The sequence below is a fragment of the Passer montanus genome, unplaced genomic scaffold (assembly GCF_014805655.1).
Source record: "Passer montanus isolate IOZ18808 unplaced genomic scaffold, ASM1480565v1 scaffold157, whole genome shotgun sequence".
Taxonomy (NCBI): domain Eukaryota; kingdom Metazoa; phylum Chordata; class Aves; order Passeriformes; family Passeridae; genus Passer; species Passer montanus.
The window spans coordinates 196647-473856 of record NW_024362827.1 but is presented as its reverse complement, the minus strand read 5'-3'; the positions used below and the strand labels follow the sequence as shown (position 1 = coordinate 473856).

Here is a 277210-nt window from a genome sequence, read left to right as displayed (position 1 = left end):
TGGCCTTGGAACTGGGTGAATTTTCAGTTTTTTTCCATCCCAAACCGCTCTGGAATTCCATTTTTCCAGGATTTCACCCCATAAACACGAGTTTAGGAATCGATCCCACAATTTTGTGTTTGTTTTATTGGGTTAAGCTGCCTCAACTATTGTGGAAAAACCCCACGAAAAGCCAATTTTATCCTCTAAAAATAGAAACAAACACAAATCAGGAACATTCAGGGTGGTGGAAGTGTTTCCTTATCCCAAATTCCTGCGGGGATTTAGGGAGATTTACAGGGAAATTCGCTTTTTTGTCATTTTAATTGCTCACGTTGGGATTTCCTCCCTCTTTCACAACATTTCACAACCGAAGCAGCAGTTGCACAACTTTTTTTTCGATTTCTTATCTTTTATTTACCCAAGGTTTGGGTGGCATTTTTGGGGCAAAATTCCCAAAATTCGCCCAAAATTCCAAATGCATCGTGCTGGCCACAGAACTCGGATACAAATCAGAATTTTAAAATATATTTTTAATTAAAAGGGTTAAATTTAAGGTATGAAACCCCTCAAGGACAAACTTAATTAATTTATCAGTGACTTGATTGCATCAGTGCCTGTTTAAATCCTCCCCTTCAGGGCTATTTTACCTAAAATTACCTAAAATCCCAAATTTATTTTCAATATTTTACTTTATTTTAAAGATGGAAAAATCGCTGTCACCTGAGCCCAACCCCTGCTCTTTTTCTGCTTTAAACAGAATTAAAAAACTCATTTTCCCCTTCAATTTAGACTTTAAAAAAACCCATCTGAGCTTGAATAAATTTGAATTTGACTTTTTAGCCACTTGGGCTTTCGAGTTTTAAAAAAAGCTGCGGTTTCTTGGGGGGTTTTTGGTGGCTCAAAAAGGAATTTTTAGTCATAAAAAAGGCATTTTTTTTTTAGTCATGAAAGAGGCAAATGAATCTTGCCCCTGGCTGGGCTGAAATTTTGGAGTGGAAAATTTGCTCAGCTCATGACTCGGGGCTGATTCACGATTTCCTCTCGAGATTTTCAGCACCTAAAAATCCCCGGAAATCCATTTCTGGATGGGGGTTGCGAGGTGAAATTCTCCCAAATTTGGGATTGAAATTATCCCAAAATTGGGATTGGAATGATTTCAAATTTGGGATTTGAAATATCTCAAATTTCCGAGCTGGCCGAGCACGAAATTCCATTTTTTTTTCAGGAATTTCCACCACGTGGCAGCTTTTCAACGTGGCTATACCCTTAAATTTCATTATATTTCCCCCTGGAAATATTTTAAAACTCCCGAACAAAACCTTAATTAACGCCAAAATTAATTCCTGATTAAATACGAATATTAATGAGAAGCAAACTACCTAAAAAAAATATAATTTCTCTGCAAAACCGGGAGGATTTGAGCCATAAAATCAGCGCTGAAAAGGTTAAAATTCATCTCCCTCGGTGCTGAATTTCTTCCAGGAAAAGGGAGGGAGAAAAAATCCGATTTTTTTCCCTTTTTTTGCTGGTTTCCAGCCCAGCCCAGCCGTTATCGGCCGCTTTCGGTCCCTCCCCGGGTTCCTCCCTCGGGCGAGGTTTGAAAAAAGCGAATTTTAAAAAAACTCCCGGAGCATCCTCGGGAATTGTCCCGCAGCAAAATCCCGGGAAAATAATCCCGGGATATTCCTGCCAGGCAGAAAAGGCGAGGTCGGTAAGTCCAGCTCGTTGTAAACGGGTTTGTGGGCAATATTCTCATTTTTTTCCCCTCAGAAATTGGTTAAAATGTAGGAAATATGAGCTGGGAAGGGATTAAAGCTGTTATAAATTGAATTATTCCAGGTCACTGCTGATGCTCTTGATAAATTTAAATAATTAGTAAGTCCAGCTCATTTTAAGGTTGTTTGTGGTCAATATTTTGAGTTTTTACCCTCAGAAATCAGTTTAAATTTAGCAAAATATGAGCTGGGAGGGGATTAAAGCTGTTATAATTTGAATTATTCCAGGTCACTGTCGATGCTCCTCACAAATTTAAATATTTGATAAGTTTGGATTAACCTTGTCCAGCTCATTTTAAAGTTGTTTGTGGGTAATATTTTCATTTTTTTTCCCCTCAGAAATTGGTTAAAAATTAGGGAAATATGATCTGGGAAGGAATTAAAGCTGTTATAATTTGAATTATTTCAGGTCACTGTCAATGCTCCTCACAAATTTAAATATTTGATAAATTTGAGTCTATCCTGTCCAGCTCATTTTAAAGTTGTCTGTAGTCAATATTTTGAGTTTTTACCCTCAGAAATCAGTTTAAATTTAGCAAAATATGAACTGGGGAAGGGATTAAAGCTGTTACAATTTGAATTATTCCAGGTCACTGTCGATGCTCTTCAAAAATTTAAATATTTAATGGGTTTGAATCAACCCTGTCCAGCTCATTTTCAGGGTATTTGTGGTCAATTTCTGGTCAATATTTTGGGGTTTTTTCCCTCAGAAATTGGTTAAAATTTCGGGAAATATTGACTGGGGAAGGGATTAAAGCTGTTATAATTTGAATTATTATTTAGAGATTTGAATTTTTGATGTGCTTCAATCAACCCTTTCCAAATTTTTTTTTTTTTTACTTTTTTTTTTTCTCCTTTTTTTCCCCTTTTTTCCCTTCCCCATCCCGGAGCAGCACAAAGCAGGAGGGGCCCGGACCAGGATTAAAACCGTTAAAAATAAGATTTTAGGGCTGATTTTAACCCCAAATCCATCTGCAGGTCGGTGCTTGAACAGCTCCTCACTGCCAGGATGAGCTTCCCAAATTCCACCCAACCTCCAGGAGCTGGGAATTCCTGCAGGATCACCCTGGGCCAAGCCAATCAGGTAATTATCAATTAGTTATCAGCTAATTACCCCTCACTCCCATCGTTTATCTGTGTTATTTCCTCCTCAGAGCAACGATTTTTGTGAAATCCAAAATGTATTTAAATCTGGAGAATTTATCCTAAAAAAATTGGGATTTCCCCCAAAAAATTGGGATTTAGCTCAAGGAATTTGTTCTCTTTCACATCCATGATTTAGGAATATTTTAAAGAGAAAAAATAGATTTAAAATGTCATAAAACTGAGGAATTGTGGCTATTTTTGGTGGTGGATTTTTACTTAAAATATTCCAGCTTTTTTTTTTCCTGATCTAGAAAAAAATCCTGGATTTTGGTTCCAAAATATTGGAGCTTTTTCACCTAAATTGGATTAAATTTATAATATTTAAATTTTATTTGATATATTGATAGCATTGATAAATTGGTGGGGAAATATTGATAGTATTGATAAATTATGGGATAATATTGATAAATGGTGGGGGACTATTGTTAGTATTGATAAATAGTGGGAAAATGTAGTATTGATAAATGGTGGGGAAATATTGATAAATAGTAGGGAAATATTGATAGCATTGCTAAATAGTGGGAAATATTGATAGTATTGATAAATTAGTGGGGAAATATTGAGAAATGGTGGAGAAATATTGATAAGTAGGGAAATATTGATAGCATTGATAAAGGGTGGGGAAATATTGATATTATTGATAAATAGTGGGAAAATACTGTTAGTATTGATAAATAGTGGGGAAATATTGATAAATAGTGGGATTATGTTTTGCTGTGCATTTTTTTTGCTGTGTGTTTTTGGGGTGGCTCCAGGGCTGATCCCAGAGTTCCAGAGGTCCCTGCTGTGTTTTGCAGGTGGTAGGGAAATATTGATAGCATTGGTAAGTGGGGAAATATTGATAAATAGTGGGATTATGTTTTGGTGTGGATTATTTTTTGCTGTGCATTTTTTGCTGTGTGTTTTTGGGGTGGCCCCAGGGCTGATCCCAGAGTTCCAGAGGTCCCTGCTGTGTTTTGCAGGTGGTTCCCAAGCTGCCCCTGCTGAGGATCCTGCAGGCTGCGGGGGCCCAGGGCGACTCCTTCACGCTCAAAGAGGTGCGGGCACCCTGCGGGCCCTGGCTGGGGTGGTTTGGGGTTTGGGGTGGGCTTCCCTCCTTCATTCCCTGGGAAATGCTCCTTTTGACCTGTGGGGGCACTCTGGGGTCACTTTTTGGGGGCACTTTGAGGTCACTTTGGGGTCACCTCAGGATCACTTTGGAGTCACTTTTTGGGGACATTTTAGGGACACTTTGAGAGCCCTTGGGGGTCACTTTGGGGACACTTCAGGGTCACTTTTGGGACACTTTGGGGTCACTTTAGGGTCAGTTTTTGGAGACACTTTGGGGACATTTGAGGTCACTTTTTGAGGACACTTCAGAGTCACTGTGGGGACACTTGGTCACTTTGTGAGGACACATAAGGGCTGCTTTCTTGGGGACACTTTGGGGTCACTGGGATAATGCTATTTGAACTGCATAATGCCATTTGAACTGGGAATAGTGCAGTTTGAACTGGGATAACCCCATCTGAACTGGGAATAACCCCATTTGAACTTGGAATAATTCATTTTGAACTGGGATAACCCCATCTGAACTGGGAATAACCCCATTTGAACTTGGAATAATTCATTTTGAACTGGGATAACCCCATCTGAACCAGGACATTTCCATCCTCCACCTCAATCTCAAATCATTACTCCAACACAACTCCCCCATATCTACCACCCCCAAAATCCCCTGTAATTGCCCTCCCACCATCCTGACCCTCAGGATATCCCAAATCCCAGGAATTCCCAGGATTTTGGCACCTGAGGGAGTGGCCTGTCCTCTCATGGTTTGAACAGCCAGGTGTGTGCTGAGGGAGGCAGGAGCCCCCCTGAAATGGGAAATGCAAACCCCCTCCCTCTGAATTGTTATAAATTTGAAATTAAGGGGCTCTCAGGCTCCTGGGGGAATGCGGGGCAGGGGAAAGCTGCTCCTGTGGGAATTGTAGGGCAGCAGAAAGCTGCTCCTGTGGGAATGCAGGGGGCAGAGGCTGTGCTGGTGTCCCAAACCTCAGATTGTATCCAGGTAGGAATGCTTGGCTCCTCCCCTGGGCGGAGCAGCTCCCCATGGGATGCTGGAATTGGATCAGCCATGCAGGGACACTCACTGGCCATGGACAGAAGATGATTAATAATTAACAACCCATGAACAGCAGAGGTCTCCTGGAGGGAGGACCAGAAGACAGATAACTTATCAGATTGATAGGATCCAAGGCTCCAGGCACGTTTTGCAGCTGTAGTTTCCCCACAGGTGATGCATTTCCTGGGCCAGTACATCATGGCCCGGCAGCTCTACGACAAGAGGCAGCAGCACCTGGTGCACTGCGGGGGAGACCAGCTGGGAGAGCTGCTGGGACTGCAGAGCTTCTCTGTCAAGGACCCCAGGTGGGGAAAACATTACATGTCTATCCAGAAAAGCTGAAAAAAGAACAATTTTTAGCTGGAAAATCTGAAAAAAATCCAATTTTTGGCTGGAAAATCTAAAAAAACCCCATATTTTTAGCTGGAAAATCTTAAAAAAACCTCTATTTTTGCTGGAAAAGCTGAAAAAAAAATATTTTTGGCTGGAAAAGCTGCCTCTTTTTATCTAGAAAATCTGAAAAAAAGTAGCTATTTTTGTCTGGGAAAAGCTGAAATTTTCCCCATTTTTAGCTGGAAAAACTGCCTGTTTTTAACTAGAAAATCTGGGAAAAGACCCCTCATTTTTATCTGGAAAAGTTCCTGTTTTTATCTAGAAAATCTGGGGGGAAAGTTGCCATTTTTATCTGAAAAATCTAAAGAAAACAGTTTCCATTTTTATCCAGAAAATCTGAAAAAAAATTCCATTTTTTAATCTGGGAAAGCTGGGGGCAAAATTCCATTTTTAGCTGAAAAAGTTGAAAAATTTTTCAATTTTTATCTGGAAAATCTCAAAAAAGATCCCCATTCTTCCTTAGAAAAAGCAAATCACTGTGAATTTTAGGATTTCTAGAAAAAAGCTAACTACCTCAAAAAAACATACAACCAGTAGTTTCTGGGGTCTCTCTGGTTTAAAACCCCACTGTTTTTTTGAGGTCTCTCTAGGAAAAAAAATTCACTGTTTTTGTGATCTCTAGGGAAAAATTCCCTTTGGGTTTTTTGGGGCTTTCTAGGGAAAAAAACCCCTCAGTGGTTTTTGAGATCTCTCTAGGAAAAAATCCACTGTGATTTAGGGATCTCCAGAAAAAATTCCATGTGGTTTTTGGAATCTCTCTAGAAAAAAAATATCTGTTTTTTGGGGTCTTTAGGGAGAAATTCCCTGTGGTTTTTGGGATCCTTCTGGGGAAAAAAAAAAAAACCCAAACGTTTTTTGGGTCTCTGTAATGAAAACCCCATTTTTTGGGGTCTCTCTAGTAAAAACCCCATTTTTTGGGGTGTCTCTAGTAAAAACCCCATTTTTTGAGATCTCTAGGAGAAAAAAACCTCCCTGATTTCTGAGATCTGTAGGAAAATCAACTCCCTAAGAATTTTTATCAATAAATCCATAAAAAACCAAATATTTTTGGGTCTTTTTGAGGTGTCTCAAGTAAAAACCCCATTTTTGGGGGTCTCTCTAATTCTCTCTAGTAAAAACCCCATTTTTTGGGGGTCTCTGTAATGAAAACCCCATTTTTTGGGGGTCTCTCTAGTAAAAACCCCATTTTTTGGGGGTCTCTCTAGTAAAAACCCCATTTTTTTGGGGTCTCTCTAGTAAAAACCCAGTTTTTTTGAGGTTTCTGGTAAAAACCCCATTTTTTTGAGATCTCCAGAAGAAAAACCTCCCTGATTTCTGAGCCCTGTAGGGAAATCAACTCCCTAAGAATTTTTATCAATAAATCCATAAAAAACCAAATATTTTTGGGTCTTTTTGAGGTGTCTCAAGTAAAAACCCCATTTTTGGGGGTCTCTCTAATAAAAACCCCATTTTTTTTGAGATCTCCAGAAGAAAAACCTCCCTGATTTCTGAGCCCTGTAGGGAAATCAACTCCCTAAGAATTTTTATCAATAAATCCATAAAAGACCAAATCTTTTTGGGTCTTTCTGAGGTGTCTCTAATAAAAACCCCATTTTTTTTGAGGTGTCTCTAATAAAAACCCCATTTTTTTGGGGTCTCTCTGGTAAAAAAACCCCATTTTTTTGAGATGTCTCTAGTAAAACCCCTTTTTTTGAGCTCTCCAGAAGAAAAACCTCCCTGATTCCTGTGCTCTGTAGGAAACTCAACTCCCTAAGAACTTTTATCACTAAATCCATAAAAGAACCAAATCTTTTTGGGGTTTCTGGGCTCTGTGTGGCCACTAAAAGGGGATTTTGGCCCTCCCCAGCCCCGTGTACGAGATGCTGAAGAGGAACCTGAGCCCTGCTGCCCTCCCAGGTAGGTTGCTCCTGTTCCATAAATGTTGCTCTGACCTGGTAAGTACCAAAAAAAGCAAAATAAAATCCAGGAAAATGCCAAATCCTGGGGCTGCAGGAGGAATAAACTTCTCTGGAAAACTTTGCCAAGGAAATCTCTCGGAGTTTGTGTCTTTTCTGTGTGCCAGGAGGTGTCTGAGTGGTGCCAAAACCCCCAAATTTGGCTCAAACTGAACCCTGAATTCCCATCCTTGACTGGAATCAATATTCTGATTTTTTTTTCAGCTTCAGAGCTGTCATTTCTCTTGCTCTCCTCACCTCATTTTATTTTTTGATCATTGTGCTAAAATTTCTGCAAGGTTTTAACCTTGAACCTTCCCCAGCTCGTGAGAGGAATTCAATTCAACTCCATCAAAATGGAAATTTATTCTCAAATTCATCTGAGCTGGGGTGGCTTCTTTGAAACCAGTTCTTGGTGCAGGACTGGGAAAAAATCAACTCCACTGGCAGAGCAGGGGAATTTTGTGCCACATTTCCCATTTTTAAAAATAAAAAACATGGATTTATTCTCCAGTTGTGGAATTTTGTGCCACATTTCCCATTTTTTAAAACAAAAACCATGGATTTAATCCCCAGCTGTGGAATTTTGTGCCACATTTCCCATTTTAAAAAATAAAAACCATGGATTTATTCTCCAGCTGTGGAATTTTGTGCCACATTTCCCATTTTTAAACAGGTAAAATTAATTTAATCCCCAGCTGTGGAACTTTGTGCCACATTTCCCATTTTTTAAAACAAAACCCATGGATTTATTCTCCAGCTGTGGAACTTTGTGCCACATTTCCCATTTTTAAAAAATAAAAACCATGGATTTATTCTCCAGCTGTGGAATTTTGTGCCACATTTCCCATTTTTTAAAACAAAAACCATGGATTTAATCCCCAGCTGTGGAATTTTGTGCCACATTTCCCATTTTAAAAAATAAAAACCATGGATTTATTCTCCAGCTGTGGAATTTTGTGCCACATTTCCCATTTTTAAACAGGTAAAATTAATTTAATCCCCAGCTGTGGAACTTTGTGCCACATTTCCCATTTTTTAAAACAAAACCCATGGATTTATTCTCCAGCTGTGGAATTTTGTGCCACATTTCCCATTTTTAAAAAACAAAAAACATGGATTTATTCTCCAGCTGTGGAACTTTGTGCCACGTTTCCATTTTTTAACCACATAAAATGGATTTAAACCTTTAGGAGGGCTCAGGCACGTGTGGAAAAAAATTAAATTAAAATTTACAAGTGCCCATTTCTGCCTTGGATTTTTTTTTTACAGAAGATCCTTTTTTTATTTGGATTTATTTTCCAGAAGAATCCTTTCCCTTCTCTCTGGGCCCCGCCTGTGTGAGTGCTGCTCCCTCCCCTCCAGGCTGGGTGTGTGGATTGCTGCCTCTGCTGCTCCTAGGGCTGAGTGTGAGTGTGAGTGTGAGTGTGAGTGTGGCCCAGACCAACCAAGCTTGGCAGACCAGACCTGGGAGTGCACAGGGAGGGAGCCTCAGGCCCTTTTCCTTCCTTTCCCTCCTCTTTTCCTTAATTTCCCACCTCCTTTCTTTTCCCTCCCATTTTCCTTCATTTCCCTCTTCTTTTCCTTCTTTTTCCTTCCTCTTTTCTTCCTTTTCCCTCCCCTTTTCTTCCTTTTCCCTTCCCTTTTCCTTCTTTTTCCCTCGTCTTTTCCTTAATTTCCCACATCTTTTCCTTCTTTTCCCTCCCATTTTCCTTCTTTTTTCCCTCCCCCTTCCTTTTTTTCCTTCCTCTTTTCCTTCTTTCTCCCTGCCATTTTCCTTAATTTCCCACCTCTTTTCCTTCTTTCCCCCCCCATTTTCCTTCCTTTTCCAGCTCTTTTCCTTCTTTTCCAGCTGTTTGCTTGCCTCCAGCCCAGCACAGGAATGTGTGCATTTGGTTCACTTTCCTCCTCTTCCTTGTCTAATTTTTCTCCCTTCCTTTTCTAATTTCCCCCCTTCTTGCCTAATTTTCCTCCCTGCCAATTTTTCCCCCTTTTTATAATTTTCCACCCCCTTCTTGCCTGATTTTTTTCCATTTTCTTGTATGATTCCCCCCTTTTCTTGACTAATTTTTCTCCCTTTACTAATTCCCTTCTTTCCTGATTTCCTCCCCTTTCTTTTCTAATTTCTGTCCCTTTTATTTTCTAACTTCCACCTCTTTTCTAATTATTTTTCTCCTTTTCTAATTCTCCTCCTATTTTCTAATTATTTTCCCCTTTTCTAATTATTTTCCCCTTTTCTTATTTTCCCTTTTACTGCTTTCCCCCTTTTTCTTCTCTAATTTTTCCCCCTTTTCTATTTTCCCCCTTTTCTGTTTCCCCCTTTCCCTGCCCACTTTTCCCAAGTCTGACTCCCCCAGGCTGCATTTAGAATCCCTCACTTCAGGCTGTTTTTTATGGAATTTACCAGCCCCAGAAGGAAGCCTGGAGTGTTTTCACTCCCTAAAAATCAGATTTTGGAAGGATTTCTCCCTGTTCCCATCTCCCTGGCTCCTGTTTTCCATCAGGGATTAAACCCCAGCAGCTGGAAGGTGATGAAAGGAAATAAAAACCTCAGGAATTTCTGAATTTTGCTCCATTTAAAGACCATTTCAGGTGGAATTTTCTGCCATTTTCAGACCTTCCCTGTCCAGGTGTGATTCCTGCTGGGATTCAGCCTCATCCAAAGGGAATTTTCCCATTCCATGGAAGGAGAGCAGGCAGGAGCCAGCCTGGCATCTTCTGTTCTCTCAGCTCAAAGCCAGGCTCACAAAGATTCCTCTTAATTGGATTCTTGCTAATTTAGCTCATCCTTTTAATTAACTCTTGGGAGCAGCTGGATCCAGCTGTGTCCAGCCCCGTGCATGGAATTTTCCCTTCTTTGCTCTTTATTTTCATCCAAAAAACCCTTCAGGAAGAGCAAGAAATCCTCAGAAATTCCCCAAAAATCCTGTTCACCCTCCAGGTGGGATTCCCTGTGTTTGAGGAATGGCTTTGCAGTCATTCCCTGCAAACCAGGCAGGGAACTGAACAAAAATGGGAATTTTTTGGGGTGGATCTGTCATATTTTAACGTTTCCCCCATGGGATTTCTTGCTGGGTCACTCGTGGTGATTTCCAAAGTTTTTGGAGCAATTTTCCTGGTTTTCCATTTTTTATTCTGTTTTCTAAGTTGGAAAAGGAGCTCCTTGCAAAACGTGGGTGTTTGCAGCTGAAATGGGACTGGGGAAATTCCCTGGATGCACAAAAGAGCCTTGGAAACTCCAGGGAGAATCACACAAAGTGGTTTTTAGGGAACCTCAGGAACAATTCCAAATCCAAAATCAAAATAATAATTTTTCCTTTTGAGAAGAATATTCTGAATTTGGCTGTAGGAATAAGAATAACTCTTCCCTTTAGGAAGAACATTCTGAATTTGAGCTGGCTGTAGCAAAAAAATAATTTTTCCCTTTGGGAAGAACATTCTGAATTTGGGATGGCTGTAGGAAAAAGAATAATTTTTCCCTTAGGGAAGAGTATTCTGAATTTGGGATGGCTGTAGCAAAAAATACTTTTTCCCTTTGGGAAGAATAGTCTGATTTTGGGATGGCTGTAGCAAAAATAATAATTTTTCCCTTAGGGAAGAATATTCTGAATTTGGGATGGCTATAGCAAAAATAATCATTTTTCCCTTAGGGAAGAATATCCTGAATTTGGCTGTAGCAAAAATAATAATTTTTTCCCTTAGGGAAGAATATTCTGAATTTGGCTGTAACAAGAAGAATACTTTTTCCCTTTGGGAAGGATATTCTGAATTTGGGGCGGCTGTAGGAATAACTTTTCCCTTTGGGAAGAATATCCTGAATTTGGGATGGCTGTAGCATAAATACCCATTTTTCCCTTAGGGAAGGAGATCCTGAATTTGGGATGGCTGTAGGAATACCTTTCCCCTTAGGGAAGGAGACCCTGAATCCCCCCACCACCTCTCCCCCATCCACGCCCCCAGCCCAGCCTTTCCCTGCAGCACTCCCCAGCTCTGCCAGGCCTGCCCGCTTCATTGCCCCGATCCCTGCGTGGTGTGAGTGGCGATTCCTGGGAAGGCTTTTCCTTGTGTTTTGCCTGCCATCTGCAGATGCTGCACAGACTCTCCCAAAGGAGCAGAGCGTCGCTAAGCCCAGCCCAGACCAGCTGCAGGTAAACCCCACTGCCCAGTGGGTTCTTTTTTTGTACAGAGCCGCCCCTTCTCTGTACCTCTGCATGGTGGACTGCCAGAACTTTTTGGTGTTGTTGTTGTGCTGCTCCTCACCTATTTTTTTTTTTCCTGAGAGAAAAATCCCACCAAAAAAAAAAAAAAAGAAAAAAAAAGAAAAAGTTCTGGAATCCACGGAGCAGGGACAGAGCCACCCTTCTCTGTTCTCCTCGTGGCAGAGTGCCAGTCTCTGAGCGCGTTGTTCTGGGGTGCAGCACTTCCAGGCCTCAGCTTCTCCAGCCCCGGTTTCCTGCTTTTTCTCCCTCTTTTCTCCCACTAGGAATTGCCAAATAAATAATTTCACTGTGCCTAGTTAGGATTTGTTTCCAGCAGCTTTTCAGGCAGAGGTGGAAACCTAGGAAAAATCTTGGCGCCTCCAAAGTTTTTTCCAGGTGTGTTTGGGGTGAAGGCTGGGAGGTGTCAGAGTCACAAAAATCAACTTTTACTGCATGAAAAACACCAACTTTAGGATTTTTTGCAAGCTGAAGATTTTTCCTTGGTTGTTTGTGCTGATTCCAGAGGCTTTAAAGAGAAATAGTTTGTAGTTTTTATTCAGAATTATTTCCTTTCCTACCTGCTTGGTCTCATCCTGCAGCTGGTGCCTGGGGATGGAAGTGCTGCATCCCCTTGTCCCTGCAAGCTCTGCTGGGCTCATTCCTGCATTTTCCTTCCTGCAGCTCAGCCAGGAGGAAGGATCTGACTCTGGCATCCTGGAGGGTGACAGCAAAACCTCAGCTCCTGCTACCTCAGAGCCCAAATGTGACACTTGTGAAGGTGAGGGACAAATTTCTGCATTATCACAGCACTTCCAAACCACCTGTGTGGGACACACAGCAGCACAGTGCTGGAGGAGGGACACAAAAAAGCCCTGGTTTGGAACAGAATCACTAAAATCTTGGTGCTGAAGACAGAAATTACAGAGTTCACCACAGGTATTTTCTTAATTTCTGGTCATAAATAAATGCTCTGAATGCAGTGACAGGTTAAGCCCTAAAATCCCATCCCTCACTGAGCAATGCCATGAGAAAAAGTCTTGCAGATCTTGCTGGAGGGTGTTTTAAATGCTGGAATTATCTTTGGATCCATCCCCTTCCCAAGGGAGGCTCCAGAGCTCACAGAACCCAGCCTGGACTGGCTGCAGTCGTTCTCTGCAAATGAAGCAGGAACCTGAACAAAAATGGGAATTTTTGGGTGGGTCTGTCATATTTTCCCCATGGGATTTTTTTTTTGCTGGGCCACACATGGAGATTTCAGAAGTTTTGGGAGCAATTTTCCTATTTTTCCACTTAAATGAAGCAGGGACCTGAACAAAAATGGGAATTTTTGGGTGGGTCTGTCATATTTTGACATTTTCCCCATGGGATTTTTTTTGCTGGGCCACACATGGAGATTTCAGAAGTTTTGGGAGCAATTTTCCTATTTTTCCACTTATTATTCTCTTCTATGAAGGAATCTCAGTTGGAAAAGCAGCTCCTTGTTTCCAGCTCAAGTGGGAGAGCTGGAAATTCCCTGGATTTACCAAGCAGCCTTGGAAACCTTTGTAAAATTCCCTGAATTTACCAAGCAGCCTTGGAAACCTTTGTAAAATTCCCTGAATTTACCAAGCAGCCTTGGAAACCTTTGTAAAATTCCCTGAATTTACCAAGCAGCCTTGGAAATCTTTGTAAAATTCCCTGGATTTACCAAGCAGCCCTGGCTGTGCCTTGGAAACTGGAGGGAAGGAGATCCAAGGTGATCCTGGAATGCAGAGTGCTCAGTTTGGGATCCCAGGCTGGAGCATGGGCAGGATGGATCCCATTTCTTAGGAATTCAGGAGCTGCCAACTGAATTCCAACTGATCCTTTCTGCATTTTAAATCACTCCAGAAATCCCCTCAGGCCTGGAGCTCACTCATGAAGTCCCCTCAGGCTCAAAGCTTTGTGTTTTTGTGGTGAAACTTCAGTTTAAACTCAGCCTGTCCCAGTGTAGGGGCACTGGGAACACTGGGATTCCTGACTTGTACAGGGATTTTTGCCAGATGGGACATCCAAACCCCAGAGCTCTCAGCTTGATGCACAAAGTCAAAAAATCAGATTTCACCCAATTTTTTTCTCTGTTGGTGTCTCTTACCCAATGACTTGGACTGTGCTTGGCTCTTCCAGACAGTGATTTGATAGAAAACCTCTCCAAAAGCAAAAAGCCCAAGCTGGATCTGGTTTTTGAGGAATGGGATGTGGCCGGGCTGCCGTGGTGGTTTTTAGGGAATCTCAGAAGCAATTACAAATCCAGGAGTAACGGATCCACGGATATTCAGACTAACCAGGTGTGTGAAAAGGGGCCTTGTGTCCTCTTCCTCTCCTCTTTTGGCTTCCAAGGAAATCAAACATTCTATTTTTTTTTCCTCTTTCCCCTTCCCACTCCAGGATTTTCAGCCTTTTCCCCATTCTGGGACTTTCCCATTGGGTGGTTAGTGAATTTTAGGATTTTTAATCAACCAAACTCTTTTTAAATCCCTCAGAGGTGCCTGGATTTCAGGAGTTGTCCTTTTTTTTTTATTGGGGTGAACATTGTGGGGTGGTGACCGAGCTGGAAGAGGTGGAAGTTGGAAAAAGGGGAGGTAGAAATTGGGAAAAGGTTGGGAAGAGGGGAGCTGGTGAGGTGGAAACCTGTGAGGTGGGAATTGGGAAAAGAGGAAAATGGAGAAAAGGAAATCTGTGAGGTGAAAATTAAAAAAATGGACACCTGTGAGGGGGAAATCGGGAAACTGGCAGCCTATGAGGTGGAAATTGGGAAAAACTGAGTTGGTGAGGGGGAAAGAGGGAACTTGGGAGGTGGAAATTGGGGAAAAGTTGGGAAAAGGGGAGCCTGTGAGGGGGAAACTGGGAAAATGGGGAACTTGTCAGGTGGAAATTGGAAAAAAGGGAATCTGTGAGGTGAAAATTTTAAAAATGAAATCAGTGAGGTGGGAAAAGGGGGCGTTAGAGGCAGAAATTTTCAAAAGGTGTGTCTGAGGGCAGTGAGGTGCCCGGGGCTTGGGAGGTTTTGGAGAGCAAAATGTGACAGTGCTGGATGAGGAGCTGCTCCTCAATGACTTTTCCTGTTTTTTCCCCCTCAGGACATTGACACTGCCATAGTTTCAGACACCACTGATGACCTGTGGTTCCTCAACGAGTGTCCCCTGGAGCAGGGCACTGCCGGGCTCAAGGTGGAGGTGCTGGACTGTGAGGAGGTCACAGAAGGTGACACCAAGGTACCTCTGGCACTTTTTTCTGTTTTAATTCATGCTGCCCTTGGAAAGGCTGGATCTGTTCCATCCAGAGGATAAATCCTGTTTAGAAAAGGCTGTCACCATTCCTCATGTGTTTGATGGTTTTCCTGCTTGGGTTTTGGTTTAAATTCAATTTTTCAAGGCATAAAATCAATTGAAAATGAATTAAACTTCTTGCAGCGACTTAAGTGGGTTTCTAACCAATACCTGCAAGAGTTATAAATCAAAAATCATGGAATTAAGTTTGGGAAAGGCTTTTAAAAATTGACTCCAGCTAAAGACTCAAAGAGGAGAATCTCATCATGGTAAACCAGCAAAAGTTACCAACATTCTGTAAAAGAACCCCTACAAAAATGGTTTTTAATTCACTTTTAGAAGGGATTTAATAAACAGGGTGATGCTGTAATCCTTTAATTGGGTGTGCAGCACCAGGCAAACGATAAATAGGGAATATTCCAACATTCCCAGCCTCTGACAGTGCTTTCCTGGAATTCCAGGTGCCTGAGGATGTGTGCTTGGATGAGCTGGAGGATTCCCAGTGCCTAAGTGATGACACGGACACAGAGGCTGCTTCTGAGGTGGGAATTCTTTGGGGTTACCTGGGGCTGGAAGGGCTCATCCCACATCTGCTGCTGCTTTCGGGTTGGGAAAAGCTGATTTTTGTGTGGGTTTCCAATAAAAAAAAAGTGGCTGGGTGTAGTTATGTTGATACCCAGGCATGGTTTAATAAGATTTTAATTCCGTGTTGTCCTCTGGATGGAAATCTGGAGGATTGTCCTTGGAAGGGACCTGGAAATCTCAAGTAGCACTTTATAATCACTCAAAAACTCAGATTTCTAGTGATTTTTAGCAGCATTTTAATGGTTTTTAGAAGAATTTTAATGGTTTTAGCAGAATTTTCCAGCCTGGAATAAATGGGAATGTCCCTGACTTTGGACAGCTGAGTCCTGGTTCTGCACTTGTGCAGCTCCTGCCCTTTTCTGTGAGATAATTAATTAATAAATTCGTTAGTTGTGCAGATTCAACAGCTGGTAAGTGATGGATAAGCCTGCAAAACAAATTCCTGCCAAATTCCAGGAGCTCTCCTCTTGAATTTTGAGCAAAATATTGAAAATCCTCTTGAAATTAAATAAAAATAAACTGCCCCAACTTGGATTCTTCCAGAGGGCTGGGAGAGAGGAAGGAGGGGAATTCATGAGGGACAGATCTGGGATAAATCAATCCCAAGCCACAAAATGTTGATTTTCCAGCTTATAAATCACTCAAAAATAATTTTTTTTTTAACGAGGCTTCCTTGCTGCTTTTCCCACACGGCTAAAACGAGGAATACCCAAAAAATAAATTGATTTTTTTGCTGGAATTTTTGCCTTAAATCCCTCAGGATTGCTGGCAATGCTCCAAGTGCAGGAAATTCAACTCTCCAGGCAAAAGGTACTGCTTCCGCTGCTGGGCCCTGCGCAAGGACTGGTACCGGGACTGCCCCAAACTGCCCCATTCCCTGTCCCTTTCCAACATCAACTCCATGGAAAACCCGGAGCAGGATGAAGGGATTGACGTCCCAGACTGCAGGAGGACAATCTCAGCCCCTGCTGGCCAACCCAAACACCTTTTCCTGGGAGAAAACAAGCCCCACGTGGATCCCAGCAGCTCCATCGAGTCCTTGGATTTGGCGCGGGAGGGGAAAAATCGGGATTTTGCCAAGCTGAAGAAAGAGGAGGAGATGGAATCTTTGGAGAGCATCAAAACCCTGCTGAATCCCTGCTTCCTGTGCCAGCACAGGCCTAGGGATGGGAATATTGTCCACGGAAGGACTGCTCACCTGGTGGCCTGCTTCAGGTGTGCCAGGATGCTGAAGAAGAAGAGATCGCCATGTCCCGTGTGCAGGAAGGAGATCAAGATGGTCATCAGGATCTTCATGGGGTAGGGAGGCCTCTAAAGTAACCCCAAAATCTGGATTTTTGCACTCAAACCTCTATTACAGTGTGTGCAGGAGGGAGATCAAGATGGTCATCAAGATCTTCATAAAATAACCCCAAAATCTGGATTTTTGCACTCAAACCTCTATTACATATGTGCAGGAAGGAGATCACGATGGTCATCAGGATCTTCATGGGGTAGAGAGGCTTTCTGCCTCTAAAGTATCCCCAAAATCTGGATTTTTGCACTCAAACCTCTATTACATGTGTGCAGGAAGAAGATCCAAGATGGTCATCAGGATCTTCATAAAATAACCCCAAAATCTGGATTTTTGCACTCAAACCTCTATTACATATGTGCAGGAAGGAGATCACGATGGTCGTCAGGATCTTCATGGGGTAGCAGGATCTTCTAGCCCTAAAATAATCCCAAAAAGAGGATTTCTGCACTCAAATCCCAATTTCAGTGTGTGCAGGAAGCAGATCAGAATGGCCATCAGGATCTTCATGGCCTAGCAAGACCTTCTACTAAAATAACCCCAAAAATAGGTTTTTTTGCACAAAAACCCCAATTCCTGAGCTCGGTCTGGAGGATCAAGATGGTCATCGGGATCTTTATGGGATAGCAGGACCTTCTGCCCCTAAATAACCCCAAAATGAAGATTTTTGCACTCAAACCCCAATTCCAGAGCTCAGCCAGTGAAACCAAAGAGTACCAAGATTTAAATCCCACCAAGAATCGTCCACAAGATCCACTTTTCCATGGACATCACCTCGAGATCAAAACCCAGCTTGGAAATTTTCCCAATTTCCCATCTTCAGCCCGATTTTATCCCTTGGGATTCTTTCTCCTGACCAAGAACAGCAGATTTGGGAAAAATGGAAACCTTTGGAATGGACTTTTTTCCATAAATCCCGACTTGTGCAATTCCTTTGGAGCCGAGAGTTAAAAACAGAAATAAATATTTATGGTTGGAGGGCAGGGGATTTGTTTTGGAGAGAAGAAGAAGAACTTTATTCCTAATTTTTTTATTGTTTAAGGTCGGCAGGGTGAAGAATTCCTTGCTTGCAGATGGGAAATAAATCCAAGTTTTTAATCCAGACCTCTCAGGTCACAAATGAGATGGAAAAATAATAAGAGTGTTTATATTTTTTGTTCTTTTTGGGCTCTTTAATTTCTATTTATTCTCTTTTTTGTATATTTAAATCTATTCTGTGTCACCTCTGTTCAGCAGGATTCAATTCCAGCCACTTTGGGATATTTTGGGATGTTCCACATGCCCTCACCTATCCTTTAGGCTAAAACCTCATTTTTGAATGAAAAGCGGCTTAAAAATGAAACACATTGTTTTGAGGGATAAAACAATTCCTTTAAAAGCTCATTTTCCCCCTTTCCAGGCAGATGTTTCCCCCTTTCCAAGCAATTTTTTCCCATTTCCAGGCAAATTTTTGCTTCTTTTCAGGCAGATTTTTCCCATTTCCAGGTGAGTTATTCCCCTTCCAGTGTCTGCACAATCTCTCAAGAATGACAGCAGTAAATCCTCTGGATTTGAACCTTTGTTCTCCAGCCCGTTCCCAATCCCATTTCCCCTGACATTCCCGTGGGATCACCCACCCCATCCCAGTGACAATTCCTGGCGGAGTTTTTCTTGTTTTTCTCCCTTTTCCAGCTGTTTTTTGGGATCGTTGCTCCTGCAGAAAGCAGAGCTCACTAGAGGGCACCCACGCCCAGCTCCTGCTGCTCTCCCTCCTTCCAGGATCCACATTCCCAGCTGGGGAAGGTGCTCAGGGACACAATCCCTGGCTGGGGTTGGTTTTTCTGATTTCCCAAAGTCACAAATCCAAGATTTCCCCATTCCCAAATTCCAGCAATACTCCTTGGACCCCTCCAGTTGCATCTCAACATTCCCAGGTTTTTTTCCTGCTTCCTCCCCTCTTTCTGTTTTTCTTCTTTTTTTTTTTTGTTTTGTTTTGTTTTCCTGGTTTACCCTTTATCCATAAAAGTTTTGGGATCTTGTGGGATCCAGGATCCATCCAGCCCCACAGGGAAGTGTCACCACCACCATTTCCCTTCTTCTATCCCAAATCCCCCCTCCTGCTTCCCCCCAGGTGACAGCAGTGACAGAGCAGGGGGGTGGCGCTTGGTTTGATGATCCCAACACTCCAAAAAAACCCCCAAAAGTAACCCCAAACCCCACACGGATCCCAAAGGAAAAAAAACCTTTTTGTTTTAGGATTTTTTTAGGTTTTTCTTGTATTTCCAAAGCAGGGACTATCCAGCGAGGGAGGTGACACTGGGGTTGCTTTGTTTGGTCATCCCAAGGCTCCAAAAAAAGAAACCCTAGGCTCCACACAGATCCCAAAGGAAGAAACCTCTGTTTTTTAGGGTTTTTTTGTATTTCCAAAGCAGGGACTGTCCAGCGAGGGAGGTGACACCTCTGGGGTGTCCCTGGTGCCAGGGGGATGCAGGTTTGGGGTTCCTTTTATGGCTCTTCACCCACTCGGGGCGTCGTCCCCACAGTGTTCTCCGTCCCCTCCCATCTTCCCAGCGGGGTTTTTTTTGGGATCCATGGCCAAATCCAGCCCGTCCACACAGATCCAGGACCACCAGAGGCTCCTCTCCCATGGATCCTGAGGCTCCTCACGCTCACGTCCACAGAATCCTGTTTTCTCCCACCGTCCATCTTTTTTTGGTAAAAAACCCTTTCCCCCCTCCCCACCCACCCCAAAACCCCACTGAACCCCCCAAAATCCATCGTCCCTCAGCACTCCAGGGGTGCTGCCTGCACCTTCACGGCCAGGAGGTGTCCCCGGGGCTGCACGGGATAAACCACGCGCACGGCCCCGGCCCCACGGAGCGATTCCCGCCGGGATCCGGCCCGCGCCGCCGCCCCCAGGAGCAGCAGGCACAGCAGCAGCGCCGTCACCAGCGTCCCCTGTCCCCATGGCATCCCTTGGCTGGCCTCTTTAGTCCTGGTGGTCACACAGGCCACCCTGACGGGCGATGCCACCAAGGTGACATGCAGACACGCCCGGTACTCGGTGTCGGGGCGCAGCCGGGTGATGTTGAAGCTGTGGGTGCCCGCCGGGATCCGCGCCGCGCCCAGCCGCGAGCCCAGCGCCGAGCTGGCCCAGGTGAGGTTGGAGGAGACGGCGTTGAGGCACGGCCGCCAGGCCAGCAGGACGTGGTGGGGCTGGACGTCCACCACCAGCAGCTGCAGCTCGTCCTGGCCCAGCGGGAAGGAGCGGTTGACCAGCACGCGGACGCCGCGGGTGTCGGCGCCCAGCAGGTTGTGAGCCACACACGTGTAGAGCCCGGCCTCGCGCGCCGCGATGCCGCGGATCTCCAGCGTCCCCTCCGAGTGCACCTTGAACTTCCCGTCGTCCCCGAACGGCAGCAGCTTCACCCCAGCCGGCGTCACCCAGTAAATCTCCGGCTCCGGCTCCGCCAGCGCCCGGCAGTGCAGGGCCACGTTGTCCCCGACCTCGGCCTCCAGGCGCGCCGGGATGCTGCGGGCCGAGATGAGCGGCAGGCACTGCTCCGTCATCTCGCGGAAGGGGACGTCGCGGATGTGGCGGCGCTGGAGGTCGGGGGGCTCGGCGCAGAGCGTGGACTGGGGCTCGATGAAGCGCACGCGGGGCCGCGTGCTGTTGACCCAGCGGATGACGCAGTCGCAGCGCAGCGGGTTGCCGTGGATGCTGATCTCCTGCAGGTTGGGCAGCGACTCCACCGTCTGCCGGTGCAAGGCACTTAGGGCGTTGTTGTTGAGCATCAGCGTCTCCAGCTGCGGAAGGTGCTGGAAGGCCTTGGGGTGGATGAAGGACAGCTTGGGGTTGTTGGTGACGTCCAGCTTGGTCAGCTCGGGGAGGTTGATGAGGGCGAACTGGTCGATGGACACCAGCTCGTCCATGTTGTTGAGGCCCAGCTCCTTGAGGTGCAGCATGTTGGTGAAGTCGCTCTGCTTGACCCTCTGCAGCGGGTTCTTGTTCAGATCCAGGAATTTCAGGCCGGGCACCTGCTGCAGAGCCCTCTTGGGGACATCTGCCAGCTTGTTGTCGTAGAAGGACAGGCTCTCCAGGCTCCTCAGCCCTTCCAGGGCGTAATCCGAGATCTCCCGCAGCTGCATCCCGGCCAGCACCAAACTCCGCAGGTTGCCCAGGGGCCGGAAATTCATGTCCAGGATGGCGTCCACCTTGTTCCCCCCGACCATGAGGATCTCCAGGCTGGGCAGCATCTGGAACCAGCGGCTGTCCAGCGTCCTCAGCAGGTTGGAGTTGAGGTGGAGCCGCAGGAGGCTGCCCAGGCCGGCAAAGGCGCGGGGGGCGATGCTGCGGAGCCGGTTGTGGTTCAGGTAGAGCTCCTGAAGGTTCCCCAAGCCCGGGAAGCTGCTGTCGGGCAGCTCGGAGAGCTGGTTCTCCTCCAGGTGCAGGCTGAGCAGCTGGGGCATGTTCCTGAGGCCGAAATCCCAGATGTCAGAGAAGCTGTTCTGCGACAGATCCAGCTCCGACAGGTTGCGCAGGTAGCCCAGCTCGCCCTGCTCCAGCCTGGCGATGTTGTTGCTCTGCAGCAGCAGGGTCTGGGTGCCCTCGGGCAGCTCCGGGGGCACCGAGGTGATGAAGAGGTCGTTGCAGTCCACCGTGGCCGCCTCACGGTAGGCGGAGCGGGGCGTGTACCAGGGTCGGATCTGGCACACGCAGCGCGGGGGACACGCCACCCGCCAGGGCACCGTGGGCATGGCGCTGGCGGCCACCACGCACAGCAGCAGGCAGCTGGGCTGGAGGCCTCTCATTTTGGGCTGGAGAAGGTCACAGGGAGCATCCAGAGCTGGCCGCGGGGTGACAGCGGTGACGGCGAGGTGGGGACGGTGCCCGTGGGGGGGGATGCTCCATGCGAGCCCCTGGAAGCGTCGGCCCCTGCTTGGTGCCCCCAAAATGGGAGCTCAAAGTGCTGCGGGCACCTCAGTCAGAGCTGGGCCTTTTCTTCCTCCCCAAAGGAGTCGTTCCTGTGCTCGGCTGCATCTTCCGGGCTTCTCCTCAGGGTCATTCCTGGAAAAACAGCAGAGTTGGGTTAGAGGAGGGTTTGGGTTTGTGGGGAACAAGGGACAGGTTGGGGAGGTAAAAACCTGAGGATGGCACCCCCAGGACCTTGCCCAGGACCCCCAGTGCCCTCAAAACTGCCCAGCAAATCCATGAATTCTATTTTATATCTGTGGCATTCACTGTGCCCTCCCATCCCAGAGAATCTGGGTGGAATTATCCCATGGAATCTGCCCAGGACCCTCCAAACAAATCCTTGAATTCCATTTTATATCCACCACATTTTCTGTGTCCTCTCATCCCTGAGAATCTGGGTGGAATTATCCCATGGAATATTCCCAGGATTTCCAAAACAAATCCATGATTTCGACTTTATATCCATGGCATTTCCAAAACAAATCCATGATTTCGACTTTATATCCATGGCATTTTCTGTGCATTGTCGTCCCAGACAATCTGGGTGGAATTATCCGATGGAATCTGCCCAGGACCTTCCAAACAAATCCTTGAATTCCATTTTATATCCATGGCATTTTCTGTGCCCCCTCATCCCAGACAATCTGGGTGGAATTATCCCATGGAATCTGCCCAGGACCCCCAGCATCCCCTGGATCTGTGGCTGAGCAGAGCCAGAACTGTGGGAGTTGGGAATAATTACCCATGGGAATAATTACCCATGGGAATAACCTTCCTGCAGGCTCTGCTCCCTGCTCCTCATCCTCCCTAGCTCCAGATTCCCCCATGCAGGAGCTCCAGCCCCATTTGCAGCCCTCCAGTGGGGGATTTTCCTTAGGGAAGATCATCCCCAAACACCGGGAATTCTCAGTGGGGATCTGGGACAGGTTTGAACCCCCCAGCGTCTCCTGCCCCTCTCCCAATCCAGCTTTGATTCCATGACTTCCTCCAGCTCTCCCGCCCCACGCTGACCCCAATCCAACCTTTTTTCCCTTAAAAGCCTTTAACCCAGCAAGGACAAAAAACCAAAAAAACACATTAAAAGAGTGGGAAAAGCAAAGTTTCGGTTTCATCCCCGCCGTGCTCTCCCTGGAAAGGGCTCCTGGGCTGAGTTTATTCCACATTGACTCCTCCTGGATCGATCCCGCTCTTTTCCCTCCTTCCCTGCTGCTTTTAAAGCAGCTCCCGCAGATCCAGCATGAAAGGGAAGGATGGATCCATCGATTCCCGCTTCCCTCTGATGGATCCACACCTTTCCTTTTAAGTGCTCCGGAGTTTTCGGGTCTGTAAAAGTCTCCAGCTGTTCAAATATCTCAGCAATCTTTTCTCCTTTAAAAACAATTTGGAGGAGTTTTATTTATTTTCTTGGAGGAGTGAAGGAAAGGCTGGAAAAGCTGCCTGGTTTTCCAGGGAAACCCTCCCCTGGTTTTGTCCATAATTGGATTTTATCCCGTTTTTCCAGCACAGGGTTGCAGCATGAATGGCTGGGAAGAATTTTGGATATGGGATAATCCAGGGGTTTGTGTGAGTCATGGGATGGGAACTTGTGGGAAAATGGTGGATTTGGGAAAACTGAAATTCATGAGAAATAAATACAGGGAAAGAGAAGAAATAGAGGGAAAAAGGAAAAATACAGGGGAAAAAAGGAGAAATAAAAGGAAAAATGAGAAAATAAAGGGATAAAAGAGAAATGAAGGGACAAAAATGAGAAATAAAAAAGGATAAAAGGAGAAATGCAGGGGAAAAGGAGAAATAAAGGGATTAAGGAGAAATGAAGGAACAAAGAAGAAATAAATAAAGGGACTAAGGAGAAATGAAGGAATAAAGAAGAAATAAATAAAGGGACAAAGAAGAAATCAATAGAGGGGCAAAGTGTTAAAAATAGGCTGAAAACTGTTGTAAAATAGTTGATAATTGTTAAACATGTACTGTTCGTTTTCTAGCCTATTTTTAGCAGTAGAAATAAATAAAGGGACAAAGAAGAAGTGAATAAAGGGACAAAGGAGAAATAAATAGAGGGACAAAGGAGGAATAAATAAAGGGACAAAGGTGAAATAAATAGAGGGACAAAGGGCCCCGAATGTCGCCGGCACCGTGGCAACCGCCCCCCCTCGGCCCTCATCTGTATGCCCGGGCTGAGCCCCGCGGCCGCTGCGGCTCCATGGAAACCCCGAGCTCCGGGAACCCCGGGCTGGAGGTGGGAGATGGGATCCCAACTTTTCTCCCTCCTCAGCTTGGAAAAATCAAGAGCGAGGCCTCAGCAGGAGAGGGGTGGGCACTGCTGGGGACACCGACAGCTCCTGGGTGGCTTCCAGCTCCTCCTGGGACATCCCAGACCATGGTCAGGATCAGGAGAGAAATCCAGGAGTGAAATCCATGAGGATCATCCCTCCCTGCCCCCAGGAGCTGACTCTGGGTGGCACAAACCCCGGAGGTGACAGCTTTGTCCCCTGTGTGTGGCACCTTCTGGGCTGTGGGAAGCCTCAAATCCACAATTTTCAGCCAGGAAACCTCAAATCCATGATTTTCAACAAGGAGGCTTCAAATCCACAATTTTCAACCAGAAAGATTTTCCTCATTTTCTAGGAAGCCTGAAATCCATGATTTTCAGACAAGAAGCCTCAAATCCATGATTTTCAACAAGGAGGCTTCAAATCCACAATTTTCAACCAGAAAGATTTTCCTCATTTTCTAGGAAGCCTGAAATCCATGATTTTCAGACAAGAAGCCTCAAATCCATGATTTTCAGCCCAGAAGCCTTAAATCCATGATTTTCAACCAGGAGGCCTCAAATCCACGATTTTCAACCAGAAAGATTTTCCTGATTTTCAGCCAGGAAGCCTCAAATCCACAATTTTCAGACAAGAAGCCTCAAATCCATGATTTTCAACCAGGAAACCTCAAATCCATGATTTTCAGCCCAGAATCCCTGGGGCCATCTCATTTTATCCCTGAGCCTCAGACCATGGGTTTAACCTGTAGCATTTGGAATTGCCCCACTTCCATGGGGGAAAAGCTGGCTGAGCTCTGCCCCTGGAGAAATCCAGGACTGGGGAGATGGAATTTCAGCTGGATTGTCCTTCCCTCTGGAAAATCCAGGGTTTTTATCCCCCTGAGCCACGCTGGGCTGCAGCTCTCTGCATTTTTGGGAGCAGCTCCAGCCCTGGCAGCGGCTCCGGGCTGCAGCAGGAGCTGAACTCCGGCTGTGCCTGCGGATCCCCATTCCCAAATCCCACATTTCCATCGGCAAATGAGAACATTGCAGGCAGGAAGGGGGTGGGGAGGTGGAAAAAGCTGATTTTTGGGTATTTATCTCCCTGCCACCTCTTTTTTTTGTGTGTGATTTGCAGAGCCTTGGCTCGTTTTTCCTCCCACACAAGGCTGGTTCCATGGAAATTCCCGATCCAGCCCCTTCCCATCCACGCAGGAGAGGTCACAGGAGCATTCCCAAAATATCCCGAATATTCCACTCCTGCTCCAGGCCCTTCCCGGGTGCTCCTGCCTCATTTTTCCTGAGCCATCCCCAAGATCTCCTTCCTGAGGATAATTTAGAGCCCTTCAGTCTCAAAGCCATCACTGAGGGTTCCAGGGAAAGCTTCCAAATGGAATTTGCTTCCAGATTTTGGGAAGTTCTGTGATCAGTGCTGCTCCACTCCCTGGGAATTGTGGGGAGCTGGAAGCCCCCAGGATCCCCTGGGCATCCCAGGAAAAGTTCAGGATTCCCTGAGGATCCCAGGAAACGTTCAGGATTCCCTGAGGATCCCAGGAAACGTTCAGCATTCCCTGAGGATCCCAGGAAACGTTCAGCATTCCCTGAGGATCCCAGAGAGATCCAGGGTTCCCAGAGGATCCCGGGGAGATCCAGGATTCCCTGAGCATCCCAGAGAGATCCAGGATTCCCTGAACATCCCGGAGAAATCCAGGATTCTCTGAGCATCCCAGAGAGATCCAGGATTTCCTGAACATCCCAAAGAAATCCAGGATTCCCTGAGGATCCCAGAGAGATCCAGGATTCCCTGAACATCCTGGAGAGGTTTGGTGACGAGCGGCGGCGCTGACAGGCTGTGACACGCACGGACAGAGCCCTAAAATTAAACCTTTGTCAGCTCTGGGATCTGGAACACGCCGGGAATTCACGGAGCAATTCCCAGGAAAAGGGCTGGGGATGCCAGAGGGGCCCAGGGAGCAGCAACGGAATCACTCAGCCTTCATTAGGGAGAATTAAAATGGGATGAGATGACAATTGCAATTTGTGAGTGTTAATTGTTCTGATGGCTCCGCAGATTGGGAGAGTTAATTGTGCTGGCTCCCAGGTGGGGCCTGGATCGGGCATGGATCGGGAATGGGAATGGATTGGAAATGGATCGGGAATGGATTGGAAATTGATCAGGAATGGGTCAGGAATGGATCGGGAATGGATTGGAAATGGATTGGGAATCGATTGGGAATGGGTCGGGAATGGATCCAGAATGGATCAGGAATGGATTGGGAATGGGTTGAGTATGGATCGGGCATGGATCAGGCATGGATCGGGAATGGATCAGGAATGGATCTGGCATGGATTGGAAATGGATCATTAATGGATTGAGCATGGATCGGGAGTTGATCAGGAATGGATTGCGTATGGATTGGAAATGGATTGAGAATGGATCAGACAATGGATCCCACCTGCTGAGAAACATCAGGATCCCCATCCCATGGATCCCATCCTGTGGATCCCCTCCCATCCCATGGATCCAATCCCATCCCATCCCCTCCTCTAAAGGAGCTGTGGGATTTTCCCGGGATCAGGCCATGTTTTTCCATCCCGTGGGTGTTGGGGAAGGCTCAGGATCCACATCCCCCTGGAAAATCCCTCTCTGGGAGCCCAGGAAGGGCTCAGTCCCCCAGAATTCCATAAAAGCAGCGCTGCTCCACGCAGGGCGCAGCAGGGATGCTGCTGTGTCATTCCCTGTGACCTTCCCGCGGATTGGGAATGATCGATAATTAATTCCTCATTAACGCAGCCTCATTTGCAGAGCAGCTCCCCCCAAACCTCCCCCCTTTCCCTTCCCCCTCCAAGGGTGGCAGGATGGGGACAGGAATGTCTGGGAATGTCAGAGGATTGGAGCTCTGGGAATGTCAAAGGATTTGAGCTCCTGGGAATGCCAAAGGATTTTTGCTCCTGGGAATGTCGAAGGATTTGAACTCTCGGGAATGTCGAAGGATTTGAGCTCCTGGGAATGCCAAAGGATTTTTGCTCCTGGGAATGCCAAAGGATTTCAGCTCCTGGGAAAGTCAAAGATTTGAACTCTCGTGGGATCCAAAGGACACAGAGGATGGGGAATGCATCCCAAGCAATCTTCCAGCTGGAGAAGGCGGCTCCCAGCATTCCAGGATCCTGGATTGGGTGGAAAACCTCCCAGCCCCCAAATCCAGAGGCTGGGAATGGCTGGGAGTGTGGCCCCTCAGGGTGTTTTGGGAAGAAATATTCCTGCAGCTCGACATTGATTTGGGATTCCCTCTGGAAGGATAAATCCAGGCTCCTTCAGCTTCCCCCAGGCAGGCAGGGAGGGCTGGGAGCGGAAATCCAGATTATTGAAAATGAAAAAAAAAACGGGAATGATTCCCTGGGTGTGATTGAAACCAAACCCGTGGTGGGAGCAACATTGATTTGGGATTCCCTCTGGAAGGATAAATCCAGGCTCCTTCAGCTTCCCCCAGGCAGGCAGGGAGGGCCGGGAGCGGAAATCCAGATTATTGAAAGTGAAAAAAAAAAACGGGAATGATTTCCTGGGTGTGATTAAAACCAAACCCGTGGTGGGAGCGCTCCTGTTGTTTCTCCAGAGGTTCCTGCGGTTGGGAAAAATATTCCTGGGCCTCAGTGTTGCTGCTGCAGGCGGGAATTCTGCTCAGGGAAAGGGCTGGAGAAGAGGGAATCTCACTGGAGAACTGGGAATTCTGCTGGAGAACTGGGAATTTTGCTGAAGAACCAAGAATCTCCATGGAAAACTGGGAAATCTGCTGGAGAACCGGGAATCTCCCTGGAGAACCGGGAATCTCACTAGAGAACCGGGAATTCTGCTGGAGAACCAGGAATCTCCCTGGAGAACTGGAAATCTCACTGGAGAACCAGGAATTCTGCTGGAGAACCAGGAATGTCCCTGGAGAACCAGGAATTCTGCTGGAGAATCAGGAATTTCGCTCAGGCACGGATGCTCCGCCAGGCCCTTCCTGCTTCCAGCTTTTTTGTCTCTCCATCCATGGATGCTTCTGCTCCTCGCGGAGGAAATGGAGGCAGGGATGGGGCAGCGATTCCAGGGAATTGCAGAGTCGGGAATGGGCCCTGGGATGGGCTCACAAAGAGCAGGGAGACCCCCAGGGCTGCTCCCAGGGAATTCCAGCTCAGGGTGGCACCTGTGGGAGCACCGTGGGATCATTCCCAATCCCAGGGAAGCCTCTCCCTGCTTTTCTTCTGGAACATTCCGGCCTCCTTGGATACCAGAAAGGCCTGGAGTGACCAAACCCTTGGAATCACATCCCAGCAGGATCTGGGATTCTCCTGGGGGAGCTGATCCCACCCTGGGGATCCCTGGATCCCACAGCTGCTGCTCCAGGGCTGGGATCCCTCTGGAATTCCACGTGGACTCTGGAATTCCACTAGGACTCTGGAATTCCACAAGGACACTGGAATTCCATGAGGACTCTGGAATTCCACGAGGACTCTGGAATTCCACAAGGACTATGGAATTCCACATGAACTCCGGAATTCCACGAGGACTCTGGAATTCCACAAGGACTATGGAATTCCACAAGCACTCTGGAATTCCACGTGGACTCTGGAATTCCACGTGGACCCTGGAATTCCACGAGGACTCTGGAATTCCACGAGGACTCTGGAATTCCACAAGGACTTTGGAATTCCACGAGGACTCTGGAATTCCACTGGACTCTGGAATTCCACGAGGTCCTTCTGCCAGGGGACAGCTCGAGGTGGCCCAGCTCCCAATTCCCAACAAATTCCAAGTCTGGAACCGCTGGCCGCCGGTCAGGGCAGAAAGGAGGGAAGCTCCAGCAGTTAAAAAACCGGGAAAAGATCAAATCCAGGCTTTTCAAGCAGATCCAGCCCCGCCAAGGAAGGGGAACAACCTCCAGTATCCCAAAAAAAGCCGTGGATCGGCGCGGATGCCGAGGAGTCATTAGGAATCCTAAGGAAAACCTACGGTTGCCATGGCAACTGCCAGGCACGGCTCGGGGCTGCCTCACCCCCTCCCCGGGCACGGAGCGGATCCGTGGGATGGAGGCAAATCCCTCTGGAAGCGCCGGGAAAGGCTCGGCGAGTTGGGGAGGGGACGGAGCAGCGCTGTTTTTATGGAATTTTGGGATCTGAGCCTCTCCCGGCGCTCCCAGGGAGGGATTTTCCAGCGGGATGTGGATCCTGCTCGTCCCCCCTGTGCCCAGCGGGTGGAAAAACCCTCCCTGGTTCCCGGTAAATTCCGTTTTCACTTTATCTGGAATAAAATCATCCCACTGAGCGCTGGGAGGGGGGGGAAAGGGAATTAATCCATGGAGGAAAAACTGGGATGAGCCAGGGTGAGCTCAAACACCGCTGGAGCTGGAGCTGGAATGGCTCTGGAGCAGGAAGGAAAAGCTTCGGAGAGCCAAGGAGCATCCCAGCTGCTCATCCCCCTCATTCCCACGGAAAAACCCCTCAGTATCCAGGGATTCCGCAACAGGAAATGGGAAAACCTGGAAAATGCAGCAGGTTAAGCTGATCCCTGTCCCCACAGACCTTGAGGGCTGCTGATGGAACCAAATCCATCTCCCAAATCCGTTTCCCAAATCCATTTCCCAAATCCATCTCCCAAATCCACTTCCCAAATCCATTTCCCAATCCACTTCCCAAATCCATTTCCCAAATCCATCTCCCAAATCCATCTCCCAGTCTGTTTCCCAACTGAGCACGATAAATTCCTGCTCTCCCATCTTTTCAGCATCTTGGGAATTCCAGGAAATCTGGGAAAATCCATGGCCAAGCTGGGACAACCCTGCCCAAGAGGATTTTACTGGGAAAAAGGGAGCCAAGGAATTATTAAGAGCCATAAAAACAGCTGGAAAATGTCCCCAAAATCCCTTTTTTAAACAAGAATTCCATGGAAAGAGAATTCCATTGGAGGATTTCAGCATGGATGGGAATTCTGGAATTCTGAAGGACTGAGCCTGATCCTGCCCCTGGGTTCTTCCAAAGGGATGAATCCTGCCAAACTCCAGGAATTCGGGAATGCTGGAGCTTCCCAGAGCCAGGACTGGGACAACCAACCCCGGGAGCTCGTGCGAGTTGGGAAAAATGGCTCAGAAATGGGACCGAGCTCAGAATTTTCCATGGGAATTCAAACATTCCTGGGAAAAGCGCGGCTCCGCAGCAATTTGCGAATCGGGATCAAAGCTGCCGCCCTGTTTCTTTTTTCCTTTTGGGATTTCAAGGCGAGGGAGAGGCTTTGATGAGGCATCAAACGCCACTTGGAGCAGCCAAAATATTCCTTGGAATTTCAGGATCATCCTGGAAAGGGCGACGATGGAAAAGCTTTGGGAAACCTTTTCCTGGCACACACCGAATTGGTGCCTTTTTAATGGATCATAAATAGGAAAATTCCTTTTCCCCCCCCTTTTTCCAGGTAGAATTTGTATTAATGTTTTTTCCCACTCTTTATTCCCAAGGGTCCTGCTGGGAATCAGGGAAGCAAAGCTGCTTCTTTTCCTTCCTAAAAAAGATCTGGAGCCGGCTGCTCTGATCCTTTGGGAAAAGCTGGTTAAGATGCAAAACCCCTTTTCCTGCTGATTCCAAATTCCTCGTTTAAAATTCCTTGTTAAATCCTCTCTCTTCCCAAAAAAAAAACAATTATTTTTTTTCCCAGCCTGGATTCTCCTCATTTTGACCACCAGGAAGGACAAACACCAACCCTCAAATTTCAGATTGATTTTTTTTTTTGTTAGGATCATTCTAAATTCCATTAAAAATGGGATTTTAAACAGAGATTGGGAGACTCTGGAGCCTGGAGAGGGTCAGGAAGATCCAGGATCATTCCTGCAGGGAAAACCCAACCTTAATTCCAAGCAGAGCTGGTGAAGAATTGATCCCGAATAATTTATCCCAAAGAATTCATCCCGAATAATTTATGGATCCAGTCTGGGTGAGAAGAGCCCCAGACTCCAGTCCCAATTAAGGCCTTTGTGAATTGTCTGGGAACGGATCCCAATTTTTCCCATATTTATTTGTTACCCAGGACCGCGCTCCAAACGGAGCCGCCGCACAATTCCTGCTTTTCCCGAGTGTTTGCAAACAGCTCCCACTGCCAGCATCTGGAGGGGGTTTCCCAGCCCCCATCCCACCTTGGAATCTGTGGGAATTTTCATGGAAATGATCCTTGGCTGGATGGAGAGGGGACAGCAAAGGCTCCCGAGGCGATTTTCCCAAAAATTCCTAAAACTCAGCCGCTGGATCCGCCTTTTCCAAAGCCTTCCATAAATAAATGGTGGCCTGGAATGCCGGTGGGAATTCCAGAGGTTGCCTGAGTCCTGGATAAGTTTATGCTGGAAGTGGCCAGGTTTATCCAGGTTCATCCCTCGCCTCAGGAGCAGCGATCCCGATCCCAAAATTCCAACCCCAAAATCCCAGTGTGGGGTTTTATCCACAGGGAACGCCCCCAAATTTCAGGAGTTTTGAACTCATCCCATTTCCCTGCTTATCCCTGGTGGGAAGGAGTGGCTGGGATTGGGATTCTCTTTCCCAAACTGGGCTGGGAATTATTCCCTTGGGAATAATCCCATAAAACCAAAGTCAGGGGGAGGGAGAGATCCCAGCCCTCATTCCAGGGGCTGGAACTTTGGGATTGGGAACAGACAGCGGGAACAGCTCCTGGAAAAAGGATTTGGGAGCAAAAGGGGGGGTGGTGACGAATTTTTGTGTCCTTTTGGGACATCAGGAATGTTATCCCGTGGAATCTCCCTGGGAAGGGAAGAGGCCTTAATGACCAGGGTGATCCAGGAGGAAATCTGGGAATTAAGGGACAAAACCTCGTGTTTGGGATTCACCTGCACAGGCGCAATTCCCAACCTCTCCCACGCCAGCTCTGGACGTTCCCAGCATCCCTCCAAATCCCTGTCCGAGCTAGGAAATCCAGGATCACGTCCCGAAAGGGCAGGGAAGTGTTTTTCCAGCTGAAAACAGGAGCAGGGATGAGCCTTGGCCTTCAGGAGGAGCCATGGCTGGGCAGGGAGGCGGGAGCACTGCTCCACCTCTGGAATGGGAATTCCATGGGAATCCGAGAGAATTCCATGGGAATCCGAGCTTCCATGGGAATGGGAGCAGCTCCTCTGAAGCCCCGAGGGGACAATTCCAGCTCAACGCCCGTGGTTTTGGGAAAAGCGAATTCCTGCAGCCCCGCTGAGGCTGGATGGGGTCGGGATGGGGTTGGATTGGGATCCTGCAGAATTCCCGGCCCTTTTCCCTGTGCCAGAGGGATCCCACGGGCTCTGCCGGGGCTCTGGGCACGGCTCAGCTCCCGGTTTTCCTCCGTGGATGGGAAGAGAGATCCCAGCCAAAGAAGAGGATTGGTCCCTGTGCCAGAGGGATCCCACGGGCTCTGCCGGGGCTCTGGGCACGGCTCAGCTCCCGGTTTTCCTCCGTGAATGGGAAGAGAGATCCCAGCCAAAGGGAAGGGTTGGGAATGGGAAGAGAGATCCCAGCCAAAGAAGAGGATTGGGAATGGGAAGAGAGATTCCAGCCGAAAGGAAGGGTTGGGAACGGCCGAGGGGCAGAGGCCGAGCCCGGCCCTCAGATCCCGATCCTGCTGTGCCACTTCCAGCGGTGCCAGCAGGTGACAAAGCCGCTCCCACTGCCCGCGGAGGGGACACAGAGAGCCGGGAATGCCAGGAAAAGCCTCAGCAGGGCGGGATCGGGATCCGCTGGCGCTGGGAGCCAGGGCTGGAGCCGGGAGATGCTGCCCCATGTCCCCGGAGTGACCTCAGGACATGCCAGGACAATGCCCAGGACAGGGAATCTTGTCCTGAGCCACCTCCCGCGGGCTCGGGATGAGGGAGGCAGGGACGAGCCATTCCCATCCCAGCTTTTCCAGGGGCTCTGCCCGCGCCCGGGCTGCGGGGAGCGCTGGGCTGGCTCCAGGCTCGGCACAGGGGACAGGGAGGGGACAGAGGCGACACTCCGGAGCTGCCAGCCCTGGCACATCCCGGCTGGAGGAAGCGGATCCCGACGGCAGCGCCCACCTGCAGCTCCAGGCGCAGCATCCCCGGGAACGCCGCTCCGGGGGCTCCTCCCGGGCCCGGGCTCTCACCGGGACCAGCCCTGCGTGCCCGGCGCTCCTCCCGGGCGCCTCAATCCCTTTTTCCAGGCTCTGGGAGAAGCCGGGGCCGGGCTGAGCGCCGGGAGAGGCGAGGGCAGCGCTGGCCCAGCCGCACACGGGTCCCTGCGCCCCTTCCCGGAGCGGCTCCCGGGATCAGCGCGGGCATTCCAGGCGGGCTGGGCACGGTCCGGGCAGGGCTGGGCGCTGGCACAGGCACCCGGGCACTGCGGGCGGGTGCCGCCGCGGCGGGGAGGGGCAGGGCTGGGCAGCGGGGGGTGGTAAACACGGCACCGGCAGAGAAAAGCAGGAAAATGACATTAAAATGACACCACGGCTGTTCCCGACGTGTCCTTTGCTGTCCCCCACCCTCGGCTGGCTGTCCCCTCGCTGGGGTGGCCGGGCAGGTGGAGGAGGGCTGGAAGGAGCCCCAAGGACCGCGCTGTTCCTCTATTTCACACCCAATGTCCCTCCCGTCACATTTTCCGCGTCGCTCGGGCACCGAGGGGTTAATGGCCGGGAAGCGCCGCTCCCGCCTGGCTCGCATCCTGCCAGCATCCCTGGATTCCAGCCCCGCCGGCGGCTCCGTGACCAGCGCATCACCCCCGGCCCCGCGCATCGCCCCCATCCCAGCCCGCCGGGCCGAGGGTCCGCTGGATCCCCGAGGAGTTTCCCGGAGCGGGAATGCCGCTCCCGGCTGTGCCTGGGATCCATCCCTGCCTGCCTCCCGTCCCTTCATCCCTCCCGGAGCGCCGCTCTCCGTCCATTCCCTGATTTTTTTTTTCCCCACCCCGTTTATTTCCAGACGCGTTTCTCCTCAAATCCGGCATCGAGCAGGGAAAGCAAAGCTCTGGAATGGGAAAAAAACAACCCCGAGCGAGCGGCCGAGGCGCCGGCTCGGTGCTGCAGAGCCTCGGAGCCCCCCCAAAGTCACCCCCGGCCCAAACCCCAAACCGCGGCCGTGGCCCCCAACTCACCCTCCGCGCCTGTCCCCGTCCCCCGGCGCCGCTGTCACCGCCTGCCGCCCCCCGCCGCAGCTGCCCGCACATCTGGCAGACAAAAGGCCGGCTGGCTCCGGAGCTGTCACCGCTGGCGGGGCCCGTCCTTGTCGCTTGGGACGGGGACGGGGCCAGCAGGACCCTCCGGCCACGCTGACCCTCAGGGCTGCAGGCGGAGGGCAGAGAGAGCCCTTCACCCTTCGCTCGCCCGGCGCCTTCGCAGCCGCACAGTCCCCGCTCCCCCTCCTCCTCCTCCTCCCCTCCCTCTCCTCCCTCCTCCCCTCCCTCCCCAACCCTCCTCCTCCTCACTCCAGCCCTGTCGCCACGGCGTGCCACCCACCCGAGGCAGCTCCTGCTTAACCCCTGCGGCTCCGGCAGCACCCGCGGCCTCTCCCGGGGGATGATCCCGAGGGATGAAGGCGCTCCCGGGGATGCTGAGGCGGCCCCCGGGATCCGCAGCGCTCCCGCTGCGCCACCGCCGTCGCCTCCCCGCAGCCGGGGGTCGCCCAGCCCGGGGGCGGGTGGGAGGGGAAGGGGGCGCTCGGTGGATTTGGGATTTGTGGCCCAAATCTCCTCCTGCCCGCCGGGGTTTCTCGGCATTCCCAAAGACGCGGCCGCGCGTGGCCCCGGCAGCGCCGTGTCCCTCCCCGAGGGGACAGCGCGGCCACCCGCGGGGTCCCCGGCTCGGTCCCCAAGCAGGACGTGCTGCCAGGGGCTCGTTTTCCCCAAAAAGCGATGTTCAGGGACTCAACCTTGGGGAAAAATAAACTGGGAAAAATCCGCCTTTTGCTCTGGAGAGAGCTGGGGTCGCAGCTGTGTCACCCAGAGGGGATGCAGACCCCCGCGCACGGTGACACCCAGCGTGACACGGGGACAGGGACCTGTCAGTGGCAGCTGTGGGGCTGGGACACGGGCAGGATTTGGGGTTGGGGCAGCAGAGCACCCCCAGATTTTTTTTTTTGCATCCCAGAAAATCCTTTCCAGAGGGGATGCAGACCCCCGCGCACGGTGACACCCAGCGTGACACGGGGACAGGGACCTGTCAGTGGCAGCTGTGGGGCTGGGACACGGGCAGGATTTGGGTTGGGGCAGCAGAGTACCCCCAGATTATTTTTTTGCATCCCAGAAAATCTTTTCTGAGCCCCGGGGAGTGACAGAGGGCCCGGGGACGGGGGCGGTGACAGCGGCCATCGAGTCCCCATTTCACGCTCGGCTTGGCGAGCGGAGCCGGGGGCTTGGCTCCTTCCCAGAGCCACCGCCCGGGGCTGGAGCGGGGCTGGAACTCGGGGCTGGAATTCCGGGCTGGATCGGGACCATCACGGGGCTGGGGACTGGATCAGGGTGGGAACTCGAAGCTGGAGCGGGGCCAGAGCGTGGCTGGGGCTGGATCAGGTTGGATCGGGACTGGGGATGGATCGGGACCAGAACGGGACTAGAGCGGGGCTGGATCAGGGTTGGAACTCGGGGCTGGAGCTCGGGGCTGGAATTCGGGGCTGGATGGGACCAGCATGGGGCTGGGGGCTGGATCAGGGTTGGAACCCGGGGCTGGATCGGGGCTGGGGGCTGGATCAGGGTTGGAACCCGGGGCTGGAGCCCGGGGCTGGAGCGGGGCCGCGCACACGCCGAGGAGAGCTCGCAGCGAGCTCGGAGTGACCTGATTTAATTGGCAGCGCTTCAATGGCACCGAGTCCCTGCCCGCCCCCTCGGCAGAGCCCTTTGCAGGCACCGAGCGGGAGCTGGGCTCGGGTTTAGCGTCACTGCCCGGCTTTGCAGCGCGTCCCCGGGGTCGGGGAGGCTCAGCTGCACCGGCCCCTCCAGGATTGTCCAACAGCGAAAGGAAAAATCGGAGCTGGGTCAAAGAGGAAATTCCCATTTATTTTTCCCAAATCCAGTTAGCATCCTGTGGAAACTGCTGAGGAGCTCCCGGTGGGCTGGGAAAGCCCTTCCAGGTGGATTTGGTGGGCTGGGAAAGCCCTTCCAGGTGGATTTGGTGGGCTGGGAAAGCCCTTCCAGGGGGATTTCGTGGCCGTGCCCGCTGCCAGGGCTGGGGGTACCTGGAGCAGGGCTTGGTTTGAACCCCCTGTGCTGGCAGGGAAATGCCCCTTGAAATTTCCCAGATCCCTGTGGAACTCCTGGAAAAGCCCTTCCAGGTGGATTTCGTGGCCGTGCCCGCTGCTCCGGACATTCCCGGGGGATGGAGAAGCCGCTCGCGGGGGTCCCGGGGCCGTGTCCGTGCCCCAGCCGGCCTCGCCCCGCTCCCGCCGCGCTGCTGCAGAGGCTGAGCAATTCCCGAGGCTGCCGAGATGCTCCTCAGGCTGCCGAGCACATCCTGATCCAGGTTTTAATTGCGTGGGATCGCAGCCGAGATGGCTCTGATTTATCCTCCCTGCTGCGCCAGCGCTTCTCCCCAGCCGGCTCCGGGATCCACCTCCAGAATATTCCCTGGGAAAGGGTTAAAAATGTTCCTGGGATTCAGGAAAAAAACCCAAAATCTTGGAGTCTGGAGTGGGGTTTTCCCTCTCACACTTGTGGGGTTGTGACAGTCCCGTTCTTTTATCCCTCAGGACACGGGGTGAGCTCCTCGGGGAGCTGCCCTGAGGGATTTTCCTGGAGAACCACGGGATTTAGGGGGTTAAGCCAGGCTCAGACAAGCTCAGCTCTACCAGACCCGGATGAACAAAGGGCTCCAGCACCTTTTATTCCCTTCTGGATCAAGAAAACCCCATGGATGGAGAAATCCTGCAGGCATCCCAAATCCCATTTTCAACTGTGCTGCCCCATCCCAAATTTAATTCCCATAAATTTGGGGCGAGCCAAGGTCACCCCTGTGGCAGGGATGGGGATGGGATCCCATCCCCTTTCCCAAGCTGGAGGTGAATTCCCAAACCCAGAGCCCTGAATTCAGGGCTGTCCCTCTCCCTTCCCACATTCCAAGAATCCCCCACCTTTCCACCCCTTCCCAAATCCCATTTTTAACCCCAATCCCAAATCACAGCAGCCTCCCCAAATTCCCACCTCCTGCTTGTCCCCACAGAGACACCCTGGAATCCTCTGGAATTCCCATTTTCCAGGGGTGGGAAATGTTCCTCTGCTCCCTTTTCCCCCTGCATTTTGGGGCTGCTTTATGGCTGCCATAAAAGCCGCCCATAAATCAGGGCCGATCCCATAAAAACCAGGAATAACTGGAATTAGGGCCAAAATGGGACCGGCTCCCTCTGCCAGCGCTGGGAATGTGCCGGGATTTTTCCTTTCCTCATTCCCAGACCTCTCCATGTCCCCTTGGGAAGGAATTCCAGGGTGAACACACCTGCTGGAGTCTCCCATTTATGGGATTTTTATGGATAACATGGGTTTTTTTAAATGGATAACATGTGGGGGTTATGGATAATGTGGGAATTTCTATGGATGATGTGGGATTGTTTTAATGGATAATGAGAGTTTTTTATGGAAAACATAGGGTTTTTTATGGATAACATGGGGTTTTTTAATGGATAACATGGGGATTTTTATGGAAAACGGGGTGTTTTATGGATAACATGGGATTGTTTTAATGGATAATGAGAGTTTTATGGATAACTGGGTTTTTTATGGATAACATGGGGGCTTTTATTGATAACATGGGATTTTTATGGATAACATGGGATTTTTTAATGGATAATGTGGAGTGTCAGTGTCACAGGGGCCATGGGATGCCACCGTCATGGGGGTGTCACAATCACAGAGGACAGTGGGGTGTCACTGTCACCATCATGGGGGTGTCACTGTCACAGATGACATTGGGGTGTCAATGTCACCATCACAGGGGTGTCAGTGTCACAGGGGACAGTGGAGATAATGAGAGTTTTTTATGGAAAACATAGGGTTTTTTATGGATAACATGGGGTTTTTTAATGGATAACATGGGGATTTTTATGGAAAACATGGGGTTTTTTATGGATAACATGGTTTTTTTTATGGATAATGAGGGTTTTTTATGGATAACATGGGGTTTTTTTATGGATAACATGGGTTTTTTATGGATAATGAAGGTTTTTTAATGGATAACATGGGGGTTTTTATTGATAACATGGGATTTTTTTATGGAAAACATGGGATTTTTTAATGGATAACAAGAGGGGAGTTTTATGGATAATGAGGGGTTTTTTATGGATAACATGGGGGGTTATAGATAATGTGGGGATTTTTATGGATAACTTGGGATTTTTTAATGGATAATGTGGAGTGTCAGTGTCACAGGGGCCATGGGATGCCACCATCATGGGGGTGTCACCACTACAGGGGACAGTGGGGTGTCATTGTCACAGGACACAGGGGGTGTCACTGTCACAGGGGACAGTGGGGAGTCACTGTCACCATCATAGGGGTGTCACTGTCACAGGGGACAGTGGGGAGTCACTGTCACCATGATGGGGGTGTCACTGTCACCATCATAAGGGTGTCACTGTCACAGATGACAGTGAGGTGTCACTGTCACCATCATAGGGGTGTCACCATCACAGAGGAAAGTGAAGTGCCAGTGTCACCATCACGAGGGTGTCACCGTCCCAGGGACCCCCTCACCCCAGCCGTGTTCCCCTCCCTTCCCCCGGAGCTCTGCTCGGGGACGTTTTTCCCACTGGGGACATTCCGGGTGGGCGGCAGAGCCCGCGCTGGCGGTGCCACCGTTCCCATGGCAACGGGAGCCACCTCGTCCCTCCCTCCGAGCTGTGGGGACACACCTGAGTGTCACAAACCGGGGTGGGATTTGGGGAGGAATTCCTGCCTGGGAGGGTGGGCAGGGATGGAATTCCCAGAGGATCCGGGGCTGCTCCATCCCTGGGAGTGCCCAAGGCCAGCCTGGGAAAACCTGGGATGGTGGAAATGTCCCAGCCCATGGAATGGGATCATTGCAAATCCTAAAACTGGAATTTTAGGTGGTTGATCCCAACCCATTCCATGAATCCCTGACTCTTCACACCCCCGGAGTTTCCTCCCTCTCCTTTTCCCAGCCCTTCCCACCCATCCCGGAGCTCCAGGCTCCTCTGGCTCCTCACAAACCCTCGCTGGAGGCTGGACAAGGAGAAATCCCAGCTAAACCAGGCCAAAACTGTGTTTACAAACCCCCAAATTTATTTATTTCTCCTCACTCGCATTCCCTGGCTCTGCTCTTCCCATCCTGGCACTGCCCCAGCTCACCAGGGAATGGCTCATTACTGGGATTTCCAAAAATATTATAATAAAAATCAGCTTTTTTTAGTTTTTATGCCCAGTAAAGGGACCAATTACTGGGAGTAGCTCTGGGATTCCTCGTGGTTGGAACCAGGTTTGGGAATGGCTGCTGGAAGAGCTGGAGCAGGAGGGAGAAGTGGGAATGGTCTGAGTTGAGGGGGGAGCTGGGAATTCCTCTGGATATCCCAGTGATGGTGGGAGTTCAATCCAGCTCATGCTGGGATTTCAATCCAGGTGATCCTGGAATGGAAATCCATAGTTTTTATGCCCAGTAAAGGGACCAATTACTGGGAGTAGCTCTGGGATTCCTCGTGGTTGGAACCAGGTTTGGGAATGGCTGCTGGAAGAGCTGGAGCAGGAGGGAGAAGTGGGAATGGTCTGAGCTGAGGGGGGAGCTGGGAATTCCTCTGGATATCCCAGTGGGGGTGGGAGGTCAATCCAGGTGATCCTAAGAGTGGAAATCCAGGTGATGCTGGGAATGGAAATCCAGGTGATCCTGGGAATGGAAATCCATGTAATCCTGGAATGGAAATCCAGGTAATCCTGGGAATGGAAATCCAGGTGATCCTGGGAGTGGAAATCCAGGTAATCCTGGGAGTGGAAATCCATGTAATCCTGGGAGTGGAAATCCAGGTAATCCTGGGAGTGGAAATCCAGGTAATCCTGGAATGGAAATCCAGGTGATGATGGAAATATAAATCCAGGTGATGCTGGCAATGGAAATCCAGGTAGTCCTGGGAATGTCATTGTCCCCATCCTCTGGGGTTGGACACTTTGTGGCACTGGGACTCCCCAGACAGATCCCTCATTAATCATCACCCCAGAATTCCCAACCTCCTTTGCCCATCACATTCCCAAGTTTCCCAGGTCTTTTATCAGGGATGCTGTGCCCTCCACACCCCTCATCCTGGAAGTGGAGCTTTCTTCCCATCTCATTGATATTTTTTAGGGTTTTTTTTGTTTTTTAGTGGGAATTTCTCTGGATCCACTCCTGGTGTTTCCCCGTGCTGCTCATCCCGGCTCCCCGGCAGGATCCCTGCAGCTGTGACAGGGGCTGTGTTCCCTGGCAGCTTCCCACAGCTCCTGCACAGGGAAAGAGCCAGGAGCCCTTTTTAATCACCGGGAGTGACTCATCTGGGAGCAGCCCTTGTCCCTGTCCTTGTCCTTGTTCTTGTCCTCTTCCTTGTCCTCATCCTCATTCTTGTTCTTGTCTTTGACCTTGTCCTTGTTCCTTGTTCCTCATCCTTGTCCTCATCCTCGTCCTTGTTCTTGTCCTTTTTCTTGTCGTCTTCCTTGTCCTTGTCCTCATCCTCATTCTGGTTCTTGTCCTTGTCCTCGTTCTGGTCCTCGTCCTTGTCCTTGTTCCTTCTCCTTGTCCTTGTTCTTAGTCTTGTTCCTTGTCCTCATCCTTGTCCTTTTTCCTTATTCCTCATCCTCATCCTCATCCTCATCCTCATCCTCATCCTCATCCTCATCCTCATCCTCATCCTCATCCTCATCCTCATCCTCATCCTTGTCCCTCCCATCGGTTCCATGCCAAGGGCCCACGTCCCCCCACAAGCCCCATCCATGGGATTGAGATGTTCCAGGTCTCATCCATGGGATGCTGACATTCTTGGTCACCCCACAGACCCCATCCATGGAATGCTGATGTTCCTGGTCCCATCCAAACCTCATCCATGGGATTGAGATGTTCCTCATCCCCCCCCCGCCCCCGATCCCATCCATGGGACGTTGATGTTCCAGGTCCCGGGGACTGAGATGTTCCAGGTCCCCTCTGTGGGATGCTGATATCCCAGGTCCATGGGATTGAGACGTTCCAGGTCCATGGGATGCTGATGTTCCAGGTCCCAGGGATTGAGAAGTTCCAGGTCCCATCCATGGGATGCTGACATTCCTGGTCCCTCCCAAACTCCATCCATGGGATGCTGATGTTCCAGGTCCATGGGATCGAGATGTTCCAGGTCCCCCTACAGGCCCCATCCATGGGATCTCAATGGGATTGAGAGGTTTGGGGGTGTCCCTGGAGCAGCTTTTCCCAGAGGGAGCGCTGCCCCAGCAGGGTGGGACCCTCCCTGAGGAGCTCCTGCTCCAGCCCCTCCAGAGAATTCCATGGATTCCTCGGATCATTCCCTCTGAGCTGCTCCCTGGATGGTTCTGAGCTCCACTCCCACCAATCCAGTGGATTTTCCAGAGCTCCAATCCCATTTCCTGCCTGTTGGGATCAGCCTAAACCACTGCCCTCCTGAGAGGCAAAACCCATCGGGATGGAGAGGGTGGAGCCGGGAGAATAATCCACAGGAACTGGAAAAGTGGGAGGAAAATCTGGGAGCTGCTTTTTGGGGGGCACTGAAATGTTTTTCTGCAGCTTTGGCACATCCTGAGGGGCTGATGAGGCTCAGACTGGGCAGAACAAGGTTTTGCTCCCAGTTTGCCCCAGTTCCCAGCAGGGGAGCTCTGGAAAGGCGGTGGGAGATTGGGAATGCTCCTGGCTGGAAAAGGAGGAGGAGGAAGAGGAGGAGGAAGAGGAGGGGGAGGCCTGCGGGGTTGCCATGGCGATCCAGCATCTCCAAATCCTCGGATTATTTATCCCCGGGTTTGTTTAAGCTGAGGGAAAGCCTTGAGGGTGGGAAGAGGGTTGGGATGTGAGGAAGAGGAGTGTGGGAGTCCAGGAATTCTGATCCTAGAGGAGAAATCCTAAAATTCCAGCTCTGGGCACAGCTCCACCTTTGGAACAGCAAAGAATGGGGAGTTTGGGATGGTTATGGAGCATTTTCTCTCTCAGGGATCCCATGATCCCAAATCTGCCCCAGATTTCCATTGTGGGATCTGATCTATGGAATCCAAGCTTTAATGGGAATAATTTGGGTGTGTGGATGGATTTGGATCAGGCCCTGGTGCTGTCTGTGGAGCCAGCTGGATGCTGGGAACCCTTTCCAAAGCCATTTCCCGAATTCCAGAGGAGCTTGATGGAGTGATCCTCCAATTTCTGGGATTAAACATCACCTCCCTCAGTCCCTTCCTGGAGCACTGGAGCATCCCAGGCGTTTCCAGCTGTATCCAGCTGCAAATCCCCTCGGGAAGAACCACCCTGTGTCCCTTCCTTGGGGCTCAGCCCCCTGTGCCGGGGTGGTGACATTCCAGGAATTCTTCAGGATGCTCCTTCCAGATGTGTCCCTGCACATCTGCTGCCACTCCCAAGGAAAACCGGGACACCTGGGGGTGTCTGGGGCTGGAATTTTGGGATAAAATGGGAGAAATGCACCGACAGAGCCGGGAACATCCCGGTGTTTGCCATGTCCCCCCTCCCCACTCCCTCCTTTCCATGGGATCCGTAATTGCTCCTAAAGCTCATCTCCAATTCCTTTTGATGCCTCCAGTGTCCCCGTTATGTAAATCCCAGCGTGGGAATGCTGTGGATTTTATGGATGCGGAGTTTGCGTGGCTGAGGGGACACCTTGGATTGTCACATCAAAGGGAAAATTACTCCGGGAAAGCGGGAGCCCTGTGGAAAAATCGATTTCAAAATCGTTTGATTTTGCCAGCAGAGGTCGGCGGGAAGTGGGGAGGAGGCTAGAAATGGGGAAAAAGATCCCGGAATTCTGGGAATGTTTTCAGAGGAGCAAGGGAGGGGAAAGGGAAGGGAAAAGAGAAAAGGGTGGAAAGGGAAAAGGGGAAAAGGAAAAGGGGAAAAAGGGAAAAAGGGGGAAGGGAAGGGAAGGGAAGGGAAGGGAAGGGAATCCCTTTCCCAGCATTCCCAACAGGGCTGATGAGCCCCATTCCCTCCCCAAGGGATTTCTGGGAAGGCCAAGGAGCATCCTCAGGGAATGAGGCTCCCACTGGAGCTGTCACCCAAGGGCAGGAGGAGGAATGAGGATTTTCCTGGCTGTGGATGCTGAAGGAGCCTTGGATGAAGAAAATCTTCCCAAAATCATGGAATGGTTCGGAAGGGAGGTCATTGAGCCCCTGAGCAGGGACATCACCTGCTAAACCTTATCCCAGAGCCAGCAGGATGATATTCCATGGAAAACAGCACAGCCAACACTCCCACAGCTCCAAAAATCCAGGAGAAAACCAGAATTTAACAAAAAACCCCGGGGAGAAGCAAACAGCCTTTCTTGGGAAGGGGAGGAGAAAGCTGGGAATGTTTTCCAAGAACCCCCCTGCTCTGGCACGGGGAGGACAATGACAAACGAGGTGAACTCGGAGGCTGCGGAGAAAATCTTGGCAGCGGGCGGAAAACGCGCTGCCAGATTCCGGGGAATTTTAACTGGCATTTAATTAGCGGCACTCAGGTGGTCACAGGAGCGGTGGCAGTGCCGCAGTTCCTGGCATTTGTTAATTAAAGCTGCTCCTGACAGGGATTAACGACTTTTTAATGAATCTGTTGTCTTAATGTCTTATTAAGTTTTGACTTTCCCCCCTCCCCCACTGCTGCCAGTTTTCCTGGGAATTGCAGCATCCAAAGGGATGGGAGGTGTGAGGGGCAGGGGCGGCACAGCTCCTGCCAGACTCCCAAAAAAATTGGGAATGTGTGGGTTGAGGTGGGGGAACAGGGAGAGGAGGGGGCGTGGCCACAGAGGAGAATTTCTGGGAGGAAAATGGGAATCAGGGATGGGTGGGGAAGATCCCAGGTCTGCTAATGGAAAAAAATGGGAATCAGAGATCAAGGTGGGAGATATCAGCTCTGCTGCTGGAAAAAAATGGGAATCAGTGAGCAAGGTGGGAGATCCCAGTCCTCCTCCTGGAGCTCCATCTGAAAGTCTGCAGGAGGACGTGGAAAATGGCTCTGAAAACAGGGAGAAGGAAATGAGGAGAAGAAGGAATTCTAACAGGCTGGGACCCCAGAAATGGAGGAAAATGGATCCATAGTTTCTTCCTCAGTGGAGCACTGGGAGGGATTGTCCCCATCCCATCCCATGGATCCCATCCCATGGATCCCATCCCATCCCATGGATCCCATCCCATGGATCCCATCCCATCCCATCCCATCCCATGGATCCCATCCCATGGATCCCATCCCATGGATGCCATCCCATGGATCCCATCCCATCCCATGGATGCCATCTCATCCCATGGATCCTATCCCATGGATCTCATCCCATGGATCCCATTCCATCCCATCCCATCCCGAGGTTCTTTTGGACCCAGCACCATCAGAACCGGGCACGGATCAGGTTTTTCCCCAAAAAGCCACGTGCAAGATCCAGCAGGATCCTCCCTCCAGCCACTTCCCAGTCCCTGCCGCATTCCCGCATTCCCAGGAACTCCTGCTGGGAGCCCACGGAGCACGAGGCTGGCGCTGCCCCGCCAGTCCCCGGTGTTGACATTCCCGGGAAGAGCGGGAGGCAGAATCCTTGGCGGGGAGAGCACGAATCCCCCAAAATAGATCCCGTTGCTCCGTCTAAATTTAGCATTCCATGTTCTCCTCGGAATGGACTCGGCAATTAACTAATGATGGGGATGATTAAGGATCGCTCCCGCGCTCTGCATTTCGAGCCTCTCTCCCACTCCTTCCCTGAATAATAATTCCTGGCTTTTGCAACACCGGCAGAGCATTCCCAGGAAAGCCAGAGGTGAAGGGGAAATGGGGGAAACGAGCTGGAAATGGATCAGGGAGAGGGATAAATCCCCTGTTTGCTAATCCCAAATCCGGGATGGGGTTGGGATCCTGGCTGGGATCATCCCGAGGTCTCAGGGGAGAGAGGACAGCTCTGGAATGGGGTGGAAACATGGGAATGTTGCTGCTGGAGCTGGGATGCATCCATGCTCCTTTCCTGGCTGAAACCGAATTATCCTGGGATGGGGTGGGCAGGAAGGATCCCAAAACCTCATCCTATTCATCCCCCAACACCTCCCCCTGTCCCAGGCTGCTCCAAGCTCCATCCAGCCTGGCCTTGGACATTCCAGGGATCCAGGAGCAGCCACAGCTCCCCAGGGAATTCCATCCCAGCCCCTCCCCACCCTCACAGCCTGGAATTCTTTCCCAATATCCCATCTGTCCCTTCCCTCTGGCAGGAGGAAGCCATTCCCTGTGTCCTGGCGCTCCAGCTCCTGGTGAAGATTCCCTTTCCAGATTCCAGGAATTGTCCTGGCGGGCGACCACAGCGGGACCATCCCGGATCCATCTCACGCTGCTTCCCACGGGATTTTCCTGTCCTTGCCTGGTATTCCCAACACTGCAGCAAATCCATGGCCTCTGGAGACACATTCCTGCTGATACACGTCCTGTCCGTGCCTAACCAGATGCTAATTTATTAATTAAATGCTGTGGTTAATGACAGGGTGAGGATTAATGAGGGCAAATCCTGCAGAGCGTTCCTTGGGAAGAGACAGCTCCATGCATCCAACACTGCCCTGGGGTTTTTGGGAAGCTCAGGACTCATGGAAAGTCCTTGGAGATGCTCCAGGCCAGTCTCAAACCATTCAGGATGGAATTATTCCCATGGAATTATTCCCATGGAATTATCCCAGGGCTGGCGCTGCTGGAAGCATCAGGAGCCCCAGCTTGGATTTGTTGGGGCAAGGCTGGAACGGAGAGAATTCCTCCCAGAAAATAATTCCATGGACAAATTTCACCTGGAAAACTTCCTTGTGAGCAGCTTTGGGTTTTCCTGGCCAGATAAAAATAAATGATGGAATGACTCCTGCGGCAGCTGCACCGGAGGAGATTTTCGGGATGGACTCTGAGCTCTGGCTCCGTTTTCCTTCCCTCCCTTCCCCTTCCCAGCAGGATGGCTCTGGGATTGCTGGGGATGGGCAGCTCTGGATGCACTTTCTGGAAAGCTCCCTCCAAAAGTTCCTTTGGATTTGGCCGTTGGCTCCAGCACAGGAGCCAAGAAATCCATCAGCAAAATATTAATGGAAAAAAACTGAGTTGGAGGAGCTCACAGAGGAGAAATTTGGCTCCTCCGTGGGGATTGGTGACTGAAAACTGGGAAATGTTGGGAATGCAGGCACTGAGAACTGGGAAATGTTGGGAATTCACATACTGAGAACTGGAAAATGTTGGGAATTCAGACTCTGGAAACTGGGAAATGTTGAGAATTCAGACATTGGGAAATGTTTGGAGCAAGAAATTCCCCCTGAGCCTCCTTTGCTCCAGGCTGAGCCCCTTCCCAGCTCCCTCAGGCCTCTCCAAACCCTTCCCAGCTCCCTCAGGAATCTCCAAACCCTTCCGCAGCTCCATTCCCTTCCCTGGACTTGCTCCAGCCCCAAAATGTCCTCCCTGAACTGAGGGAATAACGGATAATTCCCTTTCCTCAGGATCAACTCCATGGATCAGTCAGAATGAAATAATTTGGGGTTGGAACATGATCGTTAAGGCCCCTCCCAACCCAAACCTCATTGTAATTCCACGGATAATGAATTATTCCCTGGATAATGAAGTTTTGGCGGCTGCTGTGGTGCAGGAATTCCTAGGAATCATTCTGGGAGGAGAAATCCAAGGATTGCAGCAGCTCCCTCCTCACTCCATCTAAAATTAACTCCGCTCTCGAGCTGCACTTAAGCAAAACCAGTTGCCATGGCCACGCCGGGGGCTCCTGGATGCAGGAAACCAGGAATTCCGGGATAATGAAGGGCTCTGGAATATCCTTGGGAAGTTCATCCACCTGTTAAACCCGCAGTGCCCAGGAACTGGGAATGGAAATTCCCCCTCTCTTCCCGTGGCTGCGGTTTGGGCGAGCTGGAGGAAAAATGTGGAATGAAAAAAGGTGGATGATGGGAGGCCGGGAGGGATCCGAGGGGATTTTTGGGAATGTGCAGATCCTGAGGTTTGCTGGAAGGGAAGGGGAGAGGGACGCTGATATTTATAGCACCTGATTAATTCTTGATTTGCTGCTGCTCGGATTCCGGCTGGGAATCAAATCCTCACTCCAGGCCTGCTGGGGGCTCAGGAGAGAGAAGGAAAAGAGCCCTGATCCTACAGTAAACGCAGGACAAGAATCCCAATCCTACAGGAAAAGCAGGAGAGAGCCCTGATCCGACGGGAGAGGCATTTCCAGGATGAAATATTGGATTTATTAACCCAATTTCTCTCCCTAATTAAATCCCAAAGAACTTCCCCCCCAAAATGGGATTTTTTTACCAATTTAGGGTCTGGAGCAATGGGAAAATCCCACTTTCCTGCCCCCCTGATGGGAATGGAACTCATCATGAGGCTTTTTTATTGGGAATAAAGCCACAGGAATGGTTTTGTTTGGATCTGTGTCCATACAGGTCATCCCAAACCCTTACAGACACCACAGACCGTGCCATAAATCCCAAAATCCCAGTTTTCCCGCTCCCTGCCACATTCCCACTGATTTACATCCACGTTCCCATTACGACACCGAGCCATCAAATCCAGAAAAACGAGCTGGGCTGGGACACGTGGGACAACCTCCAGGTCCCCAATTATTCCTCCAGCGAGGCGGGAGAGGCCGTTGATCCGCAATTTTCCGTCAACCTTTGGAATATTCCGGCAATTAACGGCCCTGATGGCTGTGGAGTCACCGGGAGGGACGGAAAGAAGGATTTTTATGCCTTCAAAAAGGGGCGTGAGGTCAGGAATCCTTCGCATGTGCCGTGAGCGGAATTGCAGGCGAGGGCGGCGTTTGTCATTCCTACGGTTTTGTCGGAACGGCTCCGGCACAAGGACAGGGGGAAAACAGGGACAGGGAAAAAAAACAGGGGAAAAAAGATGGAAAAGAGTGGGGAAAACCCAGGGAAAACAGGGGAAAATCCAGGGAAATCAGGGGGAAAAAATAGGGACAGGTCAAAAAACAGGGATGGAAAAAATCCAGAGAAAACAGGGGGAAATCTAGGGAAATCAGGGGGAAAAAACAGGGAAAGCAGAGACAAAAAACAGGGACAGGTCAAAAAACAGGAATGGGAAAAAAAACAGGGAAAACAGGGGAAAAAAGAGGGAAAACAGGAAAAATATCAAGCCCAGAATTCTCAAGTTGCAGCTGGGATCTGTCCTGTGCTCCACAGGATTGGGGTGGGAGTGGGTGGACGTTTGGAGTGTTGGAGCAGAGGGAAGGACTTCTAAAGGTGGAGCTTTTGTGCCAGTGCTGGGGTTTTGGGATTTCCAGGTGGTTTAGGAAAATTCGGCTTTCCTGGCTTCTGCAGATGTGGATTTGCTGGATGGGATGTAAGATGGGAATGATCCTGATGGGAAAAGGAGAGGGAGCTCAGCTCCAGGCTGCTGCAGGGCCCTGGACTCGGCGCCTTCATCCCATCCCATCCCATCTCATCCCATGGATCCCATCCCATGGATCCCATCCCATAGATCCCATCTCATCCCATAGATCCCATCCCATAGATCCCATCCCATGGATCCCATCCCATCCCCTCCCATCCCATCCTATTCCAGCTGGGATTTGGATCCTACAAACTCCAGCTTTTGGTACCTGGAGGAGGATGAGGATGAGGGAAGGAGGGAGAGGAAGGATTTCTCTGTCACTCCCCTTGGGCAGTTTGAATTCCCTGGAATGCTGAACGCCAGCTGGAATTTGGGAATATCGGGAACATTTGGAATATTGGGAATATTGGGAATATCGGGAATATTCCGGAGCCGTTTGTACCCAGATCCCTGCTGATCAGAACCAGGGAACAACCCCGGTTCTATTTTCATCCCGACCTTTTCTCTCCGCGCCTTTTGTATTCCCGTTTTTCCCCCCTTCCCAATCCCTCCCCCCTCCGCTCCGTCTCTTCCTTCGCCTCTCCTTCATTTCCCTTCCCTTTGGAGCATCCCGCTAATTAGGGCTGCTAATTAGCGCTGCTAATGAGTTCGTGTTTGTGCATCCAGCAAACGAACGTGCTGGGCTCCGAGGGTTAACGTTGGATGGTGGCGTGGAAATCCTTGGGAATGGGGGTGGGAAAGGGGGGGAATGCAAGGGAAGGAGTGGGAATGGGTGAGAATTGGGTGGGAATTGGAATGGGAATGGGTGGGAATGAGGGCAATTGAAGTACTGGATGGATCCTCTAGGAATGACCCAGGCAGCCTCAGAGCCCCGACACTTCTAAATCCCATTCCTTAAATTATCCAATATTTGGGAGCAACATCCCAAAAAATCCAGCTCTGAAGGGGAGGAGAAGCTCCAATAAAAGTCAAATTTGAGGGAGAAGGGTCCAAGCTGTCCCCAGACGCTCCAAGGGACTCCAAAGCCACTCCCAGGGAAATATTTTAACAAATTCCTTTAATTCCTTCGTCCATTTTTTTTTTTTTCAAGACATGGAATAACTCCGTGCTGATCCAGAGGTTCCCGGAGTAATTCCAGTGGGAATTATTCCTGCTGCTGAGTTTGGGCTTCGTTTGTTGAAGAGAGGGAGGGAAAAATAAAGATCAAAAGGAATTTTTTTGCAGGAAAAGCGGCGAAAAAGGCTGGGAATTGTGGGGGGGAAAAACTATTTTGGGATTCAGAGGAATCAGCTGGAAAATTGCTGGGGTTTGGGATGGATCCATTGGGATTTGGGATGGGAATGGGGAGGCTGCAGCTCAGGAGCTGCTCCTGGGGCTCTCCTCTGCTTCCCATGCTGGAAAAACATTCCTTGGAGACCCTTGGAGAATTCATGGAACTCTTTGTTCCCCTTCCCACGAGATTCCCACATCAAAGCATCCAGGGATTCCTTGGAGCTCCGCTGGCTGCGGGGTTGATCCCATCCAAAAAAAAATCTTGTCAGATTTTCTCCTCTTCCTTGGAAAATCTGGGATTTCTGTCCCTCTGGAAGGACAGGAATGACCCCACGGCAGGGAGAGCTGGAGCTCAGCCCCTCGGAATTCCAGGAGCCAAAATTCCTGGAATCCCATCCTGCCTGGAATCCCCACTCCTGGAGGTGTCCAAGGAATTCCTCCTGGCTCTGGGTGACAAGGATTGGACTCGGTGACCTTGGAAGGTTTTTCCAGCCTCAAAAATCCTGGGATTTCTTTCCCTAATCATTCCTGTTCTGTTCCCATTCTGATTTTTCTGGAAAACCTGGAGCAATTCCTTTTTCCAGGACTTTTTCCCACCTGTGGGATATGACCTCAGCCCTCCTGCAGCACCTTAGATTTGGGAAACTCCCGATTTTGGGATAAATCCCTGATCCTGGGCACAAACAGAGAAGGAAAAGTGAAATATTCCTCAAAAAATGAGATTAAATGGGTTCTTATCCAGATGTGCCAACGGGATGGGAATATTTGGGACAAAAAATGACCTTGGCCATGGAAAAGACCTTGGAATTCCCTTCCTTGTGTCCTTTTTCCATGAAAAACAACCTTGGAATTCCCTTCCTTGTGTCCTTTTTCCATGGAAAAGACCTTGGAATTCCCTTCCTCGTGTCCCTTTTCCACATAAAAGACCTTGGAATTTCCTTCCTCGATTCTTTTTTCCATGGAAAAGACCTTGGAATTCCATTCCTCCGGGACAAAAAATGACCTTGGCCATGGAAAAGACCTTGGAATTCCCTTCCTTGTGTCCTTTTTCCATGGAAAAGAACCTTGGAAATTCCCTTCCTTGTGTCCCTTTTCCATGGAAGGACCTTGGAATTCACCTCATCCCTCTTCTGCTCCCTGTGAGGGCTGAATCCCAAAAAAACCCGTGGATATTTATTCCCTAGAGCTCCCCTGGGAATTCCGGGATAGCATTCCAGGGATCTGGGGGGACAATCCCACGGAAGGTGACATTTAACCCCCTCAGAGCCACAATCCCGTGGGGATGTTTCCATGTTTTTTAACTCCCTGCTCTTCCACCCTCATCCATCCTCCCCTGGCAGGCACCGGGAAGAATTCCCATGACAAATTCCCGCTGTTTTGTTGTTTGAGGGATTGGGACAGGCCGGGCGCTTCAGGAGATTAATTTTTGATTTATGGCCGGCTCCCAGGATTTATTCCCATCTTCCTGCGGAGGGAAAGGCAGAGCTGGAAGTGTTTTAAATTCCGTGGGTTCTGCTGGAGAGGGGGTTGGGATCGATTGGAATCACGGCAGCTTCTCCATGAAATGACTCCAAATATCTGCTTGGAAAGGAGGAAAAGGGAACAAAATCCTGATATTTTAAATGTTGATTTTATTCACTGAGGGATGTTCTGGGATTTCTCCGTTTGATGACGGGAATAAATGGAATTTTGGAGCTGGATACAACTCCCTGCTGAGGAATAGATGGGATTAATGGGAGCTGGGTTTAAACTGGGAGAAATATCCCAAAAAAAACCCACAGGAGAGGGATTCTGGAGCCATTTGTTGCTTTCCCAGGATTGTGGCCACCAAATCCCACAAATTCCAAGGAGAGGGCTCAGCATTCCCAAAGGGATTCTCGTGTTTGGGCCAGGGTTGGGATTTTTGGAATGTTGACAAGCTTACCCAAGGATTTTGGGAAACCAGCGGACCCCAGTGATCCCATTCCAACCTTTTTCCCCATGGAAAAAGGGAAACTGGGAAGCCCTGGACACGCTGGACACTGCTCCAGTCATTTTTCCCAGCTCATCCAGGAAATTCCCGCGGGTTGGATTTGTCCTAAGGGCAGGAATGTTCTCGGCCGTGTCCTTTTTTCCGCACCATTTCCCACCTGGATTTTTGCTCCAGTAATTCCAAGACGTTCCAGCGGCTCCTTTTCCCTGCCCGGGAATGTTCTGGCAGCAGAAATTGAGGATGTGCTGCGATCTAGTGGTGAAGGAGGATCCTGGAATTCTCTCCAGGATGGATTCAGCTTTTCCAAGTAGGATTTTCCAGGCTGTTTTCCCGGGAAAATCTGATTCCTGCAGGATCCAAGAGATTCCAGTTCCTCCATCAAATCCTGGAGCCAGCCCGGGCACAGATCCCTCCAAAAACGCTCCGGGCACATCCCAGGAAACAAATCCAAGTGGGAATTTTGCCATGGAATCAGCTCTGGATCATCAAATCCAAGCAGGAATTTTGCCACAGGATCAGCCCTGGATCACCCCTCTGGCCAAGGGGTGATATCCTTAATTAGAGGCAGGTTTTTAATTAACGATCAAGCTCAGCTTTGCTGCTTTTCCCTCTTTTCCTGCACTCCCCGACATTGCCCTGCTGGAATTTTTTTCCTTTTTTCCTGTGGTGATTTTCCTACCCCCAAATCCTGCTCAGCTCTGGCCCCTTCCCAGCCTCGGCTTCCTGGGAATTTTTACCTTTGGATATCCCACGCTGCCAGGGATGGAATCCAGGAGCCGTGGCCATGCAGAATTCCCAGATTCCTGAGGCTGGAAAAACCCCTCCAGGATCATCAACCTGATCCCCACCCTGAGAGCCGCATCCAAGAATTCCTTGGATACCTCCAGGAATTCCAGGATACCAAATTTTTTGAGCAGCTCCTTCCGAAGCCTGGATTCCTCCTTTTCCAGGAGGAAATTCCTGCTGCTGTCCCAGCGGGATGAAGGGAACATTTCTGGGATCCCCACTTGGTCACCGATTTTTCCAGGTGATGATTTTCCCATCCTGCTTTTCGAATGTTTGGGAATGGCCGGGAATTCCCGGTGCCGGGATTTGGGATGGGTCAATCCCTGGAGTGGGGACAGGCGGGGACAGCAGGTGGCACTCCCCGACCGCGGGCAGCCCCAAAACGCAGATTTTTGGGGATTTTGGGGAATTTCAAATGGGATTTTCCATCCTTTTGTGCTGGGATTGGGAATTCCAACAGCTCCGGAGCTGGATCGCTGAAAGGAGCGATTCCTTCTCCTTTAATTCCAATAATTTTCTCCCAAGGGAATCCACTTTGGAATTTGTGCTGGGTTTTTTTGGAATAACAAACTTGGGATGAGTTCATCTAAATCCCAATCCAGGTTTTAATTCCTGGATTAACAGGGAATGAAGAGTGGATGAGGCCAAACCCCTCTGCCCGCGCTCCTGTGGATTTCCTGGAAAAGCTCCGTGTCCCGGGATTTCCTGGATGGGATCATCCCTGTTCTGGGGCAGGAGAAGGGGCTGCTCCATGAAAACCAAGATTCTGGGATGTGCATCCATGAAAATTTTGTTCCTGGGATGCGCATCCATAAAATCTGAGATTCTGGGATGTGTGTCCATGAAAATTGAGTTCCTGGGATGTGCATCCATAAAAATCGAGATTCTGGGATGTGTGTCCATGAAAATTTTGTTCCTGGATGTGCATCCATGAAAATTGAGTTCCTGGGATGCGCATCCATAAAATCCAAGATTCTGGGACGCGCATCCGTCACCATCTTGTCCCTAAAGCCTCCCCACGAACCCATCATTCCCGAGGCTTTCAGGTGGATCGATATTTTCCCAAAGAGACTGCAGGAGCTCATTTTCCCGCTTTTCCATCCCGTGATTCACCGGGATAATTGGATTGCTGGGAATCTCCAGGGAGAAGCCAAGGGAAGGGACCTTCCACAGGGTCTGGAGCGAGGATGAAGATCCAGGCTGGATCTGGGAAGGGATTTCCCAGCTGGGAAATGCCCAAATTCCAGCTGATCCCAGCCCTCCCCTGTCCCAAATGCATCTTGGATTTTCAGGATGCATTTCCCGTCTCATTTATGTGATTTTTTTGTGTTTCCAACTATTTTTGGGGGGGAATTTTGATCATTTTTACACCAGATTTGGTTGTTCCCATAAAGCCAGGAGACGCATCCCGGTTTTCTTTCCTCCATGAGCAAATTCCAAGTTTTCCTCCCGCTCTCTCTCTCTTCCAGAGGTGTCTACATGGAAAAATTAAGGAATTTTGGCTCATAGCCCAAAGAGCTCAGCCCTGTAAATCAGATTTTGTGATGACTAAATCAGATTTTTTGTGGTGTAAATCAGTTTTTGTGAGGGCTGTGGCCTCTTCCAGATGGGATTTTCCTTGGAAACTCCCCCAAAAAAGGAATATTTCAATTTATTCCCAGACAATTGTGGACATGAATGGGAAAGAAGAGAAAAAACCCTTGCAGGAAAAAGGGAAAAAGGGGGAAAAGGAAAAAAAAGGGGGGGGAAAGGGAAAAAAAAGGGAAAAAAAGGGGAAAAAAGGAGGAAAAAGCTTTTCAAGGCATTGAGCATCTTCAGAAGTGCAGCGTGCCCTTGGATCCCTCTGGAATTCTCCAGGATCAGCATCTTGGAGGAGCAGTCAGCACTGCTGGAGAGGCAGCTCCGGAGTGACATTCCCTTCTCCCACCCGAAATCCAGCAGGATCCGGGCGGAAAAGGCACAGCCCGGTGAAATCTGATGTTCCCAAAGCTGCAGCGTCAGGGACAAGATCCCTGACTTTGGTGACATCCATGGAAAAACGTCCCCAAATTTAACTCCCGGAATTTTTTTTTTTGTCCTTTGTTGCTGATCCTTGAGGATGATTTGTTTTTTTCCCAGTTTTTCCTGTGTTTTTTTCCCTGTTTCCCCCATGGGTTTTTCCCAATTTTCCTAATGTTTTTTTCCCAGTTTTCCCATGGCTTTTCCCCATTTCCCCCCATGGCTTTTCCCTGTTTTTCCCCATGGATTTTTCCTGCTTTTCCTCATGGCTTTTTCCCGCTTTTCCTCATGGCTTTTTCCCCGATTTTCCTCATGTTTTTTTCCCAGTTTCCCCCATGGCTTTTTCCTGGTTTTTCCCCAGCTCCCAGCAGCTGGGGACGGGTGTCTGGAATTCTGCTCCATCCCAGAATATTCCTGACTGATTTATCTCGCTCCTTTCCCAGCAGCTGCTCCCTGGATCTTTATTCCATAGGGAAATTGGGATTTCCAAACCTGGGGTTTCCAGCAGTGTCCCCACATCCCCCCAGGAATTTTTTCCCCTCTGGCGATCCAGCAAATGGAGGGGTCCATGGAATTTCTGCCTCGGGAATTCCTCCCTCATTTCCATGGGATGGTGACACCTGGAAATGGATTTTTGGGATAAAAATGAGGAGGAGAGGGGGGGATTTGGTCCCTCTGCCCCCTCAGGTGAGATCCCCCTACAGAGCTGCTCCAGCCTTGGAATTCCTGGAATTCCAGGCTGGGAAATTGGGATTGTTCTGTCTGGATAAGGGAAGCTTTGGGATGATCCAGCTGTGGCCTTCCAGGAGCTGAGGGAACGACAGGAAAGATGGAAAAGGATTTTGGACAAAGGACGGAGTGACAGGAAAGGGGGAATGGGCTCAGACTGAAAAAGGGGAAAGTTCAGTTGGATATTGGGAATAAATCCTTCCCTGGCAGGGGGGGGATGGAATTCCCAGAGAATCTGTCCCTGGGAGTGTCCCAGGGCTGGTTGGAAAAACCTGGGATCATGGGATGGAATTCCATGGAATTGGACCCATTGGATGCCCCCAGCCTATTCCCTGATTCCTGACTCCATGATTTCCACTGGCATATTTAATATATTTAATTCATGCATTAATCCATCTCTAAAATCAAATATTTCATATTTTATATTCCATCCAGCAACGAGATGAAACCCAGGCTCCCTCTGGCGCTTCCCGACATCCACCTCCATCAATCCCAGCCCTGCAGCCTCAGCAGAAAACCGGGAATTTAATAAAAACCCCGGGAAGGCGAGGCCACAAATCTCCCTGGGAGCGCGGGGAGCTTTAATTAAACCGAGAGCTCTGATGGCCGAGGGGCTGCGGGGACGCCCGGGCTCGGTCACCTCTGCGGGGTCACCCGAGGGGACAGTGCCACCGGTGCCAGCGGCGCCAGCGGTGCCAGCGGTGCCAGCGGTGCCAGCAGCCGATGTCGCCCCCCAGCCGAGCGGTGCCACTCGCGCTCCTCTCCAGCAGCCCCGGGGGACGCCCCTCGCCCTTTTGGGGGGCACAGAACACCCGGGGACCCTCGGGGTGACCAAAACTCGTCCTCTCCTTGCCCAAAATCCGCGTTTCTGTCCCCGGATTGTGCGCGGGGCATCGGGAGGCGTCAGCTCCTCGGGGTGACCCAACCTCCTCCTTTCCTTGCCCAAAATTCGCATTTCTGTCCCCGGATTGCGTGCGGGACATTGGGAGGGCTCAGCTCCTCGCCTTTGGGGGCTCTCTGCACCCTCCTTGCCCAAAATCCGCGTTTCTGTCCCCGGATTGTGCGCGGGGCTTTGGGAGGGCTCAGCTCCTCCGGGTGACCCAACCTCCTCCTTTCCTTGCCCAAAATTCGCGTTTCTGTCCCCGGATTGCTTGTGGGGCTTTGGAAGGGCTCAGCTCCTCGGGGTGACCCAACCTCCTCCTTTCCTTGCCCAAAATTCGCATTTCTGTCCCCGGATTGCGCCTTCAGCCTTGGAAGGGCTCAGCCGCGCGCTGAGCGCCTGCGGCTGCTCATTAAGGGCGCCGCTAATGAGCTCCTCCCCCTGCTCTGCCCCCTCCCCTCCAGCCCGTGCCTTCCTCCCTCCTTTCCCTGCCTCATCCTCCTCCTCCTCCTCCTGCCGCTGCCGGGCCGCGCTCGCTCTCCGCCCGCTCGGGAGCGCGCAGTGCGGCGCGGCCGCGCCCGGGAGCGCGCAGTGCGGCGCACCGAGCCCGCACCGAGCCCGCACCGAGCCCCGGCTGCGGCCGCCTCGGCTCCTCCGGTAAGGACAAACCGGGATGCGGGAAGCGCTCCGGGATGCGGGAACCTCTCCGGGATGCTCGGGGATGCGCACGAGGGGGGGTCCGCGCATCCTCCGCGCGGATTTGGGGTCCTAAACCTGCTCGGTGACCCCCAGAATCTCCCGGTTTTTGCTGTCAGGACCCCGGGATGGGGGGAGCTGGGGCATGTGATGGGATTTTGGCTCTTACGTCACGGCTTCGTGTCCCTGCGTGTGACAAAACCCCGCGGTGGCAGTGCGGGGGCACGGCGAGCGCAGCCTGGGTGGGGACCTTGGGGTGACAGCGCAACTTTGGGGCGCCGAGAGCTGGCGGGGGGGCGGCGATTGCTCTGCGGGGGACGCGCCTCGCTCCTTCCCTGTCGCCTTCCCTCCGGAAGAACATCCTGGGCCGGAAAAATCCATCGGGATAACGCACCTGGCTCGGGATGCGGCGCCGGGAAGCGGCGGGGCCCGGCGGCCAGCGGTGAGTGCGGGAGCCGCATCCTCCCGCAGCCGCTCCCGGGGATCGATCCCGGTCGGGAACAGCGGGGAAAGTGCTGAATCATTGGGATCCCCGCAGCTCCACGGCCGCGAGAAGCTCGGGAATGGGGTGAGGAGGGAGGGGAGGCCGTGGGGGCGCTGGGGACGGGGGGACTGGGATTGTCGGGATGGAGCGGGGATGGAGCGGGGTCCTCCCTTTTCCACGGCCTCAGGTGCTCCTTGGAGGGCAGGGAGCAGGGAAAACGCACATTTCATCCCTGAAAGGCCTCTGGGAATGGCACCCGGAGGAGATCTGGGTGGGAAAATGGGGTTTTTGCCCAGAAAATCCCATCCCTGTTAAAACTGGGCATGGCCGGTGCGTGATGCTCGGGTGGGTTTTGCTTTTCCCTTTGGAATGCTGCTTCCTCAAGGTCAGCTCCTCGGGATGGCTCTGGAGCACTCCCCAAAGTCACCCCGGGCTGTTCCCGGCGGAGGGGCAGTGCCGGGGGCCGGGGGGATGCGGGAATTGCGGGAAAAGCTGGAATTCTGACATGCCCAGCAGAGGCCCGGCTGCTTTAAGATGGATCCTGTGGCGCTGTGGTGTTTCCGGGGTGCTCCTGGCAGCTGCCGAGGACAAAAGCAGGAATCCTGTGACTTTTCCAGGGATGCTGACTCCTTTCTTTCCTGGAAAACCTCCCCCTCTTTGGCAGACACCGAGGGGCTGCTTTGTTCCAAGAAAACTTTGCTTTCTCTCCTGAAAGAAAACTCAAATTTGGCATTTTCTGCTCGATTTCTATTTTTAATTTTGCCGTTTCCCAGTTCAGGGCTGGGCCTTTGCTGCTTTTCCCATTTTTTGTGTGTGGTTGTAACGTGAATCCAACATAAATAATGCATGGAAAAGCGCTCGGCTGGCAGGGAGAAGTTGTTTGGTTGGAAAAGTGACTTTGTTTACAGGAGTTGGGACCTGGGCCTGGTTTTGTGTTAATTCTGGCCTTAACAAAGCTCCATCCTCATCCTCATCCCAAGGGATTTGGTTTAAACCCAGCCCAATCCAATCATCCCTTCTCCCAGCTGATGATTAAATGGGGAATATCCAAAGTTTTCCAAATTAATGAAGCAGGATTTGTTTTCCTCTCGTTCTCTCCGGGGGTTTTGGGGAGGAATAAAATCCACCAAAATCCGCTGGAAAAACTCCACCACAAAGAGTCCCAAAAATGGGGGGAAATATTGAATAATAATGGGAAAAATGAGGATTTCTCTCCATGTTTTTGCTCCTGGTTGGAATACTCCGAGTAGGATACTCGTGGGATACTCCTGGGTGCAGAGGGGTTGTACCCTGAAATCTCAGGGATGGGTTTGGAATCAGGTGTGAAGCACAAAGCGAGTCTGGAGCAGAATGGGAATGGGAATCTGGGAATTCCATCCCAGGAAACTCTTGGAGATTCCCAAGAATGTGAGGAAAGGAATGGACATGAGCAGCAGGAAAAAGGATTTTTTGGTGCTTCTTTTGTTGGGGAAAAGGAGAAATAAATGGATTTAAGGAAGTTTCACTTCCTACTGGAGCCGTTCTTAATCCCAGCGCTCCATCCCAGGTGGGGTGACCTTGGAAAAGGAATTATCCACAGGGATCGTGGCCCTGGATCGGATCCTGCCTCTGGTCCTGTCACCTGCTCTGCCCTGCTGAGAAAAACAGGGAAGTTCTGGGGTTCTCCAAAGAAATATTCCCTGGATAAGAATGTGTTTTATTCAGAAATTTAGAAATTAGCAGGAATGGGGCAGTTCTGGGATGCTCCAAGGAAATATTCCCTGGATAAAGATGTCTTTTATCCAGAAATTCAGAATATGGTAGGAATGGGGCAGTTCTGGGATGTTCCATGGAAATATTCCCTTGTAAAGACCATTTTTATCCAGAAATGCAGAAATTATCAGGAATGTGGAGGTTATGGGATGCACCAAGGAAATATTCCCTGGAGAGAGATGAGTTTTATCCAGAAGTGTAAAAATTAGCAGGAATGTGGCAGTTCTGGGGCGCTCCAAGGAAATATTCCCTGGATAAAGACCAGTGGAGCTCACCTGGGCAGGTGGAGCTTGGAAAGGGAACTGGAAACTTTGGAATTTGTTGGTTCCGTCTGGAGCTTTGGAATTTTTCAGCTCCATTCCGCCCTTGCTCAGGGAAGGAGGAGTCTCCAGGGGAAAAGTTTGGGATTTGTTTGAGGAATCTGGGAAAATGGAACAGCCCCATTCCCAAGATGTTCCTAGGGCTCTGATTTTATCTGGGAGCACTCAGCAGGAATTTCTGGATTTGTTTTCCATGTGGGGGTGGATTTTCTGTGGGGTTGTAATTTACTCGTCTGGGTAGCACCAACCCTTGAAATCCCAGCAGAACTTCATTCCCAGGGAGAAAAATCTGGAAGTTCAGGCAGAATTCCTTCATTTCTTTGCTTTCTGGGAGCTGTGGAATTCCCTGTTTTCCACTCTTTTTGGGTGCAGCTGAATTGGGTGGATTCAAACCCAGTTAGAAAATCAGATTTTCAGAAAAAAAATCCAGATTTTGTTTTAATTTAAACAGCAAAACCTGTGGGGAGAGTAAAAAAAAAAAAAAAAAAAAAAAAAAAAAAAAACTCGTCTGGGTAGCACCAACCCTTGAAATCCCAGCAGAACTTCATTCCCAGGGAGAAAAATCTGGAAGTTCAGGCAGAATTCCTTCATTTCTTTGCTTTCTGGGAGCTGTGGAATTCCCTGTTTTCCACACTTTTTGGGTGCAGCTGAATTGGGAGGATTCAAACCCAGTAAGAAAATCAGATTTTCAGAAAAAAAATCCAGATTTTGTTTTAATTTAAACAGCAAAACCTGTGGGGAGAGAAAAAAAAAAAAAAAAAAAAAAAAAAAAAAGGAAAAAATCTCTGGCATTTTCCTTTACTCCTTGGGTTTCGTTTGCCCTTCCCAAAATATTCCTAAACCCTGCCAGGATCCATCCAGGGCTTGGATTCCCTTACGATTTTGTCAGATCTTGTCAGGGATTCCTTCCTGCCCCAGAGGGAATTCCTTTCCAACCTGATTTTCCTCATTTTCCGTGTTGTTGGATGACTTCTGCTCCAGCTTTTCCATTTTCCTCCCTCTTCCTGAAGCCCCTTCGTTCCTTTCCGGGCTATCCAGGATAATTATTGCATAATTCCAGGGATTCCGGCTCGGAATGAACTTGCTGGAAGTTGAAATGTTCCATAATCCCCGTCCCCCTCCCTTTCCCTTTTTTTTTTCCCCCTTTAATCCCGAGTTGAAAGAAACCGGGCTGGGTTATTACGGATTAAAAAAGAGGAGGATTTATCCCTCGGCTTATTGGGATCACCATTCCCACTTAATGAGATCGGGGGACAAGGATTATCCACGGAAAAAAACCAGGGATGAGTTCGCGTGGACAGAAATTCCTGACAACGCCTCCTTATGTTCCTTTGGATGTCATCCTGGAATTTTGAGCCCCAATCCTGTTTTCCTCAGGGATGCAACTGGGAGGGAGCATCCAAAGGGCACGGGAGAGAGGGAACAGTGGAGATTTTCCCGTAAAAGGAGAATTTGGGGGTTTTTTTCCTTGCATTCCTCTGCCTGCGAGCCTTAAGCAAGAGGTTGGCGCATTCCCAGTTTGCTGGAGGAGAATCCAAAGGGAAGGGGGAGCTTTGCGCAATCCAGGTTTGGGAAGAGCTGACAAATCCCCGTCCTGGATTCCGGGATGTTCCTTTCCCACCTCTGGAAGCAAACCTGGATCCTCGCAGGGAGTGGGAAAACAGGAGCACAACCCGCGGGGCTGGTGCAAGGTGAAGCCGGAGGTTCATCGCAATTCCTGGCAGGTTTTCCGCCGCTTTCCGCCTCCTTGGCAGTGGAATTTTGCTCCTTTTCCCAGGGACAGTCGGAATGCGATCCCGCGGCTCTGTCAGCCTGAATCCCAAATTCCTCCTGAAATTTCCTGGCATGGATAGGCCGGGCTGGCAGCTCCAGTGGGAGCTGGGAGGGTGGGAAGGTTCTGCTCGGATCTGTGGAAAATGCACCAAAATTCCCTTTTCCCCTCTGAATTGTTCCCTTTTCCTGCTTATCCCAAATATCCCCGAGTTCAAAGAGCTGCAGAATCACGGAATAATTTGGGTTGGAAAATTAAAGCTCATCTCATTCCACGAGCAGGGACAACTCCCCCTATCCCAGGTTGCTCCAAGCTGGCCTTGGACAATTCCAGGGATGGGGCAGCCACAAATTCTTTGGAAAACCTGGGAATGCCGAGGCCGGGAATGTCCGTAGGGTAGGAAAATCCTCCTGGATCCGGCCGCTCTCCAGGGTGCTGAAGCCCCTCCGGGGGATTTGGGAACTCCGCGTTATTCCCCGAGTTCCCATCTCCGTGTTCCCACTGGAATCCAGGATGAAAAGAGAAAACGGGGATACACTGGAACAACAGAACGCAGGGAATGTGGGAATTCCCAATTTTCCACCCCCAGCGTGGTTTTTAAGCTGCAGTTTGGATGCTGGGTGGTCTCCACAATTTAGGACAGATTTTAAACCCCACCTGGGTAAAGCCTGGCTCTGCTGGGCTGGGCTTAGGGCTGGTCCTGCTCCTGACGGTGGTGACCTCCTGAGGTAATTCCAGCTGGAATTGTTTGGGGATCTGGCTGCCTCCGGGATTTTTGGGAGCAGGGACCAAAATCCGCTCCCTCTTTGTGTGGCTTTGGGGATTTTTCTTCTCCTGGACAAAGCTCAGCTGCCCATCCTTGTAGGAGCAGATTTATTGGATATTCCCAGAAGTTTTTATTGGATATTCCCGGAAGTTTTTATTGGATATTCCAAGCAGGTTTTGGTGGATATCCTCAGCAGTTTTTATTGGCTCTTCCCTGCAGTTTTTATTGAATATTCAGAGCAAGTTTTGTTGTATATTCACAGCAGTTTTATTGGATATTCCCAACTGGTTTTGGTGGAAATTCAAAGCAGGTTTTGTTGGATATTCAGAGTGGTTTTGTTGGATATTCCCAGCAGGGTTTGTTTTTTTTGTATTCCTGTCAGGTTTTATTTGATAATCCCAGCAGTTTTTATAGGATAATCCTCCAACCTGTGGGCAGGGAAAGAATCCCAGCCTTCCCTTTTTCCCCAGGTGAAGATCAACCAACCCCACAGGCTCTTCCCAATCCCACAGGCTCTTCCCAACCCCACAGGCTCCTCCCAACCCCACAGGCTCCTCCCAACCCCACAGGCTCTTCCCAACCCCACAGGCTCTTCCCAATCCCACAGGCTCTTCCCGACCCCACAGGCTCCTCCCAATCCCACAGGCTCCTCCCAACCCCACAGACTCTTCCCCTGGGTTTGGTTTGCCCTTCCCAAAGTATTCCCTTGGATTTTAAACCCGCCAGGATCCATCCAGGGGTTGGGTTCCTTTACAATCTTTCTCACATCTTGTCAAGGAGTTCTGGATTCCTTCCTGCCCCGAAGGGAATTCCTTTCCAACCTCATTTTCCATGCAGCTGGATGACTTCTGCTCCATCTTTTCCATTTTCCCCCCTCTTCCCGAAGCCTTCTCGGCTCTCCAGGATGATGACACCACCATCCACTCGGGATTTGCAGACACAGCCCCATTTGTGGGGCCGGGATCGCTCCCGATCCCGCTCCGTGCGGGATAAAGGCTCCTCTGTGAGCCGGGGCCGATGGAGTGCGGGTGCAGGAGAAGCTCCCGTCCCTGCTGTCACCTCGGCGCTGTCACATTCCTGAAATCTGGCTTTGACATTCCCAGCAGACCCGGCCACAAAGGCTCCTTGTTGGGATCTCCTTTGGGGTGGGGTTGAGGCAATCCCAGCTGGGAGGAGGAGGAGGGGAGGGACAGGACGGGGCTTTGTGCCACCCGCACGTGCCAGGACACTCAGGGAGCTCCTCTGGTGACACTTCCGACGGGCTGGGGGTGGTGGGAATGGAGCCTGGAGAAGGGAATGTTGTGTGGGGAAACTGGGATTTGGTTTTGTGGGGAAACTGGGATTTGGTTTGTGTGAAGACCTTAGGATTTGGTTTGTGTGGGGATATTGGGATTTGGTTTGTGTGGAGACCTTAGGATTTGATTTGTATGGAGACCTTAGGATTTGATTTGTATGGAAACTTTGGGATTTGATTTGTGTGGGGATATCGGGATATGGTTTGTGTGGGGAAACTGGGATTTGGTTTGTGTGGGGATATTGGGATTTGGTTTGTGTGGAGACCTTAGGATTTGATTTGTGTGGAAACCTCAGGATTTGATTTGCGTGGAAACCTCAGGATTTGATTTGCGTGGAAACCTCAGGATTTAATTTGCGTGGAAACCTCGAAATTTAATTTGTGTGGAAACCTCAGGATTTGATTTGTGTGGAGACCTCGGGGTTTGATTGGTGTGGAAAACTTGGGATGTGAAGGGGTTGCAAGGAAGGAAAAAGGAATCTGCAGCAAGAATTGGGATGACAAGACAAGGGGATGGGTTCAGTGAGATTTGGGTGGGATATTGGAAAGGAATTTTTCCCTGTGAGGGTGGCGAGGCCCTGGATGGAATTCCCAGAGAATCCATGGCTGCCTCATGCCTGGAAGTGGAGATATCAGAATTTGATTTGTGTGGAGACTTCAGGATTTGATTTGTATGGGAACCTCAGGATTTGATTTGTGTGGAAACTTCAGGATCTGAAGGAGTAACAAGGAAGGAAAATGGAATCTGTGCAGGAATTGGGATGGCAAGACAAGGAGGTGGATTCAGATTGAAAAAGGGAGATTTGGGTGGGATATTGGGAAGGAATTTTCACCTGTGAGGGTGGGGAGGCCCTGGGATGGAATTCCCAGAGAATCCATGGGTGACCCATCCTTGGAAATGTCCCAGGCCCGGTTGGAGGCACCTGGGATAGTGGAAGGAGTCCCTGTGGTGGCGCTGGGGGACCTTAATCTCCCTCCATCCCAAACACTCAGTGATTCCACGATTCCACCTCAAATCCACTCAACAAATTGATAATCCCATTTCCTTCTTCTCCTACATGTGGAAAATTTCAATTCAAACTTCCTGTCCAAACCCCCTTAACTCCCAGAAAACCTGGATTTTTTCTGAATTCATCCACGAATTTTTTTTTACATCCAACACCAGAACTGCACATTTTCGAGGGCGGATTTTTCCCGAATGTCCTTCAAACCCAGGCTGCCATTTCCTGCTGACAGCTCCGGGATCCAGCTGCCAGCTCTCCCCAGGGATTTTATTCCTGGCCGTCCCAGCAGCTGGGACCAGCCTGGGGATTTTTGGTTGACCTCGTCTGAATGATGCTGGCCCTGGTGACAGCTGCGAGGCTGAGCTGGCCCCGGCCCAGGACAGCAGGCTGCTCCCGGATGTTTGAATCCAGGAATTCTGGCTTCTTTGTCTCCCTTTTCCAGCCTTTTTGGACAGGCCTGGCCTTGGGATGGGGGTGGGAATGATTCCTGGGAGTGGCAAGGCTGAGCTGGGAGGAATTTGGGGTTTTTTAAGTGTTCCTGGCAGGATTTTGACCCGAATCCCAGATTTGGGATGGAGGTGGGAATGGACAATTCTTAGGAATTCCCACCCATGAATGGTTCGCAGAATTTCTCTTCCAAACCAGAGCAAGGTGAAAAACAGGGATATCTAGGAGCATCCATGGATGAAACCCCCCAGGAAGCAAAACAAAACCCCTTTTCCCGAGGGAAAAGCAGTTCCTGCCCTATTGTCCTCTGAAAAGGGGGAGGGAATGGCTGGGATTGATCCCAGGCAGCTGCTGGGATGTGGGAGGACAGATGGCTCAATTATATCCAGAACGGGATGGGCAGTGTGGGGTTTGGGAGGCTTTGGGATCCTTTTCCCTGGAAACCTGAGCTGGGAGAGGCCGCAGAGGGGATGTGGGAGATTTTGGGATCCCCTTTTCACTAAAGGAGGGGCTTTGGGAGATTTTGGGATCCCCTTCCCTGTAAGAGAATGTGGGAACCAGGAGAGGATGTGGGATCCATTTCCCATTAAATCTGAGCTGGGAGAGGCCATGGAGGGGCTTTGGGAGATTTTGGGATCCCCTTCCCTGTAAACCTGAGTCAGGAGAGGATGCGGGAGATTTTAGGATCCTTTTCCCTCTAAACCAGAACTGGGAGAAGCCATGGAGGGGCTTTGGGATCCCTTTCCCACTAAGGGAGGGTCTTTGGGAGTTTTAGGATCTTATTCCCACCAACCTGAGCCGGGAGAGGCTTCGGAGGGGCCGTTCCCAGGAGATCCCCCAGGCACAGGTGGATGTGCCAATTCAGGATGTGCCAATCCCAAACTGTGCCACCTCGGAGCGCTCCGTGCCACCCTCCTGCTATTTCTGCTCCCGATCTGTGCCACAGCCAGAGTTGTCCTCAGCACTGGGCTCCAGAGGCCATAAAAAACCCCAGGATTTGGGATTTGAGCTGCTCAGGGATAATTTTAGCCCTGCGCTCGGCTGGAGGAGAGGGAAGAGCAGGAATGGTGCCCTGGGGTGGAACTGAGTCCTCTGATCCAACGGTGCGGGATTCACCCGGCTGTTCCAGCCACATCCTTGGAACGTCATGCCAAAACCTCATCTCAAGGGGTTTTTGGGGGAAAAGGACCCAAAAAGGGTTCCCCTCGAAGCCAGGGGAGGGTGTAGGATGTGATTTTAATCAGGGAAAGATGAAATGGGAATGCAAGAATAGCTGGGAAAGCTGGAGGAAGAGGAGCGGGAAGTTCAAGGTGCGCCGAAGTGATAATTGGGATTTCTGAAGTGTTAATTGGGATTTCCGGAGGGTTTTTGGGATTCATCATCGAGTGCTCATCAGGAAGATTCTTCCCTTTATCCCCCTTTATTCTTCCCTTTATCCCCCCTCGTTCTTCCCTTTATTCCCCTTGTTCTTTACTCCCCCTTTGTTCTTCCCTTTATTCCCCCCAGGATAAATTTTTGGGACATCTCCAGGGTCAGGAGAAATTTCTGGGGACATTTTCACTCTCCAGAGTCAGGGAAAGTCCCGGGGGTGTCTCCAGAACCAGGGATAATCCTAGGGACATTTCCACCCCCCAGGATCAGGAGGAAATCCTGCAGGCATCTCCAGGGCCAGGGGAAATTCCTGGGGACACCTCCAGGGTCAGGAGAAATTCCTGGGGACATCTGTGCTCCCCAGGGAAGATCCTGGGGACACCAGCAGGAGATGTCCCAGAGCCACCGCAGCTCCAGCCCCACAGAGCCAGCTCCAAACCTGGGAAATCGGGAAGCTGAGGGTGGGATTTCCTGGCTCTGGGCACTGGGAAATCCCAAAATCCTTGTGGAGGACCAGCCCAGCCCTGGCCAGAGTGACCGGGGGGGGGTCTGGGACGTGCCACCATGGGCACTGCTGTTCCCTCCTCCTCTCCCTCAGAAATCATGGAATGGCCAGAACGCCCAGGGCAGGAGCAGATCCTCTCCAACATCCCATTTTTCCTTTGATATCCCAGCAGACCATCCCGGGAGCTGCTTTAGGGAATGAAATTAAAACCCGCTCGGCCCCGCTCAGATCTTGTTTCCCTTTCATGTTCCCTCTCTGAGAGGCTGGAGCAGCTTTTAATTCCAGCAAATCCTGGGAAAACCGGGAGAAGGAACAAACCATCAGCAGGGATGGGGTTTGATGGCTTCAAATCCTGAGTTTTGCTCCTCTTGCTGTCCCATCCTTCTCCCTCCCGACTCCATTCCAATTTTCCAGCTGTTGGAAATCCCTCTGCCGTGCCCACTGGGCATTCCCAATCCCAGAAAATCCGAGATCAGCCAGGCTGGAATTATCCCGGCGGCTCCAAGGGTTTAATGAAGCTCAGAGTGGAACCAAAGGGGGTTTGTGGTGGGGGAGGGAGGATTTGGGGGGTCCTGGAGATGGAGAGAGCTGGGATGGGATTCGGGGAAGCTCCAAAACCTCGGGAGTGGCTCCTGGAAGCTCCAAGTTCTCGGAATCTCCTGGAAGAGGGAATTTTGGTGGTGGAGATAAGAACATTCCCCTTGGCACGGCGTTCATTCCACACTGGGATGGGGGAGCAGGAAAACTGGGAATGTTGCTGTGTTCACTCCCAAATATCAGGGTTTGGATTCACCGGGGCCAGGAGAAAGGTGAATCCTTGGTGAGCACCTTGGGAAGCAGGAAAATGGGAATTCTTACCCCAAAAGGTGTCCCCAGGGCTCGGAGCCGGCACTGGGACACCTCCTCCTCCCTGCCTTCCCTACTCCCAACCGTTTAATCATGAAAATGGGAATTGCATATTAATGAGATGCTAATGAAGCCGTGGATAGGATCAGCGACTCCTCATTTAAAGCTACAAAGCAGAGCTTTGTTTTTAAGGCGGGTTTATCGCTCCTGGGCCCGCCTGATTAGTCCTAATCTCCCTCTGCTCTTCACTGGGAAATTCCCACTTTTATTCTCTGGGAAGTCTCTCCCGAAGTTCCTGCACCACCCTCCAGGGAAACCCCGGAAAATTATCCCAACAAAGATTCCTCTCCCCACTTCCTCCTTCCCCCAACTATTCCCGAATTTCTGCTGGAGGCAGGATATGCAGCCAGTCCTCATCTGGATTTTTAATTTTATTTTCAGTGAAATTCCCCCTTTTCCCTGACTGGGATTGGCTCTTTCCCAGCTGGAAAATCCCTGGATGAGCGACGAGGGTGCGGGAAATGCGGATCCCAGTGATCCACTCTCTAATTCCTCTGGAATTTTCTTGCTGTGCTCCATTGCAGAGGCGAAAACCCAACAATTCCAAGCTGGAATAACCAGAAATTCCAGGCTGGGAATTCTCAGTGCTGGGGATGTCTCTGCTCTGCTTTTCCACAGGGCTGGGAACAAAAGGAAGCTGCATCTGGGAACAAAACGCTGTCACCCGCCGGGGACACGGGGACAGGCCCAGGCTGGCACTCGGGCACGGGGAGGGCACAGAGTGGGCAGTGTCCATGCCACGGCCCCATTGTTCCCTCGGGAAAAGGGAGGGAAGGACGGAGAAAGTCGGAATTACGGATCAGGGCTGTGGAGCTTCGGCGCTTCTCCGGGGTGGAGGGGTTGGGACAAGGCAGGGGAGGACAGGGAGAGGGAAAAGGGGATTTTTTGGGATGTGGGGAGCTCAGGGTGTCATCAGGATGTGGAAAATCTCAGAGGGAAATGGGGATTTTTTGGGTGTGGGGAGCTCAGGGTGTCCTTCCTGGAATACGGAAAATCTTAGGGTGAAATGAGGATTTTTTGTAATGTGTGGAGCTTGGGTTGTCCTTCTCAGGATGTGGAAAATCTTAGGGGGAAACAGGGATTTTTTGGGATGTGGGGCGATCAGGGAGTCCTTCTTGGGATGTGGAAAATCTCAGAGAGAAATGAGGATTTTTTGGGATGTGGGGAGCTCAGAAAATCCTCAGGATGTGGAAAATCTCAGAGGGAAATGGGGATTTTTTGGGTGTGGGGAGCTCAGGGTGTCCTTCCTGGAATGGGGAAATTCTTTGAGTTTGGGATAGAGAGAGGGAGAAGCTCAACCTGAGCTTTGGAGGGGGGGAAAATGGGAGAGGGAAAGGAAGGTGTCTCCCTGTCCTTGGAATAATGTGTGAGGAGGTGGAGATTTCCTGTAAATCCTTGGATTTGATGCATTTTTTGGGATAAAGAAATGGAAAACCTTGACCTGAACTTTGGAGGGGAAAACTGCCTGATGGGGGAGAGGGAAAGAAATGTGGCTCCCCATCCTTGGAATGACAAGGTGGAGATTTCCTCTAAATCCTTGGATTTGAGATATTTTTTGGGGGGATAAAGAGAGGGAAAACCTCAACCTGAGCTCTGGAGAGGGAAAACTGCACAGGACATGGGAGAGGGAAAGGGAGGTGACTCCCTGCCCGAGGAGGAGGAGGAATTTATCAAATCCTTGGAGATTATGGGATCTGCCCTGCTGTGGGATGGGGTCATTCCGGAGCAGTGGGAAGCACACAGAGAAGGTTTGGAGCTCCCTGAAGCCTCCAGGAATTCGGAGAGAAGTGGGATTTTTGGGATGGGGATAATTCCAGAGCAGCCGGGGTGCCCCTCCAAGGGCAGGATGGAGAAGTGGGAAGCATAGCCTTGGGGGAGGTTTGGAAATTCAGAGCAGGAGCTGATGGAGAGAATTCCCTCGGAAGCAGAGAATCAGTGCCCGGGAACGGGACAATTCCAGGACTGTTTAAAGCCAAGCTTTGCCTCTCCATTTTTCCAAACTCTCCTCTTGCTCTGGAGCTCTGACCCCAGAAGCTCTGGAACACCAGAGGAGTGGGAAAGGGGCTGGGAGCAGGGCTGGGATCACCGAGGATTCCTCCAGGAAGATTTTCCTCCTAATTAAGCTCAACAACAACAACAAAAAGGAATTTTTCCCTTTTAAATAATAAATCAGGAGCGTTTTCCCAATGGGAACGCCAAGGAAGGGCCTTTTCCCACCAGCTTCCAGAGGGTCTGCTCCGAGCTCTCCCTCATTCCTCATGAATAATTTTCCGGATTCCTCCCCTTTCCTGCTCGGATTGGCGTTGCCATGGACACCAATGAGGGATGCGATCCTGAGGGATGCAGGAGAGCGGCAGGAAAAAGGTTGGGAAAATGGGAAAATCCCAAAAAGGGGCCTGGCATCCTGCAGGGGTGCTTCAGGTCATCCCACTCTGAGCTTTTTGTGAGATTCCATGAGATCCTAAAGGGGTTTTGTGCCTGGATTTTTGGGATTCATCCCTCCCATATGGAAATTCCATTTTTTTCCGTGCTCTGAGAACGTGGAAAAAGGGAAGAATTCCTTCCCAAAGCCACGTGAGGGACATTCCCAGTTTTCCACATCACCTCAGCCAAGGTGGGACACGCTGCACATTCCCACATTATCCTGGGAAAGGAAGGGAAAAACTTGGGATGGTTTTTTGGGACAGATCATGCCCGGATCCTGTGCCTGAGCTGTGCCAGAGGTGGGATCCTTCCTCCTCTCCTGAATTTTTCATGGAAAACCTTCTTGGTATTTTACCAAAATTGGATTCCAGCTCCAATTCTGAAGTGCAGAATTCAAGGAATTTGCTGATCCAACCCTCAGTCCCAACCTCTGCTCTTTGTTTCACTCAGCTCCCAGGTTTTAATGGATTTTCACGCTTTCCCCATTGACTATTCCCAGCAGGAAACTTTGGTTCATCGGAGATGAGGTGGGAGGAGTTAAATATTGAAATTTCCCTTTCCTTTGTTTTTTCCCTTGACTTTAAACTCCGTGATTTTCCTGCGGATTTTCCTTCCCGCTTCCAGCAAGGGGATATTTGTGTTTCCAAAGATTTGCAGGATTCCACCTTTTCCAGGGATTTTGGAACGTTTTGGCAGATAAAAATCCTCACTTAAAAATCCTTTATTTATTCCTGGCTCAATTCATCCTTCCACCTTTCCCAAGGAAGCCCTAAATTCCATCCCGTTTTTTTAATTCCCCAAAATCCCTTTTATTTTTATGGAATTTTTAACCACGGCATCCCTGGGCTCCCTCCTGAGTTGGGTTTGTGCCAGCTTCATTATCCCAGAGCCAAAAGCTTCTCCCAATTAATTTATTCCCATTCCGGAGGCAGCTCCGGCGGCAGATGGAGAGGTGGTGACACCAGGATTTGATGATTGAGTGACAAAGGGTGACAATTCCATGGAGAGCGACAGGAAAAGTTGTGAGAAATACCAGGGAATGGTGAGAAAAAGCAGGGAATGGTGGGAAACAGCAGGGAAGGGTGTTGCCCTGCTTGGAAAAGGAATAAATTTGGAATTTCTTTGCATTCCTGTGGAAAATGTCCTCGAGGGCTGTCACAATTCCTGAGAAAAGAAGTGGGAATGGGATCACCGAACCTGCCAGGGATGGTGGGACACACCTGGAGCATCAGCTTTGGGTCACCAGCTGGGTTTTTGGGAAAGAACTTCACAAAAATGTTCAAGGCCAGGTCAGTTCCCACTGGGATGAGTCGGTTCCTGCTGGGATAAATCAGTTCTCACTGGGATAAATCAGTTCTCATTGGGAATCCCACTGGGATGAGTCGGTTCCTGCTGGGATGAGTCGGTTCCTGCTGGGATAAATCAGGTCCCACTGGGATCAGTTGGTTCCCACTAAGATCACTCCATTCCCACTGGGATAAATCAGTTCCCACTGGGATAAATCGGTTCCCATTGGGATATATCTGTCCCCACTGGGATCACTCAGTTCCCACTGTGATAAATCGGTTCCCACTGGGATAAATCGGTTCCCACTGGGATAAATCAGTTCTCACTGGGATCACTCAGTTCCCACTGGGATCACTCAGTTCTCACTGGGATAAATCAGTTCCCACTGGGATAAATCGGTTCCTACTGGGATAAATCGGTTCCCACTGGGATATATCAGTTCCCACTGGGATAAATCGGTTCCCACTGGGATCACTCAGTTCCCACTGGGGTCGGCCGTGCCTGATGCCCTTGGCAGGAGGGAGCGCCAGGTCTGGGATCCCAGGGTGGGATCAGGATCTGCTGTTCCTGTGTCCGACAGTTCCTGTCACACAGGAGAGGAATCCCAAGCGTCCCGGCTCTCCCGAGTGGATTTTCCCATGGGAACAGACGTCCCTGGCACGGAGGAGCTGTGGGTTGTGTCCAGCAGGGAAGGGAATTCCAGCCAAACCCTCTCCCAGCTCCATGTGATCGGAGAAACGCGGAGCTTTCCTCTGAGTGTTGCATCCATCATTTTATTCACAAACCCATGGAACATCCCGAGTGGGTAGACACTCCTGGGGACCCCAAAAATCCCACAGCTCATCCAAACATTCCCATCCTCGGAGAGGCTCAGGCTGCTCCAAGTCTGGGTGCAGAATCCGGCAGCAGGAGCGGAGGTGGGAGCTGGGAAGCTTTTCCAGAGGCTCCGGATCCATCCCAGGGCTGTTTTCCCACCTGATTAAGCCTTGGCTGATCCCGGGGCCAGATGCCACCAGGGTGGGGTGGCCTGGGGACACTCTGGGGACAGGCACGGCCGGTGTCCCCCTGTGCCACCAGCTCCGTGGGTTTTCTGGGAGCAGCGTGGGATGGATGGCCCTGGAAAGGAGGTGACAACGGCACAGTGTCACCTGCACCTGTCCTGAGCTGCCGGGGGGTTGGGATGGGATTTGCTGGGATGGGATTTGCTGGGATGGGATTTGCTGCTCCATCAGGAGCGGGACAAGGGGACTGGAGTGTCCCTGAGTCACCACCCCACAGATTCTTTGGGATTTTCTGTTGGGATTCCTGGAAAAATCGTGCTGGAGCAGCCCCAGTGCCCCCCAGCTTTTTACAGCTTGTTTATCAGTCCTGTTGATTTACTGTTTTAAAGATGAGTTGTTTAAAGGTAAAACAACACGTTTTTATTATTTTTTTCTAAAACCATGACACCAACCCAAGGGGATTTTCTGCCGGTGGCAAAGCTGCTCCGTGCTCCTCAATCAGCTTTAATGAAGCAATAAACGGAGCTGCCGGAATGTTCCCTGGGAACAGCAATTCCCAAAGTTTTACTGTTCCTCCTGCAGCCATAAATTGGGATAAATCAGGATAAACTGGGATAAAAATCCAACTGCTGCTGGGAGCATCCTGCTGGTCCTAACGAGCTGATTAAATCAAATCCCTCACAGTTTAATTTTGTCGAATTCCAAGCCCAGATTCCCTTTGCTGCCCATTTCCTGCTCTGGAGCTGGGATTGTTTTCCAGGAGCAGGGCTGTAGGGAAGGGATTTTTCCCATTGTTATCCCAAAAATCTCATTTTAAGAAATGGGAATAAATGAATTCCAGCCCATCCTCAGGGTGGTTTGTGCACCCAGTGGATCTCAGGGGACATTCCAGTGCTGCTGTTTGTAGGGATTTTGGGAATTCTGACAACGAGATGACTCTGGGCCAAATCCCCTGCAGGGGGATCCCTGTCCTGGCTGGTGCTGGAGCGGGATTTCCTGGGAATTTCTGCAGGAAGAGGAGCTGTTCCCATGGGTTATTTCAGATCCTGCAGGGAGAAAAGAGGGAATTCCACAGAATTCTGAGGAGCAGAGCAGGGCTCAGCCTGGTCCTGCTGGTGAGGGACCAACCCCAACCACCCCTTCCCCTCTCTGTGTCTCCCTTTGGGATGTAGGGATGAGCCTGATGGGTTTTCCCTGCTTTTTGGGCTGTTGTCAGATCCTTTCTATGCCAGAAAAAAGCTGGAAAAATGCTGATTTTTCGGGAAAAGCTTTTCCCCTGTTGTTTCCCTGACTCCAGCACCCCCAGCTCAGAATGTCCCTGATCCCTGTGGCAGCTCCAGCCCCTCTGTGCCGGGAGAATTCCCCATTCCCGGCGGGAGCAGCCGGGACAATGCGGGGCTGTGTTCTCCAGGAGCCACCTACACGCGCAGGAATTGTTCCCGTGGATTGTTCCCAGGGATTGTTCCCTCTGCCCACATCTGCTCCGGACAAAGGGGCCCTGGAGGAGCCTGGAGGAGCCTGGAGGAGCCTGGCATTTTCCAGGGGATGAATTCCCTGGGTGCTTTTCCCTGCTCCCAGCCAGTGCTGGTCTGTGCGATGCTACGGATCGTCCTGGATCATCCAGCCGGGGCATTCCTGCAGGATTCTGCCCATGGGTTCAGGCCAGAGATTCCGTGCTGCTTTTACACTCAGGAATTGTCTGGAATTTTGTTTCTTCCTGGTATTCCTGGATTTCTGTAGTAGGGACTACAGGGATTTGTAAGGAGAAGCTGCCCTTGGATCCCTGGAAGTGCCCAATGCCAGGCTGGAGCAACCTGGGATAGGGGAAGGTGCCCCTGAGCTTGGGATGAGCTTTAAATTCCCTTCCCAACCCAAACCGTTCCAGGATCCTGTGATTTCTCATCAGAGCTTAGGCTCAGCCCTTTTATATTCCCACATTTACAAATATCCCCCAGGAATCTGTGCCAGGAACTTCTTTCTTCCCTCTCAGCTATTCCGTGCCCCCAAATCCAAGGAAAACAAGAAATCCCTCACTTTTCAGGCCCAAACTCTTCCTATTTGGACCCTTTTTAACCCCCACTGCCTCCCTCCCCTAAAATATCCCTGTTTGAAATGGATTTAGAGCTTTTTGTCCTCCTTTTGGGAGCTGCATTTGTTATCTGGGTGGAAAATGGGATCCTGGGAGCTTGGATGGGATCTTGTTCAGTAAGAAATGACCCAGACTCACCAGAAGGATGGTTTGGACTTTACTTCGGATTCCCCATTTTTTTATACATTTTATGCATTCTTCCCATACAGATAGACCTGATTGGTCAATTAATCAATGCATTTCACCTGATTGGCTAATTAACAAAATGCCTTTTTTCTTGTAAACAACTTTTGAGAAAAACGGGAAAACAGAGAGTAGGAAAACAACACCTGCAGGTATTTTTTGTAATAACAAGCTATCTTTATTTATCTTGAGCTCCCTAAAGTCTCAGCAGCTGATTCTGGGAAAACTTATCTGTTTTTCACTCTCTGGCCAGGCTGTCACATCCACAGGGTCTGGCAGCAGTGAGGGGAACATCTGGATCCTGGTTGGGAATGGGATTGTTTGGAGACCAGTTGGGAAAAATCCCAGTCCTAGAATTCTGCTGGATCAATGCCAGGATTTTTGGGACAACAGCTCCAGACCCCTGAGCTCCTGCCCTGAGGGATCAGATATACCTCAGTATTTTCAATGCATAAAATACAATTTTTATTAATTTTTTCAACAGCAAATCCACATTTTTATTTGATCCCACGGGCTCCATTTGGATCCCACTGCTTCCATGAATTTTCTCTTGGTCCCTGGGCGCTGGCTCCAGGACTGGAGCCCAAACAACCCCATAAATCCTTCCAGCAGGACAATCCTGGGCTCGGGAGAGCTGTTCCCACGTGTTCCCCAAATCCTGGCCACCATTCCTGGCCCCATTCCCACCATTTTTTGGGCGGAAATGCCGCGTTCCCGAGGTTTCCAAAGGGAAAACGCCAGCATTGGCTCAGTGATGTGACTTTGGGGTTGTTTTTTTTTTCCAGCTGAGGATCCCTCTGCACGTGCCACCACCCCAGGGACACCCCAAAGTCACCCCAAGGTCCTGAGGCCACACAGGGAAGCTCCAAGATGATCCTGAGGAGAGCCCAGGTCACCTGTGCCAGAATTGCCTTTGCCCTCTGCCTCCAGCACCTCGTCAGCGCCATCGAGGTGCCCCTGGACCGTAAGTTTGGGATTTATCCTCTCCAGTTCCTTCCCAAAAATTCCTCGCTGGGATGGGGAGGAGGTGGGTTGAAGGTGGGAACATGCCAGGTGGATTTTCTCCTCCACAGCTGAGTTTTCTCCTCCACAATTGTGTTTTCTCCTCCACATTCGGGTGTTCTTTTCCAAATCTGGGTTTTCTCCTCCACAGTTGGGTTTTCTCCTTGACAATTGAATTTTCTCCTCCACATTTGGATTTTTCTTCTCCAAGTTTGGGTTTTCTCCTCCAAGTTTGGGTTTTCTCCTCCACAGTTGGGTTTTCTCCTTGAAAATTGAATTTTCTCCTCGACAATTGAATTTTTCTCCTCCACATTTGGGTTTTCTTCTCCAAGTTTGGGTTTTCTCCTCCACAGCTGGGTTTTCCTCTCCACAGTTGGCTTTTCTCCTCCACAATTGGGTTTTCTCCTCCACCTTTTGAAGAAAGAGGGGTTTTGTGTAGGGTTTCCAAGGCCTGCAAAAACTGGATTTGTTTTCTGGCTGTGCTGGGAACGGGGTTGGAACAGGTTGAATTAACCTCCTGTCTTTTTCCCTCTATGCCTTCCCTTTGGGAATAACAGCAAATATCCAGAGTGAATGTAAGTGTTCCCTTCCCCAAACTGCATGAGGGGTCCCTGAGCAGGGGCTGGTGGTGGCACAAGGGGGACATGGCCCCTTCTGAGCCACTTTTCCTGCATGTCCAGGTTGGGAAAGGCATGGAAAGGCTGGAGCAGCTTGGGAAGAGCTCCCAGCTCTCTGAGCAGGGGCCAGGCTGTGTTTGCCATGGAAAAGTTGTTCCTGCAGGGTTTGAGTTTGGAGGAGGGCAGGAATTCCCTCCTGACGCCTGTTCCAGGCTCAGCCTCACATCCTGATGGGCTGGGAGCATCCCTGGATCTCAGAGGATGAAGAAACAGCCTTGGATCTTCACCCCAGGAGATGGGGTCTGCACTTCAGAGATCAGGGCCAGGTTCTATCCCAGCCATGGGGTTCCTGTGTCCCTTTTTCCATCCCTGCCCTCCTAAATTCCAGCTCTGAGCTCCTTTGGGCTCATCCTGGAGGGCTGGAATCTCTTTCTTGCACCAGGAATTTCTCAGGATCCCTGACCCAGCCCCTTCTCAGCTGCAGGTCCAGGATGAATTCCCACTGGATTCACCCTGTGGGAACAGGAGGCTGGAACTGGGACATTCCCTAAGGAGACCAAGACACAGAGAGGGAGTTGAGGATTTTTGGTACCTAAAGGGGGTCCAGACTCTGTGATGCTCCGACAGGTGATGAATTCAGGGAATTCACAGGAATTTCCTCAGGATTCAACCTCCAAATCACACACCCAGCCGAGGGAAGGAGCTGAGATCCCAGCAGGAACTGCTGTGGGGTGGCACTGAGGGATCTCCCCCGGTTCCTCACGGATTTCCCATTCCTCGCAGTGCCGCAGCCCCCCACGATCACCAAGCAATCCATCAAGGATTACATCGTGGATCCCAGGGATAACATCTTCATCGAATGCGAAGCCAAAGGCAACCCCGTTCCCATGTGAGTGCGTTCCCAGAGCTCATCCCGCTGTCCCTTGGTGCTCCAGAGCCGTTCCCACCCTCCTTGCCCAGCCCATCCCACTGCTGGCCCAGCACAGGTAGGGACCTCCATGGGGACAGGGTTCCAAACCCAGCTTTTCCTTGGCATTCCAGCTTCTCCTGGACACGGAACGGGAAGTTCTTCAACGTGGCCAAGGATCCCAAGGTGTCCATGAGGAGGAGATCGGGGACTTTGGTCATCGACTTCCACAGCGGGGGCCGGCCCGACGACTACGAGGGCGAGTACCAGTGCTTCGCCAGGAACGACTACGGGACGGCCCTTTCCAGCAAAATCCACCTCCAGGTTTCCAGTGAGTGATTCCAGGGAAGCAGAGCAGGGCCACGGGAGGTTTGGGGGGAATATTCAGCGCTCAAACAGCTCCAGGTGTGTCCAGGTGTGTCCAGGACACAGGGAAGGAATGAGGTTGTGGTTGGGAATTGCTCAGGGTGGAAGGGATGGATTTGAGGGTGTGGAATTGAGGATATGAATTTAAAACTGTAGATTTCAAGGATGAATTTGAGGGTGTGGAATTGAGGATATGGATTTCAGGGATGGATTTCAAGGATGGATTTGAGGGTGTGGAATTGAGGATATGGATTTAAGAGATGGATTTGGGGGATGGATTTCAGGGAATGGATTTGAATATGGACTTGAGGACAGGGACTTAAGGGGATAGAATTGAGGATATGGATTCAAGGGTTCTAGGGATGGATTTGGAGGGTATGGATCTGGGGTTTTGGATTTAGGGGTATGGATTTGAAGGATGGATTTGGAGGCATAGATTTCAGGGGATGAATTCCAGGGAGTTTTGCACATACCCAGATGAATTTTGCCCTGAAACCAGGCCAGATCCAGCGGGAATCACTCCTGAGGAATCCTTCCCTCTTTTCCTCACTTTCCTTTGCTTCCCGTGGCAGAATCTCCGCTGTGGCCCAAGGAGAAGGTGGATGTGATCGAGGTGGATGAGGGGGCCCCGCTGAGCCTGCAGTGCAATCCCCCACCCGGCCTCCCTGAGCCCGTCATCTTCTGGATGAGCAGCTGTGAGTCGGGAGCGCTTTTCCACCAGGAATTCCGGGAATGGCAGCTCCATCACCTGTGGGATTTAAAATAACCGTGGGTGGGGTTGCTGCTGATAGTTTGGGGTTGGTTCTGTCAGCCTGGGATTGTTCCTGTTAGTTTAGGGTTGGGCCTGATAGTTTAGGGTTGTTTCTGCTAGTTTAGGGTCATTTATATTAGTTTAGGGTAATTTCTGTTAGTTTAGGGCACTTTCTGCTACTTTAGGGCTGGTCCTGATAGTTTAGGGTCATTTCTGCTTGATTGGGGTTGTTTCTGCTAGTTTAGGATTGTGGCTGCTAATTTAGGGTCATTGCTGGTAGTTTAAGGTAATTACTGCTAATTTAGGACATTTTTTGCTAGATTAGGGTAGTTTTTAGTCGTTTAGGGTCGTTACTGGTAGTTTAGGGATTTTTCTGATCACTTAGGACACTTTCTGCTAGGTTAGGGTCATGTCTGCTAACTTAGGGTCATTGCTGGTAGTTTAGAGTAATTACTGCTAATTAAGGGCACTTTCTGCTAATTTAGGGTCATTACTGTAATTTAGGGTTTTTTTCTGCTAACTTAGGACACTTTCTGCTAGTTTATGGTCATAACCACCAATTTTGGGCACTTCCTGCTAATTTAGGACAGCTTCTGTTAGTTTAGAACCCCTCCTCCTACTTCAGGCTCACCACCCCTACTCCACACCTCACCCGCCATTCCCGTTCTCCGTAAATCCCGCCTGGCGCTGAATTCCCGCCGTTTTCCCTCAGCCATGGAGCCCATCCCGCAGGACAAGCGCGTGTCCCAGGGCCACAACGGGGACCTTTACTTCTCCAACGTGCTGGCGCAGGACGCGCTGACCGACTACAGCTGCAACGCCCGCTTCCACTTCACCCACACCATCCAGCAGAAGAACCCCTACACCCTCAAGGTCAAAACCAGTAAGTGGCTCACGGGGGAACCAGTTTGGGCTCCATCCCAAAGGGTTTTCCAGCCAGGAATCCAGTAAGGGAAGAGTGGCTCCTGTGGTTTGGTTCGGGTGGGGTAAGAATGGGTTTGGGTGGTTTTGGGGTTGGTGGGGAGGGGTTGTAGCTTCTTGGTTTTTGGGGTTCCAGAGGTGGTTTGGTGTAGGAATTGCCAATTCCATGTGTTTGGGGTAAAATAGGGAATGTTCTGACAGAGATCTGGCATTCCCACTGTCTCCAGGGAAGTGTAAAATATCCAGAGGTAACTTCAAGCAGGAATCACCAAATCCCGACGTTGGGATAAAACTGGGAGTGTTTCAGCACAGCTGGAGCATTCCCACCATCTCCAGGAAAATGCAGGAATCACCAGTTCCATGTGTTTGGGGTAAACTGGAAAGTGTTTCACAAATGGGACATTCCCACCATCTCCAGGGAAATGGGATCTTTGGTGCAGGAATTGCCAGTTCCGTGTGTTTGGGATAAAACAGGGAATGTTTCAGCACATATGGAGCATTCCCATCATCTCCAGGGAAATGCAGGGATCACCAATTCCATGTGTTTGGGATAAATCGCAGAGTTTTGCCACATCTGGAGCATTCCTAATGTCTCCAGGGAAAATATAAAATATCCAGAGGTGATTTGGGGCAGGAATGGCCAATTCCGTGTGTTTGGGATGAACTGGAGAGCGTTTCCATATCATCAGGGAAATTCATCTCCAGGGACATGTAAAATATCCAGAGGTAACTTGGAGCAGGAATCACGAATTCCACATCTTTGGAAAAAACTGGGGGTGCTTCCACATTCCCACCAGATTCAGGGAAATGTAAAATATCCAGGGATCATTCCCTGCTCTGGGGAGGTGGAGTTGGCCTTGGCTTGCTCCAGGGGATTGGATGTGGAAAACCGAGTGTGGAATGTGGTTGTGGATATTCCGGGGCTTCCTTTGCTCCTCCCACATGTCTCCAGGAATGTGGGAGCCTCTGGAATCCGGTGGGAGCCTCTGGAATCTGGTGGGCCACTCAGGATGGGCGTTCCCAGGTGTCCCCACCAAGCATCGATGAGGGGACACCAGGGGCTCGCTCCGGGCCCTTCCAGAGCACATTTTCCTCCAGGAATGATTCCTCAGGAATTTCTGAAGGAAAAGGAATTCCTGGTGCACTGGGGTGACTCTGGAAGAGGGAATGGGGCCACTTTGAGGGAAATGAGGACGCTGAGCTGTCAGAGGGGCTCGAAGTGACAAAATCCTCCATGAACATCAAGCATCAGGGGGCAGGAGCTCCCACCCATTCCCAGCATTCCCAGGAAGTTCCAACTGGGAGGTGCTGGCAGATTTTTGGGAAGCACCAGGCCCTCCTGAATGCTGGTGGGAGGAATTTAATTTGATTTCCCGGCAGTTTGAATGAACAGGAATGTGATGAGAGGAACCTGGGAGTGATGAGTTTTCCACCTCGGTGTAGCAGCTCCTCCTCGGTGCAAAGCTGGTGTAGGGAATGAGGGATTTAAATCATTCCAACGGGTTCTTTTCCAGTGCTGGGAATGTGGGCAGCTTGTTCATTCCGGATATAATTTGTGAATTCCGGATATTATTTGTGAGTTCCAAATATTTGTGTGTTTGAAGAGCTGGGAAAAGAAAGTCACAGTGTTTATTTTTGGGAAAAATCCAGGCAAACAAAGATCTGTGGGGTTTGGAGCCTCCAAGGGCTCCATCCTGATGATTTATCCAGCTCTGGAAGTGACCTGGATGAAATTCTGCTGGATTTTCACGGATTTGAGCTCCCCTCAGGTGTCCCCACATCCCTTCACTCCCAGACCTTGGAAAATCAAATCCTTCTCTTCCAGTTTTCCTTGGGACACAACTGGTGTAGGATCAGAGGAAAATTCACCCCAGAAGCCTCCCAGATTCCTTAAAAACTTTGTAACTGAGGCTTTAATTTCCCATACAAAAAATTCTTTATCCATAAATTCCTGGAAGAGGATGAGGTCAGATTTGTCCCAAGCTCTTGGATCTTCTCAGCCTTAATCCCTGAGTTTGGCTCCTTCAAAAAGTCTTCCCCAGCTCCTGAAAAATCATGGAATGGGATGTAGGAGGAAAATGGGAACGTTGCAGGGAGGGATCACCTTAAAGGGATTTTACAGCAGGTTGTGCTCTTAAAAAAAAAATTATAATTATTATTATTATTATTATTATTATTATTATTATTATTATTATTATTATTATTATTATTATTATTATTATTATTATTATTATTATTATTATTATTATTATTATTATTATTATTATTATTATTATTATTATTATTATTATTTCATCTCCTCCTTGCCTTCCTACATCATTGTCCAGCTGTGTCCATCCCATGGGATAAAGTAGCTGGAATACAGAAATTTTATCGTCAAAAAACAGAGGGAAAAAAAAAACATTTCCCCCTACAAACTGCTCAGATTTTTGGGTTTTCCCAAAGATTCCAGAGGGAAAAACATTCCAAGGAAATATTTGCACTACAATTCCCACACTTTTAGCTCTTCCCACCCCTTGGAGAGGGAAACCAGCCCCTTTTCCTGCTGCTCCTCCTGTGTTTGTCCTGGAAGGCGCCGTGCTCCGAACGCTTTTGGATCCCTGCTCCCGCCTGTCCTGTCCTCGCTGATTTCTGGGAATTCTCGTGTTCTCCACCCTCTCCCATCCCTGCTGATTTCTGGGAATTCTCGTGTTCCCCACCCTGTCCTGTCCTTGCTGGTTTTTGGGAATTCCCCATGTCTCCATCCTGGCTGTTTTTTGGGATGTCACCACGTCCCCTACCCTGCCCCCATCTTGCTGTTTTTTGGGAATTCACATGTTCCCCACCCTGTCCTGTCCTTGCTGGTTTTTGGGAATTCCCCATGTCTCCATCCTGGCTGTTTTTTGGGATGTCACCACGTCCCCTACCCTGCCCCCATCTTGCTGTTTTTTGGGAATTCTCATGTTCCCCACCCTGTCCCATCCTTTCTGGTTTTTGGGATGTCCCCACGTCCCCCATCCTGGCTGTTTTTGGGAATTTCCATGTCTCCCATCCTTGCTGGTTTTGGGATGTCCCTGTGTCCCCTGTCCTTGCTGGTTTTTGGGAATTCCCCTATCCCCATCCTGGCTGTTTTTTGGGATGTTCCTCTGTCCCCATCCTGGCTGTTTTTTGGGAATTCCCCATGTCCTCCATCCTGGCTGTTTTTTGGGATGTCCCCATGTCCCCATCGTGGCTATTGTTTGGGATGTCCCCATGTCCCCTGTTCTTTCTGCTTTTTGGGAATTCCCGTGTTCCTGTCCTGTCTGTTTTTTGGGAATTCCTGTGTCCCCGTCCTGGCTGTTTTTTGGGAATTCCCGTGTCCCCTTCCCACGCTGTCCCCGCCTCCCCGGCGCTGCTCACGGTGTTTTGTTCAATTGCAGAGAAGTCCCATAACGAAACGTCTTTAGGAAATTCCCCCGCCATGTACCGCGGTGAGTCCACGCTGGCTTTGGGAGTCCCGGCTTAACCCAGTCCCGCCTAACCCCACTGACCCCATTCCCTGCCCGTGTCCCTTTTGCTGTTGCCATGTTCCCGTCGTGGCCTCAGTCTTGCCAAAATTTATCGGCATAAATCCATCCAAGCGACCACAAAACCCCACAAAGTTCCCCATTTCTGCTGAGTGGGGTTTAAGCGAGTTAAGCCCAGCTTGGGAGGTTTGGGGTTTATAGGGTCTGCCCCACGTGGCTGAGCTGAGTTTGGTCCCTCCTGTCCTGTCCTGAGCAAAGCTCAGGATTTAAACATCAGATCCTCATCCCATTTTTCTGTGTCTCCAGAATTCCTGGGATTTCCAGCTGAACTCAGGCAGGGATAAAAAAAGGAAAGGAAAAGAGGAATATTTGGGTTTTCCTGAAATCTGGGTGATTCCTGTGCGGAGAGGTTGGACATGAGCTGGATGCTTCCACAGGTTCCTGCCCTTTGTTGGGACAGGAAATTCCCTCTGGATTCTGCCGCTTCTGGGAGAAGCTCATCCCAAAATCCTAAATTTGGGCATGGAATTCCCTCTGGATTCTGTGCCTGTTGGGAGAAGCTCATCCCAAAATCCTAAATGGTGCTTCAGGCACAAAAACCCCAGGATGGCTGCCCTGGGACTGGGTTGGAATTGTCAGGGATGTGCTGGGATAACAAGGGCAGCCGTGAGGGATTTTAGGGAGCAGGAAATGAGGCAGGTTTGGGAATCCTGGGAATGTCACCACGTCTCCAAAGCCACCACAGATTCCAGCTGCTCCCAGATCCGGAGCCATCCGGGACAGGATTCCCTTCCTGCCTTTCCTGCTGCTTTTGGGGCCGGGGTTGTGTGGGGTCAGCTCTGGGAATGTCCCTCACTGTCCTCACCGTGTCCTGGAGAGAAATCCCTGCGAAGCCGGAGCTTCCTCAGGGCCTGGCACAGCCCAGGGCACAATTCCCATCCCGTGGGGACTTTTGGGGACAAGGAGGGCGTTGCCAGCTGGGAGAGCCGGAGAAGAGCGGGATGTGCCAGGCCTGGCCACGGCCAAGGGAATTGGGATCCTGGCATCGGGAGCAGGAGGGTTTGGGGGGAGCTGAGGAGCTGGAAAAGGCTCAGCACCAGAATCGGCCTGGGAAGAAGTGCTGGAATGGGCTGGACCATCTGGGAATATTTGGAAAAATGGTTGGGAAAAGGGATCGGCAGCAAAATCAGCTTTGGTGGGAGGGGCACCAACCACCCGGAAGGCAGGGGACGAGAGATGGGACAGGGACAAAGAGAATTCCAGTGGAGAGTTTTCCTGGGCTTCTGTTTTTTATTCCCATTGGATATCTTCGTTCAGGGAAAACGGATCTTGAGAGTCGCTTCACCAGGAAAATGGGATTTTATCCGCACAATCCCATTCTGTCCCTCATTTCATGGGTGCGCAGGTGAAAGTTCCTGCTCTTTGTGTTGCAGCATTCCCTGGAAAACTTCCTGGCTCCAGAGGATTCAGATCCCCCTCTCCCACCCCTGTGCAGACCTGGACACCAACCCAGGCTGTAATTAACTCAATAATTAATGAGCTGGGGGTAACAATTCTTCCCCTCAGTCCTTTCCCTTGTGGCTGCCCCAGCATTCCTCCCTGGAATGACTGGCTGGGAATTGTGGACCTTTGGGATGCAAATCCCAAGGATTTGAGGTGCTGGGGGGATTTGGAGCTCTTGGCTCTTCTTCCTTGGGGTGCTGATCCCCACAGTCCCACCTCAGCTCCAGAGGCAGCTGGAAAAGGGGTCTGGAAGTCTGGGAATCCCATTCCCAGGACATTCCTGAGTTGGGAATGTGGGATCTGCTGCTGGGGACCTGGAGTACAGGAGATTTGTGGGACACTTTTCCCAAATTCCTCTCCAGGGCTGGGATAACCACAGGAAGTGTCACCCACCCCTTGTCCCCAGGGCTTGGAGTGATGATTCCCAGAATTCCGTGGGCAATTATAAGGGAAAAATGATCCAAAAGCATAAATGGAATATTTTGTTAGCAGAATTTCCCACTTTTTCCCCCATTTTAATGGAATTAAAACCTTGGTTTGTCCCTTTTCCTCTCTCTTTTTTTTTTTTGGCAAACCTGGGACTGCATGAGCCTGGCTGTGCCGGGGCTGAGCAGCTGGGATGTGTTTGGATGAGCACATCCCTGGAAAACAGAGCTGATGGAGGAATTTCAGATGGGAAAGGGCAGTTGGCGTCTCTGGGATGTGAATCAGATATTTCTGGGATCTCTGGATCCCAGTTCACAGCAAAGCCTGGGACCAGCGTCAATTTTAAGCCAAAATAAACAGACCCAGGATTTGTTTTTCCAGCTTGGATCCATCCAGAGGGATGAGGGAAGCCTTGACACTTCCAGCTGGAACTTCCACATGCTCAGAGCCTCTGGTTCTGAGGGAATTTCTGCTGCTCCCTGTTAGAAACAGCAAAATATTTATTATTTATTAATTTTGTTTATTATTTATTAATTATTATTTATTAATGGTGCTGTGCTGAGGCAAAAATCAGGGGTTTTTTTCAGTGCTGTCCTTAGGTTCATTAAAGCCAAGAGGGTACTAATTAATCTCCCTGATTTTTAATTGCCATCATTAATACAGGCTTGTAAAATCCGGCTTGCTCCGCTTAACGCTTCCAGTTATCCAACAGGATCCGGAGTGGGAATAAATCCTGATCAAAGCCAATCTTGGCTGATGAAATAATTAATTCCAATTTTTTGATTTGGTGGGAGAAGCTCCCGGTTGTGGTGGAGGTTTGGGAGCTCTGCCCTGGGATGGGTCGAGCTGGTTTCACTGGGAATGAGATAAATCAGGAGCAGGGACGCAGACAGACCCAGAGAAGTCGACTTTTTGGGGTAAAGCTGGGATTTTCCTGCTCTGGTAATCCATTAATCCATAATTGACTAACTGGGAGCGTGCGCGGAGCCCGTGGGAGCGGCGGGATGTGGGCGTGGAGCCAATTCCAAACATTCCATGGATGAATCCTGGGGTTGGGTTTCCTTCCCTAAGGTGGGAATTCCAGGAAGAACCCCATCCTCACTCCCCTCCTCCTTCCCCTGCCGCAGCTCTGGAAGTTTCCCAAAATTCCCCAAATCCTCCCAACTTATTGAGCCAAGGAAATTTCGGGGCACTGGGATGGTCTCTCCTCATGGATCACTCCAGGATTTTTTGTGTCCCTGTTCCCATCCCATCCCTTTCCTAATCCCATAACTTCCATCCCTGCTACTGCTGCTCTCCCGCCCATCTCATCCTGTCTTGTCCTCACTGATCCAGATCTAGGTCAATCATTCCACTCCTTAATGGAATTTTTTCCATGAATAATTAATTTTTTCCCCCTGCACAGAGGCCTTCACTGTGTGTGGATCCGTAGGGAATTGTCTCATGTCTTCCCTTTGTTTTTTTTCCCATTAAACTTCCCTGTCCAGCCCTAAATGGGTCATTTTGGTGGCTGAGCTGTCCCTTTCCAAGGGGAACCATCCTTCCAGGCCTCCAGGAAAGGTGAAAAACCTCCTTGGTGCTGCTGGAGCCCTGGGAATGCTCTGTGTCCTGGAGAATTCTGTGGAAAAGCAGCTCCAGGCTTGAATAAATCCTTTCCGTGCCCATTTTTCCTGCTGTCCTTCGTTATATGTTACATCCATCAACATTTCCCAATTCCATCTGATTCCAGCCCATTTTCCAGAGGCAGGGAGGGCAGGAAAAGCAGGAACTGATGGAATGGGGACCATCCCCAACGCTCAGTCCCCTCTGCTGATCCTTCTCTCCCCTGCCTGCCAAACTTCCTCTCTCTCCCCTTCTTTTTTTCCAATCCCAAATTCATCTGGAGCCCTCCTTCTCTTTCCAGGCACATTCCCGGGTGAGTTCAGAATCCCGGGATGGCTGGGGAGGCGACACCTTCCATGAATTCCCAGAGACCTTTAAAAGACCCATGTTCTGTTTTCTTTGGTTTTGTTTTTTTGGTTTTTTTTTCTTTGTTTGGTTTTGGTTTTTTTGTTTTGTTTTGTTTTTACTTTTCTCCCACTGATTCCAGCCCGAGGGATCTCGGAAACCACTCCCAGCTTCATGTATCCCTACGGAACTTCCAGCAGCCAGATGGTGCTCCGAGGGATGGATCTCCTGCTGGAATGCATCGCCTCCGGAGTGTATGTACCACAGAGAGTGTGATTCCCAGCAATTCCCAGTGGGATCAGCACAAGGAATCACCCCTGAACTGGGAAAAAGGGATCATTCCCTCCTTTTTAGTTGTTAACAATGCTCCCATAACCTCCTCGATGAGCAAACGGAAATGCTGAGGCTTCCAGGTGTCTTCAGATCCTTGTCCAAGGATAATTCCCCATTGATTTGTCCTAAAATTTGGGAATTTCCTGGGAGGTTCTCACCACACTGTGGGGAGGATATTTGTGTCCCCCAGAAATGTCCTGGGCTTGTGGTCCAGCCCACGCCATCAGATCATGGTCAGGGGTGGGCTTTGAGGTCCCTTGCACCCCAAACCATTCCAGAATTCTGTGATCCTGCATTCCCAGGAGGGTCAGGAGGAGAACACCGTTCCTGACCAGCTGGGAATGCTCAGGGCCGTGGTTTAGGGGCAGCAGTGGGAAGGAGGATGATGGAAAGGAGAGTGGTGGGAATAAGGGTGGCCCACCAGTTAGATCAGATCTTCCCCCTGGGTTTTGGTGGTTCCCAGGATGGGAATTTCACTCTTATTTAGGAATCACAGCTCTTCACTTGGGAGTCATTCCCTTGCCTTTGGAAAACTCTGATCTGCCCCCCTCTCCTCAGACCAGCGCCGGACATCATGTGGTACAAGAAAGGCGGGGAGCTCCCGGTGGGTAAAACCAAGATGGAGAACTTCAACAAGACCCTGCGCATCTCCAACGTGTCCGAGGAGGACTCTGGGGAATATTTCTGCCTGGCCTCCAACAAGATGGGCAGCATCCGCCACACGATCTCGGTGAGAGTGAAGGGTACGTCGCCTTTACCTTCCCTCTTTGGGTCCTGGCCACCTGGAGCTGGGAGGGGACGTTCATGGAATGCTGGGAGGGAGAGCGGGGCCTTTTCCTGGGGATGGGAACTCCCTGTGTTCTTCAGGGAGTCATGGAATGGGTTGTGTTGGAAGGTTGTCAGAGATCACCCAGTTCCGGGACACATTCCGTGAGCCCGTGGTGCTCCAAGCCCCATCCAACCCGGCCTTGGGTGCTTCCAGGCTTGGAGCAGCCACACGTTCTCTGGGAATTCCATCCCAGCTCCTCCCTACCCTCCCAAGGAATGATTCCATCCCAATATCCCATCTAAATCTTCCCTTTTTTGAATTAAATTTTGTCCAAACGGCCCCAAAAGTAGCGGGAGGTGGGATCTCACTGATAGAAATGGTGGCGGGTTTTTGTAGCCAGGGAGAGGAAAGGGGTCTCTCCTCCTTCACCAAATCCCAGGAAACCCACTCCATTTTTCCATCACCTTCCTCCCCCAGGGAGCGTTGGAGGGGGGAATTCGGGGGTGGTGCTGCTGTCCCTGTGTCACCAGGGTGGGGCTGTTTTCCAGCTGCTCCCTACTGGCTGGATGAGCCGGAGAACCTGATCCTGGCCCCCGGCGAGGACGGCAGGCTGGTGTGCCGCGCCAACGGCAACCCCAAACCGTCCATCCAGTGGCTGGTGAATGGAGAGCCCATCGAATGTGAGTGCGGGAGAGACTGGGCCTCCTTCTCCAAAATCCCTGCCAAAATCCCAGCCCAAAATCCCAGTCAAGGATATCCTGGCTGAGCATGAGCAGGAGTGGCTTCCTCCTCCAAAATCCCAGCCAAAATCACACCAAAATCCCAGCCAAAAGCCTCATGGCTGAGCACGAGCCAGAGTTGCCTCCTTCTCCAAAATCCAAGCCCAAATCCCAGCCAAAATCCCAGCCAAGTCCCAGTCAAGGATCTCCTGGCTGACCACGAGATAGAACTGCTGGTGGGGTCCAACACCCACATGGTCTCCACATGAACCCCAGAGCTTGGCTGGGATGGGCCCAGTTCACCCAGTGGTTCCCAGTTATGGCTGTGGAGCTCACACACCATCACCAGGTTTGAACTGGGCTGAGCTGGGAGGACGCTGCCTGATATTATGGGGTGGATTTTCATTTGGAATCGAACTGAAGGGGCTGTCCTTGTTTTGAAGCGTCTCCCCCCAACCCGAGCCGGGAGGTGGCCGGGGACACCATCGTGTTCCGGGACACGCAGATCGGCAGCAGCGCCGTGTACCAGTGCAACGCGTCCAACGAGCACGGCTACCTGCTGGCCAACGCCTTCGTCAGCGTGCTGGGTGAGTCTGTGGGAAAGGGAGCACCCAAAACTCATATTTCCATGGAATCCAAGGCTGGAAAAGACCTTAAAGCTCAGCTCAAAGCTCATTTTAAAAGGATGGATGTCGCTCTTAGCGCCAAGGGTCATAGGTTGGACTTGATGATCTTAAAGGTCTTTTCCAACCTTTTTCCAACTGGTTGGTTCTGGGATTCATCGAAAATTCCACCTTCTTGGAAGGCGGGCATGGAACCTTCCACTGCCCAAGGATATTCCAAGCCCTGTCCTACCTGGCCTTGAACACTTCCAGGTATCCAGGGGCAGCCACAGCTTCTCTGGGAATTCCATCCCAGCTCCTCCCCACCCTCCCACCCAGGAATTTTTTCCCAATATCCCACCCAAACTCTCCTATTTTGGTTTAAAATCGTTCCCCTTTATCACATCACCATATTGCCATGTATAAGTCACTCTGCCTGGTTTTTCCAAGCCCCCTTTTCCCTGCTAAAGTTTTCCATTAATTTTCCCCACTGAAATTTTCCACGACTTTTGCCCTTTGTTGCTGTGAGGGAATGCACAACGGCGCCCAGGCTTTGGAGCAGGAATCCATTGCCATGGATTCAAACCAGGCAAAGGCTGGGAAAATCCAGGGATATGGGTCACAAAACGAGGCTGGAAGGAGAAGTGAGGGAGAACACAAGTTCTGCTAGGTTTTGAAAGTGCCAGTAGTGAACCAAAAAAACAGGGAAGAGGATGGAAAAGAGCAGCAGAATCCATTTTTCCTCCTTTTCCATGGCTGGAATTTTGGCGGTTGGCAGATGTTCCCCCCCGGATCCTGGGCCCCCGGAACCAGCTGATCAGGGTGATCCAGAACAACAGGACGCGCCTGGATTGTCCCTTTTTTGGGTCCCCCATCCCCACCCTGCGCTGGTAAGAGCCAGATCCCATCCCACTCCATCCCGAGGGGTGGGAAAGGGGGGGTTTCCTGCTTTTCCTTCCCTTCCAACAGCACTTTGTGGTGTTGGGAGGTTTAAGAATGGCCAGGGGAACACGCTGGATGGAGGCAACTACAAAGCCCACGAGAACGGGAGCTTGGAGATGTTCATGGCTCGGAAGGAGGACCAGGGAATCTACACCTGCGTGGCCACCAACATCCTGGGGAAAGCTGAGGCCCAGGTCCGCCTGGAGGTCAAAGGTAAGGGCACGGAGGTGCCAAAATCTTGGATCTTCTGGAAGTTGCAGCAGAAACAGTTGAGGCTAAAATCTTGGATTTTCTGGAAGTTGCATCAGGATAACCCTTGAGGTGAAGGGAGATTGGTTGTGGCTGATTTGATCTTCCAGCAGATCAGAGCTGGGAGCCTTGAAATGGTGGAGATTCCATTTTAATGTTGGGAAAAGCCAAGGCTGGAGATGGTGGAAGGGTTTGGGTTGGGTGTCAGGCTGGGAGATGCCATCAGCAACACCAACACTGACCCCAAGTGTTCCTCGAGGTTAGCTGAGGACAATAAAACATTTTTGGAATTGGTTTTACCCCACTCAGCAAATCCGGCTGCTGACTCAAAAAAATGGGATTTTTTTAAAGGCTCAGCACGAATTAATGACTCGTTAAATTAATTTATTTGTTCAAAGCTGGACAAACTGTGCTTGTCCTTTCCAAGTAACTCGGCTCTCCGTTGAGTCCCTGAGCCAAGCCCCAGGGTTTTGGGACGTGACCCTTTGTGACCTCCTGCAGACCCCACCAGTATCATGAGGGGACCTGAGGAGTTTGGGACATAACCCTTGACCCCGTGCAGACCCCACCAAAATTGTGAGGGAACCTGAGGAGTCTGGGGTGTGACCCTTTGTTTGTGACCCCGTGCAGACCCTCCAAAGGGTTGTGAGGGAACTCAAGGGGTTTGGGACTTAACCCTTGACCCAGTGCAGACCCCACCAGGATCATGGGAGGACACGAGAAGTTTGGGAGATAGCCTCTGATTTCATGCAGACCCCACAGGGATCATGAGGGGTCCTGAGGAGTTTGGAACATGACCCTTTGTTTGTGACCCCATACAGACCCCACCAGGATCGTGAGGGGCCCCGAGGACCAGGTGGTCAAGAGGGGCACCATGCCCCGGCTGCACTGCCGCGTCAAGCACGACCCCACGCTGCGGCTCATGGTCACCTGGCTCAAGGACGATGCCCCCCTGTACATGGGGAACAGGTCTGTGCCCAAAAATTCCATCGATTTCTCTCCCAGAATTGTTGGATTTTTAGCAGAACGTTCCAGGAGTCCCCAGGGATAAATATTGAGTTCCCACCTAAGCAACATTCGATGGTTTTGACACTTTTAATCTCATTGGCTCCCCCCAGCAATTCCAGCTGATTTATCAGTAAATCCAGACTTTGCTGTGGGTTTTATTACCAGATATTTTAGGACATCTTGATAAAACCTGGGAATTCATAACGAGCTGCTCTAAAATTTATGTTTCTCTGCTGTGGCTGGCACAGCTTTAATTTCCTTTCTGTACCTGACTCCTGTTTCTTGTGAGGCGAGATCAGATCCCAGGGCACGAGCCCAGGGTTGGCTGTTGTCCTAAAAATGTGATTATTCCCCAGATACACCCCAGGGCGCGTGATTCCTTAGGAAATGAGCTTTCCCAGAATAACCCAGCACATCCTCAGCAGATAAAACCTCCAGACCGGAGATGTGCTCCTGCTCTGGTTGGGTTTCCAGCTGGATTTTATCAGGGAACATCCAGCCTTTAACACTGTTTCCTAAATATGTTGGGGCAGTATTTTGGGATGCTGTTTTCTTGAAGGATGAAGAAGGAAGAGGATGGTCTGACGATCTATGGCGTGACTGAGAAGGACCAGGGTGATTACACGTGTGTGGCCAGCACGGAGCTGGACAAGGACTTGGCCAAGGCCTATCTCACCGTGCTGGGTAAAGCCCCCCTGACCCCACAGCTGAGTGCTTGGCTTTGAACGGGACACCCCAACATCGAGATCAGGCTGGATGGGGGGTCTGGGCTCCAAGATTGTCCCCTGGATGCTCAGGGAGGTGCTGGCAGAGCAGGGGTTCCGTTGACGCAGGATCCGCTGCCTCATCTTGGATGATGGCACTGAAATGCTGCAAAAAAACCTGGGAATTGAGGGTAAAAAATTAAACAGGAATTGTGGCACACAGCCCAAAATATCCCCGGTGGATGTTGAAGATCCATGAGAAAAGTCCTTAATTTGGGGGTGAATTTACAGGGGTGTTGGGGTGCTGAGCAATGGGATTGTGGCTGAACCAGCTCCTCCTGGCCCTGTGTGTCCCCTCTGTGTGTCCCCGTTGCAGCACAAGGAGGGACAAACTTCACCCCATTCCCCATTTGTGCCACTGCAAACTCTGCTTGGCAAACAGGGATTTATCATCCCCCGGCCACCCCAGATTCCTGGGACTGCCACAACATGCCAGTGCCACTTCCAGCTGGAACAGGAATCCCAAATCCCAAATAATTCCCCTGGGGTTGATTTATTTTCCCTCCTTTCCCCTAATGGCTCATTTCCCCTAATGGCTCATAACCCCCAAGCTGATATTTCCCTTTTGCTGTCAACTACGAGTGTGGGTAAAGCATGTAGGTCTCTGGGGGAAGGATATTCCTGCTCTGCTTCCCAAACTGGATCAAATCCCGCTGAAATCTGGAACTTCATGTTTGCCAGGTGCTCCTTTGGCCACCCAAGCTTAAACTAACCCGGTTTAACAAGCACTGTCTTACCTTGCAGCCATCCCTGCTAATCGGTTGAAAGATTTACCCAAAGGTAATCGTCACTAATTCCTTGCCTTCCTTTGATTTCCCACCTTGGTTTTGGTTTTCCCTCACCAGTAACTCCAAGAGAAACGGGTGGCAGCTGGAAAAACTGGGGGATGATGCTTCCAGGTTGAAGGAGCTGAAGCTCCAAGTCCTGCCCATGTTGTCCTTGAAGGAGTTGATGCCTCCAGGTTGTGCTTGAAGGAGTTGATGTTCCAAGTCCTGCCCAAGCTGTCCTTGAAGGAGCTGATTTGTCCAAGTCCTGCCCAAATTGTCCTTGAAAACCCATCCAGATGGGTGGAAAGCTCCTGTTCCACCACGTTTTGTGTTCCACTGTGGCAGTTCCTGAGTGCAGGAATCACTTCGCCTGTGCCTGAAAATCCTGATGGGGGAAAAAAATCCCCACATGGAATCCCATAATTTTTACCTGGAATTTATTCCTGTTGTTGCATGAACTGGTCCTTGTGATCACATTCAAAAAAAAAGGGCAAATTTCTATCAGATTTCTATCAATTTATATTTTCACTAAGGTTTTGTGTCCTTTTTCTGCTGTTCATTTGGATTTCTCTGTGTAAGGTCACAAATACCCCAAAACCAGCACCTGGTGCTTTCCCTATCTTTTTTTTTTTTTTAAAGGCAGGATTTTTCCTGCTAAAGGCAAGATTCCTAGGCAAGATGCTGTCAGAAATGACCACTTTTTTATTTTAAAAATCACTCTGCTCCCCTAAAGAGCTGCAGGACGTGGATTGTGCCCTGGAGCACGTCCTGCCCATGGGGCTGGGAGAGGTGGTGGGAACTAGGACTTGCTCCTGGGTCAATTCCAACCTTATTTATCCCATTCCAACAGCACGACCCGACCAGCCCCGGGACTTGGAGCTGACGGATCTGGCCGAGAGGAGCGTGCGGCTGACGTGGATCCCTGGCGACGACAACAACAGCCCCATCACAGGTCTGTCCCCTGTCCCCAAAATCCCCGCGATGGAAAATCCCATCCAAACCCTCCACTCACCCCTTCCTGCTCTTCCAGACTACATTGTCCAGTTTGAGGAGGACCGCTTCCAGCCGGGAGTGTGGCACGACCACTCCAGGTATCCCGGGAGCGTCAACTCGGCCGTGCTGAGCCTGTCCCCGTACGTGAATTACCAATTCCGGGTGATCGCCGTCAACGACGTGGGCAGCAGCGTGCCCAGCGAGTCCTCCGAGCGCTACCAGACCAACGGGGCACGTGAGTTTCTTCCCAGGTTTTTTTTTGTCCTTGGAATTCACACCTCTCCGTGGAGGCTCTTCCCTCCATCCCAGGAATAGGTTGGCAAGGGCAGCGGGGGAATTTTCTGTATGGAATTCTCAAGCCTGTGGGTGGGGTCCTTCAGGGCAGCGAAATGCAGAGGTTTATGCAAAAGTCACTCATTTATTATAGAAAAAACTGGTTTTCCTTCTTTTCCCTGAAGGGAAGTTTCCTAAAGGAATCCTTCCAGTCCTTTCAGACTACAGAAAGCTTGGAAATCTGTAGGAAAATAAGACTCAAGTGCAAATGTTGTTAATTATTGGCCACTGTTAAAGCTGGTCCATGCTGGTGAGGCCCTGGCACAGATTATCCAGAAAAAAAGTGGCTGCCCCTGGCTCCCCTGGAAGTGTCCAAGACCAGGTTTGGTGGGGCTTGGAGCAGCCTGGGATAGGGAAAGGTGGAATTGGGTAATTTTAAGATCCCTTCCCATCCAAATTCCGTGACAAAATAACAAAACAAGAACCAATCCACGAGTTTGTCTGCCCAGTGTTTTGTCAGAGAATATTTGGGAAAATTCCACTCAAGGAATTCACGGGAATCTCAGCAGTTCTGCTGCATTTCTTCCCTTACCCATTCCAGGGTGATTTTTGGAGGATCTGCTGGCATCTAGTGTTGGCTCCCAACAGTGCCCGCCGTGTTTCAGGCTCAAAGTGACAAACTCTGCTCTCTCCACAATGGTTTCCTTTCAAAGATTTAGGACATTTAGGGGACAAAAAAGAGCCTCCTAAATAAATGGCCTGGTTTTCCAGAGGACTGAGAGTCTCGTGTCCCATTAACCTGAATGGGAACTTCTGGAAAAATCAGGCCATTAACTTCTGCCTTGGAAGGACTTTCGGCTTGCAGGGTTTTAACCCCTCAGTGGTTGATTTTTTGACATTGAAAAATTCATTGTTTTGGTTTTCAATGTGCATTTCAGGTCCTGAAATAAATCCAACAGGAGTTCAAGGGGCAGGGACCCAAAAAAACAACATGGAGATAACGTGGATCGTGAGTTGTGCTTGGATGCCTTTTGGGATGGAATTGTGGGATGAGGGGGAATGGATTCAGAGTGCCAGAGGAGGATATTGGGAATGAATCCTTCACTGGGAGGGTGGGGAGGGGCTGGGATGGATTTCCCAGAAAATCCATGGCTGTCCCAACCCTGGAAGTGTCCCTGGCCAGGTTGGAGCAACCTGGGATCATGGAAGGGGTGGAGTGGAATGACATTTCAGGTCCCTCCCAACCCAAACCACTCAACGACTCCATGAAATAAAAAGTAAAAGGTACAAGAAAGGCTGTTTTTAGTGCTGTGATAAAAAGAATAATTTAAAAAATTGAAAATAAAATAATTCAAAGTTGTGGCATCCAGAGATGCGGGATTCCAGACTCGGCTCTCTGAGGATACCCCAAAGTTGAGGCCTTGAGCAGCTCAGAGGATTTACGGGGCCGTTCCTGCTTTGCTCCCTGCACCAGCAGGTGTCAGCCACAAATCAGGGATGAGCCGTGGGGCGGGCTGGAATGGCAGCGGGAAGAGCGGCTGGAATATGGGGATAGAAGATATGGAATATATATTGTAAAATTTGATATTATGCACATATTTGATTTATTTTATATAATATATAGATAAGGAATCTGGGCTAGTGGAGTGTCCCTGCTCATGGAAGGGGCTTGGAATTTAAATCCCTTTCAACCCAAACCATTCCAGGAATAAAATCTTGGATTTTGTGAATAAAATTTCCTGGTCCTGCCGTGTTTCTGGAGGGCAAGAACTCCTTCTGCCTCTCCTTGGGAACAAAACCTCACCTTCATTTGGGATTTGCTGATGGAGCCTGGAATACAACCCCAGTGCTAGCAGAGCTTAGGGATCTCCTTGGCAGAAAAATCCAATCTTTTTTTAACTCCTTCTCACTTTCCCTTCTGTTTTGCTCCACTGAAGCCTCTGAATGCAACTCAGGCTTACGGGCCCAACCTCAGGTACATCGTGAGGTGGCGGCGGCGGGACCCCCGCGGCAGCTGGCACAACGAGACCGTGCGGAGCGCGCGGCACGTGGTGTGGAACACGCCCATCTTCGTCCCCTACGAGATCAAGGTGCAGGCTGAGAACGACTTCGGCAGAGCCCCGGAGCCCGACACCTACATCGGATACTCCGGGGAGGATTGTGAGTATTCCCGCAGCTGCAGGTGGGATTTTGGGGATGGTCCCATGCAAGGGCAAGGAATGCTCGGGATGTGGGTGAGCCGCTGAGGGATTTGGGACAAAAATCCACTTTTAGTTTGGACAAGGCTTGGAGGACCTGAACAGTGGAAGTTGTCCCTGTCCATGGTCACCTGGCCTAGGGAAGCTGTCCCTATCCATGACCACGTGGCTATGGAAGGTGCCCCTGTCTGTGGCCACCTGGGCTATGGAAGGTGTCCCTGTCTGTGGTCACCAGGGCTATGGAAGGTGTCTCTGTCCATGGGCCTGGATGACTCTAAAGTCCCTTCCCTTCCAACCCAAACCATTCCTGGAGCATGGAAACCACCAAAATTCCGCTCCAGGTCATCTCTGGCCGTGTCCCAAAAAGATCAGGAATTTTTCCACTCTAACACCTGCAGGGCATCGAGATCACCTCGGATTAAAGGTTCTAGAACAGCCCTAAAATTCCTGAATCCATCCTAGCCTGGATTTTTGTGATAAAACTCTGCTAAGCCCAGCTTGGTTTCCTGTTTAGGCTCAGTTTATCTTTCCTTAAACCACGAACAGCCCTAAAATTCCTGAATCCATCCTGGCTGTGGTCACCAGGGCTATGGAAGGTGTCCCTGTCCATTGGCCTGGATGACTCTAAGGTCCCTTCCAACCCAAACCATTCCTGGAGTGTGGAAACCACCAAGATTCCACTCCAGGTCACCTCTGGCAATGTCCCAACAAACATCAGGAATTTTTCCACTCTAACACCTGCAGGGCATCGAGATCACCTCGGATTAAAGGTTCTAGAACAGCCCTAAAATTCCTGAATCCATCCTAGCCTGGATTTTTGTGATAAAACTCCGCTAAGCCCAGCTTGTTTTCCTGTTTAGTCTCAGCTTATCTTTCCTTAAACCACGACTACACAGGACAACTCCCAGCTGCTTTAATTCCCTTTCCATCCTCGTCTGGGCTGCTGGGATTACCTCCTGTGCTTGTAACTTCCAAGACTCTCGACTTCCATTATCCCGATCCCACTGGGATAATGGGGTTTGTTCCCAGCTGCTGGATTTTTAAAGGAATTGAGGTGACTTTGTGGTGTCAGGGAGTCCCTGGCTGTGGGACTTCGGGATTTTTCGAGAAGGGAGGTGGATGAGGCAGGAGATTCCAGGTTTGAAGCCAAGGGGCAAAAAGAAGGCACAAAAATTGGGAGTAAAGCTGGAATTCTGGGATAAGCCATCCATGACCCCAGGTTTGAAGCCATGGGGCAAAAACAGGGCACAGAAATTGGAAGTAAATCTGGAATTTCAGGGTTGGATGGCACAGGCAACACGTCCTCCAGCTGGGCATCTCCCAGAGGAGACAGGGCAAGGAAAATGGGGCAAAAAAGTGAGAATCAGGGGAATACAAAGAACTGGAATCAAACTGGACCCAGTTCAGAGGTTGTTACTGGGAAAGATCTATTTTTGGTGCCCTCCCAGGGGAGCTTTTAATTTCTCTTGGAAATTCCTGCAATAATTTTGAGGTTTGGGAGGATCTGGATGAGCTTCCAAGTGTGTGTGTGTTGTATGGAGGCAAAGCAGGGAGATCAAAGATTCTCCTGCCTCTGTCTGAGGGTTGGGATGGGTCAAAAATCCCAAAAATCCGCAAAAACTGTCCCAAAAATAGTCAAACCCAAGCTGCTTCACTCCAGATCTCTCCACACAGCAGAAGGTGTAGAAAAGAAGTAATATCCCAACTGGACCACCAGCAAATTGACCAAATTCCAATTAAAAATATGGAAATGAGGTTTTTCTGGATCTTTGGGTCCAACTTTGGGACAGGTGAGGAAGGAGAGGGCTGAACATGCTGGGATCCCTCACCTGGAGAGGGAGGTGAGCCAGACCCTTCCCTGCAGCAGGAATTTCCCCTTTTAGCTGGATCAGGAATGTTCTCCTGATGGCTGGAGGCATGAAATCAGATTTATTTTCTTCCCACGGAAGAGGGTGGAGCCATCGTGGAGCTGCTGCTCACGGGATTTGAGACGGGAAAAGCGCAGCAGGGGGTGTCCAGCTGTCCAGCTGTCCATCTGTCCGAGCTCCAGGGTCATTCCAGGTTCCTAATGGCCACTCTGCTTTGTCCCTGCCTGCCCAGATCCCAAGGCTGCGCCCACGGATATCAGGATCAGAGTGTTAAACAGCACTGCCATAGCTCTGACCTGGACCCGGGTGCACCTGGACACCATCCAGGGACAGCTCAAGGAGTACCGAGTGAGCAAATCCCAAATCCCCGCCCAGCACTGACCACTAACACCGCTAAACCTCCCAAAATTCCCAGCTGGCTCCCGGGGGATGGAGCTGCTGGATGTGGGGATGACAGAAAACTTCCTTTGGTCACCAGGAGCCTTTGGGTTTGGGGCAGCACCAAGGATTTGCTCTTTGGGGTGTCAGGATGGGGTCGGGGATGTCTCCTGTTGCTTCCTCTGGGCTTGGCTGCAGGATTTGGGATGCTCCAAGGAAACAGGGAGGGATTGGGATGGTGCTGGCCACTGAGCAAAGGGCTCTGAGGGAGTGACCCCAACCACGTCAGGTTTTGTGTCATCCCCAAAATACTGACAGCGTTTTTTACTGATCAACAACCCCTGCAAAGCCTAAACCTGAGGTCAGGACTAACTGAGTGCTAAAGCCAGTGTGGATTCGTGGTTTTCCGGGTCTTTTCATGTTTATATTTAATATTTATCAGTCTTTCCAGACTTATATCTAATATTTATATTTGTTGCTGATGCACAGAGGATGGAGCTGTTCAAACCAAGCCAAACCTTGAGCAGGGCCCTTCTCTGGGCCTTAAAACATTCCCAAAACCTCATGTCCAGCAAAGAATCCCAACATTCCAAATCTGATCATCTGATGGCTCCACTTTTCCCGATTCTGGGGGGTTTTCTGAATGGATTCTTGTTTCTGCGTGAAATAGGATTTACAGTCAGGAGCTCGAATGGGAGATTTCCCAAATTCAGGCTTTTGTTCATGGCTGGGTGTGTCCCACCTTTCCTTGTCCATCACGAGTGGAAAGGGAGAACCTCTCGGATTTTAATCCTTGGGAATTAGGAACAGCTTTAGTCTGAGCTCAGTGGTTTTGCTCAATGTTTTGGGAAGCTCTTAACCCCCTGCTCAGCCTTGGATAACACCTGGATTTTCCTCATGGAGCTTCACTAATTCCTCTAAAAACTCCCACAGCCTCCAGCCACCCTTCAAAGCAAAATTCTGCTTTTTAACATCTAAACCCCCAAAAACCCCATTATTAAAGGGGAAAAGCTTCACCTGGCCTGCCTATTTCTTGAAGGCCTATTTCTGGAGAGACAGCAGCTTGCTGAAGAACCTGTGGGTCTCCAAAAAACGGCAGTTTGTGAGTTTTCCTGGAGACCGCAACCGGGGCATCGTGTCCCGGCTGTTCCCTTACAGCAACTACAAGCTGGAGATGGTGGTCACCAACGGCCGAGGGGACGGGCCCCGCAGCGAAATGAAGGAATTCCCCACCCCTGAAGGAGGTACGTTCCCACAGGGAAGTTTTTTCCTGCTGGGAGAGGTTTGGGCGGAGCAGATCCATGGAGATGAGACACAACTGAGGAGGGATTTTAGCTGAGCGTTGTCGTTCTAGGACGTGAAATAGAAAGATGCAGACACTGGAATCTCAAAGGTAAAAAAGAGGACAGTTTAATTCTGTCTCCAACATTTATAGATTTCCAAAAGTGGCACCTCTCCAATGACACTGGACAAACCAACAGCCCATCAAATTTCTCCTCCTCCAGAAAAGAATGCAAAACAATGAATTATTTACATAAAGTCAGTGAGAAAGTTCATTAAAAGAATGTAAACATCAGAAGGCTTAGAAGAACACAAAAGAACAGGGTGACAGAGCATCAGCTGGGCACTGTCACCACCAGTGACATCGCTGAAGCCACCTCTGGAGCTGGCTCCTGACCCCTTCAACATTCCCCAAAATCCCTCAGTCACGGGGTCTGGACACCTCAGCCAAGAAGATTTTGGGCTGAAGAAGAGAAATATTTGCAAAATCCTTTCCTAGGCACAGCCCAGCGCCCTCGATTTGCTGCCTGAGCTGTAAATGTCCCCGAGCCGCGGCTTGGGGACGTGGCAGTGATTGGATCCATCCTGGAAAAGGCAGGAAAACCTTCCCAGGACCTTCAGGAATCACTGCCAGGCTTTTAAGGCAAGAGCACCTCGTTCTTGTGTCAAGGATGAACTCAAGGGTTTAATTTTGTCGATGGCACAGGAGCTATTTATAGACACGCCGATAATTCCGAGGTGGAGCTGCAATTCCAACGGCTGGAAGTGACTTTTCCTACAGCACAGGAGGGAATTCAGGCACAGAATGTCACAAAAACGCAAGAAAAGATTTGCAAGTCTTGTCTCAAAATATTTTGGGGTCTCCCCTTTTCTCTTCCTTTCAGCGCTGTCTCTTCCTTCACAATTCCTTGGGAAAATCCCAGGTTTTTAAGGATTTTCTGTGGATAATTGAGGTTTTTTCAGAAGAAAGGGTTCAATTCCTGTAGGTTTTGCAGGCAGGGGCATTGTGACCCTATTTCTGGGGGATTTGGGGTGGCTTTGGACATTTGGGGTGATGATAAGGACATGTGGGTGCCATTAATTAATAATTACAGATTTTACTCTTACCAAGGGGAAAATGCAGATTTTTTATTTTCCTACACCACCAAGCCCTTTTATCGACTCAAACTGACATTGAGGAGGCTGAAGGATATCCTGAACAACTAAAAATAAATCCCTGAGCTCTCCCACCTCTCTTCCCCCAATTAAGGCACCGCAATTAGGAGGAAATCAGGAGAATAATTTAACTCCAGGCTGGATAATTCTTTCCTTCCTTCAGCAGTTAAAGCAGCGATAATCCCAAACATTCCTTGGGGTGAGGAGCAGTGGGAAGCAGCTGCCTGGGGCAGATCTCTGGAATTCCATTTCCCACCGATTTTTTGGGATAAGAGAAGCCACTTTTGGGGGTTCTAAGAGAGGAATCTTTGGGATGAAAACTTTGGGATGGGAGGAGGGTGTAAGGACGGTTGGGAAGTTTGTTTCCAGCAGGCAGAAACAGGGCTGGAGTTAAGAGAAGTTTTTGGGATACTTATCGTTCTTCTAAGAGAGAAATCTGTGCGATGGAAACTTTGGGATGGGTGGGGAGTGTAAGGAAGGTCAGGAAATTTGGGTCCAAGAGGAGAAGTAGGGCTGGAGTTCAGAGAAGATTTTGGGATACTTTTTATGCTTCTAAGGGAGACATTTTTGGGATGAACACCTTTGGATGGGAGGGGAGTGTAAGGAAGGTTGGGAAGTTTGGGTCCAACAGGAGCAGCTGGGCTGGAGCTGCATCCCAGCTCTGTGGCCTTGTTAGAGGATCCCATGGGATTTTGTGGCCGAAAACCCCACCTAGCTCCTGGTTTTTGGGATAAATCCTTGCGCGATCCATTCGGGGTGAGTGGCCAGGGTGTGGCCGGGCCCGTGGCGGGTGCAGCAGCGCCAGGTTCATCACCCCGTGTGCTTTTTCTCCTCTCTCCCCTCTCCTCCCCGCTCCCCTCCAAGTGCCCAGCTCCCCCAGGTACCTGCGGATCCGACAGCCCAACCTGGAAATCATCAACCTGGAGTGGGATCACCCCGAGCATCCCAACGGGATCATCACGGGATACACGCTCCAATACCAGCCCTGTACGTCCCACGTCTTCTTCCCGCTGATAAATCAGGAAATCCTTCCCTTCCTGCTTTTGGCCAGGGCAGGGAGATCCATGAGGAACTGGAGACTTCCATGGTGGGACAAACTGGTGTTGGCAGGGGTCCTGGCCATCTGTAGGGGTGGTGGGTGCTCAGCAGCTCCCCAGACTCAATCTTTGAAAGGAAATTGATTTGATCTCAGATTTAGGAAGATTTTTGGACGCAGCCTGAGGCATTTTTGTGCTCACCCAACACAAGTTGGATGAGGTGATACCCAGAGCCTGAATGACCCTGAGCCTTCTCTGCCCACCTGAATGTCACCCCCAGCAGGTCCCCAAGTGCCCCAAACTGGGATATTTAACAGCTCTGAGCCCCACAGTGACCCCACAGAGCCTCTCTGGGGTGAGGGGACAAGCTGGAGACATTTCCACTTAATCAAGGAGGGGGTGGGTGCTCAGCAGCTCCCCAAACTCAGTTTTTGAGGGAAAACCAGCTGAATCTTGGATTTAGGAAGTTTTAGGTGCAGCCAGAGTTGTTTTGGTGCTCATCCAAACAGAAGATTTAGGAAGTGATACCCCAGAGCCTGGGGCAGCAGAGAGCACCTGAAGGTCCCCCCCCCAGCAGGACCCCAAGCCAGGGTGTCACCAAGCGCCCCAACCTGGCCACTGAGCCCCTCAGTGACCCCACAGTGACCTCACAGACCCTCTGAGGGCTGAGGGACAAACCGGACACCCCAAAATTCCTGGCCCAGGCTGAGCCCGGCCTGCCCTGCCTTCCCTCTGCAGTTAACGGGTCCCGGATGGGGAGGACGGTGGTGGAGAACCTGTCCCCCAACCAGACAAGGTTCACCCTGCAGAGGTCAGACCCCATCTCCCGCTACCGCTTCAAGCTCCGCGCCCGCACCCAGGTGGGAGAGGGAGAGATCCTGACAGAGGACTCGCCGGCGCTGCTGGATGAAGGTAAGGGCAGCACCCGGCTCAGCTGAGGGGACAGGATGTGTCAAACCCAAAAAATGGCACCGTGACAGGATGTGGCAACCCCAAAAAATGGCACCATGACAGGATGTGTCAAACCCAAAAATGGCATCGTGGCAGGATGTGGCAACCCCAAAAAATGGCACCATGACAGGATGTGTCAAACCAAAAAAATGGCACCGTGACAGGATGTGGCAACCCCAAAAAATGGCATCATGACAGTATGTGGCAACCCCAAAAATGGCATTGTGACACCTCATGGAACAGCCCAAAAATGGCATTGTGACAGTCCATGGAACAGCCCAAAAATGGTATTGTGGCAGGATGTGGCAACCCCAAAATGACATAAAGACAGGCCTTGAGAAATTGCAAAAATATCTTTGTGGCAGGCCATGGAACAGCCAAAAAATGGCATTGTGGCAGGATGTGACAAACCCAAAAATGACATTGTGACAGGCTATGGTAAAGCCAAAAATGGCATCACAACGGGCCATGGAACAGCCCAAAAATGGAATCAGGGAATCCTAAAAACCAGGAGTGCAGGGCAGTGATGGTCACTGAGGTTTTCCTGCAGAGGTGGAAGTGGCCAAATGCTGCAGTAAAAACCCAGCTGAGGTGACCTGAGGACTGTCCCAGGGAACCTCCTGGCTGTCCCCACGGGAGGGACGTTCCTGTGTGCCCTGGAGCAGGAGGATATTTGTAGAATTTATGTTTTTTACCAAAAGAGAGCAGGGTAAGTTTGGATTCAGGAAGGAATTCCTCTCTCAGAGGGTTTGGAAGCGCTGGCACAGAGAGGTTGTGGGTGCTTCTGCATCCCTGGAAGTGTCCCAGGTCAGCTTGGAGCCACCCGGGATGGTAAAAGTGTCCCTGGGTGGGACTGGATGAGATTTGAGGTCCTTTCCAACCCAAACCAATCCATGATTTTGGGATCTTGCTCTCCTTGTGCTGAGGGTGAAGCTCTTGTTTTCCCCTCTGTGCTTCTGTGTCATCTCAACAGGGGCAGCTTTGGGGGATTTTTGAGTGCAGGGGCCTCTGTGCCACCTCCCTGTCACCCCACAGGTGTCACCTGACCCTAAAAGCCTCCAGAGCCCCAATCTCAGCCCCATAATCAGATAAAATTCCCAGTGTCCCCTCCCTGTCACCCCACAGGTGTCACCTGACCCTAAAAGCCTCCAGAGCCCCAATCTCAGCCCCATAATCAGATAAAATTCCCCTTGTGGAACATCCATCAAATTTAAGTGGAGGTTCCGGAGCCCTGAGGGAACCAAGGGCGGCTCTCTCCCCTCTTTAGGCTCGGCTGACAGAGCTGGGATTGGGTTAGAGCTGGGATTTAATGGGGTTTTCTCTCCTTCCCTCCATCCCCCATCCCAGCTAATGGCTCTGAGTGGGGAAAGTGATTCCTGCCCAGATCCGGTGGGAATAAAACCATTCCCAACCCCCCTGGGATGGGATCCTGCAAAATTTATTGGATGGGGTGGGGGAGAAAACAGCCAAGGAAAACACGAGAGGGGCCGGGAATTGCTCTAGGAGGAATTGTGAGAGCTCAGGGGTTGGATTGAAGCTGAAAATTGAATATTTTTAGCTGGTTCACACCCGAATTTTGGACACTGATAATAGCAAGATAACAGTTGTGGTGTATAAATTTTAATTGATTTGGATCAATTTTATGTATTGGAAATATCAGGTGGTGCCCAAACCTGCTGGACAAGACAGGGAACCCCCTCTGTGGGGTTTGGGGTGAGGGTGTGGCACCTGGTGCTGCCAGAAAAACAAATTTTGGCTGTCAAAACACAAAAAATTAGAGAATTGAAGTAATTTATTTCTGTATCACAAAAATTTGCCCTCCAAACATGAGGTAGAGCACGAAATAGGTGAGTTTTGCTCAGTTTGATGGGACTTCCTGCCAAGCTGAGGGAGAGACGAGGCTGGAATTTAAGGAAAATAAGCCGATTAAGGAAATTAAACCCAATTGTGTGCTCCGAGGAGGTTTCCTGCTCACCAGACTCCTCCAGAGGAAGAGTTTAAATCAGGTAGGATGAGCAAGGAAAAACCGAGAGGAAATTCAAAATTCAGTGTCAAAACAAAATGTGATTTTTGTTGGGATTAGACCTAAACACCATCTTAAGTACTCAGCTTAAAAAACATTGTCACATCGATGCCACCACTGTCACCTCAGTGCCACCTCTGCCTTCTCTTGGGTGTTTAACTTGGATCCTGGTGTGATTTATCCCTGATTCCTGGTTTATGCCTGATTCCCTGACATGGTTTATCCCTGATCCCTGGCATGGTTTATCCCTGATTCCTGGTTTATCCCTGATTCCCTGCTGTGGTTTATCCGTGATTCCTGGTTTATCCCTGATTTCCTGCCATGGTTTATCCCTGATTCCTGGTTTATCCCTGATTCCCTGCTGTGGTTTATCCGTGATTCCTGGTTTATCCCTGATTTCCTGCCATGGTTTATCCCTGATTCCTGGTTTATCCCTGATTCCCTGCTGTGGTTTATCCCTGATCCCTGGTTTATCCCTAATTCCCTGGTGTGGTTTATCCCTGATCCCTGGCATGGTTTATCCCTGATTCCCTGGTGTGATTTGTCTCTGATTCCTGGTTTATCCCTGATTCCTGGTTTATCCTTAATTCCATGGTGTGGTTTATCCCCGATTCCTCATTTATCCCAGATTCCTGGATTCCAGGTTCTATCCCAGGTTGGATTTAATCCCATTTTTCCCCTCTCTCTCTCCGCTCTCTGCTGACTCCGAGTGTCCTGGCGGCGTGTTGGGGTTGTTTGATAAATTCCTGTGTTTTTCTCTTCCCTCTTTCTCTCCATTTTCCCGTTTTTCCCCCTCTCTCTCTCTCTATCCCTGCGCTGCCTCCGAAGCCACGCCAAGCCCAGGTACCGTACCCGGAGGTAACCGGCATGGGGGCAACGGAGCTTGCCAATTAAGCTGCCAATTAAGCCGAGAAGTTCATTAAAACCCTTCCAATGGCCACGCCAATTGGACATTTCAATCCTTCCAGGCACAAAGGGGACCAGGGTGGCTCCACAGCGGGGCAGGCGAAGATTAAAAGGTCTCTAAGCCAGACTTAAAAGCCGCTCCAAAATCTCGTGAAAACCAAAGCGTGGTGGCCGTGGGCTGGGCGAGCCCAAAGGAGAGTCGAGTTCCCATTAAAATGGATTTTTTCCTATTAAAAATGGGTTTTTTTCCCTTTTAAAGTGGGGGGTTTTCCCCTATTAAAGAGGATTTTTTCCCTATTAAAAAGGGGTTTTTCCCCTGTTAAAGAGGGGTTTTTTTCCTATTAAAGGGGTTTTTTTCAATATTAAAGACAGTTTTTTTCTTTGTTAAAGAGGTTTTTTTTCCATATTTTAATGTGCTTTCTTTCCCTGTTTTAGTGGGGTTTCTTTCCCCTAATATAGACAGTTTTTTCCCCATTAATGAGGGTTTTCCCCCCTGTTTTAGAGGGGGTGTTTTCCCATATTAAAGAGGGGCATTTTTGCCTATTAAAGGGCTTTCTCATTATTAAAGAGGGTTTTTTTCCCCTGTTAAACATGTTTTCTACTTATTAAGCAGGATTTTTCCCCTCTTAATGAGGGTTTCCCCCCCCTACTTTAGAGGGGATCTTTTCCCATATGAAAAAGGTTTTTTTCTTCCCTATTAAAGACATTTTTTCTCCATTAAAGAAGGCATGTTCCCCCCACTATTAAAGAGAAGTTTTCCCCCTATTGAAGACTTTCCCCCCTATTTTAGAGGATTTTTCCCATATGAAAGAGGGGTTTTCCCCTATTAAAGAGGGGTTTTCTCCCTAATAAAGAAGTATTTTTCCTTTTTACAAAAAGGGTTTTTCCCCCTATTAAAGAGGGGTTTTCTCCCTAATAAAGAAGTATTTTTCCTTTTTACAAAAAGGGTTTTTCCCCCTATTAAAGAGGGGTTTTCTCCCTACTAAAGAGGTATTTTTCCTTTTTACAGAAAGGGTTTTTCCCCCTGTTAAAGAGGGGTTTTCCCTATTAAGGGTTTTTTTCATTTTTAAATAGCTTTGCCCCCTCTCACAGGGTACTTTAACCCCAACTCTACACAAACCCCTCTCCCTTTTTAACCCTCACCATCCCCACCCCACAAAACCCAGAACATTTCCGGCTCCATGGGTCCCTTCCAGCACCTGTGGGATCGCAGCTGGAGATTTGAGATCTTATTTTATTTTTTTTAGAGATTCCCTGCAGCTCTCCCAGGGCTTTGATCCAGGAGATTCCTCCCATTCCCGGTGTCCATTGGAAGGGTTGAGCGGGAATTTGAGCTGTGCATGTTCTGCATGGAGCCTTCTGCTGGCTTTGCCCTCCTCGCTATTCCCAAAACGTGGGAGCAGGGAAAGACCTTTTCCAGCACCAGGGACAGCTCCTCCTCCTCCTCCTCCTCCCGCTTCCATGGAAAACCCGATCCCGGATATCCCAGCGTCGCCCTGCATCGCCCCAACACCATTCCAACTCTCCCAAACTTGGAAAATTCTGATTTTTTCCACACCCAACACGCATTTCTCACATTCCAAGCAGCGGGAGAGCCTTTTCCCAGCTCGGGAAAGAGGGAATTGCCAACCAAGGGGTGCAGCCAGCCCCGAACTCATCCCAAAAAATGCTTTTTTGGGAGCAGCAGCAGCTCCCAGGCTCGCAGCAGGTCTTGCTTTGCCTCTGCACATTCCAAGCAGGAACAGCTTCCCAGGGAATGTTTTCCCAAGGGATCCAAGTGCAGGATTCACTTTCCTGCCCCGTGGATGTTCCTTTTCCTTGGATTTTGCTGCTGTGATGTCTCTTCCCGATATTATTTTGCTTTTTTCTCCCCCATTCCTGAACAGATGCCAATTTTTCTCCTTCCTGTCTTTTACTCTTCCCCTCTCCCCAAAAAAGAGAAATAACAGATTGGTCAGGTTTAGGTGGTGAGGACCTGAACATGCACTTAAAAATCCTGGAAATGCACATAAAAATCCTGAAAATGAACATAAAAAATCCTGGAAATGAACCTAAAATCTCTGGAAATTTACATAAAAAACCCCAGGATTGGGACCACCCTCTCCTCCAGCTCCTTCTCCATCCAGGGTTTGGCTCGGCCACCAGAATCCAGATTTTCCTTGTGGATCAGGATCACCTCAAGCCCTTTTCTGCTTCCAGAGGGTCCTGCTGAACCCTGGAATCACGGCCTGATCTCTTCATCCTCCCAGCACTGAATCATTCCCAGCTTCATTTCTTGCCCCACTGGGATTATTTGTGATTTCAGGGATAATCCCCCAATGATCCAGAGCCCATCCCTCCATTTTCCCTTTCCCAAAAGGAGAAATCACACTTTGGAGGGTCAGGAAGTGGAGCTGGAGATCAGGAATTGCTGCCTCATCTTCCTCCCCATTCCAGGCTCCAGGAGGGGGCTCAGGGCATGGAAAATTCCCTCTCCCACCCCAGTCCCATTCCAGAGCTGGATCTGTTTCTCCTCAGGCTCCAGAGGATGTTTCTCTTCCCAAAAAATCCTCGGAAATGCTCCCTGACCTTCCCCATCTCCGCTGGCTGACCCAGATCGGGTGGATTTTTATGGAATTTTTCCTGAATTGAAGGAAAATTCTCCTTGCCGTGGCTGGTGCTGACAGGGAATGAAAAGTTCATTTTCCAGGGAAAACGTAGGGCCAGGAGGAAGCGGAGCAGGTGATGGAATCAAAGTGAAGTGCAGGGATTTTCCCTCGGGAAAGGTTTCACCTTTCCTAGGCCAGGCTTTGGAATACATGAAAGGAGATTTGGGGAAAAGAGGAGATTAAAAAAGAGTTTTTATTTATGCTCCGAGTGAGAAAAAAATCCAAAACTGGATTTTTGATTTTCCATCTTTATGAAAATAACTTCATCAGGGACCATAAACACACCGGCTTTAGACTCAAAGGGAAAATCCTGACTTTTCTCTGTCCACAAATGGGAATTTGAAAATAAAAATCCCATTTTTCATTTTAGAAACAGAAGGAATTTCTGAGCCTTCTCTTTCTGCTCCATCACCCCCTTCTCTTTTCCAATTTCTTCTCTTTCCACATTGGATTTTCAGCACTTCCATGGACTCCCAATTCCATTCTCTTGGTAAGAACCGGGAGAATTAAAAATAAATCTCCACCAATGTCCTCGGCTCAATCATCAAAGATCATGAAAAATTCATCCCAATTTCTCCAAGCCTCATTATTTTGTAGACACACCCCAGGGAAAGCTCTTGACACAGCCCAACAACACATTAAAAGCACCTTTAAATAATTAAAAAGCAGCACAGATTGGGATTGTTCCCTGTCTTCTGAAAAAAAAAATTTAAAAACCACTTTTCATGAATTATCCTGCTCTGAGCAGCACTTGTGTCTTTTCCTTAGAGCTTCCCTTTAAAAAAATCCTGTTTTTCTTTCAGGATCTCCCTCTCTGGGATATTTTCCCCTAATCTGAACTTCAAACAGGTTTTTGTGGAAGGTTTGGACTCTTTTTTTTATTTTTTTTTTTTTACTGCTCATTGCCGGCTGGGGAGGCAGCGAAGAGCTCAGCATCTCTCATTAGTGAAATTATTAATTGCTGCATCTTCAATCTATCATCTTCCCCCCATCCTTCCCTGAGAGGGAATAATGGATCTTGGAGAGGAAAAAGCCTTGAAAGGGAGGCAATTAAAAGCTGAGTGCTCGTTTGGTGCTTTCCAGGAAGAGGGACTGAAATGGGATAAAGAGCTGGAATTGCTGCTGGTGCTTTTTAATCCGAATTTCCCGGGTGATTTCCTCCCCCTTGGAGCAATTCCCAGGTGCTGCCCCATATGGGATGGGGGATTGGCTGCTGTCTTTGGGAAAAGGGGGATTTTTCCCCCCATCCCACAAATTCCAGGTGCTCTATCCTGGCCCCAAACTTTCTGTCCAAGCCCTGGGAATGCGGGAAAACAATTCCAGCTCCTCCACAAATGCCGTGCCTGGAGCACCGCGGCCGTTTTTAGGAGGATGGATGGGGTTTCCAGGCTTTCCAAAGGTCCGGGAATGCCAGCCTGGGTCTCCTGTGTCCCTTTGGGATCTTTGTCACTCCTGGTGGCAGCGGGAGAGAACCCTGGGAAGGGACTCTCAGCTCCCTGAGATCCTTTTTCTTTGGGGGGGATAGCGGATCCCTGGGATCCCTGAAAATCCTGAAATCCCCCTTGACCCCTGAGATCCCTGAGATTCCTTTTCTTTGGGGGATATCGGTCCTTGGGATCCCTGAAAATCCTGAAATCCCCCTTGACCCCTGAGATCCCTGAGATTCCTTTTCTTTGGGGGATATCGGTCCTTGGGATCCCTGAAATCCTCCCTTTTCTTTGGGGGATATCCCTGAAACCCCTCTGATCCCTGAGATCCTTTTTCTTTGGGGGATATTGGATCCCTAGAATCCCTGGGATCCCTGAAATCTCCCTTGATCCCTGGGATCCCTGAGATCTCTTTTCTTTCAGGGGTATCAGATCCCTGAAATCCCCCTTGATCCCTCTGATCCCTGAAATCCCTGAGATCCTTTTTCTTTGGGGGATATCAGCTCAATGGGATGTCTGAAATCCCCCTTGATCCCTGAGATCCCTTTAGTTTGAGGGATATTGGATCCTTGGGATCCCTGAGATCCCTTTTCTTTTGGGGATATTGGATCCCTGAAATCTCCCTTGATCCCTCTGATCCTTGAGATCCATTTTCTTTGGGGGATATCGGATCAATTGAATCTCCCTTGATCCCTCTGATCCTTGAGATCCATTTTCTTTGGGGGATATCGGATCCCTGGAATCTCCCTTGATCCCTCTGATCCTTGAGATCCATTTTCTTTGGGGGATGTCAGCTCCATGGGATGTCTGAAATCGCCCTTGACCCCTGTGATCCTTCTCATCCCTGAGATCCCTTTAGTTTGAGGGATATTGGATACTTGGGATCCCTGAAATCCCTGAAATTGCTGAAATCGCCCTTGACCCCCATGACCCCTGTGATCCCTGAGATCCCCCCCAGCCCTCATTAGGGGGTGGATTCCAAATCCCAGCGAACACCCCCGATCTCCCCCTCCCCAAATCTGAGCTCTCCTCCCGCATCCATTTCAGATTTAAACCCACACGAAGCCTCAGCTCCGCATCCCGGGGCGGTTTAGGATCGACCCCCGCCTCCCTCTCCGTGGGACCCGCACTCCCCCCTGCCCTCCCGAGTTTTCCAGCTCACCCCACCCCACTCTTCACCTGTCCCCGCTCCTGCCAGGCTGATTTTCATCCCCGCATCCCCTCCCGGGTGTCGCTCGGATCCATCCCGGGTTATCCTGATGGGAAGTGACGGCTCGGCTGGCGGGGATCGCTTCCCCCAGAGCCAGGGAAGTGGGGCAGGGAGGGCAAACCCGCCCGGAGCCGCTGGCAGCTCATCCCGCTGCTCCAGGCCGGGCAGAATCCCCGAGGATTTGGGTGCGTGAGGGATGCTCAGGGATTTATCCCGGATAATCCCTTCCATTCTAAAGTCTGGAGGAGCATTAAAACTGAATTTCTGCTGCTCTGGGAGAGCCCCGATGGAAGCTGGAAAGCCGTGCCAGGTTTTCCGCCGGCTCCCGCCTTCCCCAAATTCACTTTGTGCTTTTTGAGGTCTCGTTTTCCTCCGAGGGGAGCCGGGATTCCCATGGGAATGCCGAGCCTGCATTAGCTGAGTGTTCCCAGCCTGCGGCGCGGCTCCATCCCGTTAATGGGGACATTAACCCGGCGACACCAATCTCTTAACCCCAAAAACCCGCCAGCAATCCGCGGAGATGGATGGGGACAAATCCCAGCGCAGGAAAAGCTTTTAGCGGCCTCGGGACCCCGCCGAGTCCTTGCGGGACAAACCCAGAAGGGCAAAACGCAAAAAAATCCCTTTTATTTTATTTTTTTCTGGCTCATCACGAACACGCGAGGGCAAAGCCGAGCTTTTGGATGTGTCCCCTCCCTGTCACCTCCCCCTGGCCGGGCTGGACCCCCGGGCCGGGGCAGGGATGGGCTGTGCACGGGGGGCTTCGGATCGGGGTGCATGAGGTCGGGATGCTGTGGGGTCAGCGCCGAGAGGACCGGGAGGGGTTTTGGGGTGGCTGTGGCTGCTCTCGGTGGCTGGGCTGGGGTTTTTTGGGGTTACTGTGGCTGCTCCTGGGGCTGGACGGGGGTTTTGGGTGGCTGTGGCTGCTCTCGGTGGCTGGGCTGGGGTTTTTTGGTGTTACTGTGGCTGCTCTCAGTGGCTGGGCTGATGCTTTTAAGGAGCTGGGGGTGCTCTGGGTATGGATGGGGTTTTGGGGTAACTGTGGCTGCTCCTGGGGCACTTTTGAGGAACCTGAGGTGCTCTGGAAATATCCCTGAGGCTGGCTTGGAGTTCTGGCGGCACTGTGAGGACCCAGGAGTGCTCTGGGAGCACCCCTGGAGCTGAGCTGGAGTTTTTGAGTACCTGGGGCTGCTCTGGGGTCACCCCTGACCCAGGCTGGTGCTTTCAGCTGTGCTCAAATTCTAATTTTGCATTTCAGATGGACTGAGAGAGCTCCTGCCCCTCTCAGCCTTTGGATGCTGAGTTTCAGGGCTTGGCTCTCCTTGGGGATGGGGTGGGTGAGGAAGAAAAGCCTGGCTTAGTCCTAGGACTGGTTTTAAAGTGCTTCCCTAGAGCTGTTGTGGTTTGAGGGCGATATTTATAAAATCTGGCTTCCTTCCCCATCAGAGGGATTTGGAGTCCCGTGGCCCACAGGAATCATGATGATAAATATAATTTAACCTGAGCGTGCCGGGGTGAGTCCCCTCGGAGTCACCTTTGGTATTTGGAGCTGAATTCCGGCTGCGTTTTCTGCTGGAAGGTTCCAGCCCCATCCAGTGCCCCCCTCCCTCCCTGTAGGACCCTCACCCCGCTCGGGTGGGTTAAAGGACACATTTCCCCCTTTCCTTGGAGCACATTCCTGCTTTTCCTTGGGATCACAGCCCGAGTGAAACAATCGACAAACAAACCGCTCCCAGTTATCCCCCTGGACGGCTCGCGGTGTTCCAAACCCTCATCCCAAAGTAAATTAGGAGGGGCAGCGCTGCCCGGGCTCCATCCCTCCCTCCCCCGCGAGTTAAACCCCCCTCGGTGCCGAAGCTGCTCCTTCTCCAGGCTGGAAAAAGCTGGGAAGCTGCAGGCTGAGCTGGCAGCTCCAAAAATGCTGGAGGTGTAGTCCAGGGGCAGCCGGATTAATGGAATTAATGGGATTAGTGCGTTTTCCTCGAGCTAAATCCCATTTCCTGGAATGCCGTGGGACAATGGGGTGAGGACAAACCTGAGCGTCCCCTCAGCTGCATTTCCCCAGGAGGCCGTGCTGGTTTATCCCAGGAGGGTGATGGGCAGGGAAAAGGCAGAGGACAAACAGCTCATTCAGGTCTGGGACTGGAATTGGGATTGAGATTGAACTGGGGGACCAGGAGCAGCCCCAGCACCTCTCCCAACCCCTGGAATGGGCTCAGGGGGACAGAGGTAGGAAAAGGGGCTCAGCCTGGCAATCCCAGTGGGATTTGCTCCTGCACCTCTCCCAAATCCTCCCAAATCCTGGGATGGGTTCGGGCCCTGCGTGGGGACAGGGATAGGAAGAGGGTCCGGCAGTGTGGGATTTGCTCCAGCCCCTGGGATGGGTTCAGGCCATCCCTGGGTAGGGCCAGGGACAGGAGAAAGGGGTTCAGCCCTGTGTTCCCAGTGGGATTTGCTCCTGCACCTCTCCCAGCTCCTGGGATGGGCTCAGGACACCCTTGCATGGGGACAGGGGTAGGAAAAATTGCTCAGCCTGGCATTCCCAGTGGGATTTGCTCCTGCACCTCTCCCAGCTCCCGGGATCATCCCCGGCCACCCCTGCATGGGGCCAGGGGCAGGAAAAGTGGCTCAGCCGTGTGTTCCCAGTGGGATTTGCTCCGTGCCGTGCCACTCCGGGGAGGGCAGTGCCCAGGAGACGTCACCTCAGGTTCAAAGCCGGTGTTTCCCTCTCCCAGAGGCAACTGGGCCGCCTCCAACCGCAGTGGAGGAAACCAGTCCTGAAACCAGTCCTGAAACCACTCCTGAAACCAGTCCTACAATCAGTCCTACAGTCAGTCCTACAACCACCCCAACCACCACCGACACCACAACCACAACAACCACAAGCACCACCAGCACCGCCGCCAGCACCGCCGCCAGCACCAGCGCCGCTGCCGAGAGGGCTCCGGCAGCCACCACCAGGCACGAGTTGGGTACTGAGCTTTCCTTCTCCTCTAACCCCTCTCTAACCCTACTGGGACCCTTCCCCACCTCGATTCCTTGGGATAACGGGAAAATCGGAGCCATCCCACGGCTCCGGGATGGGAATCTGGGTGTACAAGCTGAGATCTGGAAGGTTCTGTAGAATCTGGATGTAATGGTGAGAATTTGGAGGGTTCTGCGGAATCTGGGTGTATGAATGAGATTTTGGAGAATTCTGTGGGATCTGGGAGTACCAGTGGGAATTTGGAGGGCTCTGTAGGATATCTTGGTGTACAAGTTGAAATCTGGAGGGTTCTTTGGAGTCTGGGTGTATAAATGAGAATTTGAAGGGTTCTGTGAAATCTGGGAGTACCACTGGGAATTTGGATGGTTCTGTGGAATTTGGGAGTACCACTGGGAATTTGGAGGGTTCTGTGGAATCTGGGAGTACCAGTAGGAATTTGGAGGGTTCTGTGGAATCTGGGAGTACCACTGGGAATTTGGAGGGTTCTGCGCCACCAGGGAACAGCCCAGCCCTGCTGGGGGTGTGGTGATGCCGGATGCGGTTTGGGAAGAGTTGGAAAACCCTACAAATTCCCCCCGAAGTGTGATCTGGTGTTTAGAGCTGTTACAAACGGGTTCTGTAGGAGATGTCAGCTCGGATTTAGCACCTCAGCTGTTAGCAAGGAGACCTGTCAGGATTTATTCGAGTCCTTGGGTTTATCCCGCTGCTCCCTGCGCTGCCGGAGCCCCCGGGAGCGTTGGGGAAGGGTGGTAGTTCCAGCACCGTCCCCGTGCCAGGCGTTTCCTAGGTCTTCTCATACCACCAGGAGAATCAAACTCGGCTCTGGTGGGGAAATCTTCCCTCCTGGATGTGTTTGAGGGATAAATCTGGAAGGATTTATCTGGGGTTGAAACGCCAGGATAACGGATTTCATGGTTTATAAATAATTAGGGTTGTTCAAAAAATAAATCGAGCTAAAAAGGGAATGAAATCAGGATTAAAAACTTGGATGGGGTTTGGAGCAGCCTGGGATAGTGGAAAATGTGGATGGGGGGTGGAATGAGAAGAGTTTTAGGGTCCCTTCCTCGAGTCTGGGATGATTCCATGCCTGAGTTCAAAGCCATTTTTCTGTATTTTTGCATAAAATCAGTTTAAAATGCTTTTAAGCCACCAAAACTTTCTGCAGGGGGATCTGCAGAGAGCAGAGCAGGGAAAGAGGACAGGAGGCAATGAGGAACCTCTGGCATCCCCAGGCTGGGATTTAAGGAATTCTGAGTCACCCTACAGTGCCAGGTCCTTGCAGTGCCCTAAAACCACAAAACTGGCTTTTTACAAGGAATTGTGGTGGTCGATCCCAGATTTGTGACATCAAAACATTGAAACACCTCGAGGAAAAATGACAATAAAACCCCAAGGTGTCACTTCTCTGCTGTCCCTCAAAACCCCACTAAAGTGTGGGGCTGGCTCCCACTTCTGTAGGAACGGGATTCATCCCAAGCAACGTCGAGATCCCTTAACTTCAACCTCACACACGCGTGACCTGATTGTCCCACCGGGGCCACAGCGAAGTGACAATTCCCTGCCACTCCCAGCACTGGATCCGTGCTCATCCATGCAGGAATTCCGGGATGAGGTTTCCCCGCTGGCCCAGATCCTCAGGGATGTGCCCCGGAAGAATTCCAGGATGAGCTGAGTGCTGTTGGGTTTAAACACCCCTAAAATTCCCTAAAAAATTTTGGGAATCTTGGAAAGAATCGATCCAGCCTTAGCCTGAGGTTTGTTCATGCTTAGGCTGAGACTAAAGTGTTTGCTCCAGGTTTATGTAATGCTTTTGTAAGGATTTTTGTGAGGTTTTTGTAAAGTTTTTAGAAGTTTTTTAAGGTTTCTCTGAGGTTTCTGTAAGGTTTTTGTGAGGATTTTGTAAGGTTTTTGTAAGGATTTTGTAAGGTTTTTAAAGGCTTTTATGATGCTTATGTGTTTTCATGAGGTTTTATAATGGTTTTGTAAGGTCTTTTTTATGGATTTTGTAAGGATTTGTGAGGTTTTTGTAAGGATTTTGCGACCTTTTTTGTAAGGTGATTGTAGGGCTTTTTAAGTTTTTATGAATTTTTTTTACGCTTAAGTGATTTTGTGACATTTTATAAAGTTTTTGTACAGTTTTTTAATTTGTTGAGGTTTTATAAGGTTTTGGTACAGTTTTTAAATGTTTTTTTTTTGAGGTTTTGTAAGGTTTTTGCCAGGTTTTGTAGGGTTTCTGCCAGGTTTTCGAAATTTTCACGAGCTTTGACCTCTGAGCCAGGCCTAACCCCACTAAAGACTAACTCGTGTTCTAACCTGTCCCCCAGCCGCCAATGGATCGTCCATATGGGACATCAGAGCCATGGCAAACAGTAACTGGGCAAACATCACCTGGAGCCACAATTTCTCGGCAGAAACTGACTTTGTGGTTAAGTATATCACCAGTAAGCATCAGATCGCGTGGGGACTCTACGTGGGGACTCTCTCTTAGAGATCCTGCCAGCTCCCGCCCTTTCCTTGGATTTAATTCCATGATTCCATGGCCAGCTTGGAAAAAAAATAGAGGGGAAAACGTGGTGGTTGTGGTAGATCAGAGGTGGTTCTCCAGGGCTTCCCTCTCCGTGCGCCGACGGCCGTGGGGTTTGATGATCTTTGGGAACGTTGAGGTCAATGGGAAGAGGTGGAAAACAGAGAGGAAAATGAAATTGATGGGAATTTGGAAGATGGGATTCCTGAACCTGGAGTTGGCAGAATCCTCTAAGATCCCAAACCTCCTCCTCGGTGTTCCTTAGCGTTGTACGGCTCCGTCCTGGGCTGGAAGCAGAGCCGGGATCTCTGGGTTTGGTGCCGGTTTAGGGAGAGGTTTTTGTCTTGTTGGTTGGTTTGGGGTTTCTGGAGAGGCAGTGCCGGCTGCTGCTCATCCCCGAGTTTATTTCCCAGCCCTCACATCTGCTGCTGTGCTGGTCCAGAATCCCTGAAATTATAATTCCAAGCAGAAAACCCCTCCTTGCCATCCCAGCTTCCCTTAGGAGATGACCTTGAATTGTCCTTGAAACGATTCCCTGTGCGAAGCAGTGCCTGATCTCCCAAATTCCCATATTTCAGGATATGCATGAGCTTGCCAGGCCCTAAATCCCAAATATCCCAGCTCCCAACCCACCTCTATTTTTCCCAGTCACTGGGAAGCACAAGGAGCAAGCCCAGGTGTTGAATCCATGCAGCAGCATCAATCCCTTGGGATTCCCTCACCAGGATTTGGCTGAGGGAGGAAATCATGAAGATTTCAACCCTTTCTGGACAGCCATGGTTGTCCACCCCTTTTTGGTGGCATTTGAAGGAACAAAACCTCAAAGCCACAATTCTCAGTGGGTAACGACCCCAGCAGCTCCTTGTCCCCAGAGTAATGACCCCAAACCTGCAGTTCCTGGCTCAGGGAAAGCTCCCAAATCAGCAGCTCCTTGTCCCCAGAGCCACATTATTCCCACTCAGTCCCAGGGATTTTGCAGTGCCTTTCTGCAGTATCACGATCCCAAACCAGCAGTTCCTTGGCTTGGGAAATGACCCTAAATCAGAAGTTCCTTGGCTTGGGAAATGACCCCAAACCAGGAGCTCCTTGGCTCAGGAAATTACCTCAAACCAGCAGTTCCTTGTCTCAGTACCACCTCCAAACGAGAAGTTCCTTCACTCAGTACTGACCCCAAACCAGCAGTTCCTTGTCCCCGTGGTAGTGACCCCAAACCAGGAGCTCATTGGCTCAGTACTGATCCCAAACCAGGAGTCCTTTTCTCAGGAAATGACCTCAAACCAGCAGTTCCTTGTCCCTAGGGCAGTGACCCCAAACCAGCAGCTCCTTAGCTCAGTACTGGTCCCAAACCAGCAGCTCCCTGCCCTGGGAGCTGTGTCATTCCTGGCCAGCCCGCAGGGCCAGCCCCGCGTCTGCGCCGCAGTGTCCCCGGTGTCCCCGCGGGGTGTCCGGGCGGGGTTTGATGTGCGGTTTCTGTTCCCCAGGTAACAAGACAGAGAAATCAATCCCCGTTAAGGCTCAGGGCCCGTCCTCGGTGCAGCTGGCGGATCTGACGCCGGGGATGATGTACAAGCTGTGGGTGTTCCCCATATGGTCCCACCCCAGCGAGCACTCGTACATTACCTTTACCACCAGCTCAGGTGAGACAGGCGTCGGCTGCGTGTCCCCAGAATGTCCCCGGCGTGTCCCCAGCATGGCCCCGGCATGGCCCCACCATCCCCATGGTGCTTTGGCCATGGCTGCATGGAAATCCCTCATCCCACCGCGCTCAACTCAGGGGTTGCTCGGCATTGCATGGAGGACAAGAATCCCAGGAAGGGACCGAGATCCCTTTGGATGGCGATCCCTTTGGATGGGGATCCCTCATGATGGGGACTCCTTTGGATGGTGATCCCTTTGGATGGAGATCCCTCTGGATGGGGATCCCTTTGGTTTGGGATCCCTTCAGATGGGGATCCCTCGTGATGGGGATCCTTTGGATGGTGATCCCTTTGGATGGAGAACCCTCGTGATGGGGATCCTTCGGGATGGGGATCCTCAGGATGGGGATCCCTTGTGATGGGGATCCCTCAGGATGGGGATCATTTGGATGGGGATCCCTCAGGATGGGGATCCTTTGGATGGGGATCCCTCAGGATGGGGATCATTTGGATGGAAATCCTTCATGATGGGGATCCTTTGGATGGAGATCCCTCGTGATGGGGATCCTTTGGATGGGGATCCTTCGGGATGGGGATTCCCTGGAATGAAGGAAAGGGAGGCGAGCGCGTTCATGTTGTCACAGCCTCTGCCTGCAGCCCCTTTGTGCCCGTTGGGACTCTGGGGGACAAAGAGGTGTCACTGGCGGGGTGCAGGATTGGGAGTGGGAATGTGGTGTTGGCACAAGAGTATCCCTAGGGGTTTCCATACTCCTGGGATGTTTCCTCTGGCACTTGGTGTGGATTTTTCCAGGCTTTGTATCTGTGTGGTTTCCACATTTTCCTGGTTGTGGATTCCCCCACTTCCCACCCAGCTCCAGACTCTCCCTCCTTTGTCCCACAGGAGCTTTGTACGTTTGTAAAACTCCGCCGTTCCCTCCTGATGATTCCCAGTAAATCCAAACTGCCCTAAATCCCTTCGTATCCACCCGGGGCTTTTCCAAAGGGATCTGTGCACAGCTCCTGTCAATTCCACTCTGCTGGAATTCCACGGAGCAGGAAATACTGGAGCATCCTCCCTGACAGTGTTGTAGGTAGAGGTGGGGATTTCCAAGGAATTAAAATGGTTTTGCTCAGCTCCAGCTGTGGGATGGGAAACAGCCCCTGCTGGGAATGGCAAAAGGAAAATGGGAATCTCAAAGAGAGGGAGCTGTGGGAATTGGGGAGCAGAGCTCCCCACACCCTCCGTGCGCAGCCAAAATTGTCAGAAAATCTGGAATATCACCCGGTAATTCCCTGGCAGGGGCAGATGGCGGCTGCTGGTGTTTCATGGAATTAACGTTGGAAAAGCCTCTGCCATCATCAAGTCCCACCGTTCCCTGGCACTGCCAAGGCCACCATGTCCCCAGGTGCCACATCCAGGTGGTTCTGGAGTGTCCAACCCTGCTCAATGCTGACATCCCCTAGCAAGGGCTGCCTTCAGCTCTGTCCCCAAACTGCTCCGGGACTGAGTGGATCCAGCAGCCCCTGGAATATTTGGTTCCATTAGAGCTGATTTTGGACCCAGATGCCTCCCAGCACAGCTCCAGTTTTGAGTTAAATCCCCAGTTTTGTTTCTCTTTCTGGATCTTTGCCTGAGTCTGAAATCTCCGTCAGCTCCCGCCCTCCCATGGGAGTTATCCCTATGGATAATGATTTTATCCCTCTGAATAACCTCTGAATAACCATTTTATCCCTCTGGAAAACCAATCCCAACCTGGACCCGCCTCTTTTCCTTCCCTGCTTTTCCCCCGTTTGGGATCTGTGGGGTGATGGAGGCGACAGCAAGTGGCCAGGCATCATTAAAAAAACAGAAAAAAAAAGCACAATATCCTTGGCCGATTCCTGCTGGGAAGACTCTGCATATATTTTCCATAATTGAGAGGTTCCTACTGATATTTTCATGGAGAATAAGGGATGGAGCCACCTTTATCCCCGGGATTGAGGCTGGTGCTGACCTGAGCCCTGTGGGATGCACGGAGCTGTCGCCTTCCCTGCAGGAATAAACGCTCCACATCCATTTCTCTCCTGGCTGGATGCTGCTGACACAAGTGCCAGACCCCTGCTGACAATCCTATGGCATCGGGAATGCTTTGGATGAAAAGAAACCGAGCAGTTTTAGGGGGTTTGGGTTTTTTTTTTCATATCCTGTAAATCGTTGTTCTAAAGGTTTCTTCAGGCTGGGGGCAGATAAATAAGAAATATTCCCCTGCAGGAGGCTGAGCTCTGATTTCATTCCTGATTAACTGGCAGCTCATTAAACCAAAAAAATTCCTCCCAGGAGCAAAGGGCACTTGGAAATGACAAAAATAGAGGAGTAGAGAAGGAGGGCTGCTAAATTTAAATAAATAAATAAATGGGTTTCTCAACTTGTCCAAACACTGGGAAGAGTGTTCAGGGAAGGGAATTCAGCTGGGATTTTCCACCCTCAGTGGTCCTGGGATTCTGGGAATTGGCTCACACAGGACTGGAGCCAGAGGGGGCTTTTCACACCCAAAGATCTCTTTTGCAATCCAAGAAAAAAACTCGGTGGAGCTGAGCTCTGCTCCTGGCACATCAATGATGACTCTGAGCTAACGAATATTCTGCAGTGAAATTATCATTAATTATTTTTAAAAAAGGCTCTGCAGCTGCAATTCCAATCAAGGCCTGTCAGATCCTGCCGCTGCTTTCCCGTTTTCCCTCGAGGTTGGCCTCACCTTAAAGCAAATCACAAAATCCCCTGGGACAGCCACGGGCTTCAAACCTTCCTTCCTGACAGCCCTTCATTTACTCCAAATCCACCTTTGCAAGGACTTGGATTTGGTCCTCAAGTGTTGCTTTTTTGTAAAGGGTGGATTTATCCCCTCTTTTTTGGGAAGGACGGGTTTATCCCCCCTTTTTTGGGAAGGGTAGATTTATCCCCCCTTTTTTGGGAAGGGTGGATTTATCCTCCCTTTTTTGGGAAGGATGGGAATTTTCCCCTTCCTACAAGCAGTGCTCCCATCCTCATGTGAGGTCTCCTGGGGACTCAGGGTTTAAAATTCTCCCTCTTTTCCAAACCCAGTTCCAACTCCCACCCCACCTCTCAGGCTTCTCTGGAATTTCATATTTTGAAGACCTCCTTGTTTCTCCCTGGAAAAATCCCATCCCATGGCTGTTCATGGAATTTTTCCATCTCCAAGCTTTCCAGCAAAGCTTCCTTCCCCTTCCCTTCCCCAGCACTCGGATTATTGAATCCATTTCTTTGTCATCATCTCATTCTCTCCATCTAAATGCACATCCTTGAGGACTCTGGAATTCGGGCTGGGATCAAAGAAATGTAGGATTTGGCAGCGTTGGAGCCAAAGGAACCATCAGGCAGCTCCTTCCCTTCTTGGTGCTGCCCAAAATCCACAAATTCCAGGTTCAGCATCACTTCTTGACCAGAGATTCTCCTCCGTGTCATTCTCCTCTTTAATCCGAATTTCCCTGTCATGGTTCACCTGCTATTCCCTTCATTTCATCTCGAGGAAAGCGCTTCTCCTCTTGGCCTCAATTCCAATGGAATGAGCACAGTTTGGTCCCTGGAATTTTGTGGGTTAGGAATTTTTGCCAATCCTGTTTTTCCCTTCGCTGCCTCTCTTCCAAGATCCTTTCTCTCTGAGCACATTAAGGGAGGGCTGCTCCCTGCTTTCTTGATCCCTCTTTTTTCTTACCAGCTTTTCAGGATCTTCAGGATTTTCAGGATCTCCTGCCCATCTCCATTCCCAACCCCATCCCAGTCCCCCTGGTTCTCCCACATTCCCACTGGGAACGCCTCGGTTTTCCCTCAGCTTGGAGAAATCCAGCCCCTCCGCCCTGCTGAAGGTTATTTTCTCCTCTGCCTCGCTGAATTCCAAGGAGAGGCTGGAAAAGGCAGCCTTGGAGCTATTTTTAGGCCATGGATTTGTCTGTCTGACCGTGTGGGAGAGCTGCGAGCCGGGAGTTGGGGAATGGCAGAGAGGACACGGGAGCTGGAGGATGGGAACAGGCTTGGAATTAATCCCACAAACAGGCAGGAGCCTTGGGAAGCGCTGGAAACAGGAATTTGCTCCAGGAGAAAACACTTGGAGCTATCAGACCCCTCTACGCTCCAGTTCATCCCAGTTCATCCCAGTTCATCCCAGTTCATCCCAGTTCAAGGCTGCCAATGAACCCTCTGGGCTCAGCAGTTCCCCAATCCACTGGGGATTCCAGTTCCCAAATCCCTGGACACCAGGGTTGGATCCGTGGCATTCCTGTTGGCATTCCAAGGAGTTCCCACTTCTTCCCAGGTCTTGGGGGCTTCCACCAGGCCCACCCCAGCCCTGAGACCCTTGGTCACCACCTGGGTGGTGGTGGCAGAAGAGCCACCTCTGCAGGGACACCAGTTCATCCCAGTTCATCCCAGTTCATCCCAGTTTATCCCTGTTCATCCAGTTCAAGGCTTCCAGTAACCCGTCAGAACTCAGCAATTCCCTGATCCAGCAGTGCTGCCCAAAATCCCTGAGCAGCAGGACTTGGGAATGTTTCTCTTGGATCTTCCCGCATCCAGGGCAGTTTTCAGATGCAGAAAATTCCATCAAATTCCTTCCTCAGCTTCCTTCGATTTTTTTTTTTTTCAATTCCCTTTTTCCAGATTTTCCTTTCTGTTGGCCCCTTCGCTGTTTGTGGTTCCTGATAAAACTGATTTTATTTTCCACTATAAAAGGAAAAAAAAAGAGAAAAAACACCACCAAAAAAATACTAAAACCCCACCAAAAAACATGCAGAACCACCAAAAAACCACAGAAAAACATGAAAACCACCAATAAAACACCAAAAACATTGTGAAAAAAACACCAAAAAACCACAAAAAGCTACACAAAAACCCCAAAGAAACATCAAGAAAACACCACAGAAACCCACCAAAAAATCACCAATAAAGCATCCCTTCGATACCAAGAAAACACCAAAAAACACCAAAAAACCACAAATCCCTGCACTACAACCTCATCCACACACCCAGACACGCCCAAACTAAAGAAAATTCCAGAACCAGCGCCCTGAATTCCTCTTCCTCCGTTCCTTGGATGGTTTGCTCCATTCCTGAGGAATCTTTTCCCCTTTTTCCGCAGCCTACACCAAGAACCAGGTGGACATCGCCACGCAGGGCTGGTTCATCGGCCTCATGTGCGCCATCGCCCTCCTGGTGCTCATCCTCCTCATCGTCTGCTTCATCAAGAGGAGCCGCGGCGGGAAGTATCCAGGTGAGGATGGGAATGGCCATTCCCAGAATTTCAGTGGGTCTGGGATTGCCGGGGATCATCCAGTGCTGGGGAATATCCAGGTAACAATGGGAATGGGAAATCCCAAAATTTAAATGGGTGTGGTATCATCCAGTGGTGGAGAATATCCAGGTAACAATGGGAATGAGAAATCCCAAAATTTTAATGGGTGTGGTATCAACCAGTGCTGGGGAATATCCAGGTGAGAGTAGGAATGGGAAATCCCAAAATTTAAATGAGTGTGGTATCATCCAGTGGTGGGGAATATCCAGGTGAGAGTCGGGAATGGGCATTCTCAAGGTTTAAAGAAGGATAATCCAGGCGTTGGAGAATTGGGATTGTGAGGGGTTCATCCCTCTGTTGTGGGAATTTATAGTAGTGAATTTATGGATATATAATTTTTGTACTTATAAATTCATGAATAGATTCTTATATAAATTTATAAACATATTTTCACACAGTTTTATATATAAATTCCAAATATATATATAAATTTTTATATAAATTCCAAATTTATTTATAATTCATGAATAGATTCTTATATAAATTTATAAACATATTTTCACACAGTTTTATATATAAATTCCAAATATATATATAAACTTTATATATAAATTCCAAATTTATATAAAAATTCCAAATATAAATTTATGAGGTCTAATTTAATGTATTCTTTATTATTACACAGATTTACTAATAAAAGGTATTCATATTTTATTGAAAATATTATTATTTATTTCTCATTTATGATGTGTTTATCATTTATCATTTTAAGAAATAAATTCAATATAATTTCTCCAAATTAAGAAAAGTCTACAATTAAAATGTCCCCTCACTGTGCCATCATACGAGACTCATTTGCAAACCTTTTGCAAACCTTTTGTAAACACTTCCCAAAGGCTTTTCAAATCCTTTTACCTTCATAACCCTTTGTAAACTGTTTGTAACTCCTTTGTAGCCCCATTGCAACCCTTTTGTAACCCCTTTTTAACCCTTTTGCAACCCCTTTGCAAACCCTTTGTAAACCTTTGCCAACCCTTTGTAACCCCTTTGTAACTCCTTTGCCAACCCTTTTCAAACCCTTTGCATTCCCATTGTAAACCCTTTTTAAATCCCTCACAAACCCTTTGCAGACCCTTTTTTTCACTTTACAAACCCTTTGTAACCCCTTTGTAACCCCTTTGTAACCTCTTTGTAACCCTTTCCAAGCTCTTCCCGGTGCAGTTCTCACCTCTCCGAGCTCTTCCCCCTCAGGGACCCCCCAGGACCCTTCCCCAGCTCCTCCCCATTCCCAAACCCTTCAGTCCTTACTGGTTTAACTGGGAGGGCTCTGCTCCTTCGCAGTGCGGGACAACAAGGACGAGCACCTCAATCCCGAGGACAAGAACGTGGAGGACGGATCCTTCGACTACAGGTAGGACCCCGTGGAATGTCCGACCCCCCCATCAGCCCCTCCCCCACCATCACAGCCCCCTCCCCCACCCCGTGGTGCCACCAATCCCCCCGGAACCATCCCTGTCCCCCCCTTTCCTCCTCCTGCCACCTTCCCGCTGTAATTCCCGAAGGAAACGGCTCTGGAGCCGCCAGGTCGTGGGGTTCCACCTCCTTTTCCTGGGATTCTGGAATCGGCGACCTTGGACAGCTCCCAGCAGGAGTAAACCAACCTTAACGGAACTTCTGATGCCTAAAATCCCAAAAACACCCCAAAAACCTGGATTCTGTAGCAGTCTGAGGGTATTTCTGGAGTATCCTAAAGGAGACGTGCCCAAAGTTCTGTTGGGATCAGTCAGGCAGAGCTGGGATTTTGGGATCAGCTCCCTGGGACAGCTCCCACCAGGAACATAACCTTAATAGAACTCCTGACAAGCAAAACCCCCCAAACCACCCCAAAACCCCAAATTTTGTAGCAGCCTGAGGGTAGTTCTGCAGTCTCATGCTGCAGCTCAGCCCCTGTCCTTCCCATAATGGAATATCCATGGGAGAAATGCCCAAAGCTCTGTAGGGATCAGCCCTGGAAGCAGGAAAGGGGAATGATTTGGGTCTGCCTGTGCTTCGGCCCCACACAATCCCACAAAAACCCCGGTGAGGCTCCAGCAGGGATTCAGCTGGAACCTCTGCGACTGCCCCGGCTCCATCCCCCTCTTTGCACGCAAATGTCACCCTCAAAGAGCAGCAGAGCCTTTTTCCCTCCAGGAAATCTCCCGGGATGTGTCAGAAAGGGACAGGAGCTTCCCAAGCATTCCCAGCCCTCTGTGATCCCCCGGGAGCGGGAGCAGGTCCTGCTGTCAGGGCTCACTCAGCAGCCAAGGGGATTTGGGACATTTTAATTTGAATTCCTTAAAGAATTAAAATTCTTTTTCCCACCTGAGCTGGAGCCAAAACCCAGTGGGAATTTTTACTCCTTGTTTAAACCAAGGGTTCATTGAATTCTGTGTTATTCTCAGTAGTTTGGGATTCAGGAAGGGATAGAGTAAGAATGGATTCTGCCAGAGGATTTAGGGGAAACAAAATGAGTCAGAAACACAAATGGAACAGAACCAGGAATCACATTTATCTCATCAGAGGCACAGGAACTCCATTTCAGAGAGATTTCTTTATTCCAAAGGATTCAGTAAAGCTCCCCAGACTCCCCAAAAACATGGAATACAAGCAGGATGTTGTAGGGAAAGGCTGGCATTCCTTAATGTCCTAACCAACACCCAGGGCCAACACTTTCCTCCCCTCCCTGCTGCTCAGCACTTCCAGGGGTAGCCAAAAATTCCACCTGTGAATTTTTGGGGTGCTCCCTTCGGGCTCCACGCTGGGACAGGGAAAACAGCAGAGGAGGAACGAGCCCAGCCCCGTCCTGCTGCAGGTTTTGGGATCAGACCCATCCCTTCCCAAGGCAGGATTTCATGGGGCTCTCCTGTCACGGGAACGAGCCATAACCAGAGCACCAAACAGTGATTCCAGTCAGGATAGGGAGCCTCGTGCTTCCCAGATTTGTGGGAAGCCTGAACCCCCCATTCCCACAGGGATTCCCACAGGGATTCCCCAGGCTGAGCTTCTGGCAGCACCCCCAGATTTCCCGGCTCTGCTTCTCCAGAGCCCACAGAGGGGGGTCCAGCCACCCCTCCTGGCCCCATCCACCATTCCTGACTCAAATCCATGGCCAGGCACCCTCCTGCTCCGAAGGGAATCCAAACTCTTGGAATGGCTGGCAGAAATCCCCTGGCACCATCCAAGGGCTGTGTCCTTGCAGGCAAGGGGAAGGATTGGGGTGAATCCTTCATCCTTTTATGGACAACCCCACTCCTAAAATTTCCAAAGGAGCCAGTGGAAGGACAACAAAACTCTGGGATGGAGTCTATGGAGTTTTATGGACTAAACAAATGGGGGAAAAAACCAATCTAATAAGAACGACCAAAAAAAAAAAAATCCTCCAACCCATAAACCCACCGACTTTGCCCTCTCCTCCTGAGGAACACCAGGGTTCCTGGGAGAATTCCAGGAGGTTTCCCTCTGGGAGGCAGCAGGGAAGGTGAAGCTGGAGGCTGGAGCTGTTGGCTGGTGGAGCTGGGGGCTGATTGCGGGGCCGGGCTCCGGGAGGGGCAGCATTTAGGATTTCAGGGAAGGGCAGGAATTGAGCCCATCCCGGCTCCCGCCCCCTCTCCCCATGGCATGGCTGCTGTGCCCTCGTCACCCTCACGTCCCCAGCGCCCTGTGCATGCCACTCTCCGTGCTCCTCATCCCGAGATCCCGTCACATCGCTCCGATCCCGGGATAATGGTGTTCCCAAGCAGGGAAGCTCCTTCCCAGGCCAGGACCATTATCCATGGAGAACGTTCCATGCCAGCGCCGTGCCTCATTATACCAAATGCTCTGTGCTGCCCCTGGGGAGGCGGCTGGAAACTCTGGATGCCTGGAAGGGGATTTAGGGTCCGGATTCCGAGGAAAAGGGCACATGTGACACAGTGCAGGCAGTGCCACTTGAGGAGGGGACATCTCAGCAGGGAGAAGAGAGGTAGGACACAGAACTGTCCCAGGAGCCTCGTGAGGGAGGAAAGCTCTGGAAAAGCTCTGGGAAGGTGCAGGTTTATCCATAGGGCCATCCCAAGGAATCCCAGCGGGACTCTGGGGTGAACCCAACCACCCTTGTCCTGCAGCACGCAGCTCCCCAGAGCCACTGCTGTCCCCTGGACACCACCCAGCCCTTCTTGGATGTCCCTTTCCATGCTGGGATGGCTTCCAAGGAGGCTGATCCCACCTGGAATGGCTCTCCTGGCTCCATTTGGTATAACGAGGCGACGATTCCCATTTTTTTTAATTTTTTTGGGTCGTAGCACCGCCCCTGTGAATGCAGAACCTCCTCATTTCTCTCTCTGATCAGGCTCTTTCTGCTTCTCTCTGTTTTATTCCCATTCCTTCTCCTCCTTTTCACCTGGTCTATCCACATGGACCGTGAAGGTCTCTTGAAAGGTAGGACCTCGTGCTGCCAGAAGTCCGGCACATTCCACTTTTTTGGGAATTTTATTTTCCTTCCTTCCTTTCTCCCGTCGCTTTCTTCACGGCCAAAACTCCCCCGACCCCATTCCCACATCCCTGCCTAACACATTAAACAAGTTTCCTCTAATTCCCGCTGCCATCGGGGCTTCCAGAGGCTCAGATCCTGCTTGGAATTGCTCCGTGGGCTGGGTGCACCCCCCAAATCCAGCCAGGCCCCCCAGCTCCAGCTGCTGATCCCTCCTGGTGGAGCAGGCTTGAACTTGGGAATGCACGTGGGATTTTTCAAAAAAAAAAAAAACCTGTGGATTTTCAAGGGAAAACTGTGTTTTTTCAAGGAAAAACTGTTGTTTTCCAAGAAAAATCACATCCCAGGGGATGGGAACAAGGGACGTGAGCCAAAACCGCTGGATCCTGTCCAATCTGCCCACTCTTAGTCCTGAAAATCCTCCCTCTGGCTCCAGCCTCCCCTTCTTCCCGATGATTTATGGGATTCAGGAGAGCATTTCCCACGTGATTCCCAGCTGGGCACTCCGTTCCCTAACGCCTGGTTCAGCTGCACTCCCAGAAATCTGTTTTAACAGAGTTAGATCCCATCAGGAGCTGACGGAAAACCGCTGCTCCCTTGTAACACACTAACGGGATAAAAGGTCCTGGAGAGAGGTAAAAGCAGCAGGAATTCTCTGAGAATGCATTCCCGGCGGGAATTTGGTGCCACAAACTCCCGGTTAGGGATGATCCAGCTCCGGGTTCAGCATGAGCTGCCCCCCAAAGCTTGGGAAGGGGCGTTGGGAATCGAGGATCTGCGTTTTGCCGCTCTCCACTCTGCGTTTTTGGGGCTTTCTAACCAGTCCTGCTTCCTCACTGAATTATTCCTCCTTTTCCCCCCCAAAAAAAAACCTGCTTCCAGAGCTAACAAATTAATTTTTTTGTTGTGATGCCAAGTTAATAAGAAGTCTCAAATATTGGGGTTATGTTGTCACGGAATTCCCAAAGCGCTGATCCAAGGAAATGAGCAGTGGGATCCCAAATTCTTCTCCCACTGCAGGGAGCAGATGAATCCCATGGAATGAGGGAGAATTAATCCCATGGAATGAGGGAGAATTAATGCCTTGCCCTGCTCAAGAGCCCAAGCAAAGTGCAAAAAAATAAAAATCCCTAAATTTTCACCAGTTTTATGGAAAATAAAGGAATGGAGTGGAGTGAGCCTGGAAAATCCCAAACTAAAAAAAAAACAACTGGAAAAAGACAGGAATGGAGGTGGGAGGACAAATATTTCAGGGATATCTTCAGGAATATGGGAGAATTTGCATGAACTAAGGAATAGTTGATATAAAAATTAATTTTTTATATCAATTTAGAGCAATCCACTCTCATCCTTCCCAAAATATCTCAATTTATGGGATACCAATCCCTGCCCTCCAAGGAAAAAACAGCTTTTCCCTGGTTAGATGTTGGTTAAAAGGAATGTTTTAAAGTGATATTCTTCTCTTTTGGGTCAAACTCTTCATTTTTAAGTGACCTGGCTTTTAGTGAAAAGGAGAAAAACCCAGACTGAGCAAGGAAAAATGCCTAGAAATAAACTGGGAAAGGGAATTCCCAGGAGTTTTGGAAGTTGCACAAAACTTGGCATCCTAAAATTGTCCCCTTGCAATGCTCCCCATTGCATGTGGTTTTTTCCAAGGAAAAACTATGGTTTCCAAGAAAAAACCTGCATTTTTTCAAGGAAAAACTCTGTTTTCAAGAAAAAATGTGATTTTTCAAGGGGAACTGTGTTTCTTCAAGGAAAAACTGCATATTTTTCAAGGTAAAACCATGTTTTCCAAGAAAAAAATGTGTTTTTTTCAAGGAAAAACTGTGTTTTCTCAAGGAAATCTGGGAACAAACCACTCAACTAGGTTACCAATGGGGGCTAAAACACTGAGAGAGAAAAAAATCCAAGGGAAGAATATTCCTGATGCTCATCCCGCCCCATCAATCCAAGTTTTGGGTGGAGTATTGAGGTTAAGAAATCTAGGGCAAGAAATTGAGGTTTAAAACCTGAGATTTAGAAATTGAGATTTAGAAACTGAGAGTGAGAAACTGAGATTAATGAACTGAGGTTAAAAACTTGAGATTTAGAAATTGAGAGTAAGAAATTGAGAGTAAGAAATTGAGAGTAAGAAACTGAGGGAAAGAAATTGAGAGCAAGAATCTGAGAGTAAAAAACTGAGAGTAAGAAATCAAGGTTAAGAAACTGAGGTTAATAAACTGAGATTTAGAAATTATGATTAAGGAATTGAGGGAAAGGAATTGAGACGAAGAAATCAGGGTTTAAGAAATTTGAGATGAGGAAAATGAGGTTAAGAAATTCGATTCCCGAGCTGAAAAATCACAAAATTGGGTGTTCAGAGATCCCAACCACCTTCACCTCCCACAGCCCCCAAGACCCGGACAAGCCCCCATTATTTAGGGCTCTGCCGAGCCGTATTCCCGCTGCGGATTGATTTAGGATCTCCATCCCTCGGGGGAAGGTTTTCAGCCCCATTTCTCAACCCTTGCTGTGTCTGTCTGTCTTCTGCTGCCAGCGATGAAGACAACAAACCTCTTCCCAACAGCCAGACCTCGCTGGACGGGACGATAAAGCAGCAGGAGAGCGACGACAGCTTGGTGGACTACGGAGAAGGGGGCGAGGGCCAGTTCAACGAGGACGGCTCCTTCATCGGCCAGTACACGGTCAAGAAGGACAAAGAGGAGACCGAGGGCAACGAGAGCTCCGAGGCCACGTCCCCTGTCAATGCCATTTATTCCCTGGCATAGCAAAAGTGCCAGGAAAAGCACCCACAGCCCGAGGGGTTCGGAGCGGCCGGGGGTTCCGCCGGCAGCCACCGCCGCCGCTGCCTCCGACAGGAAAGGGAATCGAGCGAGGACTGAAAAACAAACAAACAAAAAAAATAGAGAAAAAAAATTAAAATAGCAAAAAAATACAAAAAAAAAAGGGAAAAAAAAATATTCCAAGCAACGAGGCAGCCCAGGCGGCCGCCAATGCCATTTATCCTTAGCAAATGAGCCAACGGCAAAGGACGCGCGGGGCGGGAGCCGGAGCGGGAGTCGGGGCTGAGCTGGAGCGGGTGGAGGGGAGGAGATGCTCGAGCTGCTCGCCAGTTTGGGCTGCTCCCCAGTTTTGGGGTTTCTCCCCCATTTTGGGGCTGCTCCCCAGTTTTGGGGCTGCCTCAGGACCAGTCTGGAGGGGCCCCATGTTTGGCTCGGCTCCCCGAGGCTTTTTTTTGTTCTTTTAGGAAGGAGCTCCAACATTTTGGGTTTAATTTTACCAGGAAGGTTCTGGATCAGAGGGGAAAGGGGGAAGAAATCAAAGAATTTTGGGGAGGGAAGAGGGGTGAGAGGGGCCTGGGCAGAGCAAAGGCATGGAAGGAGGGAAGGGGTGGATTTTGGGGTGAAAACACCGGATTACTCAGCCGTCCATCCTCACGGCAGCACCTTGCCCATAACCTCTCCCAAAAAATCCTCCTTCCTGAAAAACCTATGCAGGGAAGAGCAGGTCCCCACCACCTCCCTCAGCGCCGGGATTTGTCCTTGCTGAGGCTGGGAAAACCCACAGGGAGCTCATCCCCCATTCCCACTGAGCTCCAGTGCATCCCAGGAGGAGAAGATGTTGCGGAGGAACTTTTGGGATGTGTGGAAGGACAGGGAAGAGCCTCTCCCCTGCCAAGCCCGGGGTAACAGCACTGCAGAAGAACGTTTTTGGGTTTAAATTTGCTTTATAGGGATTTTGGGGGGCAGCCACCCCCCACCCCACACCTGCTTTCTTTCCAAGGCAACTCCATAAATCCAATGTAGCAAAGAGGGCCTGGAAGAAGGAGTGGGATCAGAATAGGATGAGGAGACCAAAATGAGGAACAAAAAAATAATCCAAGCGAGCTGCTGAGGATGGAAAAAAAAAAAACCCTGGGATGAGGTGGAGGATTCCCTGAAGGATTCAGGGCCACACCACAAGGAAGAAACACCGGATTGGAACCCACACCTCCACGGGCACCGGGATGAACCGGACGCTGTTTTTCCCACTAAACCCCCTCCTCCTTTCTGACAGTGGCCTTTCCCCCCTCCAGCACTCAGCCAAGCCACCGTGGGACCCCCATCCCGCCTGGAGACTCCCAGGATTTCAGCAACCCCCCCTGAGCGCTCCCTCACATGCCTTACACAGCTTGGGACTTGCCGGGGAGTCACTCCAAGGATGCTCTTCCCACTCCGCTTCCGCGCCCCCACGGCCTCGGATCCTCCCGAGCAGTAGGAATGGGGGATCTGGGAGCGTTCCCAGCTCTCCCAGCACGGATCAGGGTAGAAGGCAGGGATTCCTGACGGACTGCGTCCCGTGAATCCTCCCACTTCCTGCACTTTTGAAACCAAAGGTACCTTTGCGAAGAGAGAGAGAGAGACATCGAGTTTCTTTCAGAAAAGATGGATTTTTGGATGGATTTTCCTTTTCTTTCTTTCTTTTTTTCTTTTCTTTTTTTCCTGAGGAGGATGGAGGTTTTTTTGGATGGGATGCAACGGAATTCGCGCAGTTATTCTTTCTGCTCTGGAGACACGTCGGTGACAGGGATATTCCCACTGCTACGGATTGTGGAGAGGGACTTTGTCACATCCCGATGGATCCCAGGAAGAGCCCGGAATGGGCAGACAGGAGAGATGGATGCAAATTAATCCAATGCAAATGCCTTCCTTAAAATAATAATTATCATTTATCTTGGTCGTCTTCTCTGATAGGTCAAACGTGGGGTGAAGATGGAGCTTGTGGGGTTGGGTTTGGTGACCTTAAAAGGTCCCTTCCCACCCGAATTGTTCCATGAAACCAGCGGCAAAGGAATTCCAGGGTTTAGGTCAGGGTCAAGAGGCAGAGCCCCCTCACAGAGCTGGGGGAGCTGTCCCAGGGATGTCCCTCATCCTCACTCCCTGCCAGGACCCTCCAGCCGTGTCCCCTGGCAGGGACAGCCCCATTGTGACCCTCAGTGTGGACACAGCCACACCCCAATCCCAGTCCTGCCGCACATCCCATTCAGGACAGCAACTCTCAGAATTCCACCCAGCTTTTAGGCAAAGGTGACACCCCAGGCCAAAGGTGACACTGCCCCTAGGATGGTGGCAATCCCATTCCCAAAGGTGACACTACCCCTGGGATGGGGACAATCCCATTCCCAAAGGTGGCACTGCCCCTGGGATGGGGACAATCCCATTCCCAAAGGTGACATCGCCCCTGGGATGGGGACAATCCCATTCCCAAAGGTGACACCACCTCTGGGATGGGGACAATCCCATTCTCAAATGTGACACCACCTCTGGGACGGGGACAATCCCATTCCCAACCCATTCCCAACTCCCAGCTGAGTTTGAGCTACTCTCCACCCAAGCACCACTGGGAAGGAGAAACAAATCCGGCCTCTGGATCTGGGATCTTCCCAGCACTCCCAGTCCTCGCTGCTGACAGGGACCACAAAGCACCTCCAAACCTTCGGAAATCAGGCCAGGATTGCTGGAAGTGGGTCCATGTTGGGTACCCATGATGTGCCATTCCCATGGAAAGCTGTATTCCTGAACCACCTCATCCCTGAGGAAATCTCTCAGCATCCCTTTGGAAAAAGGAATGGGAAGGAGCTGGACTCTGCCCAACCTTATCCCAAATTTCCTCATAAGATTCCCCAGGTTACTTTGAGTAACGAGAAGAGAGAGGAGATGCAGAGGTGGACAAACAACTCAGTGTAAATTACTCACAGCCCTGTCTCAGCTCGGTGTAAAAGTTACTCAACATTTTTAAGGTTTAGCAAAAATTCTGACATTTCTTCAAAATTTCTCCCCTGGAGTTTTGGAGCCCAAAGAAAATTCAGGTTAAAAGCTCATCCCGAGCTCCTCATTTTTTACACCTTTGAGTAAAGTTCAAGGTTTGCATGGGGAGAAAAGCCCTGACCCCAAACCTTCCACAGCACTCACAGGGTGACCCCACAGCTCCCAAAAAACCAGACAAGGCTGGGATGAATCCTCACCATGGAGCAGGAGATGGATGGATGGAGATGGATGGATGGATGGATGGATGGAGATGGATGGATGGATGGATGGATGGAGATGGATGGATGGATGGATGGATGGAGATGGATGGATGGATGGATGGATGGAGATGGATGGATGGATGGATGGATGGAGATGGATGGATGGATGGATGGATGGAGATGGATGGATGGATGGATGGATGGAGATGGATGGATGGATGGATGGAAGGAGAATCCACATGAGGATTTGTGGTGCAGAGGGATCTTCCCCATCCTGATCCTGATCCCATTCCCTGGGATCTGCTCTGCTGCTCCATCCCTTCTCCAGAGGGGACATCCCGGTCACCTCCTGTCTTGATTCCTGTGGTGGCCCCCAGGGCTAGCAGGGATGCTCCCATTCCCACCACAGGGACAAAGATCCCCCCTGGGATGTGCACAACCTCTCTGGGGCAGGGAGCACTTCCAGCTCTCCAGAAGAAAGAACCCTTTCTTCATCAAGGGTTTAAATTAGGAGCCAACTTCTCATTCAGAAATAAAAAGGGAAGAGCCAGACCCAAAACTCCAGCACCAAACCCCAAACTCCAGCACCACACCCTGAATTCCAGAGCCAGACCCCAAATTCCAGAGTCAGACCCCAAATTCCAGAGTCAGACCCCAAATTCCAGAGTCAGACCCCCCAGTTCCAGCACCAAACCCCAAATTCCAGCAGTCTCAGGAGCCGAGTTCAACCCCACATGTGTAGATTTGTCCTGTTCCTAACACATTCCAAGCCAACTCCATCCTGGAGATGAATCCAGGCTCCATCTCAGTTCCAGGGACCTCCCTGGCACCCAGCCCTGGGACAGCTGACAGGAACAGGACGCCAGGAATTTGGGATACGAGGACATCGCTGTGCTTTCCTGATCTGGAGGCTGCTTCCATTCTCCCTGAGGTGACACCACAACTGGAGGCACAAAACCAGCAGGAAAAGCTGGAATTTTGGTCCAAACCCTGAAATCCTCCTTGGAGAAACCCAACCCAACAGGACATGCTGTCCCTGCTGCCAGCATTGCCTTCCTGGAGGTGACAGATCCCAAATCCAGGTGTCACCGGGGACATCCAAGAGGGAGAAGGGCAGAGCTGGGCAGTGTCACCTGGGGCCACCACACCTCGCTCTGGCCATGCCACCACCTTTTCCTGGCACATCCCAACGCCACCACCCACCCTGGCACATCCCAAACCCTCTCCTCATCGCACAGGTCCCAGCAGAGCTGCGAGTGCCACCTGCGACGTCACCTCCTCGGCCCAGGCTTTCCGTGTACCTGCAGCAACCAAGATTTCAGTTAAGCAATAAAAAACCAAAACCTTATCAAGGAAAAAAAAGAAGAAAAAAAAAAGACAAAAAAAAAAGACAAAAAAAAAAAAAAAAAAAAAAAAAAAAAAAAAAAAAAAAAAAAAAAAAAAAAAGACACCTCCTATTTCTTGCACTAAAAGCTGTTTTATTAACGAGAATAACGATGCTTTTCTGGTCCTCACAACGCCACCCACGGCATCAGTAGCGCCCCTTGCCTGTGTTTCCGTGTCCTCACATCGGGGTTTGGTTGTTCAACGTTGTCTAAACCCCGTGTTGGACCCCCAAAATTCCGTGTCAACCACCAAATTCCATGTCAAACCCTGAAATTCATGTTGAACCCCAAACTCTATGTCAGATCTTCAAAATTCTATGTCAAACCCTTAAATTCCATGTCAAATCCTCAAATTCAATGTCAAACCTCCAAAATTATGTGTGACCCACAAAATCTGTGTCAAACCCCCAAAATTCTGTGTTAACCCCCCAAAGTTCTGTGTTAACCCCCCAAAGTTCTGTCAGACCCCCAAACTTCCATGTCAACCCCTCAAAATTCCATGTCGACTCCAAAAATCCTGTGTCAACCCCCGAAATTCCATGTCAACCACCCAAAATCCAATGTAAACCCTCAAAATTCCATGCCAATCCCCAAAATTCCATGTCCACCCTCCAAATTCCATGTCAACCCTCCAAAATTTTGTCAAAGTCCCAAAATTCCATGCTGGACCCCCAAAATTCCATGTCAACCCCAAAATCCCACATCAGACCCCCAAAATCCATGTCAGACCCCCAGACCAGAGTCCTCCCTCCAAAATATCATTTTAAATGTTTGTTCCTCCCTCTCACATCCGACAGAAAGTACCGGGACTGTTTTGTTTTAATTTAATTTGTAAATATCTCGTGATCTGTCCGTCCTCTCTGTCCAACCTCCCGGCTGGTCTCAAGTAACCTGTGTATTCATTTGCCTTTTTTTTTAAAGCAAAAAAATAAAACAAAAACAAAGAAGAAGAAAAAACCACCACCTTTGCGTTAACCCCACCTGTTCCAGTGAGAAATGTAAAGCTGAGGCTGTAAAAATTCAGTTTCCAGCGAGATTTATGGACTAGAAGGGGAAAAAAAAGGGTTTAATTTAAGGACTTCTAAACCAACTGCATGAGAGATGAGAGAAGGCCCAACTACTCAGATATCTTCTTTTTTTTTTTTTTTTTGAATCACTATAAAAAAAAAGAAAAGACTGGATTTTTTTGTATAGAGAAAACACTAAACATATAATAAAACATGGTTCAAAACTCATGCTGGGCCCGAGAGTCATTCCTGTCGAATTCCAAGGGGGAAAAACAGCACAGCCTGGTCCTTGGCATTCCCAAAATTCCCAGCCTGGCCAGGAAAGGAGGATACTGGATCAGCTCTGGGTCCTGTTCAGCACCAGACACTGGATTGTGCCAGTCCTTGGCATTCCCAAAATTCCCAGCCTAAACAGGAACGGGGGATACTGGATCAGCTAGATCAGCTCTGGATCCCATCCAGAACCAGAGCTTGGATTGTGTTGGTGCTCAGCATTCCCAAAATTCCCTCCCTGGCCAGGAAAGGGGGATGCTCAGGTGAAGCTCTGGATCCTCTCCAGAACCAGAGCCTGGATTGTGCCTGTCCTCATCATTCCCAAAATTCCCAACCCAAACAGGAAGGGAGGATACATGCTGGATCAGCTCTGGATCCTCTCCAGAACCAGCGGTTGGTTTGTGCTTGTCCTCAACATTCCCAAAATTCCCTCCCTGGCCAGGAAAGGAGGATCCACAGGGACAGCTCTGGATCCTCTCCAGAACCAGAGCCTGGATTGTGCTTGTCCTCATCATTCCCAAAATTCCCTCCCTGGCCAGGAAAGGAGGATCCACAGGGACAGCTCTGGATCCTCTCCAGAACCAGAGCCTGGATTGTGCTTGTCCTCATCATTCCCAAAATTCCCTCCCTGGCCAGGAAAGGAGGATCCACAGGGACAGCTCTGGATCCTCTCCAGAACCAGAGCCTGGATTGTGCTTGTCCTCATCATTCCCAAAATTCCCTCCCTGGCCAGGAAAGGATCTGGATCCCTGGAGAGCTGGATCAGCCCTGGATCCCATCCAGAACCAGAGGCTGGATTGTGTCCGTCCTCATCATTCCCAAAATTCCCTCCCTGGCCAGGAAAGGATCTGGCTCCCTGGAGAGCTGGATCAGCCCTGGATCCCATCCAGAACCAGAGGCTGGATTGTGTCCGTCCTCATCATTCCCAAAATTCCCTCCCTGGCCAGGAAAGGAGGGCGCTCAGGGGCAGCTCTGGATCCTCTCCAGCCTCATTTCCAGCCCCCAAACCCTCGGGAAGCACAGGGGGAGAAGCTCCCACCGCTCAGAAAATGCGGGATTGACCCCAGCCCCCCATTCCCGGCAGCCAAGCGCGGCTCCCGCCGGGATCCATCCCTCTCTCCCAGCCCTTCCTGCCCGAGGCTCCAGAGCGCTCCTGGCAGAGGCTCCCCGGGGCGGAGAAGGGGCTGAAAGGAGGGGGAGAGGCGGAGTAATTTGGTTAATTGAGATGTAATTGCGGCGGGCCCGGCTAAGAGGATGAAGGGCTGAGTGCTTCCTGCTGCAGCGGGGGCTCCTCCCGCCCCTTCCCAGCACTTCCAGGAACAGCAGACAGGGGGAAAAGCACTTTTTTTGCCCGGTGGAGACATTCCCAGCGCGATGGAAGCACCAGCCCCGCTCTGGCTCCAGGAAGGATGGAATTGTGGAATTGTGGAATTGCGCTCGGCTCCTGGTGCGGAAATTCCATCGGGATTCCTCCAATCCCCCAGTCCCGCTGTCCGCAGCCGCTGGAAGCACCAAGCCCAAGGTCTGGGCCTCTGCACGGGCTTCTTCCAGCATTCCCGTCGGGATTTTATCCCTCCCGGACCGTGCTGATCCTCGGGATCGATCCGGGCCAGACGCGCTCGTGGCACTTTGATGGCCCGGTGGTGACATCCCCAACCTCTGGGGGGGCAGGACCGGGCCGATGCCGGGTTCCCTCCTCCTCCTCCGGGAGGCAGCTCCAGCCTGTTGCCCATCCCCAGGGCTGACTTTTCCCTGTTGGAGCTGGAATATCCAAGGGATTCCCCAGAGCGGCCTCCCTGCTGTCCTTGTCACCTGCAGAGCGACCCGGCGGAGCTGCTGCCGCCACGGAGGGGAGGGGACAAAGGGCAGGACGCCCCCTGCTCTGGGACAGGGCTCATCTCCTGCCCTGGGTCTCCCCCCATCCCTCCTTCCCCTGCGGGCCTGGCTCCCGCGCCGTCCTTCCCCTCTCACCCCCAAACCGGCAGCGGGGAGCCCAAACTGGGCCAAACTGGGGGAGCGACACGCGACCCTCAGGCTCCCTCCTGCCGCGGGAGCTTTGCCAATCGATAGAGACACTAATACCTTAATTACTTTTCTCTAATTGCAGCCCATTAACCCGCGGCCAGCCCCGGCGCCCGCGGATCTCCCGACACCATTAACGGGTCTGGGCTGGAGCTGCGAGGGGCCGGAGGGTCCCTGGGGCATCCCAAATCCTCTTCCCACAAGTGGCGAAGCCCCCCCCTGCACGGACACCCTTCACACCAGCGTCCCCCACACCTCGGGGGTCCCGGGGTGTCCCTGTCACCTCCCCTCGCGTCACTGCGAGCGCACGGAGCTCCCGAGAGCAGCCGGGGGAGCCCCCTGGGGCAAACCGGAGCCCCCCGGGGACAGCCGCGGCCAAAAGGGGCTCGGGCACAGCCAAAAAGCCGAGGGGGACCCAAAAGTGACCACGCTGTCACCCCAGCTCCGTCACCGTGAGGAATCCCCGTCCTCGCCTGGAGGAGGGTCGGGGACCACCCGCGCCAGACGGAGCACCCCAAAATTCGGCCGTGCAGATCTCCTCGGCGCGAATCCCACCCTTGGCTGGCGACAGACACAGAAATGCACGGACAGCCCCGGGTGGATTGTGTAATTCGGGATCGATTGTGTAATCGTGGATCTCTTTAGGCGCGGGGGGTGCTCACACCCGGACCCACACAGGGATGGGGGCCCTGGGGCTGCTCCCACCCCACAGCGAGGGGCTCCGACCCCTCCAACCCCCCCCGGCCCCACACCTGCCCCGGCCCCGAGGGGGCTCTGCCAGGCGGGAGAGGCTGCGAGATGAATTATGCATCGCGACGGTGATGATGATGATGATGATGATGCCCGCCTGCTCCTCGCGCTGTGGCAAACGAGGTAAAAGCAAGGAGAGGCGGGGGGATGGAAAAAAAAAATAAATTAATTAAAACCCCAACAATTCCCCGTCTCCAGGGAGCGGCGTGGTGCTTGGCAGCGAGCGAGGGAGCGCGCACGCAAGGAGGGAGGAGAGGGAGGAGCACATCCTAATGCAGAGATGCTGCAGTGGCTTTGGGCACACACATCCACCCTCGGCCAGCCACCAGGCGAGCGCTGCCTCGCAGCCCAGCCCCCGGCAGCCGCCAGGCCCCGCGGGGCCCCGGCCGATGCCCGCGCAGCCCTCCCGCCGCAGGTAAGCGCTCGGTGCGGGGCTGCTGCGTCCCGCAGCCGCGGAGAGCGCTGCGGGAGCATCGCAGCATCCTGATCTGCGCATCGCGGCTCCGCTCCGGCCGGGGCCACGCTCGGGGGTCCCGCTGGGCTCCGCGGGGACGGCGGCAGCAGCCGGGGGTGGTTTGGGCACTCCGGACCCGGCCGGGGTGGAGCTGGCGGCGGTGGCACTTGTGGCAGCGCTGCGCGGCCGAGGTCGCGGCTGCTGTCAGCAGAAATGTCTCTTACGTGGGGGGGAAAGGGAAAAAAAAAAATCGGGGAATTTTTCGGTTCTCAGCGATTGTCGCGAGGTTTTTCCCGGCGCGTTCCGGCCCGAGGCACTTCGGGAGTGCGCTGGGTGCGGGGGGGGTCGGGCATCTCCAATGTGCTGGGGGGGTCCGCAGGGGGTTCTGCTGCCCAAAACTACTTCTGCAGCCCCAGAAGGAGCTGGCGGAGCCCTGAGCAGCCCCCGAGGCTCCGCTCCGGGGAGGGAGCGGCGGGAGCGCCCGGGTGTCCCAGTTCACCTTCCCGAGGGCAGATCCCGGGGGAGGGTGGGATTTGGGGGTGCTCCGGGGGGATGTGCGTGTCTGGGGCTGTGCCGGGGGCACTCGGGGCTGTGCAAAGCCGCGATCCATCCCCCTGGGCATGGCGGGCACCCCACAACCAGGGCACCCCTCTGTTCCCATTCCCAGGGCGATGAAAGCTGAGGGGGCTTCCTGGGGCTCCTTCTCGTGTCTCCAAACTCCCCGAGTGCCCTCCTCACCCCACCCACGGTGACCCCAAAACTCCCCCGGGCTGGCCCCGAGTCCCACCAGCCCCCAGCGTCATCCCCGCGGCCGGGCCGGGCCGGATTCCCGGGAGATCGCCTCTCCCCCGGGAAACACCGGTTGCTGTGAGGATGGGAGGCAGCAGCTCTGCATCCCCGAGCTGCGCGAAATCCCGAGGCTTTCCCAGAGCACGAGCTCGGCCCTGCTCCTCCCAGGCTGATCCAGGAGGAATTCTGAGGGCGCAAAGCTGGAGCACGGGGTGGAGCAGGAGATTTAGGATTAAGACATGAACCTCTCCAGGCCGGGTATTTGGGATTTAGCACAGCAGCACTCGCTTTGCTCTGCAGTAGATCCCAAACTTTTCAGAAATAACCGAGCTTTCTAAGGGGTGGCTCAGAATTCCCAAAAACTCCAGAAAATGGGAGATGGGGGGGTCCTGCCCAGCCCAGCTGCACTTGGGCTCAGGTAGAGCGAGACAAAGGGTCCCCAACGCTCCTCTCCCTCCCCTGCTTAATTCCCACAAAACTGAGCGGCCACTTTTATCCCTTTGGAATATTCGCCCAGGATTTGATGGTCTGGGTTAGGATTTTCTCCGCGGATTTACCACAAATAAACCAGAAAGGGCAGAAAACCCGAACTGCGCCTTTAGGATTTCCCGCAGCACATGGAAATCCACCCCACGGAAAAACGGGAACCCACGTGGAGCCGAGCCCGCCTTAAAGCCGTTCAAGGTGCGCTGGGAATTCCCAAAATCCAAATTATCCATGGAATACTTGAGCAGAGGCTGAGCCCTGCCGAGGTTTCTGTCGCCGTGTCGCTGTCGCCGGCGGTGCCACCACCCCCGGAGGGTGCGGGGGGCAGCGCCGGGCACGGCGCGGGCACCGGGAGCTCCCGGTACCCCCGGGCATCCCCCGGGAGCCGCTCCCGGCTCAGCCGCATTCCCGGGATCGGGGCTGGCCTCCGGAGCCCGCAGGGAGAGCGGGATGGGGTCCCAGGGAATTTGGGATGGGGGTCCAGGGAATTTGGGACGGGGTCCCAGGGAGATCGGGGTGGGTTTTCAGGGAGATTGGGATGGGATTTCCAGGGAATTTGGGATGGGAGTCTCAGGGAGAAAGGGAAGGGGTTTCAGGGAGATTGGGATGGGATTTTCAGGGAATTTCGGGTGGGAGTCTCAGGGAGAATGAGATGGGATTTCCAGAGAATTTGGGATGGGGTCCCAGGGAGATTGGGATGGGGTCTCAGGGAGATTGGGATAGGATTTTCAGGGAGATTGGGGTGGGATTTACAGGGAAATTGAGTGGCGTTTTCAAGGAACTCCGGATGGGGTTTTCAGGAAATTTGGGTTGGGATTTAGAGGGAATTTGGGATGGGGATTTCCACATCTCCCACGGGTTTGCTCAGCTCAGCTCTCCAGCTCCACAAAACCCCTTTCCCTCAACCCAAAATCTTTCATTTTCCATGGCAAACACCCCTGGGATGCTCCAAGGGAGGCGTCCCAGGGAGCACAAAGGACATTCCCATCCGGAGCCGGCTGTGACTCCCAACCCCAGCCCTGCCCAGCACCCCTGACCCGAAATCAGGACATTTATTATTTACTAGATTAGCCCAGAGAGCCATAAAAACCGGGAGGAAAATCTGTTTAGCGCTGATCCCTGACGAGGCTGGGAATATTTGGAGCCCGAACCCCAAACCCAAGGGCAGGAGAGAAGGTTGGACACGGGTCTGGAGCATCCCAAACTTCATCTTCAACCCCGGCGCCCCCTCGGCGCTGCCCCCCCTCCCCAGTATGACCAGTACAAGCCCCAGCGGGGCACTGGGAGGGCTGAGGAGCTCCGGGGAGATCCCTGGGATGCCCAAACCCCAAAACCTTGGGAAGGCTCTTGCTGTAGGATCTGGGCTCCCCTTTCCAAGCCCTTTCTCCAGGAGGTTTCCCGAGCTCCCCGCTTGTTGTTCCCGACTCCCGGGAGCGCTTCCAGCGGCGGGGAGGGGCTGGAGCCGGTGGGAGCTGTTTGTACCCGAGCCCAGCCAGGGATAGTCCCGGCTTTAGGCTGAGCTTCCCGGGGCTGATCCAGGCCTGGAGAGGGCAGTGGGAAGCGGGAATGGGGAATTTATTCTGGGGAGGGGGCTCAGCTCAGTCCTCGCTGCCTGAAATCCCCGCCCAGCGCCTCTTCCCGGGCGATCCCGCAGGAGAAGCCGGGATTTCCCGGGAAAAGGGAACATTTCCCGGGAAAAGGGAACATTTCCCGGGAAAAAAAGGGAACATTTCCCGGGGAAAAGGGAACATTTGCTGGGGAAAAGGGAACATTTCCCGAGAAAAAGGGATCATTTTGCCAGGAAAAGGAATATTTTCCAGGAAAAGGGAGCATTTCCCAACAGGGGTTGGCAGCAGTGGGATGTGCCTGTGGGAATATCTGTGACTTTAGCAGGCGCTAACCAGGATTTGGGGCCTCCTGAACTCCCGCTGGAATCACCCCTGGGTGATTTCCAGACTCCCAGCCCCACCCCGGCTGCTCTGGGCTGAGCTTTGTGGTAGAACTGGAGGCTGGAGGGCGAGTTTAGAGCCTGGCTTAACTCCAGCCCGTGCCCAGCCTGGGGGGAATTCCCTTCCCGAGGCAAAATTCCCCCATCCCTGGGGGCTGGGGATCCATGGAAAAGTCTCCCGGCTCTTCCTGCTGGTCCCCTCGGCTTTGTCACCTGTGCCAAGGCTCTGGCTCAGGGCGGAGCCACCCGGGGGTCCCGAGGTCCCACCGGGGGTGGCCCAAGCCCAGAACCTCCAGGAGATCCAGCTCCAAACCTTTGGGAATTTTCCGAGGGATATTTGCATAGCTCAGGTTGGAAGAGGAGAGAGATGGGAATGGGTTTGTTTGAGGAGGTAAAAGACAATAAAAATAAGAGAAAATTAAAAATATGAAATAAGAATTATAAGAATTATAAGAATTATAATGATAATAATGATAATGATGATAATAATGATATTAATATAATGATAATAATAATGATAATGATAATGATGATAATAATAATAATAATAATAATAATAATTTTAAAGGGGAACGAGCTCATTGCAAAGCTCAGATGTGAAATTCGCTCTACCCAGAGCAGGTCACTCCCACTCATAATAAAATACCCCTTTTTTTTTTCTTTTTTTTTTTTACAATTCGATTTTCCCCCCAGCCCACCCCGCCCACTCCCCTTTCCATGTCCGGACCAAAGGCACCTCCCAGCTTTGTCTCTCGCACAAAGGGAGAGTTTGGAAGGAAAGGAAACTCCCCCGAGCCCCGGGGACAGCGCAGGGCTGAGACAAATTATTCAGGAAAAGCATTCCCAGGAGCGGGGTCTCTTTGGGGTGACAGAACCCCACCCCAAGCCCCTCTTTTTATCCTCATTTGGAGCCTTCCTTGCTCAAGATGGGTTTGGAGTGGCCCAGAATTCCTGCAGGACCTGGAGCCACTGACAGATCCAATCCCAAAAAAGCTCTGGGAAGGGCTGATCCAGAGTTTTCCTCTCGATCCATCCCTGATTTCCAGGACAAACCCGTGACAATGAACCCGTTTGTCCCTCCCCATGCTGTGCAGGGACGGACACGATGTCCCCAACCTTGGGAAGGTTCTGAGAGTCAGAATCCCGGGATCATCACACGCCTGCCCTTTCCAGCTTTAGCCACGGTCCCGAATAAAAGAGGCACAGGAGGAATTCCGGCCTGGCCGCCCTCCGGAGCGATCCTCCCTGGGGAAGGCTGCGGCAGAAGGAGCTGCCCCACTTAATCCCAAGCGCTCCTCTGGTGCTGAGTGCAGGGGATGGAATTACACTGATTTATCCCGGTAATGGATAGCGCCGGACGCGGCATCTCCTGCCAAAATCCACCCCTGACCTCCCCAAAATCCCGCTGGAATCGTCCTCCAGGGGATGTGGCTCTGCAGGCAGAGCTGGGGGTGCTGTTCCAGGCTGTTCCTCCTCTCCCAGCCCCCCTCCAATTCTCCCCGAGATCCCTGACTTTTCCTCCCTGCTCACGGATCGCTCCCAGATCCTGGCTCTGGAGGGAAGGGATCGTGTGGAGCTCACATCCCGCTCCCAGGGAAAGGATCGTGTGGAGCTCTCCATCCCACTCCCACAGGGAAGGGATCATGCAGAGCTCTCCATCTCATTCCTGGAGGGAAGGGATCATGTGAAGCTCTCCATCCTGCTCCCAGGGATCATGTGGAGCTCACATCCCGCTTCCACGGGGAAGGGATCATGCAGAGCTCTCCATCTCATTCCTGGAGGGAAGGGATCATGTGAAGCTCTCCATCCCGCTCCCAGGGATCATGCGGAGCTCACATCCCGCTCCCGGAGGTATCGGTGACAGCTCCATTAGCGGCGGTGACAGATCCCCTCCCGGGACACCAGCAGGCTCTCGGGTGGCTGTCAAAATACCCCGGGAACAGGGAAAAACTGATCCCTGTGGCCCTTCCCGAACTAGGGAATATCCAGCACAGAGTGCTCCTGAGCTTTGGAGGAGCTCAGGGTCAGATCCAGGATCAGGGGCTGGGGTCGGATCCAGGATCAGGAGCTGGGATCAGATCCAGGATCAGGAGCTGGGATCAGATTCAGGATCAGGAGCTCAGGGTCAGATCCAGGATCAGGAGCTGGGGCCGGATCCAGGATCAGGGGCTGGGGTCGGATCCAGGATCCACAGCATGGGATCAGATCCAGGATCAGGAGCTCAGGGTCAGAGCCAGGATCAGGAGCTGGGGCCGGATCCAGGATCAGGGGCTGGGGTCGGATCCAGGATCAGGAGCTCAGGGTCAGATCCAGGATCAGGAGCTGGGGTCGGATTCAGGATCCACAGCATGGGATCAGATCCAGGATCAGGAGCTGGGTGTCGGAACCAGGATCCACAGCATGGGATCAGATCCAGGATCAGGAGGTCAGATCCTGGATCAGAACTGGGGGTCGGATCCAGGATCCAGGACCAGGAGCTAGGAGTCGGATAAATCCAGGTTATGTCAGAGAAATTCCCTGGATTTCAGAGCTGCCCCAAGGAGCTCCCACCCCCAGGAGGGAGGATGGGCCCAACCCCGACCTCCTCCTTATGGAAGGGATTTCAGCTGACAGGGAGTGGGCTTACATGGGATACTGGGAGGAATTCCTGGCTGTGAGGGTGGCGAGGGGCTGGGATGGAATTCCCAGAGAGGCTTTGGCTGCCCCATCCCTGGAGATGTCCAAGGCCAGCTTGGAGCCACCTGGGATAGTGGAGGATGCCCCTGTCCATGGCAAGAGGTGGGATGGGATTTAAGATCCCTTCCCACCGAAACCAGTCCAGAATTCTATGAAAATTAACAAAATCCAGCTTTCCCCCTCTCTTTCCTGCTTGTTTTCCAAGTGTGAGGAGGAGAGGGAACAAAGAAGGCAGAGCTGCAGCCGGAGCCTCCCCGGGCAGCTCCCGGGGCTCAGCAGAGGATCCAGGCTGGGAAAAAGGGGCTGGAAGTGCCAAAGCAGAAACTCCCTGAGTTTAATTTGCAGCCGCTGGTGCAGGAACAGCTCCGCCGCTCCCGCCTCTCCCAAACCCCGGAGCAAGGGAACTGCGGAGATTTGGAAAAGTCAACTCATTAATTAGCGCAGGGCTGGCATCTCCTGCAGCCCCGGAGCGCGCCCGGCTCAAAGCTGCCCCTTGTCCCCAGGGACAGCCAGGGGAACAAAGGGACAGTGTTGGCCGCGGGGCCGTGGGCTCGGGGCGCTGTTTGGGGCAGGATTCTCGGTGACATCAAGTGACTCCTTGTGACCGAGGCTGCTGGAACGAGCGGCTTCTGCGTGGGAGCGCCGCCCGCCCCGCGGCGCTCCGGGCCCGAATTCCCCGGCCCGGCCCCGGCCCGTGCGGCTCCCGCCTGGAGCCGCCGCCTCCCGCCCTCCCTCCCTCCCCGGCCAGGCGGGAGGATGGAGATCCAGCTTTATTTTGGGGCCTGCCAGGGAACACAATCCCAGCAGGGCTGAGGGCGGCTGTCTCCTCCCTGTCCCCTCCTGCCTGTCCCATCTCTGTCCCCTCCCCGTGTCCCCTGCCCGGCTCTCGGGGCTGGGCTCTGCTCCGGGCACTGGGATCCATCCCTCGGAGCCAGACAAGACAAACCCCCAGGATTTTGGGCTGAATTTTTGGGATGGATATGGGCTGGATTTAGGGATGGATTTTGGGATGGATTTTTGGGATGGATTTACGGATGGATTTAGGGATGGATTTTGGGATGGATTTTTGGGATGGATTTTGGGCTGAATTTTTGGGATATATTCTGGGCTGAATTTTGGGGATGTATTTAGGGATGGGTTTAGGGCTGGATTTAGGGCTGTATTTTGGGACGCTGTCACAAGCCCTTCTCTCCGGGCGGGGACACAAAGCCCGGCTGCTCTCTGCAGCGCGGGGGCGCCGGGAGGAGCCCGGGCTGGGCTCTGCTCTTTGCTCAGGTGCTGCTGGTAATGAGCGGGGGCTGGGCAGGGCAGAGCAGCCCAGGGGACGGGCTAATCCCCGCTCCGAGCGGGGCCCGGACAGATGGGCAGGGACGGGAGTGGAAGCAGCACCAGCTGGAGCAGGGGATGAGCAGCAGGAGCGGCCCGGGAGCTCTTGGCAGCATCTTCGGCTCCTCGCCGGGGTGTTCTGGGGAGGGCAGCGGGAAATGAGGCTGGGGGAGCGCTCCCTGCGCCGGTTCCAGGGGGTTTGTTAACAAAGAGGGAGAGGGCAGCCCAAAATCCCTGCTGGAGCTCCGCGGGGCTGGGGCTGCTCCCGCCGGGGGCTCGGGGCTGCACAGAGAGCTCGGGTTTGGTTCGAGGTTGGTTTTCGGGAATCTTCTGGGATCACAGGAGGCTGTGGAAGAGACTGGAAAGGCCATCAGAAAATGCCCTGGCACTTAAAGAGTTTCAATTAAAGGTTCCTTTGTCACAGGATCCCCAAATCCTGGAGTGATTTGGGTTGGGAGGGACCTTAAAGCCCCCCCGGTGTCCCCCCTGCCATGGGCAGGCTCCTTCCACTACCCCAGGCTGCTCCAACCTGGCCTGAGACACTTCCAGGGATGGAGAATCCTGTTCCAGGGCATCCCAACCCTTCCCAGCCAAGAATTCCCTCATGATATCTTCATCTTTTCCACAAAAACCCAATTATTCCTCCCTTCTCACTCCCCACCAACGTCCCCTGTGCTTCTGCCTTGGTGTTTTCCACCAGAAATGCTTGGAAAGGAGAGTTTATGGAGGAGGGAGGAAGAATGAGGAATAGCAAAGGAGGAGGGACAACAATTCTGCTCCCTGGTTGTCCCCTCCCATGGGGACAAAAGGAGCTCCTTCAGCAGCTCCCGCTCCTCCGGGCACCGCTGGAATTCTGCCCTGGAGTGACTCTCACTTGGGCCGGGGCCAGCGGGGAGGCACAGCTGGGCTCTGGAGCCTCTGGAGCAGCAGCTCCATGGAATATCTGGGGCTGGAAGGGCCCTGCTGACCCCAGAGCTCTGGAATTGTATCCCCATGGAATATCAGGGGCTGGAAGGGCCCCTCTGACCCCAGAGCTCTGGAATTGCAGTCCCATGGAATGTCTGGGGCTGGAAGGGCCCCGCTGACCCCAGAGCTCTGGAATTGTATCCCCATGGAATATCTGGGGCTGGGAGAGCCCCGCTGATCCCAGAGCCTCTGGAATTGTATCCCCATGGAATATCTGGGGCTGGGAGGGCCCCGCTGATCCCAGAGCTCTGGAATTGCAGTCCCATGGAATGTCTGGGGCTGGGAGGGCCCCGCTGACCCCGCTGTGTGTCCCCCCCAGGGCCGCTGTCCCCACGTGCCCGTAGAGGCTCCGCAGGACCCGGCGCAGGATGGGAGGCACCGCTGGATTCATCCACGCTTCCCTGGCCGTCGGAACCTTCCTGGGTGAGAAATTCCCGTGGGAGCGGCGGGATGGGCTGGCGGAGGCGGGACCTCCCCCGGGATTCACCGGGAATCTCCTGCCCGTGGGATGCGGCGCTGCCGAATCCCAAATCCCCGCGTGGTTTGGGAGGGGCTGTTCCGCGTCTGTGCTGTTCCCAATATCCCTCTGGGCCAGGAATGGCTGGCACGATTCCCCCTTTCTAAATCCAGATTTAGGGAGGTGCAGGAGGAATTTCCTCCTGCCAGGGGGATTCATTCCACTCCCCATCCCGCTTTTTCCAGGGATTCCTTGCTGGCCGTACCCTGAAAGGTCCCCCTGCTCCTGAGGGAGCATTTCTGGATGCCAGGGAGGATTTCTGGATCTCAGGGAGAAATTCCAGATCTCAGGGACGTTTCTGGGTTTTGGGGACGATTTCCAGATCTCAAGGACCATTTCTGGATCTCAGGGAGAATTTCCAGGTCTCAGGGAGAAATTCCAGATCTCAGGGACATTTTTGGATGTCAGGGACCATTTCTCAATTTTGGGGACCATTTCCAGGCCTTAGGGTCCATCCCTGGACCTCAGGGAGAAGGTCTGGATCTCAAGGACCATTTCTGGATTTGGGGGATGATTTCTGGATTTTGGGGACCATTTCCAGACCTCAGGGCCCATTCCTGGATCTCAAGGACAATTTCTGGATTTTGGGGACCATTTCCAGACCTCAGGGCTCATCCCTGGATCTCAGGGAGAAGGTGTGGATCTCAAAGACTATTTCTGAATTCTGGAGACAATTTCTGGATGTTGGAGACCATTTCCAGACCTCAGGGCCCGTCCCTGGCTCTCGGGGAGGCTCAGGCTGCTCTCTTTTCCGCAGGGAGACATTTCCTCTCCAGCTGAGACTGCCTGATGTCCTCCAGCCAATCCATCACCCCGGGCTCAGCCTGCTGGCCCATCATAAATATCTAATTACCTTTTAATGTTCTCTGCATCCCCGCGGAGGCCCGGGCAGGGGAGCTGCCCTGGATCCAGAGGCAATTATCCCGCCTGGAAATCGGCCTGACCCCGGAGCAGCCACGGAGCCAGATTTGGGGTCTCCCATCAACCACCTGAGTTCAGGCAAAACCCCCAAAATCACACCCTGGGAAGCCTGGGAGGGGGATTTTCACTGAGCTCTGGCTGGTGGTGCCACGGAGATCTGAGGGCAGGTGGGACAGGGGAAATCCTGGGAATGCCAGGAGGGATCTGGACAAAAGGGTGGAAGCGATGGATGAGGCTCAGGGAAATGTTATGGAGTGGGAAAAGAGCCAAAACCTCCAGGTCTGGAGGGAGATTTAAATATTTAAAGCTTCTGAAGTGCACAGAGACCACTCTAAAATCCCAGACTTTCCCTGGCCTTTGTTCAGTTGGGAAAACCTCTGGAAAATCTGGGAATCCAATCCCTGACCCTTTGTTCCTCAGAAAACTGCTGGTTAAAAACAACCCAAAATAAAGCCTCGGTTCCTCAGAGAGCTGATCCTCAAAAAAGCACAAATCCAGTTGGATTCTGGGCATAAAACTCCTGTAAAACCAATTTATTGCCCAGTTTCTTCCTGTGACCCAGGAGCTCCAGGGCTGTGCTGTGGATTCCTCAGGAAAAGGAATCCAGCTTGGAAAATGTTCCACCGAGGAAATTCAGCATTTCCTGGGCTCAGCACAACGTGCAGCCTCCTGCACACCTGGGCCTTCCAGGCCTGGCTCTCAGCAAATTCCTAAAAATATCCTAAAAGTATCCCAAAAGGGAGGCTTTGGAGTCACCTCCCTGCAGCTGCTTCTCCAAATCTTCATTTTCAGGGGTTCTGCTTTCACCTGTTTCTCATTATTTTGGTGTTAATTATCACTTTCCCTGATACTGAAGGTTATTCCAGAGGCATGGTGGGGTTTTTCCCGTCGTTCCAGCTCTCCCCCCTGGATGGAACACGGAAAATTCCCAGCAGGTCACTCCTCTCCTTTGAAATTCGGCTTAAAAACCTTTATTTTGTGCCTGTCTTCTCCCTGTTTTCCAAATGCCACAGCTCCAGGACAGATCCTGCCCTGGCAACATTAAAAACTGGGAATTCTGGGGTGGCAGAATGGGCCCAGATCACTCTCAGAACTTCTGGGATTTATCAGTTCTTATTTTTAACCTTATCCCCACCCCGTAACGGTTTAATTACTGCCTTAATCAACCCCTGATTTGTTTAATGAGTGAAATCCAAGCGTTTCACCTCCAGCGCCTTGGAATTGTGGATTAAAATTCACCTGAACCCTTGGCATCGATTCCAAGTGGGAAAATCGATGCCTGGCACTGGCAGCCACAACCTTGGCAGGGACAAAGGGACAGCAGAGGAGAGCAAGGGGACACGGGCTCCAGGTGGGATCAGGAGGGAGGATGAGCCTGATCTGCCTTGATTGGAATAAAAAATCCCACGGGAAAGGGCAGGGATGGGAGTGGTACCAATAGATATTTTATTTGTTAAATAAATAGAAATTATTTACCTTATGGTCCCTAATTAATCTCGAAATTAAAGCTGCTCAGCCTGGACCCTGTCACCGCCATCTATCAGAGCACAGTTAACTCATCTATCAGCACTCAATTAATTCTTTCTCATTAATTCCCCATTAACTCATTATTGTTTCCCTGCCTGGTCAGCAGAGTTTATTCCAGCCGGGACTCCCTCAGCCCTGACCCAAACGGGAGAGAATTTCCAGCTTTTCATTTAGGAATGGAACCGTCCTAGATGGAAAACAGCGCTGGCTGGGAGGGGAAATGACCCCAAACCCGCTGCTTTTCCTCAATTCCAGAGAATCCCAGCTCGGTGCCTCTCCCTGCACGGCCCTGGGGACCATCCTGTGAGCACATCCAAATGGGAGAACAATTCCACCTTTTCTTTGAGGAACAGAACCATCCTAGATGGAAAACAGCGCTGTCTGGGAGGAGAAATGACCCCAAACCCGCTGCTTTTCCTCAATTCCAGAGAATCCCAGCTCGGTGCCTCTCCCTGCGCGGCTCCAGGGACCATCCCGTGAGCACATCCTTGCGGAGCCGGGATAATTGCCTGGAGCAGGGACACGGGGAGCAGCTGCTCCCAGCCCGGAGCCAACGGGCAGAGCCCCTCTCCCATCCCATCCCATCCCTTCCCATCCCATCCCGGAGCAGCCGGAACGCGAGCGAGCCCCGGGAGCTGCGGGTCAAGGGCCGCTCCCGCTGATCCCAGCCCGTTCCCGGCTGGAAGTGACTCTTCCATAAAACATCCCACTGCCGGGAATGGCTTCATTTAGGAGCGGCCCCGCTGAGCAGGGGGGGAAGGAGACAGATTGGCGTTGGCACAGCGGGTTGGAGACGCTCATTAATTCAATTACAGAGCAGGGAAGGATCCCGGAGCCAGGGAAGCAGCTCGGGGCTTATCAGTGCTGGTGGCTCCTTCCCTGATAAGGGCCAGGCGTCTCCAGGGGGACAGGGACAGCGAGGACAGACGTGCTGGCAATTATCCCGCCGGCTGTTCCTGCAAGAAAGAGATTTCCAGGCGGGTTGTGCCCGGCTCTGGCTCAGTGTCTTTCCAGGGCTCTGGGAGATGTCCCAGCCCAGGCAGGGCTGGAACGGGGTGAGATTGAAGGTTTATCCCACCCAAACCAGTCTGGGATTGCCCTGTGTGGGAGGGGATCTGCCGGGATTTGGAATTCTGAGGCAGGAAGGCAGCTGGCACTTCCCAGTGGCACATTGTCCCCAAAGGGTGGCCCGGGCGTGGTGTGGATCAAAGGTGGGGCCTTTGTCCCTCTTGTTCCTCCCTGTTCTCAAAACCAGAATCAATTCTGAGTCTGAACACCCCAAAAGCAGCTCCAGGCTCATCCCAGCCACGGAACAGAATGGTGTGCACTGGTTTGCACTGGTGTGCACTGGTTTGCACTGGTGTGCACTGGTTTGAACTGTTGTGCACTGGTTTGAACTGGTTTGCACTGGTTTGCTCTGGTTTCCACACCAGCAACCAACAGGTTTGAGGTGTCAGGAGCTGGTGGAGCTGCAGGGACAGAGGGGACCTGCCAGGTGTGTCCAGAGATGTGCAGATCCTGGTTCTCTCCTCCCTCACCCTGGAGAGGATTTCAGAAGAAGGAACCAGGCAAAGTCTGTGCAGGCAGAGGAGGAACCTCAGGGACAAGGGGACACTCCCAGCTCCAGCTGTGGTGTTCCAGGAGGTCCCTACTCCTTGCTCCAGGTGTCCCCAGGGGTGCTGGTCCCTCTGGAAGGGCGGGAATGGTGCGGGATGCTCGGTGGGAGTGGCAGGTTGTGTCCCCACAGCCAGGCCCGGGCTGTGCTGACAGATGGGGTGCGGTTGTCACTTTGCTCCTTCTCTCCTCCTCGCTGCTGGAGACACCCTACAAAACTGAAAAGGAGGATTTTTTAGGAAAAGCCAAGCAGAGCTGAGCAGGTTTTCCCCTCTCCCACAGTTTGGTGCCAAGCCCAGAGCAGCACGAGGAGCTACGGGCCGGTGTTCGAGGAGCAGCCATCCCACACCCTCTTCCCTGAGGGCTCGGCAGAAGAAAAGGTCACCCTGGCCTGCCGGGCCCGGGCCAACCCTCCCGCCACCTACAGGTGAGCTCGGGGCTCCCTCTGCTCCTGGAACGGGACAGAAACATCAGAATTCTGCTTTCTCCCCTCCGCTTCTATGTATGGAAAATTATTGACTTGGGAATGAGATTCCTTGTCCGCAGGAATTTCCTCCTGGAAAGGGCTGGAAGGGGCTGCCCAGGGGGGTTTGGAGTGCCCATCCCTGGAGGTGACACTGAGTGCTCAGGGTGGGGATCGGGCACAGCCTGGACTCGATGATCCCACGGGATTTTCCAGACTCAACAATCCCACAATTCTGAGATGTTCCACCCCTGCCAGGGCACAGCTCAGATCCAAATCCACCTCCAGCTGGAAATCCACCGGGCCCAGCCCATGAGGGTGGCCATGGGGATTCATCCCTGTCCCTGCCCCGTTTCTCCCGGCAGGTGGAAGATGAACGGCACGGAGCTGAAGCTGGAGCCGGATTCCCGCTACAGGCTGGTGGCCGGGGATTTGGTGATCAGCAACCCTGTGAAAGCCAAGGATTCCGGCTCCTACCAGTGCGTGGCATCCAATCCCAGGGGCACGGTGGTGAGCAGGGAGGCCTCGCTCCGCTTCGGATGTAAGTTTGGCACCGCCAGGTAAACTAAACACAACGCCAGTTAGGCTGGGCTTAAACTGGGCCTGCCTGGGAAAAGGCTGGAGAGAATCTCTCCAGCACATCATCCCATGGAGGAATCTCCTGGCACTTCCATAGAAATTTGGAGAATTTGGAGATTTATGGAGAAAGCCAGTGATATTTTTGGATCTCCCTCTGCACAGACCCACCCGAGGAAGGGCAGAGGAAATGCAGAGGTTCCTCCAGCTGTATTTTCCTGTCTGGGTTTCACTCTGCCTGTTCAGTTTTGCAGGAATTCTCTGCGGAAGAGCGGGACCCCGTGAAGATCACCGAGGGCTGGGGGGTGATGTTCACCTGCAGCCCCCCGCCCCACTACCCAGGTGAGGGGGACACAGCAGACCACGGGGCTCCCAGATTTTCTGGGAATTTCATGGAAGGAAATTCGGGGTTAATTCAGAGTTTGTAACGCAGCAGAGCAGAGGTGGGAGATGGTGTGTCCATGCAAGGGCCAATTCCAGCTGGGAATCCCAACAACCAGCACAGCTGATTCCCTTTTCTTCCCATGGAAAGACCAATTCCAGGCTGGAATCCTACTGGGTCCATCTCGTCTGGGAGGACAAACCTGTCCAGTTTATCCCTTTCCCTTTCCCCCCAGGTTTATCCTACCGGTGGCTCCTGAATGAGTTCCCCAATTTCATCCCGGCCGACGGGAGACGTTTCATCTCCCAGACCACGGGCAACCTTTACATTGCCAAGACGGAGGCCTCGGACCTGGGCAACTACTCCTGCTTTGCCACGAGCCACATCGACTTCATCACCAAGAGCGTCTTCAGCAAGTTCTCCCGCCTCAGCCTGGCTGCAGAGGGTCAGTGCTCTTGGGTTGTCCCAAAAATGCCAATTTTAATGGCAAAAATCCAAATTAACAAACCCCCAGAAAGCATTTGGGCTCCACAGTGCCCAAATCACCCTCCAGCCTCTCTTAAGAGGCTCAGAAATATGGAGGGGATGGGATGGGATGGGATGGGATGGGATGGAATGGGATGGGATGGGATGGGATGGCAGTGGAGCAGCTCTCTCTCCAAGATTCCCTGTTTCCACTCCATCCGTGGGGTTTCTCTATTTTAAAAGGAAAATTCTGGTACAAGGAAAAGGGAATTAAACAGGAGGAAGGCCTGGATGGACACGGTTTGGAGCCATCTGGGATAGTGGAAAGTGTCCCTGTCCATGGCATGGGTGGGACTGGATGGGCTTTAAGGACCTTCCAACCCAAACCATTCCAGGATTCTGGGATTCTCGGGAATTGCATAGCCCTGAGATGTTATAAAAGAGATTTTTAGAGACTTCAACAAGAGCTGTCTGAAAAAGAAAATGAAACCTCTGTCCCCTCACCCAAACGGGTTGGGAAGTCACCTCATGGGTCCCTCTGCCCTTTGAGACCCCCCGGGTGGCATTTCGGTGTCACCCAGGTGCCCTGAGCGGTGTTTTCCGTGTGGCAGATGCCAGGCAGTTCCCACCCAGCATCAAGGCCAGGTTCCCTGCGGACACCTACGCTCTGACCGGGCAGGTGGTGACCCTGGAGTGCTTCGCCTTTGGAAAGTGAGTTCAGCTTCGCGTGGATCGGGATTGGGATGGAGATCGGGATTGGGATCGGGATGGGGATCAGGACTGGGAGGGAACAGCAGAACTTCCACACCTCCAATGGAAGAGCAGAGATGGAGGGAAATGGGAAAAGGGAGGACCTGGCCAAAGCCACGGCCCAGTGGGACAGGACTGGGGTGGCCACGCGGGGACTGAGCTCAGCCCGCATTCACCGGATCGGCTTTTCCGCAGCCCCGTGCCCCGGATCAAGTGGAGGAAGCTGGATGGGCCTCAGTCCTCCAAGTGGATCGGCAGCGAGCCCCTGCTGCAGATCCAGCACGCCGGATTTGAGGATGAGGGGACGTACGAGTGTGAGGCGGAAAACGCCAAAGGGAGGGACACCCACCAGGGCCGCATCATCATCCACGGTAACGCATCCAAACTCATCCCTTATCCAAGGGGACACACCCAAACTTGTCCCTTATCCAAAGGGACACACTAAACTCATCTCTTATCCAAGGGGACACACCAAACTCATCCCTTATCAAAGTGGACGCATCCAAACTCATCTGTTATCCAAGGGGACACACCAAACTCATCCCTTATCCAAGGGAACATGTCCAAACATGTCCCTTATCCAAGGGGATGCATCCAAAAACATCTCCTTCATCCAAAGACGTGTCCCTCACCCAAGGAACACATTCAACACGTGTCCTTCACACAGAGAACACATTTTACCTTCCCAGAGCACACCAAGGTTCCCCTGGAAATGGCCCAAGGCTTTGGGACTAAAACCACCCCCTCCAATCCTGCCTCTTACCAGCCCTAATGAAAGGTGCTGCAAAGCCCCCAGACCTGCAGGGATTGGGGAAACCTCTCCTTGGTGGACACATTTGGGCTGTGGTGAGGAGAGAGAGAGCAATATCTTAACAGGCTCTAAAATCATCACAGGAAACATCAGCGAACCAGGAAACATTTCCTTGGTGGGCACATTTGGGCTGTGGTGAGGAGAGAGAGAGAGAGAGCTCTTAACAGGCTCTAAAATCATCACAGCGAACTTCAGGGAACCAGGGAAGGAAGGGGAGTGATAAAAATCAAACTTGGCTCACGCTCAAGATCCTCTCCAAGCCTCAGGATCTTCCACAGGGGTAGTGCTCTGAGCTGTTGAGCAGATCTAATCAAGTTAACCTGGTTACCTCATCCTGATTCCTGTTTTTCCTGAAGTTCAGGAATGGCCTGAAGCTGAGAGAAGGAAGGTTTAGAGGAGGTATTGGGAAGAAATTCTTTACTGTCAGAGCGGTGAGGCCCTGGCACAGGGTGGATGGGGATGGTGGCACAGGGGCTGTGGCTTCCCCATCCCTGGAAGTGTTCCAGGCCAGGCTGGAGGGGACTTGGAGCAACCTGGGATGGTGGAAGGTGTTCCTGCCCATGGCAGGGGGTGGCACTGGGGGATCTTGAAGCTCCTTTCCAACCCCAAACCATTCCACGATTTGATGGTTCAGGAATGGCTGAATTTTCTCTTAAGAAGAGAAACCAGTTCCTCAGCCCTGGATTCTGCCCTGGCCTTGCACAGCCAGAGCTCAGCAGGACCCGGCCGTGCCTCTCACTGCACAAAAGGCCGGGGCTGCTCCCGTGGCAGCTCCCGCTGTGCCAACGACTGTGCCGGCAGCGCTGGCACTGGGACATCCTTCTGCCAGCCTGGCACTGCCACCTCTCAGCTGAGCCCCTTGGCTCTGCCCTCTCTCTCTTGTCCCCTGCAGCCCAGCCCGAGTGGCTGGACGTGATCTCGGACACGGAGGCCGACATCGGGTCCGACCTGCGCTGGAGCTGCGTGGCCTCGGGCAAGCCCCGGCCCACGGTGCGGTGGCTGCGGGATGGGCAGCCCCTGACGTCCCAGGTACCCCCCGAGCCAGCTCTGATCCCGCTCCTCCAGTCCCAGCCCCTCCTCCTGCCTCGCTCGTGCATCCCCGCCCCGGTTCTCACGCCGCATCCCTCCTCCATGTGCCCCCATTGGGCTGCGACGCGATGGCACCATGCCCAAATCCCCTCTCCTGGCGCTGCCATCCCAGCCATTGCTTCGTGCAGCTGCAGGGACTCACAGCTGGCCAGCAGGGAGGACAAACAGCGCCTCGTGCCTGTGCTGGTGTCACCTGCACGCTGCTGCTCAGGTGTCTCGGCAAACAGAGCACGGCGGCGTGGGGGAGTGACCGCACAGACATAAAAACGATTCCTGTGTTTTCACCCATGGAAAACCAGGCCACCCCAAGGAGTCTGTGACGAAACTCAACCCTGACCCAGCCGAGGACTGAGTTCCATTTTTAATTTTTTGTTTTTCTCATCTAATGGGTTCATCCTCTTGTTTGCACAGAACCGCATCGAAGTGAGCGGTGGAGAGCTGAGATTTTCCAAGCTAGTCCTGGAGGACTCTGGCATGTATCAGTGTGTGGCTGAGAACAAGCATGGCACAGTTTATGCAAGTGCTGAATTAACAGTGCAAGGTAATTCCTCCTTTCCCAGAGCTCTGGGTTCCAATGACACTGAAAAAATCTCTTCCTAATATCCTGACGTGATCCTGACGTTGTGACGTCGCAGTGAGATAAGAGCAGGCAAAAACTGCTCCGCTCACCACTGAAATGGTTGCTGGTTCAACAAGACACTGTGCAAGCCTTGAAATTCTAAATCCTGTGTAAATTCAGTGTAAAAGTGGACAAAAAAATCTGTTTAGCCACAGGAAGTGGACAGGACGCCCAGCAGCAGCACTACAACCTCTCTTCTACTACAAATTCCTCTTTTTTGGAGGAAAGAGATTAAAAAAAAAAAATTCAGCCTCCATTCCACCTGGTTTGATGGACGGTGACTGGAGCTGAACTGCTGCCAAACTTGTTCCACATTAGTCCAAAAGTTCATCTCCTCGTGGAGATGCCAAAGATAAATTAAAGGCCCTGAGCACCAACTGCTCAATATTAACACACCGAGGCCAACAGGTAAATCCTGACTCCATCTGCAATTCCAGGAGGAGTTTCAGGCAAGCTGGATGTCTGCGTTGGTCAGGATATTGAAGAGATTATCCTCGACATGTTCCAAAGCAGCTGTTGTTGTGTCTCTCAAAGACCTTGCACTTGTTAGGGTCATTCCCATCGCTCCGTCCCACTCGTGTGCCACATAATTCCTGCCTGGCAGGCATCAGGATCCACCCGGCAGCTGAGGAATTCCTCCCTTATCCCGCTCTCCAGACTCTGCCTCGCTTCTCTTACCAAGCCATCCAACAACAAATCAATTCCCACTCGCACGGCGCTGAAATTCTCCCCAGGGCAGCGTTTCTAATCGTGCCTTAATCCTCTTTTTTTATCCCTGTAGCCTTAGCTCCAGATTTTAGACTAAGCCCGGTGAAGCGGCTGATCCCCGCAGCCCGGAGTGGGAAGGTCATCATCCCGTGCCAACCACGAGCAGCACCAAAAGCCACCGTGCTCTGGACCAAAGGGACAGAACTCCTGGTCAACAGCAGCAGGTAGCAGCACAGAGTCAGCTTCCACCTAGAAAATGTAGCTAAAGTTTATTTATTTTTTTTTTACCAGAAGACTGGACTCGATGATCCAAATGTGCTGCTGCATCCCTGAATTTTCTTAGTCCTCTGATTTCTTCTTTAGCAAACTCCTACACAATTGTTTTTCTGCCTGATTTTGTCCCTGGTTTCTCCAAAATCAGTGGAAATTCCCAAATGTCCAGCGGACATTTTAACATTCCTTTGTGTGGCTCCTCCTCCTTTGCAGGGTGACAATTACAGCGGACGGGACCTTGATCCTGCAGAACATCAGCAAATCCGATGAGGGAAAATACACCTGCTTTGCTGAGAACTTCATGGGCAAAGCCAACAGCACCGGAATCCTCTCTGTCCGAGGTAGGGACGTTCATTTGGGGTCAATCAAGCAAGAAACGACTAAGAATGAGTGGTGTGATGTTTCTCCTCTCCTTACACTCCCAAAAACCAGAATAATCAGGGAACCAAAGTGATTTCAGGTGGAGCAGCAAAACTTCTGCCACCAACCAACAGCCCTTGAGCAAAGCATTTCCATTTCCTAATCCTTCCTCTTCCTCACGTGAAGCTCCAGCTGTTGGAGCGGGATGAGGAGCTGGAAGGGAAGGTTTGGATACTGGGATGGGGACATCCGCTGCTAACGGCCCTTCCCTCTCGTTTCCTGCAGATGCCACCAAGATCACGCTGGCACCATCGAGTGCCGACATCAACGTGGGCGAGAACCTCACCCTGCAGTGCCACGCGTCCCACGACCCCACCATGGACCTCACCTTCACCTGGTCCCTGGATGATTTCCCCATCGACTTTGACAAGTCCGAGGGCCACTACCGACGAGCCAGCGCAGTGAGTCCAGAGGGAATTTTGAACCATCCAAAAGGGTGGAAAATTAATTCCACACTCGTTGTTTGCGTGTTTGTGCCCACGAAAGCTGCTCTGCCCAGAGTGGCTGTGAATTCCACATGCCTGGCAGTGCCCAAGGCCAGGTTGGACGGGGCTTGGAGCAGCCTGGGACAGTGGAAGGTGTCCCTGGCCGTGGCTGGGGTGGAATGGGATGGGCTTTAAGATCCTTCCCAATTCAAACCATTCCATGATTCCATGATCACTCCCCTCCTAAACTGGAGGAGAAAGGGAAGGGCCTGTGGATAAAGGCAGGCAGAGATCACCCAGTGATCACTCAATGATCGATCAATGACCACTCACTGATCACTCAATAACCACTCAATGATCGATCAATGACCACTCACTGATCACTCAATAATCACTTAATGCTCACTCAATGATCAATGAGTGATCACTCAATAACCACTTAATGATCACTCAATGATAAATCAGTGATCACTCAATGATCTCTCATTGATCATTCATTGGTCCCTCAAGGTTCACTCAATGTTCACTCACTGATCACTCAGTGATCATTCAGCCGTCACTAAATGATTGTTCAATGATTGCCCAATGGTCATTCAATGTTCACTCACTGATCACTCACTGATCACACATTGATCACTCTGATCACCATCCCGAGCCAAACAGCCTTGGCCTTGGCCAGCACTGGATCCATCCTGAATCCATCCAGCTCCATACCCCGGGGGGAATCTTTTCCCATCTCCCTCCTCTCCGCCTCCACCACCTCTGAACCACCCAAACCCAACCCACACTGAATTCTGGCCCGTGACCGGTCACCTTCTGATGCTGTCCCCACCGCGTTGTCCCGTTGCCCTGCAGAAGGAGGCCATCGGGGACCTCAGCATCTCCAACGCGCAGCTGCGGCACTCGGGGCGTTACACCTGCACGGCCCAGACCGTGGTGGACAGCGCGTCCGAGTCAGCCACGCTCACCGTCAGAGGTAATTCCCTGTGGGAACACTCCCTGCTCCTGGTAAATCCAGAGTAATGACACGGCCCGTGCCATCAGCTGCTCTGTAACCACCTCACACCCAGTAATTCCGTGATACAGCCCAGCGGGTTTTATTTTCACCTAAAACTTGGGTTTGGTCATCTTGGAGGTCTTTTAAAACCTTTCCAACCAGACTGAGGAGCTTTTCCAGAGGCTAAAGCTGGCAGTGAGGTTTCCCAACTTCCAGAAAAGAAAGGCCCAGTGTGAATTTAGGACTTGCACAATGCACACAGAGTGATAAACCTCCAGATCCTCCATGTCAGTGACACATTTCCCATCCCCCCAGGACCTCCAGGCCCACCCGGGGGCGTGGTGGTGAGGGACATCGGTGACACCAGCGTCCAGCTGAGCTGGAGCCGTGGCTTCGACAACCACAGCCCCATCGCCAGGTACCTCATCGAGGCCCGGACCCTCCTGTCCAGCCAATGGAAGCAGATGCGCACCAGTGAGTGTCCCCACGGTGGCACCGGTGACACATCGAGGCCACCGGCCAGTCCTGGCTCCATGCTGCTCCTGGCTCTATTCCTTGCTCTCTGGTGTTATTGGATTTTACAGATCCCGTAAACATCGAGGGCAACGCGGAGACAGCGCAGGTGGTGAACCTCATCCCGTGGATGGATTACGAGTTCCGCGTCTTGGCCAGCAACATCCTGGGAATTGGGGAGCCCAGTCTGCCCTCCAGCAAAATCCGCACCAAGGAAGCAGGTGGGTGTGGAGACAAGCCCAAGTCCCTGTCCCTGCCCGGGATGGTGCCAGGGGATGAATCATCTCCTGGAGAGCTCCCAGAGCTGAGGCCACCACAGGATTTTCCATCTTTTTGCCCATTTCTGTGTCAAAGATGAGCAGGGTTAGAGCTGCACTTGCCAGCACTACATCCAGCTGGGAATGTTCATTCCATGTGCAGCTGCTTGGACAGAAAGGATGGGAGAACAGCAGGAGAAGTGCACCCAATCCACCAAATGCAAACCAGCTTCTTCCTGAGAAAACTCCCCTCCACATCCCATTTTGAGCTCCATCTTTGTCCCCTCGGACACCAAATCCTTGTCCCTAAATCACCTGGTCAGGCACAAGCTGGAATTTCACAGAGCCCTTTCCCGGGAGCTGTCCCATCTGGTGTCACTGGTGTCACACCGTGTTGGTGCCCCTCTCCATCACTCCCACCTCCTTAACCCAAACTCTGCTTTTTTTTGGGGACCTCACAGCACCGACGGTGGCACCGTCCGGGCTCAGCGGCGGCGGAGGGGCTCCCAACGAGCTCATCATCACCTGGACGGTGAGTTGGGAACAGGGAAAGAACCAAGGGGGGATCACATGGCATTTTTGGGGAAAAAATCAGGGCTGCCATCCCAGTCTGGACACGGGGTTGAGCCAAGGGCTGGTTTGGACAGACCAAGAGCATATTTCCTTTGGGAAATCAGTGCCACCATCCCAGTCTGGACACGGGGTTGAGCCAAGGGCTGGTTTGGACAGACTAAGCACACATTTCCCTCAAGAAATCAGTGCCACCATCTCACTTTGGACACGGGGTTGAGCCAAGGGCTGGTTTGGACAGCGCACGTTTCCTTTGGGAAATCGGCACCACCATCCCAGTTTGGAAGAGCCAAATCCCAGTTTGGACGGACCAAGGCTCTCTCTCTCTTCCCAGCCGACGCTGCGGGACTACCAGAACGGGGATGGCTTTGGGTACATCGTGTCCTTCCGGAGGAAGGGCAGCCAGGCCTGGCTGCGGGCGCGGGTGCCGCACGCGGAGTCGCTGCACTTCGTGTACCGCAACGAGAGCATCGCGCCCTACACCCCCTTCGAGGTGAAGATCAAGGCCTACAACAGGAAAGGGGAGGGCCCCGAGAGCCTCACGGCCATCGTGTACTCGGCTGAGGAAGGTAAAGAGCAGCGGGAGAGCTGGGAATGTTCACCTGGAGAGGAAAACGCTCCAAGGATAGCTCAGAGCCTCTCCCAGGGCCCGAGGGGGTTCCAGGAGAGCTGGAGAGGGATTTGGGACAAGGCATGGAGGACAGGATGCGGGGAATGGTTTCCCACTGCCAGAGGGCAGGGACAAGATGGGATTTTGGGAAGGGATTGTCCCCTGGGAGGGTGGGGAGCTGGGATGGAATTCTCAGAGCAGCTGTGGCTGCCCCCGGACCCCTGGCAGTGCCCAAGGCCAGGTTGGACATTGGGGCTTGGAGCAGCCTGGGACAGTGGGAGGTGTCCCTGCCATGGCAAGGGTGGCACTGGATGAGCCTTAAGGTCCCTTCCACCCAAACCATTCCATGACTGCACAGACGGAATTCCCTGTTTTGTCCAACCCATCGCCTTTCCTCAGCCAGACCCGTGTCTGTCCGGGAGCTCGGACGTTCCTTTGGCTCCTCTACTCCTCCAAACCCTCAGAGTGAGGATTCCCTAAGCCCAGCCCTGACTGCCCCACAGCCTCAGGGAGACACGGATCCCAGAGCTCACAGCTGTGGCCCTGCTTGTCCCCGAAGTCCCTAAATCTCTTCCCCTCGCTCCGTAACACAGCACCAGCTGTCTGCCAGGAGATGATGCTGTGGGAAAACCTTTTGTTCCCAACAGTGCCCAAAGTCAGAGGAATAAAAGGATTTTATTCCTGTTTTTCAGAACCCAAAGCGGCTCCTTACAGGGTCATTGCCAAGTCTGTCCTGTCCTCGGAGATGGATGTGTCCTGGGAGCCCGTGGAGCAGGGAGAAATGACCGGAGTGCTTCTGGGATACGAGGTAGGAGATTCCAGTGGGAATGGGAGACCCTGGAAATTTCCAGCAAGGAAAATTCCCCTGGGTTATGCGAGGTGAAAGGAAACAGAGGATTCCAGAGGTGGGGGATAATTCTCACACCACGTGGTTCTGATGGGGCTGGCACTGCTCTCTCAGGAGAGATTAAAGGGAATCATCCCGTTTTTCCTGCCTGCCTTTCCCAGGAGGCCGCGGCCTCATTCCTGGGCACACACAAAGCAAAACACACAGAAACAAACACCCAAAGGCCCTTCAGGGTGGGCTGACCCGGGATTTATCCTGCCCTTTTCCTCGCAGATCCGGTACTGGAAGGACGGGGACAAGGAGGAGGCGGCTGACAGAGTGAGGACAGCGGGGCTGGTGACATCGGCTCATGTCACCGGCCTGAACCCCAACACCGACTACCACGTGTCAGTGCGAGCCTACAACCGGGCAGGGACCGGCCCCCCCAGCCCCGCCACCAACGTCACCACCACGAGACCTCGTGAGTTGAGCCCTGACCCCTCCACTTTCCACAAAATCCCCCAAAATCACCCAAACTTTGATCTTGGTGCTCTTGTTTGGTGTTCCCCTGAATGCCCCACAGTGGTGACAGCTCAGGGGACGGCTGGGACCAGCACAGCCTTCTCCTCCCACCCTGATTCACCCAATCCCTGTCTGGTTTTGCATCCCTCAGCACCAAAAAGGCCCCCTGGGAACATCTCCTGGACTTTTTCCGGCTCCACAGTCAGCATCAAGTGGGACCCCGTGGTGGCCAAGGCAGACGAGTCGGCGGTGACGGGGTACAAGGTACGGCCAGCGAGGCTGGGCTTCTCCTGGAGGTGACCCAAGGAAGCCACAGGGAACGGGAGCTCAGCATTCCCTCTTCCCACAGATGCTCTACAGGCAGGATTCCCACTCGGCCCCCACCCTGTACCTGGCCAGCAAGAGCCACATCGACATCCCCATCCCCGAGGATTTCACTCACGCCTTCGTCCAGATCCGGGTGACCGGGCCCGGCGGGGACGGGACCCCGGCAGAAGTTCACATCCTCCGGAACAGCGGTACAGCCACACCCACCCCTCTGACCACACCCCTTCAACTGACCACACCCACCCCCCTGACCATACCCCTCCAACTGACCACACCCATCCATCTGACCACACCCACCCCTCTGACCACACCCCTCCAATTGACCACTCCTTCAGTATGCTCCTCCAGCCACACCCACCCCTCTGACCACACCCCTTCAACTGACCACACCCACCCTGACCACACCCCTCCAACTGACCACACCCATCCCTGTGCTCCTCCAGCCATGCCCACCCCTCTGACCACACCCCTCCAACTAACCACACCCATCCATCTGACCACACCCACCCCTCTGACCACACCCTTCAATATGCCCTTCTGGCCACGCCCACCCCTCCGACCACACCCACTCATCTGACCACACCCATTCCACTGACCACACCCTTCAATGTGCTCCTCCAGCCACACCCACCCCTCTGACCACACCCCTTCAACTGACCACACCCACCCCTGACCACACCCACCCCTCTGGCCACACCCACTCCTCTGACCACACCCTTCAACTGACCACACCTTTCAATGTGCTCCTCTGACCACACCCACTCCATTGACCACACCCACTCCACTGACCACACCCATCCATGTGATTCTCTGGCCACACCCACTCCTCTGGCCACACCCACTTCCTGTGCTCCCTGACCACACCCTCTCCATGCCCTAATTCTCCTTTCCGAGGTTCTCCAAAGCTCCAGAGCTCACAGGACACCTCCTGTCCTTCCCTTCCCAGCAGGAAAGACTTGGCCACGCCCCTCCCATCCTGGCTCAGCACGATCCCAATAAATTGTGGTTTAAAATCCCGCTCGCCCTTCCAGGGCCACGGGAGAACATCCTCCCGCACTGTTTCAGGTTGAGACTCCAGAATTGCTCCTTTCTGGAATTGCTCCTTTCTGGAATTGTTTTTCCTGGAATCAGCCTTTGGGTCCTTGTGCTGTTCACTCATAGGAATTCCTGACTCTTCTCCTTCTCCCCACTCCTCTTCCCAAACCCAGTCCAGCCTGACCCAGCTTTAGGATTTGCAGCCTCGACACCCCACAATGCTCAACCTCCCAAGAGTTACGAGCTAAAAACCACTTCAGTTTTCCACTAAGAGTGAAACCCCATCTCTGTGGGGCCGCAGCTCCATCAAATTCCTTAAATCCAGGGGTGAATTCCCAGTGCCTGCCCCCAAACTCCCGTTCTCAGCACTCCCAGTTTTACCAGTGCCAAACACACAAAAAACCCCACAAAACCTCCCTGAATTCCCCGTGGTGTCCACTCCACCCCACATCCCCATCCCTATTCCCTGTTTTTCCAGGGACCAGCATGATGGTGGAGGACTCGGGGATGAGGCCAGCGCCACACGTGGTGACCATCACCACCAACTCCCTGCTGCTGGTGGCCCTGATCAGCTCCCTGGAGCTCTGACCGCGGCTCCTCCCGATCCCATGGGAACAACGCGAACCCCGCTCGGGGCAGCACCGCGGGGAGAGGATTGCACCACGTGCTTGGAAGGGAGGAAGGAATTAAAAAACAGCTTTCTTTTTTTTTGGTTTTTTGGTTTGGAGGAACAAAAGCTTTCGTACAAGACATGGGTCTTTAACCGATTAAATGTTTTTTAAGGAAAACGAAGAAAATGAAGAATTCTCCGGGAATTCTGCAGCCAGCTGCCCCCGCCCTCACCGTATCCATAGGTTTTCTGCCTTATCGAAGCCATGTATGAGATAACCAGACTGCTAAATTTGACTTTTTTTTTAACTCTGTACAGTGAATTCCGTGGGGGGACGGGGACTGAGGAGTTCAGGGACCAGCATGTTCCACACCCATCCCGCCACAGCCAGCTCGGAGCATCTGTGGGACGGGATTGATCCTTTTTCCCACAAAAAACAGCCAAACCCTGCAGGAACCAGCCCAAGGAGACAAACCCACGGGAGGGTCGAGCTCTGCCCCAGCCTGAAAAGCTTTTTTTACTACTCTGGTGTTCACTTGCAGCCCCAGCCTGGTGCTTGTCTCAGCTGTGAGGCGCAAATTCCGTGTTTTCCCATATCCCACGTGCTTTTGGGGTGGATTTGTCACCCTCTTTGCCTCTTTGGGAGAAGGGGATCCTTTCCCAGAATCCCTAATTTGGGCAACTCTGCCAAAAAATGGAGGTGTCAAAAAATCCAATTTCAGAGGGGCTTAAAGAAGAAATTAAAAAAAAAATAATAAAAAAATAAGATAAAATTAAAACAGGAATGGGAGACTCCAGGAAGCCACCACTGGGACAAGAAGGAAAATTTGGACTCAGATTCATCTCCCTGCACTGAGAATTCACCTGGCCAAAATTCCAGGCTCGGATTGGGACTGCAAAGGCTGAGACCCAGCCAGGAAGCAGCTCTGGATTCCAGCTCCGACGGCTGCTGGACATCCCAAGGAAACCCTGGGACACTGAGGAGCCCCCTGCACTGCAGGGGCTGGGAAAAGCAGGAATGCTGAGCTGAGCAGCCACAGGACTGGCTGGGAATCGATGTTGCCTGTTGAAATCTCTGTCTCCCAGTAAAGCAGTTGACCAAAGTTAATGAGAATTTCTTGGTGTTGCTGCTGGTTCCATCCCAAGGGGGGTTTTAGGGATTTTCCCCGCTGTGATTCCTCAATCCCAGAGAAAACCATGCCAGACTGGGCAATCCCAGCCCTGGAATTTCCTGGCTGGGCCCTGATGTGCAGTTTTCCCTTTAAATGGCAATTCCTCGCCCTTTTTAGCCCAGGTGGTGGCAGGGAAATCCCTCTCCAGACAGGGCCGCTCAGGCTTTGTTAAACCCTGTTTTGGGCAGCCCCTTCTGCCACTCCATTAATCCAGGGTTGGGAAGGATCTGCACCTGCAAACCCAGCACCTGGACCTCGGGAAATGACAAAAATCTACATTTAATGCCCAGCCAGAGCCACCAACGGCACGAAAAGGCTTGGAATCCTCCTTAAAACCTCTCGGAGCTTCCTAAAATACAGCCCAGGGGTTAAAGGCGTGCAGAGCCAGGGAGAGGAGTGGAATTTGGGGGATTTGGAGGGAGGATGGAGAGAAGGAAGGATGGAGAGAGGGAAGGATGAGGGATGGAGAGAGGGAAGGATGGAGAGAGGGAAGGATGGAGAGAGGGAAGGATGAGGGATGGATGAAGAGGGAAGGATGAGGGATGGAGAGGATGAAGGATGGAGAGAGGGAAGGATGAGGGATGGAGAGGATGAAGGATGGAGAGAGGGAAGGATGAGGGATGGAGAGGATGAAGGATGGAGAGAGGGATGGATGAAGAGGGAAGGATGAGGGATGAAGAGAGGGAAGGAGCCCTGGCCAGCTCCAGCCTCTGGTGATCCCAAAGGTCCTGGAGTTCAGAGCAGAGACATTTTTTCCTAAATTTTTGCCCTTTATGGTGTGAATACAGGGGCAGTGATTAAGAAAAGATGATTTTGCAGGGAGAGAGGGAAAAAAATGAGGGATGGGGATGCTCTTCCAAGGGTTTTTACTTCCCGACTTGCATTGAGCTCCGAATTCTGCTATTCCCTTTTCCTGCCTCCTCCCTTCCTTCCCCTGTTATGATAAACATCCCCCAATCCTTAATATCCCTTCAAAAATCAAAGAGCACCCCTGAAAAAAATCCCATTAAAGGCCCTTTGTGACAGCTGGACCCCAGTGGCCATCCCAGCCCTCGGTCTCCAAATAAAAACCCCAATTATGGATTCATTTTCCCTGCTCTGAGCATCTGGCTCCCCTCAGAAATTACAAAACCCCGCAATCCAAAGATGAAGGAGATTTTTGGCTCCCGCTCTGACTTCCCCAGCAGAGCTGGAGCTTTCATCCTGCTGGATTTGGGAATCCCAGCTGGGCCCAAGACACTGAAATTTCCATGACAAAGAGCAGAGAGGCTCCTGCAGATGGGGCAGCTCTGGACCATTAACTCCCAGCCCGCTGTGATGGGTCATTCCCAATTTTTTCCATGTTCAGGAGGTGAAAAAAACCCTCTGGGAATCAGCTCTGGGAAGTGCCTGGTTTGGTTTTCATTCGAATAAATAAAATTATTTCCCTCCATACCCATGTTTTTCGATATCAAAGCATTTTTGTGTTGTCCTGGTAAAAGGAAAAACTGTGGATGACCCCAAGAATCCCATCCTGAATTCCTAATCCAGGCTCCAAAGTGGCCTAAAATATTAATTTATAAACTGTGTCTTTTGCAAATAAATTCTAAATATCCCATGAAATAGTTATGGGATCCATGGAATGTCCTGAGTTGGAAGGAGAGGAAAATCCAACTGTGGACAACCCAAAGAATCCCATTCTGAATTCCTGAATTCTTAATCCAGGCTCCAAAGCAGCCAAAAATATTCAATAATAAGCTGTGTCTGTTGCAAATAAATTCTAAATGTCCCATGAAATAGTTATGGGATCCATGGGATGTCCTGAGTTGGAAGGGGAGGATCACTAAATCCAACAATGGACGATCCCACGACTCCCACCCCGAATTCCTGATCCTAACAAAGAGCCAAAACCAGGGAATTGCGTCAATCTTCGTTCATTTCTCGTGCTGCTCTTTTCCTGCAAACCCTGCCCAGGCAGCAGAGCCCGACGCTGAACAGGATCCCCATGATCACCCCACTCCCGATTCCCAGCACGGCCTCGTAAAACCACTGCTTCTTCCAAAAACTCTCCCGCTGCTCCGGGGGCCCCGTGGCGTTTCCCGGTGGTTCCTCCCCGCTGGCCAGCTGCTGCTGCTCCCAGGTCAGGGATTTCTCAAAGTCCAGATCCACCAGAGCCTTGGGGATCACCCTGAGGCTGAAGTAGATCCTCTTGACGAGCTGGAAGGAGCTCAGCACCTGCACGTCGCAGCGGTAGGTCCCGGAATGCGACTCCAGCGCCGGCGAGAAGCTCAGGGAAGGGCTGGGGTTGCGGAAAGGGTGGAACAGGAGGTCGTTGGTGGTGATGAGCCCCCGGGCGAACCTCCAGGTGTAGCCGAAATTTGGTCCCTCCAGGCTGGCGGCCTCCGGGGAGAGGCAGACGAGCTTGAAGGGTTTTCCCTCGGGGATGCTGAAGTGCTGGAGGCCGCAGATCCAGTCGGTGAGGCAGCGCGAGCGCACCAGGGAGCAGTTGCGGCGCTCCCCGGCCGGGCTGACCTCGCACAGCTGCTCCTGCTTCAAGCCCAGCCCGCAGGTGACGCTGCAGGGCGTGGAGTTCACGGCCACCATGGGCTTCAGCCCCAGCGGCATGGACTCCGCGCCCGGGGGAAGAGTGAAGCCTGATCCCAGCTCTGAGGGAAGCTCAGATCTTGATCTCGCTTCTGAGGGAAGCTCGGATTCCGGTTCTGAGGAAAGCTCCGATCCCGGTTCTGAGGGAAGCTCGGATTCCGGTTCTGAGGAAAGCTCCGATCCCGGTTCCGAGGGAAGCTCGGATTCCGGTTCTGAGGAAAGCTCCGATCCTGGTTCCGATGGAAGCTCTGAGCCCGATCTCACTTCTGAGGAAAGCTCCAATCCTGGTTCCGAGGGAAGCTCTGAGCCCAATCTCGCTCCAGAGGGATGCTCCAATCCTGGTTCCGAGGGAAGCTCCGATCCTGGTTCCGATGGAAGCTCTGAGCCCGATCTCACTTCTGAGGAAAGCTCCAATCCTGGTTCCGAGGGAAGCTCCAATCCTGGCTCCGAGGGAAGCTCTGAGCCTGATCTCACTCCTGAGGGAAGCTCAGATCCTGGGTCCAAGGAAAGCCCCGATTCCAATCCCGGTTCCGAGGAAAGTTCTGAGCCCGGTTCCAAGGGAAGCTTCGATCCCGGTCCCAAGGGAAGCTCCAAGCCCGGTTCCAAGGGAAGCTCCGATCCTACTCCCGAGGGAAGCTCCGAGCCCAATCCCAAGGGAAGCTCCGATCCTGCTCCCGAGGGAAGCTCCATTCCTGATCCCAAGAGAAGCGTTGCTGGAATGCACAGGGCACACAGCAGGATCACCACGATGGGGCTCTGCTCCATCTTCCAGGTGCTTTTGTGTCTGGGTTCAGCACTCCGAACCCCCTGGAATCATTCCATGAATCTCCCAGGTTCTTCGGGATGTCTCTGACATCCCACCAGATCTAATCCTTCCACCTGGGAAAATCCTCCCGGATGTGGAGCTGGAGGCACAACTGAAAAAAGACACAGCAAGGCGTTACTGGACCCGGCAGGGTGGGAATTCCAGGAATTCCATCGGGAATGCTCTTTGAACAGGACAGGAGGATGTTCTGATCCATTGCGCCCAATCCAATTCTGCCCAAATTCCATCAGTTTTGGCTGTGTTCGGGAATTTCAGTGAAATTCTCTCCTCCCTGTAAGACTTCCCTTGTTGTTTTTGATGGGTTTTATTTTGGATGGATTTTCACTGGAAAAGGAGAGGCTCCACTTTCATTTTCCCACCAAACTCCGAATTTCCAGCAGGAATTACTGCTGGAATCTCCCAAATAATGCTGTGGAGTGTGAGGAAATCCCAAAATCTCAGTTCCTCATGGAGACCCTGTCCAATCCTCACTTTTACAAACACATCCCAGCCTGGAGCACTCCCCAATCCAACCCCAACATTCCAACCTCTACTGGGGCTGATCCATGGGAATCCAGGGTGGTCTGAGCCAGTTGGCTCTGGTCACTCCGTGTCCACACCAAGCTCTGGAGCTGTTCCCATGGGAGCAGCTCTGATGTCACAGCCAGGGCACAACAGCCCCAAACATTCCAAGGAAGAACCCTCAGGGAAGGCCCAGCAAATCCCGGGAGCTGAGGGCTCCAGAAGCTCCAGGTGAAGTTCTGGTTGAAATTCCCAGCCTTGGAAGGAGCCTCAGGAGCTGGGAGAGCTCTCAGAGCCCTCATTCCTGAGGGATCCAACCCCAGACAGCCACTGATGGATCCACAGGAATCGTTCCCACGCTGCCATCCCAGGAAAACGCTCTGAGAGATTCTGGTAGGATCCATGCAGTGCTCCAGCGTCCCAAAAAAATGATGCACTGCTGAAGCGTTCTCCCCTGGAAAACCCAGGTTTTTCTTTGATGCAAGAACCCCCACAGTTCTATGGAAACAAACAATGCACTGCTGAAGAGTTCTTCGCTAGAAAATCCAGGGTTCTTTGATGGAGGAACCCCCCACAGTTCTATGGAATCATGTTCTCCGTAGTTTTTGACCACACTTTTATGGAAAAGGCATCCCATAATCAGAGTCTCCTGATGGGCATCCCTGGATTCCCACAGGGAATTGGGTTTGTCAAGTTCCTCCACAACCCCAAATTCGGATCTATTCCCTTCCTCACACTCCTTATATCAAACTGAGGAATTCCCAAAGCTCCAGGAGGATTTTCCACCCCCAATCCCCCCTGGAGCTGCCCTCCCCTCCCAGCTCCGAGTGCACTCAGGGATCTGGGAATTCCAGACTGCTCTGAGTGGGACAGGACCTCAAATCCCACCCGTGCCACCATCCCAGACGCTCCAAACCTCATCCAGCCTGGCCTGGGACAGCCACGGATTCTCTGGGAATTCATTCCCTGAGCACTCAGGGTTGGTTTTACTCCAGCTTTACTCCTCTCCCTTCACTAAAACCAACAAAAAATACCCTAAAAAACCCCAAACACGGCGTGTTCGAAAGATTCCCAAATTCCAGCACGACGGAAACCCCCAACTTTTCCATGGAAAAGCCAAGATTTACCCGTGGATTTTAGGAAATGGAAGGTACCTCTTTATTTACAAACACAGAACCACCACCGCTGCAGGAGCTGCTCCAATATTGTACAAAACCAGGGAATAAAATAAGGGTGGGAATAAATCAGGAAATAAAATAAGGGTGGGAAAAAACAGGAAATAAAATAAGGGTGGGAATAACCAGGAAATAAAATAAGGATGGGAACAAACTGGGAAAGAAAATAAGGATGGGAATAAAGCAGGAAAGAAAATAAGGATGGGAACACAGCAGGAAATAAAATAAAATAAAATAAGAATGGGAATAACCAGGAAATAAAATAAAATAAGCATGGGAATAACCAGGAAATAAAATAAAATAAGGAGAGGAACAAAGCAGGAAATAAAATAAAGATGGGAACAAAGTGAGAAATAAAATAGAGATGGGAATAAGGCAGGAAATAAAATAAAATAAAATAAGGATGGGAATAGCCAGGAAATAAAATGAGAACAAAGCAGGCAATAAAATAAGGGTGGGAATAAAGCAGGAAATAAAATAAAGACGGGAATAACCAGGACAGAAAATAAGGAAGAAAACAAAATTGGGAAATAAAATAAGGATGGGAATAATCAGGAAATAAAATAAAGATGGGAAGAGCCCAGGAAATAAGGATGGGAATAAAGCAGGAAATGAGAGAAGGACGGGAATAAACAAAGGCATTTACACTGTACAGAGGGAAGCTGAGTTTGGGGTGGGCTCAATGCTTTCACCCCACCTGCAGAACCTTGGCCCGGGCATTTTTAATTTGGGGGGTCAGGCCCAGCAGCCAGGGTGGGTTTGGCAAGGCAGAGTCACCCCACAAGCAAAAAGAACCAAAAAAAAAAAAGGAATTTTACACTCGTGGTCATAAATGTCCCCAAAGCTGGGAATGAAAACATCAAGTTTTGAAAGATTTCAAAACCTCTGATTTCCAAATGTTTTCTCTCTCCTCATTTTTATACCTGCTCAGTTCTTGGCTGCAAATTCGTCATTTTCCAACTCCCTTCCTGCTTTTAATGCCTGCAGGACACCCAGGAAATTTAAATAGCTCCTGATAACCCCAATAATTCCAAAATGAGAGCAATGAAACTCCAAAGTCTGGGGGGAAAAAATGGATTTAGGAATGAGATTTCCTTTGATCAGGATGTTGGTGTGGGTAAGAGGTGCTGGACGGGGAAAGTGCCATTCCCATTCCTGCAGGAAATCCTGAAGGAATAAAAGTTGGGAATGAGCTGCCAGCTTCTGTTTTAACCCAGAAGTGGGAAAAACAGAAACCCTTTGGAGAAGTTCTGCTTCAGTTCTGACACGAAAATTGGTTTTCATTTATCCAGGAGGAGCCTGGATATTCCTGGAGGAGAATTTCCCAGGGAAGAGAAGGAACAAAACCACTGGAAAGGACAGGAGGGAGCTCCAGCAGAGCTTTGGGGGGAAAAAAAAAACATTGGAAAATGACTTTTTTCATCTAAAGCTGCTCCTTCTGCCACAGGCAGAGCGGGAAAAACAAACACAAAACCAAGGCAGATTCCAGAGGGGCCTCAGCTCCTCAATCCCACTGGAAATTCCTGAAAATCTGGCTGGGATCAGCAGCTCTGTCCTGGGAAAAGCCGGGCTCGGCGAGTTGGGAATTCCCAGCTGGAAAAGGGGACTTGGCAGGAGACAGTGAGGAATCCAAACTCACACTCTGGGCTGCTCTTCCATCCGGGAATGCTGAGAGCTTTTGGGAGATAAAAGGCTCTGGAGTGGCAGGGAAGGGGCTCAGGTCACTCTGGGACAGGGATTTGTCCCCAAAATCCCGGCTGGAGCTCGGTGCCAGCCTGATCCGTGCCGAGGGTGGAGCTGCTCCCTCTTCCAGTCATTCCTGCCCCAAATCTCTCCCTGAATCCTTGGAATTCAGTCTGTGCCAGTCCTGCCTGGGAACTGCAGCGCTTGCCACGCTGGGGAGCCCAGAGAGGAAAGGAGGCAGGGAGGGGAGGGGATTCTTCAGAGCAGCTCTGAGATTGCTCCGCCTGCTGAGAGAGCAGAGAGGGGAATGAGCGTGCGGCTCCCGGGGAGCAGAGAGGGGAATGAGCGTGCGGCTCCGGGAGAGCAGAGAGGGGAATGAGCGTGCGGCTCGGGGCTCCGGGAGAGCAGAGAGGGGAACGAGCGTGCGGCTCCGGGAGAGCAGAGAGGGAATGAGCGTGCGGCTCCGGGAGAGCAGAGAGGGAATGAGCGTGTGGCCCGGGGCTGGGGGAGAGGAGAGAGCCCAGGGGAGCAGGGGGTGGGGAATGGGGGAAAAAATGGGAAATGCAGGGGGAAATGTGGGGGGAAAAATGGGAAATTAAATGGGAATTAGAAATTAAATGTTGATTAAAAACGGAAGTGTTTTTCTGAGATCCCTGGGAAATCCAAGGATCCTGCCCTGTTTGGAAGCCAAGGATTGGAATTCTCCTTGGAAATCCCAATTTTCACCTTCCAGGCCACGATCCTTTCCCATTTCTGTTGTTAATTATATTAATTAGCAGCGACGAAAGCAATAATTAACATGAGATTAATCATCTGCAAGCCAGCCCTGTGAGGATCCAGGCGCCATCCTTGAAAACATCCCAAAATCTTGGAAAACACCCCAAAATCCTGGAAAACCCCCCAAAATCCTGGAAAATCCCTCAAAATCTTGGAAAATCCCCCAAAATCCTGGAAAATCCCCCAAAATCTTGGAAAATCCATCAAAATCTTGGAAAATCCCCCAAAATCCTGGAAAATCCCCCACAATTCCCCTCCCCAGAGGCAAATCCCACCCAAACCCAAGCCCAGGATGCTCCTGGCTGCTCCAAGCCTGGATTTTTTTCCAGGTGGAAACATTCCCAGAGAACATTCCCAAGGTTTTCCCATCCAAAATTCCCATTCCTGGAAAAAAAGAAGGATCAGGACAAGCAACACCAAGGAGCTGAGCAGGAAGGGGAGGCAAAAAGGGAATAAATCACTCCTGGAAATGAAAGGAATTAAAACAATTCCTAAATTCCCAAAATCCACAGCAGCAGCTGCTGGAACCAAGGAAATGCAGAATTTGATCCATCAAATCCATCTTTGGAGCTGGGTTGTGTCCCAAAGTTGAGTTCTGGATTAAAATCTATTTTAAAAAATCATCATTGCAGCCAAAATTGTGCTCTCTGTGCTGGGCCTGGAGGAGCTTTTCCCAAAAAAAGGAGGAAATTTCCCAAAAAAAAAGGAGGAAATTGGAGAATGGGAAATGTTTGAGGCTCAGGTTGGGTCTCTGCAGAGGTGTCCTGCTCTGGCAGCAGCAAAATATGGCAAAAAAAAGGGAAAAAATCTGAATTTTTCCCTATTTGCAGCAGCTGTGAAGGAGGAAAATCCCAAATTTCTCCTGCTGTGCAGCCACTGGAGTTTAAACTGGGATTAAACTGGAATTCAACTGGAGTTTAAACTGGGATTAAACTGGAATTCAACTGGAGTTTAAACTGGGATTAAACTGGAATTCAACTGGAGTTTAAACTGGGATTAAACTGGAATTCAACTGGAGTTTAAACTGGGATTAAACTGGAATTAAACTGGAGTTTAAACCGGAAAGCACAGCTGGGAATAGGAAATGCAGCTCCTGGATTTTCTGCCAGGGTTTTTTTCTCAATAAATCATTTTTGATGCTTTTTCCCCCAAAAAATCAGTGAAAATCCAGGTATTTCATAATTTCTGCAGGAGCTGAGGGAAGGAATTGAAGGAATTAGGGTTTGGAATCTAAATAAATTAAAATAATTTGAATTTAGGACTGGCTCTGAGCATCTACAAAACTGCAGAATCCTTCATTTTCCCCCAAAATCAACCAAAATATTTCCTGATTTCTGCAGAGCCGAGGGAAATAATTAAATAAATTTAAATAATTTCAATTTAGGACTGACTCTGAGGATCCACAAAACTGCAGAATCCTTCATTACTTCTCCAAAATCAACCCAAATATTTCCTGATTTCTGCAGAACCGAGGGAAATAATTAAATAAATTAAAATAATTTCAATTTAGGACCACAAACCCCTCCACGTGCAGCACACAAAAATCACCCCCCCCCCCATTTTCCCACGCACAGAACTCAATTTCATTCCAACTTCCCACTAAAAAATTCCAATTTTGCCTCTCCTTGCCAGCAGCCGAGCGGGGAGGGAGGAACTTGGGGATGCTACAGAGACCTCTAAGGACGGGGGACAAAGCAAGGCCACCAGGGAGGTGGCACTGTCCTTACCTGGGAGGGGCTGGCCCAGCTCCGCCTGCACTTTACCCTTGGCCGCTGCTTCCAGAGGCAAAGCACCTCTGTCCCCTTTGTAGAGTTTCGGTTTAAATGGAGAATCTTTGTCTTTACCTTTTGATCCTTTGGGCCTGCCCGCCTGCTTCTTCTTGGATTTACCGTCGCCCTTCACGCCCAGCAGCGGGTGCACCTCTGGGGGGGTGGGGAATGGGGGGAGGTGAACCCTGAAATCTTGGGATCAGGTCCCTCGTAACACCCCAAAACCCCTGGGATTGGATCCCTCCCAAAACCCTCGGAATCAGATCCCTCCAAATGCCCTAAAACCCTGAAATCCCGATCAGATCCCTCCCAACACCCCAAAACCCCCTGGGGTCAGATCCCTCCCAACACCCCAAAACCCCCTGGGATCAGATTCCTCCCAACACCCCAAAACCCTTGGGATCAGATCTCTCTCAATGCCCTAAAACTCTGAAATCCTGATCAGATCCCTCCCAAAACCCCAAAACCCTTGGAACTGGATCCCTCCCAAAACCCTTGGGATCAGATTCCTCCCAACACCCCAAAACCCTTGGGATTGGATCCCTACCAAAACCCTCGGAATCAGATCCCCCCAAATGCCCTAAAACCCTGAAATCCCGATCAGATCCCTCCCAAAACCCCCAGGATGAAATCCCTCCCAACACCCCAAACTCCTCAGGATCAGTCCCCCAAAGCCCTCAGGATCAAACCCCAAACCCCTTGGGATGAAACCCCCAAACCCCTCGGGATCAGATCCCAACACCCCAAACCCCTCAGGATCAAACCCCAAACCCCTCAGGATCAAACCCCAAACCCCTCAGGATCAGATCCCAACACCCCAAACCCCTCGGGATCAGATCCCGTGGGGATGGGGATTTTGGGGGGTGGGGATGGGGATTTTGGGGTTTGGGGATTTTGAGGTTTGGGACAGGGATGGGGGAGTTTGGGATGGGAATTTTGGGGTTGTGGGGATGGGGATTTTGGGGTTTGGGAAGGGGATGGGGGTGTTGGAATGGGAATTTTGGGAGTTGGGATAGGAGTTTGTGGGGTTTGGGATGGGGATTTTGGGGTGTAGGGATGGGGATTTTGGGGGTTGGAACAGGAATTTTGGGGTGTGGGACGGGGATTTTGGGCTTTGGGATGGGGTTTGGGGTGGGGGTGGTGGGGTTTGGGACGGGAATTTTGGGTTTTGTAATGGGAATGTTGTATTTTTTAAAGGGAACGTTTAGACAGAATGTTGGGGTTTACAACAGGAATTTTGGGTTTTATAACAGGAATGTTTAAAGGGAATGTTGGGGTTTGTACCAGGAATTTTGGGGTTTATAACAGGAATTTTGGGTTTTATAACAGGAATGTTTAAAGGGAATGTCGGGGTTTGTAACAGGAATTTTGTGGTTTATGAAGGGAATTTTGGGTTTTGTAACAGAAACGTTTAAAGGGAACGTTGTGTTTTCTGAAGGGAGCGTTGTGGTGCCTGTTCTGTGCTCTGGGAGGGTTAATTAGTGTCCCTTAACGAGTTTAAAGGGAATGTTTAAAGGGAATGTTGGGGTTTATAACAGGAATTTTGGGTTTTGTAACAGGAACGTTTAAAGGGAATGTTGGGTTTTCTGAAGGGAGCGTTGTGGTGCCCGTTCTGTGCTCTGGGAGCGTTAATTAGTGTCCCTTAACGAGTTTAAAGGGAATGTTTAAAGGGAATGTTGGGGTTTGTAACGGGAATTTTGTGGTTTATGAATGTGATTTCTAAAGGGAGCGTTGTGGTGCCCGTTCTGTGCTCTGGGAGCGTTAATTAGTGTCCCTTAACGAGTTTAAAGGGAATGTTTAAAGGGAACGCTGTGATTTCTGAAGGGAGCGTTGTGGTGCCCGTTCTGTGCTCCGGGAGCGTTAATTAGTGAGCTCATTAAGGAGCTCAGGCCCAGCACCTGCTGCAGAAGGCGGCGATGGGATCCACGCTGGTCACGTCCACCTCCTCATCCTCTGCAGCATCTGCACCTGGGACAGGAATCGGGAGTTAAAGGCAGGGAACGCCTGCAGTGCTCCTGGTGCTGCAAAGAATAACCTGGAGAGCTCCTGGTACAGCAGGAAAAAACCTCAAAACCCCACAAAAGTATTTCCTGCTATGGCCCAAAACGAGCCCAAAATAATTCACATTAAAGCACAAAACAAATGTAATATTTCCTATTAAAGCAAAAAGAAATCTAAAATGTTTCCTATGAAAGTAAAAAAAAAGCTAATTCACATTAAAGCACAAAACAAATGTAATATTTCCTATTAAAGCAAAAAGAAATCTAAAATGTTTCCTATAAAAGTAAAAAAAAAGATAATTCACATTAAAGCACAAAACAAATGTAATATTTCCTCTTAAAGCAAAAAGAAATCTAAAATATTTCTCATTATAGCACAAAACAAGCCTAAAATAATTCATATTAAAGCACAAAACAAATGTAATATTTCCTATTAAAGCAAAAAGAAATCTAAAATGTTTCCTATAAAAGTAAAAAAAAAGATAATTCACATTAAAGCACAAAACAAAATTAAATATTTCCTCTTAAAGCAAAAAGAAATCTAAAATATTTCTCATTATAGTACAAAACAAGCCTAAAATAATTCACATTAAAGCACAAAATAAACTTAAATATTTCCTATTAAAGCAAAAAGAAATCTAAAATATTTCTCATTATAGTACAAAACAAGCCTAAAATAATTCACATTAGAGCACAAACTTAAATACTTCTCATTCAAGCAAAAATAAATATAAAATATTTCCCATAAAAGCAAAAAAAAACCCTAAAATAATTTGTATTAAAGCATAAAACAATTCTAAAATATTTTCTATAAAAGCAAAAAAACCCTAAAATCATTCATATTAAAGCACAAAGCAAACTTAAATACTTCCTATTAAAAGCAAAAAACAAATCTAAAATATTTTTGATAAAACACAAAACAGACCTAAAGCAACTCATATTAAAGCACAAAAAACCCTAAAATTAAACCCAAAAAATGCTTTCATATTAAAGCAGAAAACAAATTGAAAATATTTCTTATTAAAGCACTAAAAAAAGGAAAATAAATCTAAAATGTTTCCTATAAAAGTAAAAAAAAAGATAATTCACATTAAAGCACCAAACAAAATTAAATATTTCCCATTAAAGCAAAAAGAAATCTAAAATATTTCTCATTATAGCACAAAACAAGCCTAAAATAATTCATATTAAAGCACAAACTTAAATACTTCCCATTCAAGCAAAAAACAAATCTAAAATGTTTCCTAAAAAAGTAAAATAAAAAGATAAAATAATTCATATTAAAGCACAAAAAAACCTTAAATGTTTCCCATTAAAGCAAAAATAAATCTAAAATATTTCTTGTTATAGCACAAAACAAACCTAAAATAATTCCTATTAAAGCACAAACTTAAATACTTCCCATTCAAGCAAAAAACAAATCTAAAATGTTTCCTATAAAAGTAAAATGAAGCTAAAATAATTTGTATTAAAGCATAAAACAATTCTAAAATATTTTCTATAAAAGCAAAAAAACCCTAAAATCATTCATATTAAAGCACAAAGCAAACTTAAATACTTCCTATTAAAAGCAAAAAACAAATCTAAAATATTTTTGATAAAACACAAAACAGACCTAAAGCAACTCATATTAAAGCACAAAAAACCCTAAAATTAAACCCAAAAAATGCTTTCATATTAAAGCAGAAAACAAATTGAAAATATTTCTTATTAAAGCACTAAAAAAAGGAAAATATTTCCTTTTGAAACACAATAGCCTAAAATATTTCCTATTAAAGCACAAAACAAACCTAAAATATTTCCTTTTAAAGCAGAAAAACCCCTTAAAATATTTCCTATAAAAGCAAAATACAAACTTAAATATTTCCTATGAGAGCACAAAAAAGCCCTAAAATAATTCCAATTAAAGCACAAAATAAATCTAAAACATTTTATTACAGCACAAAAGAAATCTAAAATATTTCCCATTAAAGCAGAAAACAAACCTAAAATAATTAATATTCAAACACTGCTAGAACCCAATTAATTAAATTATGGGAAGTGCTTTAATAGGAAGCATTAATGAGGAATAATTCTCATTTTCATCATTTTTCACAATCCAGGATTTTTATTTTTTTTTCTCCTGGATTTTGGGCACCACCACGTGGCCAGGGAGAATCCCAGGGAGGTTTGGGAATTCCCTGGGAATTTTTGGGAATTTTTTTGGGGAATTTTTTGGGGAATTTTTGGGGAATTTTTTGGGGAATTTTTTGGGGAATTTTTTGGGGAATTTTTGGGGAATTTTTTGGGCACCTGTCTGCTCTGGCTCGCTCTTATCCTCATCCTCGATGTCAAATTCTGATTCCCTCTCCTCATATTCCACATTTTCATCCAGCTCCTTGAAATCAGGGGCAAAAGCGCTCCAGTTTTCCTGAAAAAAATCATAAAAAATCAGTTTTAATAGAAATAAACAGCACTGGATTCCTTGGATTCCTGGAATTTCGAGGAATTAAATCCTGGAAGGGGTTAAAAGATGGATGTGGCAAGGGAGGGAGGTGGGAATGGCTGGAATTGGGGATCTGGGAGGGTTTTTCCAAAATGAATTATTTTGTGGATGTGCAATCTTGTTGAAATCCAATAAAAGCATTAAGAAATCAAGGAAAATCCAATAAAACATTAAAAAATCAAGGAAAATCCCATTAAAAAGCAGCAAAAATCGAGGAAAATTCCATAAAAGCAGCAAAAAATCAAGGAAAATCCCATCAAAGCAGCAAAAATTGAGGAAAATCCCACAAAAGCATTAAAAAAATCAAGGAATCCCCATCCACCTGGATCACTCCTGGAATTAAGGGGGACAATTCCATGGAAAATGTCCCTGGGATGGAGCTTAAGGATGAATCCAAAGCTGAGCTGGAGTTCTGAGCTCAAAGTCACAACTCAAAATGAAGCACAAAATGAGTTGGAATGGGAATTCATCAAGGATTTCAACACACAAAAATTGATTATACAGGGAATTCTGGAATTGCAGATGGGATGGGGTGGAAAGGGAGCTTAAATCCCACCCCATTCCCTGGGCAGGGACACCTCCCACTACCCCAGGGTGCCTTTTTACCCTTTTTACCCATTTTTTTACCCATCTGATCCACTGTCCAGCCTGGCCTGGGACACTCCCAGGGATGGAGCAGCCACAGCTCCTCTGGGAATTCCATCCAGCCCCTCCCAGGGAGGGATTTATTCCCAATATCCCACCCAAAGCAGCCCAGGAAATCCTGGAATGGTTTGGGTGGGAAGGGATCAGCAGCTCCACACTTCTCCCCATCCCAGATTGCTCCAGCCTCACCTGGGACACTTCCAGGGATGGAACAGCCAGAATTTCCCTGCACAAGCCTGTTCCAGACCCTGTTCCCAAGGGAATGACCCCAAACCCTGGCTCAGCACTCGGTTCTGAGCCCATGAAATCCTGGACCATCCCAGCCCCTCCCAGGGAGGGATTTATTCCCAATATCCCACCCAAAGCAGCCCAGGAAATCCTGGAATGGTTTGGGTTGGAAGGGATCAGCAGCTCCACACTTCTCCTCCAGGTTGCTCCATCCTGGCCTAGGACACCAAGGATGGAACAGCCAGAATTTCCCTGGACAAGCCTGTTCCAGACCCTGTTCCCACGGAATGACCCCAAACCCTGGCTCACCACTCAGTTCTGAGCCCGTATGGAAATCCCGGACTGGTTTGTGTGGGATCAGCAGCTCCACACTTCTCCCCATCCCAGGCTGCTCCAACCCGGCCTGGGACCCTTCCAGCGATGGAACCAGCCTGTTCCAGACCCTATTCCCAGAGGAATGACCCCAAACCCTGGCTCACCACTCAGTTCTGAGCCCATGAAATCCAGGACTGGTTTGTGTGGGATCAGCAGCTCTACACTTCTCCCCATCCCAGGCTGCTCCAACCCGGCCTGGGACCCTTCCAGCGATGGAACCAGCCTGTTCCAGACCCTATTCCCAGAGGAATAACCCCAAACCCTGGCTCAGCACTCAGTTCTGAGCCCATGAAATCCTGGACTGCTTTGGATTGGAAGGGATCAGCAGCTCCACACTTCTCCCTATCCCAGGCTGCTCCAACCCGGCCTGGGACACTCCCAGGGATGGAATAGTCAAAATTTCCCTGGACAAGCTTGTTCCAGACCCTGTTCCCAAGGGAATAACCCCAAACCCTGGCTCACCACTCAGTTCTGAGCCCGTATGGAAATCCCGGACTGGTTTGTGTGGGATCAGCAGCTCCACACTTCTCCCCATCCCAGGCTGCTCCAACCCAGCCTAGGACACTTCCAGGGATGGAACCAGCCTGTTCCAGACCCTATTCCCAAGGGAATGACCCCAAACCCTGGCTCACCACTCAGTTCTGAGCCCGTATGGAAATCCCGGACTGGTTTGTGTGGGATCAGCAGCTCCACACTTCTCCCCATCCCAGGCTGCTCCAACCCGGCCTGGGACCCCTCCAGCGATGGAAGCAGCCCCTATTCCCAAGGGAATGACCCCAAAGGCAGACTCACCACTTGGTTCTGAGCCCATATGGACACCACCCCGCTGGAGATGGAGGCGATGATGGGCCGCACCGGGTGCCACTGCAATCAGCAGGCGAGGGGACAAAAACCAACAAGGAACCCTTCATTAGCAAACATTAGCGAGTGCCACAGCCCATTCCCAAACCCCAAGGACGCCCAGGGGCTGGGGGGCTCCTCACTGCCACGTCCAGGAGCAGCTCGCCGCGGGTGCCGTGCAGGATCTTCACCAGGTTGCCGATGCTCTTCTCCCAGATGTAGAGCGCGTGCTGCCGCGCCGAGCCCGCCACGATGTACTCGCCGTCCCCCGAGAAGCAGCACTTCTTCCAGGGGGTCCTGCGGCCAGGGAGACAGGGCAGGGATGGCTCAGCTTTAGCTTTTATGGTTTTCAGATTCTGGGCTGCTTTTATGTGTAAGATTATTATTATTATTATTATTATCATTATTATCATCATATTATTTATATTTAAGCTTTATGTTCATCCTCCAATAAACAGCACTTCTTCCAGGGGGTCCTGCAGCCAGGGAGACAGGAATGGGATGGCTCGGGGTTAGCTTCTATGGTTTTCAGATTCTGGGCTGCTTTTATGTTTAAGATTATTATTATTATTATTACTATTATTATCATTATCATTATTATCATTATTATCATCATCATATTATTTATATTTAAGCTTTATGTCCATCCCCCGAGAAGCAGCACTTCTTCCAGGGGGTCCTGCGGCCAGGGAGACAGGGGAGGGATGGCTCAACTTTAGCTTGTATGGTTTTCAGATTCTGGGCTGCTTTTATGTTTAAGATTATTATTATTATTATTACTATTATTATCATTATCATTATTATCATTATTATCATCATCATATTATTTATATTTAAGCTTTATGTCCATCCCCCGAGAAGCAGCACTTCTTCCAGGGGGTCCTGCGGCCAGGGAGACAGGGGAGGGATGGCTCAACTTTAGCTTGTATGGTTTTCAGATTCTGGGCTGCTTTTATATTTAAGGGTGGTTTTTTTGTGGTTTTTTTTTATGTTTGTTTGGTGTTGTTGTTGTTGTTTGTTTGAGGTTTTTTATTATTTATATTTAACCTTTACATTTTAAGTTTTAGCTTTTATATTTTTCAGATTCTTCCCCAAAGCCCTCCCTGTGCACCACACCCCTGCCATGGCCCCACCTCTCCCCAGGCCCTGTCCCCTGTCCCCAGGCTGTGCCCCGGCTATGCATAGGCTGTCCCCAGGCTGTTCCCACCCTCCCCAGGCTGTCCCACCTGTTGACCAGGTCCTGCCCTGTCCCAGGCTGTCCCCAGCTGTCCCCAGGCCCTGGCCCCAGCTGTCCCAGCTGTCCCAGCTGTCCCCAGCTGTCTCCAGGCCCTGTCCCCAGCTGTCCCCAGGCCCTGGCCCCAGCTGTCCCAGCTGTCCCAGCTGTCCCCAGCTGTCTCCAGGCCCTGTCCCCAGCTGTCCCCAGGCCCTGGCCCCAGCTGTCCCAGCTGTCCCAGCTGTCCCCAGCTGTCTCCAGGCCCTGTCCCCAGCTGTCCCCAGGCCCTGGCCCCAGCTGTCCCAGCTGTCCCAGCTGTCCCCAGCTGTCTCCAGGCCCTGTCCCCAGCTGTCCCCAGGCCCTGGCCCCAGCTGTCCCAGCTGTCCCAGCTGTCCCCAGCTGTCTCCAGGCCCTGTCCCCAGCTGTCCCCAGGCCCTGTCCCCAGCTGTCCCCAGCTGTCTCAGCTGTCCCCAGGCCCTGTCCCCAGCTGTCCCCAGCTGTCCCCAGGCCCTGTCCCCAGCTGTCCCCGCTGTCCCACCTGTTGACCAGGTCCTGCAGTTTCTGCATGGGCTCGGGCTCGCCGTCGCGGCCGCAGGTCAGGATCTCCCGCCCGTCGTACACGCGGATGATCCGGTCGGCCGTGTTGATCAGGAAGCAGCTGCAGCAAAACGGGGGGAAATCAATGAAAAACCCATCGATCCATCAATCAATCAATCACAAATCCTGGCCTGTGCAAGAACTGGGGGGTTGAGGAGCTCTGCAGTTTTGGGATCCCCCGGGGCGCTCACCTCCCTTTGCGGGCGAACTCGATGGATTTAATGGCCGTGGTGTTGCTGGTCCCTGTGGTCACTCTGAAGGAAGCAACAAGATCCTGAGTGTCTGTTTTTAAGACCAAGATCTGAAGATTGAGCAGACAGAGAACAATCAGTGGCTTCACCTGAAACAGAACCCTGGGAGCCCACCCGGGGACACTGCAGGAGCTGCTGAGACAGAAACGCCGGGAAAACATCCCAAAAACGTGTCAAAAACAGAGTCAGACAAAGATCCCAAACCCCCTGAGGCTGGAAAACCCCTCCAGGATCCTCAAGCAATCCTTCATCTGCTCCCCAAACCCAGCAGCCATCTCTGCACCTGTCTACACCCAAAGCCATCCCTGTGCCTGTCCCTGTTCCCCAAACCCCTTCCTGTGCACCTCACCTGTTCCCCAAACTGATCCCTGTGCCCCTCACCTCTTCCCAAAGCCATCCCTGTGCCTGTCCCTGTTCCTCAAACCCATCCCTGTACCCCTCACCTGTTCCCAGATCTATTCCTGTTCCCAAACTCATCCCTGTGCCCCAAATCCATTCCTGTTGCCTAAATCCCTCCCCGTGCCCCTCACTGCTCCTCAAACCCCTCCCTGTGCCCCTCACCTGTTCCCCAAACTCATCCCTATGCTCCTCACCTGTTCCCTAAATCTATTCTTGTTCCCCAAACCCATCCCTGTGCCACTCACCTTTCCCCCAAATCTATTCCTGTTCCCCAAAACCCCTCCCTGTGCCCCTCACCTGTTCTCCAAAACCATTCCTGTTCCCAAACCCATCCCGAACTCTCTGTTCCAGAAATCTATTCCTGCTCCCCAAACCCATCCCTGTACCTCCTTTTCCCCAAATCTATTCCTATGCCCCTTACCTGTTCTCCAAACCCCTCCCTGTGCCCCAGTGCACCCCAAACCCATCCCTGTGCCCCTCACTGCTCCCAAACCCATCCCTGTGCCCCTCACTGCTCCCCAAACCCCTCACTGCTCCCTAAATCCATCTCTGTGCCCCTCATTGCTCCCCAAAGCCATTCCTGCTCCCCAAACCCCTCCCTGTGCCGCTCACTGCTCCCCAACCCTTCTCTGCGTCTCTCCCTGCTCCCCAAAACCTTCCCCGTGCCACTCACTGCTCCCCAAACCCCTCCCTGCTCCCCAAACCCCTCCCTGTACCCCGCGCCCCTCCCTGCTCCCCAAACCCCCTCCCCGTGCCCCTCACCCATCGAGGTGCCCAATCCCCACCCGGAGCACCCAGTGCCACCTCCAGAGATGCAGACCCCAAAGCCCCCATGGCACTTCCAAAGCCCGACCCCCCTTCCCACGGGGAATTCCCAGCGCTGCCCAGCCTGGCTGTGCCCAGGGGCAGCCAGGGCTGCCCAGTGCCCGGGCAGGGAGGGGCTGACCTTGCCCTTGGCGTTGCCGGTGTAGATGTATTCCCCACGGCGGTCAAACGAGGCCACCACGTTGAGGTCGGAGTCGTCGTCCACGGGCAGCACCACGTGCTTGGAGTCGGACAGGGTGAGCATCACCGGGGCAGACTTCATGGGACACACCAGCACCCTGTTCCTGCAACACAGGCCAAGGTGGGGACTCCTGCCCTCGGGGAGGGCGTCCGTGGTTAGAGACAAAAAACATCGAGGTGGGTCGAGGAATTCAGATCTTGGGAGGGGTTTCCATGGTTAGAGCTAAAAAACATGGAGGTGGATTGAGGAATTCAGATCTTGGGGAGGCTTTCCATGGTTAGAGCTAAAAAACTTTGAACTGGATTGAGGAATTCAGATCTTGGGGAGGGGTTTCCATGGTTAGAGCAAAACTAATCGAGGTGGATTGAGGAATTCAGATCTTGGGGAGGGGTTTCCATGGTTAGAGCTAAAAAACATTGAGATGGATCAAGGAATTCAGATCTTGGGAGGGGTTTCCATGGTTAGAGCCAAAAAACATTGAACTGGATCGAGGAATTCAGATCTTGGGAGGGGTTTCCATGGTTAGAGCTAAAAAACATGGAGGTGGATTGAGGAATTCAGATCTTGGGGAGGGTTTCCATCATTAGAGCTAAAAAACATCGAGGTGGATTGAGGAATTCAGATCTTGGGAGGGGTTTCCATGGTTAGAGCAAAACAAATCAAGGTGGATCGAGGAATTCAGATCCTGGGGAGGGTTTCTGTTGTTACAGCTAAAAAACATGGAGGTGGATCAAGGAATTCAGATCTTGGGGAGGGTTTCCATGGTTAGAGCAAAAAAACACCAAGCTGGATTGGGGAATTCAGGAGATCTTGGGAAGGGTTTCCATCATTAGAGCTAAAAAACATTGAACTGGATTAGGAATTCAGATCTTGGGAAGGATTTCCATGGTTAGAGTTACAAAACATTGAACGGGATTAGGAGTTCAGATCTTGAGAAGGGTTTCCATGGTTAGAGCTAAAAAACGTTGAACTGGATCGAGGAATCCAGGAGATCTTGGGGAGGGTTTCCATGGTTAGAGCTACAAAAGCATGAAGGTGGATCAAAGAGAAAAGGATTCCCAGGAAAAAAAAAAAAAATCGAGCTGGACTGAGGAATTCAGGAAACCTTGGAAAAGGATTTCCAGCAAAAACAGCATTGAGCTGGATTGAGGAATTCAGGAGATCTCAGAGAAGGAATTCCAGCAACTGAGCTGGATCAAGGAATGCAGGCTATTTCTATTTTTATTGTCTTCAGTACTTAGCAAAACCATGTGAAGTTCAAATCTACTTAATTTCCTTTCCTTCTCTGAGTTTGTGCAGCAATTTCAAACCCAAGGATTTGAAATTCCCACACTGACTCCCAAGAGCTCCCTCCCAAAAACCCGACCCCAACACAACAACTTCCAACTGGGATTTCCAATTCCACTTGGAAAACGTAGGAACACCCCAGGAGCAGCGGCTCCCCCCCGCTGGGAGCATCCCAGTCCCCTCGCAGGGCACTTACTGGTCCCGGGGGTGGTACTGGACCTTGAGGATGGGCGAGGGGAAGCGGAAGCGCTGGTCGCAGTCCCCGGACAGCACATCCCACTGGGACACGATGTTATCCGTGGAGGCGCTGACCAGCTTGTGCCCGTCCCGGCTCCAGCTGCGCAAGGGGGGCAACGCCCAGAGGTGTTATTCCTTAGGGGAAGGGCTCAGGGAATTCCCAAAAATGTTATTCCTTAGGGGCAGGGGGAAGGGCTCAGGGAATTCCCAGAGGTGTTATTCCTTAGGGGCAGGGGGAAGGGCTCAGGGAATTCCTAATTCCTTAGGGGCAGGGGGAAGGGGCTCAGGGAATTCCCAAAAATGTTATTCCTTAAGGGCAGGGGAAAAAGGAGCTCAGGGAATTCCCAACAGAGTTATTCCTTAAGAGCAGGGGGAAAGGAGCTGGGGATTCCATGGAGATTCCAAGGGGACTCCCTGGGGTTTCCATGGGGATTCCAGCAGATTCCCTGGGGATTCCTGCAGTTCCCAGGCTCTGCTCACCACAGGGAGCACACCGGGTGGGTGTGGGATTTTGGGAATGCTGGGATTTTGGGAATGCTGCACTCACCAGAGGGAGCAGACGGGGTGGATGTGGGATTGTGGGATTTCAGGATTTTGGGATTTCAGGACTTTGGGATTTCAGGATTTCGGGAACGCCGTGCTCACCAGAGGGAGCACACCGGGTGGATGTGGGGTTTTGGGATTTCAGGATTTTTGGGATTTCGGGAATGCCACGCTCACCAGAGGGAGCACACCGGGTGGATGTGGGCGCTGATGATCTTGGCGATGCCGCGCGTCAGGAAGTCCCAGATGACGATGCGGCCGTCGTTGCAGCCCACGGCCAGCAGCGTGCCCCAGCGGTTGAAGGTGCACGTCAGCGCCATGCTGATGCAGTCCAGAGTGCCATCGGCCTCCTGCGGGGACAGGGGACACTGGGGACACAGCGGGGACACTGGGGACACAGCGGGGACAGCGGGGACACCACCAGGGACAGTGGGACACTGGGGACACAGCAGGGACAGCAGGGACCCACTGGGACACAGCAGGGACACTGGGGACACAGTGGGGACAGCGGGGACCCACCAGGACACAGCAAGGACAGTATGGGGACACCTCCGGGGACAGTGGGGGACACAGGGCCAGCAGCGTGCCCCAGCGGTTGAAGGTGCACGTCAGCGCCATGCTGATGCAGTCCAGAGTGCCATCGGCCTCCTGCGGGGACAGGGGACACTGGGGACACAGCGGGGACAATGGGGACACTTCCAGGGACAGCGGGGACACTTCCAGGGACAGTGGGGACACTGGGACACCACTGCAACAGTGCAGGGACAGTGTGGGCAGTGTGGGGACACCATCGAGACACTGTGGGGACAATGGGGACAGCGTATGGACAGTGCGAGGAGTGGGGGGACAGTGCAGGACAGTGTGAGGGACAGTGTGGGGACGTCACAGGACAGTGTGGGGACAGCCTGGAGAGTGGGGACAGTGCAGGACACAGCACAGGGACAGTGAGGAGAGCACAGGCAGTGTGGGAACAGCGTGGGGACAGTTTGGGGACAGTGCAGGGACAGTGGGGGGACACCACTGGCATAGTGTGGGGACAGCGTGGGGACAGCCCCAGGACAGCGCAGCAGCGTGGGGACACTGTGGGCAGTGTGGGGACAGCGCAGGGACGGTGTCCGGGCAGGACCCATCCCGGTGACACCTGGTGACACGCGGTGACACGTGGTGACACGCGGTGACACGCGGTGACACCCGGTGACACCCGGTGACACGCGGTGACGCTCGGTGCCGTTACCTCGGGGTAGTTCTGGCCGAAGGACTCTGCGGGGAACGGGAGAGCGGCGCTGAGCGACGGCGCCGAGAGCCCGCCCGGCCCGGCCCCGGGACCGCCCCCGGAACCGCCCCCGGAACCGCCCCCGGTGCCGCCGCTCCCGGCTCCAGCCCAGCCCCGCTCCCGCTCCCGTTCCTATTCCCGCTCCCGTTCCCGGCCGCGCCTGCCCCGCTCCGCTCGCTCCGAGCGGCTCCAGGCTCGAGGCGCCGCCGTCCCGCCCCCGCCGGGCCTCCTTCCCTCCCCGCTGCCACTCCCGCAGCGCCCCGCTCCCATTCCCGTTCCCATTCCCGTTTCCATCCCCCCTCCGGTTCCCGCTCCCATTCTCCCGAGGCGGCGGCGGGGCCGGGAATGCGCGGCGGCGAGCAGGCAGCGCGGCGGGCAGCCCCTGCGCGGCGCGAGGAAGGGGCCGGGTGGGCCCCGCGGCCGAGCAGGAAGGTTCCGGGAAGGGGGAGCGGTAATAATGTAGCACCAATAATTAAATTAATTAAAATAATTCTTATTCTAATAATTAACTAAAACACCGCGGGGAGGCTGGGCCCTTGCCGGTATTGCCTGGATTTCTACTGGAAAGGAGTGGCTGCTTTTGGAAAAAAGGAAAGAAAAAATAAAAGCAAAGAAAAGGAAAAATAAAATAAATGGAAAGAAAAGGAAATAAAATAAAAATTTAAAAATATAAAAATTAAAAAATAGAAAATAAAATATAAACCATAAAATACTAAAAATATATATAACAAAATATTTAAAAATAAATTAAAATTGAAAAATTAAAAATAATAGAACCAGAGGGAAAATAAAGTAAAATAAAATAAATAAAATAAATAAAAAAATAAATAAATAAAATAAAATAAAATAAAATAAAATAAAATAAAATAAAATAAACCCTGACTTGAGTCATAAAAACCTGTGGAATCCCCCAACACCAACTCCAGGCAGGCACAGAAAATAACCTTGGGCCACCCTGGAGATTCCCACATCGCACCCCGAAATCCCAAAATTCCACAGGGAAATTCCCAAAGCCCGGCAGGGGCCGGGGCGGGGCCGCGGGCACAGCCCCTCCCCTCCCCTCCCCTCCCCTCCCCGCTCCTCGGCGCCAGCCCGCGGCCATTCCCGAATTCCCAGAGCTTTTTTTCCTCAGAGCCATTCCCGTTTTTCCAGAGATTTTCCTGAGGATCATTCCCACTTTTCCACAGGTTTTTTTCCTCAGGGCCATTCTCGTTTTTCCAGGAGTTTTCCCCAAGGATCATTCTCACTTTTCCAAAGGTTTTTCCCAAGGCCATTCCCACTTTTGCAGAGGATCTACACAAATCCACTGTGGAATGGCAGAGCAGGGATTGGATCCATAAAAATCCACTCTGGGAATGGCAGGAAAAGCTGGATCCATCCCTCAGAGCCATTCCCGTTTTTCCAGAGATTTTCCTGAGGATCATTCCCACTTTTCCACAGGTTTTTTTCCTCAGGGCCATTCTCGTTTTTCCAGGAGTTTTCCCCAAGGATCATTCTCACTTTTCCAAAGGTTTTTCCCAAGGCCATTCCCACTTTTGCAGAGGATCTACACAAATCCACTGTGGAATGGCAGAGCAGGGATTGGATCCATAAAAATCCACTCTGGGAATGCCAGGAGAGGTTGGATCCATAAAAAACCACTCTGGGAATGCCAGGAGAGGTTGGATCCATAAAAAACCACTCTGGAATTCAAGCACAGGGATTGGATCCATCCAAATCCACTCAGGGAATGGCAGAGCAGGGACTGGATCCATAAAATCCCCACTCTGGAATGGCAGGAGAGGATAAATCCACAAAAACTCCAGTCTGGAATGCCAAAACAAGAGCTGGATCCATAAAAAATCCACTCTGGAATGGCAGGAGAGGCTAAATCCATAAAATCCCCACTCTGGAATGGCAGGAGGAGTTGGATCCATCCCCATCCCACTGGGAATTCCAGCACATCCCCCCCGGATGCAGAAAAGAAACAAAAAAAGCTTTTTTTCTCTTTTTTTTTTCTTTTTTCCTCCATAAAAAGCTCCTGAATCCATTTTATTGCACAAAGAAAGGAAAAGATTCCCACTGGAGCCATCGTGGGCCAGGCCCAGCTGGAATTTCAGCCAAGGAATTCCCAACTCCTCAGTTCCCCCTGGAGCCACCCAGGGGCAGCTCCTGCTCCAGACCAGCCCAATTCCACCCCACAAATGCAGGAAGCAAACTGGGATTTCCAGGAATTTGGGAAAGACAACCTTGCCCAGGATCCCCCTCTCCCCTATCCCCATTTTTTTTTTATTCTTTCCAACCAAATTCCAGCCCTGGAGTGAAAGTGAGGGGAAGAAGGAAGGATCTTTCTTCCCACCCAGCTTGAAAAAAAAAGCTGGAAAATCCTCATTTTTAAAAATATTCCTGTGCAAACTCAGCCCGATTTAAAACTGCCACGACAACCCCATGAATTCCAAGCCCCAAATCCTGATTTTCAAGGAATTTTGGCACTTTCCCCCATGGAAAAACGAATATTTTGAAGGATTTTTTGTGCTGCCACGAAGCTGAACCTCTGAGGAATGCGGTGTGGAAGCAAGGGAAGGTTTCTGCAGCCATTCCCAGACACTGAAGGAAGCAAAGGAGAGGGGGAAAGAGGAGGGGAAGGTGGGATTAGGGATCGATAGCTTATCCAGGCGGGGCTTTCCAGGTCCCCACAAAACAACCACGGAAGCTTTGCTCCTGTCCATGTAAACATTTCCAGCTCCTCGGAGCTTCCCAGCTCTTCCTCCTCCTGAAGTTTGGTGCCTTCTCCTTCCCCTGCGGGATGGCTCCAGTGGCAGGGGGGAGCAGGATGGTTCTCCCGGGGTTGGGAAGGGATTGTCCCATCCCAGGGCTGGGGTGGGACTGGCAAAGTCACCCACTGTGAGCCCGAAGGGTTGGGTTTGCATCCCTCAGTTCCAGAGGGACAACAGGGTGGGATTGGGATGGAGCTGTCACCCCCTGTCCCAAACAATTCCATCGGGATCACAGGGATTGGGATGGAGCTGTCACCCCCTGTCCCAAACAATTCCATAGGGATAACCGGGATTGGGATGGAGCTGTCACCCCCTGTCCCAAACAATTCCATAGGGATAACCGGGATTGGGATGGAGCTGTCACCCCCTGAGCCCTACCATGTCCCAAACAATTCCATAGGGAGACCAGGGATTGGGATGGAGCTGTCACCCCCTCGGCTCCTCCCTGTCCCAAACAATTCCATAGGGATAACCGGGATTGGGATGGAGCTGTCACCCCCTGAGCCCCACTGTGTCCCACAGAATTCCACAGGGAGAACAGGCTGGGACTGGGATGGAGCTGTCACCCCCCTGTCCCACAGAATTCCATCGGGATCACAGGGATGGGGATGGAGCCGTCACCCCCTGTCCCACACAATTCCATAGGATCCCAGGGATGGGGATGGAGCCGTCACCCCCTGTCCCACACAATTCCATAGGATCCCAGGGATGGGGATGGAGCCGTCACCCCCTGTCCCACACAATTCCATAGGATCCCAGGGATGGGGATGGAGCCGTCACCCCCTGTCCCACACAATTCCATAGGATCCCAGGGATGGGGATGGAGCCGTCACCCCCTGTCCCACACAATTCCATAGGATCCCAGGGATGGGGATGGAGCCGTCACCCCCTGTCCCACACAATTCCATAGGATCCCAGGGATGGGGATGGAGCTGTCACCTCCTGAGCCCCCTCGGAGCCCCACCACGTCCCAAACAATTCCTTAGGGATAACAGACTGGGACTGGGATGGAGCTGTCACCCCCTGAGCCCCACCATGTCCCAAACAATTCCATAGGGAGGACAGGGATTGGGACAGAGCTATCACCCCTCTGTCCCACAGAATTCCATCGGGATCCCAGGGATGGGGATGGAGCCATCACCCCCTGTCCCACACAATTCCATAGGGATAACAGGGTGGGATGGGGATGGAGCTGTCACCCCTCTGTCCCACACAATTCCATAGGATCCCAGGGATGGGGATGGAGCCGTCACCCCCTGTCCCACACAATTCCATCGGGATCCCAGGGATGGGGATGGAGCCGTCACCCCCTGTCCCACACAATTCCATCGGGATCACAGACTGGGATGGGGATGAAGCTGTCACCCTCTGTCCCACAATTCCATAGGATCCCAGGGATGGGGATGGAGCTGTCACCCCCTGGGCTCCTCCCTGTCCCCCCTCGGGGCTGCCTCGCAGCTCCACGGCAGAGACGGGGCTGGACTTCCCCAAATCCCGCCGCAATTCCCGAATCCTGCCGCCATTCCCGAATCGTGCCGCCGCTCCCGCTCAGGTGGAGTCATCCAGGCCCTTGCTGGGATGCTGGGAGGCGGCGCGGCAGAGCCTGTCCATGATTCCCTGGAGCATGGGCTGCACGATTCCCAGGAGAGGCCGCTGGGAGGAGTCCCCGGCCCAGCAGGCTTCCATCAGCTGCCAGCATTCCTCGTCAAACACCGCGAGCCGCTCCGGCCGCACCCCTGCAAACGCAGCGGGGTCACCGGGAATGCCGGGAACTGCCAGGGAAAGCAGGCGGAGGGGCTGGCTGGCACAGGGGAGCACCAGGAATGCCAGGAACTGCCAGGGAAAGCAGGTGGAGGGGTTGGCTGGCACAGGGATTCACCAGGAATGCCAGGAATTTCCAGGGAAAGCAGGTGGAGGAGTTGAGTGGCACACTGGGATCACCAGGAATGCCAGGAATTTCCAGGGAAAGCAGGTGGAGGAGTTGAGTGGCACACTGGGATCACCAGGAATGCCAGGAATTTCCAGGGAAAGCAGGTGGAGGAGTTGAGTGGCACACTGGGATCACCAGGAATGCCAGGAATTTCCAGGGAAAGCAGGTGGAGGAGTTGAGTGGCACACTGGGATCACCAGGAATGCCAGGAATTTCCAGGGAAAGCAGGTGGAGGAGTTGAGTGGCACACTGGGATCACCAGGAATGCCAGGAATTTCCAGGGAAAGCAGGTGGAGGGGTTGGCTGGCACAGGGATTCACCAGGAATGCCAGGAATTTCCAGGGAAAGCCCTGCCATGCTCACATCCATCCAAGGAAAGCAGGTGGAGGGGTTGAGTAGCACACTGGGATCACCAGGAATGCCAGGAACTGCCAGGGAAAGCAGGCGGAGGGGCTGGCTGGCACACTGGGATCACCAGGAATGCCAGGAATTTCCAGGGAAAGCAGGTGGAGGGGTTGGATGGCACAGGGGATCACCAGGAATTTCCAGGGAAAGCAGGTGGAGGGGTTGGATGGCACAGGGGATCACCAGGAATGCCAGGAATTTCCAGGGAAAGCCCTGCCCACATCCAAGGAAAGCACTTGGAGGGGTTGGGTGGCACACTGGGATCACCAGGAATTTCCAGGGAAAGCAGGTGGAGGAGTTGAGTGGCACACTGGGATCACCAGGAATGCCAGGAATTTACAGGGAAAGCAGGTGGAGGGAGTGGATGGCACAGGGCATCACCAGGAATGCCAGGAATTTCCAGGGAAAGCCCTGCCATGCTCACATCCATCCAAGGAAAGCAGGTGGAGGGGTTGAGTAGCACACTGGGATCACCAGGAATTTCCAGGGTAAGCCCTGCCCACATCCAAGGAAAGCACATGGAGGGGTTGGATGGCACAGGGGATCACCAGGAATTTCCAAGGAAAGCCCTGCCTGGCACTCACATCCAAGGAAAGCACTTGGAGGGGTTGGGTGGCACACTGGGATCACCAGGAATGCCAGGAATTTCCAGGGAAAGCACTTGGAGGGGTTGGGTGGCACAGGAATCCCAGGAATGCCAGGAATTTCCAGAGAAAGCCCTGCCTGGCACTCACATCCAAGGAAAACCGGTGGAGGGGTTGAGATCACCAACCAGGATCACCAGGATCCTGACTCCAGGATCACCAGGAATGCCAGGAATTTCCAGGGAAAGCAGGTGGAGGGAGTGGATGGCACAGGGCATCACCAGGAATGCCAGGAATTTCCAGGGAAAGCAGGTGGAGGGGTTGGGTGGGGTCTGGAGCTCCTGGGAAAGGGGCACATTCCAGCAGGGCACTGGTGGACACTTCCAGAGGGTGGCCAAGTCCATGGAAGAATGGACTGAACACTGGGCTGGGCTGGGCTGGGAGGGACCTTGAGCTCATCCCATTCCATGGGCAGGGACCTTCCCCCATCCCAGGCTGCTCCAGCCTGGGACACTGCCAGGGATCCAGGGGCAGCCAGGGATTCTCTGGCAGTTCCAGGGAAGGATTTATTCCCAATACCCCATCCAAAGCAGCACGGGGAATCCTGGAATAGTTTGGGCTGGAAGGAATCATCAGCTCCACACTTTTCACTACCCCACTGCTCCAACCTGGCCTGGGGCACTCCCAGGGATCCAGGGGCAGCCAGGGATTCTCTGGGAATTCCATCCCAGCCCCTCCCAGGGAGGGATTTATTCCCAATATCCCATCCAAAGCAGCCCAGGGAATGCTGGAATGGGTTGGGTGGGAAGGGATCACCCAGGGCCAGGGGCAGGGACCCCCCCCACTGTCCCAGGCTGCCATTTTACCCATTTTATCCTTTTTATCCTTTTTATCCACTGTTCAGCCTGGCCTAAAACACTTCTAGAGATGGGGCAGGCACAGATAATCTGGGATTTTACAAACTGGGAATGAGTCAGGAGTCCTGAAATTGGGATTTTTTATGGAATGCTGGAATGGTTTGGGTTAGAAGGGACCACCCAATCCCAGGGGCAGGGACACCTCCCACCATCCCAGGCTGCCATTTAATCATTTTTGTTCTATTTTACCCATTTTATTCACTTTATCCACTGTCCAGCCTGGCCTGGGACACTCCCAGGGATGGAGCAGCCACAGCTCCTCTGGGAATTCCATCCCAGGGAGGGATTGCTTGGACTCCATCCCAGAAATCTTTTCCAGCTTCAGGGATTCTGGGATTTTTACCTTTCACCTCCCCACCACCAGGATAAAACAGGATTTTCCCACCCCCCAGGGGTCTGAGAGCTGAGGCAAGGCCAGGTACCTCTCCTGACGTTGTTCCACAGGTGATCCTTGCTGGCACACCTCTCAAAAGCCTCAGGTAACTTCACATGGCCCGAGCAGAGGTACCAGAACAGGATCCCAAAGGCATAAACATCCACGGAATTGTCGTACTTCCCTGGGGAAAAACACGTGGGATCAGCAGGGGAAATCACTGGGAGCTGGGCAGGCTGAGAGTGGTTCCAGGCTCCCACTTCCCCACGTTCAAACCTCAATTTCAAACCTCAATTTCACTTGGTGAAAGCCAGGAAGGCAGCAGGAGCTGGGATCAAGGTTAAGCTGTTCCAATTCCCTGGATTTATAAATTTAAGCTAGAAGGAATTCCAAACTGAGCTCAGGTGTGTTTTTAACAGCAACACCTGTGAGGCTCAGCTGTGTCAGAGCCAAACATCAGCCCCATATCCCAGAAATATCCCAGATATCCCCTAAATCCACACCAACACAGATGCTGCCAGTGGATCCCAATCTTATCCAAGCAGGAGCAGCTCTGGCAGACCAAAAGGATTGGGATAAGTGGGATTTGAACTCCAAAACTCAGGAAAAACCCTCGGAGCAGCTGCCAGAATTCCCAGAGTCCAAACTCACTCCAAGGTAGGAACAGCTTGGGAATTCCTTCCAGGGAATCCTTCCTGCGGTATTTCCCTATGAAAGCCAAGGATTTCCAGCTTCCTCCTAGTGATAATTTACCTAATTGCAAGGGTGTTAATTACCTCAGCAGAGCTGACCAACCCCATTATCCTCTGCCAAGAGTGGCACTTAAACCACAGGAAAAATCCAGGGCAGGCATGGAAAGCAGGGAATTGCCTGGGGCTGGAATGCTCTCAGGAGCAGCTGAGAGATGGATTCCAAGGAATTGGTCCAGAATTCCAGGCAGGGCAGGGACCAGGGGGATCCTACCTGTGAAGAGCTCGGGAGCCATGTGGATGGGGGTGCCCACGATGCTGCCAGACATCATCGCCTCGGGCTTGCAGAACCCCAGATCTGTGATTTTGGCCCTGTTCTTTTTGTCCAGCTGGGGAAAGAGCCACAGGCAGGCAGGTGAGGACTCCATTTCTCACATAAAATATTGATTTTTGATACTGTGCTGGTTTGGTGAAAAAATTTAATACATTTTTTTTCTGGTTATTGTCATAACCATGAAATGAGACTGATGCTGGAAAATAAACAGCTTGAGATGTGTTCTGGGGCAGCAGCTCACAGAGAGCAACACACAACTGTCCCAGGCATTGTCCTTCCTCTGCAGAAGGTTGAGCACACAAAATTTGGGTCATTTTTGGCCCCTGAGCCCCTGCAGGGACTGGCAGAATATTCAGCAGAGAATATTTGGGTCATTTTTGGCCCTGTCCTCCAGCCCAGGCCAAGGGGAAAAGCCCCACAATCTCTGCAGAAGGTTCAGTACACAAAATTTGGGTCATTTTTGGCCCTGTTCTCCAGCCCAGGCCAAGGGAAGAAGCCCAAAATCTCTGCAGAAGGTTCAGCAGATCAGAGAAAAGAATGAGAAACAATTCTTATTTTAACTTGCTGCACCTGTTGTTGCGAACATGTAAAATGTGTAAAATGGAGATTTTACCAAAGTGTGGTTTTTTAATTAGCCAGTGGTGATGGTGCTTGGATTGGAGGACCAGTGAGGTCCAGCTGTATCCTAACTACATTTTTGTCTACAAAAGCAATGGGTTTCTTAATGAAGATTATTATTGATCAGCCTTCTGTGAATCATGGAGTCAATGCCAATTATCACCCAGCCAGGGGCCTTGATTTTGCACATAATAAAATAACTTATTTTGTACATAATAAAATAAATGATTTTGTACATAATAAATGATTTTGTACATAATAAAATAAATATAAACCCCTGGCCAGCATTAAATGCTGCCCTGTGTGAGGGGCTCCTGCTCCCTTTGCCCCACAATTCCAGCCAGGAAAGGAGGCAGCAGAACCTCCCTGTGGCTGACACCAGCACAGCTTAAAATATCCCACGTGGAGAAATTTATTGCCTCACTTCCAGCTTGTTTTTTCCCATGAGAAAGGCTCTGGGGTGAGGCAGAGGCAGGGATTTTCCTCACCAGGACGTTTTTGAGTTTGATATCCCTGTGCACCAAGCCCTGGCTGTGCAGGTACCGGATCCCTTCCACCACGTCCAACGCAATCTGCAGCCGTGGCTCCAGCTCCAGCCCAGCCTGAGGGGAAAAACGTGGATTTTAGTCCTAAAAGTTACCTTGGCCTGCTCTTCTTTACCGAAATTCAGCGATTCCAGCTTTGTTTTACAGATTATTGGGGAATTTTTAATTAGAGAATCAGTTTTGGGTTGGAAAGGAGATTAAAATTCATCCCATGGGCAGGGACTATTCCCACTAAACCAGGTTTAGTCTGAGGGGAAAAACCCAAATTTTATACCTAAAAGTTACTTTGGCCTGTTCTTCTTTGCTAAAATTGAGTAATTCTAGCTTTATTCCCCAGATTATTGGGGAATTTTTAATTAGAGAATCAGTTTTGATTTGGAAGAGAGATTAAAACTCATCCCAAGGGCAGGGGGACACTTCCCTCTAAACCAGGTTTATCCTGAGGGGAAAAACTCAGATTTTATGCCTAGAAGTTGCTTTGGCCTGCTCTTCCTTACTAAAAATGAGTAATTCTAGCTTTGTTTTATGGATTAATAGGGAATTTTTAATTAGAGAATCAGTTTTGGATTGGGAAAGAGATTAAAATTCATCCCAAGGGCAGGGGGACACTTCCCACTAAACCAGCTTTAGTCTGAGGGGAAAAACTCAGATTTTATGCCTAAAAATTACTTTGGCCTGCTCTTCCTTACTAAAATTGAGTAATTCTAGCTTTGTTTTATGGATTAATAGGGAATTTTTAATTAGAGAATCAGTTTTGGATTGGGAAAGAGATTAAAATTCATCCCAAGGGCAGGGGGACACTTCCCACTAAACCAGCTTTAGTCTGAGGGGAAAAACTCAGATTTTATGCCTAAAAATTACTTTGGCCTGCTCTTCCTTACTAAAATTGAGTAATTCTAGCTTTGTTTTATGGATTAATAGGGAATTTTTAATTAGAGAATCAGTTTTGATTTGGAAGAGAGATTAAAACTCATCCCATGGGCAAGAACGCTTCCCACTAAACCAGGTTTAGTCTGAGAGGAAAATCTCAGATTTTGTGCCTAAAAGTTACTTTGGCCTGCTCTTCATTACTAAAATGAAGCAATTCCAGCTTTGTTTTAAAGATTAATGGGGAATTTTTAATTAGAGAATCAGTTTTGGGTTGGAAAGGGGATTAAAATTCATCCCATGGGCAGGGACTATTCCCACTAAGTCTGAGGGGAAAAACTCAGATTTTATGCCTAAAAATTACTTTGGCCTGCTCTTCCTTACTAAAATTGAGTAATTCTAGCTTTGTTTTATGGATTAATAGGGAATTTTTAATTAGAGAATCAGTTTTGGGTTGGAAAGGAGATTACAACTCATCCCATGGGCAGGGACTATTCCCACTAAACCAGGTTGCTCCAAGCTCTGTCCCGGCACTTCCAGGGATAAAATAAAAATAAAACAAATACTGAATAAGAGGATCTGGCACCTTCAGCCCCGTGTAGAGGTCCCTGTGCAGCCTCTCCATGATGAGCAGCACAGCAATGCTGGAGCCTCCTCCATAGCCGTAATCTATCACGGAGCCGTGCAGGTGCACCAGCCTCTCGTGGGACTGCAGGGACCTGCAGCGGGGTCAGCACACAAAACTGGGGTCATGTCCATCCCAGCCTCCAGCCCAGGCCAAGGGGAGAAGCCCCAGAGTCTCTGCAGAAGGTTGAGCACACAAAATTTGGGTCATTTTTGGCCCCTGAGCCCCTGCAGGGATCCTGGCGCAGATTCAGCACAGGAATTTTGGGTCATTTTTGGCCCTGTTCTCCAGCCCAGGCCAAGGGAAAAAGCTCCAAAATCTCTGCAGAAGGTTCAGCACACAAAATTTGGGTCATTTTTGGCCCTGTTCTCCAGCCCAGGCCAAGGGAAGAAGCCCCAGAGTTCCTGCAGGGACCTGCAGAATGTTCAGCACAAAAAATTGGGATAATTTTTGCCCCCTGAGGTCTTGCAGGGACTTGGAGCAGATTCAGCATTAAAAATTGGGATAATTTTTGGCCCCTGAGTCCCTGCAGGGACCTGGAGCAGATTCAGCACACAAAATTTGGGTCATTTTTGTCCCCAGTCTCTAGCCCAGGCCCAGGGAAGAAGCCCCAGAGCTGCAGATTTAGCAAAAATTCCCAGCACAGCTCAGAGCAGCACAATCCTCAGCTGTCTGAGCCAATTAAACTCAAGAAAAAAGCCTTTTTAAAGGTTAAGAGTCACAAAAAACCCCATTCTTCTCTCAGCTGGCTGTGCCTGCAGCTGTTTACTGCAAACCAGCTGCTCTCTGCACTGCAGATTTTTGGGGGTTCAGGCAGGACAAGGAGTGGGAAAAGAGGGGATTCACCACCAGGAATCAGGGGAGGAGAATTGCTGGTTATTATGGTCTGTAAACTGGAATTTCCTCTGAGTTTGGACAGTACAGGCAGCAGGGAATCAGATCAAGGCAGGAAGGAGCATCCCTGGCTGAGCATTCCAGGAGCTCCAATCCCAGATTCCTGCAGCAAAGCTGGGTGTGGCACTCTGAGCTCTGGGTTGGGTGACAAAGGGGACATCAGCCACAGGCTGGGGGCTTTTCCAGCCTGAATAACCCTGGGAAACCAACCAGATCCCTGTGGAATGCACTCAGCACACAGACCTCATGTAGTGGAATTCCAGTGCCAGGTCGTTCCAATGCTTCTCATCCGGAGGCACCACGGATTTGAGGGCGCAGGGGAAGTGTCCCCCCCAGCTGTCACACAGGTACACCACCCCGTACTGGCCTCGGCCCAGCTCCCTGCCCAGCTTGGGCTTCCCTGCAAGGCACCAATCCCAAAAATCAGCCCCAATCCAAGGTGACAAATCCCAAAAATCAGCCCAAATCCACGGCACAAATCCCAAAAATCGGCCCTAATTCAGGGCACAAATCCCAAAAATCGGCCCCCAATCTGGGGCACCAATCCCAAAAATCAGCCCCCAATCCAGGACAAAAATCCCAAAAATCAGCACCAATCCATGTTTTTTCCCTCCTGCACATTCCCAGCTGTGAGATGCCAGTTGAAACCTGGCTGGAAAATGGAGTGAAGATCCAAACTCCCTCCCCTCTGCTGCTGCCTGTGGAGGAGGGGGAGCAGGAAACCCTTCCCAGCAGTGACCCCATTCCCAGCACTGTCCCCTCCCAGCAGTGTCCCATTCCCAGCAGGTCCCCACTCCCAGCAGGTCCCCACTCCCAGCAGTGATCATTCCCAGCAGGCCCCCACTCCCAGCAGGGTCCCCACTCCCAGCAGGGTCCCATTCCCAGCAGGATCCTATTCCAGCAGGATCCCATTCCCAGTAGGTTCCCCTCCCAGCAGGTCCCCATTCCCAGCAGTGATCATTCCCAGCAGTGACCCATTCCCAGCAGTGTCCCCATTCCCAGCAGGTCCCCATTCCCAGCAGTGTCCCATTCCCAGCAGGGCATCGGCCCCCAATCTGGGGCACCAATCCCAAAAATCAGCCCCAGTCCAAGGTGACAAATCCCAAAAATCAGCCCAAATCCACGGCACAAATCCCAAAAATCGGCCCTAATTCAGGGCACAAATCCCAAAAATCGGCCCCCAATCTGGGGCACCAATCCCAAAAATCAGCCCCCAATCCAGGACAAAAATCCCAAAAATCAGCACCAATCCATGTTTTTTCCCTCCTGCACATTTCCAGCTGTGAGATGCCAGTTGAAACCTGGCTGGAAAATGGAGTGAAGATCCAAACTCCCTCCCCTCTGCTGCTGCCTGTGGAGGAGGGGGAGCAGGAAACCCTTCCCAGCAGTGACCCCATTCCCAGCACTGTCCCCTCCCAGCAGTGTCCCATTCCCAGCAGGTCCCCACTCCCAGCAGGTCCCCATTCCCAGCAGTGATCATTCCCAGCAGTGTCCCCATTCCCAGCAGGCCCCCCCACCCGCAGCCCCATTCCCAGCAGGTCCCCACTCCCACAGCACCATTCCCAGCAGTGTCCCCTCCCAGCAGTGTCCCCATTCCCAGCAGGTCCCCACTCCCACAGCACCACTCCCAGCAGTGCCCCCCTCCCAGAGCAGCTGACCGTGCAGCAGCACGTCCTGCAGGGACCTGCTCTCCAGGGAGAGCCGGGCCAGGCGCGGCGCGTGCTCCTTCCTGACGCGCAGCCACAGGTCCTCGGTCCTCTCCAGCCGGCCCGAGTGGCCGTCCTCCAGCTGCAGGGACACAGCCCCACATGGCCCAGAGAGCTCAGAAACACCATTTGTGCACAGGGATAGAGGGAGGTTTAGATAGGGACACGGAGATTTAGATATACAGATAGATTTCAATAGATACACTTTTTTTTCTGAGATATATATATCTATATATATATATATATAAATATATATCTAAATACATCTAAATATATATATATCTAAATATATATATATATATGTTGAGATAAATATATATAGGTTCAGATAGATATATAGACTTAGAGATACATATAGATTTGAGCACAAATTGCTGCTTTTGCAGTTAAAACTTCAGTTCCCACCCCCAGCCCTGAGCTCCAGGGCAGTTTTTTGGTGTTTTTGCAGTTCAAACCCCTCATTCCCTCCCCATCACCTAGCTCCAGGGCAGTTTCTGCAGTTCAAACCCCACATTCCCATCCCCATCCCCATCCCTGAGCTCCTGGCCAGTTTTTTGGTGTTTTAGCAGTTCAAACCCCACATTCCTTCCCCATCCCCGAGCTCCAGGGCAGTTTCTGCAGTTCAAACCCCTCATTTCCCCCCTATCTCCGAGCTCCAGGGCAGTTTTTTGGTTTTCTGCAGTTCAAACCCCTCATTCCCCCCAGCCCCGAGCTCCAGGGCAGTTTTTGCAGTTCAAACCCCCCTATTTTGCTGTTTCTGCATTTCAAACCCCTCATTCCCATCCCCATCCCGGCACTCCAGGGCAGTTTTTTGGTGTTTCTGCATTTCAAACCCCTCATCCCCCCCATCCCCACACTCCAGGGCAGTTTTTTGCTGTTTCTGCAGTTCAAACCCCACATTCCCATCCCCACCCCCACACTCCAGGGCAGTTTTTTGCTGTTTCTGCAGTTCAAACCCCTCATCCCCCCAGCCCAGCCCCGGGCCGCTCCCTGACCTGGCGCAGGGAGGCGGCGAAGGCCTCGTGGGAGCTGTTGAGGCGCGTGCGGAACTGGCTGCAGATGCTCTTGGCCAGCTTGGAGGCGCTCAGGCTCTCGATGGCGTCCTGGGCCACCTTCCTCTTCCAGTCGCTGGTGATGGCCGGGGGGCTGACCCACGTGATCCGCTGGATTATCTGGGAAAATCAGGGAATCACCAGGCTGGAAGAGAGCTTCGGGATCATCCAGGTCAAACCAGCCCTAACGCCTCAATTAAAGCCCAAAAATCGGCCCCCAATCCATGGCACCAATCCCAAAAAACAGCCCCCAATCCATGGCACCAATCCCTGGAATGAGCCCCAAATCAAGGCACCAGTCTCTGCAATCAGCACCAATCCAAGGCACAAATCCCAAAAATTAGCCCCCAATCCATGGCACCAATACCAAAAATCAGCTCCCAATCCCAAAAATCAGGCCTCAATCCAAGGCAAAAATTCCTGCAATCAGCCCCCAGTCCAAGGCAAAAATCTGAAAAATCAGCCCCAATCCAAGGCATGAATCCCTAGAATCAGCCCCCAATCCAAGGCACAAATCCCAAAAATCAGCCCCCAATCCAAGGCCCCAATCCCAAAAATCAGCCCTTCACCCAAGGCAAAAATTCCTGCAATCAGCCCCCAGTGCAAGGCACCAATCTCTGCAATCAGCCCCAAATTCAAGGCCCCAGTCCCAAAAATTAGCCCCAATCCAAGGCACAAATCCCTGGAATAAGCCCCAAATCAAGGCACCAATCTCTGCAATCAGCCCCAATCCAAGTCACCAATCCCAAAAATCAGCCCCAATCCAAGGCAAAAATTCCTGCAATCAGCCCCAAGTGCAAGGCACAAATCCCAAAAAATCAGCCCCAATCCAAGGCACCAATCCCTGGAATCAACCCCAAATCCAAGGCACCAATCCCAAAAATCAGCTCCCAATACAAGGCACCCAGTGCCATATCCAATCTTTTTTTGAACACATCCAGGGATGGTGACTCCACCACCTCCCATTCCAGAACTTCATCACTCTTCCAGTAAAAAGCTTTTTCCTAAATCCAACCTGAATTTCCTCCTGAAATTCCTGCTCTGAGCTGGAACTTCATTCCCTCCTCGGCTGGATGAGCAAGAACAAAACTTTTCCTCAAACAATCCCAGCTCAGAGTGGGAACAAACTCCAGATTCCTCCTCCTCCCTCCCTTCCTGGGACAGGGATCCACTCTGGAATTCTGTGGTTTCTAATGAAGGGTGAGGCACAGCAATTTAATTACCCACTAATTACAGGAAGTGCTGATTCCAACACCTGGAATTTCCACACCTGGGCTCAGGAAAAAGCTGCCTCCCTGGAAATTCCACCAATTTGGGAACAGCTTTCCCTGATTTTTCCACCAATGTTGTGGAATGAGAATCCTGGAATTCCCAGAATGGTTTGGACTGGAAAAAATTTTAAATTTTATCCCATTCCACCACCTCAGGCTGCTCCAATCTCCATCCATGGGCACTTCCAGGCATGGAAATCCCCAGGAATAAACTCCCAGAGTGAATTTTGGGAGGAGCTGAGAGGATTTTTTGCTCCAAAATCCCCTTTTCCAAGCATCCCCACCTGTTTGATCTGTTCCCACAACATCCTGGTCACCGTTGAGCCCGAGTGGAAAGTGACCTCCACGTGATAGGCTGCATTCAGGATCTGGAAAAGCAGGGAAAAGAGGGAAAAATGGGAATTCTGCCAGCCACGAGCTTTGCCAGAGCCTGGGAAAATGGAAAAAATTGGGATATTCCATGAATCACCTGGTTAATTGATTTATTCTGTTGTTTCATGGGTGGTTTTAGGCTGTAATCTGGTTATTTTATACAGGTTTATGAGAGAATTGATTTATTGTGTTATTTCACATTGATTTATTGTATTATTCCATGGGTGGTTCTAGGCTGTAATTTGATTACTTTATACATGTTTATGAGATAATTGATTTACTGTGTTATCTCATGTGTGTTTTATGGCCATAATTTGATTATTTTATACAGGTTTATGAGCTAATTAATTTACTGTGTTATCTCATGTGTGTTTTATGGCCATAATTTGATTATTTTATACAGGTTTATGAGCTAATTAATTTACTGTGTTATTTCATGTGTGTTTCATGGCTGTAATTCCATTATTTATACAAATTTTGGAGATAATTGATTTACTGCACTATCTCACGTGTGTTTTATGGTCATAATTTGATTATTTTATACAGATTTGGGAGATAACTGATTTACTGTGTTATCTAATGGTCATAAATTGACCATTTCACCCAAATTCAGTTCCACACCCCAATCCCCACCCGTCTAAGATAGTTGCTGGTGATGTGCATGGAGCCCTCCCAGGGTTTCCCCAGAGATTTTAGCTGTTTTATGGCCATAATTCGATTATTTTACAAAGGGTTATGAGCTAATTCATTTACTGTGTTACCTCATGGCCATAAATTGACCATTTTACCCAAACTCAGTCCCACGGCAGTTCCAAACCCCAGTCCCACCTGTTTGAGATAGTTGCTGGTGATGTGCACGGAGCCCTCCCGGGGTTTCTCCAGCCCCCGGGGCGGGTGCACGGAGCCCTCCCAGGACTCCTCCAGGCTCTTGAGGCAGCGCTCCAGGGTGCCCACGAAGCTCTCCCTCAGGTAATCCACGGAGCTGATCAGTTTGTTGGCCACGGCCTGGTTCAGCCTGGAGATGATCAGCTCCTGGATCTGCTGGATGCAGCGCTTGATGTCCTTGGAGCTGACGGGCTCGCCGCTCTCGGGAATGATGATGTCTGCAGGGAAAGGGAGGAAAAACCATCCTGGAGACCTGGGGTTGTTGGGAGAACAGTCCTGAGGGGTGCACACGCTGATCCTTATGTTGTTTTAAAATAATGTTCTTCCCAAAGATGACAGAATTGCATTATTATTGCTTTAGACAAGATTATGATCATTTTTTCCAAGAGTATTAATTATTATTTTATCCACAATTATAATTATTTTATCCAAGATTCATTATCATTTTATCCAAGATTCATTATCATTTTCTCCAAGATTATGATGATTTTCTCCAAGATTATGATGATTTTCTCCAAGATTATGATGATGATTTTATTCAAGTTTGTTATCATTTCATTCAAGGTTGTTATCATTTTATTCAAGGTTGTTACCATTTTATCCGATATTACTATTATTTTATCCAATATTATCACCATTCTTTTATGCAATATGATCACCATTCTTTTATCTATGATTATAACCATTTTATTCATTATTATCATTTTATCCAAGACTATCATTATTTTATCCAATATTATTATCATTATTTTATCCAATGTTATTATAATTATTTAATCAAAGATTATTAATTACTTTATACAAGATTATTAATTATTTTATCCAAGATTATTATCACCTCATCCAACAGATCCTACCCAAAAAATGGATATTGCCTGACCCTGATTTTCATCCGTGTTTGGGGCTCTGTGACCATCCAGGAACTGCAGGTTGGAGTCTCACTGAATTAATGGAATTATTGTGGTCAGGATCTGCCTGATCCCAGATTTTGATTTGCGTTTAGGGCTCTGTGACCATCTGGGAATTGCAAGTTGGAGTGTCACTGAATCCATCAATCATTGTGGTCATGATCTGCCTGATCCCAGATTTTGATTAATGTTCAGCATTCTGGGACCACCTAGGAATTGCAGGTTGGAGTTTCACTGAATTCCTGGAATTATCACGGTCAGGATCTGCCTGCTCCCTGATTTTCATCCGTGTTTGGGGTTCTGGGACCACCCGGGAATTGCCGATTGGAGTCTCACTGAATTAATGGAGTTATCATGGTCAGGATCTGCCTGATCCCAGATTTTGATTTGCGTTTAGGGCTCTGTGACCATCTGGGAATTGCAAGTTGGAGTGTCACTGAATCCATCAATCATTGTGGTCATGATCTGCCTGATCCCAGATTTTGATTAATGTTCAGCATTCTGGGACCACCCAGGAATTGCAGGTTGGAGTCTCACTGAATTCCTGGAATTATCATGGTCAGGATCTGCCTGATCCCAGATTTTGATTTGTGTTTAGGGCTCTGTGACCATCCAGGAACTGCAGGTTGGAGTCTCACTAAATTAATGGAGTTATCATGATCAGGATCTGCTTGACCCCTGATTTTCATCCATGTTTGGGGCTCTGTGACCATTCAGGAATTGCAGGTTGGAGCCTCACTGAATTAATGGAATTATTGTGGGCAGGATCTGCCTGATCCCAGATTTTGATTTGTGTTTAGGGCTCTGTGACCATCCGGGAACTGCAGGCTGGAATCCCACCAAACTCCTGCGCCAATTTTGCGTTTCTTCCCAACTCCCTCCGTGCCACCACCCCAAACCCTCCATCTGGCTCCCACCTCGGAACTCCATGCTGGCAGCATCCTCCAGCAGCTCCTCCTTCATGCTGCCCAGGGTGTCCACGATCATCTCCTTCATCTCCTCCTGCTTGCGGTTGGCGATGCCCATCAGCGACTCGTAGAGCTCGTTCTCCTTCCTGCGCGTGTACTCCAGCCTCTTCGGGGTGATCTGCAGGTCCCGCTGCATGTCGAAGGCCTGGTTGATGAAGATGTTGAGGCAGCGCCCGTGAACCTCGCTCAGCCTCGTGGCTGCCTCCACCAGGTGCTGCTGCAGCACCTGCCTGGAGAAGGAGCTCAGCAGCCGCAGCTTCTCCAGCTGCTCCACCAGCATGGAGGAGCCGGGAACGCCGCAGCCGCAGGGGCTGGAGGGGCTCAGGTATTCCAGATCCAGCAGCTGCAGCTGCAGCGGGGATTTGTCCTTGGGGGGGTTTTTGGGAGAGCTCAGCTCGCTGCTGGCCTCGGGGATCCGCAGGAAGAAGATGGGGAGGGAGAATTTTTGTTTGATTTCCCGAAGTTCCGCCTGGTCCGACGGGGACAGCTGGGGCTCGCTGATGGCGAAGGTGACAACGGGCAGCACCTGGTTCACAAACTCGGCCAGGGTGGCCTCAGCTGACTGGAAGCCTCGGCATGGAGCCACCACGATGTCCACCTCCTGGGAAAAAGAGAAAAGGAGGAGGTTTGGAGAGGCTTTTTCCATGGAAAAATGCCCTGGGAGTCGCTCACAGCAAAAAACAGGAATTCTTCAAAGCAGATCTGGAGTCTCACTGCAAGGCTGATCCCTAACTCCAAACTCCTTATTTTGGACCAAATACTTGCAGTTTTAGGACAAAACTTAGGACGAGTGTCCCAGGAAAGAGCCAGCAGGGGAATTTACTGAACAGGACAGTGGCAGTGCCACCCCAAACTCCCCATGGACCAGGCAGGGACAATTAGGGAATTAATTTATTAGGGCTGTAAATGTCACCCTCCATGTGACTGGGACAGTGGCAGTGCCACCCCAAGCTCCCCACAGACCAGGGACAGTGGCAGTGCCACCCCAAGCTCCCCACAGACCAGGGACAGTGGTAGTGCCACCCCAAGCTCCCCAGGCACCGCGGCAGTGCCAGGCACGGTGCCACCCTCACCTTGAGCAGCGCGCAGGGCAGCACCACCTCCAGCTCTGCCACCCTCTGCGCGGGATCCTCGGCGTCCCCGGGCACCTGCAGGTCCTGCTCGGGGATGGTGTCCCAGTGCCCGCTGTGTGCCACCAGCGCCTGCACCAGCTCGTACTGCCCGGGCAGCGCCAGGCTCAGCCGCGGCCGCGCCCCGTGCGTGAAGCGCACCCGGCGGCGCCGGCAGCGCTCCTCAGTGTCAGTCCCAGGGGTGGGCAGCAGCTCCTCCGTGCCAGTCCCAGGGGTGGGCAGCAGCTCCTCAGTGCCTGTGCCAGCCCCGGGGGTGGGCAGCAGCTCTGCAGTGCCAGCCCCAGGCAGCAGATCCTTGGTGACAGCCCCAGGGGTGGGCAGCAGTTCCTCGGTGACAGCCCCAGCAGCAGGCAGCAGCTCCTTGGTGCCAGTGCCAGGGGTGGGCAGCAGCTCTGTGGTGCCAGCACCAGGCAGCAGTTCCTTGGTACCAGTCCCAGAGGTGGGCAGCAGCTCCTCAGTACCAGTCCTTGGGGTGGGCAGCGGCTCTGCAGTGGCAGCCTCAGGGCTGGGCAGCAGCTCCTGGGTGGCAGCCCCAGGGGTGGGCAGCAGCTCCTGGGTGGCAGTGGCAGCCCCGGGGGTGGGCAGCAGCTCCTGGGTGGCAGCCCCAGGGGTGGGCAGCAGCTCCTGGCCCAGCAGCGTGTTCAGCAGGCGGCCCTTGGCGCGGCAGTTCTGGCCCAGGATCAGCAGGCATGGCCGCCAGCTCACCGAGCGCTGCAGCTGCTCCTCCTCGTGCCGCGGGAACGAGACGGGGCTGGGGCCTGAAACGGGGACAGGGCTCAGGGCTTGGCCCTAAAAATGGGACACTGCAGCCCCACAGCCCGGGGAACGCCCAGAGCGGCTCCTGGATGGGGGAGCTCCTGCTGTGCCATGGCAGGAAAAAAATTATTATTGTTATAGGACCACAGAATTCCAGCAAGGAAGGGATGAGCCCCTGGGAAGGCACTTTGCTGACAGCCAGAAGGTTCTGGAACAGCCTCAAACCCCGCAAAGTTCCTTCAGAGCCCACAAACTGCCCTCAGAGCCCACAAACCTCCCTCAGAGCCCACAAACCGCCCTCAGAGCCCACAAACCGCCCTCAGAGCCCACAAACCGCCCTCAGAGCCCACAAACCGCCCTCAGAGCCCACAAACCTCCCTCAGAACCACAAACCTCCCTCAGAGCCCACAAACTGCCCTCAGAGCCCACAAACCTCCCTCAGAACCACAAACCTCCCTCAGAGCCCACAAACGGCCCTCAGAGCCCACAAACCGCCCTCACACCCTACAAACATCACTCAGACCCCAAAAATGGCCCTCAGAGTCCACAAACTTCTCCCAGATCACACAAGCTTCCCTGACACCCCACAAATCTCCCTGACCCCACAAATGGCCCGCAGAGCCCACACACTTCCCTCACACTCCACAAACCTCCCTCAGAGCCCACAAACGGCCCTCACACACTACAAATGTCACTCAGAACCCACAAACTGTCCTCAGACCCCACAAATGGCCCTCAGAACCACAAACCTCCCTCACACCCAACAATTGTTGCTCACACCCCACAAACAGCCCTCACACCCCACAAACCCCTCTCCCACCCTACAAACCTTCCTCCCACCCCACAAACCCCTCTCCCACCCCACAAACATCACCTGGCTGTGCCAATTCAGGCTCGGGGCTGAGTTTAGCTCGTGTTTTCTTTTTTAACAAGTCCTAAATGCAGCTTTGGCAAGAGCTAAATTCAGCATTACCCTCGTGCACAGCAGCAGAATGACTCTGACAGCCCCAAAAACACAACAAATCCCTCAGCAGGAACACAAAAATCCCAGGGCACACGGCCCAGGAATGAAATTAAATGGGAAATGGAGCCACCAGTCCCTAAAAAATGCCCAATTTGAGAGGTACAAAGCACCAGGATTGCTCTGATGCTGGAAGGGATTTAACAGGGTTAAAAATCCTGTTTAAAAATTGCTGTTAAAATTTTTTTTTTTTTTTTTTTCATGAGTCATGTTCTGGCAGCCCAAATTGTCAGGAAAACAAGATCCTCCACGAGGATCCTACTCACACTCCAAACCCCATTAAAAAGATCCTACAACACATCCCTCTCCTCACTCTGACAGCTTAATCACTCCAGTTTAATTAAAATCAGCCAAATTGGGAGCACTTTGTGTAATCTCAGATTGGTTTAAAGCTCCTTTAAAACCCTGCCCAAGGTTTGCCTTCCCTCAAATCTTCCATCTGGAAATAGGATTTTGGAGGAGCTTTTCCACCCCAAAACTAAGGAAAAACCCTTTTTGTGGTTCAGCACTGCACCACTGCCCCAGAGATCCCCAATTCTGGATAGCTCCCTAAAAAATACATTTATTTCTGGAAGCTGAGCCCCAGCACACACCATTAAGGGAACCCCCAGCTGCTGCCCAAAACTCTGGGGATTTTAAAAAAAAAATTCCTAAAAAAAGGCAAAAGAAACCTCCAAACCCTCAGGTTTCCAGGTCAGATTGTTCCAATCACAAAGAAAACAGCCCAAATGAACAGAAAACAAATTATTTTTCTATTTTATGCTGCAAAAATGCCCAAACCCTGAGTTTGGGAATGGTTGAAGGGAGAAATCTCTCCTTGAAATGTGATTTTCGGGATTGTTTTCCAAACAAGCCTTTCAAGAGCCACATCAAGTGACCAGAGGGCTGGAAGCTGACCAGGAGCTCACAAAAGATAAAGATCGGGGAAAATCCCACAAATTGCACATCTGAGCCTTCATCTGCAGGATGGCTTTGATCTGGGGACATTGCTTGGAGCTCCTCCTGGGATTCAGGCTCTGGAGCATGAAAAAAGCAATTCAGGGAGGGCTGCAGAGGCAGAGCCTTTCTCTGCTGAGGCTTCTGGAGGCAAAAGAGGCAGCAGAGCTCCCTCTCCTCCCTCCAGGAAGGCCCAGAATTGGTGGATCCTTAAATCCAGCAAAAATATCTCCGAAAAATCACAGGGATACAGCAGTTTAAATGAAATTATTGAAGGATTATTGATATGGATGGAGAACCCTGGGATGGTTTGGACCTTAAAGCTGATCCTCTGCCATTCAGGGACCCCTTCAGTAGCCCAGGCTGCTCCAGCCTGGCTTTGGACACTCCCAGGGATGGAACAGCCATGGATTCTCTGGGAATTCCATCCCAGCCCCTCCCCACCCTCACAGAGAGGAATTTTCCTATATCCCATCTAAACCTTCCCTCATTCCTCTTATCCAGATGAAAATTTCCCTTTCCAGCTTTCTTGGAGCTCCTTTGGCTATTGGGAAACATCTCCGAAGTCCTGCCACATCCATCTTTCCTCCAGGATCTGAGGTTAAAACACCTTTCCCAAGGTCCTCCCAAATCCATTCTCTTCACCAGGATTTAGGGTTAGAACACCTTTCCCAAGGCCCTCCCAAATCCATTCTCTTCACCAGGATTTAGGGTTAGAACACCTTTCCCAAGGCCCTCCCAAATCCATTCTCTTCACCAGGATTTAGGGTTAGAACACTTTTCCCAAGGTCCTCCCAAATCCATCTTTTCTGCACGATCTGAGGTTAAAAGACCTTTCCCAATCCATTCTTCCCCCAGGATCTGAGGTTAAAACACCTTCCCTGTGATTCCACACCCCGTGGTCAGCACGGACACGGATCCAGGATGGAAGGGACTCAACAAAAAGTGGGATCAGAACTTCCCACTTTTGAGGGATGCAGCCACATTCCTGGGCAGTGCCAAGGGCTGGAGCTCCATCCTGGCTCCATCCCGATTCCATCCCTGCTCCATCCCAGCCCCATCCCAGCTCCCCCAGCCCATCCCAGCTCCCCCAGCCCCATCCCAGTTCCCCCCAGCCCCATCCCAGCTCCCATCCCAGCCCCATCCCAGCTCCCCCAGCCCCATCCCAGCTCCCCCAGCTCCATCATCCCAGCTCCCCCAGCCCACCCCAGCTCCCCCAGGCCACCCCAGCTCCCCCAGCCCATCCCTGGCCGTGTGACCAGCCCCGGGGCACACATCCCATGAATTCCCGGATGAATGAAAGGAGGCCTGTCCTGGAACAAGGGCTGCTCTCACCAGGACTCCTCTCCAAATCCACTCAAAGCTCGGCAGAACAACCTCAGCTCGGATTTATGGGATCTGTGGAAGCTCCAAGCATTCATTCATCCCCTTTCCTGCACTTTGATGGTCTCACTTGCCTTTATTCCGTTTTCCAGACCCTGTTTTTGCCAATATTGAGGGTTTTTCCAAGGATTCTGGCCATTCCTGAGCTGCTGGTTGTGACTTCCAGCAGGCTTTGACCACCACGAGATTTAATCTCAATGCATTTGTATCAACTGAGGTGTCCAAAACCAGCGTGGAGCACCTGGAATGTGTGGGACTGGATGGGGTTTAAGGTCCTTCCCAACCCAAACCAGCCTGGAATTCTAAATAAACCCACTTTTACTTCCATATCAGCACAGAAGTGTTGATTCCAGGAGAAAAAAAAACCCAATTAATTCTGATTTCAGCAGCTCCAAAGGCTGCAGAGCCAAATTCCATCCTCTGAAGCTCCCTGGGAAATCCTTTCATCAGCCTGAGGAGTTATGACACAAATCCCATCCCAACCACCTCTCCACTGCTCTTAAATTCAACTTTTTACCCCCAAAAGGAGCCCTGATCCTCAGGGGATCACGGTGATAGCAGCAGAGCTCACATCTGAACAGGATAAACCCCTCAGAGCCAGCAGAGATCAGCACAAAAACACCTCCAAACCCTCTGGATAACTCCCTAAAAAATACATTTATTTCTGGAAGCTGAGCCCCAGCACACACCATTAAGGGAACTCCCAGTTGCTGCCCAAAACTCTGAGGATTTCCAAAAACATTTCCTAAAAAAAGGCAAAAGAAACCTCCAAACCCTCAGGTTTCCAGGTCAGATTGTTCCAATCGTTACAGGCACAAAGAAAACAACTCCAAATGAGCAGAAAACAATTTGATTTTTTTTTCCATACCTTTACCCATTTTATGCTGCAAATCCTTAACTCAGCTTTTGCTTTTAAACCTCCCCAAGAACCCAAAAGCCTGAGGATTGGAGGAAATTCCCAAATTCCCAAAAGACAATTCCTGGAACACCATCCCAGGATTCTATTTGTACATCCTCACAAATAATCCTTCAATAATTCCAGTTCAGCTGCTGCACCCCAGGGATTTTTGGGGGGAAATTCTGCAATTCCTGTTCAGCTGCTGCACCCCAGGGATTTTTATTTGGGAATTCAATAATTCCAGTTCAGCTGCTGCACCCCAGGGATTTTTTTTTTTTGGGAATTCAATATTTCCAGTTCAGCTGCTGCACCCCAGTGATTTTTTGGGGGAATTCAGTAATTCCAGTTCAGCTGCTGCACCCCAGTGATTTTTTGGGGGAATTTCAGTAATTCCAGTTCAGCTGCTGCACCCCAGTGATTTTTTGGGGGAATTCAGTAATTCCAGTTCAGCTGCTGCACCCCAGGGATTTTTTGGGGGGATTTTTGGGCTGCAATGAAAGGATCCCCAAATCCCCAGCCTGCCTGGAGCGAGGGGAGGGAGCTGTGGGGCAGAGCCAGGATTTTGCTGACTGCCTGGGAAAGGCAGGCAGAGCAAACACAACTTTCCCCTCCCTCACAAACAGTGGCTGCCCCTGGATCCAGCTCAGCTCTGCTACCAGGAGTAACCTGGGAGTAACCTCAGAGCAGCAAAACCTTGGAGTGAGGGGAGCTGTGTCACCCTCCAAGCAGGGAAAATGGGAAATAAAAGGATTTATTGTCTCCTTGAGCTCACTGGGGGGTTCAGGGGCCCCTACTCAGCAGATACTCAGCAGATACTCAGCCCTGTCTGTGGTTGGGAGCTGATCCAAAGGGAATTTCCCCCCCTGTGCTGTCACAATCCATCCTGCAGCTGCCCCAAGAGCAAACCCTGCACGTTGGTTTGCCTTCCACGACATCCACCTTTATTTTCCAGGCTGATTTTCCCCCCAGCTCCCCCTGTGCTGCACAAAACCGACCCTGCACGAGCCCTTGGGGGAAATTCCTCTACTCTGGTACCACCTGAAGGGCAGATTTTGGGGAAAAGCCAAGGAAAATTGAGCTCCTTAAATTTCCTGACACCTAAAAACCTCCCCAGGGGAAAAAGGAGGATTTCCACCATCCTGGTTTGATCCCAGCCATGCCCAGCCTGGCTCTGGGGGCTCCCAGGGATGGGGCAGCCATAAATTCCCTGGGAATTCCATCCCAGCCCCTCCCAGGGAGGGATTTATTCCCAATATCCCATCCAAAGCAGCCCAGGGAATGCTGGAATGGGGTGGGTGGGAAGGGATCATCCAATGCCATGGGCAGGGACACCTCCCACTGTCCCAGATTGCAGTTAATCACATTTTTATCCATATTTTAGCCACATTTTAGCCACATTTTAGCCACATTTGGGCTGTGTTTTTATCTATATTTATTTATTTTATATATTTCTTCCATTTTTAATCTATTTTTTATCCACTACCCAACCTTGGACACTCGCAGGGATCCAGGGGCAGCCAGGGATTCCTGGGAATTCCAGGGAAGGATTTACTCCCAATATCCCATCCAGGGGATCATGGAATGGGTTGGGATGGGAGGGATCATCCAGTGCCATGGGCAGGGACACCTCCCACTGTCCCAGGCTGCCATTTGATCAATTTTTTCCTATTTTTTCCATTTTATCCACTCTCCAACCTGGCCTGGGACTCTCCCAGGGATGGAGCAGCCACAGCTCCTCTGGGAATTCCATCCCAGCCCCTCCCCACTGTCCCAGGGAAGGATTTATTCCCAAAATCCCATCTCTCCCTGCCCTCTGGCAGTGCCATTCCCTGTGTGCTGGCATTCCATCCCTTGGAAATACTGGAAACATTCCGTCTTTTCTCCTCAGGTCACCCCAAATCCTCCTCTTCTCCAGGCACAACAATCCCAAATTCCAAACATCACAGGCTCACCTGGCCCTGCCCCTTCCCAAAATCTCCCTCCCCAGCCAGCCTGGTGAGAGGGGCAGCAGCCACTCCCCAAAATCCTGAGCTGCTCCCAAAACCTTTCCAGCCACAACTCCACAGTCCCACGAGGGGAAAATCAACCCCAAATCAGCCCAAAACCAATTATTATTTTTTTATATATACACACAGAAAAACTCAAGGCTTTGAGCATGAAACCAGGATTTGGAGTGCAAGGTGAGCAGGTCCAAAATCCCGGACAAGAATCCAGGACAGGAATTCCGGACAGGAATTCCGGACAGGAATCCCGGAGCAGAGGCCACGAGAGATGACTCAGGAGGCTTTTGGGGATGAATGAAGAAGACCTTTATGGACGTGCCACGTCACACGGAGCCCCTCTCACGAGGCAGTCTCATGGGAACAGCAAGCGCTGCCCCTGGCAGCAGAGGTGCCACCCTCGGCTCTGTTTGTCAACAGCAGCAGACGAGCACGGAGCCCCCGCTGGGGCCGCAATTCCCACAGGGAATTCCGGGACAGACAGGCAGTGCCGGCCCCTCATCCCACCCCCTTCCAGGTGGTTCCCAGCCCCTTTCCTCTCCTCTCTCCTGGGGGGTCCCCATCACAAATCCACGGCAGGACCCCCAGGGATGGCGGGCACAGACACCCCAAAATCCCTGGCCCTGCACACACACCCCAAAATCCCTGGCCCTGCACACACACACCCCAAAATCCCACCCCGAGCATCCCCGCAGCGCTGTCCCGACGCTCCCGGAGCTGTGCCCATTCCCTGGGCAGTGCCCAGCACCCTCTGCGAGAAGATTTCCCTCACACCCACCCTCAAGCACCCCGTGCCCGCCTCCCTTCACCCCACAGAGCCCCTGCCGCCCTCCGCGCACCCCAGCCCTGTGACCCCATGACAGCTCCCTCAAGCTGCACACCTCACTCCCTCACAGGCCCCCAGAGACCCCGCAGAGCTTTCCCCTTTCCCCCCCAGACCCCTCACCCTCACAGCCCGTCCCTCTCTCACCGCCGTCCCCGGGACCCCCATCCCCATCCCAGGCGGGGCGGGGGCCGTCACCGGCAGGCGCCGAGGCGAAGGGATGTCCCTGGGAGAACTTGACGTCGCGGAAGAACCTCTTGGTCTCTCGCAGGTTGTGCTGCAGCCGCGCCAGGTGCCGGTTGTAGTGGCCGAAGGAGCGGCAGAGCTCCCGCACGGCGCCGCCGGGACCCCGCCATGACGGGGCCTCCTCGCCCTCCATGTCCTCCGGGTCCGCCCCGCTATCCCCTCCCCACCGCGGGCAGCTCTCGGGCCCGGCCAGGCTGCCGCCGTCCGGGGAGGAACCTCCCCGAGGATTTCCTCTCCTCCCGAATCCCCCCCACCCCCCGCCCCTCCCGCCTCCCCGACCCCCGCGGCCGCCGCCTTCTCCCGAGGGGAAGCGCCTCCACCGGCCGCGCTGCGTGTGCGCGGAACGTTTGTCGGCGCGCCGCAGGGCAAAGGGGGAGGAGGCCGGGCGCACCCAGCTCGCGAAGCACGCTGGGAGGTGTAGTTTATTTACATTTTCATGCAGTTCGTTTTCCCGGCCAGCGGCGGGACGCCGGGAGTTGTAGTCTGTTTTGCCGCAAAGCCTCATGGAATTTGTAGTCTCTCCGAGCGCGGCCGCCGACCTCTCTGCGCGGCCTCTGCGCACCCCCGCGGGGGACGGGAAAAAACACTCCAAAAAGAGAGAACGGCCATGAAATGACGTATTTAATCAGGGGAAGCCAAAGGGGGAGCTCGGACGCCGCCCGCTGCTCCCCCATCCCGCGCTGCGCGGAGCGGCTCGGCAGGAGGCGGCGCGCCCGTCTCCAGCTCCGCTCCGCCTCCGCGAATCACCAGCGGCGGCCCCGCCCTCCGCGCGCCTTCATTGGCCAGCCCCTCCCGCCAGCACCGCCCCTCGAGCATGCTTCACCAATCCCCTCGCGAGACTCCCCCTCCCTCGCGCCGCCATTGGCCGGCGGCGCCGTCCCTCAGGCGCGGCGGCGGCGGCGATGCCGGTGGAGCCGCCCGGTCACGGCGCGATGGAGGGCAAGGCCGGCGAGGCGGCGGCGGCCCCCGAGGCGGGCGCGGTCCCGCCGCCGCCGCGCTCCAAGCCCCCCGACCTGAAGGTGAGCGGCGGGAGCGTCCCGGTGGGACACGGGAACGGGAGCGTCCCGTGGGATCGGCGGGAGGATCCCGGTGGTGGCCGGGCTGGGGAGAGCCGGCGGGGTCACCGGAGCCGTGGGGCTCGGGGGTGCCGCCGTCCCCTCGGTCCTACAGGTGTGACCTTGGAGAATGCGGGGTGGCTGCGGGGCAGGGGCGCTCCGGGAGTGGGATCGTCCTGGGAATGGGATCGTCCTGGGAATGGGATAATCCTGGGAATGGGGTGCTCCCGGAGGAGCAGACCCCTGGATTGGGATAATCCTGGAAATGGGGTGCTCTAGGGGGAGCAAACCCCTCGATTGGGGTGCTCCTGGATTGGGGTGCTCCTGGAATGGAGTTCTCCCGGAGGAGGAGACCCCTGGATTGGGGTGTTCCTGGACTGGGATAATCCTGGGAATGGGGTGCTCCCAGAGGAGGAGACCCCTGGATTGGGGTGCTCCTGGGATGGGGATGGTCCTGGATTGGGGTAACGCTGGGAATGGGGTGCTCCAGTGGGAGGAGACCCCTGGATTTGGCTAAACCTGGGATTGGGGTGCTCCTGCGATGGGGATGGTCCTACCAGCAGAGATCCTGCTGGGATCAGGGTGCTGCTGAGGTGGGGACGGTTCCTGTTCCGGGGATCCTGCTGGATGAGGGTGCTCCAGGGATGGAGGCACTCCTGGGATGGGGAATTGCTGGAATAGGATCCCCCTGGACGCGGCTGCTCCGGGGTCGGGTGGGGGTGGTGCTGGTCCCAGGATGGGGCTGGTCCTGCGGTGGGGACGCTCCTGGGATCGGGATTGTCCTGGGATGGAGGAATCCCGGGCGCTGGGGGCTGCCCCGCTGCGGGGGGGCTGCGCAGATCCCGGGAAATCCCTGCCGGGAGTGTCGGGGGGATGATCCGGGGGGATCCAGGAGGATCCGTGGGGGGATGCTCCGGGAGGATCCGGGGGAATATGGGGGTGACGCTCCGTGAGGATCGGAGGGGAGATCCAGGAGGATCCGTGGGGATATGGAGAGGATGCTCCGGGAGGATCCGGGGGGAATGGTCCGGGAGGATCCGAGGGGATGCTCCGGGAGGATCCGAGGGGATATGGAGGGAATGCTCCGGGAAGATCCAGGAGGAGCCGGGAGGATATGGGGAGGATGCTCCGGGAGGATCCAGGAGGATCCAGGGGGATATGGGGAGGATGCTCCGGGAGGATCCTTGGGGATGCTCCGGGAGGATCCAGGAGGATCCGGGGGGATATGGGGAGGATGCTCCGGGAGGATCCCGGAGGATCCGGGGCTGCGGCAGCGGGAGTGACGGTGTGCAAATGGCCCCGAGGCTGCTCCTGCCGGGCCGCTGGAGGAGAAAAACAAACCCCGGGCACTGCAGCGCTGCGGGAGCCCATCCCGGAGCGGGGACCCGGCCTGAAATCCGCCGCACAATTCCCCCGGCTTCGGGAAAAAAAAGCAGCTCCGACCCCCGGCGGCTCAGCGGGGTTTTACTGGTGAATTCCCAGCGTGGAATTCGGGGTGTGCGGGCGTGGGAATGCCGTGGGCAGAGCGGGGTCGGGGGCACCCCGTGGTGGGACGGGTGCCGCCCACGGTGGTGCTTTCAGAAAGCCCTGGGAAAAGTGGGGAATGTCCCTGCTCAGCCGCGGGGTGCAGGACGGAGCCCCTCGGTGTGGCAGCCCAGGTGGCCCTGCCAGTGCCACCGGCGTGGCCAAGGTCACGAGGAAGCCATGGCACTGCCAGGACATCAAACCCCTGTTCCCAGAGGAAAACTCGGCTGCTTTGAGCTCCAGGAGCCCCGTGGCTGCTGCAGGCGACACGTGGGGCCTTCCCTCAGCAGCTCCTGAGGCTGCCGTGGCGCTGCTGCTGCCCCAAAATCTGCTGGAGGAGCCAGGGCCGGGCACATCCGTGGGGTGGGAGGGTGGCACGGGTTATCCCAGAGCAGGGGGGCTGTCCCTGGATCCCCGCAGTGTCCAGGCCAGGCTGGACAGGGTCTGGAGCAGCAGGGACCGTGGGTGGAACTGGATGAGGTTTAGGGTCCCTTCCCAGCCAAACCATTCCATGATTTTGTGATTCCGTGATCCATGAGGATGTGTCCGAGGCCAGGCTGGAGGGGTTTGGAGCAGCAGGGAAAGTGGGAGCTGTCCCTGCCCACCCCAACATGGAGCTGAATTTAAAGGGTTTAAGGTCTCTTCCCAGCCAAGCCATTCCATGATTTTGTGATTCCCTAATTCCACGATCCATGAGGTTGTGTCCAAGGCCAGGCTGGATGGGGTCTGGAGCAAAAGGGACAATGGGAAGTGTCCCTGCCCACCCCAGCAGAGGGTGGAACTTAATGAGGTTTAGGGTCCCTTCCCAGCCAAACCATTCCGTGATTTTGTGATTCCCTAATCCATGATCCATGAGGATGTGTCCAAGGCCAGGCTGGACAGGGTTTGGGACAGTGGGAGCTGTCCTTGCCCACCCCAACCTGGAACTGAATTTAAAGGGTTTAAATCCCAGCCAAACCATTCCGTGATTTTCTGATTCCCGCATTCCATGATCCATGTGGAGCTCAGGGCCATGCTTGGCACTTCCAAGGTGTTTTTCCCTGCCCTTTCTCCATCCCTGGGGCACAGAAAGGGCTGGGAACATTGGCCCAAGGGAGCTGCAGCTTCCCATGGCTGTGCCCAGCACCCCAAACATTCCAGGGCTGGCTCGTCCCCCCCGGAGCTGGAGCTCCACAGCCTCCTCCAGCAGCAGCACCCGAGGCCAAGCAAACCCCATTGATTTTATCGAGCTGCCTGTGCTCCCTTCCTGCAGGTCTGCTGCCAGGCCTCACCTTTAATGCGTCTGGAGCTGGGCAATTAATTAAAATGGATCCTCAAACCGGGCAGAAGGCAGGGAGAGCTGGGGCTGGCTGCTGCCACGGCACAGCGGGCACTGTGCCACGGCCACCGCCAGTTAATGGGTTAATAAATTGTTAATCAATCAGAGTCTTCCTGCCCCAAACCGCCTGTGGAGCTGCTGGTGGGGTGGGTGCAAGCTGTCCCTGCTCCAAAAATCCAGATTGCTGTCCCTGTGGATGGGGAAGCATCAGAGATTGCTGTCTCTGTGAATGATGAAGGATCAGAGATTCCTGTCCCCAAGGATGATGAAGGATCAGGGATTCCTGTCCCTGTGAATGGGGAAGGATCGGAGATTCCTGTCCCCAAGGATGATGAAGGATCAGGGATTCCTGTCCCTGTGAATGGGGAAGGATCAGAGATTCCTGTCCCCATGGATGATGAAGGATCAGAGATTCCTGTCCCTGTGGATGATGAGGGATCAGGGATTCCTGTCCCTGTGGATGATGAAGGATCAGGGATTCCTGTCCCTGTGGACAGGGAAAGATCAGGGATTCCTGTCCCTGTCCTGTCCCCATTAAAGGGGCAGGATCAGAGATTCCTGTCCCTGTGGATGGTGAAGGATCAGGGATTCCTTTCCCCATAGATGAGGCAGGATCAGAGACTCCTGTCCCTGTGGATGATGAGGGATCAGGGATTCCTGTCCCTGTCCTGTCCCCATGGATGGGGCAGGATCAGGGATTCCTGTCCCTGTGGATGATGAGGGATCAGGGATTCCTGTCCCTGTCCTGTCCCCATTAAAGGGGCAGGATCAGGGTAAACTCCTGGCTGGCAGCCGGGATGGATTTGAGGTGGCACCCTGGGAGCAGCAGCTGCCCGGTGTCCCCTGCCGCCCCGACTCTGGCAGCTCTGCCTTCCCCAGCCCCGCTCCCCTGCGGGCACCGGGCTCCGCTGGGGAAAAGGGGGGAAATCAATTCTGTGTGTGTGGAATGCCCTGGAGGAGTTGGAATGCTGCAGGAGTGATGGGATCCATCCAAAACCCTGCATCCCGAACTGACGCTTCTCCTGAGCCAAGGGTTTTCCCTGGATGTGTTTTCCCTGGCACTCTGTTTTCCCTGGCTCTCCATTTTCCATGGATCTTGTTTTCCCTGGCTCGCTGTTTTCCCTGGTTTTTTGTTGGTTTTCTCTGGATCTCTGCTTTCCCTGGATCTCTCTTGGTTTTCCCTGGATCTCTCTTTTTCCTGGATGTGTTTTCCCTGTTTCTCTGTTGGTTTTCCCTGGATCTCTCTTGGTTTTCCCTGGATCTCTCTTGGTTTTGCCTGGATCTCTGTTTCCTCTGTTTTTTGTTGGTTTTCCCTGGATCTCTGTTGGTTTTCCCTGGCACTCTGTATTCCCTGGCTCTCCATTTTCCATGGCCCTCTGTTGGTTTTCCCTGGATTTCTGTTGGTTTTCCTTGGATCTCCTCTGTTGGTTTTCCCTGGATTTCTGTTGGTTTTCCTTGGATCTCGCTTGGTTTTCCCTGGATCTCTGTTTCCTCTGGATTTCTGTTGATTTTCCCTGGATTTCTGTTCTCCCTGGCTCTGTTTTCCCTGGATCTCTCCTGGTTTTCCCTGGCTCTCCATTTTCCCTGGATTTCGGTTTTTCCCCAGCAGTCTGATCCAGCCCAGAGCTGAGCCCTGACCCTGTTCCCATCTCCATGTTCACAATTTTGCTTTTCCTGGCTGCAGAACCCAAAACCCAAGAGCAGCAGGAGTCCAGAGGCCTTGGCCCCAGCTCTCCCCCGGTCCCAGCCCCACATCCAGGGGGAAAAGCTCCTGAGGAGGGGGAGGTGAAGGACAGGGGGGTCCCACCTCAGGAGGGGCTGCAGGGGCAGAGTGGGGCATTAACCCCCAATTCCACACGTTATTTTTTGTGTTTATATGTTATTATACATTATTTTTATATATATCATTTATATAAATATAAATATAAATTTATATATAAATATATAAATATATTTAATAATATATAATGATCTATATTTATAATATATAAAATATAATTTATATTATAACATTATAATATATTTATTTGTATATTTTAAAATATTTTTATATTATTCTAGACACTATATTAACTTTCTATTTCTATATTATTAATATTTTCTTTTATGCTTTAATACGTTTTTATTTTGGTTAGTTCTTGTGGAGCTCCCCTGCTAGGAAGGGATGGGTGGGACTCACCCCCCACCCAGGGCGTGCAGGACTTCCCTTCAGGAAGGTCCCAGTTCCAAACCCTCAGGCACATTTCTGTTTCATTCTGATTCATTAATTTTGGTGTGCAGGGTGACAGCTGTGGGAGTGGCCCTGGTGAGCCAGCAGTGGTGAGGCACAGCTGGCACAGCTGGCACAGCTGGCAGCAGAGGTGCCACCCTGCAGATGGCACCTGTGATCGGAGCACACCCGGGCAGGGAATTCTGTAATCCCAGAGCATTCCCACACCTGGGCAGGGAATTAATTCCGTTATCCCAGAGCATTCCCACACCTGGGCAGGGAATTCCGTTATCCCAGAGCATTCCCACACCTGGGCAGGGAATTCTGTAATCCCAGAGCATTCCCACACCTGGGCAGGGAATTCTGTAATCCCAGAGCATTCCCACACCTGGGCAGGGAATTCTGTTATCCCAGAGCATTCCCACACCTGGGCAGGGAATTCTGTAATCCCAGAGCATTCCCACACCTGGGCAGGGAATTCTGTAATCCCAGAGCATTCCCACACCTGGGCAGGGAATTCCATTATCCCAGACCCACACCAGGCACACATCCCATTATCCCGCACCATTCCCATACCAGGATCTGCACATCCCGTTATCCCGGGCCATTCCTACACCAGGCACACATCCCGTTATCCCGGCCGTTCCCTCCCCGTTATCCCGGACCATTCCCACCCCGTTCCCTCCCCGTTATCCCGGCCGTTCCCGCCCCGTTATCCCGGAGCCCTGGCTCGCTGCCCTGCGCCGTGAGTCACGTTTGTCACATGCTGTCGCTCAGCCCGAGGAGCAGCGCTGTGTGGGGGAGTGCCCGATTTGCCCCGTTCCCTCCCCGTTATCCCGGACCATTCCCACACCGTTATCCCGGCCATTCCCTCCCCGTTATCCCGGCCGTTCCCGCCCCGTTATCCCGGAGCCCTGGCTCGCTGCCCTGCGCCGTGAGTCACGTTTGTCACATGCTGTCGCTCAGCCCGAGGAGCAGCGCTGTGGGGGAGTGCCCGATTTGGGAACATCCAGGCGTTCTCCTCGGCGTTGTGGCCGCGGCAGCTTGGGATGCCGAGCCGGGCTGGCTGTCACCCTTGGGGACAGCTCTGGGCCTGTCCCCAGCCCGGCTGGAGGGGGCCGGGTGGTGGCAGGAGCCGCTTGGTCCTGCCGGAGGAGAACCGGCTGGAAATGGAGCAGCAGGAATGGAAAAGCCAAAAGGGAATGAGCAGGATCTGCCGGGATCCTGCTGCTGTTTGGGGGCTGTGGCCTTCCCCCCGTGCCCCAAAATCTGGAATGGGGTGGGGTGGGAAGGGATGAGATTTAAAATCTGGAATGGGGTGGGGTGGGAAGGGGTGAGACTTCCCCCCATGCCTAAAATCTGGAATGGGATGGGGTGGGAATTGATGAGATGTTCCCCTGTGCCCAAAAATCTGGAATAGAATAGGGTGGGAAGGGATGGAACTTCCCTCTGTGCCCTAAAATCTGGAGTGGGAAGGAATGGGGCTTTAAATCTGGAATGGAATGGGAGGGGATGAGATTTAAAATCTGGGATGGGATGGGGTGGGAAGGGATGAGGCTTCCCCCCATGCCTGAAATCTGGAATGGGATGGGGTGGGAAGGGATGGGGATTTAAATCTGGAATGGGATGGGGTGAGACTTCCCCCCATGCCCTAAAATCTGGAATGGGATGAGGTGGGATGGAATGGGAGGGGATGAGATTTAAAATCTGGGATGGGATGGGGTGGGAAGGGATGAGGCTTCCCCCCATGCCTGAAATCTGGAATGGGATGGGGTGGGAAGGGATGGGGATTTAAATCTGGAATGGGATGGGGTGAGACTTCCCCCCATGCCCTAAAATCTGGAATGGGATGGGGTGGGAAGGGATGAGATTTTCCCCTGTGCCCTAAAATCTGGAAGGAGATGGGATGAGACTTCCCTCTGTGCCCTAAAATCTGGAATGGGAAGGGATGAGACTTTCCCCTGTGCCCTAAAATCTGGAAGGAGATGGGATGAGACTTCCCTCTGTGCCCTAAAATCTGGAATGGGATTAGGTAGGAATGGATGAGACTTTAAATCTAAAATGGGATGGGGTGGGAAGGGATGAGACTCAAAATCTGGGATGGGATGGGATGGGATGGGATAGGATGGGATGGGATGGGATGGGATGGGACTTCCCCCCGTGTTTGTGCAAATGTCCCAAAGAGCTGCAGAGCCTTGGCTGGAGCCTCTGGGCGGGCTGGGGATGAATAAATAATGAATAATCCCAACAACTGAGCAGGATTTCTCAGCTTGGGGCCGTGCTGGGAGGTCGTGGCAACCAGATCCTCTCCTTGTGTGCCCTGCAAGCCGAGGACGGGGTTTGGGTGTCAGGGGATGGCTCAGAGAGGAGCTGGGAGGGTTCAGGCTGGGTGGCAGCAGCAGGGAAACCAGCCTGGAGAGCCTGGCACAGCCGGGCAAGGGCATTGCCAACGAGCAAGGCAAAACTCTCATCCAGCTCCCAGTTTTCCTGCAAGATACCCCGATTTGGGCTAAAATGGGGTTTTTGCAGCTGTTCTCAGTGCAGTGGGAGCTGGAGCAGGGGCTTTGAAGTCCATAAAAACAAGTCCCCACCACCAAGCAGCAGAGCCTGGCAGTGCTGATGAGAAAGTCCAAAGAAATAAAGATATTTTTGGTGTTTTACAGCTGTCCACGCTGAGAAATTAATCTGTGTCCCTTGCCGTGGTTAGTAAGCAATGGCTGTTCCAAAATAGCCTCTGCTCTGAGCCGTGAGTGCTTCTGTGCCAGGAAAATGCTTCTGCTGTGGAAGTGCAGGAATATCCTGGGAAAACATGAGAAAACAGAGCTTGTACAGCAGCACGGGGCTTGTTTGTGCCACCCCTCACAGCTCCTGGAAGCAGAGAAACCCAGAGCTGGAATTCAGTGGGATCCAGCCTGGACAAACAGAGCTGGGATCCCTCCTTGCTTCCATCATTTTTTTTTAAACAAGTCCCCACCACCAAGCAGCAGAGCCTGGCAGTGCTGATGAGAAAGTCCAAAGAAATAAAGATATTTTTGGTGTTTTACAGCTGTCCACGCTGAGAAATTAATCTGTGTCCCTTGCCGTGGTTAGTAAGCAATGGCTGTTCCAAAATAGCCTCTGCTCTGAGCCGTGAGTGCTTCTGTGCCAGGAAAATGCCTCTGCTTGGGAAGTGCAGGAATATCCTGGGAAAACATGAGAAAACAGAGCTTGTACAGCAGCACGGGGCTTGTTTGTGCCACCCCTCACAGCTCCTGGAAACAAACCCAGAGCTGGAATTCAGTAGGATCCAGCCTGGACAAACAGAGCTGGGATCCCTCCTTGCTTCCATCATTTTTTTTTTCCCCATGAAAATCTGGTTTTTTCCATGCAGATCCCGTGTCTGCCCAGCCCATGAAAGCCTCTTTCAGGGGGAAAGAGGCCTGAGGGGAGCTTGTTTGAAAAGGTGAATTTTGCTCAGTTGGAGCTGTTGGATGGAGAAGCCCTGAGGGCTTCTGGCTCCCAAAATCTTTCCTGCCAGCTCCACTTTTAGTTTGTTTTCATCCCCCTGGGGAAGGGAGTTGGTTTCTTTTCACTTGGACTTTCTGCATCTCTGGCTGAAAATAAATTCAAGTGCCACTTTGTAACAATTTCTAATAAATTTTCTAAATAAAGAAAACAGTTGAAATAATTGGAGACAACTAATCTTTTAACTTAGTCAATATTTTGTACAAGAACTTTCACAGAAATAATATTAAAGAATATTAAAGATGTTCAGCTCAGGCAAGTTCACCAGCAGAACTGAATTTATAAAAAACAATGTGAAATGAGAACTGAATTTGTATATTTTTGCAGAAGATTATTCAAGATTGGAAAGTCCAGCTCACAAATGATTTTCCTGAAGGCTTTAAGGGAGCTGGGTTCTTTCTTTTCACCTGGGCCTTGTGCAGCTCTGGCCGTGCCCTCCATGGGAGGAATCTGGGGGTTTGGAGCTCTTACCTCTCAAATGCTGCCTCTGTTTCCATAGAGACTCTATAAATAGAATAAAATTTAAATTGTTATTTCCCCAAGAAGCGATTCAGCACTGGAGATTTATTATATATTTTCTAGGAAGAGCCTAAAAGGATGGAGATTTGCATTGTGAGTGGCTCAGGGCAGGGTGAGAAGCTTTCTCTGCAGGGTTTGGGGACACAGGATCCCTTTGCTGGTTCCTTGTCGGTGTTCCAGGTGTGCTGAGAGGGCTGGGGTTGGATTTGTCTGGGATTTTTTGGGGAAGGAGCCCGTTCTGTATGGCCATGAGCTCCTCCTCTGTCTGCAGCTCCTGGAGGTCGTGTGTGGAACACCCCAGCTTTTCCAAAATCCCAACTTTGTGCCACTGGGGCTCTGAGGATGCTCTGAGCCCTTTGGAAATGCTGGAATTCGAAAATGCTGGAAGTCACTGCTCCACAATTCTCTTCACACAAGGGATGTGGAGAGCACAGAGCCAAAATCTCCTGGGATGCAAATCTGGGTGTTCCCGTGGAATCCTGGATTTCCAGTGGCTGCAGGGAACCATGGCCTCAAATCTGGGGGTTCCAATGGAACCCTGAATTTCCAGTGGCTGCGGGGAAGTCCAGTGGAAAACCAGATTTCCAAGGGAACCCCGAATTTCCAGTGGCTGCAGGGAACCCTGGCCTCAAATCTGGGGGTTCCAGTGGAATCCTGGATTTCCAGTGGCTGCAGGGAAGAACCCTGGCCTCAAATCTGGGGGTTCCCGTGGAACTCCGAATTTCCAGTGGCTGCAGGGAAGAACCCTGGCCTCAAATCTGGGGGTTCCCGTGGAACTCCGAATTTCCAGTGGCTGCAGGGAAGAACCCTGGCCTCAAATCTGGGGGTTCCCGTGGAACTCCGAATTTCCAGTGGCTGCAGGGAAGAACCTTGGCCAGGTTCCAGAGGAACCCCAGATTTCCAGAACGCTGGCCAGGTTCCAGTGGAACCCTGGATTTCCAGAACCTTGGCTATGACTCCTGGCCATAATCAGGAGCAGGATCTGTTCCACCATCCATATTCATGGTTTCCCCATGGCCAGCTGCCACCCCGAGTCCCAGGGATTGTTTCTGGAAATGTGGGATGCAGCTCCTGGAAAGGGAGAGCTGGGAATGCTCAGGGCAGTGACTGTCCCCATCCCCTGCTGGAAACCAGTGGCTGCCCAGTTTGTATTTATATGTTATTATATATTACTTTTATATATCAGTATGTATTATTTTTATATTATTGTATATTATTTTATATAATATATTATTGTATATGATAAATTTTAAATATTTAAAATATTTTAATATTATTATATACTTTATAATGGTTTTATATTTATAAATATATAAATAGTTTTATATTTATAAATATATAAACCCAGATTGCACTGGTTTTATATATTTATAAATATAAATCTGGGTGGCACAGAGCTGGTTCATCCCAGCCAGGCCAGCCCATGGAAAATGTCGCAGGGAAAAAAACCCTGATCCTTGCTGGAGCTTGTGTGGCTCTTGGTCCATGGCTGAGGCTACTAATACTTAGTATTTCCAATATTTCCATTAATATTTAGTATTTCTAAATGCTAATACTTAGTATTTCCGATAGTTCTGCTAATACTTAGTGTTTCCAATACCTCCAATAATATTTAGTATTTCCAAGTACTAATACTTAGTATTTCCAATGTTTATCCATTCCCTCAATTAACAGCACCCATTCCCTCAATAAGCAAACAGCACCCATTCCCTCAATCAATTAACAATGCCCATTCCCTCAATTAACACCCTCAGTTAATAGCGCCCATTCCCTCAAATAACAGCACCCATTCCCTCAATTAACACCCTCAACTAACAGCACCCATTCCCTCAGTTAATTAACAGCACCCATTCCCTTAATTAATTAGCAGCACCCATTCCTTTGATTAACAAACAGCACCCATTCCCTCAATTAACACCCTCAATTAACAGCACCCATTACCTCAATTAACAGCACCCATTCCCTCAATTAACAGCACCCATTCCCTCAATTAACAGCCCCCTCCCTCTCCTCTCCCACAGAAAATCCAGCAGCTCTCCGAGGGCTCCATGTTCAGCCATGGCCTCAAGCACCTTTTCCACAGCCGCCGGCGCTCGCGGGAGCGCGAGCAGCCGGGCTCGCAGGAGCCGGGGCCGCCGGGGCCACCGACGCCGTCCGCAGCGCCCCACGGCGCCTCTGACCACGAGTCCCCCGACGAGAAGGAGCGCTCGCCGGAGATGCACCGCGTGTCCTACGCCGTGTCCCTGCACGACCTCCCCGCCCGGCCCACGGCCTTCAACCGCGTGCTGCAGCAGATCCGCTCGCGCCCGTCCATCAAGCGCGGCACCAGCCTGCACAGCGGCAGCCGCCGCGCCAAGAGCGGCTCGCTGGAGCCCCAGAAGGGCAGCCCCCACCTGGGCCGCAAAGCCCCCCAGGACAGCGGCCTCACGGCCATCCTGCATCAGCACCAGGGCAGGCCCCGCTCGTCGTCCACCACGGACACGGCCATCCTGCTGGCCGAGAGCGGGGCTGTCTACCTGCTGGCCGAGGACAGCGAGGGGCTGGCGGACAAGGTAGGGACGGAGCGACTTGGAGGGGTTGGGTTGGAGGAAAGGGGGGTCTGGAGGGGTTTTGGGGCTCTGCACGAGTCCCTGATGGGGTGCAGGCAGTGGGGTCAGGCTTTGCTCCCACAGCGAGGGGCTGGCGGATAAGGTAGAGATGGAGCGCCTTGGAGGGGTTGGGCTGGAGGATCTGGAGGGGTTTTGGGGTTCTGATCAAATCCCTGATGGGGTGCAGGCAGTGGCGTCAGGCTTTAATCCCACAGTGAGCAGCTGGCGGATAAGGTGGGGATGGAGCGCCTTGGAGGGGTTGGGCTGGAGGAAAAGGAGGTCTGGAGGGGTTTTGGGGTTCTTCACGAGTCCCTGATGGGGTGCAGGCAGTGGGTTAGTCAGGCTTTGATCCCACAGCGAGGGGCTGGTGGATAAGGTAGGGATGGAGTGACTTGGAGGGATTGTGCTGGAGGAAAAGGGAGTCTGGAGGGGTTTTGGGGTTCTGCACAAGTCCCTGATGGGGTGCAGGTAGTGGGGTCAGTCAGGTTTTGCTCCCACAGCAAGGAGCTGGTGGATAAGGTAGGGATGGAAGGGTTGTGCTGGAGGCCAGGGGGGTCTGGAGGGGTTTTGGGGTTCTGATCAAGTCCCTGATGGGGTGCAGGCAGTGGGGTCAGGCTTTGCTCCCACAATGAGCGGTTGGCGGATAAGGTAGAGATGAAGCACCTCGGAGCAGTTGTCCCAGAGGAAAGGAAGGTCTGGAAGGGTTTTGGGGCTCTGCACGAGTCCCTGGTGGGATGCAGGCAGTGGGGTCAGGCTTTGCTCCCACAGTGACAGGATAAGGGGACATCACCTTGATCTATACCTCAGGAGGCTCAGGGTGGACATCAGCAGGAATTTCCTCCTGGAAAGGGCTGGAAGGGGCTGCCCATGGGGTTTGGAGTGCCCGTCCCTGGAGGTGGCACTGAGTGCTCAGGGTGGGGATCGGGCACAGCCTGGACTCAGTAATCCCAGAGGGATTTTCCAGCCTCAGGGATCCTGGCATTCTGTGGCGTCACCGGGGTTGGGGAGCACGAGAACAGAGTGGGGAGCCAGGGCACCCCAAAATTCCCTTGGGACAGGGCTGTCCCTCAGGGCAGTGCTGTGGCACCAAGCAGTGGTGGCAGCCCTTGGGAACCTGGAGCTGCTGGAACTGAGGCTTCTCACGGGGAACTGAAGGCAGGGACACAATTCCCAGGGTGGGATTTGAGGGATTCAAAGGTCCTGGCACGACCCTGTTCCCATGGGATGGGGGGGTCCAAAGGCACCCCCGGGCTCAGCCTGGCTGCTGCGATTTGGTCCCATCCCAAGTGATTTTGAAACCAGTCTGTGTCGGGCTGATGGGCAGGATGGTGTTTCCATCTAGTGTTTAGTGCCATTAATTATGCACCAGCCCAATTAGCACACGCTGAGTTCAAGGGACAGGCGCTGAGAGGTGCTCTGGGAGCAGGGGGGGATTTTCCCTCTTGGCTTCTCCCCTTCAGAGCTGTGGGGGGGTTCCACAGCCTGAAGTGGCTCTCAGGGAAATGAGGATCCTTCTTTTTGTGTTTTTAATTTAATCCTTTTTGTGTTTTTAATTCAATCATTTTGTGTTTTTCATTCACCTGAGAGCTGCAGCAGTGGATTGGAAAAGCTCAGCCTGGGGAGATGGCCAGGCAGGCTCCGACAGGGACACGGGAACGTGGTCCCAAGGATAAAAATGTCACTGTGCCAGCAGCTTTCCAAGGAGCTGCCCAGAATCTCCTCTGCCCAAATCAGGACACCCCAATCCTTCCCTGGCTGTCCCTGCTCCTCCCTTCTGGAATGTCACCAGGTGATGAGGAGCATCAGGTTGTTCATTTGAGCATCTGCAGCCAAAATTTGTCCCTCGTGGCCTCCTCTGGGGCATGGCCTGTGCCACTGCCTTGCCAGGATCCCAATCCCACTGGGATTATGGCCAAAACCTCCACCCCACTGGGCCAGAAGCATCCAGAGCAGATCCCTGTCCACTCCCAGAGCAGCCCAGAAAGGGGATGAATAATTAACTGCATATGACACAAAGAGTAATAAGAAGAGAGACAACACCTTTGTGAGGCAGTGGAAAAATAACTTATTTAGAGAAACACGAGCCCCGCGATATTCCCGAGCCGGATTGGTTTTCCAGGAGCCCTCAGGAAGCCCTGAGCCTCCTGCCTGCAGCAGAGCAGCTCCTTCTCCTCAGGGATGGGCTCCAGAGGGGGGGTTGGCATCACCCCTGCCTTGTCCCCAGGGGTCTGGCACCTCCTCCCTGTTCCCCATCCCTTTGGAAGCCCCATGGGATGCACAGGGCTCCTGGGAAGGAGACATTCCCACCCTCCCCACGGATTTCATGCTGAATTTTCCACCCCTTCCCTGAGGAGCAGATGCTGGATGGGTCCCTCATGGGATTGCTCAGTCTCAGCAAGTGCTTTTTGAGCAGCTAGTGGTGATTTTTTTTTCTTCCCTTTTAATTTTTCTTGTTCAATTAATTAAGTTCCTGCAGTTCTGCCTTCCCTCTTCCTGCGGTAGTTCCTCACCCCGTGGACCCTGGCACACAAAATTCCTCCCCCTGCACCCCCTAATTCCCCCCAGGAGTGCCTGTGGTGACAGGGGACATCCAGAGGGGCTCAGTGGGACTATGGCACAGCCTGGGATTTGGTGCTGGCCGCCCCTTCTGGCTTTTGGGGTTTGTGGCTCCCCCCAAAAGGGGCACTGCCGAGGGCTCACCCCCACCTGGGGTTCCCACTCTGGGGACAAACCTTCCTTGGCAGGGCAGGTATTTGTGATTTTCCCTCTCCCCGGCCCTCCAGCCCCCTCCCTGTTCCCACCTTGAGTTTGGGATGAGCCGGGAATGCCCGGGCTCCTCCTGGCAGCAGGGAACAGGGTTTGGTTTCCTCTGTGCTCCAAGAGCCGCGGGACTGCCTCTGCTTTGCAGGCACAGAGCTGGAGGAGCTCCTTCCCCGGGGCTGGGAGCATCCCTGCATCCCAAAAATCTGATATCCCATGTGTACCAGAGAGCTGAGCTGGAGGAGCTCCTTCCCCAGAGCCAGGGGCATCCTTGCATCCTGCAAATCTTCTCTCCCATGTGTCTCACTGAGCTGGAGGAGCTCCTTCCCTGGGATCCAGGAACATCCCAAAAATCCACTTTGCCCTGTGTCCCATGGAGCTCTGAGCTGGAGGATCTCCTTTCCTGGGGCTGGGAGCTTCCCTGCATCCCAAAAATCTTCTCTCTGTGTGTTCCACAGAGCTCCTGGCTGGAGGAGCTCTTTCCTCAGGGCCAGGAGCATCCCTGCATCCTGAAAATCCCAGTCCCATGCGTCCCACTGAGCTCTGATCTGGAGGAGCTCCCTCCCTGGGGTCCAGGAACATCCCAAAAATCCACTGTATCCCAAAAATCCACTCTACCCTGTGTCCCGTGGAGCTCTTGGCTGAAGGAGCTCCTTCCCTGGGGGCCGGGAGCATCCCTGCATCCCAAAAATCCTCTCTCCCATGTGTCCCACAAAGCTCCGAGCTGGAGGAGCTCCTTCCCTGGGCCTGCGGGTTCCAACAGCCAGGATCATCCCTGCATCCCAAAAATCCGCTCTCCCGTGTGTCCCATGGAGCTCCTGGCTGGACGAGCTCCTTCCCCAGGGCCGGGGTCATTCCTTCATCCCAAACACCCGCACGGAGGGCGGTTTGCCCCCGGCGGGCCCGTTTGGGGGGCACCCGCCGTGCCGTGCCGTGCCGTGCCGTGCCGTGCCGGTGCTGGCCGTGCTGGCGGCACGTGTGACAGCGCGGCAGTGGCACTGCCGGGGCCGGGGGAGGCAGCAGCACGGCGCCGGGAGCGTGCCGGGAGCTTTCCCCTGATCTCCCTAATCCCCTGCTGGTGACCCGCCAGGCGCGGCCGGGCGCTCGGGAATTAGCGGCGGCGGCAGCGCCCGGCCGGGGGCTCCCCGCAGCCCCCGGGGCTAACGGGGCTAACGGGGCACCTCGCCCCCGGGGCCGGGGCTAACGGGGCTGGCGGGGCACCTCGCCCCCGGGGGGCCGCGCTCCCCGGCGGGGCGGCCCGAGCTGGAGCGGGGCGGCCGCGGGGTGCTGTGCCTGGCGCTGCCGGGGAGCTGCGCCGACTGCGGGGACGGCGGCATGGTCCACGCGCAGGTGAGCCCCGGGGGCGGCGGGACCCGTTAGAGGGCGGCGTTAACGGCGGCGGGGCCGTTTGTCCGTCTGTCCGTTCGTCCGTCTCTCTCTCCGTCCGTCCGTCCCTCTCTCCGTCTGTCCGTCCGTTTGTATGTCCGTCCGTCCGTCCCTCCCTCTCTCCGTCTGTCTGTCCGTTTGTCCGTCTGTATGTCCGTCCATCCGTCCCTCTCTCCGTCTGTCTGGCCGTCCGTCCCTTTCTCCGCTTGTCTGTCCGTCCGTTTGGACGCCCGTCTCTCCCTCCGCCCCTCCCTCCCTCTCTCTGTCCGTTCCTCTTTCCGTCCGTCCGTCTTTCCCTCTCTCCGTCCCTCTCTCCCCCCCTCCCACCCTCTCTCCGTCCGTCCGTCCTCCCTCCCTCCCTCCGTCCCTCTCTCTGTCTGCCCGGCCGTGCTCCCCGCGCCCCCCAGGCCTGTCCCCGTCGCAAGTGTCACCCGCGCGGGTTCCCAGCCCGGTCCGGACCCGCCGAGGTCCCCCCGGGGGCGGCGAGGGGCCGGACCCGTGGGGCCCGCTGCCCTCCGCGTCCCTCGGCAAGTGACAGCGGCAGCTGCCACCGCCGGCCGTGTCCCCTCCCCGGGCAGATGCTTCTCCTGTGAGGCACCGGGGGGGCAGGGGGGGCTTCGTGCCGCCCCTCGGGCCGGCCCTGAGCTGTGAGCCCCCCGTTTTTATGGGATCACCCAAAAGTGCCGTTCCCTGCTCCAAACTCCTCCAGTTCCCATCCCAGGAGTGTCCCCGGTGTCCTGGGGGGGACCTGTCCCTGCAGCCCCAGCCCTGGCGCTGTGCTGCCTCAAGGGCAGCAGCCCTGGGGACACGGGGCGGGATTCATCCCGCTAAATTTAGCTTCCCCCGGGTCAGTGGCTATATCGGGGCCAGACGGATTACAGGAGAAACCCGGAGTTCCCGAGCAGCCAGCCCGGGGGGACACGGGGGTTTGGGGTGGCTCAGGGATGTCAGGGAAGGTTCGTGTCCCCCGTGCCCCGGCTCCCTCCTGGCGTGCAGCTGGTTCCTGGGGGAGGATGTGGTTTCTCCCTCCCACAGCTCCGGTTACCCGGGCTCAGCCAGCATCTGGGACAGGGACCGGGTGAGGATTGGCCCCACCGGGCAGAATTTCCCCAGGCAGGAGCTTTCCCTCGTTGCTGCCTCAGTTTCCCCAGCTGGAATTCATTCCAGCCCATCCATGAGTTTGGTGAAGTGTCCTACATCTCCTCGGGAGGATTTTCTGGCATATCCTCCCCTCCTTCCCAGGGGCTAAAATCCCAGGGGAGGAGGTGAACCAGGCCAAAGGGAGCAGAAGGGGGGTGAAAAGCTGCCCCCCTGCACCCCCCAGCCCCTGGGACATCCCTGTGGCACGCAAGGGGTGAGCTGGGGTGCAGAAACCTACAAATGCCAGGGGTTTTGGGGGTTTTGAGAGGATTTTTGGGAGGAATTGGAGGTGTGAGCGTGCAGGTGAGCTCCCACTCCCCACGTGTGGCAGGGGATGAGTCTGTGAGGCAGGGCTGGTGCTGGGAGCTCCTTCCCTCACTCCCGTCGGGATGAGCGCTCTGGAATGAGCAGATAATAGCTGGAAAGACAAAGACGCCCGAGATTGCTGCTTAATTAATTCAGGAGGAGAAGAATATCAGACTCTGCGACTGATTCAGCCCTCGTGAAGACATGGTGTTCTCAGCCTCGGTGACATATGGCTGTTGATTGCAGCCCACCCGCAGCTCCCGCTCCCGGCAGGCAGCGCCGCGATCCCGGGGGATTTGGGGGTGGATGCCCAGGGTGCAGGGCAGGATTTGGGGTGCAGGGTTTGTGTCCATGCTGTGATCTCTCAGCTCACTGCTGCTGCTCTGGGCTGGGAGCAGGATTTGGTTCCAGAGTGTCCTGTTTGTGGCTCCTCACCTGGCTGGGGGTTGTGGCTCGGTCTCTCCCTGCTTCCCCCTCAAATCCTCCGTGCAGAAGCTCCCAAAAATCCCCCCTGGCTGCACCAGCCCTGCTGGAGGTGCTGAGCTGCTGGGGGGGTTAATGCTGTGTCAGGGTCACTCCCTTCAGCAAAAACAACAGCGGGAATTCTTCCAAATATTCTCCAAGCGTAGGCAGGGCCTGAATGGCTTCACCCATTCAGCTGCTCGCTGAATTGTCCCTTCAGAGCTGTCCCTGCAAGGCCAGGGCACGAGGGACAGGCCCAGCTTGGGGGATGTGCTGTGCAGTTGGGAAATGCCAGGTTCCACATGGGCACGGACACCCTGGCGCTTCCCAAGGGACAATCCCGGGATCTTTCCATCTGTACCACAGCACTCCTCGAGTGCCCTGAGCCCCGTGGGGTGGTGGCAGTGTCCCAGCCGTGCTGGGGACCAGGAGCAGTGGTGGCTCTTTGTTTGTTTGTTTGTTTGGGTTCCCTTTGGGAAGTGCCCGGCAGCGCTTGGCGGTGCCCTTTGTTCTCCTGGCACCATTGGAGGACTGGGATTGCTGGGTGGCTTTGGGAGTATTCCCCCCTCCCTGCTCCCCTCTCCAGGCAGGGATTTGGGATGTGCAGGGCCGGGGGTGAGCAGCAGGCTGGGAGCTGCAGGAGGAGGCCCAGCAAGGAGGATTTGCTGCAGCCACCAAATCCCCTGGGGAGTGGGATGCTGAGGAGCAGTGGGGTTTGGCAGATCTGTACCAGCATCCCAATAACTCATCTGGGCGGTTTTCCCAGCCCAAGGAGGGTTTTCCTGCTGGTTTTAATTCCTGCTTCTCCGTGCTAAGTCCAGCACCAGGCAGAGCCAAGCCCAAGCCCCAGCCCCAAACCTGCCCCGTATTCGTGGGGACCCTCCTGGTGCCCAGACCAAGGCTTTGCAGCTGGACCCTGCCCTGCCCAGCACAGAACACACCAGATCTGCCAGCATTTTGTGGAAAATCCAGGGTTTCCTTTGCCTGGGAGCTGGTATTCATTTCTAAATTTGCCTCATACAGTCAGGCCTGAAAAACAGCAGCTGGGGGGAAGGATGGTGGGGAGCGTGACACCAACCTCTAGGGTAATTCCTGTGCAGAATTCCCTTTTTTCCCATGCCAGGAGAGTTTTGCATGCTGTGGCAGGGAGTTTGTGCCCCTGGGAGGGGAGATGCTGCCCCACTGCTCTGCCTGGCTTGGCTGGGCCGTTCTGCAGCCACGATTTTGTTGTTTGCAGTGGTTTGTTACCCCTGGCCCATTCAGCAGCGAGGCTCTTTGTTGTTTGCAGTGATTTTTTACCCTTTCCCTCGTGCTGGGGAGCTGGGAGCAGCTGTTCTCCTGGGAGCCCAGCCCCTGAGCACCTCAGTAAGTCCCAGAAATGCTCTCCAGGGCTCCTTGCAGCAGCCTGCCTGCGCTGGCTCTTCCTGAGCATCCCAACCTTTACCAGTCCTCACTCCACCAGCCTCCTCTGGGAAATTCCTGCTCCTCCACCTTTCCCCAGGGCCGGGAGCAGGGTTTGTGAGCTGGCAGGGGCTGTGGGGGACATGGTGCTTCCCCCTGGGGTGCGTGAGCCACTCACTTCCCAGCCCCCAAAACCACAGGGGGAAGCAGCAGGGCTCCAGGGGCAGCCCCAGCCCCTTCAGGAGGGAACTGGCAAGCAGGCAGGGTGCTTTCCACCCGCTCCTGTGCAGCTGCCTGATTCTCCTGCCCTGCTGAGACAGCACAAGAGCCACGGGAAGTGACCTCTGCCCGCCGTGCTGAAAGCAGAAGTGATGCTATGGCAGAGGCCAGAACCGAGCTGACCAGCCCTGGTCACCCCAGAGGCACCCACGGGGCTGGAGCGGCTGCTCCAAACCCCCCTGGCACCCAGGGATGGGCCAGGAGCAGCCCCTGCCCTCCCGGGAGGAGAGGAGCCCCTGCCGGTGCCACCCCCGGGGGCAGCTCGGTGTCACCTCCCGGCCCCGGGGGCAGCTCTGCGGTGTCACCTCCCGACCCCGGGGGCAGCTCTGCGGTGTCACCTCCCGGTCCCCACGGCTCCGTGTGGCACCCCCGGGAAGCTGTGCCCCGTCCTCGCCCTGCCCTGGCACGGCTGGGCGCAGCACGGTAGGCACGGCGGGGTTTGGGGTGGCATTTCCAGGGAATCTGGAATTTCCAGGTTTCCCTGTGCCGGTGGGGATGGATGGGAGCTGGGCTGGAAGGGGACGAGGGTTTTGGTGCCGGGTGTGTTCTCCCGTGGCAGAATGGGGTCAGTGCCACCCCCGCTCTCATGGGGTGACAGGGACAGATCCAGGTCCTGGTCCAGGACGCCTCCCGGTGCTGGCACGAGTGGCTCATTCCCGGTTTTTGACTCCCGGTGCTGGCACGAGTGGCTCATTCCCGGTTTTTAACTCCCTCTCCTCGCTCAGTGACAGGATTTTTTTTTCCCCGACTGTTTCCACTCGCGTTTTTCCTTTGTGGATGCCTCCCGCTGCCTCTCCCAGCCTTTGCTGTCCCTCTGTGTGACACAGCAGGTGACAGGAGCCCGTCCCGACCTCCTGCGTCAGGGCACAGGCAGCGTATGGGGCTGGAGGCGTGTGAATATCCCGGCACGGGGACGGGGGGGTTTGCATTACAGCCCTGAAAGCTCGGCTCGCTGGGAGCTGTAAACAGCTCGGGCAGATTTCCTGAGTCGGCAATCCCGCCGGAGCCAGCGCCTCCGTCCCTGCGCGCCGGGAACCGCCGGGAGCGCTCCGGGAACCGCGGGGAGAGCTCCGGGAACCGCGGGGATCGCTCCGGGAACCGCGGGGAGAGCTCCGGGATCGCTCCGGGAACCGCGGGGAGAGCTCGGGAACACCCGGGGAGGGCTCCGGGAACGCGGGGGGAGCTCGGGCACAGCGGGCCGCGGGGAGAGCTCGGGAACAGCGGGGAGAGCTCCGGGAACCGCGGGGAGCGCTCGGGAACGCTCCCCCTGCGCGCCGGGAACCGTCGGGAGCGCTCCGGGAACCGCGGGGAGAGCTCCGGGAACCGCGGGGATCGCTCCGGGAACCGCGGGGAGAGCTCCGGGATCGCTCCGGGAACCGCGGGGAGCGCTCCGGGAACCGCGGGGAGAGCTCCTGGAACCGCGGGGAGCGCTCGGGAACCGCGGGGAGCGCTCCAGGATCGCTCCGGGAACGCGGGGCCAGCCCTGACGGGGTCCACCAGAGGCTTCTCCTCCTTCTCCCTCCCTTCTGCTCCCCCAAAACCTCGCTGCCTTCCCTAGCCGGGAATCGTGCCATGGCAGCGCTGCCAGCCTTGGGGACAGCGCGGGGACACGGCCGGGCAGCCAACTAGCCCCGGGGCACCCCAGCCCTGCCCGCCATGGAGGTAGGTCCTGGCAGCTTTTGGGGTTCGGGTGAGGTGATGGGGATGGGCAGAGAGACCCACGGGGGGTCTCGGTGCCGCCGTTCCTCGGGGAATGGAAACAGAGAGCGAAACCCCCCCAGCGCCTCCCGTGCTGGGTGGGAAACTGCTGCAGCTGGAAGGCTGAGCCTTAATCCCTGCATTATGTAAGGGAAATTATTGTCAGGCTGGGGAAGGAGAGCGGGGAGCTGCTGCCAGCCCGTTGTGCCCCTCCAGGGGTGGCACAGGGGGGCACACGGCGCTGCCGGCCCCGGGCGCTGCTGCGGGCTCGGGGATTGTGAGTCAGGGCTCCCGCTGCTATTTTCAACACCTGGGCTGGGTCTGGTGGGAATAACAGCTCAGCTCGGGGAGGCACAGGGCTGAGAGCCCGTGTGGGGACAGGGACAGGACGCTCGTGGTGGCCCCGGTGACACCGGGCAGTCACCGGCGCTGGGGATGCTGTGCTGGCAAAGTGCTCTGAGGAACGGGGGCCACGTGAAATCACTGCCCCAAAATCCCCCTCCCCACGTCCAGCACGCGCCTGCATCTCTGTGCTGGCCGTGGCCTCTCCCTGGTGGCATTCCAGGGCCACCAAGTGCCCCAGGCAGGGTGGCACTTGTGCGGGGGAGCTGATGGATCCGGGCAGCAGCTTCCCGGATCTGCCCTGGATTTGGCATCAGTGGCACTTGTTCTTATTTTTTCCCTGCTGGAAGGTGCACATGGTCCTTCCCAGGGCTGTGCTGTCCCCGGGATGGGTTCCAGGCAGGAATCACAGTGATACTTTGTAGGGAAGGTCCTTGCTGGGGTTGGATACAGTCTCGGCTCATCCCCGGGGTGTCCCGTGGGCTGCGGGGCACAGAAAACAGAATAATTCAGGGGGTGATGTCAGCTCCCCAGAGTGCTGCTCTGAACTTTGCAACAATTGTGCAATTCCTTAAGAATGGGGTTAAAGCCAGGCGTGGATGTGCTGGGACAGCCACAGCCCCGAGCTGGGGGACAGCCCTGAGCTGGGGGACACAGCCCTGAGCTTGGGGTGACAGCCCCGAGCTGGGGGGACACAGCCCTGAGCTGGGGGTGACATCCCTGAGCTGGGATACAGCCCCGAGCTGGGGGGACAGCCCTGAGCTGGGGGATGGGGGGACAGCCCTGAGCTGGGGGGACAGCCCTGAGCTGGGGACACAGCCCTGAGCTTGGGGACACATCCCCGAGCTGGGAACACATCCCCGAGCTGGGGTGACATCCCCAAGCCCAGGTGACATTCCTGAGCCCAGGTGACAGCCCTGACCTAGAGGACACAGCCCTGAGCTGGGGTGACATCCCCAAGCTAAGGGGACATCCCCGAGCTGAGGGGACATCCCCAGCTGTCCCTGGGCTCAGCTCTCAGCCCGCAGTGACCCCGCAGCTGAGGGGACATCCCCGAGCTGAGGGGACATCCCCAGCTGTCCCTGGGCTCAGCTCTCAGCTGAGCACAGCTGAGCACAGCTGTGGCCCCTGTTTGCTCCCCAGCCCTTTGCAGATCTCAGCTCTGCTGATAAGAATGATTTCCCTGCCCTCGTCCTGCATTCCTCCCGCATCCCACAGCAGCTCTGCCCTGCCGGCCTGCCTGCAAAACAAGCTCTGGAAAACAGGGATTTCATCAGGAGAAATTGCCTTTCATCCAGCGGGTTTGCTGCATGTAGGGAAAGTGTGGCTTTTCCTAATCCCCCCCTTAAATCCCCTGCACAGTCGCTGGGATTTAGCAGGCAGGGCCTGTTAATGCTCCAGGGATCCACTTTGTCTTTTTTTGGGGGGTTGTTTTCAAAGCAAGGACCTGGTGTGCCTTCCCCAGCGTGGCGGGGTTTCAGCCCAGCGCTGTTCCCTGCCCATCCCAGATGGAATCCTGTGGATAAATCATGGAATTCCAGACTGGTTTGGGTTAGGGGGGACCATAAAACCCATGCAGTGCCACCCCTGCCATGGGCAGGGACACCTTTCAGCTTCTCCAACCCAGCCTTACCACTTTTAGGGATTGGAATTCCATCTCACCCCCCTCACAGCCACGAATTCCTTGCGGGTTTGCTGCATGTAGGGAAAGTGTGGCTTTTCCTAATCCCCCCCTTAAATCCCCTGCACAGTCGCTGGGATTTAGCAGGCAGGGCCTGTTAATGCTCCAGGGATCCACTTTGTCTTTTTTTGGGGGGTTGTTTTCAAAGCAAGGACCTGGTGTGCCTTCCCCAGCGTGGCGGGGTTTCAGCCCAGCGCTGTTCCCTGCCCATCCCAGATGGAATCCTGTGGATAAATCATGGAATTCCAGACTGGTTTGGGTTAGGGGGGACCATAAAACCCATGCAGTGCCACCCCTGCCATGGGCAGGGACACCTTTCACCATCCCAGGCTGCTCCAACACTTTTAGGGATGCGAATTCCATCTCACCCCCCTCACAGCCACGAATTCCTTCCCAAAATCCAATTTAAACCTTTTTTTTTTTTTCAATCCCAAAGATTGGCTTTACAAAGGGCAACTCCCTCTTTGGAAACAGAGTTTGAGCAACTTTTCCCTCCCCTCCCCAGCGGGTGTTTCCCCTTTGGGCCTCTCCAGAGCTGCCTTTTCCTTTGCCACGGTCACTTTTTCCCTTTTCTGTCCAGAGAATTGCACATCTGGGCAAAAAGTCTGTTTCCTGCTGTTTCTAATTTCTGCCTCGTGATAAGAAACCAAAGCAAAACCCTCCGTGGAGGGCCCAGCCTAAAAATAGCCTGGAAGTGGGGTCTGAAAACCGCAAGTTTGTTATGACTTCATTTTTATTTTTATTTTTTAAGAAAGTTGCTGCTCCAGACAGAGTGAGCCCAGCTGGGATTGGCCTTTTGCTGCCACCCTCCAGCCCCTGCTCCATCCCAGCATCATTTCTGCAGTGAGGAGACAGGAAAAGCTTTGGGGAGAGGCTTGGGGGGAAGCTGAGCTGAAATCCCAACACCCCCAGACTCCCAGCAGGACACGAAAAAAAACAGGGGGAAAAAAAAGGAGATGGAAGGGAATAATGGAAGGGAACAACAGGAGGGCTCTGGCTTTTCCAAGCCCTGCTCCAGATGGGATTGTTCCCAAGCAGCATCTTGAGAGAACATTGCTCCCTCTTCCCCCCTGCATTTCCTGGTGATCACACACTCCCAAGCAGTGATCCCACAGCTTTATCCCTATTAAAGGGTCACTCGGGGAAAGTGGGATGGAAATGAGAAATTATTCAGGTCTGCCAAGAGTATTTAACTTTCAAGCAGCTCTTAATTAGGAGCCAGGAGCCATTTACACAACCAGGGAGGTTTTGCATAAGAATCTGCATATAAAACCCAGCAACTGGGAAGATTTAGGGATTTTTACATTTATTTCTTTTTTCCCAACTGGCCAAGCAGCACGTCCAGGTTGGAGAGCACGAGGCAGGGCCTGGGTCGCAGTCCAGGCTCTGCAAATGTGGCTTCAGGCGGGCGATTTCCTCTCCCAAAGCTCCAGTTTTGCCATCTGTAAAATGGAATTTTGGCATTTGTCCAAATTTCCTGCGGTGGCAGCTGGTGTTTGCAAGAGGAGCTTGGCACTGCCAGGTGAGGGAGCTTGGAAAAGCAGAGGAGAGCCTGCACCTGCAGCTCTGGGAGCAGCAGCTGTCCCCAGCCTCCCAGAAACTGGGATTCAGTGGAGAACTTTGGGGTGTGTCCTGGCTGAAAGCAGGACAGAAATACCTCTGGGCTGCTCCGTCCTTGTGCTCTGGGCAGGTTTGGGCAGAGATTTGGTGACGAATCCTGGTTTTCCTCACTCCTTTTTCCTGCCTGGCTGGAGAAATCCCATCTGTGCACGAGGTGAGGGTGGAAAGGCAGAGCCAGTGGCTGCTCCTTGCTGGATTCCACTGGGAGAATCCAGCCCTGAACCCCAGCTGGAGCTGGGGGTTGAGCAGCTGCTGTGCTCGTCTACTGGGGTGTCCCTGGGATCAACTGGGATGTTCCTGGGATCAGCTGGTGTGTTCTGGGGTCACCTGGTGTGTCCCTGGGATCAACTGGGATATTCCTGGGATCAGCTGGGGTGTTCTGGGGTCCCCTGGTGTGTCCCTGGGATCAACTGGTGTATTCCTGGGATAAACAGGAGTGTTCTGGGGTCACCTCTTGTGTTCTGGGGTCACCTGGAGTGTTCCTGGGATCACCTGGGGCATGCCTGGGATCAACTGGTGTGTCCCTGGGATCAACTGGGGTGTTCTGGGTTCATCTGCTGTGTTCTGGGGTCATCTGGGGTGTCCCTGGGATCAGCTGGGGTGTCCCTGGGATCAGCTGGTGTGTTCCTGGGGGTCACCTGGTGTATTCCTGGGTTCATCTGCTGTGTTCTGGGGTCATCTGGGGTGTCCCTGGGATCAACTGGGGTGTTCTGGGTTCATCTGCTGTGTTCTGGGGTCACCTGGTGTGTCCCTGGGATCAGCTGGTGTGTTCCTGGGGGTAACCTGGTGTATTCCTGGGATTCCAGCAGTGCTGGCGTGGCTGGGAGATCTCCAACCAACCGGAAAACTCCCCCAGCCTCTCCAGTTAATCATTCCCCTGCCTCTCCCGTGCATCCCCCGCCCGGTTCCCTCCTGTCCCCTCCCATTCCTGGGGTTTTTCCTCCCTCCCCTGAGCATCTCCCTCCTTTTTCTTCCCCGCCAGCTGGACAAGGGCGACGTGACCACCCTGAACCTGCCCGCGGGCGCCGGGCACGGCGACGCCGAGGGCCCCGTGTGCCTGGACGTGCCCGATGGCACCCCCGACCCTCAGCGCACCAAAGCCGCCATCGAGCACCTGCACCAGAAGATCCTCAAGATCACGGAGCAGATCAAGATCGAGCAGGAGGCGCGCGATGACAACGTGGCCGAGTACCTGAAGCTGGCCAACAACGCCGACAAGCAGCAGGCGTCGCGCATCAAGCAGGTGTTCGAGAAGAAGAACCAGAAGTCGGCGCAGACCATCGCGCAGCTGCACAAGAAGCTGGAGCACTACCACAAGAAGCTGAAGGAGATCGAGCAGAACGGCCCCACCCGCCAGCCCAAGGATGTTTTCCGGGACATGCACCAAGGGCTGAAGGACGTGGGCGCCAACGTGCGCTCCAGCATCAGCGGCTTCAGCGGCGGCGTGGTGGAAGGGGTCAAGGGCGGCCTCTCGGGGCTCTCCCAGGCCACCCACACGGCCGTGGTGTCCAAGCCGCGGGAGTTCGCCAGCCTGATCCGCAACAAGTTCGGCAGCGCCGACAACATCGCGCACCTGAAGGACACGCTGGACGACGGGCACCCCGAGGAGGCCTCGCGCGCGCTGAGCGGCAGCGCCACGCTGGTGTCCAGCCCCAAGTACGGCAGCGATGACGAGTGCTCCAGTGCCACCTCGGGCTCCGCTGGCGGCAGCAACTCCGGGGCGGGGCCCGGCGGCTTGGGGAGCCCCAAGTCCAACACGCTGGACAGCCACCACAACAGCTTCGACACCATCCTGGAGGAGCTGCGGGAGATCAAGGACAGCCAGTCGCACCTGGAGGACTCCATGGAGGACCTGAAGGCCCAGCTGCAGCGGGATTACACCTACATGACCCAGTGCTTGCAGGAGGAGCGCTACAGGTAGGGCCAGGGGAGGTGTCACCCGGGGTGGCGCTTGGGGGACCACCAGCCGCCCTCCTGGGCTTGTCCAGCCAGGAGACGCGGGGAGCCACAGCCCTCCTCACTGCCAGACCTCCACAGAGGTTTTCCCACAACCAGGGGAGGGTGGGAGGGGCTGGGTGGTGTCCCCAGTGCCAGGGGGGTCTCGGGGACACGTCCCAGCCCGGCTGCCCTGCGCAGGTACGAGCGCCTGGAGGAGCAGCTGAACGACCTGACGGAGCTGCACCAGAACGAGATGACCAACCTGAAGCAGGAGCTGGCCAGCATGGAGGAGAAGGTGGCCTACCAGTCCTACGAGAGGGCACGGGACATCCAGGTAGGGCTGTGGGAGGGCTCAGCCCCCTCTGCTCCCTCCAGGGTGAGGGACAGGCCCTGGGCTGGGAGGGAGGGTGGGGCAGTGGGATCCCTGCTCCCAGCACCCTCCAGGTGAGGCTCTCCCTGTGGTGCTGCCACAGCAAGAGGCAGGTGACTAAACCATGTCCCCAAAACCAGGGAATCCCAGACTGGTGTGGGCTGGAAGGAACTTTAAAAATCACCCGTGGCAGGGCAGGGACACCTCCCACTATCCCAGGCTGGTCCAGGGAGGGGACAGCCACAGCTTCTCTGGGAATTCCATCCCAGTTCCTCCTCACAGGGAGGATTTCATTCCCTAGACCCTCTCTGTCCCTGCCCTCCATTCCCCCTTGTCCTGTCACTGTCACACCACAGCACAGCGAGTCCAGCTGCGTGCCCGCAGCACCGGGCTGTGACCAGCCACTCGTGGGCCACCACAGTCCCCAGGTCCCCTTTGAGCCACCCCCCAGCCCCCCAGCAGCAGCAGCAAAGCGGGAATCCCTCAGGGGACAGCCCTGGGGCCGCTGCCACCGCTGTGTCCCCTGGCAGGAGGCCGTGGAGTCGTGCCTGACGCGGGTGACCAAGCTGGAGCTGCAGCAGCAGCAGCAGCAGGTGGTGCAGCTGGAGGGGGTGGAGAACGCCAACGCCCGGGCGCTGCTGGGCAAGTTCATCAACGTCATCCTGGCCCTCATGGCCGTGCTGCTCGTCTTCGTCTCCACCATCGCCAACTTCATCACGCCGCTCATGAAGACCCGCATGCGCATCCTCAGCACCGCCCTGCTCGTCCTCTTCCTCTTCTTCCTCTGGAAGCACTGGGACTCCATCAGCTACTTGCTGGAGCACGTCCTGCTCCCCAGCTGATCCGCCAGCCCCCGGGTTTTGTTTCCCGACGAGGAGAGGGACGCGGGGGTGAGGGTGCAGAGCCTTCTCCACGCGCTCGGGCCGGCTGCTTTCCCGGCCCTCCACGGCAGTCTCTTGGGTCTGGGATCCCTCTGGGATGGTTGGGAAGGGTGGGATGGGGAGCAAGGAGGAGTTTTGGAAGGCGCCGGTGATTTTGGGCTTTTTCTAAGGGGTTTTGGGTGGTTTTTGAAGGTCATTCTGAAGTCCCCGGGAAGGAGATCTTCTCCAGGGGTCTTCAGTTGGTGGGGAAGGATTGAGCTGGACCAAACCTGGCTCTGGGAGAATTCCAGCAGGGAGAGGAGAGGGATTCCCTGGGGCAGGATTTTCCCTTTCGGCCTTGACAACCAAGGTGGGAAACAAGTCCTGGGACTGAGCGAACGCAAAGCAGGTGGGGATGGAGACAGCAGGGCCACGACAGACACGGCAGGACACGCGTGTCCCACCAGCCCGTGCCACTGGGGCTGTGACGCTGCCCCGCTGTCCCCGGGGCTGGGCACACCGCACCGGCACTAACCACACCCCCGCACTGGTTTCATTCCCTGACTTCCCAACTCTTGGGCTTCAGCTGATCCGATCTCTTCAGGGACGCCTGGACTCGTCCGGCCTCTGCCCCGTGTCGTGTGTGTGTGCGGTTTTTAATTTAATTCCAGACTCTGTTTCCATTTGTGAATCCAAGCTGGTGGGGCAGGGGCAGGAGGGGCAGCAGCTGCCCCCCAGCCCCACCCCGGAGCACAGCATGCTGTCTCGGATGGTTCTTAAATTATTTCATACCTATATATTTATGTAATATATCTATACACACACATATATATATAAATATATATATAAAATACCTGCACAGTCAGGGCCTCCTCTGGTGCAAACAGCAGCTGCTCCACTCGCTCTGAAACCCTGAACCACTTGGCCCCAGGTGAGAATTTGGCCCTGAACATTTTTCAGTGGTGATTCCCAGGACTGGCATGGGACATTTGGGAGGGGTGAGTGTCCCTCTGCCACCTCCTCCGTGCTCCCAGGGCCGAGCCAAGCCCTGCTGTGGCCACGCATCGGGGTCCCTGCATCCCCTCTTGGGCTGGGAGGGGGTAAAGGTTTGATAGCAAAGATAAGGCTCAGCCCAAAGATAGGGCAGGAGCAGGGCTGTGCCAGGTGGGATGCACAGGTATGACCAGGACAGAGCTCCCTGGAGGCTCCCTGGAGCTCCAGGGCAGGAGCAGGGCTGTGCCCAGGTGGGGACAGGACAGAGCTCTCTGGAGTTCCAGGATGGGAGCAGGGCCGTGCCAGGTGGGATGCACAGGTATGACCAGGACAGAGCTCTCTGGAGGCTCCCTGGAGCTCCAGGCTTGCTGCAGGTGACACCCAGGGCACGTCCCCTCTGGAGGGAATGGTCACTCAATGGTCACCAGAGCAAGAGGGGCTTGCCCAGAGCTGGGGAATCTGCCCCAGCCTCAGGTGCAGCAGAATTCCCTGCTCTGCCTCTTCCCAGCCGGGTGCATCCCGCACCAGCTCAGCCCTGGCCCCACGAAAGGAACAGAACCGTGAGTAGTTGAATTCCCAAATTCCCTGAGCTCGGCTCCCTGCCCTGCCTGAGCCCGGCCGGGAGCCCGGGGCCCTGAGCTGCCCCAGCCCTGCGAGGAAATGGGGAAAAACCTCAGCGCTGGGCAGGGCTGCGGGGAGGGGGCTCTGCCAGGAGCGGGGATAAGGGGAACGGGGTGGGTGCGCTGGGAAAGGGATGCCCCGGGAAGGGGATGTTCCTGGAAGGTGACTCTGTGGGAAGGGGATGCCCCGGGAAGGGGTTTCTGTGGGAAGGGGATGTTCCTGGAAGGGGTTTCTGTGGGAAGGGGATGCCCCGGGAAGGGGATGCTCTAAAAAGGGGATTCTCCAGGAAGGAAATGCTCCGGGAAGGGGTTTCTGTGGGAAGGGGATGCTCTGAGAAAGGGATGCTCTGGGAAGGGAATGTTCCTGGAAGGGGATTCTCCGGGAAGGGGATGCTCTGAGAAGGGGATTATCTGGGAAGGGAATGCTCCGGGAAGGGAATGCTCTGGGAAAGGGATGCTCCGGGAAGGGAATGCTTTGGGAAGGGAAGGGAAGGGGATGCCCATTCTCGGGGAAGGGAATGCTCTGGGAAAGGGATGCTCTGGGAAGGGAATGTTCCTGGAAGGGGATTCTGTGGGAAGGGGATGCCCCGGGAAGCGGATGTTTCTGGAAGGGGATTCTGCAGGAAGGAGATGCCCTGGGAAGGGGATGCTCTAAAAAGGGGATTCTCCAGGAAGGAAATGCTCCGGGAAGGGGTTTCTGTGGGAAGGGGATGCTCTGAGAAAGGGATGCTCTGGGAAGGGAATGTTCCTGGAAGGGGATTCTCTGGGAAGGGGATGCTCTGAGAAGGGAATGCTCTGGGAAGGGGATGCTCCGGGAAGGGAATGCTCTAGGAAGGGGATTCTCGGGGAAGGGAATGCTCTGGGAAGGGGATTCTCTGGGAAGGGAATGCTCTGGGAAGGGGATTCTCTGGGAAGGGAATGCTCCAGGAAGGGAATGCGGCGCCACGGCCGCAGGGGGGCCCCCGGTCCCCGCCGCGGATCCCGGAGCCGCTCCCGAGCCTCTTCCCGTAAGGCCGGGCAGGGGCAGGGCCCAGGGTGGGGTCACTCACCCCAATTAGCGCATTAACCCCTTCCTGCCCGCAGCGCAGCGTCAGCGATCGTGACGTCACAGGCTGGTTTGGGGTGGAAGGGACCTTAAAGCCCACCCAGTGCCACCAGGGACACCTTCTGCTGTCCCAGGCTGCTCCAGGCCCCATGACCTGGCTGTGAGCACTCCCCTGGAGTGTTCCTCTCTGGGAAATCCATCCCAGGGCTCACCACCCTCCCAAAATCCCATCTGAACCGACCCTCTCCAGTCAAAACTTCCCTCGCGCTGCCCCACCCTCGCCGTGGAGGAATTCTGGGGCCGGAGCCCCCACGTGTGAGCCCTGCCACCCCCTCACCGCTGTGGCACTTGGGGACATTGGCTGCCCAGTCCCCGTGGCCTCGCTGGCAGCCGCAGAGGGGCCCAGCGCTGGGGCAGCCACAGGAGCTCCTCCAGCCGGGGATCCCATCCCGGCGGGAATTTCGGGATCTCATGGTCCTGCTGTCCCCATGTCCGGCTGTCCGCATCCCCGCTGCCCCTCGAGCAGCTGGCACAGGGCCTGGCACCGAGCCACGGCCAGCCCAGCCCGCCGGGAGCTCCGGTGACACCGGCGCTGGGCTGGGGACAATCCCCGCACGGCACGCGGGGCTCCCTGAGGACTCGCCTTGTCCCCGCGGGGTCAGGGGGGGCTCACAAGGGCCCCCTTTGTGCGGCAGAGGTGAAGCTTTGACGTCAGCCCGGCAGGAATTCCTTAATTCCCTTCAGGCCGCTAATTGCGCTTTATGTAAGAGCGGCGGCCGCGCTCCCGGCCGGCAGCGGGCACGGGGAATGTCCCCGCGGGCCACGCCGGGCTCCTGCCACCGGCCACGGGGACCCTCGTGGGCTCGGCCACCCCCTGGGGTGGCACATGCAGGGGTTGGGGCACGCAGCGGGGACAGAGCTCGCTGGGGACATCCGGGGACAGCCCGGGCGGCACCGGGGTGGCGCGGCTGGATGTCGCTCTGTCCCCTGTCTGGGGTGGCCTGCCGCATGCCGAGGGTGCCCCGGCGTGCCCAGCTGGTGCAGGGTGGGGCCAGCGCTGTCCCTGTCCCGTGTCACCGCTCGGTGTCCGGCGCAGACGAAGCCAGGCGCCGATTTCTCTCCCGGCGCTGTGCTCCTGCTTTCAGCCGCGCCATAAAATGTCCCCACCGCTGGCAGGACCCCCAAAATGTCCCCGTGCTGTCCCCTCGGGATGTCCAGGCACCCGGAGGGGCTCACCCTCACCCCCCGAGGGGCGCGGAGACCCTCACCCACCCGGGCACAGCGCTGGGCACAGCTCCCGAGCAGGAGGAGGAGGAGGAGGAGGATGAAGGGATTGGGGAGTGTTGGCAGCCAGCACCGGGGACACGGCGGTGCCCGGCTGTCCCCTCCCCCGGCGGCGTGGCCGAGCTTAGGCCGTAAGAAGCAGAGCCGGTACCAGGATAGCATGCCTCGCATTCCTGCGCTGTCTCCGGGGCAGTTTGGGCTGATCCGCGTGAAAAATGCTCCCTGCCCTGCGGGCCAGGCTCGGGAGACATTTCCGAGCGGAAGAGCTCAAAGCGGCCAGAGCCGCGGGCTGCGCTCACCTGGAGCGGCCAGGGCCACCGTGACCAGAGCCAGGGCCACCATGACCAGAGCCAGGGCCACCCCGGCAGTGCCAGAGCCACCGTGACCAGAGCCAGGGCCACCGTGACCAGAGCCAGGGCCACCATGACCAGAGCCAGGGCCACCCCGGCAGTGCCAGGGCCCCCCTGACCAGAGCCAGGGCCACCGTGACCAGAGCCAGGGCCACCATGACCAGTGGCAGGGCCCCCGCGGCAGTGCCAGGGCCACCGTGACCAGAGCCAGGGCCACCGTGACCAGAGCCAGGGCCACCATGACCAGAGCCAGGGCCACCGTGATCAGTGCCAGGGCCACCGTGATCAGTGCCAGGGCCACCGTGACCAGTGCCAGGGCCACCATGACCAGTGCCAGGGCCACCCCGGCAGTGCCAGGGCCACCATGACCAGTGCCAGGGCCAGCACCATTTGTGCCTGTGCCACCACAGTCAGTGCCTGGGCTACAGTGAGCCCTCCCCGTGTTGCTGTGACAAGTGACAGGGCCACCGTGGCAGGTGCCAGTGTCAATGCCACCCTGGCCAGTGCCACAGTGGCACTGTGGGCCACCTCCATGTCACTGTGACCAGTGCCAGTGCCACCAGGGCCAGTGCCAGTGCCACCGTGGGCCATCCCCGTGTCACTGTGGGCCACCGCCGTGTCACTGTGGCCAGTGCCAGTGCCACCATGAATTGTCCCAGTGCCACTGTGGGCCACCGCCATGTCACTGTGACCGGTGCCAGTGCCACCATGAATTGTCCCAGTGCCACTGTGGGCCACCGCCATGTCACTGTGGCCAGTGTCAGTGCCACCACGGCCGCTGTGACCAGTGCCAGCCCCACAGGGTCCCCAGCAGCCCCCCGAGCCGTCCCCCAGCACGCGTCCCACTCGTGGCCGATCCCATCCTTTAATTACGGGTTTAAAAACAAACCCTCGCCTGGGTTTGTGCGGGGGGAGAGGCTCGCGGAGGAAAATGAGGAGGAATTTAATTAAGGGCAGTGCCGGGAATGTCTGCCCCACAATAAAGATAAGGAGGATCAATTGCTGCTTCCCGGATCAAAGCCGGGCTGGAGGGGCTGCAGGGGAGGGGGCGGCAGCGAGAGACGGGAGATCAGAGGGAAATCACTGATGTGATCGCGGGGCTCCCCGAGGGACCCGCGGGGCGATGGAGATGCCAAAATCCCACCCTGTGCATCCCTGAGATGAGCTCAGACATCCCAACTTCCCATTTCTCCTCAGGAACGCAAGTATCAGAGTGAAGGCTCTGGCGATGAAAACACCACGATGGAAAAAGAGAGATGCTGGAATGTCCTGAGCTGGAAGAACCCACCGGGATCACTGACCCAGCTCCTGGCCCTGCACAGAACAACCCCCAAATCCCACCCTGAGAGCTTTTCCCAAACATTCCTGGAGCTCTGGAAGGTTTGGAACAGTGACCATTCCCTGGGGCGCCTTTTCAGCGGGAAGAACCTTTCCCTAGAGCCCACCGTGGCCCAGCCCAGCCCTTCCCCGGCTCCTGCGGCTGTCGCAGCCCGCAGAGCCCCCATCTGTCCCTCCAGCACGGAGCATGGGATGGCTGTTCCATGGGAATTTCTCCCCGCTGCCTTCCCAAGCCCTTCCCACGCGTGCGGAGCGGGCACGGGAGGCCGCGGGGCTCGGCGGGGAACCGGCCCCGCTGGCCGGGCGAGCGCGGCTGCCCCGGCCCGGCGGGCGGGTGGCACACCCAGGAGCTGTCGCCGTGCCAGGCTGCCAGCGCGCTGCTCCCCGCCGGAGCCGGCTCCGCCGCTTCCCCCGGCTGCTGCTCGCAAAAGCGGGCGCGGCCGGAGCCCAGCCCGGCTCTCAGGGAATTCCCGGCGGGATCCAGAGCCAGCCGGGCTGGGGGAGCGGGGAGAGCGGGGGGAGCAGCCCCCAGGCCCTCGGGAGCTGCGGGTCGCCGTTTCCAGCTGCACAAGGCGGGGTCCCGCGGGTGCTCGGGTGCCTGGAGATGCCCCGCGGGATGGTCAGGACTGCCAGGCGGGATTGGCTGGGCACCAGCATCCCAAATTCGGGATCCGCCAGCCCAGCCCTTTGCAGAAACCTGTCTGGCTGCTGCTCTGCGTTCCCAGGCAGGAGATCCGCTGGGAAAGCCGCCCTGGCCTGCAGCTGCCGTGGTGCCACTCTCCCTTCCCGTGTGAGCCGCGGCACCAGCGCTGCCACGGCCACGGAGGAGCCCGATGAGGCAGCAGCAGCTGTGGGCAGAGGGTTCTGGAACCTTCTGCACCCCCCGGGCAGGCTGGCAGCAGCTCCGTGCCCACCCCGGGCAGCCCCAGCCCAGAGCAGCAGGGTTGGGGTCCCCGTGGGTTTCCCTGCACACAGAGCCCAGGGGGTGCCAGCCTGGGCAGCGTGGAGATGCCAGGGAGGTGATGCCATCGTGGAGGTGCCATGGTGGAGGTGCCATCACGGAGATGCCATGGTGGAGGTGCCATGGCAGTGATGCCATCGTGAAGATGCCATCATGGAGATGCCATCACAGTGATGCCATGGTGGTGATGCCATCACGGTGATGCCCTTGTGGTGACACCATCGTGGAGGTGCCATGGCAGTGATGCCATGGCGGTGACGTGGTGTGACAGGAGGTGTCACAACCCCTGGGGACCCACAGGGCCCCCTGAGTCACGGCGCTGTCAGGGCTGCTCCCCAGGGATGAGGTGAGAGCCCGTGGCTTTTGCAAGCCCGGAGTGTCCCGGGAGCAGCTGAGGGGTTGGGATGAGGGGCTTGGTCAGGAGCTAAATCCGTGATCCCTGAGGATCCTTCCAGGGCTGTGGTCAGCAATTAACTCCATGATCCATGAGGGTCCTTCCAGGGCTGTGGACAGGAGTTAAATCCATGACCCATGTGGGTCCTTCCAGGGCTGTGGTCAGGAGTTAAATCCATGATCCCTGAGGATCCTTCCAGGGCTGTGGTCAGCAATTAACTCCATGATCCATGTGGGTCCTTCCAGGGCTGTGGTCAGGAGTTAAATCCATGATCCCTGAGGATCCTTCCAGGGCTGTGGTCAGCAACTAACTCCATGATCCATGTGGGACCTTCCAGGGCTGTGGTCAGGAGTTAAATCCATGATCCATGTGGGTCCTTCCAGGGCTGTGGTCAGGGTTCACTCCACGATCCCCGTGGGTCCTTCCAGCTCAGGATATTCCAGGATTTTATGGTTTGTGGCTCCCATCAGCCCACGGCAGGCACGGGGGGGTGGATCCTGCAAGGGATGGGATGGGAAGGACAGGAGATGTCCTGGTGGTCCCACAAACCCAGGTTCGCTCAGCAGTGCTGGATCCCCTCTGTCCCATCCCTGCACATCCCAGAGGCTCTGGCACGGCATGGGCAGGGCTGTCCTGAGGGGAGAAATCTTCCAGCAGGGACCCAGCACCCCAAAAACATCACCACAGCTGCAGGGTGGCCACCAGTGCCCGGCCAGGCCCCCACTGGGGTCTGGGGCTGCATTTTTGGCTCAGGAGTGGCCCAGCCATTTCTTGTGCTCAAAAAAAAAATGGGATCAAAGTTTCCAGGCGCTGCTTTCTCCCCCTTTTTTTGGGCTGCTCCAGGCTGCCATTGAATACGGGAGGACTTTCATGTGGGGATTTCTATCCTTCAGATCTTCAAAGAAATCCAGCAATCAAACAGGTGGTTGTGGAGGCACCTTAAAAAAAATAACTACAAAAAAAAGTACAGAAAAAAAAACACTTTGAAAGAATCAGAGGCAAAGAAACACCTCAGCTTTGTTGTGTTAATTGTTCCGGCACTCAAAGTTCTGACAAAATGTCTCAGAAATATCCCTGGCTCTGCGCCCACCGTGTGTCAGACACACAAAGGGCTCCGACACAAAACCCGGCGAAGGGAAAACCGACCCGGGGAGATTCCGACAGGAAGGAACAATCCCAGGGCTCCAAAGGAGCTCGGCCGCGGCCAGAGGGGAGGCGACACCCAAATTCCAGAGCTCCGGGGGCACCCCCGAGCTGCTCTGGGCGTCATTAAGAGCCTGCTGTTAATGAGCACGGCCTCCATCCCCTTCCCTGCGCTCTGGGAAGCTCCAGGGGGATCCATCCCCATCCCAACCTGCATTCCCGACACCGGAGCTGGCTGTGGCCGCCGCTGTCCCTGGGGTCCCCCCGCGTCCCCCCGAGCCCGCAGCCGGCCCGGCGGGTCCGGGATTCCCGGGGCAAGCCCGGGCAGGAGCCGCTGCCGGGGGTGACTCAGGGCCCCGGGGCCAGGGGAGCGCCCAGGGCTCGGCTCTGCCGGGAAAGGCTGCGAGTGGAGCTGGGGCTGCTCGCTCTGCTCCCCCAGCCAGCTCACCCCAAAATTCCCTTTTCCCCCCTTTCTCAGGGCGCTCGGCGGGGATGTGGATCCCAAAGCAGCCCCCGGGTGAGGGGGAGCCAAGCCTGGGGTGACCCAGAGAGGCTCAGACACCTCACCCACCCCAGCATTCCCATGAAAAATCCTCGGGAATGCCCAATTCCATGGCTGAAAGTCCCTACACCTGTCCTTTGGCGATGATTGCAGCCCCGGGATGCAGCAGTGGGAAGCACCAGTTTCCCCCAGGACCAGCAGGAGAAGGGCCCAGGCTGGGATTATCCCAGAAAAACCTGGATCAGTGGATATAAACCCACAGAACAACCCCTCCATCCTCCAGGACAATTCACCTCCGGGGGTTCCTCCCGGACTCCAGGACTCCAGCCCCGCTCCCACACCCTGCGGGGCTGAAGTCACCCCCCAAAAATGACATTTCCCAGCAAAGCGCGGCCGAGGTCACTTCCAGCCGCCCCAAAGCCCCGCGGGGCCGGGCAGGGCGGGGCGGGGGCCCCGGGAATGGCCAGACCGGGCTGAAAGGGCTGCAGGGATGAAAGAGCCGCAGTGGTGGTGGGGGGCTGCCGGGGGGGCGCGGAGGCTGCGGAACTCGGGGCTGGGATGAAAGGAGCGTTTCCAGGAGCTGCCGGGGGAATTCCAGCTGGCGGCCACGGCGGTGACCGCGGTGTCCCCGGGCCCCGCTGCCGCTGTCGCCGCCTCATCCGAGAGCTTTTCCCACCCTGCGCACGGCTGTGCCCGGGAGAAGGTGGGAAGGGACTCGGAGCAGCCCCGGGAGATGGCACAGGGCTGGGACAAGCTCTGGTGGCACCCGCGGGGACACGGGGCAGGGTGGGCAGGGTGTTCCTCACACCCAGCGGTGCCCACCCAGAGGCCAGCCAGGTGCCAGTGGGATCTGGGGTGGTTTTTTGGCTCAGGTGTGACCCAGCCGCTCCTTGTGCTCCAGGAGCAGCCACGTCACCCACCCCAACATTCCCATTCAGAATCTTTGGGATTGCCATGCCTGGAAGTCCCCACACCTGTCCTTTGGCAGTTCAGCCCCAAAATCTGGGGTGCAGCACTGGCCACCCCGAGCTGCCACGGCTCCAAAAACAGCACAGGGGGATGTTTGCCTGAAAATCCCAGATGAAACAGGGGCGGAACATCCTGGGAAGCTCCAACAGCAAACCTGAAAAGGATCCTTGGCTTCGTGCCTGGCTCATCCCATCCCATAGATCCCATCCCATGGATCCCACCCCATCCCATCCCACAGATCCCATCCCATCCCACAGATCCCATCCCATCCCACAGATCCCATCCCATCCCACAGACCCCATCCCATCCCATGGATCCCACCCCATCCCATCCCACAGACCCCATCCCATCCCACAGATCCCATCCCATCCCACAGATCCCATCCCATCCCACAGACCCCATCCCATCCCATGAATCCCATCCTACCCATCCCATGGATCCCACCCCATCCCATCCCACAGATCCCATCCCATCCCATCCCACGGATCCCATCCTATCTCATCCCATCCCATGGATCCCATCCTATCTCATCCCATTCCATGGATCCCATCCCATGGATCCCATCCCATGGATCCCGTCCCACGGATCCCCCCCCTGCAGCCCCCAGTGCCCGGGACTTTGCCCAGCTCAGCCGGCCGCCCTGGGAGCTCCTTTAAGGCTCGGGAATTCCTCCAAGGCTCGGGAAGCACGCGGGGAATGCGCGGCGGGGGGCCGAGCGCGGTGACCCCCCTGTGCGGGGACACAGGGTGGCATTCCGGGCACAGCCCTGCCACCCTGTCCCCGCCGCGGGCGGGCGGGAGGAGCGGCCCCGGTGAACCCGGGGAATGCGCGGCGGGGGGCCGAGCGCGGTGACCCCCCTGTGCGGGGACACAGGGTGGCATTCCGGGCACAGCCCTGCCACCCTGTCCCCGCCGCGGGCGGGCGGGAGGAGCGGCGGAACGGCCCCGGTGAACCTGGCTGGACACCGGGAATGCTCACGGGGCAGGGGAAGGGATTTCTGCGGGAGGAGGGGAAGGGTGGAGAGGCAGCTCCTGCCACCGAAACACGCGGATGTCCCCCAAAATTCAAACCCACGGGGGTTCAGGGTGTGAGAGGGACTTGGGAGCGGGGCTGGGGGCTGCCCACAGTGGGGAGGGGAGAAGGGGCTCCTCATCACAACATCCCCTCAGTTTTGGGCTGTTTGTCCAGCCGCTGCTCAGCCTTAAAATCCACATTTCCCACTCACGGGGGGGCTGAGCCCCCCCATCAGCGATGTGTGCAGCCCCAGTTCAGCACCAGTTCAAGCCAGTTTGAGGAGGGGCTGAGCACACGGAGGGGTTCACAGCACCCTGCAGGACGTGTCTGAGCCCACCCGCCCTCACCTGGGCTGGAGCACGGCCCCAGCCCAGCAGCAAAGGGACAGGGACACAGGGACAGGGAGCAATCAAAGCGACAACTCAGCTTTACCATTTGCTTTAATTTAATGTTTTTTCTCCAGCCCGTGCTGTAGGAAGGAGGGAAAACACAACACCTGCCCCCCGAGAGGGGAAAGGGCCAGCGAGCACACGTGGCAACAGTGCAAGGGAGCCGTGTGACACAAGGCCACAGCCACCTCCCCAGAAACAGCCCTGGCTGGCCGCTGTGGGGCCAGACCCCTCCCGTGCTGCTGCCCTCCACGCCAGCCTGGACAAAGGCAATAAATCAATAAATAAAGTCACGGTGCCTCACCAAAGGCACATTTTTTTTTCTTTTTTTTTTTTTTTCTTTTTTTCCACATTACAATGAGAGATGTTGGCATCACAGCATTTCCCAGCCTGGGCTTTGGGCCACATCCAGAGGGCACAGCCGTGGCCTGGGTGCCCCCAGCACCCCCCGAAGCCCAGCCCACGGGCAGCACCTTGGAGCCCTCACCAGCACCCTGCTACATCTGCAGCTTGTTTGAGGTATATCACCCACCCCCTCCGTTACCTTGTGCAGCCAAAAACAGTGCAAAGAAAACAAAAATCCCCCCCAACCCCCGTGATGAGATGAGCCTGTTCGAGAGGGAAGGACGGCAGCGAGGAGCCCCCGGGACGCCCCAGCTCCTGCTCGGGGGTCACTTTGGGGCTTTGGTCCATTAAATGTCCTGGCCCTGGGGCATCCCCCGCCCCGAGGCTGCCAAATCAACCCGCGGGACGTGGATCAGCAGCACCGGCAGCCCCGGGAGGGAAGGAGGGAATGGAGGAGGGAAGGGAGGGAGGCTCAGCCCCCTCCCCAGAACGCACCACGCCGGGGCAGCCCCGCGGGCTCAGCCCAGCTTCACCCCCACGGGCACAGCGCGCTGCCGGCAGAGCTCGGTGCCGCTGTCACCGCCCGCCAGCGACGCGCTGCTCCCCGCCAAGGGGCTGCGGCAGTGCGTGACAGTCCAGCGGCGCAGCCGCCGCCCTTCCTCCCGCTCCTCCTCCTCCTCCAGCCGCAGGAGGCTCTCGGCGGACACGCAGCCCCGCAGGGCGGCCCCGGGCGGGCGGCGGGCGGGCAGCTCCAGCCGCTCGAAGGACTCGGTGGACAGGATGCTGTCCTCGCTGACGGCGCTGGCGGGCCGGGCGCGGGGCCCCTGCGGCAGCGACACCTCGCCGAACCCCCCAAAAACCCTGCCGGGGGGGCTGGCGGGCTCGGCGCCGCCCGAGGAGAATTTGCCGTGGTGTTTGAGGATGCCTTTCCTGCGGGCCGGGGGCGGCGGCTCGGCGAACACGGCCCCGTCCGGCTCCAGGCTCGCCGCGTCCAGCGCGTCCCCGGACTCGCAGCACTCCAGCGACGAGTAATACCCCGACTCCCTGGCCGGGGGCTTCTTCAGGATTCCCTTCCTGGGCGCGGCCGGGGGCGCTGCCCCCGCGGCTCCGGGGGGCTGCAGGACCCGGGAGAGCCCCGCGGGGGGACCCTCCCCACCGTCCCCGGGCGGGGGGCCGGGGCCGGGCACCTTCTGCTCGCAGGAGCTCCTCTTCTTCAGGATGCCCTTGGGCCGCTTGAGGACGGACTTGGAGGGGTTCTCGGGGCCCGCGGGCAGCTCCTGCAGCGCCTGGGAGATGTCGTTCTCCTTCTTGGACTTCTTGAGGGAGCGCTGCCGCTCCAGGGCCGCGCCGGGCAGGTGCTGCTTGAGGAAGCAGCGCACCTTGGAGCCGTTCTCCAGCAGGGGCCGGGAGGAGCGGCGCAGCCACTCGGCCACCGAGGCCAGCGGCGATTCGCTCTCCCGCAGCAGCTCCTGCTCGCCCAGGGGCGTTTTGTAGCCCCAGTTGACCCACCAGTGCGTAGCGATGTCCTCGATGGTGGCCCGGCGCTCGGGGTTCACCATCAGCATCCACCGGATCAGCCCGCAGGCGTCTGCGGGAGGGACAGGTCAGGCACGGGAGGGGACACGGGGGAGGGGGACACACACGGGGATGGGGCTGTCCCTACCTGAGAGCTTGGTGGGCTCCCGGTAGTCCCCGCTGGTGATCTGCTTGACCAGAGTCTTGTAGTCGTGGCCATCGAAGGGCATGGTGCCGTGCACCAGGATGTACAGGAGGACACCCAGGGACCAGCTGTCCACCTGTGAGAGGGACAGAGGAGCCTGGAGGGGACAGCAGGACTGGGCTGTCCTGGTCCCCACCCACCAGAGCCTCACTGGGACTCCCAGGCTGGCAGAGCCACCGGGAAGGGACAGAGCGTGGGGCAGGAGCCCAGCACACACAGCAACCCCGCAGTGCCCGGGAATCAGGGGTTCTGTTACCCCAAAACACGCTGGGAAAACCCCAGAGGCATTCCCACACCCCGCAGGGAGGCACAACCCACCTCGGGGCCCTTGTAGGGGCGCCCGTTGATGATCTCGGGGGACGCGTACAGGGGGCTGCCGCAGTAGGTCTGCAGCAGCTTGTCCTGCTGGAACACGTTGGACAGCCCGAAATCTGCGATCTGGGGGGACAAACAAACACAGCTGTCACCCAGCAGCAAAACAAAGCTTTCCCAAAGCCCCCTTTCCCAAGTTCTCCTTTCCCAAAGCCCCCTTTTTCCAGTCTCCTTTCCCAAAGCGCCCTTTCCCAAAGTCTTCTTTCTCAAAGGCCCTTTTTCCTAAATGACCTTTCCCAAGTTCTCCTTCCCCAAAATCTCCTTCCCCAAAGTTCCCTTCCCCAAGTTCTCCTTTCCCAAAGTCCCCTTTTCCAAAGCCCCCTTCCCCAAAATCTCCTTCCCCAAAGCCCCCTTTTCCAGTTTCCTTTCCCAAAGTTGGGGACAAACAAACACAGCTGTCACCCAGCAGCAAAACAAAGCTTTCCCAAAGCCCCCTTTCCCAAGGGCCCCTTGCCCAAGTTCTCCTTTCCCAAAATCCCCTTCCCCAAAGTCTGCTTCCCCAAGTTCTCCTTTCCCAAAGCCCCCTTTTCCAGTCCTCTTTCCCCAAAGCCCCCTTTCCCCAAAGCCCCCTTTCCCAAGTTTCCCAAGGCTGAAAGTTCCCCTGGAGCCCTCCAGGTATCAACCTGCTCCAAACCAGGCCTGCCCTTGGTTGTGAATCCCCTGAGCCTGCTTCTCCACCCCTGAGCTCTCTCCTGTTGCTCTCTCCCCCCCAAACCTTCATCCCCTCCTTTCCCAAAGCGCCCTTTCCCAAAGTCTTCTTTCTCAAAGGCCCTTTTTCCTAAATGACCTTTCCCAAGTTCTCCTTCCCCAAAATCTCCTTCCCCAAAGTTCCCTTCCCCAAGTTCTCCTTTCCCAAAGTCCCCTTTTCCAAAGCCCCCTTCCCCAAAATCTCCTTCCCCAAAGCCCCCTTTTCCAGTTTCCTTTCCCAAAGTTCTTTCCCAAGTTTCCCAAGGCTGAAAGTTCCCCTGGAGCCCTCCAGGGATGAACCTGCTCCAAGCCAGGGCTGCCCTTGGTTCTGAATCCCCTGGTTCTCCACCCCTGAGCTCTCTCCTGTTGCTCTCTCCCCCCCAAACCTTCATCCCAGGCACGCAGGAGCTGCCCCGCGGCGCTGGCAGCGGAGCAGAGTGGGAAGGAGAGGCTGGAAGGACTTCCAGGCTTCCCTGCAGCTCCTTCCCAGCCACCCCAGGCTGCAGCGGTCCCTGTCAGCCCCACCTCGCCCAGGTGCTCATTATCCTCATTAGGGCCGTCCCTCCCAGCCAGCAGGAGGTTCCCTGGCTGCCCTCGAGCCCTCAATTACAAAATTATCCCTGGTGGAGATAAACCCCGTTATCAGTGACCGCGGGCATCCCCGGCCAGGCCAGGCCGTGCCCTTCCTCCCCGGCAGAAATCACAGCTGGGGGCCCCTGGGGGAGCTGGGAATTCCTGCCTGGCACGCACAGAAACCAGGAAAAGAGCCCTTCTCACCCAGCCAGCGCTGAGCTGGGCGCTCAGACTTCGCCCTCTTATCAGCAGGGCACTATCAGTTATGGCTCCAGCAGATCTGCTGCGCTGCCGGGCTCTGCCAGCTCTCCGCAGCATTCCAGGGGCTGCACGTGCCCTGAGGCTTTGTGGGCACCCCTGTCCCTGCAGGCTGGGCAGCTCCCCCGGGGGACAGCCCGGCCCCTCACCTTGATGTTCCCGCTGGCGTCCAGCAGGATGTTCTCCAGCTTCAGGTCCCGGTGCACGATCCCGTTCTGCGGGAAGAGCCGGGGTTAATTCCCGCAGGGCTTGAGGGAGGGAAAGGCTGGCACAGCGGGCAGGGCACGGCAAACAGGGCACGGGGCCACAAACAGGGCGGGCGTGGCCCCGGGATGGGTGGCCCAGCCTGGGTGGCACCAGCTGGGCAGCAGGAGCAGGGAGGTGCCCGCACCACGCGCCACCCTGGGCTCCTCCATTGTCCCCAGCCGCGGTGGCACGCAGTGCCAGCCCCACCAGGGCACAGCTCCTGCTTGGGCAGGGCCTGCTGTGCCCAGAGGAGTGAGCCGCTGGTCTGGTTTGGGGTGTAGGAGCTGCCCTGCACCCCCTGTTCCCACCGAGGGTGGGGGCACAGCCTTGGAGTGTCCTCCAGGGAGACCCCTGGGCTGGAGGGTCCTGCCAGGGCATGAAACACACTCTGAGGAGGGTCCTGCCAGGGCATCACCCACAGCCCGGGGAGGGTCCTGCAGCTTCACCCTCTGGTCCGGAACAGGACAGGTGACAAAAACAGAACAGGTGACCCCAACAGGACAGGTGACCCCAACAGGACAGGGGACCCAGGCTTGGCTCCCAGCCCCGAGGGCAGCTCTGGGCGTCTCCGTCTGGCCGGGTGGGAGGGGAGGTGACAACTCCCAGGCCGGGTTAGTCACCCCCAGCCCAGGCCAGGACCTCCCAAAGCTCCGGGGCGCTGCCACACCCTTGAGACTCAAGGCAGGATCAGCCCTTCTGCGGGGAGTGGAGAGCCACGAGCTCCTGTCACCTCCCGAGCTCCTGTCACCTCCTGTGGGGCTGCAGGGAGGAGCCCTGGGGAGCCCATCCCACCGGGAATCCATCGGGTGGAGTGCTCAGGAGTCCATCCAGCCCAGAATCCACCAGGAGAAGCACCCTGGAGCCCATCCCACTGGGAAACCATCAGGAAACCATCATGAGGAGAACCCAGGAGCCCATCCAGCGGCTCTTCCCCCGGGAATCCATGGGGAGGAGGGCTCAGGAACCCATCCAGCTGCTCTCCAGCCAGGAAACCATCGGGAGGAGCACTCCAGAGCCCATCCAGCCCAGAATCCATCGGGAGGAGGGCTCAGGAGCCCATCCAGCCAGGTGTCCATTGACAGGAGGGCTCAGGAGCCCATCCAGCTGCTCTCCAGCCAGGAAACCATTGTGAGGAGAGCGCAGGAGCCCATCCAGCCCAGAATCCATCGGGAGGAGGGCTCAGGAGCCCATCCAGCCCAGAATCCATCGGGAGGAGGGCTCAGGAGCCCATCCAGCCAGGTGTCCATTGACAGGAGGGCTCAGGAGCCCATCCAGCTGCTCTCCAGCCAGGAAACCATTGTGAGGAGAGCGCAGGAGCCCATCCAGCCCAGAATGCATTGGGAGGAGGGCTCAGGAGCCATCCAGCCCAGAATCCATCGGGAGGAGGGCTCAGGAGCCATCCAGCCTGGAATCCATTGGTAAACCATCGTGAGGAGAACCCAGGAGCCCATCCAGCCCAAAATCCATCGGTAAACCATTGAGAGGAGGGTTCTGGAGCCCATCCAGCCCAGAATCTCTTGGGAGGAGGGCTCCGGAGCCCATCCAGGCAGGAAACCATCGTGAGGAGAACCCAGGAGCCCATCCAGCCTGGAATCCATCAGGAGGAGAACCCAGGAGCCCATCCAGCCCAGAATCCATCATGAGGAGAACCCAGGAGCCCATCCAGCCCAGAATCCATCATGAGGAGAACCCAGGAGCCCATCCAGCCGCTCTTCCCCCAGGAAGCCCCCGGGAAGCCGGGCAGGGCGCTGCCACCCACCTTGTGGCAGTAGTAGACGGCGGACACGACCTGGCGGAAGAAGTGTCGCGCCTCCTGCTCCGAGAGGCGCTGCCGCTCGCTGATGTAGTCGTACAGGTCGCCCTTGCTGGCGTATTCCATCACGATGACGATCTTGGCGCTGTTCTCAAACACTGCGGGGCGCAGGAAAGGGTTAAAAGGGGGTCGTGTCTGGTGCCCCGTGTGTGGAGATGAGAGTTTTGACTCCGTGTTTCAGAAGGATGGTTTGTTATGTTATGATATATATGATATTAAAATGCTATACTAAAAAAACATACTAAAATAACAAAAAGAAAATGTTCATCAGAAGGCTGGAAAGGACAGGAATGGAATGCAATAACAAAGTCTTGTGACTCTCAGAGTCCGATGCAGCTGCAGCTGGGAATGGCCATTAATTAGAAACAACAAATGCACCAATCCCAGCTGCACCTGTTGCGTTCCACAGCAGCACACAGTTATTGTTTACATTGCTCTCCTGAAGCTCCTCAGCTTCCCAAGAGGGAAAAACCTTGCAAAAGATTTTTCATAAAATATCGCAGTAACAAAAGGGAACCTCGGGAATATTCGTTAGGACATTCCTGTTAATGAGCAGGTGGAGCCTTGATTGACCCTAACCCCAATCCCTGCCCTCTGTCCTGGGCTAAACAGGGACCTGCAGGCCAGGGGCTGCCAGCAGAGCTGTCACCCGCAGCCCCAGGGCCACCAGGGCTGCTGGCCCGGCGGCTGTGCCACCAGCGAGGCTGTGCCACCACCAGATGTGCCACCACAGAGGTTCTGCCACCACTGGCTGTGCCACCACTGAGGTTCTGTGCCACCACCAGCAGCTCTGCCACCGCCAATCCCTGCCCTCTGTCCTGGGCTAAACAGGGACCTGCAGGCCAGGGGCTGCCAGCAGAGCTGTCACCCGCAGCCCCAGGGCCACCAGGGCTGCTGGCCCGGCGGCTGTGCCACCAGCGAGGCTGTGCCACCACCAGATGTGCCACCACAGAGGTTCTGCCACCACTGAGTTTCTGTGCCACCACTGAGGCTCTGCCACTGCCAAGGCAGTGCCACCACGGCAGCTATGCCCTCACTGACTGTGCCACCACAAAGACTGTGCCACCACAGCAGCTCTGCCACCACCATCTGTGCCACCACCAAGGCTCTGCCACCACCGGGACTGTGCCCCCAGAGGTGACTCAGGCGTGTGGCTCTTTGCTGGAGTCCCCGCCGAGGGCAGGTGCCGGCGCTGGCACAGCCGCTGCCCCTCCTGCCCGTGCCCAGGCAGGCTGTGCCCGCATTTGGGGGCAGCGGTTCCCTCCTGCCCGAGCCCAGGCAGGCTGTGCCCGCATTTGGGGGCAGCGGTTCCCTCCTGCCCGAGCCCAGGCAGGCTGTGCCCGCATTTGGGGGCAGCGGTTCCCTCCTGCCGGTCCCCAGGCAGGCTGTGCCCGCATTTGGGGGCAGCGGTTCCCTCCTGCCCGCAGCAGGTTCGGAATTCCGCCGCCGTGAGTCAGCCCCCGCAAACAGCGCGGAGGAGCTGCCGGCGCCCGCCTTTGTTCGGAGCACAAAAGGGCTCCGGGTGCCTCAGGAGCGCCGGAGCAGGGGCACAGCCAGCCCCAGGAAGGGCACGGCTAAGGCTGGGTGTGCTAAGCCCGACCCGGCTGCGGGTTTAGGCTCAGCCTGGCTCTGCTCGGAGCGGCAGCGATTTCCCTCGGGTTATCCCAACCCAGCCCGGCCATAAAGCAAGCCCGGCAGCACCAGGAACTCTCCCAGCTCGCCGTGGTTTGCTTTTCCAGTGCCCGCGGGAGGGAATGAGGAGGACTCCAGGACTGAGATTAAATTAAGCCCTGCCTCGGGCTCAGAGCAGATCCACAGAGATGCCAAAATCCCCGGGCACAGCCACGCTCAGCCCCTCCACAGCCCCGGGGAGGCTTCCAAAATCCACAAACTGGGGCTGTGGAGGGAGGCTGGGCAGGGAGCAGGGGCTAAACGTGGATTTTGGACCCTCGGGCCCTGATCCCTGCTCAGCCTCTCTCCACAGCCCCAGGGTGGTTTCCAAAATTCACATTTAGCCCCTGCTCCCTGCTCAGCCTCCCTCCACAGCCCCACACCCCAAATGTGGATTTTGGAAGCCACCCTGGGGCTGTGGGGGGAGGCTGAGCAGGGAGCAGGGCCCGAGTGTCCAAAATCCACATTTGGAGCTGGATTCCCTGCCTGGGGGGGAGGGGACGCGCCAGGAAGGGCGATTTCTGGAGCAGGTATTTCCCCTCGTCGGGAAAACACAAACACAGCCCGCGAGCATCTGCATTCCCTGGGAGCGGCCAGGAACCGGAGCCAGGTCCTGGAAGGGAGGAGAGGGCTGGGCTAAACCCACCCGAGCCGATCTAAACCTTCCCAAGCCGAGCCGAACCGGGCCGAACCCAGCCCAAGAGCCCCCGGGGTACCCAGCCCGCTCCCACCCTGGATGCAGCTGGAAAAGGGAAGGGGGAGGAGGCCTCACCTTCGTGCACAGCGATGATGTGGGGGTGGTTGAGGGAGGACATGATCTCGATCTCCCTCCGGATGTGGACGAGGTCCTGCTCATCCTTGATTTTGTCCTTGCGGATGGATTTGATGGCCACCTGCGGGGGAGCACAGAGGGGGCCGTGAGCTCCCCAGGGAAGCAATTCCTCCCTCCCCTGTTTGTTGTTTTCACAAACAGCATCACCACGAGCAGCTCCATGGAAACAGCTCCCAGAAAAGCGAATTTCATCCCTTTGGGGGTTTATTCTCACCAAGCCCTGCTGCTGCACACGAGGGAGAAGCTGCCCCTGAGGGACACCTGTGACAGCTCCTCATTTTTGGGGGCACGAGGCTCCTCCAGCAGGCAGCCCAGCCCTGATTTTGGGGGCTCCCTGAGCCTCCTCCTAGGTAGCACAGCCCTGATTTTTGGGGCTCTCTGACCCTCCAGCAGGCACAACTGCTCCTGACTTTTGGGGGCTCCCTGGGCCTCCTCCATCAGGCACAATGGCTGCTGATTTTTGGGGTTCCCTGACCCTCCCGGCTAGCCCTGTTCCTGATTTTTGGGGTTCCCCAGGATTCCTCCATCAGGCAGACCTGCTCCTCATTTTTGGGGCTCCCTGAGCCTCCTCCCAGGTAGCCAGCCCTGATTTTTGGGGTTCCTTGACCCTCCATCAGGTAGCCCAGCCCTGATTTTGGGGGCTCCCTGAACCTCCTCCATCAGGCAGATCTGCTCCTCATTTTTGGGGCTCACTGAGCCTCCTCCCAGGTAGCCCAGCCCCGATTTTGGGGGCTCCACAAGATTCCTCCATCAGGTAACACAGTCCTGATTTTGGGGGCTCCCTGAGCCTCTTCCCACAGGTAGCACAGCCCTGCTCCTCATTTTTGGGGTTCCCTGAGCCTCCATCAGGCAGCACAGCCCGGATTTTTGGGATTCCCCAGGACTTCTCCATCAGGCACACCTCCTCCTGATTTTGGGGCTCCCCAGGACTCCTCCACAGGTAGCTCAGCCCTGATTTTGGGGCTCCCCAGGATTCCTCCACAGGTAGCCCAGCCCCGCTCCCGATTTCTGGGCTCGGCAGGGATCGTGTCCTGCCGCAGGAATGCGCCCAGCGCGAAGGACTCGGGAAATAACCAAGATAACCACAACAACAACAGCAGCAGCAGCAGGAGCCAATTCCTGACGTCAGGAACAGGGAATCAAACCCCACACCTCGCCTTTTGTTTGCCTCTAAAACACTTCATTCCGAGGAGTAAGAGAAAGTTTGGATGAAAAAAAAAAAAACCCAGATCCTCGGAACGGGGTGGAGACGCAGAGTTTTCCAGGCTTTCCTTTGCGTTTCCAAGTTTTCCTCTGCCAGGAGATTGAAGAGGGAGGAGCAGGGGAGTGAGAACAGAGGGGTGAGAGCAGAGGAGTGAGAGCAGCCGCCTCTAATCCCCTTTCAAAGGGGCTGCGGGCACACAATGCGCTCCCAGGGCTGAATTTACAACTGAATCCAGCACAACCTTTTCTATTTTTTTTCTTTCTTTTTTTTTTCTTTTCCTTCTTTTCCCCTCCCAGACAAGAATGCGGAACAGTTTTAATCCCGTCCAGGGACCCTCGCGCCGGTCTCCCAGCAACGGGGAGAGGGGCCGGGGACCCCCGCCGGCCGCAGCTGCCCCCGAGGGGTGGGAGGGATGCTCGGCCCCCGCCCTGCCATTCAGGGGCCTTGGAAACCTCGCTCCCCAAAGCCCGGCCCAGCGGGCAGCTGAGCTTTGCTAAGCCGGGCCCGTGGCACCCGCTGGACCAGCGAGGTTCCAGCAGGGAGAAGGCTCTGAAAGGGGCTCAGGTGGGCACCTGAAATCCCTTTTTGGCCCCAAATCTCATTTCTCTAGCCTCAAATCCCATTTTTGTGGCCTTAAATCCCATTTCTGTAGCCCCAAATCCCATTTGTCTGACACCAAATCCCGTTTTTGTGGCCCCAAACCCCATTTCTGTGGCCCCAAACCCCATTTTTTCTGGCCCTAAATCCCATTTCTATAAACCCAAACCCCATTTCTGTAACCCCAAACCCCATTTCTGTAACCCCAAACCCCATTTTTCTGGCCCCAAACGCAAATCCCGTTTTTGTGGCCCCAAACCCCATTTCTGTGGCCCCAAACCCCATTTTTTCTGGCCCCAAATCCCATTTTTCTGGCCCCAAACCGCCTCAGGCAGCAGCAGCCCGGGCAGGAATTGCTCCTGGAGGATCCAGCACGTGTGGAGCCAGCGGACTCTGCCCAGGAGAGTTCAACAACCCCGGCCCAAGTTTCTTGCTCGAGCAATACTGAAAGTGCTCAACGCTTCTGGGAAGCCCAGCCAGGTTTCCTTTCCCCTGACCTTTGTTTAACAGGTTAAATTTTAACAATATTTTCGCTGCTGCCCCAGTTCCCGGACCCTTGCAGAGCCTTCCTGCCGCCTGCCAGCCTCCCAAATTCCTGCTGCCTCCCGCAAAGCCCGACACCCGGCCCAGCAGCCAAAATTTTGGAGCATTTCCGAGCATTTTGGAGCTCATTTTCCCTCCCATTTGGCCCAGCAGCCAAAATTTCAGAGCATTTCCGAGCATTTCCTTGCTGCCTCAGCAGCTCACACCCCCAAAATTCTGAACCAGGGCTCAGGGCAGGAGCCACAATCCACAAAAAGATGGAGATGCCCCATCCCAAAATTCCTGACCTCCGGGCAGATGGAGCTGTCCCCTCCTCCCCCAGGGGTGCCGGGCAGGGCTTTGCTCCCAAACGTTCCCTGACGGGAGCACAGGGTGTCCCCTGGAGGTGGGAAATGCCACCCTGGAGCTGGGGACAGCAGCCTTGGGGACAGCGGTGTCACAGCCCCCCCGGGGAACAGCGAGCAACCCCCCCGGAGCTCCCAGCGCTTTCCAGGTCAAAAAAAAGCTTTGGATTCCAAGTTTTTGGGGCTGAACAGGTATTTTCAGCAGCTGCTGAAAGATGCAGGGAGTTCCAGCCCCAGGCAGCGCTTCAGAAGCTGCTCCAGACTGCGAGGGCAGTTGGGTGAAATCCGGATTTAAATCCAGCCCGGAGCAGAGATCAAAGGAGGCTCTGGAATATTCCAGGTGCTGCCTTCCCCTGGCACCGCGCGGGCCCCGAGCGGCGTTTGGGACACCGGGAGAGTCCCGCGGGAGGTCCCCGGGCGTGTTTGGCTTGGCTGCAGGCCAGGGATGGGGAGCCGGGCTGGGAAAAACTCCGGGCTGGGAGGGAAAATGAGCCCGGAGGCTGCGCTGAAAACAGGTGGGGGGAAAGAAAAAGGAAAGAAAAATAAAAGGGGGGAAAGAAAAATAAAAGGGGGGAAAGAATAAAAAGGAGGAAAAAAGGAAGAGGGAAAAAAAAAGGGAAAGGGGAGAGGGAAAAAAAAAGGGAAAGGGGAGAGGGAAAAAAAAAGGGAAAGGGGAGAGGGAAAAAAAAAGGGAAAGGGGAGAGGGAAAAAAAAAGGGAAAGGGGAGAGGGAAAAAAAAGGGAAAAGGGAGAGAGCAAAAAAAAAGGGAAAGGAGAAAAAAAAGGGAGAAAAATAAAAGAGAAAAGGGAAGAGGGAAAAAAAGGAATGGGGGAAAAAGGGGGAGGAAAGCCAACAAAAAAAGGGAAAGGGGAGAGGGAAAAAAAAAAGGGAAAGGGGAGAGGGAAAAAAAAAAGGGAAAGGGGAGAGGGAAAAAAAAAAGGGAAAGGAGAAAAAAGGGGGAGAAAAATAAAAGAGAAAAGGGAAGGGGAAAGAGAAGGGGAAAAAGGGGGAGGAAAACCAGTCAGCAATTCCCTCCCCACCTGATATTGCAGGGATTTTGGTAAGGACTGGGAAAGGCACCCAGCAGGAGCATCGCTTCAGATAAAGGATTTCTACCAGGAAAAAAAAAAAAAAGGGATTTTCCCCAGACAAATAATTCATGGAAGTCCCAAAACATCCTCCAGCTGCAGGAGCCTGGAATTTCCTGTCACCTTCCACGCAAACCTGCTCGGAGTGCAAGGATTTTAAAATTCAGAGAGGAACGAGAAACGCGGGCGGTCAAACGAGCTGGTTCAACACCCTGCGCCCCTGTCAGAGGCAATTCCCGATTCGCCAGAGGCAAAAATTCCCCGCGGATGGAGCAGCTCCAGCTTTTCAACCCCGGCCGGTGCCGTGGGATCCCCGAACCCTGCCCTCGCATTTTGGGAAGTGAAAACCACCCGGGGAAGCAGCGAACAACCGGGATAAAGCTGCAGAGGAGGCGGCTCGGAGCTCTGAGCGCTCCCAGAAGGAATTTGGGGAGAGCAGAGGTTCGTGGCTCGGAGCCTCCTGCTCCCCCAGCAGGCCGGGGAGCGGCTGCTGAGCCGAGATTTGGGGTTTCTCCCTCTGGACTGAGGGCTCCGGGCCCGTGGGTTGGGTTTGCATGGAAACAGAGCGATCCTGAGGGGCTGGAGGGGAATATTTGAGATTCTGAGGTTGCTAATTCCGAGGTTTCTGAGCTGCAGGTGCGGGCGGGGAAAGGAGAATTCGCTCGCCCGTGCCGAGGGGAGGGATCCCGGCAGCTCTGTGGGTGGAAGCTGCGTTTCCAGGCCCTGATTATGCAGCAGAGCAGCGGCCCGGATGGGCAGAGCCGCCCTCGGCTCTGATCTCATCGAGATCCACAGGGGAAGCGGCGGATTCGCGGCTTTTCCGTGGGATGTGGCTGAGCCCATCCCAGCCCCTGGCAGGGCCAGTCCTGCCACTCGCAGCTCACCCCCCTGCTCTGACCCGGCTGCGAGGGGCTTTTGGGGTCCCTCCCCACCCTTCGAGGCTGGGAATTCACGTCCAAGGTTGGATCCTTGCAGATTCCCACAGTGCAGAGCAGCGCCCGGCGCTCCCGGGGCTTCAATCCCCTTTTTCCCGAGGAAAGCTGAGCTGGCTGAGCCACAGCTTTCCCTCTGACAGGGGCTGGGGTGAGTCAGGATTCTGGAGAGCCCGGCTGCGCCCTGGGTGCCCCACGCCGTGAGAAAGGCAAAGGCAGGGTGAGAGGAAGGGGAAAACCCTTCAGCCCGAGCGCGGTGTTTGCTCTGGCGGCGCGTCCCGGCCCCTCCTGCCCGCAGGAAGCGCGACCGCGGTCAAGTGGGCGAGAGGAGCCGCGGCCCCCCGGGAGGAGGGGGGCGAGACCCTCGGGGCTGCCCCCGGCCCCGCTGAGCCCCCCCTGCGGCAGCGGGACCGGGGCAGAGCCGCGGCTGCGGGGGGAGCGGGGCCCGGCCGGGACCGGCGGCGGAATGCTCGGAGCGGGGGTGCCCGGGGGTCCGCGGGGATGAGCCGGGAATGGACTGCGGGGGAGAGAACCGGAGGAGGGGGAGGCAGCGGGGCTGCGGGAGGCGGGGGCAGCTCGGGGACCACCGAGAAACACGGCGGGGGTGCAGCGGGGACAAGAGGGACACACCGGACCGGGGGGAGTCACCGGGGACAGGGAGGGACACACCGGACCGGGGGATGCACCAGGGACACCTGAGCCGGGAATGGACTGCGGGGGAGAGAACCGGAGGAGGGGGAGGCAGCGGGGCTGCGGGAGGCGGGGGCAGCTCGGGGACCACCGAGAAACACGGCGGGGGTGCAGCGGGGACAAGAGGGACACACCGGACCGGGGGGAGTCACCGGGGACAGGGAGGGACACGCCGAACCGGGGGGATTCACCAGAGGAATGGAGGGACGGACACACCGGACCGGGGGGATTCACCGAGGACAGAGGATGCTCGGGGACAGGGTTGCTCGAGGACCCCGCACGGTGACGATGCCCCCTCCCAGGGTGGGCAATCCTTACCAGCTTCCCGGAGCGCTCCCGGGCTTTCTTCACCTTCCCGTAGGTGCCTTTGCCCAGCGTTTCCAGGAACTCGTAGCGGTGCTTGAGGTTGTGTTTGTGGTGGTGCCGCTTCACCGCCTGCTTCTTCATCAGCGGCCGCGGCGATTTGATCAGCCCCTCGGCCAGCGAGGCGGCCAGCGCCGGAGCGGGGCCGGTGCCGGGCCCTGCCGCCCGCTCCATCCCGATCCCGATCCCGGCCCCGGGGCCGCCCCGCCCGGGGCCGGGCAGGGCCGGGGGGGCCGGGAGCGGGGAGACCCCCACGGGCAGCGCCGGGAGCGGGGAGCACACGGGGAGGGCTGGGGGAGAGCCAGGGAGCACCCCCAAAAAAATTGGGGTGAGGAGGGGGCGTGGAGAGGGGGGCAGAGGGGGTCCCAGGGAAAGGGGAGAGGAAAAAGGGAAAGGGGAACCAGGGCTCAGGGCAGGAGCCACAATCCACAAAAAGATGGAGCAGCTCCAGGAGATGCCCTTTTGGTGGCATTGGGCCACTCTCCATGGCTGTCACCTGTCCCAGCATGGTCCCACACACATTAAATGGCATTTTGGTGCCATTGGGCCACTCTCCATGGCTGTCACCTGTCCCAGCATGGTCCCACACACATTAAATGGCTTTTTGGTGGCATTAGGCCACTCTCCATGGCTGTCACCTGTCCCAGGGTTGTCCCACACACATTAAATGGCTTTTTGGTGCCATTGGGCCACTCTCCATGGCTGTCACCTGTCCCAGGGGACAAAGGGGGGCACGGGGGTGTTCCCAGGCTGGGGGGAGATGGGGATTTCCCAACCTTTGGGTGAAAATCCCTCCCTGCACCATCTCCTGGGGAGAGAGGCAGGCCCGGAGCGCTGGGAGGGTCAGAGGGGCTTTGGGAAGAGCCTGGAGTGCCAGGATAAGGGGGAATGGCTTCACAGTGACTGAGGGCAGGGTTAGACGGGATATTGGGATGGAATTCCTCCTGGGCAGGCCCTGGCACAGGGTGCCCAGAGCAGCTGGGGCTGCCCCTGGGTCCCTGGCAGTGCCCAAGGCCAGGCTGGGCAGGGCTGGGAGCAGCCTGGGACAGTGGGAGGTGTCCCTGCCATGGCAGGGGTGATGTTTGAGGTTCCTCCCAGCCCAAACCATTCCATGGTTCCGTCATGTGGAGCAAAGCACCTGGATGTTCCGCTGGGGGCAGAGGGACACGCACAGCCAGACGGGATTTAATGTGAGGAGTCCAAGTGCACCCAAACCTGGGGGGAAACTGCACCAAATCCCAGGGAAAAATTGCACCCAATCCCAGGGGAAAACTGCACCTAATCCCAGGGGAAAATTGCACCTAAACCCAAGGAAAAAATGCACCCAAACCCAGGGAAAAACTGCATCAAACCTAGGGGAAAACTGCACCAAATCCCAGGGAAAAATTACACCCAATCCCAGGGAAAAATGGCACCAAACCCAGGGAAACACTGCATCAAATAACAGAGGGGAAATGCACCAAATTCCAGGGGAAAATTGCACCCAAACCCAGGGGAAAACTGGCATTTAGGGCAAAATCAGGGAGAGGAGAGGCCCGGGCGAGTGCAGCCTGTCCACACTCCCCACAGAGCCTCCCTTTGCCCTCCTGGACACGCAGCCTGGGAGGGAGGAACCAGAACGTTCTCCAGGCCCGGAGCCGGGGGAAAACGGCTGCTGCGGCTCCTCGGGGCCATCCCGGCTCCCTCAGCAACACCTTCTCCCCGTGTGGTCTCCCCGCGGTAAATCTGCCTTTGGAGATATTAAAAGAATGCAATTATTTCCCAGAAGAGCCGGAACAAAGGCTCTGGCCTGCGTGAGGACACCCTGGATCGATGGCAGAGCGAGATAACTGCGGGATTACTCAGCCAGACCTGGATTTCCCCACCGCCCCCGGCGCTCTGGGGCAGAGCAGGGGGTCCCAAACCAGGGGTGATTCAATCCCAGGCCGGCTCCTCTCTGCGGGGGTGACACAGGGGTGACACAGAGGGGACGCAGGACGGAGCTCGCAGCACCTCGGGGCTGTGTCTCGCTGCCAGGACAGAGCCAGGGGGGTGGCACTGTCCCCTGGCTGGTTTTGTCACCGGGGTGAGGTTTTAGAGTGACCTTTTGGGGACAGATGTGCCTCGGGGGAGGTGGAACCACAAGTCATGGGCACAGCCTTGCGCCAAACTGCTCCTCATGGCTGTCACCTGCCCCAGGGCTGTCCCACACACATTAAATGTCATTTTGGTGCCATTAGGCCACTCTCCATGGCTGTCACCTGTCCCAGGGCTGTCCCACACACATTAAATGTCATTTTGGTAAATTGAGCTGCTCTCCATGGCTGTCACACATATTAAATGTCATTTTGGTAAATTGAGCTGCTCTCCATGGCTGCCACACATATTAAATGGCATTTTGGTGCCATTGGGCCACTCTCTGTGGCTGTGATCGGTACCAGCACAGTCCCACATGCATTAAATGTGATTTTGGTACCATTGGGCTGCTCTCCATGGCTCTCACCTGTCCCAGGGCTGTCCCACAGACAGTAAATGTCATTTTGGTACCACTGGGCCACTCTCCATGGCTGTCACCTGTGCCACACACATTAAATGTCACTTTGGTACAATTGGGCGGCTCTCTGTAGCTCTCACCTCTCCCAGTATGGTTCCACATGCATAAAATTTAATTTTGGTTCCATTGGGCACTCTCCGTGGCTGTGACCAGTACCAGCAATGTCCCACGGACATTAAATGTCATTTTGGTGAAATTGGTCCACTCTCCATGGCTCTCACCTGTCCCAGGGCTGTCCCACACACATGAAATGTCATTTTGGTACAATTGTGTGCCTCTCCATGGCTGTGACCTGTCCCACACACATTAAATGTGATTTTGGTACAATTGTGTGCCTCTCCATGGCTGTGACCTGTCCCACACACATTAAATTTTGGTGCAATGAAGACACGCAGGGCCCTTCCCCTGCCGCTGTCACTGATTTTATGGCGCTGGCCGCGTGGCACCGGGTTCCTCTCAGGGATGAGCAGCTCCGGGCTGCTCCTTCCCACCTCCAGCCTCTCCCGAGCTCCACAAACCCGGGACAAATCTCTCTGCCCGCTTCAAAACCAGCCCGGGACATCCGAGGACGATCCCGGGCTGCAGCGATTGCGATAATGAATCGCGATAATGCGCCGCGATAAAGAACGGCGCTAATGAAGGGCGCTAATGAATTGTGGCCATGAATTATTCACGGAGCGGCAGCGGGAGCCGTTTCCAAGGGCCACGGGGAAGACAAACACGGCGGGGAGGAGCCGAGCCGAGCCGAGCCGAGCCGGGCTGCCGCAATTTCAGCGTCAAAGCAAACAGGATCCTGTCCAGGCACGGCACAGCCGGGCACGGGAAGCTCCGAGCTCCCCGGCCGCGGTCAGCAGAGGGATTGCACCGGCCCCAGGGGAAAGTGTCGCTGTCGCTGTCGCTGTCGCTGTCGCTGTCGCCGCCTCCGGATCTCTCCCAGCCGTGGGATTGTTAAAAATAGCTTAGAAACGCTTGTAAAATAGTTGATAATTGTTAATTGTGCTGTTAGCTCGGTTATTCTGTTGTGAAAGGGGTTAAAAGGGTCGTGATAAGCAATGACACCGAAGCACAGAGCACCGCCCCACGGGCCAATCGAGCCCCAAACCGCCATGCACATGGAGGATCCGAACAGAAACCAACCCAGGGGGACAAAATCGGGATGCAAAGGGGCATCTGACCCGGGGAAGCTGTGCCATTCCCCGGGGACACCGGGGCCATCGCTGCTGGAGCAGCCCCAGCCCGGCGCTGCAGCGTCCTGGACGGGATTGCCCCTGCCCGGCCCGGGCCCGGCTCCAGGCCTTTCTTTTATCAGAATAAGTGCTGAAATCACCTTTAGTACCCCTGGCTTTAGGTCTTTCTTTTATTAGAATAAATGCTGAAATCACCTTAGTACTCCTGGCTTTAGACCTTTCCTTTATTATAATAAATGCTGAAATCACCTTTAGTACCCCTTGTTTTAGGCCTTTCTTTTTATTATAAAAAATTCTGAAATCATCTTTAGTACCCTTTGCTTTAGACCTTTTTTCAAAATTATTATTATAAATGTTGAAATCACCTTTATTATTCCTTGCTTTAGACCTTTTTTTTATTATTATAATAAATGCTGGAATCACCTTTAGCACCTCTTGCTTTAGGCCTTTCTTTTTATTATAATAAATGCTGAATTCACTTTTAGTACCCCTGGCTTGAGGCCTTTATTTTTGTTATGATAAACGCTGAAATCACTTTATTACCGGGAGCGTGGTGCCGTTTTTAACGGGATCTCTCCCGGCTCAGCCCTCCCGAGCTCCAGCCCCGTGTTTGGGGTCCCGCTGGATTTCTCGGGATGCTTTTCCCGAGGTTTCCCCCCGTGCAGCCCCGCGGAGTTTCTGTTTCCAGCGGGCAAATTCCTCCCGAGGATCCGTGCCGGGAGGGAGGGAGGCTGGGGGTGTTTGTTCCAGAGCGGCTCAGGAAACCTTTCCCATTTTCCTGGAAATGCCAGGGGACGCGGAGAGCAGCGCTGATAAGGATCCTCCTTTGTGGCAGCACCCGCGGCTTTCTCCGCTGGAGAAATCCACGGAAATTCCCCTGGAAATCCCAAACCGGGCTTGTCCCGCGGCCCCAGTGCGTGTCCACCAAAACCAGCCTGAAATCCAGCCAGGAATTTGGCTCCGCGTCAGGGAAACCTGCTCGGAGCCCGGCTTGGTGCTCGCCCACAGCTCCGTCTGCTTGCAGGCTGCGAAATTTGTATGAATTCATTTATTACGTGAAAATAAATTCTACAGCGTTATCCCGGCCCTGAAAACTTCACATCCCGGCCAAAACCTGCGGCTCTGCCTCGGGACTGGGTGGCCACAGGCTGTGTTTGTGGACTGGGAAAGGAATAAACATCCCGAAAGAGATTCTCTGGCAGCAGCGAGACCTCCCGCAGGGAAGGGAAGAGTCATTAAAATGCCAGAGACAACAAAAAGTTTAGTGCTGGCCCCTCGTGCCTGGCCCTGAGCCCCAGCATTCCTCACCTGCTGCCCGGGATGCTCCGGCAGGTGTGAAATCCATTTTCCCTCTAAAAACGCGGAGGAGGCCGCGGCTGCTCTGATCCTCCCCATCCATCAGCAGGAGCAGGGAAACTCATCAGCGCCAATGGGAGCCTTGGGAAAAGTCATTTATGGCCTTTCGTGGATGATGAGAGCAGCAGAGCCACCCCAGGAGGGCAGCTGGGGGTTCCACCTGTCCGTCCATCCATCATCCATCCCTCCATCCGTGGATTCATCCGTGGATCCATCCATCCATCCATCCATGCATGGATCCACCCATTCATCCATCATCCATCCATCCATCCATCCATCCATCCATCCATCCATCCATCCATCCCTCCATCCATGGATCCATGGATCCATGGATCCATCCATCCATCCATCCATCCATCCATCCATCCCTCCATCATCCATCCATCCATGGATTCCCTCCATCCATATTTTTCCATTAAACCACCTCTCCAAGGCTCCCTTTTATCACAAATCCGCCCCCAGGTATCCCTGTCACCCTCCCGGGCACTGGGGGGGTGTCACAGCACGAAACCACAAGGCATTCAGAGGAAAAAGAAGAAAAATCCCCCTCAAAAA

At 53.1% G+C, this 277210-nt stretch overlaps 10 protein-coding genes across 49 annotated transcripts in view; 5 read left to right on the top strand and 5 right to left on the bottom strand.

Annotated features, from left to right (window-relative positions):
- MDM4 (MDM4 regulator of p53) overlaps positions 1-17859 on the top strand; it is an 18418-nt gene extending 559 nt beyond the window's left edge. Inside the window, exons 2-12 of one of the 2 annotated variants that reach the window (XM_039702557.1) lie at positions 1986-2021; positions 2736-2841; positions 3866-3940; positions 5179-5312; positions 7247-7296; positions 11421-11482; positions 12215-12311; positions 13679-13839; positions 14632-14766; positions 15282-15362; positions 16166-17859. In XM_039702557.1, the coding sequence (XP_039558491.1) occupies positions 1996-2021; positions 2736-2841; positions 3866-3940; positions 5179-5312; positions 7247-7296; positions 11421-11482; positions 12215-12311; positions 13679-13839; positions 14632-14766; positions 15282-15362; positions 16166-16708 (1470 nt within the window). In that variant the 5' untranslated portion in view covers positions 1986-1995 and the 3' untranslated portion in view covers positions 16709-17859. The remainder of the gene's footprint in view (positions 1-1985; positions 2022-2735; positions 2842-3865; positions 3941-5178; positions 5313-7246; positions 7297-11420; positions 11483-12214; positions 12312-13678; positions 13840-14631; positions 14767-15281; positions 15363-16165) is intronic. The other variant, XM_039702558.1, reaches the window with a different exon arrangement.
- A 1063-nt stretch (positions 17860-18922) lies between these two features.
- LRRN2 (leucine rich repeat neuronal 2) lies at positions 18923-34513 on the bottom strand. Of its 2 annotated transcripts, none has more exons than XM_039702555.1 (2): positions 34367-34513; positions 18923-21746 (listed from the first exon to the last, which is right to left on the bottom strand). In XM_039702555.1, exon 2 carries the CDS (start codon positions 21488-21490, stop codon positions 19463-19465), a length of 2028 nt encoding a protein of 675 aa, XP_039558489.1. In that variant the 5' UTR covers positions 21491-21746; positions 34367-34513; the 3' UTR covers positions 18923-19462. The 2 variants fall into 2 exon arrangements, with proteins under 2 accessions (XP_039558489.1, XP_039558486.1); XM_039702552.1 differs by lacking the exon at positions 34367-34513 and adding an exon at positions 34006-34262.
- Positions 34514-56507: 21994 nt separating this feature from the next.
- On the top strand, positions 56508-130612 carry NFASC (neurofascin). Of its 27 annotated transcripts, none has more exons than XM_039702516.1 (33): positions 56508-56655; positions 75084-75262; positions 75858-75875; positions 76701-76806; positions 76959-77155; positions 77763-77885; positions 78654-78824; positions 82261-82311; positions 86366-86477; positions 87115-87299; positions 87874-88005; positions 88488-88631; positions 89425-89536; positions 89635-89801; positions 90659-90806; positions 91405-91529; positions 92354-92389; positions 93227-93328; positions 93407-93604; positions 94581-94651; positions 95580-95802; positions 97941-98056; positions 99126-99330; positions 101387-101509; positions 102298-102471; positions 105362-105376; positions 113460-113696; positions 116035-116151; positions 117716-117871; positions 123004-123135; positions 124498-124567; positions 127600-127611; positions 130203-130612. In XM_039702516.1, the coding sequence occupies exons 2-33, from the start codon at positions 75169-75171 to the stop codon at positions 130432-130434; spliced, it is 4104 nt and encodes a 1367-aa protein (XP_039558450.1). In that variant the 5' UTR covers positions 56508-56655; positions 75084-75168; the 3' UTR covers positions 130435-130612. The 27 variants fall into 27 exon arrangements, 26 of the variants coding, with proteins under 26 accessions (XP_039558450.1, XP_039558454.1, XP_039558449.1 ...); XM_039702520.1 differs by lacking the exon at positions 56508-56655 and adding an exon at positions 56929-57136 and having other exon boundaries at positions 130233-130612; XM_039702515.1 differs by lacking the exon at positions 56508-56655 and adding an exon at positions 56929-57136.
- An 8603-nt stretch (positions 130613-139215) lies between these two features.
- On the top strand, positions 139216-166685 carry CNTN2 (contactin 2). The gene is made up of 24 exons (XM_039702548.1): positions 139216-139233; positions 139309-139525; positions 148075-148178; positions 152617-152761; positions 153163-153338; positions 153620-153715; positions 153991-154200; positions 154832-154931; positions 155166-155341; positions 156674-156810; positions 157282-157411; positions 158271-158421; positions 158684-158811; positions 159116-159291; positions 160171-160291; positions 160628-160786; positions 160897-161046; positions 161544-161614; positions 161987-162221; positions 162955-163070; positions 163383-163569; positions 163762-163874; positions 163960-164128; positions 165451-166685. The coding sequence occupies exons 3-24, from the start codon at positions 148124-148126 to the stop codon at positions 165558-165560; spliced, it is 3111 nt and encodes a 1036-aa protein (XP_039558482.1). The 5' UTR covers positions 139216-139233; positions 139309-139525; positions 148075-148123; the 3' UTR covers positions 165561-166685.
- A 1620-nt stretch (positions 166686-168305) lies between these two features.
- TMEM81 (transmembrane protein 81) lies at positions 168306-171063 on the bottom strand. Its single transcript, XM_039702565.1, has one exon. It carries the CDS (start codon positions 170100-170102, stop codon positions 168657-168659), a length of 1446 nt encoding a protein of 481 aa, XP_039558499.1. The 5' UTR covers positions 170103-171063; the 3' UTR covers positions 168306-168656.
- A 1084-nt stretch (positions 171064-172147) lies between these two features.
- Positions 172148-189501, bottom strand: RBBP5 (RB binding protein 5, histone lysine methyltransferase complex subunit). The gene is made up of 12 exons (XM_039702577.1): positions 189409-189501; positions 188352-188524; positions 187591-187731; positions 186048-186210; positions 184643-184752; positions 184393-184512; positions 182785-182938; positions 182594-182665; positions 180361-180478; positions 177967-178036; positions 176027-176253; positions 172148-173806 (listed from the first exon to the last, which is right to left on the bottom strand). Exons 2-12 carry the CDS (start codon positions 188492-188494, stop codon positions 173781-173783), a joined length of 1344 nt encoding a protein of 447 aa, XP_039558511.1. The 5' UTR covers positions 188495-188524; positions 189409-189501; the 3' UTR covers positions 172148-173780.
- A 3343-nt stretch (positions 189502-192844) lies between these two features.
- On the bottom strand, positions 192845-217671 carry DSTYK (dual serine/threonine and tyrosine protein kinase). 5 transcript variants are annotated; one of them, XR_005626804.1, is made up of 14 exons: positions 217217-217671; positions 209220-210034; positions 208096-208747; positions 206214-206488; positions 205298-205381; positions 203686-203862; positions 202643-202772; positions 201228-201384; positions 200052-200184; positions 198542-198655; positions 197376-197490; positions 196462-196596; positions 193511-193975; positions 192846-193142 (listed from the first exon to the last, which is right to left on the bottom strand). XR_005626804.1 is itself a non-coding variant. In XM_039702543.1 (13 exons), exons 1-13 carry the CDS (start codon positions 217470-217472, stop codon positions 193752-193754), a joined length of 3267 nt encoding a protein of 1088 aa, XP_039558477.1. In that variant the 5' UTR covers positions 217473-217671; the 3' UTR covers positions 192845-193751. The 5 variants fall into 5 exon arrangements, 4 of the variants coding, with proteins under 4 accessions (XP_039558477.1, XP_039558480.1, XP_039558479.1 ...); XM_039702543.1 differs by having other exon boundaries at positions 192845-193975; XM_039702546.1 differs by having other exon boundaries at positions 192847-193939; positions 217217-217670.
- Positions 217672-218239: 568 nt separating this feature from the next.
- Positions 218240-247160, top strand: TMCC2 (transmembrane and coiled-coil domain family 2). Of its 3 annotated transcripts, none has more exons than XM_039702549.1 (5): positions 218240-218358; positions 229490-230020; positions 244114-245048; positions 245268-245403; positions 245970-247160. In XM_039702549.1, exons 1-5 carry the CDS (start codon positions 218242-218244, stop codon positions 246279-246281), a joined length of 2031 nt encoding a protein of 676 aa, XP_039558483.1. In that variant the 5' UTR covers positions 218240-218241; the 3' UTR covers positions 246282-247160. The 3 variants fall into 3 exon arrangements, with proteins under 3 accessions (XP_039558483.1, XP_039558485.1, XP_039558484.1); XM_039702551.1 differs by lacking the exons at positions 218240-218358; positions 229490-230020 and adding exons at positions 233936-233970; positions 234011-234166; XM_039702550.1 differs by lacking the exons at positions 218240-218358; positions 229490-230020 and adding an exon at positions 239155-239452.
- A 10174-nt stretch (positions 247161-257334) lies between these two features.
- On the bottom strand, positions 257335-271784 carry NUAK2 (NUAK family kinase 2). Its single transcript, XM_039702556.1, has 7 exons — positions 271535-271784; positions 265759-265879; positions 263262-263413; positions 261406-261471; positions 259685-259804; positions 259310-259442; positions 257335-259234 (listed from the first exon to the last, which is right to left on the bottom strand). Exons 1-7 carry the CDS (start codon positions 271751-271753, stop codon positions 258165-258167), a joined length of 1881 nt encoding a protein of 626 aa, XP_039558490.1. The 5' UTR covers positions 271754-271784; the 3' UTR covers positions 257335-258164.
- Positions 271785-277009: 5225 nt separating this feature from the next.
- The window catches only part of LOC120499093 (basic salivary proline-rich protein 2-like), a 4028-nt gene continuing 3827 nt past the window's right edge, over positions 277010-277210 (top strand). For all 6 annotated transcript variants that reach the window (XR_005626805.1, XM_039702564.1, XM_039702562.1 and 3 more), the window contains exon 1: positions 277010-277210. This exon is cut by the window's right edge. The gene's annotated coding sequence lies outside the window, so the exon portion shown is untranslated.

What these genes read in the sequence shown, in the direction of transcription:
- DSTYK (XM_039702543.1), bottom strand. Translation starts at nt 217,472, where the DNA reads ATGGAGGGCGAGGAGGCCCCGTCATGGCGGGGTCCCGGCGGCGCCGTG. An exon ending in ACCTCTACACGGGGCTGAAG is followed by an intron (nt 198,656 to 200,051) that starts GTGCCAGATCCT and finishes TTTTCCCCTCAG; the next exon opens with GCTGGGCTGGAGCTGGAGCC. An exon ending in GTGGAACAACGTCAGGAGAG is followed by an intron (nt 193,976 to 196,461) that starts GTACCTGGCCTT and finishes TTTCCCTGGCAG; the next exon opens with TTCCCGGCATTCCCGGTGAC.
- NFASC (XM_039702516.1), top strand. Translation starts at nt 75,169, where the DNA reads ATGATCCTGAGGAGAGCCCAGGTCACCTGTGCCAGAATTGCCTTTGCC. An exon ending in TTCCCCCGCCATGTACCGCG is followed by an intron (nt 82,312 to 86,365) that starts GTGAGTCCACGC and finishes CACTGATTCCAG; the next exon opens with CCCGAGGGATCTCGGAAACC. An exon ending in GTTGAAAGATTTACCCAAAG is followed by an intron (nt 92,390 to 93,226) that starts GTAATCGTCACT and finishes CCATTCCAACAG; the next exon opens with CACGACCCGACCAGCCCCGG.
- TMEM81 (XM_039702565.1), bottom strand. Translation starts at nt 170,102, where the DNA reads ATGGAGCAGAGCCCCATCGTGGTGATCCTGCTGTGTGCCCTGTGCATT.
- CNTN2 (XM_039702548.1), top strand. Translation starts at nt 148,124, where the DNA reads ATGGGAGGCACCGCTGGATTCATCCACGCTTCCCTGGCCGTCGGAACC. An exon ending in AGCCACGCTCACCGTCAGAG is followed by an intron (nt 160,292 to 160,627) that starts GTAATTCCCTGT and finishes CCATCCCCCCAG; the next exon opens with GACCTCCAGGCCCACCCGGG. An exon ending in CGGCGGTGACGGGGTACAAG is followed by an intron (nt 163,875 to 163,959) that starts GTACGGCCAGCG and finishes CTCTTCCCACAG; the next exon opens with ATGCTCTACAGGCAGGATTC.
- NUAK2 (XM_039702556.1), bottom strand. Translation starts at nt 271,753, where the DNA reads ATGGAGCGGGCGGCAGGGCCCGGCACCGGCCCCGCTCCGGCGCTGGCC. An exon ending in CCGTCTACTACTGCCACAAG is followed by an intron (nt 261,472 to 263,261) that starts GTGGGTGGCAGC and finishes CTCTTCCCGCAG; the next exon opens with AACGGGATCGTGCACCGGGA. An exon ending in ACGCCAGCGGGAACATCAAG is followed by an intron (nt 259,805 to 261,405) that starts GTGAGGGGCCGG and finishes TTGTCCCCCCAG; the next exon opens with ATCGCAGATTTCGGGCTGTC.
- TMCC2 (XM_039702549.1), top strand. Translation starts at nt 218,242, where the DNA reads ATGCCGGTGGAGCCGCCCGGTCACGGCGCGATGGAGGGCAAGGCCGGC. An exon ending in CCAAGCCCCCCGACCTGAAG is followed by an intron (nt 218,359 to 229,489) that starts GTGAGCGGCGGG and finishes CCTCTCCCACAG; the next exon opens with AAAATCCAGCAGCTCTCCGA. An exon ending in TTGCAGGAGGAGCGCTACAG is followed by an intron (nt 245,049 to 245,267) that starts GTAGGGCCAGGG and finishes TGCCCTGCGCAG; the next exon opens with GTACGAGCGCCTGGAGGAGC.
- LRRN2 (XM_039702555.1), bottom strand. Translation starts at nt 21,490, where the DNA reads ATGAGAGGCCTCCAGCCCAGCTGCCTGCTGCTGTGCGTGGTGGCCGCC.
- RBBP5 (XM_039702577.1), bottom strand. Translation starts at nt 188,494, where the DNA reads ATGGCGCTGACGTGCACCTTCAACCGCTGGGGCACGCTGCTGGCCGTG. An exon ending in CCGGCAACGCCAAGGGCAAG is followed by an intron (nt 184,753 to 186,047) that starts GTCAGCCCCTCC and finishes CTCAATCTTCAG; the next exon opens with ATCTTGGTCTTAAAAACAGA. An exon ending in AGCTGCTCCTGGACGTGGCA is followed by an intron (nt 182,666 to 182,784) that starts GTGAGGAGCCCC and finishes TGCTGATTGCAG; the next exon opens with TGGCACCCGGTGCGGCCCAT.